This window comes from Colius striatus, chromosome 1 (assembly GCF_028858725.1).
Source record: "Colius striatus isolate bColStr4 chromosome 1, bColStr4.1.hap1, whole genome shotgun sequence".
Taxonomy (NCBI): Eukaryota; Metazoa; Chordata; class Aves; order Coliiformes; family Coliidae; genus Colius; species Colius striatus.
Genome location: NC_084759.1, coordinates 66298812 through 66521400, shown reverse-complemented (window position 1 = coordinate 66521400; position 222589 = coordinate 66298812). Strand labels below are relative to the sequence as shown.

The 222589-nt window shown below is 41.2% G+C and overlaps 10 protein-coding genes and 1 long non-coding RNA gene across 25 annotated transcripts; 4 read left to right on the top strand and 7 right to left on the bottom strand.

The window, feature by feature from the left end:
* Positions 1-3796: 3796 nt before the first annotated feature.
* On the bottom strand, positions 3797-29665 carry TSGA10 (testis specific 10). The gene is given in 20 exon segments (XM_061997834.1): positions 3797-3876; positions 6760-6894; positions 7759-7863; positions 8192-8394; positions 11644-11709; positions 11711-11854; positions 13560-13745; positions 14614-14724; positions 16058-16226; positions 16461-16516; positions 17704-17858; positions 19438-19553; positions 21283-21434; positions 23965-24042; positions 24204-24377; positions 24744-24899; positions 25344-25544; positions 26873-26938; positions 27722-27931; positions 29638-29665. Coding segments are annotated over 20 exon segments (2520 nt in total). The 5' UTR covers positions 29653-29665; the 3' UTR covers positions 3797-3854.
* On the bottom strand, positions 27857-48683 carry MITD1 (microtubule interacting and trafficking domain containing 1). 4 transcript variants are annotated; one of them, XR_009818901.1, is made up of 10 exons: positions 48449-48682; positions 48080-48181; positions 47858-47994; positions 47687-47773; positions 46945-47060; positions 45665-45725; positions 45478-45577; positions 42964-43167; positions 42573-42693; positions 27857-27931 (listed from the first exon to the last, which is right to left on the bottom strand). XR_009818901.1 is itself a non-coding variant. In XM_061997870.1 (8 exons), the coding sequence occupies exons 1-7, from the start codon at positions 48600-48602 to the stop codon at positions 45482-45484; spliced, it is 753 nt and encodes a 250-aa protein (XP_061853854.1). In that variant the 5' UTR covers positions 48603-48682; the 3' UTR covers positions 43223-43292; positions 45478-45481. The 4 variants fall into 4 exon arrangements, 3 of the variants coding, with proteins under 3 accessions (XP_061853854.1, XP_061853840.1, XP_061853861.1); XM_061997870.1 differs by lacking the exons at positions 27857-27931; positions 42573-42693; positions 42964-43167 and adding an exon at positions 43223-43292; XM_061997856.1 differs by lacking the exons at positions 27857-27931; positions 42573-42693; positions 42964-43167 and having other exon boundaries at positions 43831-45577.
* On the top strand, positions 31724-33642 carry LOC133628066 (uncharacterized). The gene is made up of 3 exons (XR_009820519.1): positions 31724-31813; positions 32325-32390; positions 33208-33642. It is a non-coding gene; the product is annotated as an uncharacterized LOC133628066 (long non-coding RNA).
* Positions 38308-40294, top strand: LIPT1 (lipoyltransferase 1). Its single transcript, XM_061997845.1, has 2 exons — positions 38308-38377; positions 38826-40294. The coding sequence occupies exon 2, from the start codon at positions 39099-39101 to the stop codon at positions 40218-40220; it is 1122 nt and encodes a 373-aa protein (XP_061853829.1). The 5' UTR covers positions 38308-38377; positions 38826-39098; the 3' UTR covers positions 40221-40294.
* Positions 48684-48694: 11 nt separating the features above from the next.
* MRPL30 (mitochondrial ribosomal protein L30) lies at positions 48695-52268 on the top strand. Its single transcript, XM_061997889.1, has 5 exons — positions 48695-48891; positions 49317-49397; positions 50920-51066; positions 51922-51995; positions 52084-52268. The coding sequence occupies exons 1-5, from the start codon at positions 48838-48840 to the stop codon at positions 52214-52216; spliced, it is 489 nt and encodes a 162-aa protein (XP_061853873.1). The 5' UTR covers positions 48695-48837; the 3' UTR covers positions 52217-52268.
* Positions 52269-55723: 3455 nt separating this feature from the next.
* LOC104549827 (lysozyme g) lies at positions 55724-60558 on the bottom strand. Its single transcript, XM_010204028.2, has 5 exons — positions 60491-60558; positions 59762-59842; positions 58974-59170; positions 57810-57948; positions 55724-56692 (listed from the first exon to the last, which is right to left on the bottom strand). The coding sequence occupies exons 1-5, from the start codon at positions 60495-60497 to the stop codon at positions 56559-56561; spliced, it is 558 nt and encodes a 185-aa protein (XP_010202330.2). The 5' UTR covers positions 60498-60558; the 3' UTR covers positions 55724-56558.
* A 7342-nt stretch (positions 60559-67900) lies between these two features.
* Positions 67901-71395, bottom strand: LOC104559758 (lysozyme g). The gene is made up of 6 exons (XM_010204860.2): positions 71345-71395; positions 70542-70608; positions 70077-70178; positions 69630-69826; positions 69369-69507; positions 67901-68612 (listed from the first exon to the last, which is right to left on the bottom strand). The coding sequence occupies exons 2-6, from the start codon at positions 70582-70584 to the stop codon at positions 68479-68481; spliced, it is 615 nt and encodes a 204-aa protein (XP_010203162.2). The 5' UTR covers positions 70585-70608; positions 71345-71395; the 3' UTR covers positions 67901-68478.
* Positions 71396-83172: 11777 nt separating this feature from the next.
* LOC104559759 (lysozyme g) lies at positions 83173-92113 on the bottom strand. The gene is made up of 6 exons (XM_010204861.2): positions 91766-92113; positions 90258-90333; positions 89312-89401; positions 88069-88265; positions 87716-87851; positions 83173-86221 (listed from the first exon to the last, which is right to left on the bottom strand). The coding sequence occupies exons 2-6, from the start codon at positions 90298-90300 to the stop codon at positions 86091-86093; spliced, it is 597 nt and encodes a 198-aa protein (XP_010203163.1). The 5' UTR covers positions 90301-90333; positions 91766-92113; the 3' UTR covers positions 83173-86090.
* Positions 92114-100386: 8273 nt separating this feature from the next.
* Positions 100387-109412, bottom strand: TXNDC9 (thioredoxin domain containing 9). Its single transcript, XM_061997820.1, has 5 exons — positions 109303-109412; positions 107364-107580; positions 104991-105109; positions 102764-103018; positions 100387-100595 (listed from the first exon to the last, which is right to left on the bottom strand). Exons 2-5 carry the CDS (start codon positions 107550-107552, stop codon positions 100478-100480), a joined length of 681 nt encoding a protein of 226 aa, XP_061853804.1. The 5' UTR covers positions 107553-107580; positions 109303-109412; the 3' UTR covers positions 100387-100477.
* A 1910-nt stretch (positions 109413-111322) lies between these two features.
* EIF5B (eukaryotic translation initiation factor 5B) lies at positions 111323-151758 on the top strand. Its single transcript, XM_061997809.1, has 24 exons — positions 111323-111450; positions 127405-127530; positions 127618-127702; positions 128038-128689; positions 129158-129378; positions 129843-129993; positions 132019-132114; positions 133265-133351; positions 134514-134603; positions 136895-137190; positions 137827-137934; positions 138067-138177; positions 139061-139128; positions 140082-140223; positions 141661-141792; positions 142463-142645; positions 142786-142947; positions 145356-145487; positions 146786-146917; positions 147022-147098; positions 147214-147378; positions 148277-148415; positions 148898-149059; positions 149978-151758. The coding sequence occupies exons 1-24, from the start codon at positions 111416-111418 to the stop codon at positions 150083-150085; spliced, it is 3660 nt and encodes a 1219-aa protein (XP_061853793.1). The 5' UTR covers positions 111323-111415; the 3' UTR covers positions 150086-151758.
* Positions 151759-154276: 2518 nt separating this feature from the next.
* REV1 (REV1 DNA directed polymerase) lies at positions 154277-220854 on the bottom strand. 12 transcript variants are annotated; one of them, XM_061997702.1, is made up of 24 exons: positions 220656-220854; positions 212445-212487; positions 202650-202716; positions 201762-201894; positions 199861-200029; positions 194203-194352; positions 190780-191492; positions 188818-188925; positions 187280-187396; positions 182606-182738; positions 181511-181639; positions 180679-180833; positions 178260-178379; positions 175295-175515; positions 174119-174291; positions 169279-169381; positions 166986-167142; positions 166435-166637; positions 162743-162976; positions 158458-158566; positions 157205-157416; positions 156867-157026; positions 155799-155901; positions 154277-154698 (listed from the first exon to the last, which is right to left on the bottom strand). In XM_061997702.1, the coding sequence occupies exons 3-24, from the start codon at positions 202704-202706 to the stop codon at positions 154587-154589; spliced, it is 3771 nt and encodes a 1256-aa protein (XP_061853686.1). In that variant the 5' UTR covers positions 202707-202716; positions 212445-212487; positions 220656-220854; the 3' UTR covers positions 154277-154586. The 12 variants fall into 12 exon arrangements, with proteins under 12 accessions (XP_061853686.1, XP_061853675.1, XP_061853706.1 ...); XM_061997691.1 differs by lacking the exon at positions 212445-212487; XM_061997722.1 differs by lacking the exon at positions 212445-212487 and having other exon boundaries at positions 182606-182735.
* Between the last annotated feature and the right edge of the window lie 1735 nt (positions 220855-222589).

Below are 222589 nucleotides of genomic sequence, written 5' to 3'. Positions count from 1 at the left end.
ATGGCCATGTGGCTCTCGAATACTCCACAGCCTCCACTCATGCTGATGGGATTAGTTGTTCTCAGAAGAAAGGAGGGGAATAAAATGAAACACTCATGTGTTAATACTACCAAAGAGTACCTGCCCCATGAGCATTTTTCCTGGTCAAAGACTAAAACCATTTGCTTCAACATTGACAGTACAATCTTAAACTTGATGCTAAAGCTCAAGCTTTATTAGGGACTGAAAGGGGAAAAAAAAATATACCTGGTTTTCTTGAGTGGAAACAGCAGGATAAACCACATAGATACATGGTTCCAAATGTTGCTGAAAGATTGCTTGGACAGATTTTATTTCAAAGTAGTGAAATACTTCCACCCAGTAACACACAATGAATTCTTTCTCCTCTATACTGGTAATGATGATCATGTTCTGGACTCGTAGTAGCTCCTATTTCTTCTAATATGAAGAAGAATGGACAAAGCAGGAAGGATACCAGAGGCATCCTCTACAAACTCTGTAAACCATTTATGCTCAAGTAAAACACCTTCTACTGATTAGTGGTGACAGTTTCCATTGCCATATTCCAAGCAAACTCTGTTGGAAACAACTCCAAAACTAGTGGCTAGAAATTAGAAAAATATTGCTGCAGAAAAGCATGAATACTTTCTAAAACACTACAAGATTCTTTGCTATGCAAAACATCATTTTCGATCATCACAGAGTAGCTGAGAACAAGTTTAACATACTCTTATTGCATATAAACTGACAAATTGTAATTTCAGGTTTGCATGTGTGAAAATATTGTGGTAAAAAGCAATTAAAAATGTATAAAAATAAAGTGTACCATTGCTCTCAGTTGCAAATAAGTGTAACAAATGCAAAAAAAACCCATAAAATAGATTTTTGGTGTATGTTTCTTTCCAAACAAAATACTGTAATAAAGCAACAACAAGAAAAATCACCCTAACACAAGTAACCTACATTACATGGAAATAGGTACTATCACCAAATGTATAACACATTTCAGTGGGGGCATATTCAATAGTACTTCCTGGATATTTAAAGAAATCAAGGCATGTTACTAATTGGAGAGTTTGCAACAAAAAGCAAAGAACTGTAAATGCTCTATTTGAGCTCATTATATACCTTTATTTAAGGATGAAACAAAGTTTCATATTCAGCAATGGCCTGAAGGTTTTTGGACTATACCATTGGAGCCATATGTACAATTCCCAACCAACAAGAACTGTCAAGCCCTCTTGGACCATTAGTACAGACATTGCTAACAGGCAGCTTTTTTGTTAAACCAAAAGGTCTTAGTTGCAAACTTAAATTTAGTAAATTTAATTCATTTTTTTCTTTCTTTTGGTTTCTGACTTTGTGTTGGGTCAGATGCATGGGGGTTGCCACTACAGTGATACTGCTCTCTGAATATAGTCACTTGAATGATTTATTTGGTTTTTACGCATCAATAATTACAAACAATTAATTAATGTCAGAAGTCACTTGAAGTCTATATCCCACCACCACTTATGAAAGTTCCTTTGGCCCCATCCAGGACCTGATGATCCTTTTGCAATTTACCTGCGGAAGAACAAGGTTCTCATTTCTGTAAAGATTTCTAAACAACAGCTAACCCTAATAATAGAGGCTGTCACTCTACAAAAAGCAAGCCTATTACACCTTGATATTTATAATCTTATATTCTTGTGATCTGCTCTATTTAAGAATTTTAAAGTCAAAATTGCTTAAGAATCTTGCAATTCCACTTTGTAGGGAAGAACCTAGTTACTGACTTCTTTATGACCTTATATGCAAAAACTGTCATTACTGCAACTAAGGAACTGCATCTTAAGACATGGGCCTCTGTACTGTATATTCACTCAGTCTCATCTACTTTATCACAGAATGGTGGGTGTTGGACTGGATGATCTCTAGAGATCCCTTCCAACCTCCTTGCTAAAGCAGGTTCACCCTGATCAGGTCACACAGGAACATGTCCAGGCAGGTTTGAAAACCTCCAGAGAAGGAGACTCCACACCCGCCCCGGGCAGCCTGTGCCAGGGCTCCCTCACCCTCACAGGAAAGAAGTTTTTCCTTATGTTTAAGTGAAACTTTTTGTGTCCCAGCTTTTGTCCATTACCCCTAGTCCTATCACTGGACACTAAAGAAAAAAAGTATTTCCCTATCCTCTTGACATCCACTTCAAATATTTGTAAGTATTAATGAGGTCCCCTCTCAACCTCCTCTTTTCCAAGCTGAAAATATGTTTATCTAACCTCTCCTTTTCATCTCCTAAATGCTACAGTGTTGGTTTTATAGTCTTAAGGTCACACAACAAACCACTTTCTTATCTTCTGGGACGAAGAGGTTATAACCTGCCATCTGGGAAAAGTGTACCATATGTCTTTTATTAACTGCTAATATGGAAATGTTTAATGTCGTTATGTCTGATCATACAGCCTTTATTAATTGCAAGTAGTCCCGTTAACACTGCTGATTGCTGAAACGACTTCTGTGGCTGCCAGCCAAATAAAGAACAAAGAATCAAGGCCTATGAATTAAAATCCAGTCACCTGCACTGAAAAACATCATTACTCTTAGGAAAGAGAATCCTGGATATTATGTTAAAAGGATATATTTATATTTTACTTTGTCCTTTTTAAACATTATTCATCAAAATACTTCTACAGGCTTTTTAAAGCTACCTGTTCCTAAAAAGCTACATAGAATCATATCTACAGCTCATATCCCACATTTTAAAAGTTGGTTAGAAGCATTCATATGGGTTATGCCATCATTACTCAAATACAAATGTTTGGTAATGTTTAGTAGTCAGGTTATCACAAACAAAATTCATATGAAGGAACACATGTGCAAGACATATGTTTAAACTATTACCATCACCAACTTGCCTTTGCTTTCAAAAATAAAATGGAGGCCTTTCCAAAAATTCTTTTATGAAGCTAGCAAAAATGATCAATCTATGAAAAAAATTTGTAATTTAAATTAATTAAACAGGAATTACTTGTCTGTTTCTGAATACAGAACTATAGATTCCCCAGATAATTTATAGGAGAGACTCTTGCAAGAGAAACTGCATTTACTGTGTGAGAATATAGAACTTGGATAAATGTTATGACATAAAGTGCAGAAATACTGAGCAAGTTTAAGTGCCAATAACTATCACCAAGCAGTACTTACATTTAAAGAACTATAAGTAGAAATTTCGTGCAGTTTTAATAAAATTCTTTGAAGTTGAACACACCTCCAGTATGTATGGAAACATACCAAAAATACGTATTTTCATAGATGGATGGAGACAATGGTACCTGTTGGCATTACTATCTTATTTATCCAAATTAATAAGCCAGATTTGAAAGGGGGAAAAAAATCCCAAACTCTGCTGATCTTCAGATGGCGCAGCATTCTCTCAAATATGATAGTCCAGCAAAAATACATCCAAATTCTAACACCTTAATGTAAACATTTTTCACCCAAATAACATTTCAGTTTGTTCTTTTATTTTCCTTCTTTTCCCAATTATATCAATAACCTTTTAAAATTATGCAGAATTTTGACTTAAAAGCACAGTGTCAGTAACATCAATGGGACTGTTTTTTTCTGTTTATGGAAATGGGCCATCTCACACAATAATACAAGAGATGGGTGAGGGGTGGGAGAGGATGCTACCTAGCCCGATTTCTTCCCACTGAACAACATCAAGAGTGGTGAAAAATCTGTGCAAGTATTTGTGAAATAGATATAATGACATTTAGCATTCAGCAGGGAAAAATTATAATTAAATGTGCATTCAACTTTAACTCTCCAGATGGCGTACAGAATCTTCACAAGCCATTGTGAATATAACTTTAGAAGTCCTTGAAAGAATTCCTAGAAAGAAAAAGAAAGCTAATTTGTTTCATGTTCAATGAATACAGAAATACATTCTGATGTTTCCATGTGCAACATCTTAAGGTTTTAATTCTGAAAGCACTATGAGCAGGCTTCAATTATCAATCAAGATCATTTGAAGGATTAGATTTGTGTAAGAGTGCTGTAATGCTCTTTGAAGTGAAAGGCAAGCTTTGGACTCCTATCACTTAAGAAAACCAGAGAGAAAAGGTCTTTCCTACTAGGTCTGCCAGGCAAACTACAAGGCACATCCTTTTCACTTTACTGAAAAAAAAAAGTCTGGTGCAATAAAGACAGAAAGACGGAAGAATAAGAAAAAGTTACAGTCCAATTTTACTTCTGCTATCAGTTTTACTTCTGTATCAATAAAATAAAAAGCTGACTGAATGCCTCATCTCCCATCACAATCTGCTAAAATAGCACCAAAACACTGGGGAGAAGGAAGGTTATTAATGGTGATTCCAGCACTGCTATCTCATTATACTTCATGTATTGCAGAGTCAGACATTAGCTGTGCAAGAAGCCTCACTATCAATGAGTAGTTGTTTCTACAGTATCTTTTTCAATCTTTGCTAACTTGTCTTCAAGCAACCAAAGAATTAAATTTAGTCTCCTGGACAACTATTTCTAGTAGCAGTCTGCTTTAAATTCAACAGAAACTTGCACCTGGATCACGTTTCATCGTTTCCCCCATATATCTATTTTTAAAGTCTTAATTCTGTGACTTTCCTGCTGATTATGCTTAAATATTTGCATTTATTTTCTTGCTTTTATTCTCAGGCCATATTTTACATTCTTTTGTTCTGGTCTCAATGATTTCTTTTCTGATCTAGAGTTAGCTGAGAGTGAAATTATTTCATCATTCATAAATATTTCAGAGATTTCTACTATTCCATCTTTTTCTTGATACAGACTCGAAGTTCTTGACATAAAATATATTAAAAACCTCAGTACTCTGGACATTAGAGCATTGACCCAGACTTAGGTAAATCAAACGTAAATCACTTACACAAAACAGACAGGTGCAAACACAGATCTCTGATCTACCTCAGGAGAGCTTTCTCAAACAGGCTACTTTATTCACCACTGTATCACTATACTACACAAAACCTGATAAATTGTTTCCAGTTAAGCTTTTAAAACAAAGCACAGACTAACAAAGTTTCAGATTTTGTTGCACTGGGGGTTTGTTTGTTTTTTTTTTTTTTTAATGAAAACAATTCCAAATCATTTAGTATAAATAAACAATAAGTCTGGAGCAACCCCAGTTCTTCTCACTTAGCCAAAAAGGTATGTAACAAAGAGCTGAATGAAGAAAAGAGTTATGAATTATGTTAGTATCTCAACCACTCAAAAATGGAAAATAATTAAGCAGAAAAAGAAACGGTTCATTTGCACTCAAAAGCTACATTGATTTAATTAAGAAAGATTTAGCTTAAACCAGCTGAAGGTTTTAAGCAAACAAAAGTATTTATACCTGGCTCACATATTTCATTTTTAGCTCTTACTTAAACTGATTATTCCCTAGGAATGTGCAAAAGCAGATCATGCTACATAGGGCCAGCCAGGAGAAAAAGTAAAAAAAAAAAAAACAAAACAGAAAAAAGCAACAACCCCACAAAACAGCAAAAAAGAAAGAAGAAAGCAGCTGAATTCACAACCTTGTTTGCAGAGGATTAGCCTTGATTTGGTATTTAGCCACTCTGAAAAGGGAGTGATACAAATAGAAAAAAACATAATCATTAGTATCAATGTGGTGGCTACATGGATTGATCCCTCTTTTTTTTTATATGGTATCAAAAATAGAAGACAGTGTCATGGTAATTAAAAGTAAATTAAACTGTTCCAAATGATACAATGCTTATTTCTACAAATTTAAGAGCACGCTGTACTCAGATTAAGGAGAGGTAAACATGAGTCCATCAGAAGGAGGAAGACTCCCTGTACTTGCTATCAAGCAACAGCTACAAAATCACTGTCTTGCACAGCTGTATTTTCCTACTAAGGGCACCAGAACCAGCTCACTGAACCAAAGGAAGTCTTATATTCCTAGGACCTAAGTGCTTAGAGGATACTTTGATAACAAAGATTAACCAAATGCCAAAGGTAATAATCTCACTTAAAGTATTAACAAAATTCATCTTGAATTACATCTCAAAAGCAGAAATTATTTCCTGCAAGTCAGAAATTGAAATTTTTTCCCCTTAAACTGACAACTATTTGTAACACATGCTGTTATCAATCTACCAAAAAAGTATCATGCAACAAGCATGCAGCTACCAAACATGGTGCTAAGGTGAGAGTGAAGCTGACAGGGGAGAAGATGCATATAGTGAAGGCTCCATTTTCCTGATTGTTAAAAGAAAAGCTGAGCTTGCTCCTCCTCAGTGTTACAAGTATTTCAAGACTTTCAGAATGCATTCATGTTGCTGGTAAAAAATGCATACACATAGAGGAAAAACTATTCTGAAAAATACTAGAAGAAGAAAAGCTGGATAGTTAAGAACTTTTATGTAGAAAATATGAAAATATTTCCATCTACACTTGCACAAAATAATGGCAAGTCGAGGTTTTCCATTGTATTATTTCTATTACTGTTTTAAGAATCTATGACTATACCATCCCAGTGCAAGTAGTGGCTATTAACCATAAAGTTTTGATACAGCTCAATAAAACAAAATAAAAGAAGTACCATCAAAAGCTTGTGGTCCTGAATCTTCTTGTAACTTTTCTTGGAGCAACGTTATTTCATGGAATTCAGTCAATATTTCAACAAGAAATATCTGAGTTATCCTTTTATTTTTTTTAATCTTCTTTTCCCCCCCTCAGTGTTTGAAACTTAAATGTTGTTGAACCACTTACTCTTCCAGGGACCAGCCCAGAGACCAATCAGGAGATTGACGACAGCAATGTTCAGGTGATGATGTTCTTAATGTGGAGCTTAACTGATATGAAACTGTATGATTCTGGCGTCGAAGCTCCCTCACAGCATGTTCCCTAAATAAATATTATTTTACAGTGAGACTAAGCACTTCTAAAAAATCTTTTAAAACAAAGGTACACCTGTATTTGCACACACTCTGATTCATTTTATGCAGCTGAAGAAGCACAAATCATGCCACTTTTTTAACTGATTTGCTCATCTAATTCAAAAGTTCTGCAGTTTTTGCCATGACTCCAGGGTAAAGGAGAATCCAGTTTGAAACTGAGACTTTTAAGAAATGTATTTTTAAAAGACCTAACCTCGGGTATAGAGAGCCCCCTCCAAAGCTCTCATCCTTACTTATGAGAGAACAGAGTACCAACAAAGTAATTTACTACAATTAAGCAACACATCTGCTTCTCAAACCTGTGCTATAATCACATCACTCTGCTTTTTTTGACTATCTCTTTTACATACCCAAAATGATGCCTGACACTGTAATATTTTATCCTCAATATAGCTACAAAATAGAGAAGTGCTGCTATCTCTCAGATAAGAAAACTGTTTAAGACACCAAGACTAGTCATCTAGATTTTCACCTTAGATCAAGGCAGGCATCAGTGTTAATGAGTGAAGACATGTGAGCATCATCAGGCAAATGAACTACCCCATTCTAAAGCATGCAATTCCAGAGAGCAGTTTATCCAACTGTCTCATTCAGTTGGCCACACAGGGGACATTGACAACTAATTTAGACAGCATGTGTAACAGCTGAACAGACTAAATTTAGTGATGGGAACAGCCCCTAAACACACAGATGTACAGCAGAGAGAAACCAAACTTTGCTGTTTATCCTACTAATTAGTCTAAGTCTTAGTACTATATTGCATTTCACCCCAACTGGATGCAGAAAGCACAGTACAAAACCATACACATGCCTTTCACAGCGCTCAGTCCCCAGCTGCCTTTTGGCGATCTCCAGTTCCGACTCCAGTTGAACTGCTCTGTTTCTGAGCTGAGTAAAATCTCGACGATGCACAGCACTGTAAAGTCCATGCACTTGAATTAGATAGCAATTGTAATTCTCCAAGTATGTAACCAAATACAGCTATCCAAAACTGAAGGGCAGCTATATCATGCAATTGAGATTAAGAACATTTTTTTTGGAGTAAAATACAACACTATACAGGAAAGTCTCTTACAGTATAGCTGAGGGATCAGAAGCAGGTTCTTGGTTTTATCTTCTGCTGTTAAGGGTAAACCAAGGTACATGCACCATTTGAATGTTCAGTTAGCTATAAAACCATCTCTGTGTATATACACCCGTGAAGAATAAAAAACCCTACAATATTCTCCCAGTTGTTTACTCACAGTTCATTTTCTGCTACAGCAAGCTGTTCCTTGAGAAACTGAATTTCAGAGTCTTTTTCTTGGTTTGCTATCTGTGACTGAAATTCTTTCTCGTGACTGGACACAAGCAAAGATTCCAGGTTTTTCACAGATGCTCTTTCATTTTCCAGTTGTTTTCTCAGCAGCTCGACTTCAGAATGAACTGACTTACACTTGCACTGCAGCTAAGGAGAGAGTTTAAAGTGTTAGATTTATTTCTGTTGAGTTTGCTGGTTATCTAGTATGGTAAGCTTTTTTAAATTAAAAAAAAAAAATGGAAAGAGAAAAAAAGGGAAAAAAAAGGAAAAAAGAAAAATCATTTCTGGGATCAACGACCTAAATTTGCTTTCATGTGGATTAGTGTTATATTGGTCAAAATCCCGTGTTAGATTCACCCAATGTATATATCTGAATGTGAACGTACTTGATACAAATGACAAAATGCTATGAAATATACAGGTCAATGGATACAGATCATAGACAGATCATAGACAGAATCATTACAGGAAGGAAGCTTTACATTTTGTTGAGGCAAGGAATTACCGATTAACCATTTGCATGCAGGAAATGATTCCTGGTGTAACAAAACAATATCTACATCACCAGCAGAGTGAGATGACATTTATATTACTTAAGGGAACATCAAGAATAAATCTGGACAGAAAAGGAAAATTAAGAAAATCCAAACCAAGTTATTAAATATCCATATATCTTGAGGGAACCTAAAAAAGAGCACCCTTAAAACCTAGTGTGTTCCAATGCAAAGGGAACAATGGACGCATCAGAGACATAACTACACAAGACGACAAAAGAACCCTTCAGAGACAGTGACTCTGGAAAACCTGTACTAAGTCAGCCCCAGAGACACTGAAAACTGTCTATTTAATCTTGGCATAAGCAAGCTAGACGTCATTCTTCCTTCATCTTCTCATATATGCATTTTAGTATGTCTGAGTCCATTTGGGGTGCTACAAACACTTTTACCTGTATTTTACTCAAACCTAGTTTACATTGAGCACAGTAATGCTCACCCAAAAAGCATTGCGAATCTATGAACTGAGGCATCTTAACAAACACCCTATCTCTCCAGCACATTCCTCAGAATTTTCAGAGGATAACTGTTTGTGTTTTCAAATCAGGAAGATGCTGATAGAACTCTAGGTCACAGGCCAAGAAGTAATAAAAGAAAAAACTATTTTTCATTTTCCAAAGAAAAACTCAAATTATTATTATTTTTTACCAAACTAAACTAAAAGGTTTCTTCAGTCTGAAAGATCCAATTTTCTACTATCAATCAAAAATCTAGTTGCTTTGACAATAAACAGTTTTGATATTCTACTTGTGTATTTCAGCATAGAATACTGAAAACTGGAGACAGCGTGTTATAGGAAAAGAAACAGCATTAGAAACACTGAAAGAACAATATTATTCAGCATTAGGTTTCGTTTCCAGTTGCACATATACTTATGCTGCAATCTAGTAATGCAGATTTCTGCATTGGAATTCTACGTAAAGTAAAAGCCCTATCCAAAGGTTATACTTGCCGATGAAAGACTACTGGGCACTTCCCCTCTTCAGATGGACAGGGGAGAGAAAATACAATGAAAGGCTCATGAATCAAGATAAGGACGGGGAGATGACTCTGTAATTATCGTCATGGCCAAAACGGACTTGAGTGGGGAGAATTGGTTTGATTTACTAACAATCAAAACAGAGTAGGGAAATGAGAAATAAACCCCAATATTTAAAACACCTCCCCCCACCCCTCCTCCTTCCCAGGTTTCTACCTCCTCCCCGCAAGCAGTGCAGAGGGATGAGAAATGGGGCTTATGGTCAGCTCATTACAGATGGACTTTGCTGCTGCTTCCTCTCAGGCAAAGGCCTCCTCACACTTCCCACTGCTACGGTGTGGGGTCCGTCCCACAAGAGGCAGTCGTCCACAAACTTCTCCAACGTGGGTCTTTCCCACAGGCCACAGTTCTTCACAAACTGCCCCAATGGGGGTTATCCAAGGGGGAAACAGTCCTTCAGGAACAAAGTGCTCCAGCATGGGTCCCCCAGGAGGTCACAAGTCCTGTCAGCAAAACTGGTCTGGCATGAGCTCCGATCTCCATAGGTTCCCAGGTCCTGCCAGGAACTTGATCCAGTATGTGGGCTTCTCATGCGGTTACAGCCTCCTTCTGGCATCCATCCACTCTGGCATGGGGTCCTGCCAAGGCTGCAGGTGGAACTCTGCAACACCATGGACTAGCTGCAGTGTCAGGGCCTGCCTCACCATCAGCTGCACCATAGGTCACAGGAGAATCTCTGTTCCAGTTCCTGAAGCATCTCCTGCCCCTCCTTCTCCACTGACCTTGGTGTGCGTGGAGATGCTGTTCTCACATTCTCACTCCCTTCTTCTGCAGTTCTAGCATATGTGCAGTAACTTCTTCACCTTCTCAAACATGTTACTCACAGAAGTGTTACCTCTGTAGTCACTTGGCTTGGCCTTGATCAACAGTGGGTCCATCAGATACAGGGGAAGCTTCTAGCAGCTTTTTAAAGAAGCCACCTCAGTGGCCGTCGACTACCAAAACCTGGCCACACAAACCCATTACACTTAGTCATATTAGATCTCATGAAAGCTTTAGACAAATATCATATGCTGGAACTCTTCCCCATTAAAAGTATCATAGGGGACTGAACAAGCAGACTAAAGACATCACACACACATTTGGCTGGAACAAATCACCACGTGTAAAGCTGCTGTTTGATAACTGGGGTATGGAAGAGGAATTAAGGTTAAAAGAGAATTCTGGAAGCCTGGAAGGAACATGAAATTATCTCAGCTGGAGCAGGCAATGGTCAGGACAGTGAGAGAATGGTACTGAAAGTATCTGAATACATATGAACATACGACACATATGAGCAATTTTTCAGAGTTTATCCAAGTTGAGTTTTTAAAAATTTGCCTATCAAACATTGATTTTGTAGTTTTCTGTAAAAATGAAAGTCAACACAAATTTATTGTCCAGGAAAATTAAGGAAATATTATGAAAGACATATTGACACTTTCTAAAACAGACAAGCTTTTTTAAAGTCCATGTCAAGTTTCTTTGCTAAAAGACTGCTTCAGTTATTCTGCTCACCTAGTGCCTGCAGGTAAAATCTGAGATACCTTTCAAGGAGCAACCAGTAATTTTAAGTCCTGACTTTCGGTATTCATACTGAAGCCTTGGAAAGCCCTGTGCTCTTCAAACAGTATACAGCATCCATCCAACACCCCTGAGGACTAAGGCCCTGAGGAATGCCAAATTAAACACTCCAAAGAAACAAAATTTTGAAACACTAATCATCAATATGGATTTATTTGATCATTCTGGATACCAAAGTAGATTTAGGTTCCTTAAGTATAATGTTAATATAAACTTATTTTTCTAATGTATTTCACACACCCTTTCTATCATCTCTGCTGTAGAAGTTAACTGCTCATTTAATTGGTCTTTGACTGTGTCTACTTTAAATGCAAAGTTCTTATGTAGATGTGAGATTTGTAAGTATAGAGACTCTCTCACAATGTATGTTTAGAAGCTCTGCTTCCGTTTTCACTAGAGACTTGCTTCAGGCAGAAATCTGAGACTTGTATGATGCTTCTGTTGTTAAATGCTACAGTAAAGTAATATCAGATAATCAAAACTCTACTGCAAAGAACACTTAAAACTGCTTCCAAAATCCTACAAAAATATCTCTGTAATTGTGGTGGATTCTAAGAGGCAGACAGTAATTTGTTCTGGAATAAACTTTAAAGTGTTCTTTGTTTTTTTTTTTTTTTAATAAAGAACTCCTGCATATAAAAACTAGAAGAGAACAGTTCTTGCTTCTGACAGAAAAATCAGCTACTGGCATTTAAAACTCTTAATTCCTACAATTCTACTTCATCTGCAGAGCGAATAAGGTTCAAAGCTCTGCCATGGGTTGCATTTCATTTTCAGATAGATCCTCTTAGTTTTAGCAATAAAATGCATTCTTCCATGTAGATGATCGGTGAACGCAGAGATACTGTCAATCATATTTATACTGCTATCATCTATAAACTCAGACATGACTAAGAGAGTACAGAAGTCACACTAAAGAGAAGTCCACAAGCCAGCAGCAGCAGTTCTGACTAAAAGCATTTAGAATTTTGTATACTTAAAATTAACATAGCCTAGGTATTTCCTTTTTGAAAAATGCCTGTACTTTGCCCAGTGTCACTGGTATTTCACATCACTTTTAACTACTTAATTCTTGTGGATGGAAGAATGAGTCTGGGAGATTAACAAAGGGAGAGATAAAGCATTGGGATGTTCCTGAAGGATTTCTTAGGAATTAGATCCCAAGAGATTATTGTAGGGGGAGCACATCGTATTAATTCTAACTCCATCTTGCCTAAAAAAACCCCACACAGAATACTACTAGGCATGTTAAATTTTTATAATGAAAACTTCTGTGTTTTAGATATGTGCTTTATACATAACTACTATGAACCTGAGTACAACATCTGGAATTCTGTCTGTTTGTTGACATAGTTTTCATTAAGAGGCTGGTTTAGGACTATGCTTAATAGCAGGCATGTGAGAAGGAACTGGAAGGATGAAGTCTCTACCCATTTAAGGCTTGCTGGACAAACTAGGACCATGCATGATTTTTATTATATTAAAAACATGTCAGAATCTGCCACAGAATATTCCTATGCTGTTTTACTATTGCTATGTTCTTGTTCACTTTCTTGAGTATCTAATGTGCATGGGCAGCCCTCAGTATCCTATACAATATTCAGGAAGCAGAGATGATTCACAACAAATACTGTAATAACTCAAAACCACAAGATGGCTTAAAAGTTCATAACATATTTTCAAAGCCATGCTGTGTATTTTCCCTAAGTTCTTCACATTTTCAAGTGGAAAGAGGCCCTTCAGAATATCTAAAGCAGTAGAAAGAAGGCTGAAAAGCTGGAAGTAAGAAAAGCAGGGTCAGGAACATAATAGGTGACAAAGCACCACGTATGTTTCAAGTATGCTGTGGAATTGTGTGTGACATTATGCCTTCAGTCATTTTAAACATGAGAATATTTTATAATTACTTTTTTTTCCTTGAAATGTGCTATATTTTTAAAATATTTTTTTCAAATGTGACTTGAAGTTGACTTGCTTAAATTAATTGAGTTGTGACAACTAAATAAATTGAAACCTCGTATATACAGTTCACTGTAACTCACTATATCTCTAAAATATGAGAAGTGGCATTAAGCATAATTTTAAACAGCTGCAGCCTTAAAAATACTCCTAGAACATATCACAGGTGAACCATAGAAAGAATGATTTCAACTTACTTGCTCCATCGCTGTTTCAAGGGACTCCATTTTTTCCTTCAGCCTGCAGTTCTCAGACTCCATGCTGATCAGTGCCAATCTAACAGAGCTACAATCTGCTTCTGCTTGATGACATTTTGCTTCCCAACTTCCTCCTTCTTCACAGGCTTTGTGGTAATTCTTCGAAAGTTCACAGTTCTCTCTCTCCTAATACATACAGCTTGCTTGTTTAATCATTTACATTAAGCTCCAGAAAATAAGGATATATAGAGATCTACAGGTATGACATGGTATTGGATGTTCTCTTTCCACTGAAAACTTGGCCATTTAGCCAAAACATTCACTGGATCTCAAGAACCAGTGTTTTATTCAAGCTGTCCACATCTTAATGCTCAACACACATCTGTTAAAATGGCTAGATTAACATCAGAAATAGGAGGTATAGCAATATATTGCAGACCGAGGGGGGATCTCATTAACATTTACAAACATCTAAATGGTGGGTGTCAGGAGGTTGGGACATCCCTTTTATCGTATCTAGCAACAGGACGAGGGGTAATGGAATGAAGCTGGAACACAAATGTTCCATTTAAACATAAGAAAAAACTATTTCACTGTGAGGGTGACGGAGCCCTGGCACAGGCTGCCCAGAGGGGCTGTGGAGTCTCCTTCCTTGGAGGTCTTCAGGACCTGCCTGGACGTGTTCCTATGCGACCTGATCTAGATGAACTTGCTTCTGCAGGGGGGTTGGACTAGATGATCTCTAAATGTCCCTTCCAACCCTACCATTCTATGATTCAATTATAGTAGTAGACAAAATAGTTCCAAGTCTCTGTATTATTCACTGTGTGAATTTTAAGTTTAATAAACACACACACAAAAACCACAATGTAATATACTTCATTACTTGTGTACTGCAAAAACAGCTTAAAAATGGGTTCAAACTAATGAAAAACATATGGCAAAATGAGTATAAGTTTTGGCGAGAAAGCAAACTCTTTCATGGAAATATAGTTAAAGTTGATTTTTAGTTAAAACAGCAGCTTTTATTAACAGATTTAATCTATGTACTCACTTTAGACTTCAGTGCATCCTTCAGCCTGACAATATCTGCATTGGAATCCTGGGCTTGCAACTTCAAATCGTCAAGCTCACTTTGGTACTTTGCTAGTTTTTTATATAGTGTCTATGAAGAAAGATTTGTTTCATAAAGTTAACTATACTGTTTGTTCTTTTAAAAAAATTTAAAAGAATTAGTTTGTATGTAAAGCTTATGGTTTTGTTTTTAACAGGCTACATAAAATATTTTTGAGTAATGCAAAATTTTAGTCATAGAAGTACACATGGTTTAGATTTTATTTCTTTGACTTACAAACAGTGCTAAAAGTTCTTAGAAATGTCAATGAAAGAATGTAAGAAGTTAAGAAGAAAAAATACAGGTGATTTATTTAGCAGCTAGAGACTTCATTTAAGGAGCTCCGTCTTTTTCACATGTTACAGTCTCTTAAAAATCACATCTGACAAAGCAGAAGACTATGGAGAAGGCTCTGGAGAAACTCCTATTCCTGTTGTGAAAACATTGCAAGTTGTTGAAAGGTGCTCTGGGAAACTGAACTTTTCTAGTAAGCTCAAGTGAAAAAATGAGAATGCAACTTGAAATACTTTGAGTATCACATAAATTAATGGAAGAACCTAGAGGAACGAATACATATTATAGAGGTAGGCCTATTAAAAAGTAGTTGATCCTGTAAGGCTAAGACTTCCAGTTTCTAACTTCTTCTGCAAGCATCCAGGCATTGCATGGAAAACCAAGCAGCTTTGAAAAGTAGCTAAAAGCAACAGGAGGCTGTTTTCTACCAGCTGACTTCATGAGTACCAACTGTCTTTCTGAGAGAACGCCAAAAATAGTGATTCCCTGGATTATCTTTGATGGTTAAAATTACTACAAACTTTGACTTTAGAGTTCTTAGAATGTGAGTCGTCTCAATTTTTGCAGCACAGAATTAGGCACCTGACCTAAACTAGTTAGCTACACTTCCTCTATAATGAAGGGAGAAAGACAGGTAAAATGAATCACTACAAACTGAGATGGGATGAATCTCCTTCTGGAGTACTTTTCTTCACTAAAAAGGGAGTCTTAATGACTTAAAACTTATATACGTAAAAAGAGGTGAAGTTAACTTGCTCCTGCAAAATTGGGTAGTGCTTTTAGAGGAAGAGAAAGCCAGGTGAACAGAAAAATATTCTCAAAGACAAAGATACCCTAAGCAGGAAAATAAGCACAGAGAAGAAAGATCAAGTATCAGAAAACCTAAATGGAGGCAAAACACTGAAAAAGAAAAACCGGAACATTACTAGTCCTTTGCATACAAGAGAAATGAGCAATAAGGGAAAATCAGAGTTTGAAAAATGAGCTTAAGAAAATAGTTTACTTCAAATAAGGGCCAAAAAATTCTATGTACTGCTTGAAAATTAATACAATTTTGCTTTTTATTCAAGAGTTCTCTGTACAAATATACCTGATTTTCTTGCTTAATATCAGAAAGACATTCTTGTAACCTGACGTTCTGCTGAACTAATAAGTCTCTGTTGTTGTTAGTCTGTGCAAGTTCTTCATTGGTTTCTTGTAGCCGTTGTTGCAAACTGGTGTTTTCTTTCTCACAAATAGAGAGTGCTTCAGTAGATTTTCTATGCAGTAAACAATAAATACTTCAGGTATGACAACACTGCCTGACCTAATACAAATGATAGCTTTTCCAATGGTTTAATGCAAGTCATGAAACAAAGCTGCAACGCTTTAATATTTAATGAAGTAAAAAATATATTTAATTTATACACCTTAGCACATCCTATGACTCATTTTTTGAGTAAATGCTATAAGTTTATCAATATTTAAGAATGATCTTGAGATTTTACTCTTACTTTGAGGAATGCATCAACTCAGAAATCAGAATCTTGAAATCTGAAATCATTTTCTCCTTGAAAAGAAATAAAAGAAATAAAATCAACCTCTTACTACTCCTCAGTATAAATGTAAAAAAAATAAGTATGATTATATATATTTTCACTTTATTCAGCTAGCTGGTTAATTTAACTATTTAATGCCAAATGGGTTGCAGTTTTCCAAGTTCCATAATGTACTATTTAGAGAGAAAAATCCAATAACCTTAATTTGGCAAATAGAGGAATAAATGTTATTATCTTCTGTGGAATACAATAACTTTTCTTAAATTATTATTATTATTTGTGGTTCTAAAGATAGCATTTTGCCCACACTCCCAAAAGTAAATGATGTCTTCTGTCTTTTAGATATGTTATTACAGCTTTTGTAGCTTGTATGTGATAAAATAAGAATTCCATCACTGTATTTCCATAAAGCAGGTAGCACAGAGTATGTCACTTTACTCCCTTGTCTTCGAATACAGATATTAAAAGAAGCATAGACAAGCTAAGGAAATGGAGAGAGAAGAGAGGTGAGAGATAGTCATCTCTTCTTGAAAAGGGACACCATTTTACACTTTAGAGTTTTTAAAACGCAAAGTCAGTCCTGATGGCAAGATGCGCAAAGCCTGCCCTGCAATATATTTGCTTTAAGTTTTTGTTAAAAATTGGTGCAAATTCTTGAGTTACTAATTGCAACAGTTAAGAAGTACCTTCTTTAGTTTATCAGATAAGCTGAAGTGAAAAACAGTGTTTCAGAACAAAGCAGCTTCATTATATAGCTCAAATCACACTGTACAATAAATTTTCATGGGTAAATGAGTACCTTAAGGTGAAAAGAATATCATTCAGATGCTTCCTCAATGCCAACAAGCCCAATATTATCTGGCTCCCAACGTCTCTAACATAAGTGAACCCCAAGGAAGAATTTAGGATTAATTTTATGAGATACAAAATATTTTATTGGCTAATTTAGTCTTCTCCACTTCAGCAAAGTCTCCTCTCTTGATAAGTATAAACAACACAAAACACCTAACATGAGATACTCAACATTGCTCAAACCTACTGCTGTTGAAGTCAATGTGAGTTTTATAGTTGCCTTGAAACTGGAGCAACACTAGGTCAGCAGTGGGCACTGTTGCAGACACCAATATAAGACAGGTGTGATGACTCAGCAGATATTTCCCTATTTATCTTGTGTGACTACTTGCACGTTAGAACATACTTTAACTGATAGGTTTTCCTCTGAAGCAGCAATCTTCTCTCTTCCTTCTTCTACACAGTCTTGCAAAGTTGCCTTCTCTTTAGCAAGTTGTGCAATGTTTTCTCTCAAAGTACAGATCTCCTCTTGCTGTACAAGATTTTGTCTTGAAAAATTATCTGCACATAATCAAAAAGCTCTCATTTTTACAAATTCCTTTTTTAATAAAAAACTCTTATTTGCTTCTGAAGTGTAAAAGAACAGAGCAAAAGCTCTCCTTCAAGAAAATACTGAAGCATGTGTCTTTTTGAAACATATCAATAACCTAACTGATATTTACAGAATTGCATTCTTCCTTAGATCAAGGCTTTAAATTACTTAGAGCTATCTTTAAACAGCAAATGTTTAGATCATAAAAAATAACCTTCTCTGTTATTATAATAGTAAAGGCTTAAACAGAATTAAAATAGCAGATAAAACATCCAAAGTAAAATGATCTGTAGCTCAGTCTTTGAGGGACAACATAGCATATACTCACATTCTATTTTTTTTTCCCCAGAATCTCTATTTCAAAACATGAGAAGAAAGGCATACAAATTTCCACCCCATATTTTTGGATCCATGGAACCTGCTAAGATAGTGTTCAAACATGTCCCTGAAGAAAATTCTGATTGAGAAGATAATCCTGCAAACCATTTCCAGGTGCATTAAGAACAAGAAAATCATTGGTAGTAGTCAGCATGGCTTCACCCAAGAGAAGCAACGTTTGACCAACTTGATAAACTTCTATGATGAAATAATTGGCCTGGTGGGTGAAAGGAGTGCATTGGAAGTCATCTACCTTGAGTTCAATAAGGTCTTTGACACTGTTTTCCATAAGATACTCATAGGTGAGCTGCTGACATACAGGCTGGATAAGAAGCGGAGGTAGACTGAAAAGTGAACGGTCATGCCCAGTTGGTGGTGATTAGTGGCACAAAGTCTAATTGGAGGCTGGTAACCAGTGGTGTACCCACAGGTTAATATTGAATCCAGTCCTGTTTTATGTCTTCATTGATGATCTGGAGAATGGAGTGGAGTATACAATTATCCAGGTATATCAGGAATTATGATGATGCAACATTGGGAAGAGTGGCTGGTACACCAGAGAGTCATACTGCTACCCAGAGGGACCTTGACAGGCTGGAGAAAAGGGCTGATAGAAACCTCACAAACTTCAACAAAAGTAAGTGATGTCCTGCACCTGGAGACAAACAACTCCTGGCATCAGTACACAAGGTAGAAAGCAGCTTGGCAGGAAAGCTGGAGGTTCTGGTGGACATCATGTTGAACAAGAGCCACCAATGTGCCCTTGCTGCAAAGAAGGCAAACAGTGTCCTGGGCTGCATTAAGGAAAGTATTACCAGCTGGTTGAGGCAGACAATCCTTCCCCTCTGGCCGGCACTGCAAAGGCACACCTGGACGACTGGGTCCAGTTGTGGACTCCTCAGTATAAGAGAGACATGAACATACTGCAGAGAGCCTAATTAAGTGCCACAAAGATAATTGAGGAACTGGAACACCTCTCCTATTGGGAAAAGCTGAGAAAGCTGGGACTGTTTCATCTGGAGAAGGCTCAGGTTGAGATCTTGAAATGTTAAAACTATACAAAGTATATTTATTTGCATCCCACAATTTTTCTTTCAACTCATAAGAAAAAAAAATAGCTGTAACATAACAATTAGCCCATTGAATTTTATTACAAAAATTGTCACTCACCAATTTTTTCATTCAAAAGTGTGATTTTCTCTTGGGTAAGTTGCATTTCATGGTTTTTCTTAACAAGGCTTCGCTGAGTCTCTGAAAGACTCCTTTCTGTCTTTTCATTCAATAACCTAGAAAAACAAGTATTAAACAGGAGAATTCAGAAATTAATATTTTTTTTTCCTTTTTTAAATATTACTAAAATTGCAAAGTTGGAAAAAAGCAAGCTTATTATGTATATTTTAGACTATTTCTCATATTTTGTTAATGTTAACCTTAATCTCTGAATATTGAAGTCTGAATACTCCTGTAAAGAAACACAGAAAAGTAAAAAGAATTCTTTACAACAGGTGGATGTCAAAGCTTTTAAAAAATTATTACAACAAAAATCATCACTTGGGACATAGAGGGGAACTGCTGACATATTTCAAGTTACACACAAGTGATACGTTCAAATCATGTAGTAATATTAATGATTCTCAAAATATTGAAGAAACTGAAGAGAACTATAAGCCTGTTTTGGGGAAAAGACACAAAAGATTTTAGTAGCAACAATTCAATTTTTGCAGTATTCATAAATCTGAAAACATTATAAAGCAGCAGTAACTCGGAACTGGATTTGCAAAGGAATGAATGCTGGTTTAGAAATCACAGGATCCTTACAAAAGCATTGTGGGTCAGCACAATATTGCACCCCAGCACTCAGCATTCCCACCAATCAAAATCTAACAAAAACCCTGCAATACTCAAGTGTCAGCTACACCAGTCACTTGTAAGAACACATATGTTTAGGAGACTATTTGCCTACCTGAATTATATGTATTGAAATATAAGAGGAAACAGTCACGGTACCTTCTTTTGCAGTCAGTCCACTCTGTAGCCTAGTTCAGTCTGTCATCTAGTCCTTTGTATCTCTCTGCACAAACTTCACACACGATTGATCTTTCCCTCCAGTCAGTAAATGATCCTTTTTTACCTTGCACTCACTGACCTGTGCTTTCTTCCCTAAAGGATTCAATTGAGTCTAGTCCCACTCATGCTTCTGAACACAGTTAGGAACTCCAGTTCAGCAGCAAGCCACAACCTTACATAAAGCTTCAGTTTTATTTCCTCTCATGGAAAAGCTCCAAGACTCAGAAAAGGATGTTTGAGAATAACTACATGTGACACCCATTAGTTTATGCATGTTTGCTTGCCTCTATAAAAACAATTACAAAATCACAGAATCAGAATTGTTTAGGTTTGAAAAGACCTTTTAGATCATCAAATCCAACTGGTAACCTAGCATTGACACGTCCACCACTAAACTATGTCCCTCAGCACTACATCTATACATCTTTTAAATACCTCCAGGGATAGTGACTTCACCACTTCTCTGGGCAGCCCATTCCAAAGCTCCTGGTGAAGAAAGCACCTCAATGTCCCTCTTGCAGTGAGAGGCCCAAAACTGAACATAGAACTTGAGGTGTGGCCTCACCCATCCCCAGGTCCTACTGGCCACGCTACTTCTGATACAAGCTAGGGTGCTATTGACCTCTTTGAAAATAAATGATTTTTAATTCATACACAGTTTACCAAATAACATCAGTCTCTGCAGCTTGTAATAGAGAGACCTTAACTCTAAGTCAGAGTGAACTTTACTTTTTAACTGAAGATGATTTTCAGTATGTCATGATATAAACAAGCCAAGAACATTTACATATAAATAAGCAATGAGAAAAACAATTTCATTCCAAAAAGAAGGATGGCTCAAAAGAACAACTATCATAATCTCCCTTCCCTTTGAGCCATATAACAATTAGGAAAACCAATGAATGTAGGCTGCCATTACTTATCAAAGTCATGTCGTTATATACTTACCTAAGTGAAGCATATTCAGCTTCCTGTCGGCTCCGCTCAGTTTCAGAATCCAGAGCTCTTCTTGCCAATCTTTTTGTCTCCGTTTCCAGAGAATCAATGGTATCTTTCATTAGTGCTGCTTTGGTCATCTGTTCTAATCGTTCACTTTCTAACTATAAATATAATTAAACATTAAAAGCCAAAACAAAAGTTGATTTATACATAGAATTGTTCTTATTAATTCAAATTCCACTCTGTTTTTAGTACAAATCTTTTACTGAACAAGAAATGTCCAAGTATCTCATTTACTCAGGGCCTGACTCTGAGTCTACTGAAGGTAGTTGGCAAAGAGCTGAAATGTGATTTTCACTTCCTTTAAAGGACAACATTTTCCTGTCTTTCAGATCTTGGGGAATATTTTCATCTATTAATGTGAATTTTAGGTTGGTAATTATGTCCAAGGGCAAAAATGTTTGTCATTGATCAACATTAAGAGTTTTCACTGCAAAATAACGTTAAAAGAAAACATTATTACGAGTGTATGAAGGGAGAAATTCCAGTTTGGGATACAACACTACTAATAACAGCTTTAGGTCTTTACCAAGTGATATTGCTACACTGATAACTGGATGGAGAAGCCGCTGTAAAACACTTGCATAAAGCCCTATACGACCAACTCACCATCATGAGGCTTCTAGCTCTGTACTCAGACCAAAGAACAGGTCCAAAACTTCTCATATGGACTCCAGCAAAGCTAGTTTGAAATCTCCAGTTTAAAGAAAGATTTGATTCTTTATTAAAATGTCTACACTTAACACTCAAAGAACTGTCCTTTCTAAATTATTTGAAAGAGTTCTTTTAAGGTAAAAAACTCTCACCTCATCCCTCTCTTCATTTACTTATTTCTGTACTACTATAATCAAAGGTCAGATCTCTAAAGAGTAAATCAGTAAGCCTCTGGTAGACAGTAACGTTTTCAATACTAGTGCCATAAATTTCATATTGATGTATTGCACTCAAAGGGTACCAAATGAATTGAAGAAATTACAATGTATCTAGAACTGGATTACTCCCAGTACTCACTACACATCATAGGTCAAGCATCTGATTAAAGGCAATTTACTACTCAAGAGTACTCAAGTTATTTAAGCCTACAGTGTATTCTTCACCACAGATGCACTCAGTTTAATATTATAATCCTTGGAGCTATACTTATAAGCTTTGTAATATTTAAAAAGCTGAAGTAGAAAAAGAAAATTAAACACAATTTATAATCCAAGTTCTAAAAAGATACACTACAGAAACCAATGTTACTCTACTTAAAAATCCAATTCTGCCAAGACTGAAAATATATTTAAGATTTATATTCATATTATTAATGTTTTAATTTCCTATTTTAGCACCATATGTTAGGAAACAATTGCACGCACAAGCAACTTAAGACATATTAAATAAATCAGAAAAATATGATTACATTTAAGTATGGTGCATCAGTTCTTAATAAGATACCATCAAAAGCTAATTCACACCGCAATGGGCTCCAAGAGGTCTTTAGTCTAAACTTCTGCTCAAAGCAAGGCCATCTCAGAGGTCAGGTTGCCCAGTGCTTTATCCAGTCTGGTTTTGAAAGTCTCCAACCTGGAGGCTGCTTGACTATTCTCACAGGAAAAAAGTATTTGCACTCAGCCTGAACCCTTCTTGTTTCAATTGATGCCCATTGCTGCTCAACCTTCCACCATGCACTGCTGTGAAAAGCCTGTTCCCAACTTCTTGATGAGTACTGGCAGGTAGGACTTAGGTTTCCCTTAAGCCACATCTACTCCCTGTGGAACAAACCCAGTTCCATCAGTCTCCTCTCACAACGAAAATGTTCCAGCCCCAAACATCATGGGAATCCTCAATTAAACTAACTCCAGTTTAGCAATGTATTTCTTGTACCATAGTGGCAAAACTGGATGTGGTGTATTCCAGATGTGGTCTAATGAGTGCTCAGTAAAGACGGAGAATTATTTCCCTTCAGCTACTGGCTGTGTCCTCTTCACACAACCTAGCACACTCTTGGCTGCCTTTGCCACCATGGCATTCTGCTGGCTCAGGTACAGCTCACTGTACATCAGGGTCTCGATGGCCTCTATTTTCAGCTGAGCTGCCCCAAAACCTGTATTGGTGCCAGTGGCTCTTCTTCCCAAATTCAGAACTTGGCATTCATCCCTGCTAAGACTTCATAGGCTTCCTGTTGTCTATTTTTCCTACCTGTCTTGGTCTCTGGGGATGACAGCCCTGCTCTTGAGTATATCAACAGTTTTCCCTGATTTGGTGTCATCTGCAAACTTTATGAGCACTCATTCTGTTGCCTCCTTCAGGTCATCAATAAAGATGATAAAACAGGACAGACCTCAGAACAAACCCCTGTAGTGTTCCATGTTAACAGCCAAATTAAATGCTACCTGATAAGACTGAACATCTAATAATCTTTTTTTCCCATCTAGCTGCCCACCCATTCAGACCATAACATCCTAACCTGGAGACAAGAACGCTGTGGGTAACAATGCCAAAAGCTTTGCAACAATCTTGGAAAATAAGATTCATTGCTCTCAGTCTGTTTGTTTTCTGACAGAAAGTAATAAGGTTGGTCTTGCAGGACTGATAAGGAATATCACCTGTATCATATTTATAATTCCATAAATAATTTTTTTCCCTTACATTTTGAATAGTAGTTTCTAGCTCTTCAATCCTCTGTTCCAAATGAGCTTTTTCATTAAACGCAGTCTCTTGAGAAATCTGTATCAAATAACAACAAAATCACATATAGCACAAGTCTGAACTCACCCACAGACACGTAGTTTAATTAACTCTCAGGATTAGAATAGAAATCTTTAGGAACTTTAATTACATTACTAAGTAGTTTTCATGTTAAAACAACCTGGTGAGAGGGTAGTCACCTTTAACTGCTCCCTGAGGCTATCACGTTCTGTAGTCATCCTCTGGAAATCTGACAGTGCTGTATCCCTTTCTATCTCCACACGTCTTAACGTAGCCTGAGCTGTCACTGTACTTTTAGGAGTCCTGAGGCATTTGATAACTTCCTGACGAAGTCGAGAAATCTCTTCCTGTGCCTGTTTGTAAAAACAGCAGCATAATAGAAAGAAGAGATAACACAATAGAAAAAAGAAAGAAGAGATAACGTAATACATTACTGTAGCATATGGCTCATAAAGGAAGAACATCCCAGAAACTTACCAATATCAAAGATGAATTAAAGATTTGTGCATATATTCTTTGATTCAGGAAAGCATTCTGAACTCAGGATAGCACTTACAAACTTGTATCTAACTGTCAGATTAAAATAATGGAATTTCTATAACTTTTTTCCTATTTGTTGGAACAAATGCTTTTTTGTTCTTTTTTACACAGAAACAATAGGATCTTTTTCTTGCACATCACTGTATTTTAAATAATCATAAAAATAAAACCAAAATTACCCGTTCATAAAGACTGACAATTTTGTCTCTCTCAGCTGTTAAAACTTTGAGGTTGCCCTGCATTTCTGCCACATGGCGCTCATATTTTTTCACTGTTGACTTAAGGTCTTCACGTTCTCTCATTACTTTCAGAACTTCTGGATCAGAGATCGCTCCCTTAAAGAATAAGGTGATACAAGATTAAAGTAGAGAAATAAAACTTGATACACTTTCTTATTATATCTGGTTTGGAAATTTCTATAAGCTCAAGGCACTCGGGACTATACACATGTATCCCTTAGTCTTAGAGCCCAGATATACATAACATTTATAAGCAATGCATCAGAGTAGTAAGCTATTATCACAAATGGTACTGACAATCAGGTGACTAAATGACTAAATGTAAGTAGTCATCAGCAACCATTTAAAGTTATATACATGCATGCAGTGTAAAGAGGTGGTGAAGTTCACATTATTTGTCCATTCCAATCTTACGCATCCTTCAGTTTATAAGCAATGTGGTTTTCTTCCTGGTAATTGTGGCTTTGGTAATTTAGCATAAGTTAAATCAGTATTTTTAGAAACGCATTCCTCCTCTTCCAGATTGTTTTCCAAGCTCACCTTAATAGATGAAAGCTTCTTAGACATGCTGCCACAAGTACAGGTTATCTTAGGACATGAAAATGCATTTCTAAATAACTTCAGCAAATTCTCAGTTTCACTTTTATAGTAGTCTCTGTCATCTTCCAGTGTCTTAATAAAGGCATCAAGCCTTGAAGGTGACTTCCCTTGCTTTATTTCATCTTCTGTTTGCAAAATAACCTGCATGTGCAAATATGAGAGAATTCATTCACTGAAACAGAACTTCTGTAATGAATGATAATTCAATGTAAAATAGATAAGTATATTTTTCAAAATGAAGATAAAGCAGACATCTAATTAAAATAAGTATCTATTCAGTACTTCAAAGTAACTTCTGAATGTCTAGATTTTCTATTTTTTTTATATAGCAGAATGACCTTCTAAAATGTATCTAACAGGACAGAAAGGACATAAAAGCTAAATGTTAATTAACTTGGAGTATATTCATTCAAAACTAAAGAGGACAATTAAGTACATTTGTATCAGAATAGTGAGGCCACTATATTTGCTTAAGATTCATGAAAAGTGAATTTTTAAAATGAAAATAAAGGCATGTGCAAAGAGCAACAGTCGAAATACAGAAAGATGTAGGGGTCTGAGACAGATACTGAAGATGAATTGCAATCGCAAAGTCCAAAATTTCACCCTAACATGTTTCTGTTATAATCTGTGGGAAGCACCTGGACTCATGAAAGTTAGGTACCTAGTGAATACTAAACTCTGCAAATTTATTATTTTCATTAAAGCATGCGAAGAAATAGGCCTTTCAATCCCCCAAAAGATAGAAATTAGTCATCTAAATTTCTCAGTGAACACAGCTACCAAATCCCAAACTTTCTGGCTAAAGGATCAAAATCTTCCCAGGGTAGTTGAGCAGCAAGCTCTACACGCTCAAGAGTTTGCATTTTTTTCCAGAGGGAGTTCTTTGCAGGACTGTGGCTTAAGGTCATTTTATACAAGACAGAAAAACTCAACACTCCCAGCCCCTGAAATTTGAGGCAAATAAGAAGAAATAATGATTTGGAACACATAAATAAGTTTCACGCCAGTTCATACTGGAAACAAGTAAATGAGTCCACTTAATAAATTAAAATGTTAATTTAAGTTAACATTGGCAGATATTTCTACAATAACAATGTTGCATGCATTTCAAAAGACTTCACTGGTATCATTACACCTTAAGGAAGATGGAATATTAAGATAAAAATTGTAAAGAAAAATTGTTACTTCTTTCTGTTGCAAGTGATTTACAAGGTTCTATGAATTTTTGTAAAAAACATTTTAAATTCTGAAAAGCAAAATCAGTACAGGCTAGTTGCAAAACAGAAACTGTTTCCCATCTGCCTAGTGACAATTACAAAATAAACAGATATGTTTATCCATTCTATAATTTGTTTGTTAGCGGTGAAAACAAAGCAAGTCAAATTCACCGGTGCAAGTACCAATTGCATTTAGAAATGATCTGATTTCATAGCTATGTGTATATTAAAGACACATGTTTAACTCACAGATTTTAGTGTTTTCACCATATATTCCAGTTTCTTTATCTTATTCTGCTGTTGTCGAATTTGCACCTATCATGAAAAAAGCAAGAGATGCATTACATTATTATATCATTTTTATGGACATATTCCTATGCAACCTGATCTAGGTGAACCTGCTTCTGCAGGGGGTTGGACTAAATGATCTCTAAAGGTCTATGATTCTATGATTATAATTGGTAGTGCAAATCCAGTATTTTAGCTGAACTATTCTAGTCCAAAGGAGATTTTTGAGCATGTCTTTTAGTTTGACTAGGTGAAAAACAACCCACTATTTAGTAACCATAAACTTAATATATCTGTTTTATCTTCAAACAGTCTGGCATTAGGAAAAAACAGTAGCAGTTGAGTTACTCTCAAGTGAAGGAATGAGAAAGGAAGCATGGGAAACCTTGTCCCAGAACTATCTTACTGAGCAACTTTTGAAAACAAGGGCAGCTTGACTATGTTATGTAGTTACACTAATCATAAAGAATATGCTTCCTACCATCTGACCACCACTACTAAATTACATAATTGCATGTGCATAAGGTACAGTTTTCCATTATCCTGTGAAATCAAAAGCACTTTTCATTGAAATTACATTATTTCCAACTGTAAGCATGAGTGTAATCCTTGAACTTCTCCACACTGGAAAAATATCACAGTGGCCAGAACTTTCTCCTCTTTCGTCACAGTAAATATGCTTCAAAGCAGAGATGAAAGCTAAAAATTCATCCCAAAAGGTAAAAAAACCTCCCACAAAACAGTCCCCCAGAATATTAGCAAACAACATTCAAATATCATTGCACAATATTAGTTCTAATAAGTAGATACCTTTGCTTCCTTAAGTTCCTTATCAGCTGTACTCAATAGCAATTCTTTTCCCAGCTGCTTAGAGAGTTCATCAATTACAGCAAGTTGTTTACACAGATGATTATTTCTATGGGTGAGTCTATCCACTCGACTTTCCACTAGTTGGTTCTTATCAAGCAGTTGTACAACATGTTGCCTTAGCTCCTGGTTTATCTTCTTCAGATCTTCAATCTATGAGGACAAGGAGGAAGGAAAGTCTCTTGCTTCATCTTCAGAAATTTGCAAGGAGTATTTAATAATATGAAGTAATTTATGCTTAAGAAAAAATATCAGTGTACATGATTCACAAATGAAGAATATGCATGCTACTAGCACCATTTGGAACAAATTAATTTTGAAGGGTTCTGGACAATAAAGAATCTGATCCCAAGCTGGGCTGCCACTACAGTTATTCCTCTATAGTACTGTGAGAGGAAATGTTTCCCCAGTCCTGGTCTTAAGATTCCAACAGTTGCTCACTACAGTTGTGTTAGATCTCAGGAAAGCTTTTCAATCACCTTCTTTGAGCTGGGCCTGTATCCTTCACACATACTTCACAAAGGCCAGTAGAAATGTAGCCAGGCAATTATTAATACTAATTAATTAGTACTAATTAATCATAAATCATCAATTAGTATAATATTAATAATTTCCCTGAAAAAATGTTGCCTTTTTAGAAAAGTATTATATGGCTTTCGTTTAAGCAAACAGAACTTGCTATTTTGGCACTATAGACTTACTGTAACATCCCATGCTACAGCAGCATTATTGCCTCATCCAGCTTTTCAGTTTTCTGAGCCCTCAGATTTCTAAAATCCCAGATGAATCAAGATATGGATACAGTGTGATGCAGGAAGTCCATTGCTTGCACAGGCTGATCCTGAGGAATCAGTGCCTGAGGAATCAGTATTGCTCAATATTGAATTCTGTGGTGTTCACTTGATTCTAACAATCAGAATTTTCCTCAGGTACTGCTACCAGTGCACAAAAATATATTTTGATTTAATTAGGAAGACCTGAAAGATACTTTGTGACAAAAAGCTTTTGAGTGGACTCTGAACCGTGACATTCTGTAGTAGTTAATTTTTCCACTTGTGTTCAATGGGTGTACAAATACATTAGGAAAGTCAGTGGAAAAATTATGAATTAATTTTCATCATAATTTTGTGTTTTCAGCAAGCATGATCCAGCTGATCCTGCAGAATAAACCTCAAAATGTGTTAGTTATGGACTGGTTGAGTGGAAAAGTTGTTAAAAAACCACCAAACCTGCAACACCACAGAAAGCAGTTAACGGCAGAGGAAAACAGCATTTGTGCCTGTGTGTTTTAGAATTCCTGCACTTTTATTAAGTTATAAACTTTGAGGAGAATACAGCTATGTTGTTACTGGAGGAAGTTCACAACAATGCCTGCTTTACATGGTGGGAACAGGAGTGATAATCAAGAGCAGGAAGGCTAAATCTAGTCTGTATCTAAATATACAAACAAGATTTTAAATGACAAAACTGAAGTCCAAGTCACATCTGCACTCAAGCCTGCTACAGACAAACCCATTTTGTTGCTCCATACAGCTAACTTGCATCATATCTAAATTATTTTTTTATTTCCCTCCCTCATCTTCTCTTGGATAACCAAGAAAGTTATGGCAAGCACCATATTTAGACTACAAAATTAAGGGTTCTTTATGGAAAATACCATTTTAGCAATTTACTCCTCTTTATACAGAGTAATAATTTTAGTATCCTAATTACAATTGTGCTCACAATGCTATATGATGAGACCAGTCTGTAAGCAGATAAAATAAATAATCATTTAAGGCTTTATAGGCTCAAAGCCCAATAACACACTATCAAAAAGTACGCATAGCCACAAAAAAAAGTCATTAAGTACAACCAACCTTCACTCCTGTCATGTCATTGCATTCTGCTCTAACTCATGAGAGCTTGTTGCAGCAATATAAACTGGGGGGAGAATGCCTCATAGACACAAAAGGATGCAGAAAGCCTCTTTTTGTATTTCAGCTATATCAAAATAGAGGAAATATGTGATAATGAGAAATGGGGACATAACTTATGATCAGCATGCTCTCAAATATAGACCACAGACAGAAACACTTGTAAGTGTTCAAATTCTATTCAATTCAGCTGAACATAGGGACGTGGAGCTAGTGTTTATCAACTTACCATACTGCTGCTTACATTTCATTACCAATTCTCAAACACTTTGAAATACAAAATGGAAGATATAGGGTGCTCTCTCGCAGCTTTCTCAGAATAACTATGATGGCATACAGTCATGGGAATAAGTCCTTCAGTGAAAGATAAACGAGGCACAGTGGGACAGAGCAAGTGGCAAGCACATCGGTGCCTTGCAGTGCCATTGGATGCCCAACATTCTGCTCTTGTTTTGATACAGGAAGTAGCCCACCGGTCTAACAACATTGTATAAACACTCAATCACACACCAGCAAGAAGTTACCACCATCAGCATAACCACAAGTTTCTCTCCATGCTTGGATTCAAGAATTTCAAGGAAATCTAGGGCAGCTAGCTCAATGAGTTACTTTCCTATCACACTCAGCTTCATCTGAGTCAAATCTCTGACATCAATTATCAGTTTGACCATCAGCCTCAAGGTTTAGCCACCAGAATGATAGTTTTGTTTAGGAGTAGGCTGACTTAATTTGGGGTATGTAGAAAATGGCATTTCTAGGAAGTGATTCCTGTGGTTGATTTTAGGCATTCATCCTAAAATTACTCATGTCCTAGGAGTACCTCTGACCAAAAAAAAAAAAAAAAAAGGCAGCCTGAACATCTCTGTTATAGTCATGATCACCACTGATGCATAAAACAAGGTGAATCCCATCCTAATGTACAGTTCTCTCTGAAAGGGACACTCACAGCTTTCTCCAGTCATATGCATAGCCCTAGTCTTTCCAGAAAGGGAAGAAAACAGACTGGAGGAAGTTGTATGCTGCCAGTACCTTCAGTACCTCGCTGTGCACTAAAGACTCAAATTTACAGATAGATTACGCAGTATTTGCTCACTTACAATACTACTTTTATTCAAATTGTGAAAAACTTAAAAAAAAAAAAAAGAATACTTCTAGATCCTAAAAATCCCTATTACTTATGCTTGCCATAAAACAGTAAGACCAAACTATTATCTTCTGGTCTCAGATAATGCAGCCCCCTTGCAACGGGGATGAACCTTCACATTAGGACCACCGCAAGCTTCAGGCAGTACTGAAGACACTCGCCCCAAGCCTTGTGGCCTCACCAAAAGAATTCAGAGCTAGTAAACCTTCCAGACCGGTTAAGTCCTCAAGATTGTTTTTGAGTTCCAAGTATTTGAGTGATCAACCATCTCAGATGCTCCTTTCCTCCTCCTTCTCCACAGCGTACACAGCATGCCCGCCGCCCTCCTCACCCCTCAACCCGGGCAGGAGGGAGGCCGAGGCGAGTCCCGCCAGTCTCTACCTTAGAACGACTCTCCGTTCCCAACCTCCGGCGCCGCAGGAAGCGCCGGGCGCTCATGGCGGTTACCGCTGCCCGCCGCGCGCCCTCACCCGCCGCCCCGCTCCCCGGCGGGCGCCACGCCCCAACGGCTGCCTCCCTCCGCGTTCCCCGGGCGCCTGGCAACGGCGGGCGGGGGAGGCGGCGGCCGCGGAAGGGACGGCCGTGGGCTGGCATTCTCCTGCCCGGGGTGAGCCTGAGGCGATCATCTCAGCCCAGAGCCCCATGGAGGCCTCAGCGCTAACAGGTATCTCCCCGCTTTCCCGCTGGCGCGAAGCTCTCCACAGTGGGAGCACAGCTAAGGCGGGAGCTAGTTCATCTTGTTCCAGGTAACCGAGTAAAAACCTTGGCTACTCTGGATGGCTGTGAAGAGACGTAGAAACCCCGACTCAGCTCTCCCTTTGAAGAAAAAGCTATTACATTCTTGCAACATTGTCCTCCCTCCTGAGGCTGTTCCACTTCCTTGGGCTGGGGGTCCCGCAGGCCAGAAGCCAAGTGGATGCTGTGGACATGCTCACTTCTGGCAGAGCACCAGCACAACAGCTTACCTAAGCTTCGGTAAATATGCATCCAGTCTCTGCACTTGTCTTTAACCTTGTTTTCAAAGATGACCAGAGTACCTGTTGTCCTTACAGGTGTGTGTGTGACTGAAATGCTAGAGGCAAAACCCTATAAGAGGTTAGAATGGTAGAATGTTAGGGGTTGGAAACGACCTTTGGAGATCATCTAGTCCAACCCCCTTGTAAAAAAAAAAAAAAATAAAAAGCACTGTAAAATCTTGTACAAAAATATCAGTAAACCCCTGTTTCCATTAATTCTGATATAAATATTTATGAGTGCTGCCTTTATAAAAATTTTAATTATTTCTCTACTTGGTTTCATCTTTTGAGTAATTTTGAGTAATTCTTATCTATGAAAATTAAACCTTCAGATGTTAGGTTTATGATTTAAGTGTAGTTCCTCAAAAAGCATTACTAAAGTCAGGAAAAGGTGCTCATATTTGTCTTTTGGTTTTAAGTACAATGACTATTGAGTTGCTGCTCTATCTTTTTGAATGGCTTTTTTGTAGGAGGTGGACCAAAGCCAAGCCTCTGCTCAAGTGACATAATCTCTCCAGACCTTGATGGATAAAAAGGTGACTTCCTCAAATAATAGTTCAATTCATAGTTATTTGAGGATGGGGGCAGAGAGGTGGGTGACTATCACAGATTAGCATACTCTGACATATGCAATAATACCTCCTACTCTTGGTTTGAGTGGGTTTTAAAGCATTTTGAACTGCCTTTAATTCAAATCTCCCTGCATACATGCAGCATAGGCCTCACACCTGATTAATCCAAAAGCCTCAGGGAAAGGCAGCATGAGCAATTCTTACAGGTCAGAAGATTTCAGAGATAAAGCCAAGCATGGATAGGGTATTCTAAAACTGCCACAGCTGATCACCCATAACAGAGGGTGAGCTCAGGGAACTCTGCTGAATACCTCTACATTAATTAGGTTCATCTCTTTCAGAAACTAATATCCAAGGAGACACTTCTACAGATGAAAACTGCAACAATTGCCATACAATCTCCCTGTCTTGACAAGAACAAAACGTGTTAGATAAGACTTAATATTGTGAAAATAGCTACCCTTTAATTAAACCTTATCTTCTATCCAAAACCCACCTAATTTACATATGTATTTGTATGATATACGTGCCAGTTGTATTGCTAAGAATAAATGACAGTGCCAAGCGTTAGCTTCATACCAGTGACAAACTAGTATGGTCTGAATTAATTCCTGTTTTTAATGCTATGACTAACATATTTACTGGTTTACAAACATTGTAATGTTAAAACGCTACTAAAAGGTATTACATGGGTAATTATGCTTCTCTTTATTCCGCTAACAAAATTATATGAAAGAAATTAGTTCTTATATTTTCATACACTCATAATTCTTATTTACAGCACTTCTAGCTGCACATCTCTTCTTGGAATAGGACAGACGGGGATGAAAAGACTAGTACCTTGAGAGAAAGCAATGTGAAAAGGGTAAAGAAGCTGCTTGAATTCTGTGACCCCTACTGCCTGTTCATGTCTGGCATGGATATAAACAACATTTGAAAAAGTCTGCTTTAGGTAGACCCAAAGTTAAGCTTAGAAAACAGACAAAATGTGCATTCTATGGACAGCACCGGGTGAACAACAAGGTTTTTTGGCAAACTGTCAGTATCAAGCACTCATGGATAGAGCTCACCTTTTTGGAGGAGTAATACCTCTGAAATACGATTCTGACCCAAAGACAGAGAAGACATTGGAATATTTTAACTTCCAGAAGAAAAGAGCAAGAGAAAGAAGTATTTTTCTTTTCCTCTCCCCATCCAAGATTTCCTGTAAGTCTTACTTTCTGCTTTTGGTATGGTGGAAATTATCAGAGAAGACTCTGCATTATCATGTTTATCTCCAAAAGAGATGTGAAAAGAACATTTCAGGTTTTCATAACTTTACCAAAATTGTTCTTCATGAAAACTAATTTTAACAGTGAAATTACATGTTTTTAATTTGTTTTGTTCTGGCATGTCTATTGCTTTCTTTGAGTGACATACAATGAGTTCTCTCTTATATGTTAATGTTGGTTAATGTTGTACAGAGCAGTTGCTTTGCTTTTTGTGTACCAAACAAAGCTTTGTTGATCAAAGAATGCAAATCATACAGAGGATTGTTTTCAAAAGCAAAAATAATCATCACTTTATTTTGCAGATATGTGATTTATATAATAGTTGAGACATAAGAATTTTAGAAGTCCAATCCAGAAAGGTTATTACTTAGGTCCACATAGAAAATGGCATTAGTGGTGCTCTGCACTTTCTCTCTTATATTAACTTCACCCTCTTCTGCTGCTTTCAGCTTGGACAGAGTTCATTTTCTCCCTAGCAGCTGGTACAGGGGTTCTGTTTTGGATTTATGCTGGAAAGGGTATTGATAAGAAGGATGTTTTGGTTATTGCTGACCAGCTCTTGCACAGCATCAAGGCCTTTTCTGCCTCTTATCCTGCCCTGCCAGTGAGTGGGCTGGGGGTGCACAAGGAGTTGGCAGGGGGCACAGCCAGGACAGCTGCCTCCAGCCCACCAAAGGGATATCCCAGACCATACGATACAGTGCTCAGCACATAAAGCTGGGGCTATAAGTAGTTCAGTGACACTGTTTGTCTTCCCATGTCAGCGTTACACATAATAGAGCCTGGCTTTACTGGGGATGGCTGAACACCTGCCTGCCCATGGGAAGCAGTGAGTGAATTCCTTGTTCTGCTTTGCTTTACCTATTAGTCTGTCTTTACTTCAAGTTTTCTCACTGTTACCCTTCCGATACTCTCCCTCATTCCACTGGACGGTGAGTGACCAGAGATTAATTGCCCTCTGGGGTTAAACCACATCAGCCCACCTCCAAATCAAGCAGTTTCCTCACTAGACTGAGAAAAGAGATAAATAAATAATGGTGTGTATTTATAAATTAATTCTTTTTGCTTATTGCCAGAACATTCCTAATTATCTTACTGTGTTTTCTTCAACAATAGCCACTTTTCAGGAAAGGTATTTGTTGCTGCATGTGTATTTTATCCTTCAGCACATACGATACAGACCCAAGACACGTTTACCTGTCCGCCTAGTGTACGGCATGCTTTACATTTTCAGCAAATTCTGATTCTATTTAAGAGAGGAGAGAGTTGCCTCCCCGTTAGGCCCGCAGTTTTCAACTAGAAAAACAGTGCAACAGCTCACAGCATGTTTGTAGTGACACCCCGTGGCAAAATGACACATCGCAAATTTCCAAGAGTCGAAATGGAAAATGGTCCTGCTTTTTGTTTGAGATTTTTTGGTAACATCAGGAGTCCCACAAGATGCATTTCACTTCCTGTGACCAGCGTTAAAGTACCCCAGTTCGCTGTTGCATTTTGCCAACTGCCTCAATAGTTGATTTTCCAATATTTAGAGCAGTGAATCGACACATTTTTTAATGGACAAAGTCCACATGCTTTTCACCCTATGTATAACAGAATAGTTCAACCCAGTGAAAAGTTATCACCAGTCTAATTTAGAAACAAGTCATTCCCATTTCAAACTGCTTCAAATAATTTCCAGGTTTTTCCTTTTTTGTTTTTTTAGTGTGACAATGCCACATGTGATGAGTGCTGGGGCATGCATTATGACAGGCTCCCTTTAGAGTCTGTTTCCCCTACTAATCACTACCAGCACAGGTGCTTCTGTTTGCTCACCCTACTCATCTACACATTTCTTTTAAGAGTTTCCATATGAAACCACCATGCTCTTAATGATTCAGTTCTCTAGTAGGAAACAACCCCAAGCTCACATCTTTACTCTCAGAAGTCTTTCACCCTTATCCACCTTCTCTCCTTCACTTTCCAAGGAATATAACTGCTGTAGTATTGCTTCTTTAGTCAGAAGGTAAAGGCAATTTGGGCCCCATCATAAAGAGTTTTCTTTATTGGTAAGGCAAATGCACAAACACATGGAATGAAAGAATATATAGGGCATCATATAGGGCATTATATATTAGCTAGAAAATTTAAGTATACATTTACCACAAAGATGATGAGGGGAGTGGAGCATCTCCCTTATGATGAAAGGCTGAGGGATCTGAGGCTCTTCAGCTTGGAGGAGACTGAGGGGTGATCTCATTAATGTTTACAAATAAATAAAGGATGAGTGTCAGGAGGATGGAACCAGGCTCTTCTCAATGATGTCCAATGATAGAACAAGGGACAATGGGTACAAGCTGGAACATAAGAGTTTCCAAAGAAATACAAGGAAGAATTTCCTCACTGTGAGGGTGACAGAGCACTGGCACAGGCTGCCCAGATGGGTTGTGGAGTCTCCTTCTCTGGGGATATTCAAAGCCCACCTGGACGAGTTCCTGCATGCCCTACTCTAGGTGGTCCTGCTCTGGCAGGGAGGTTGGACTAAATGATCTTCTGAGGTCCCTTGCAGCCCTTGAAATTCTATGATTCTGTTATTTATAACTCTTAGGGGTTGTTTTGGCAGCAGTTGATTAGTAGTAGTTTTGGCAACTACTAACTTCTATTGTTACCTAGTAAGCTTGTGAAACAGATCTTGGACTCTTGGACCAATCGCAATGGGACAAGCAAACTGCAACCGCTCAAGCCTGAAGAAGGACTAGTTTGATCTTGTTCTGCAGTTTGGACAGGTGCCAAGAACCCAAAGGTGAAAAGTACACTGTGAGGAAAACTTAGATCTTCATCTTCAACAACCATGTTAGGCCACCAAGGAGGCAGGATGGAGGTGTAACTTGGGCAGACTGAGGCAGGACAAGGGGCAGAACTAATGAGTTCTTGGACATAATTAGCATAATCCAACCTTTTCTGAGAAAAGTAATGAATATGCATATCTAATCCGTATAAATGTAGAAAGTTTTGCTTTAAACGATGCACATATTTGGTGGAGCAATCCCCTGTGTGCCCAGCGCTGCAATAAAGAATACCTGCTTATCAGTCACATTGGTTATTAAGTCCTGACTGGCACCTTCATGGCATTAACATAATTACACATCCAAAGCCAAACTGCTTCCTCAAGTAATTTCACTGTTTCAACTGAATAAGGATATCAACTTGGCATTTCTTCCTAAGCCACCTATTCCTAGAATTAGAAAGATGAAAAATTGCTTGTAACTGTTCAAGAGGAATAGCCTCTGGGAATTCTCACAAACCACAGTACCAATCTTTTTCTCTACTGTTCCTTCATGCCTTGGAACTCCAATATTAAGTTAAAATGGAAGATAAAACCATGTAATGTATCCTTTATGAATACACTTACACCACCAACAGATGTTTAACACCTATCTTGTAAAATCGTATTTCCTGTATAGATACTACTATGGATAAAAGCTTCGGCTACTAGCACGGAACATCATGCCATAGTGTAAGCTTAAACACAGACAATAGCTCTTCTTCAATAGCTGAGGTCTGGTAGATTTTCAGAATGGCTTAAATCAATGCAAATCTGAAGACAATCTGCTGCATGCAATATATCCTTAATTATCTAGTCTTTGATCACTTCTAGCTTGTTAATGAATTATGCTGTCAACACTTATCCTGAGACTTGGGGCTGTTTAGCCTAGAAAACAGAAGACTGGGAGGGACCTCGTTAACACTAATGAGTGTACCTAAAGGATGTACCTAAAGGGCGGATGTCAGGAGGACAGGATGACACTTTTCTTTATATAGTATCCAGTGACAGGACAAGGGGTAACAGACATAAGCTGGAACAGAAAAAGTTCCACTTAAAACATAAGGGAAAACTTTTTTTTTCCTGTGAGGGTGAGGGAGCCCTGGCACAGGCTGCCCAGGGAGGATGTGGAGACTCCTTCTCTAGAGGTTTTGAAAACCCGCCTGGACACATTCCTGTGTGATCTGATCTAGGAGAACCTACTTTAGCAGGGAGTTGGACTAGATGATCTCTAGAGGTCCTTTCCAACCCCTACCATTCTATGATTCTGTGGTTCAGGTTCTGGATCTTTGTGAGTATCACGGATAGTTTCTGTGCACTTCACAAGCCTCTGTGCATTTGTGTTAACTTGTTCAGTCTTCTTTTGAACTCCTGACAGCATCTAGCATCCAGAACATCCTGTGGCGAGGAACTGCACTGCTGAGTCTTGCATGAAACATCATCTGTTTTATCCATCATTCATCTGCCACTCGCTGGCATGACCCGATGCTTCACAGTTACTGGGTTGTCATAGCCAATAAAGATCAACACTGACCTCCTTTCTTTAATACCACTTGCCATTTTACAATCTCTTACTATAGGAGGTTTGGTGGGGTTTTTTGACCAGGCTGAAGAGACTTAAGTTGCTTAGCTGCACGGCAGTTGATAGTTCTCGCTTCTCAGCTTCCCGCAGCTGTGCTAGGTCCCAGCTGCGCTTTGAGAAGCGGCGTAAACGCTTTACAGCCCCCGGCATCAGCAGAGCAGCTGATCGCCCGCCTCCCTCCCCTTTGCGGCCTCCCCGTCAGTGGGCCCGCCCCGGCCCGCCCCCAGCGCCTCTGACCCTGGGAAGCGGAAGGCGTTGGGGAGCGCGTGGAGGGGCCGCCTCGCCTCTGGCCGCCGTGAGTACCGGGAGAGCCGGCTGGTGGCGGCGCGGGGCGGGCGGGAGCGCAGCGCCTCGGGGCAGTCCCCCGGGGGGACCGGGCCTGTTGCCGTTAGGGCTGCAGCACGGCGAGGTCGAGGGAATACCCTGTGCCCACAGAGAAATGGCGCCTGGGACGGCAGTGGGTTGTACCGGCCCCGGTAACTCGGCGGCGCTTGTCTCGCCTTGCGGTCGGGAGCTGCAGGCCCCATGGCAGCAAGCCTTGCGCCTGGCTGGCTCCTCGCTCACCGAAACAAGCCCGTGCGCCTGTTTTTTCTTATCAGATCAATGAAAAAAAAACCCCAAACCACTAAACTGGACTGATACAATTAAGTTTAGCAAAATACACAAAGTAAAATTATATTACCAAGAGTACTGATTGAGGGGAAAAGTCATCGGTTAATTCCATTTTTTCTTTGCTCTTTTAGGCACCAAGGACTGCAAGAAGCTACTTTAACAACCCCAGCTTTTATGTTAAGTGCTCATCAGTGCATAATTCATTTCAGGAAGAGAAACATGCCTTCTAACTTGCATCAGTTCAAGAGCATTGCTGAGCTTGGGAAGCATTTGGGAAGAGCATGGCAGCATGATGACTACCACTAGCATTTTATTTCTGCCACATCAGCAGGTTTTGCACTTGCCACCTTCAGCTTTACCAGATAAAGTGTTCCTTCTGTCTGCTGTTTACTTATGAAAAAAATATGGTACTCCAGTCATCTTTAAAGAACTGCCTTCAGCTTTCCTGCGTCCTCAGGACTCCAAAAGCTGGCTTCAGAAGCACAACTACTGGAGACCTCATTATCCAGTCTATCTCTAATGATGTTTACCAAAACCTAGCTGTGGAAGACTGGATCCATGACCACATGAATTTAGAGAACAGACGAGTCCTTTTCCTTTGGAGAAATTCCCCTGCTGTGGTAATAGGGAGACATCAGAATCCCTGGCAGGAATGCAACCTCAGGCTATTGAGGCAAAAAAATATAAAACTAGCCAGGAGAAGAAGTGGAGGAGGGACAGTTTACCATGATTTAGGCAATATCAATTTGACATTCTTTACAAACAGAAAAAAATACGAACGAATGGAAAACCTGAAATTAGTTGTGAAGGCACTGAAAGCCTTGCACCCCCAGTTAGATGTACGTGTCACTGACAGATACGACATCTTGCTAAATGGGCAATACAAAATCTCAGGTACTGCTGCAAAGCTAGGAAGGACAACTGCTTATCACCACTGTACCTTACTCTGTAATGCAGATAAGTCTGTCTTATCTTCTGTGCTAAAAAGTCCTTACAAAGGGCTAAAAAGCAATGCCACTCCCAGTGTGCCAGCGTCAGTGAAAAACCTCTTTGAAGAGGATCCAGGTTTAACTTGTGAGATGCTCCTGGATGCCATTGCTGAAGAATATGCTACACAACACCAAACAGATCATTGTATCACCTTAATAAATCCAGCTGACGAGACGGTGCTCCCTGGAATTAATAATAAAACTAAAGAACTACAAACCTGGGAATGGGTGTATGGAAAGACACCAAAGTTCAGCATTAGCACTTGTTTTAACTTGGTCTATAAAGGTTCTGTTCTTGATGTTAAAGTAGATATGGATGTAAAGCACGGAAGGATTGAAGACTGTAACATTGATCTGCCAGAGAAGTGGCTGCCACCAGCACTGTGCAGTGAACTGGTGAAGAGCCTCACTGGCACTAAGTTTTGCCCAAATGAAATCACTACACTAGCAACGATGTTACTAAGAGTGTGTCCACAAGATGATGAGTTGCACAGCAGGTGGAATCTGCTATGTGAGAATATGGTAATGCTAATGTGACTTGCATTTTGGAAATGTAAGTTAAACTTCTGCTGCTTTTTTATTTAACTTATTGAAAACAAAATATCAACAAGATGAACACTTATTAAAACTGTTTAATCTTCTGCTTTTGCTTAATATTACCTGCTAGCAATTAGATCTTGTGCTGCCTGCACCCAAAGATCCCAAACTGTAGGATGTAAGACTCTGCAATAGACTGTAGCCACATGTAGACTGTACTCCACAGTCTATACATTGCCACTCCACAGTGACACGTTGCCACTTAAACCAGGAAAAATGGTGGCAGCCTCCCAAACTGGCTCTGTGGCAGGGAAGGTAAAAGTGGCTGGCACAGATGGGACAGGATAGGTAGAAAACTGCTGCTGTGCTTCTGCACTGGATCCCCCAGCCTGCATCCTGCTCCATGCAGACAGTGTCTCAAAGGCCATGTCTCAGCCCCTGAGCTGTGTGGAGAGGGATGTGCCCGAGGTTTCTGGTTGAAAGCCCTTTCTTGCAGAATGCTGATAACCTGCCTCCCTAGAAGCATGATAGTAAACGGCTTGCTGTGTGGTGGATTAGGGCTTTTGTCCATGCACGTGCAAAATCGGAGGAAGTTCAAATGTGGGGATTTCCCTGATGAGGGCAGAAGAGGCTAACTGGGACAGAGATCATGTGTTCCTTGTTTGTATCTGTGCTGCCTGGCACCAACCTGGGAGTCATTGCAGCCTTAGGTACTGGTATCTGAGCTAAAAGTGGGAATACTTCTCTGCATTAGGAAATAGACTTGTAAATGCACATCTAGGAGAAACAGGACCCTTCAGTTACCACCTAGGAGAAAATTTCCTACTGAAAGGCAATAATGAACTGAAAATGTCAGTATATATACTAAATAGAAATAATAGGTCGATATAAAGTACCATCATGAAAGAAAGGCTAAAGATGTTTCGCTGTTGCTGCTGAATAAGCAGAATGCAATTTTGATCAGGTCAGAATGGAAGCAGTTTACCTCTACAGTTGTAGGTGACAACCCAGCACAGCAGTGTCAGACTCTACTGGTGTGAGTTCTGCCCAAATGAGGTAGTTGCAGAATTTATATACCTTTATGTTATACAACTCTCTGCACCAAACTGCTGTTGCATAGCAGACATGGGTAAACTTAAAAGTGGGGGGTTCATCAAGCAGAAAAGCCACAAATACACCCTCTCTAGATGTAAGTGCCTCAAGGTAAATTTCATTAACAGAACAATATATGGCACAACCCAACTTGCCCAAGAGTCTTTTCCCAGAAGGTTAACAATGGGGTTGTAGTGTTGCCTAAATAGTGGATTCTTCACCCTGTGTGCAACTCACCAATAATCACACACTTGAGATTGACACATTATTTCAGATTTGTGGAATCCTGGGTGCTTGGTGGTAATCCAACAAGTGAAGCACACCAACAGTACCTCCTGTGCTGTATTTATCCACAAAACATTAGTGTATCCTGTATTTTAAGACACTATTTAGTGATTTGTTATTCTATTTAATGACTGGTTAGTAGCTCTTCGCCTGGTACTTAAATGAGTACACATGCTTATTTCACTTCCTCTGCCCTCTTGGGTCTGAGGTATAAATTGGGTAGGCTGTGTGTGAGTCCATGGTCATAGTCTCCCCCTGCTACAATTACTTTTAATCTAAATTTTGGCCTAGCTAAGCGGTTCTTTGCAGTTTCGTAAAGCATCAGTTCATCAGGTTGTGCTTCTGCTTTTTACAGTTACATCCTGTCTGCTACATAAAAAGCACATTGTTCTAAGATGTTTTGCAAGAGTGATTGCTCGAAACTGAACTGCTCAGAATGTCTTCATTTAAAGGATGGTTTTGTCTGTAGTTTCTATACAGACAGAGAACAAAGCACACCTATAAACAATCATATTTTCCTTCCACAGTAGGACTTACAGCATGGTATCCAGAAGTGAGGTGGATAGTTACAAAGAGCTTGTTACAGGATGACATACAGATTGTCCTGAAATATTTACTGAAGCATGTACTACTTCTGAAGATAAGGCAACTGCATGAAAATCAGAGTGGATTGAGAAACCCCAGTATAAATTAGGCAAGAAACAATCTTGCTGTTAATAGGGCAAGATACCAGAGGACTGATCTGGCTTACAAAAAACAATGGAACAATTATATTTATGATCTTGAAGCTATCCTAATCACATTTCTGAGGCTGTGGCATGAAGGGTTGGGTTGAAAGTTAGGGTGACAGAATGCTGCTGGACTTTAAAGACTTAGAAATAGGTCTGTAAGGACATTATGACTTTCCATGTCCATGTTGTTGATACATAAAAAACTTGGCTCCAGATCCAGCAGGGATTTCAAAAGGTCCCTTACCTTTCTAAGTGGCACCACAGGGGTTTCAGCAGAAATCTGGCTGTGGTCCTCCCAGGTGAAGCAGGATGTGTGAAGCTAAGTCAGGGCACCACATTTTGATCAGAACAGCAGCAGTTTAGTGCTACAGGAGAAAAGGATGGCCTCTGTTCATTCCAGTTCTGTGCAAGTGAAGCAGTCACAGTCTTATACACTGCTAGGTTATACAATTCACTCTACCAGTCAGATAAGTGGGACTTTTTCATTAAATCATTTTGACCAGATGAGCTGCAAATGTTTCTTTAGAAGCCAGACTAATGAGACGTTACTATGTTACTTGCACACTGTTGTCTTTAAAGGATGCCTGGATGACCAGCACTCAGTAGGAGGAAATTTCAGATCAGAAGTCACCCACCTTTAGCTATGAAGAGCAGTCAATGTGGGTGAATCTAGCTCTTGGCAGTCACACTGTAGGACTGAAAAACACTCAGCTGACTCCAGTCGGGAAGGTGGCGCAAGCAGATCTCCACAGATGATGCCAGGAGGGACAGTCCTGACTCCACAATTCAGGTGATAACCTGACTATGTAAGTGTGAGTCGCAGCACAGAAGAACATGGCCTGGAGTCAGGAACATTACGGTGGAACTGTATTCCTGGATTGCTCCGATAGGGGTTTCTTTTTCCCATTTATTGATGCCTATTCCCCTTAATATACAATGTCCCTACCAACAGTGAAAGGAACTCCTGAAAGATAAAAGGGCTTATAGGTAAAAATTGCAGTGCAGCATGAACTGGTACATCACTGAAGGCTTTATGGTATGTATGTACAGATACTGCAAATCCACGGGCTCTGCAAGGAAATCTGCAGTGTTAGTTAGTCTAATTAGAAATCAGAGAAAAAAAATCTAGTGCTGAACAGGCAAGACAGGAAAGATTATGTTTACCCCCTGTGGTAGTTGTAGAAGCCTATATAATAGGGACTTACTACTAGAACAATGAGACATATTGCAGAAAGCATAAAGATTTTAAATTTTGATTTCTAATTAAGTAGTAAAATTTGAAGCTGATCTAAAATATTTCAGGTAGCCTTGTATTTTGTCCTGGTGTGTTTGAAATTGCTGGACTAGGTTTAAAGATAAAAAGCTTCACATTTGGGAAGCTTACTGTATTTACAGTGAACCCAATGAACCTTCTCCCAAAGATGACTGATCTGTAACGCATTACCCAGCTTCCTTGAATTACCCTATGTAGAAGAATTAAAACAGATGACTAAGACTACAAATCATAAAAAATAACCTTTATTCCCATTAAAAATAGGCATGTGTTGTACACAACTGAATAAAACAGATAACAGATACCAGAAACCTAGTATCACAGCAGCAAGCCAGGGAGCTTCTATGGAATGTTTGGGGAGAGTGTCTGGTAGTGCACAGTTTCTGTGGCACACGTGTTATTCTTTTTGCTGATGTAACACTGAAAAGCTGAGACATTATTATGCAAAAGGATAAAAAAGGCAGACCACTGGCAAATAGTGACTCAGAGAACAAGGCAAAGACAAGCTCTGTTTCTTCTTGATAGCTGAGGAATAGATTTGTTGCATTAGAGGCAAGACTAAAAGAATAGCAGCATTAGATTGCAAAAAGTAAAAGAATAAAGAAAATAATTAAACAAGGACAATGGAATGCACAGGCCATCAGGAAAAAGAAACATAGGAGAGAGAAAAAACCTTTCAATGAACATACTACTACAATATGGAAGCATATTGTATTACAAGATGCAGAAAACACAAGGCACTTCTCAGTCTGGAGGCTGAAAAGGTTTTGATAGGATCTGCAGAAGAGGCCACTGCCTGTTCCTCATGTCAGAGTATATGACTTTGCCAGATTCTAGCTGACAATAACCAAGAACTCTTGTATTAGGAGAAAAAAACGGCAGCAGTTCAGGTCATACCTTCCACTTTCCAGAAGATGAAGGGAAGACAATACAAGACTTTGTCTGTTTTTTGGGTTTTGGTTTTTTTTACCCCCAGTAAGCATATTTCTTAGAATCATTATTAATAAGAAAGTTTCACAGTATCCAAGTTGTGGAAGAATTTTTAAATCTTTTTGCTTGTTTGTTTGTCTAGGCAACTGTCTTAGGTACTAGGGAAAAAGCTTATTGCAGTTCAGACTGGCATGACTAGCTGGAAGGACATTAAAATTGCAAGTCAGAGAAAAAGACTAGGAGAGGACCACACAACCTTTCCACACTCAATGCAAAGCATGGAAGTTCAGTACATGACCATACATTCCTTTATCCCATGATGTATAGGAGCAACAAGGAAACAACTGTATGCATCCTTTCCAGCCCAAATTAGTCATGCAGAGACACGTAAGACAACCCTAATATGTCTGTATACTGAACATTACAATGTTTGTGTGCAAGGAGCTTGGAAAATGGAATGATAGATTTAGGGTTTTGAGTACAGTCTGTGAAACCAGGTATTATGTGATTGACTAAAACATGGCAGAACAGTAGTCATGACAGGAAATAAATAAGGCTGTTTATAAAAGAAGACATGGCAGCCCAACTTCAAATGTTTCTGAGGTGGTCAATTAAAGATATAAAGAAAAAAAATTGCTCAATACAAAATCAATAGTAAAAATAAAAATGACAGTAAAGGGGCCTTTGAGAGACAGTATTGAGAGCCTGTTATGAAATCAAGATAAAATTTAGACATGGATTAAGATTATGGGAGAAGTTCAGTTCAGGAATTGTGCAGCTGTGTTTTCTCATAGTGAAAAGTCTCAAATATTCTTAAACCTGGTGATTATAAAAGATGTGCTGGATTTAGAAGAGCAGCTTCTGAAGCTGGACTGCTGTACTCCAGCAGCATCTTCTACTCTTAGTTTTTTATGCTTATAAAAACACTCATTAAAAGCAGTCACACCTGATCACATTTTCTTTGTATGTTTGGTATGAAAGACGTCCACTGTTGTTTCATGACAGGGCCGCAAGTCAAAGTCACAGTATCCAATGCTGAAACGTCCCTGCAGAAATCAACAGAATTGACACGGTGAACAAAGAATGAGCTATTCTACAGTGGAAGTTACTTAAAAAGACCCAAGCATTCTTACCTGTGGTTTCTTAAAATAATCAAGACCCCTTCCAATCTTAATCATCCATCCATTGTTGAATCTGTTTCAAAAATTCACAAATGTGAAAAGCAATGAGTGCAGTGAATAAAAAAGTTACACCCACATGAGGCACAAGATCCTTGTTTCAATCAGTTATTTCCTAGTATCACCAATACTTGTATGAAGCATGGAAGATGCTATTCTGTACAAAGAGACATCTGCTATTATGACACCAAACTAGGAGGACGGGCTGATTCCCCAGAAAGCTGTGCTGCCATTCAGCGGGATCTCAACCAGCTTGAGAGTTGGGCAGAGAGGAACCCCATGAGGTTCAACAAGGGCAAGTGCAGAGTCCTGCATCTGGGAAGGAACAACCCCATGTACCAGTACAGACTGGGGGTCAAACTGCTGGAGAGCAGCTCTGCAGAGAGACACCTGGGAGTCCTGGTTGATAATAAACTCAACATGAGCCAGCAGTGTGCCCTTGTGGCCAAGAAGACCAGTGGCATCCTGGGATGCATCAAGAAGAGTGTGGCCAGCAGGTCGAGGGAGGTTCTTCTCCCCCTCTACTCTGCCCTGGTGAGGCCTGATCTGGAGTCCTGTGTCCAGTTCTCCTCAGGTCAAGAGAGACAGAGAACTTCTGGAGAGAGCCCATCACAGGGCCACCAAGATGATCAGGGGATCAGGGGACTGGAACATCTTCCTTATGAGGAAAGGCTGCGGGAACTGGGGCTGTTTAGTCTAGAAAATAGAAGACTGGGGTGGGATCTTATTAACATTTATAAATATCTAAAGGGTGGGTGTCAGGATGTTGGGACATCCCTTTTTTCTATAGTAGCTAGCAACAGGACAAGGGGTAATGGGATGAAACTGGAACACAAAAAGTTCCATTTAAATATAAGAAAAAACTATTTCACTGTTCAGGTGAGGGAGCCCTGGCACAGGCTGCCCAGAGGGGTTGTGGAGTCTCCTTCCTTGGAGGTCTTCAAGACCCACCTGGACATGTTCCTATACGACCTGATCTAGGTAGACCTGCTTGTGCAGGGGGCTTGGACTAGATGATCTCTAAAGGTCCCTTCCAACCCCTACCATTCTATGATTCTATGACTCTATGTTCAGTTAGAAGACATGAAACTACACAAGGAAGATTTACCCAAGTGAGGGCCACTGCCTCTCACCCTGTTAACCACAGCTGTAATCCCCAGAAATGTCTCAAGAGTTAGGCATAAGGAATTTGACTTCAAATAACTGGCATTCACTGATTTTTTATTATCACCCACCTAATTTCTCGATCATGTATTGAAGATGAAAAGTCAACATTCAGCGTTACTCCATGATTCCTCAATGATTGTCCAATTTCTTCCAAGCCACTTAGCTGTTGACTCCTCCCACTGCCCTGTTAAAATGAAAAATTTTAACAGAGTTTGGAGTCACTTCATCCTAAACTCACCAAATTAAACCCAAAGAGACTCACTTGGATGAAAACAGATTTGCAGTTTTGAAGACAGGATAAAAAGCAGACATTACAGGTATACTTGCTAAGGGACATGGAGGAGGAGCTCACTCTCAACCCCTTGAAATATGTTACTATTACTAGATAATGTGTTACCATTTGAGACAAAATAAATGCAGTGATACTTTGAGAGGTTTTAGCTCATCAAAACCTTTAAAATGACAACTAAATACAGCTCTTGGCAGAGGGTATCTGGACAGATGTTTTGGTTTTGATGACATTTTCCCCAACCAGGCTTTCACAAAAATATCTCTTCTAGTTAAGATCCTGCTTACCAAAAAATTTGTTAGTTATCAGGAAGCTCTGAACTTACGAAATTACTTATGTTCAACTCTCATATCTTTACCTTGTTCTTCATCTGTGTTCTCAGATGAAAATGTCAGAGTCTTGATTTAAAAAGTACTGCCGAGTAAGAATAAATCTATACTTAAGTATCTGTGTGCATATACATATTTGCATGGAGTATCACCAGAGTACAAGGAAACAGAAACCAAAATCTAGACACTTACTTCATCATAGGAAGTGAGGAGGTGAATTGTTTTCACTTTGCATGGCCCCTTAACTAGCATCTCACAGAATCTCAGGAAGTTATACAGCTGTAAAAGTTTTATTTAATTTAGTAACTTGGAAGGTTTTTTTAGTAGTTATGTCTGTACCAGTTACACCAAATATCTACTTGCCTGATGAATATGCCTAATATAAGGGTCTTCCACCCAAACTTCAGAAACAATCTCAGTAAGATACTCTTGGAAAAGCTTCTCATAGCCGAAACCGGTTGCGTTTTCCTCTATCCTGATTTGCTTATGGTATTTGCCATCTGAAAAGATCGTGACACAATTCCTACATTAACCACCTCTCCCATACAACGTTCACTTAACAACAAGGTACCTGCAGCTTCATACCTTGTTTCTCTTTTTCAATGTGTTTTTTAATGTCTTCAGCCCTGGTCATGTACTCGGATATTTTCTGCCGGTACCGGTGCTTTTTCGTCTCATCTTTGGTGGCTGTGAATCGAGCACACAGGTCAGTTCTCCGGGCCGGGGAAGCGCGGGGAGCTGAGCCCTGCCCTGATCGGACCCCGCTCTCCCGGGGAGAAACCGACAGCTTTCCTCTCCCTCACCGTCCGGCAACGGACGGGGGATCGGGGCCGGCCCTCGGCCGCGAACACGGCTCGGGTCGGCTCCAAACGGAGGCTGGCGGCCTCCGGCAGTGCCATTTAACAACCAGTTTCCCCAAGGACTGTAGCAAACGGCCGCCACCCCGCCCAGTACCTTTCACCACCTGCAGCAGGAGGTCGATGCCCTCCTGGTAGCACACCAGCGACTCCTGGAACCGAGACGCCAGGTCCAGCTCCACCGCCCGCTTCACCGTGTCCGCCCCGGCCCGCTCCAGCGCGGCGGTGCCATCGCTCCCCGCCCGCGACATGGGAGCAGGGACCGGGACTGGGGCCGACAGGGGGCAGCCACCCCTACGGCGGCATGGAGGCGGGGACGGGACGGGACGGGACGGGAGCTGCGCGTGCGCGGCGCTTCCCCCCGAGCAGGGGAACAGAAAGCGGGACGGCGGAGGGAAGGGGAGCTGTGCCTCACCGTCGTCCTTCCGCCGGCGCGGAACTGGAGTGCTGCGCTGCTGGTGCCCGGCCGGAAGGCTGCGCACCGAGATGGCGGCCGCGGCGGCGGGCCGAGGCGGCCTAGGGCACGCAGGAGGATGGAAGGTAGTGGCTCGGCTCGGGTTTGGTTCGGGCGCGACGCGGCGCTGGTTCCGAGGCTGTGCGGCGGCAGGGGAGCTGCCCCGTGCAGCACTGATGGGCGGCGGGGACCGGCACTGAGGGCGCGCCACAGCCGCCGCTGAGGCAGGAAGGAGCGAAGGGAGGGGTTACAGGTCATCTGAGGGGCTGTGGCTTACCTTCCCGCGGGTTTCACCCCTTCGGGCCGCTGCCACCGCCGGGCCCGGTCGGTGCCAGCTGTTGGAAAGGCCGAGGAGCCTGTGGGCAGGCCGGCGGCGGCACAGTCGGTTCTTCAACCACCGAGCAGTGTGATAAACGCGGGATACGTGCTCGCTCGGTCCGAGTTTGAGGGGCTGTGTAATCCATTTACGAGTCTGAAAGTCCCAACAAGTTATGTCCCGATTGATTTGCAGATCTTGGGGAGGAGGATGGAGGTGATGGCGTCTGCAGTGTGGGCTCGTTGTCTTTTTACCAGATCAAGAATTCCGGACTCGGTATGTGCTTCAGTAGATGAGAAACTGAAAAATAGGTATTAGCCTCCTTAATTCAGAGCTTTCTGTGGTATGACAGATTTCTAGAGACTGTGAGATGGGCAGGTTCATGCAGTGCTAGGTGAGCTGTATGAAGGGCAGGGCTCAAAGGGCTGTAGTGAATGGGGCTACAGCGGAATGGAGACTGATCGCCAGCAGCGCTCCTCAGAGTTCAATGCCAGAGCCAGTTCTGTTCGGTATCTTTATCAACCACTTGGAGGCGGGAATTGAATGTGCCATTAACAAGTTTGATGATGATACCAAACTAAGAGGTGCTGTCAACATTCTGCAAGGGCAAGTGGCCTTGCAGAAGGATTTCGATTTGAGCATTGAGCTATCAGTGACAAGAACAAAAGCCAGATTCTGCACCTGGGTTGGAGTAACACCGGGCACAAGTATAAACAATCAGAGGAGCCCTGCAGAAAGGGATATGAGGTGCTCATCAGTATCAGGCTCAAGAGAAGTCAGCAGTGTGCCCTGACAGCCCAGAGGGCAAACCACATCCTAGGGTACATCACACACTGCAAAACCAGCTGCACAAAAGAGGTGCTTGACCTGCTGTGTTCAGCATTGGTGCAGCCTCACCTTAAGTGCTGTGTCCAGTTGGATGTTAAAAGTCCTTGAATGTGTCCAGAGGAGGGCAACAAAGCTGGTGAAAGGGTTGAAAAGCACAAGGACCAGCTAAGGACTTTGGGTTTGTCTAGTTTGGTGAAGAGGAGGCTGAGGAGAGGGAGATGCTGAGCTCTTTTCCCTGGGATCCAGAGACAGCACACAAGGGAAGAGCTGAAAGCTGCCCCAGGGGGTAGTCCGACTGGACATTAGGAAGCAATTTCTTTACCAAGAAAGTTGTCAAACCCTGTAACATACTTCCTGGAGAGGTGGTCAGTCACTCAGGCCTGTCAGTGTTTAGGAGGCATTTGGACAATGTCCTTAATAATTCAGACTTTTGGTCAGCCCTGAGTTAGGCAGTTGGACCAGTTGATTGTCATAGGTCACTTTCAACTGAAAAAGGCTGTTCAATAAATAACTAAAACCAAAGAGAGGGAAAGTTTGACTGACAGTTTTGAGTGAACATTTTTACATTTATATTTTTTGCAACATACTGTCTAGAGTCAGTTGACAATTTCTTTAAGATAATTCTTAAAGCCTGTGGAAAAACTTACTGTTCAGAGGCTAAGCAGAAGTTCTGCAATGAGATGCAAACAAATTAAGTGCTTTGCTAGTATATTACTGTCCTTGTGTTTCTATGTGGTTGTACAACCAAACTCAAGAGTGGAAACCATTACAAAAATCTGTTTGACTTAATGTTATAAAAGCTAAATTTGAGATCCTTTAGTGCTTTGACGTGAAAACAAAGATGGTCAAATATGTAAGATTTTTTTTTTAACTGCGATTTTAGGGGGTTATTTTGTTCACTGTAGTAACAATGACTTAAATATTTAGGAAAAAAAAAAACCCTTTTGTTTTTGTGAACTTGTTATTCTAGGTATTTCAGCCCCAGCCTGGAGATCATGAGAAGTACGGAGGAGACCCTGAGCAGCCCCACAAAATCCATGTTATTACTAGAATAAAAAGTGTAATTGGTCGCCCGTATTGGGAAAAGAAGATAATACGTGATCTTGGACTGCAAAAAGTATGATTGTTCTTTCTATTTACCATCTACAGCAGAAATATAGAAATGTAGGGTAGAATTAAGGTGATGGGTTTTTTTTTTAAGGACCTCAATTTTTCAGTCACAAAACTCAGATTGCTTTACAGATGCTAGAAGTGTAATTGAGAAATCAGTGATGTGTTTATGAGCTGCGAGGAACATTAATGGCACATGCCCATTTGGTGGCAATTCAGAATATCACAGTATAGTGTTGCTGCACAGGCCTGAGGAGAGTGTTGCCTTGAGAATTCTGCTACGATAATGCAAATAGATTTGTGAATTCATTTAATTCAGTTTCCTCTGTGGGTCATATTATTAAGATATTCCAGGTAGGCAAGTATGATCCATTTATTAATTAAAAGGCTTCCAAATCCAAAAAAGCAATGATAAATTTTCAAGCAGGCTCTTAAGACTTTGTGTGAAATGTGTTTATCCAATTTTTTTCGATCAACTCTATGTTGTGTAAGAAATTTTTTCTAGCCAGTGTTATATTACAGAAAAAAACAATGTTTGCTTGATCAATTTAAGATCTAACTGAAGCCAGCACTCTCACCCATAAACTACCATATTTACGTTTGTAGTATTTTTAACAGCTGGAAGAGTTTAAAAGTATTTATAATGTAATGGGATTGAAGCTGAATTTGTCATTTTACTGGAGTCACGAGTCTGATCAGGTTTTGATTTTGTGTTCTTAAATAAGTTCTTGATGCATAACATATTTCTCTAAATCTTATATTTGCAAATATGGATTACATTTTTGCTGGTAGTGTGAAAAGTTCAATGAACAGAATTTGGAGCTTTGGCAATGCATCTGTAAAACCTCTTCCTTGATTATAGGCACATCAGCCAAGACTGCACAAAAATATCCCTTCTGTGAATTCCAGACTGAAGGTTGTTAAACATCTGATAAGGTTTGTTAACTATTTGTTTAATTTGGACCACTTAATGCAACTCTCTTCTAGTCATGGGACTTCACTAAGCAAACTCTTTTGCCCCTAGAATACAGCCACTGAAACTGCCTTATGGGTTACCAACTGAAGAGGAAATATCTGACACCTTTCTCACAAGCAAGGGAGAGCTTGTCATTAGACGTCGCCTGAAACCTGTGGAGCAGAAAGAAATTAAGTCATAAGGTGTACTTGGTCGGATTTTATGTTTTGTGAAATAAATATTGCAACTTCTGAGTTGAGAGTCTGTGTGTGAAATGTAAGACTAATTCTTACCCTGTCTGATGTGAGTGGCAGAAGTGACACTGATGCTTAAAGAAGGATTACGTGATGGACTGATTGCTAAGGAACAAGTGTGAGGTCTGGATGAGCAAGGTAAATCACCTAAATGCCTGCCTTAAAGTCTATTCTTGGTGGAGTTTCACATGTAACAGCTAATTCAGAGTTGGTAATGTTTGCCTGAAATACTAAATGAATGATGGGATTTCTGGCCTTGAGTTTTAATTTTGTGGCTAGATAACTGCAGCTTATGGCTGTTAGAGAACTTCATAAAACCAGATAAGGAGAGAAATAAGTAGAGTAGATTTAAGTAATGGCAGTGAAGACATTTCCCAGCTAGCAGTGAAGGTTTACCATGCTGGTGCACGACTTCACCTTTACTGTGCAAAGGAAGGAACTGGAATAGAGAAGCCCTCTAGTTAGCTCTTACGTGTGAATCTCCACCAAGAATGAGATTTGATTAAGGCAGGCATTTGGATGATTCACCTTGCTCATCCAGACCTCACACATGTTGCTTAGCAAACAGTCAGTCATCTGGCCTCCTTTGTAGCTTAAAAAGTACCTGAACTCCCTATTTGGGAGTAACAGGAGTGATGAACACCTTGGTAGGTTGTACATTTTGACTTTTGGGAAATAGCTATCTCATTTCATATGTGTTTTTCTGATCCTAGTTGTTTAATAGTAATAGTCTAAGAGCTGCAGTCTGTGTGAAAGTTAATGCTTTTCCTTTTCTAAAGTTGCAGACTTTAGAAATCTAGAGACTCTGAAGCATACCTCTGATGCAAGTTAGTCATTGCAGGCTGCAAGTTCATAAAATTACACCTTGTACTGAAGGATCTTGTGTAGTACTGTCTCCATATTTTTATTTACAGTTTTAAGAATTGTGGCTAAGATTAGGAAGCTGCTCCTGTATCAAATGATAAAGTAGTTTTCATTCCTGTGAGCATAAATTCCATAGTTTACCACACTACCAGCCTCTCCCACACTTAAACATGCCGTAGAGGAGTTAGTCTTAATGATTGTATGTTGTGAGAGGATCAGAGCGATACAGTTGCTGAAAATGAGTATTTATCTTTTCTGCATGCAGCAGAGAAGAGTAAACACTAGTAGGAGTTCAAAGGAGTAGACATAATCATTAGAGGGACATAAAAGCTGTAAACGCTGTGTGCAGGAGAAAGGAAAAAGAGGGCTGTGCTAGAGTGGTATTGAAGCCTGTAATGGCTTCTGTGAATATACTTGAGGCAGAAGTGCAAAACTGAGATGAAAAACTCAAATTTTCTGTCTGTAGGCAGAAGGACATGGAAAATATTGGTGTTAGTATGAAGTCTGGTGTTAGTCTCCTTCCCTCTTTCCTTCCAGTATCTGTGTAGAGTCTTGTGCTGCAGTGTGCTGGAACTGCAGTTGGTGCAGTTCCCACAGGGAGGTACTTAGTAAAGCTGAAATATGTGCCATTTTTGAGGATGTGTGTAGTGCATCCAAGGTACAGGGCATGCTTAAAAGCAACAGCACAAGCACTAGGGACCAGAAGATGAGGCATATGGGTCTTGTTGCTGAGGGATAGCAAATGTAAGTCTTGTACTAAGCTGGATGGCTCAGCCTTGCCAAACACACTCAGGATGTGTCCACGGCACTGCAGCCTGGTTAATCTCCAACAGAGGGAGCGCTGCCAGTTCTGTCCTACAAGGTATGTGTAGGAATATGGATCTTCTATTCATTACACTTTACAGCTACTACAACTTTGAAAAGTACTGCAACCAGAAAGAATGTGTTAACGAACAAGCTTTCGTGGTACTGTACCGAGCTTCAAAAGTGTGTGCTAGACTACTTAAATTACAGCAGAGCTAATAATTGCCTCCCAAGTACAGAGAAGGGAATGCTTTATAATAGTACCTGTTAATTCTGGGTAAGATTTAGCTACAAGAGATATTTACAGCAGGTTTTTTTTTTTTTAATTGACAAGATGGCAATTTTAATTAAAAAAGAAATTGTAATTCTTTTACATTTTAAATAAATGTATAAATTTGGATGTTTCTGAAATGGTATTTCCTCCAAGGTCACAACATACAGTCAATCTGCTATCCCAGACTTTTTCTGTAAAAGCATATGTTCTCTAAAGATTTGCTCTCAGGTCTAAAACCCAAACCAGCAGGGTACACAAACGCTATGTGTGTCCACATCTTTTCATTGATGGAGCACTGTAAATGCTTCAAGTAAATCCTGATGAAGCACATGTAAGAGATTCTGACTTTCTGTGAAGACAAGAAGCAGACTGACTTCAAATGATAGCAAAATTCCAGTTGGAAGGTCCTTGCAGGTCTCTAGTCCAACCACCCTGCGCAATGCAGGGCCAGCACTGAGATCAGACCAGGTTGCTCAGGACTTTATCCAGCTGGGTCTTGAAAGTAGCTGAGGAGGAGGAGGACAGCTGAGCCTCTAAGAAGCCTGCTTTGCTGCCTGGCTGACCTTATGGGGAAAGGAGTACAGTCTTTTATCTAGTCTGAACCTCTCATTTCATTTTATACCTGTTGTCACTTGTCTTTCCACCTTGCATTACCAGGAGGAGCCAGGCTGGCTGCATCTGCTCAGTTATCCCCCACAGGTAGGTACTGTGGGGCTGCTGTTAGGTCAGCCTGAAGCTGTCTCTTCTCATGGGGCAAATGCTTCAGCCTCAACCACCTGAGTGGCTTTCCACTGGGTTTGCTCGACTTACCTGGTCTGTCTTGTGTAGGGGGCCCAAAACTAGACACTAGTCTAGATATGGTCTAACAAGTGCGTAGTAGAGGTGAATAATCCCTTCCCTTGGTCAAGCTGTGGTTGTCTTTATACAGCCCAGGGAGCCCTTTGCTGCTTGTGCACGCGGCCGGCCTACATTGACCTTACTTCAGGGGTAAGACCCATTTGCTGTGTCTACCTGTTGTAGCATTTAAAGTATATTCACACAAATCTTTGGTGCAGTGTGTGGCAGCAATGTAGAAATGTACTGTTTTAACAGTAAGTTTCTAGTTCTGTGCTGTTGCTCTGTTGCAGATTCACTTAAAATTTCAGATCTGGTAATGAATACTGTAGTGTCAGTAGAACAATACAATTCTAATAATAGCATCACAAGTATAAAATGCTGGCTATTACAAATGTACCATATTTAAAACAATCCCCCCCCCCCCCTTGCCCCATGCTGTTTATTATTTCTCATTTAACCTCTAGTGATACACAGGAGGGTTCTTTTTAACCACTCTAAAGCACTTATTTGTCTCTACTGTGCTTTGAAATGGTTGAATAAACCCAACAAATATGAAGCTAAGGCTCCCCAAAAGCTTTACTATGTGATTGATTAAAAAGATTTGTTTATTGTGTGTGAACGTGCATCACATTTTATAAACTACATGCAAGTTTAAAAACATGAAGGAACGTGCATATTCTTACTCCAGACCCTTTATTGAAATGAATAGATTCAATAGAAGTATTCATTACAACAGCTTGAGTGTTACAGATTGTTTGCATCTAAGTATTATCAAGGGGGAAAAAAAAGGATAGCTTAGTGTTTTCCCTCCTGTCACAAGAAACAGCCACTTTGGGGCCACATCACCAAAGTTAAGAGCAATTATTCTGAAAGGACACCGTGATACACTTTAGTAGATTAAAGATCATAGAATCATAGAATGGTAGGGGTTGGGAGGGACCTTTAGAGATCATCTAGTCCAACCCCCTTGCAGAAGCAGGTTCACCTAGATCAGGTCACATAGGAACATGTCCAGGCGGGTCTTGAAGACCTCTAAGGAAGGAGACTCCACAACCCCTCTGGGCAGCCTGTTCCACTGCTCCGTCACTCTCACGGTACACAACATTTATTGCAAGCGTTAAATTCCAAAATTGCAGATTGGTAACAACCAATTTTGTACTGCTGTCAGACACATGTATTGAGAGATACAATCTTGTTAAGCAGGATTAGACCTTTCTTTCAGCATTAATCTACTGCTTGAGAAAGTGCAGGCACAGATGAAGAATCTAATTGAATATTCTCATAAAGTGAGATTAAAAAATAGATGGCAAAAGATAGGTGGCAGTGTGGATTATTAGCAGTGTTATTTCTGAAAGGTTTTTGTTTTTAGCCTTAGCTGAAAAACAATTTAAAAGCTTGCCCTTCTTTCTGGCTTCATTGCCCTCCCCATTCTTACTATTTCTGGGTGAGAAATCCAGGTTTTTTTTAAAGTATGCAATCAGTGCTTCAAATCTATCCCTTACTCAGTTATCTTAGTATCCATTTCTCTTAAAAAACTTGGATCTGGCAACCACATCATTGGCGTAGTCATTGTGTGTTGTGCCAATATCCAGTCCATCGTAGCTCTGGACGTTGTTAGGTCCTGCATTATAGGCTGAGATCCCACCTGAAATGAGAGTGAAAGCAGCACATAAACAGAGTGGATACTTTGTTTATGTGAATAAGCAAACAAACAAAAATCACAACTGAAATGTGTTGCTTTAGTGGGCAGCCCTCATTTCACCAGTATTTTTGGCCACAGTACTGTCATTTCAAGCTATTTTTGTCACTGAGGTGTTCCTTTTGCATCCTAATTGGGTGAAGAAATTGTAATTCTCTACATCTGGATTGGTGATCATCGTCCCCTTGCTATATTTTGATAATATTAACATCTTCAGTTGCATGACTGTTCCCTTTTGTGCATATTCCTTCATGCCTACTCGCATTAGTAACCTCAGATGTATTTAGAATCCTAGACTCATTACAGTTGGAAAATACCTTTAAGATCATTGAGTCTAACCACTCACTTCACACTGCCAGGCCCATCACTGCACTAAACCATGTCCCTCAGCACCTTATCTACGTGTCTTTTGAATATCTCCAGGAATGGTGACTCCACCACCTTTCTGGGCAGCCTGTGCCAATGGTTAGTAACCCTCTCGGTGAAAAGGTGCTTCCTAACCTCCAATCTAAACCTCCCCTGGTTTAGAGCCCATTTCTTCTTGACCCATCATTCATTACTGGAAAGAAGAGATCAACCACCACCTCACTACAACTCACTTTCAGGTAGTTATACAGAGTGATCATGTGTCTTCTCAGGCTCCTCTAAGCTAAACATCCTCAGCCGCTCCCCATCAGACATGTTCTCCAGACCCAATACAATTTGTATTGCAGTTGGAATAAAGGGATCCAACCATAATGACTGCTTCAGCTGCAATCAGTGCTCAAGAATATAACCATGTTTCTGCCATTTTCAAAATTAATGTGTTCCTCCTTCAGACTTGCCAGAATAGTAGTGTTTTTAGATGGGTATAGAAACTGAAAACAAATGAAATGGAGAAAGGTGGGGAAAACCCAACTCTTCACTCCTTGCAACTGAAAAGGTCTCATGGCATTTACCAAGTATTCCAAAAACTTGCTAAAAAGCTAGCCAAACCTTACTCCTCTATTCCTTTTAGTGAGTTGTAAGGACCATTATTCTTCCTTTATATGCGTGAAATGTTTTAAAGCTGACAAAACTCTACCTTTCAGCTGCTGTTCCTTTGTCCATGTTGGAAATTTCCTCTGGATTTGCTGTATCATCCCACGCAAAATCTCTGTGCCTTGTGCCAAGTGCTCTTCACTGTCCCATGATCCGACAATATTATGGTACCGTTTGTCAACCTGAAAGGGAAACAGCGGTATCAGCACAGTAGAAACCTTGCTATTTATCCAGAGGTCTCCAGTGCTCACAGGCTGCTTGCATTCATTTTGACATTTAATCTCATGATTTACCTCTTTTTGTAATTGTATAGAGAGGAAGCAAGTTCAGCTCAAGGTGCGGGTGAAGCTAGTAGATGCATGAGTAGCAGACTATTGGGGCACTGAAGGGGAGTGCCTGTCTGACCTCCCTCTCTGTCAGAGGTTTAAAAAACTCAATACAGCTGCTGCTGTAAAGGTGATAAGGTGCAGAAGCAGGCTTACTGCTGCTTAAGCTTTTCCAGCTGCAAGGTGACTGCTCCTTTCCTCACTAACTGCTTGAAGGGTAGGAAACCCTGTGTTTCCTCTAGAGATTTCACTTGGATCTCTGCCTCAGTTCTCATTCTCCTTCGTTTTCTTCTTTGTCATCATCTTCTTCACCACTTCTTATCCATGGGGTAGTAAAACATAAATCTGAGTGGGGTTTGAGCTGTTACAACAGCAGATCACAACACGTGCAGCGAATGTTTAGGGATTGTGTGGATAAGCATACAACTTGGCAAGCGAGCAAGGTGTGAAAGTAGGCATGAATAACAGAGCAAGATCCCCCACTAGTCAGGCTCCTGTGATGCATAAGGAGTAACCAACCAGACTATATGTAGCTGCAGCCTCCAGGCCTCTGTGCTTAGTTTAAAAAAAAATGCTTTTTGAAACAAGACTTCTTATCTAACGTAGGAAAGAGGAACAATTAGTCTCCTCATTCCCACAGGAGTGCTGGGAAGGGAGCAGCGGTTTCGTGATGCAAAAGCAGTCAGCACATGACCTAACACTTACTGGGGTCCTTCCCTAGTGCCAGGAGCTGACAGCAAGATCATCGTTGCCTTTATTCTGGCCAAAGAGTTGAGTGAAACAGTTTAGGAGTTTGCCTTTCAACAGAGCAGCTGCTGCTCCTCTGGCTTTCTACTTCAAAAGAAGGATGCGGTTTGTGTGTTTATAAAGGTTGATCATACCTGCATTAAACCAAATGCATTTCCGTTATCACCCCAGCCGTTGTCCAGCACCGTCCCAGCATGTGACTCCCGAGAGATAATACCAGCAATCACAGCTGGATCAATACCCTTGCTGTTGCCAACTTTTATAATCATGGCGCGGTATTTCTGCATGTTCCTCAAATCTCCTTCTGCAATCTTCTCTGAGGCAGGAACTCCTACAATGTTAATGTGCATGACTTTCACTTTCGTTTTTAAAATCAGAACCAAGTTGTTCTAATAGTTATTATGACTGAGCTGACATTTTGAATCCTCCTGCATCTATTTAGAGAGAAGCAATGACAGAACTGGCCAATTGTGCTGAAGGGTAGGTGCCCTAGCAATCAAAACACTGATGGTATAAAAGATGTTTTTACAAATACAGAGGGCAGTTCTCTAGCATGTAGAATAAAAGTCAGGTCTTCTTGTTTTAAATCTGAACCTCTGGGTGGGTTAGTCACATTTACTTCCTTTTCATTTAGGACTATATTGAGGAAACGTTCAGAAACTTAGGTGACAAGGGAAACCCTCCTAAGGGAGAAAAACAGGCTTGGTGGCAGGGTTTGGATGGACCCAACAGACCTTGTATTTTGAATTTCACCTCAAAGGCAACTCTATTCCCAACATAAACTTCCGCATTCAGGTAAGATCTTTGGTGGTGGTAGAAAAATTGCTCATGTGGCAACAACTGACAGCTAGAGACCAGAATCTATGGTAGGTGTGAGCTTGTGTGTGGGTGTAAGGGGAGATGTAATTGAGTTAGAGCCTACCTGCGTAGCTGAGGCCTTCTGGTCTCGCAGTTGCCTCCGAAGCCCCAGTCGTGTCAACGTTCAGTATATTCCCGTAACGCCCTGAGCAGCATGAGAGAAGCATGGCCAAGCAGGTGTCAGGCAAGCATGGAGTGTGATGCATCCCGTTAAAATGATTTCAGATCCATGACTGAAACCTGTCTCATCATTTGCATACTAGTGCAGGCATTTGTGCTAGCAGATGTGGTGATGGTAGCATATGCTCCTGGAAGGTTTACTTTTTGGTCATGTTAGCATGAAACCACAGTGTAGCCTGTGAGATGAACTAGCTTGTGGACAATTAATCTCCTCAAATTTTAGCTTGCCTAAAACTTAGCTGGTGCTGCCTGCATAGCCAATTGAGAAAGGCACCTGGAAAAGGTGGGTTTTCTTTTTCAAAACAAACAAACAAAATATATGAGAGTCAAAAGAAATCTTATGCTACTTACTGGCTCCAGCTTGCTTATTCCACAGCTACCATCAACAAGAAACATCAAATCCTTCAATTACATCTATTGCAATTTATCTGACTTGCAGCTTGTTTGACTTGCAATTTATCTGCATTTATCTGTTGTATAAACACTCCGTTGCAGAAGACAAAAGACGTGAAGAGCAACTGAGAGGAGCAATGCTAACCTGAACCCAGCAGTTAATAGAAAAGACTTTGGTACAGTGGATTATTTACAAGAATATTAGACAAACATCACAGACCTGACATGTTTGCTGCAGGGTGTCTCCTCACCTTCTCGCTGAACTTCCCTGGGACAAATGGGCTTTTTATCTGCTGGCGGTGTTTTAGAGCAACTGACTCAGTGCACTTCCCACACACCACGGGTATTACAGGAAACGGGAGTGCCTAAGGCCTTGCACTGCATCCTCCCAAGCACAACAGGGCTTCTGCTCTACAGCACAAGCACAGTTACAATTCTAAAACTTATATACCTTTTAATTCAGTTTAAAACTCTGTTGCTAACAGTTTGGAACTAGGAGGGGCCTTGTCTGAAAACAGCTTCCTCCATTTGTTTGAAGCAGCAGTGTGCTGACAATGGGAAAAGGGGAACCTGCACTTTTCGATGCATTAAAGATTTTAAAGACCCATCAACATTAGCATGACACAGAGCTGCAACCGCTGAAAATCTGGATATTCAGAGACGATGCCAGGTCCCTGTTGTTGTCCCTTCTTGTACAGCTACAACAAAGGTCAAGGCACAAACCCAAACTAGCAGGCAGCATGGATCAAAGCCAGCATAGCTGTTCAGCAGTGAAGAAACAAGCCACTGGATGGCAGACTTCCAGTCACTGCTAATCCATGCAGACACACTTCTTCCCCACGGTAGATTTTCTAAGAGTGATGTGCTGTTTCAGTCTTTCATCAGTTTTCACATTTTAAGCTGGGGAGTATGTCCTACCTCATTGCATTGAAAGATTCAATTCTATTAGTTTTTTGTGTATTGTTGCTTTGAACCAGCTGCAAAAAGGCATAACAGTCCATGCATGGAGCTATTTGTGTTTATGATTATGAGTGAGTGTAAAGATTGAAACTGAGGGAAGTATGTCTGGCAGGGAGGAAAACAGGACAGATATGGCTCATACAGAAGTGACATTTAAAAAAATCAAGAATTCAAAACCCCACTGGAGATGATTCACAAACCAGTAATCTCCAAATGGCCTGTGATACCATTCACTTACTGCTGGAGGAGAATTGCAAAGGTGTTTAATCATATATGTATGCATAGAGTCTCACATGTCCTGGGAATTGTTTTCCTCAACAAACCTATATTCAGACTACTGGGGGAGAACGCCAAGTCCACACAGTCATTTGTAACACAGCCCTGTCACCAGTGTGACGTTGAGCAGGCTTCAGCAAGTGCTCAGGTCTTGCTGTAGACTCAGGTCTCCAGGAAGAGAGAATTGGTTATGGCTTTTGTCAGTGCTCATTCAGCAACCTCCAGTTCAGATCCAGATCATCCTAGTCTCTCAGAAACACTACAAAAAGCATGTGAGAATGTGGTGTCGGAGTGTGGCCTGTCAGAGGAGGGATAAGGACAATCTTCATCGTTTATTGTATGCAGGGAGAAACATAATGACAGAGGATGTGGAAAAGGCTGAGACAGGCCTGGATGGAATCAACTCAAAGGTGCTGAGGGAACTGGCAGAAGTGCTCACCAAGCCACTTTCCATCATTTATCAGCAGTCCTGGCTCACCAGAGAGGTCCTCATGGACTGGAAGTTAGCAAATGTGACACTCATCTACAAGGATTGGAAGGAGGATCTGTGGAACTACAGGCCTATCAGCCTGACCTTGATGCAGGAGAAGGTTATGAAGCAGATAATTTTCAGTGCTGTCACATGGCACATATGGGACAACCAGATGATCAGACCTAGTTACCATGGACTAATGAAAGGCAGGTCTTACTTGTCTAACCCGTTCTTCTATGACAAGGTGACCCACTTATTGGATGGGGGAAAGGTTGCAGGTGTTGTCTACCTGGATTTTAGTAAAACCTTCAACACTGTTTCCCACAGCATCCTCTTGGAGAATCTGGCTGCTCTTGGCTTGGATAGATGTAGTTTTCGCTGGATAAAAAACTGTCTGGATGGCCAGGCCAGGAGAGTGGTGGGGAAGTGAATTAAATTCAGTTGGCAGTTGGTCACCAGTGGTGTTCCTCAGGGCTATTCTGTTTGATATCTTTGTCAATGATCTGGACAAGGGTATCGAGTGCACCCTCAGTAAGTTTGCAGACAACACCAAGCTGGATGGGACTATTGACCTGCTTGAGGGCAGGAAGGCTCTTCAGAGGCATCTGAACAGGCTGGATCAATGGGCTGAGGCCATTTGTTCAGCAAGGCCAAGGGCCAGGTCCTGCACTTTAACCACAGTGAAATAATGACCCTTCCTAAGTCAGAAGGTAGAAGTTGAGTAACGCTGCTGGGAAATGATTAAACAAGGAGTGAAGGCAGTTGTGATTTATGTTACTTTTACTTCTTGTTTGTCTTCAGTAATAAGCGATAAGGAACTCTTGTAGTAAAAGGAAACAAGTTTCTCTTTCGTTCTGGTAAGCCAGTAGTTCAGAGTTTTGGCATACATTTAAGAGGAATTCTCTCTATAAAGGAGAGAGACTTAAGGAGGTCAAACAAGACCCATCTGGTACAAAACAATGTATCAAGCAAATTAGGAACATGCTTTTAGGCCCTTTCTGCATCTCATGAAGAGCCACAGAAGCCCAGTTGTGATAAAAATTCGAAGTGGATTATTTTTCACACGTTTTACTGCTGCAAACTTTTTTTACACACAGGGTTTCTAGGTGTTAGATGTGGGATTAAATTGGTTTAGATCAAGTGGCATTTTTTTTTTTTCTCATGTGATTTTTAGGTAGTGTAGGCCCATCAGTAAACCACACCATTCACCATTCATGATTCTCAGATACTGCTTTGGTATTTTTTTCTTTTCTGTAATAACGGTTCATATTTAAGAAATATGTCAGCTTAAGACACCAGTGTAGCAAAGCTCAGTTTTTACAGTTTAGTATTTAAGCAATCAAAAACACATTAAGCCTGTTAGTGCAAATCCAGCAGAATACTGAAAGAAGGAAAGCAGTGGTTGTGGCTGTTAGAAGGAACAAGCTCCATGACGAATGTCCACATCCTGGTGGTTTTGTTCATTGGTTTGGTTTCAAAAGTTCCTGCTAGTTTTTGCAGAAGTTCTGCTTGTCCCATCAACAGATGTAAAGCCCCATGCTGGAGACTGCCAACAGGACTGAGACATGAGACTTACACAAATTGCACAAACGTCAGTGTCTGTTATCATAAGTTCAGTTTTGCAAGCCTTGGGTCTTGCAAAGCCGAGCTGAGACTTGAGATAAATTCTTAAGTACTTTGAAAGTCTTGTTCATGACCTCATGGAAGTACAGCAAAGGACATTCTTGTTATGTGATAAATATTAAAGAGCAGTATTTTAATGCTTTATATTAATTACTGATTAAAAATGAAAGCCAAAAAAAGAGAGAAACTATGTGTATTTTTGCATTTATGTATGTGCACCGGCCCTACTCTGTCCCTGGATGTGGCAAACCTGTTTACTTCTTTCCCTTTCCTGGCAGTCTGTTGCATACTTGTATACACATATACCTATCCTTAGCTTGTGTTTTTCGTGTCTAAGCCATCCCAGTTTTGCAATCTCTTCAAGTCACACTCTCTTCACTTCTGACCACAGTTGTTGCTTCTGTTTTGAGGTTCTCCGATTACTCTCCATCTTCACTGAGTTATGGCAACCCCAGCAGAACACAGCCCATACCTGAGGCTTTTCTGGTGCTGATTAGCACAAAGACTTCATCTGCGTTGTGGAGAGTACACTATGTTGTGCATCCTAGTATGGTGGTTGCCTTTGCACTACAGAAAGACACTGGTGCCCTCCCCACTCCTGTCTCCTAGCCCTGGGCTAGGGACACTGGCAGTGTCAGTCTCTGGGCCAGAGGGCGAGTGATGGTGGATGTTGGGAGACTAAATCGCCTCTGTAGCTGTGGGAGGCAAATCTTGTCAGGCAGAATACATCCCACCTCACTGGTGTGGATGGGGAGAAGGTGAAGATATATGTCAAGCCAATTATATCTTTGCTATGGCAAATTACAAAGCTTTGGAGGTTTTTCTTCGGAATAAGAAACAAAAGGGATGTGTTTGACATGTATTTATTATATGGCTACTTGAAAACTCTGCTACATCAACTACTGAGGTGCTGTTCTGGTTTAGCAAGGAGCAGCTTTTGGCTTAGTAACAGGGGGAGCGGGTTGCAGTGAAGACCTGGTAAAGAGTTTGTGGACTCTCCCCCGGCTCCTGGGTTCAGACCCACCTCCGGCCCGGCTGGGCCAATCTGGCGCCTCTGCCATCACTATTTAGGGGACAGGAATTCGGAATACGAGTCAGGAGGTGTAAGAGTGATACAAGATGGAGGCGACCACGCGGACCCTTCAGCCAGAGAAGGAGGAAGGAAGGAGAAGCAATAGACCAGCGACTCCTCTGCAAGCCGTGGCGAGAATGCAAGCTGTGCCCCTGCAACCTATGGAGATCCATGGCAAGACCGAGAGCCACCAGCAGCTCCATGTGAGTGAGCCCGGACGGGCGAGGGACTGTGTGGGGAGACGGCCATGGCCCAGGCCGTGTTGGAGAGCCTGCAGGCCGCAGAGCAGCCCCACACGAGAGGCAGAGAGGAGCTGCAGCCTTTGGAATGGGTGCACGTCGGAGCAGCCCGTGCAGGGCTGCCATGAGTGTGAGTTACCCCACGGACTGGCAGGGAGGACTGGTGTGGAGTTCATCCGTCCTGAGGAGGGACAAATGGCAGAAGCTATCGGGAACAGACTAACTGAAACCCCCACTGCCTGCCCCCCCGAACCGTTCAGGGGGAGACAGGGTAAAAACACGGGGATCAGGGCTCTGAGCCCGGGAAGAGGGGAGGTGTGGCAAGAAGGTGTTCTTAAAAAGGCTGGTTGGACTCTTCATTGATGTATTACTCTGGGTTGTTTCACGTTGGTTATGTTTTGGGTTTTTGTGGGTATGTTTTAGTTGATGTTGCATTAAATTATTTTCTGTTTTCTTCCCCAAACCGAGTGGCCTGGTCTGTTTTGTCCTGAACCTTAAGCGGCAATTAAGCCCTCCCTGCCCTTGAGCAGTTCTCAGCCTCTTCGGCTAATCGTGGTCTTTGTTCCCTGATGGGCCTAAACCTCGACAGGTGCTCATGTTTATCTGTATTTAAATGCACAACCTCACCTCACCCGTGTGAGCTCCATGGGAGTTAGTGTGGAGATTGCCAGTGCTAAGACCTTGCCTTCAGATGTACTACTGAGCAATTTGTTTCAAGGTGAAACTAGAGATAGTACATGCTTTAAAACATGTACATTGAACACAAGTAATTTCATAACAGCTCTAGCTGAAGTGTCAGCAAGATGCCTTCCACCTAACAGAGCCCATGGGTTGGGTGAGCCCTGGGAACAGGAACATCCCTCTGTGCTTGTCTGAGGAACTTATGGCATGAGGCGACTGCAGAAGCGACTGATCAGAGTCAATCTGCAGGACTAATGGGCCAATCTAAGAGTTGAACAGTGATCTGCGACGTGATATAGGTGAACCTGCTTCTGCAGGGGGGTTGGACAGATGATCTCTAAAGGTCTCTTCCAACCCCTACCATTCTGTGATTTTGTGATTCTGTGATCAGCATTTGTAACCTCTGAGTGATTTGCGTAGTCTGAAAAAAATGAAGTAAATCACCTGGGTTTCCAACCATATGCTGTCAGGCAGCCCCTTCTCCTGGATGGTAATGAGGCAAGACACTTCACAGTCTACCTTCCCATGCAAACTACTCACAGCACCATGTGGGTTGTAGTGTTGGCAAGCAAAGTCCTTCTAAGTCAAGGTGACCTGCTAGGACAAGTGCATAGTTATGAGACAGGTTCAAGAGCAAGCCGGGAATGAAAGTCAGTGAGGCAAAGCCAGGATAAGGTTACAGAGCCAGGCAGACTGACTTCCAGTGAGAACCAAGGGCAAGATTGTGAGCTGCAATGCAGCTCCTGAGCAAGCAGGCAGAAGGTGTATGAGAGAACTCATGAGGCTTGTCACACTGCACTTTCAGAGCTGACCCTCCATGCGGGCAGCCATACACTTGAGAGAGAGAGGGAAGAGGCTGCAGAGCCCATCAGTGCTGACAGGACCCAGCCAGCATGGTCATCCTGAAGCTGACTCTTCTCCAGGCTGAGTGGACCCAGCTCCCTCACCCTCTCCTTGTATGTTCCGTGCTCTAGCCCTTGAGCAGCTTGGTGGCTTCTGCTGGGCTCACACAAGCCTGTCAGTATCCCTCTTGTATCAGAGAGCCCCAAACTACATAATGATGCTCCAGGTCTGATCTCACAAGCATGAAAAAGAAGGAAATGATCCCTCATCTTGGAACAGAGGAATTGTCAGGGAAATGATCCCTGCTAGCTCTGGGGCTCTTAGTCAACATCTCCACAAGGGCCTGTGGTGCCCAGCAAGACCCCCAGGTGCCTTTCTGCACAGCTTATTTTCTAGACAGTTGCCTCCTAGCCTACACATTAGTGCATCAGGTTATTTTCTACCCCCAGGTGCAGGGCTTTGCCTTTGTCTTAATTGCCATGGGGTTACCATCAGCTCATTTCTCCAGCCTCTCCAGGATCATCTGTGAACTTGCTGGGCGTGCTCTATGTCCTTAGTCTGAATTGCTGCTGAAGACACGAAGCAGTACTAGCTGCAGGATCCATCCCCAGGCCATGCTGCTAGCAAGTGACCACTAGCTGGGACCTGCAACACTGACCATCATCCTCTGAGCCTGGCAATTCTCTAGCCAACATTCTACTCCCCTTATCCAGTGTGTGTCTCACCAGTCTGTCTGTAAGGATGCTACACCAGGCTGGGGCAAAGGCCTTGCCAGGTCAAGGTGTACAGTATCCACTCCTCTGACCTCCACAAAGTCAATCCTCTCATTGTGGGAAACAAATGGATTGGCTGGGCACCATTTACCTTGTTTACATCCATACTGGATGCTTTCAGCATGGTCTGTAATTGCTCCTAGGAGGATGTGTATCTTAACTCTGTGCACTGTTAATGGCTTTAGATTGCATTTTCCCATCCATTTAGGATGCTTTCAGCCAGTGGGTTTTTTTTTTTCCTAATTATTTTGACATACAGTTATTCCCAGTCCCAGAATGTTTGCTCCTCATGGAAGAATAAAGGAAATTTCCTCAGCGTGCAGGCAGATACTGGTGGGGAAGTCATGGCTTTCACTGCTTGCTGCCAGACCACAATCAACTCTTCCTTTAGCCCCGGAAAATGTGTGTCACTGCAGGCATCTATCCCTCTCCTTTTGTTGCCTTTTGACCATCACACCCCTAAAATAATTCAATTCCAAGTTTAAAAGGAATATGAGCACCAAAATAGACCAAACTTAAACACTGCTGTTTTACCCTTCTAAAAGCAGCAGAGAGGGAAAAGAATCTTGTAAAGTCCAAACATGTATTTCTTCCTGTTCCCTTCTTAGTTTCTCTGTCTGCCTAAAATTAACATTGTACTTATCCAAACTTTGCTAACACTTGTGACAATATGAGTACACCGGAGTCCTGCTTCTTTTGCTAGTACCACTTTTATTCAATTTCTGTTTGCTTATTTCTGTATGACTGGAAACATCCATCTCTATTCTATGCATTTATATGAAAAATTAGCATTGAGGAAAAAAATGGCTACTCCACAGCATAATGTAAATAACAAGCAGCTTTGAAAGAATAAATCATGAAGCTAATATCCAAGGAAGTATTTTGACTTTTGATTTCTTAGGAGAATGACAGATTTCACCAGAAATGTGTTTTAAGATCTGGAAGGGAGCAAATTATCAATAGCAAACCAAACTGTCCTCGTAACTCAGAGAAATATGTAGACAACAGGAAAAAAACATTAAGATTTTGGTAATGGTCCCTTTGTAAAATCCAAATCATATTGCTTGTAAAGAGCCTACATGACTAGTGTGTTACTGAATGTTGCTTTAAAAATTCAGGGCTTTAGTCTGCAAATTCTTATTCATGTAAATCGTTCCTGTAAATCTGCATCTCTTTGGGTTTGCAGGGAATGGCTGCTCCGTGTCCTGTCTCGTTCCGGGGTATCACGCAAGTGGTGGTAAGAAAGTTACTCAGTGGAGGTTACAGAGTCTAGTATCCCTGTTTCTTGTAATATTGGGCTCGTGCAACCACATCGTTGGCGTAGTCATCGTGAGTCGTGCCGATATCCATTCTGTCATAGCTTCGGACATTGTTAGAACCAGCATTGTAGGCAGAAATCCCACCTGAAACCACAGAATCACACAATGGTAGGGGTTGGAAGGGATCTCTAGTGATCATCTAGTTCATCTCCCCCTGGGATCATATAATATCATATAATATTATATCTTATCATATCCATCTTCATTGTAACTTCTCACTCACCCTTGAAAATGACTGCTCCCGAGTTAAAGCACACTCACACTTTGTGTTACCTTTCTTGCAGCTACATATATGCTACTCCATGAAGCATATATGGAAACCTGAGCATATATGCTGCCTGAGGTGGCTGTGATAGGAGCAGTGCAAGGAGGTTGTGGGGTACAACCTGCTTTGAAGCAGGCAATTTTTTTAATGTTGAGCAGCACAGTTTTGCAGTTCCCTAAAAGAAAACACCTCGTCTCTGTTGTCAACAGAGATAAAGAGTGGGCTGCTGGTCTCAGTCGAGTAAACCACAGACCTATTTGTTAACCTAAATGAATGTAGGAGACTCCTCATGGTCTTATAAGGAAGGGTCAGCTCTGATATACACTAGATTTCAAGTATATAAATATTTTCTCTATGGTGGCGGAAATTCAGGGAGGCTGCCATGCTAAGGAAAGGCAGGAACAACACAGAATTGACAAAGGTTATCTTTTGCGGGTGAAATAAAAGAGAGACGAAAAGCTAAGCAGTCAGCCTGTTAGAAATGTGTTCTTTGAGGAACATAGGAACTAATTCAGTGTGTTCTCATGCTGATGTTTTTCTTTCCTCCTGGACAAAACCTGTGGCCTGTACCTTACCTTTCAGCTGTTGATCCTTTGTCCAGTTTGGGAACTTCCTCTGTATTGTCTTTATCATCGAGATAAGTATGTTTGTGCCCTGAGTAAGATGAGTTTCGCTGTTCCATTGTCCCTGAGGTTTATGATAGTTTTTGTCAACCTAGAAAGATCAAAAAACCACAAAGAAGTGATTTCCCTGCTGTATTGGTGGCATGTTCAGCGTGCTTACTTTTCTTTAAATGCTACTTGTTTATCAGGTTTTAGTGAAGTATCAGCAAGTACCTGCATCAAACCAAATCCATTCCCATTGTCACCCCAGCCATTCTTCAGTGCTTTGCCAGCATGAGATTCCCGGGATATGATGCCAGCAATCACGGCTGGTTCCACACACAGTTTTTCACCAACCCTCTTGATGAGTGTTTTGTATTGGTTCATAGCTCTTAGGTCCCGCTCAGCAATCTTTTGTGAAGCACGAACTCCTGTGATTAAAATCAAAGGAAAGGTAATTGTTTAATAACTTTAAAGCTCAGAATCATCTCTCACCTCTCTCCTAATACAGACAGAGTTACGTAAAAATGTTGTCTGCCTCACCTCTGGGAGGAGGTAGATGGTTGCCCTACAGGTGATCATGCAGACTCAGCAGCTAGTGTGTGTTCAGCACATTGGGAAGGGTTTGGGATTATTGTGCCATGGAGAAATGGAGCCATCTGGCAGATTAAGGATACTCACCACAGTAGGACAAACCCTCTGGCTTTGCAGTTCTGCATGAAGCCCCAGTGGTTTTAATTCTGTTTACACTGCCGTAGCAATCCGTGCGGCCCTGGGAGGCACCTGCAGAGACAACATGGGAAGGCTCAAGCAGTAAAAACCTTTTGTGGCTGCAAGTAAAACCCAAGGAAAGGTTGCTTCCCAGGGATGTGCTGTGGGGCATGGGAGCCATCTGGGGCTGCCTCTGCCACTTCAAATGATGGAAAGATTAGTTCCTGCCCCAAGCCCTGCACCCTGTGCCCATCTGTCCCTCAGAGGCTACCCCACCTTCTGTGAGACTCATAAGAGGACCCAAGCAGTCGCTCCCCTGATAGAGTTTAATGGCAATCAAGATTCTGGGGAGGAGGGTGAGGAAGTACATCAACCTGTCCTGCTTCCCCTATCCCCGGCTGCTTGGAGTGAGGCAGGGAAGGATGCCAGGCTTACCCAGGAGGGCCGCGAGGCCCAGCAGCACAAGCATCGGGTACATCTCTTCCTGAGAGCGCAGGACAGCCTGAAAATCGATCAATCAGTCAGCACTGGCACACGTGAAGATACAAATATATCACACAGAGAAACTCCTCCTGAGCTGCTGGACTCTTTCTCTTGTATGGGTAGGCAAAGCAGTACACAAATGGAGTCGCTTCCCTATTTATGAGACCCCACTGACAGCTCTTCTGCCCCAGTACAAACCGGGATGCAGCCTTTCACAAGAGACTTGTGACCTCCCACTTCTGCTTGTGCTTCAAACCCACACCTTCTATGTCATCTTGGTAACTTCCTCCAAATCTCAAACCACAACATTTATTTCAGAAAAGTTAAAATTATTTGTGCTCAGTGCCCTTTGTTGCTGCTCTCCCACCACAAATACCCTTATCCCCTGCCCAGATTCTGTGTACAAACTGCCTTTGCCACACCTGCACAGCTTTGCCTGAATCTCGTGAGACTTCTTTATAGTCAGAAACTCGCACTTTTGAGATGCAAGCTGCCTACATCATTGTGGCTACCTACTTTAAGCTGAGATGTACTCTAGGAGTACATGTCTCTTCGATGGCTGTTGGGAAGCCTAGGAAGATAGGCTTACATATAGATGAGAGCCAGCTAAATTTAAATGGCCTAAATCCAGAACTACAGGACAAGTCTCAGTATCCCTATTCAAGCAGAAAGTCTCACACAGCCAAATGCTGTGAAGGAGATGGCATTGCTGAAGGGAACAAGAAGAGTTCCTGCCTTGAGCAGTGGTCTCTTACCTACTTGTCTGCAGCTCAGCTTCTGTCACAGGTCTGAGGTTTGGGGAAGTTTAATATATATATAGGGAAAGCTACTTTCCATTTGGTGGTAATCTGACACGGTGATGAAATTTGTTGGAGCATGATTTTGTGAGACTTGAGAGCTCTTTTTTTTAATCTTGTAAACAGAACATATTGCACTATAGACATTGGCATGGTGGCAAATATGTTCTCAGGAGTGTTGTTTCCCAGGTTTCCAAGGGGAGAAAAAAATCTACCCTATTTTTCACCTACAGCTTACATTTCACATCCTGTTCCTGGAGGGAGCCACAGTGAGAGCTGGAACAAAGACCCAGCATCCCCCTAGTCTTGTCCCAGCATCCTTGGCTGTGTTTCTACTGTGCAAGAAAAGAGGGCTGGGACTGACCCTCAGGAATGTGTTGCTGGGGTTTGCAGCCTGGCTGCCTGGGCTAGAATTCTCCTGAGAGCCTGACCATGTCAATGCTGGTGGCCCATTTACCCCATCTGAGAGGTGCTCTCATGACAACATGTTCTGTTGACATTGCTTGTGTTCAGAAAAAGCTCTCAACTAGAGGTCAGTGTTCATAACAGAGACAGAGAAATCCTGTAAATTTTATTCCAGTAGAGAGTGACAGAGAGTTCACTGGGGCATTCCTCTGTAAGGTCCCTCAACTTGCTGGAGGGTGCAGCCTCCTTTTATCCCAATTTACCAGCCACTTGAGACCCTCCTCTTTTCCCCATTGCCTGGGCACTTAGAGGGTACAGACTTCCCAATCTGTCTATTACATGTTTGCTCGAATATGTAGCCCCCTCACATCATAGTGTGAGTCTCACAATGTGTGTCTCACTATGTATAAACCTATTAAGCATGCTTATTAAACTCAACTTAAAGAACAAGTAGAGGTCAAAAGAATCTACTGTGGTGTTGTTTTGTCTCACCTAGCCCCCACTGTTGAATAGATCTTCAAACCAGTCTGCCACATTGTCTTGTTTGGCAAATTGTCCTGGCATCGCGTGGTTCTGCGAAGCCCAAATGAAGCCTACTAAACCACCTAGTTGCAAAGCTCAGATTATGCTTGCTGAGCCACATTGCTACACTTGCAAAGCTCAGCTGAGGCCTACTAAGCTACATTGCTACCTCTATTTGTAAAGACAGCTTTACCTATTTTCCTATCATTTGTCAGCAGAAAAAAGGTAATATCTTTGTTGGCCTGTCCTTTTTTTCATAATAGCTGTTAATGACTCAGACAACACTTTGCCTCAACATTTATCTCTGCTGTGAGGGGGAGATGTTTCTGACACACATCTCCTTGTGAGTAGGGGGACTGTAATGAGCCAGGCCTTTCTAATCACTGAAACTTTATTTGCCAACTGTAGACAGACACCAATTATAATGATACAGGCATCACATTTAGCAAAGGGTATTTACCTTCAGTTCCCCAAGTCAGAAGAGCTTGGAGCCCTTTGCCTCTGTCCATCAAGCTCTTTGCCTGTCCACTTCCTTGTTTAAATGGAATCCTTCACTGTATAGCTGAAACAGAACCCATTGTGTAGCATTGGTAGAAAAACTTGTTAAAGCCTTGGGTCACTAGTTGTGAACTTTTTACTTTGATAGTGCTGAACTTCTGCTGAACTTTTATTCAGTCACAAGAATGAGGGCCACAAAAGAGGTGCAAACCAGGTGCCTCTATCAGCAGGATTTTAATCCTCAAGATAAGAAAATAAACTTCTAGCCTGGAAGGGACTCTGGTCCAGGAGGTTAAAGTCCTGGGTGAGGTGTGTAACTCCTTGAATGACATATGAACGCTCAGGCAGCTTCACCCTTAGCAGAAGTTGATGTTTTACCATTATCTCTTGGAAATCTCATGGAAGAAGCTGATAATGTGCAGCAGGGTGGGGATTTCCCTCACTTTTAGTTGGAGCGAAGCAAATAACACTGAGTTGGTTATTAACCAGGTGCTGTGGTCACCAGGTTAGCTGAACCTGTCTCTGCTCTCTCTCTCTGTCTTCTCCAAGGAGACCCTCAGACTCCATGATTTCATCTCTCTCATGGTGCTCCTGTTCCCATGGTGGGACCACAGTGCTGGCTTTCCTAGCTGCTCTGCTCTCCTCTGTCTGCACCATTTCTTCTTCCTGGTATTTTGCAGTCAGAGAAATGAGGTGACCTAAACCAATGTTCTTAAAATGTTGGTTCTTTACATTTAGAAGCAAAGCCCAGCTTTGTGGGGAGAAGGTCTACAGAAGCCAAAGTCCAACTTGATATGCTGGGTGAGCATTTCAGTCCAGGCCCATTACTCCTGGTGGGTTGGCATCACTGTTTTGCTGACTCCTTTGCTCATCCTTTGAACAACTGATGCCTAAATTGTGTTGGTGCTCCCAGAGCCAATGTGATCAGCTCCTGTGTGTGGTAAGTCATGTAGCATCCATACAAGCAGCTTGTGCTGGTTTTGGCTGGAATAGAGTTAATTTTCCTCCTAGTACCCAGTGCAGTGCTGTATTTGGGATTTAGGATGAGGATAATGTTGATAACACACTGATGTTTCCATTGTTGCTGCACAGTGTTTACACTAAATGACTTTTCTGTTTCTCCCTCTTCCCTGCCAGCATGGAGGCTGGGGGTGCACAAGATGATGGGAGGGAACACAGCCAGGACAGCTGACCCCCACTGGCCAGAGGGATGTTCCATACCATATGACATCATGCTGAACAATACGGGGGAGGGATTTGCCAGGCTAGTGTCAGCCCACTGCTCAAGATCTGACCGGGTATCCATCAGCAGGTTTATCATGCATCACTTGTTTTGTATATTCTTTTGTCATTGTTATTAGTTTCTCTTCCATTTCTGTCTTGCTAAACTGCCTTTATCTCAACCCATGAATTTTACCTGTTTTTCAGTTCTCTACCCCATCCCACTGAGTGGGAATGAGCGAATGGCTGTGTGGTGTTTAGCTGCCAGCTGGGGTATAAAGAGTTGACATAACAGCATAGCTGACCAGAGCATATTAAAACAAATTTGTTATCAGCATTTATTATATTAGTTATATTAGTTTAATGATTGTTGGTCACAATGTGGATCTATTTGCTCTCAGAGTTGTATACACCCTGTTGTGCTGTTTATCATCTCTGGGGGCTGGATTAAGGTATAATTTTGCTGCACTGTGTACACTGGCTCACGATACAATAAAATTAGTGGTTGTGAGACTACTGTGATATTTGTACTCAGCATTGCTGTCAGCTCCATACTTTGGGAACCATCTCTAGGAAATGATTAATAATTACACTCTTTACCTGTTCTTCTTGGAGAACCAGTCTGTAGGGGAGAGAAGGGAGAGAGGCACTTCCCCTACTGCTTCATCTTTCGCTTCTCCTCCGGGATAATTACAATGGCCCTTGAGAAGTTTGAATATCCTTGGTGTAGTCCCAAAAGTGGGGTCATTTTCCAGTTGTGCGAGACACCAATGTACACACACAGAGCTGAGATACTTTGTTGCATGTTTGCCCAAACAGAGTTCTAGGTGGTAATCCACAAAGCACATCACACAAAACCTCAACCTATTTACCCTGTTTCACATAGTAAAAAAAAACACCTAAGTTTATGCTCATTGATAAGTAATTACCATTCTTTCTGCCTGTGGCAGTTTAGGCCAATGTCCACCAAGTCATAAAATCACTCCCCCTCCTAAACTGGACAGGAGAGAGGGAGAAATATAACAGACAGCTTGTGAGTTAAGGATGGAGAGATCACTCGGCAATTAGCATCACAGGCAAAACAGACTCAAGTTAGGGAGAAAAAGGTTTGATTTATTAAAGAAAAAAATAAAAGCAGGGAAATGAGAAATAAAACTGTCTTAAAAACACCTCCCCCCACCTTCCTGGGACTCCCTTTCCTTCCCCCACAGTGGCACAGGGGATGGGGGTTGCAGTACAGATGGACTTTGCCGCTGCTTCTTCTCAGGGGAGGCCTCATCACACTTCCCACTGCTACACTGTGGGGTCTTTCCCACGGGAGACTGTCCCTCGTGAACTTCTCCAGCATGGGTCCTATCCATGGGCTGCATCTCCTCACAAACAGCTCCGGCATGGGGCCTCCCACAGGGGCAGCTTCTCACACCCTGCCCCAACGTGGATCACCCATCGGGAGAACAGTCCTTCAGATACCAACTGCTCCAGCCTGACTCCCTCACGGGATCACAAGTCCTGACAGTAAACCTGCTCTGGCGTGGGCTCCTCTCTCCCCACAAACTCCCAGGTCCTGCCAGGAATTTGCTCCAGGATGAACTGCCCATGGAGTCACAGCCTCCTTCAGGCATCCACCTGCTGCGGCGTGGGGTCCTCCATGAGCTGTGAGTGAGTCTCTGCTTCCCAGTGGTCCTCCGTGGATCGCAGGGGGACAACCTGCTTCATCATGGTCCTCACCACATACCACGGGGGAGCCTTTTCTTTCAGTGCCTAAGCACCCTCCTCCCCTTCCTTCTCCACTGACCTTGGTGTCTGCAGAGATGTTTTCACATTCTCATTCCCTGTTGCTGCTGCAGTTTTGCAACTGTGCAGCAACTTCTCCTTCTCAAATTTGTTATTCACAGAGGCACTACTTCCATCACTAATTGGCCAGGCTTGGGTCAAGTGCAGGGTCCAGCTTAGAATGACTGGCCCTGTGAGCTACAAGGGAAGCTTCTGGCAATTCTTTTTGTTTAAAGAAGCCACCTCTGTAGCCCCCCCTGCTACCAAAATACCTGGCCCAGACAAAACCACTACACTGCCATTGGTTAATTATATTTAAATTAGCCTCACTTGCCATGTCAATTAGCATACATGCTCCTTCCAGGCATCAGGAGCAAGTCTTTTTGGTCTTGAGTTGGTGGTCACCAGCTCCCCTTCCTGCTTTTACCTTTCCCCCAGTTACTGCAGAAGTTTGCTGACTTCATGCTGACTGGGCAATCATCCAGCCTTTGACATCTTCTGAGGCGGGATGTTCCTCATCAGACTAGACAGTCTCTAGTCCCTTTTCAAGGATACAGTCTTTAGCAAGACATACATTGTTTGTACAAAGAAGACAGGTTCTCACAATGAAGCTGTTGATTAATGGTCATGCTAACTCAAACAACATCCCTGTAGCCTAGGCATTAACTAACATATGGTTTTGCTTAGCCTGCACCTGTGCTGATGGAGCAAATACTTCCTTATCTCTTCGTTCCTTCTTCTAACTGCCAGATCCTGTTTTGCAAGATGCTCAAGGGAAATTCTGTTCTATAAAGTACATCATTAAGATGTTCAAACCATCATGTTCCTGTTGCTGTGTCTCCTGAACCCGTTTCAGGTCTTTGTTTAAGGTTAAAGAGCTACCTAAGAATACTACGCAGAGATCTGTCCTGAGACTGGATAGTTATGAACGGCAGGGTGTAGGGGATGCTATGGAGCAACACAGCAGAAGAGGTTTTTAGGAAAGGGAATAAAATAGTCCAAATCCTTCTGAAAGCTGGTTTTGTCATAAACCAAAGGGACTTGCACATGAAATCCAGTTTTTACAAATAAAATGGCAAGATAGGTGGTGTTAGATCTCAGTGTATGTGATCAACAAGATAACAGCTGTATCTCCACCAACTAGCAAAAAAGAAACACAGGCTTTCTTAGGTGTTGTGAGTTTCTAGAGAATGTATTTTCCAGATTACAGTCTGATTGTAAGCCCTCTCTATCAAGTGACCTGGAAGAAGAATTTTAAATGGGACCCTGAGCAATGGCAAAACTTTGAAGACATGAATAGTGAGACTATTCAAGCAGTAGCCCTTGGGCCAGTGTGGCCAGGATAAGATGTAAAAAATAGAATGGCCGTACTTGGAGCCTCTGGCAGAAAGCACCCAGGGAGACCCAAGGTTGACCACTTGGGTTTTGAAGTTGAGGATACAGAGGAGACAAGTCCCACTGTATCTGAATTGTAAATGGAGATATTTGTAACACAGCGAGTTTGAGCTGCCTTGGAAATGGATGACATGGAAGCACAGCTCCTCTTACCACCCAGACTGCCAGTGTTATAGAAGGTATGCAAATTGAAGTGATTTTATTGAATATTTATTTTAAAGTAAAATTTATAAGTAAGTTAGCATAACTAAGCAAAACTAAGCCTCTCCCTAAGCCACTCCCTAAGAGAACATGCATGAGAAATTGGGCACAATGAGAATAAGAGTAGTAACAAGGGAGATTGTTTAGATTCATGCACCTGAAAACCATAAAACATCCAAGAACAATGTTGGGAGTGATTGCTTCAGAGGAAGAAAGGAGTTTGTTATATTAACTGTTAGGTTCACTATCCTGAACACCCATAGCTCTGATCCAGAGTGACAGATAACATTCCGGTCCAGAGTGCCAGATAACTAGTACCATTCTGGTCCAGAACACCAAATAATCAACAGCTTAAATCAGGTAGCTGGCCAAGTCATTTTTAAATATATATGAATATGTATAACTTGTGTAATAAGGGACTAGTCAATAAGATGATGTAATGTGTAAAAGTAACAATTAACCAATCAAGGTAAAGGGCAAATTTAATGAACAACTATAAGTGAGCTTTATATGCATTGCATAAAAAGAACAAAAGAATATTGTGTATAAATATCTGCTAATTTTGATGCTTCGTTGGACATTCTTTGGGAATGGTCCCATGTCAAATAAAGGATATCTCTGCTTATCTAACTTTGTGTAGATAAGTTTTCTTCCCAGCAGGTTTGCAATGCCAGTGCTGGACTAGGTGTTCAAAGGGAAGATATGCTTCATACACCATGCAGCTGATGCCACGTGGAGTAAGTGGGTTGAACTGATCACACAACAGGCTCAAATAGAAAACCCCAGTCACTCAGGAATTTCGGAGGTGATCACAGACTGAGCAGAAGGCAAAGATTTTGCAATATGGCCAAGGGAGGAGGTCACAAGTGCTGAAGAGGCCTCACTGTATAATAAACTGCTGTAAGATGTGAAGCAATATGTCCTGTCCGCTGATGAGCCCAATTGCACTGTGGGAAAACATTGGAGGTGGAAGCCTGCTGTGTGGAGTCCTAGATGACAAGTCTCAGAAACTTCTGAAGGAGAAGGTGAATCAAGCCAGTGTGGAGAATTGAAATCCATCTGGCTTTAGACACTGCTGACTGAGGAAAATGGCCAGTGCTCTATCTCTGTACTGACTCGTGGATGGTGGCAAATGCCCTGTGAGGTTGGCTGCAGCAATGGAAGGAGAGCAACGAATAATACTGGGGCAAACCCATTTGGACTGCCTCATTATGGCTGCTGCCTGGGTAGAGAAGCTGGTTGTGAAAATATGTCACGCAGATGACCTCGTAGCCAATAGGTGGGCCAATGAAGAACATCAGCACAACCAGGAGGTGGATCAGGCTGCCAAGATTGAAGTGGCTCAGGTGGATTTGGACCAGCAATGTAAGGGTGAGTTCTTTATGGCTCAGTGGGCCCATGATGGCTCAGGCCATCAGGGAAGAGATGCAACATACTAATAGGCTCCTGAGGGAGGGGTGGATTTGAGCATGGACATTATTGCACAAGTGTTGCAATTTTTGCGCAGCCAGGAACAAAGAATCACAAGCAGCTGCTTGCTCACTCCTCCCCTTCCCAGCAGGAGAAGGAAGAGAAAAGTTACCAAGTGCCTTTGGAAATCCCCAAGGACAGGGAGGACATGCTTGACAGTTACAGTCCTGGAAAAAACAGATGAGACTGCTCAACTTGTGGAAGAAAACAGAAAAACCCAATTTAATCCATCATCAACCAGAACCATAACAAACAGAAAGCAACAGAGAGTGGTACAATGATGAAGAGCACAACCAACCCTTTAAGACCACCTTCTCCCCATCCCTCCCCTCTTCCTGGGCTCAGAGCCCTGATCTCGGTGTCTTTACCTCCTTACCCCCTGAACAGCTCAGGGGCAGGGAATGGGGGTTCCGTCAGTCCTTTCCCAATGGCTCCTGCTGTTTGTCTCTCCTCAGGGCAGACAGGCTCCTCGCCGGCCCTCCCTGCTCCAGCACAGGGTCCCTCACAGGCCGGGCAGCCCTGCACGAGCCGCTCCAACGTGTGTTCATCTCAAAGGCTGCAGCTCCTTTCTGCCTCTCGTGTGTGTCTCTGGGGCCCGCAGGCTCTCCAGCACGGCCTGCACTGTGGCCACCTCCTCACACAGTCTCTCACCCATCTGGGCACACTCACATGGAGCTCTCAGCCCTGCCAGTTCCCTCCATGGGTTGCAGGGGCACAGCCTGTGTTCTCGTCACGGGTAGCAGAGGACTCTCCAGTCTGGCACTCCTCCTTCCTTCCTCTTTCTCTGACTGTGGGGTTCATGTGGTTGCCTCCATCTTGTACCACTCCTACACCTCATTTCAAGCACTGCAGATTTCTGTTCTTAAGTAGTGATGGGAGAGGTGCCAGGTTGGCCCAAGAGGGCCAGAAGTGAGTCCATCTCAGATCCAGAGGAAGTTTGGGAAATGCTTATGGGGGCCACCACTGCAATACTCTCCCCTTGTTACCAAACAAAAGCAGCTCCACACAAAGAGGTTATCCATGAGTGTGAAACGTGCTGCAGTCAAGCAAGCTAAACAGTTAAAGCCTCTATGGTATGGAGGATGATGGCTGACATGTAAATACAGGGAGGCCTGGCAGATTGACTACATTACACTCCCACAAACTTGCCAAAGGCAGGCACAGTATGTTCACAATGGTGGAAGCAACCGCTAGATGGCTGGAAACATATCCTGTGCCTCATGCCACCACCCAGAACACTACCTTGGGCCTTGAAAAGCATGTCTTACGGTAACATAGTGCCCTGGAAAGGTTTGAGTCATACAATGGGACTCATTTCCAAAACAACCTCATAGAGATCTGGACCAAAGACCATAACATTGAGTATCCTGTCATGCACCAGTCTCCAGGAAAATGGAAAGCTACAATAGACTGCTAAAAACTACACTGAAAATAATGAGTGCTGGGAGCCTCAAATGTTGGGATATACATCCAGCAAAAGCTACCTAGGTAACTAACATCAGAGGATCTAGAAATTGAGCTGGCCCTGCCCAATTGAAACTTCCATGTACTGTAGAAGGGATTAAAATCCCTGTAGTGCACATGAAGAATATGTTAGGGAAGACAGTTTGGGCCAGTCCTGCCTTGGGACTTGATTTTAGCTGAGAATAGTCAGTGAATTAAATTATGTTAATGGCTAAATAGCCCTGCAATTGTATGCTATCACTGCTACAGTTGCTGTATACCATATTGATGATTTTAAAATAAGAACCACAAATCACTGTAGGGTGGACTTTGGTGAAACTGAGCAGAAGACAGAGGCAATGGAACTTGAACCTGCTTCAGCAGTTGTTGCCCAGCAATTTCGTCAAGACTGACATCTTCAGCTGTGGGCAGGGACCATACCAAATATACCACCTGTGAGCTCCGGATGTTGCATGCAACAATGCAACACCATATACCATCTCTCCTGGCCTGAAAGGCTGTTACAACAGATGGAGACTCAAAATCATGGATTAAGTAAACTCAGTGGACACATTGGATGGTTTGTAAACTAAGGGGATGATGTATGTGTGTGTGTGTGTGTGTGTGTGTGTGTGTGTGTGTGTCTCAAAGACAGGATAGATAGCTGGAAAATGTAGAATCTGAGCATGACATAGATGGTATAGAATAAGGGGTGGATAATGTCCTGAGTTCATCTGGGAGATAATTAACTTTCACAAGAAGCTGGAAGGGGGTGCAGCCAGTTGACCCAAACTACCCAAGGGGTTATTCCATACCATATAATAGTCATGCTCAGTATATAGCTGGTGGAGCTCACCAGAAAGAGAAGAGATCAAGGCTCAGGAAGGGAATGATTGTAGGGTTCCAGGTAGTGAGCAATTGCATTGTTCATCACTTGCTTTATATATTCTTTTATTGGTAGTATTATTATTCTTTCTTCTTTGCTTGTGTTGCCCTATTAAACTGTCCTTATCTCAACCCACAAGTTTTTAGCTTTTTCATCCAGTTTTCCTCCCCAGTCCACTGAGGGGGCAGGAGTGAGTGGGCGTTCATGTAGTATTTAGTTGCCAGTGGCACTCAAACCATGACAATGGTGGCCGTGGCCTTTGGGTGACTCATTTTTGTCAGCGGTTTCCTGCTGCTTCAGTTACTGCCAAAACAGTTTGTCTGATTGCTTCCTCTGCCTGGTGTCTATGAAAGCCAGTCACTGCAGCCACAAACTCTAGATTGATCCCTGCCTGAGCTGTGAAGGGATAGGCCCATACTGCTTGCAGCTTGACAAGTCAATGAGAGAGACAGCTTGCCAGCTCACATTTGCTGTTTACTGTAAGAAGCACATTTAAACACATATTCCAATATCAAGGTCAGTTGTAAAACCAAAGCGCAGGATCCTAACAGAGAAGATTTTTGTTCTTATCTGTAATGTATTGTCTTTTCCATTTGCTGACTGCTGATTCTGATGCAGACGTGTTAGACTGGAAAGGTCCTTAAATGACACCTGCCGCATTATCGCTCTACAGCAGTATGGCATACAAATACTTTCACAGGTTGGTCTTGTTTGTTCTTTAAAATGCCCTGTGAATGCTGCATACCTTCGTTACTCTGAAAGTTTTTGAAGTTTCCAACACAAACCTGCTGCCAAACTCAACACTACTTGCCTACTTCCCTTGAAGGGAAGGACATGGGTCATTGCCTTCCATTTGTTTTTCATGGTGGAAAATCGTAACTGTGTGTTTTCTTTCTCCTTTCTGGAAAAGAAGAAAACCTAATGCCTTATTCCCTATTGACTGTACCTTCTGTTTGAGTTGTGATCCTTCTGAGAACATTTTTGTTGGTGTGACAGACGCAAACACTGTAGCCGAGCTTCACCAATGCTGTGAGCTGAACAGCTGAGAGGAGAATTACCACAAATGCTTCATACACAGTGCTGTGATAAAGATAAATCCCCAAATGAGATTTTACCTCCTCCATTTGTTTTCTCTTCCTCCCCTGTCATTGACTTGTTTGGTTCCTACTAGACACCGTAGCCCTTTCCACAGGAAGGTCGCCTGCCCGCTCCACTCCTGCTCACACCCCTCCTCGAGCTTCTCAAGTGTTTTGCACCTGTGCTTACTTTATTTCAGTCCTTTGGTTCCTAACTGGTTTTCATAGTTTTTAACCCTCAGTGGAAGTGCTTGTGTTTCCTCTCAGCATTGCTCACCGTTTGATAGCTCTTGTCCACCATTCATTTTCGAATCACAAATTTGAAAGAAACCGGTGTAGGACAGACTTGTGTGTCTCCACTTGAAATATCTCACCAGTCAGACCACAAGCTGCTGATAGCCAGTGCTTTTTGTACTTAACTTAAGACCCTTCAGGTATGAGGGCACTTCAGATGGCTGCCAAAAGCCTTATCAAGCTCATGATGTAGTACAACCATGGCTTTTCTCTTGGCCACTTACCTGATAAGGACTTTGGTTGGTCTCGGGCGTTTTTTTTCCTGCCAAGCCAGGCTACCAGAGCCCTCTTGGCTATTTCTTGCTGCTTCATCATCCCCTTTGCCTGCAAAGCAATTCAGTCCTTTAGCATCTTCCTCAATGTTGCAGCCATATCTCCTGGTGTGTAATTCCCCAGTTCTTTGTTTCCCCTCTGATTTGTCTTCTCTCTTTCTTTACCTGTTGTGGTGGGTTGACCTTGGCTGGATGCCAGGTGGCCACCAAGCCACTCTATCATTCACCTCTTCAGCAGGACACAGGTGGAAAGGAAATAATACGGGGAAAAAACCTCGTCAGTCAAGATAAAGACAGTTTAATCAAGCAAAAGTGAAGGCCACGTGGAGAAACAAAAGAAAACAAAAGATTTATTTTCTACTTCACATCAGCAGGTCATGTCCAGCCACTTCCTGGGAAGTGGGCTGCCCCTTACTTCCACCTTTATCTTAGCTTTTATTGCTGAGCAGACACCATATTATCTGGGATATTCCTTTGGTCAGTTTTGGCCAGCTCTCCTGGTCATGTCCTCTCCCCAGAACTTGCCCACCCCCAGCCTACTGGTGAAGGGGGAACGTTGGAGGACAGCCTTGATGCTGTGTGAGCGCTGCTCAGCAGGAGCCAAACACTGGTGTGTTATCAACACCTTTCCAGCTACTGATACACAGCACAGCACTCTGAGGACTGCTGTGGGGAAAATGAACTCCATCTCAGACAGACTCAATACACCTGTGGTACTGCTTGCTTTGCAAGCTGCCTGTTTTTCTTTAATGGGTCCTGGGTCAAAAGGGTGAAGTGTGGCTGCAGCAACCCTCTGTACATCAGCTAAATAACTTCCAGTAACATGGGCATGGGTGACCAGCAAAAGATTGGAGGGGAAAAGCAATCTGAGCTCACTGTTTATGAGGTAAGCTTTTGCTTGAATCTGAAGGCAGTATGCTAATGTTAAGGTTTCCTGAACTATTCACTCCTTCCTGCCAATTTATCAAGCATTTGTAGTTCAGGCATTTTCCTTGTTCACTACAAAGTGCTGATATCCTAGAATGACATTTGCAATAAAATATGGACTTCCCATAATCAGGGTGTTTAAATAGACTTAAAAAAATAAGTACTCCTTTGTGGCAATGCCAGCAGGTGGGTCTGCAGGGCGTGGGGTATTGCTACAATAACATGAAGCAGCAGCTTCATAGGTAATGCATGTGGAAATTGATCTCTGAGGAACTCATGAATTTGCATGGATGGCAATAGGGAGTTTGCCTGCAACAATTAAAGGTAACCTGGACAGAACCAAAGAAAACTCCACTCTTGTTCACTCTCCAAACTAAAAAAACAACTTTATGCATGTAGGCAGCAGTGAGTTTCTCTGCCCCATTTGACATGCTTATCTACCAAAAATACATTCCTAGATTTCACGTGAGAGGCTATGTAAGAGGTTTGTGCAACACAATGCACCAAAAACTTCAACCTATGAATTTTACATGAGCTATTTCAAGTAGAAGGGATCAAATCATGTGATATGTTTCATAATTTTGTATTGCAAAGTAATGATTTTACTAAAGTTATCTTAATATTGCTGCGAATTCACTAAAGACTAAATAGTATTGACTTTAATACCCTCAGTTGCTCAACACTAAGTAGTTTTCTGTAATCTTAAAAAGAAGTCATTAATGTTGGAGACATCCTAGAGCTCCCTTTGGTCTCCAGGGACCATGAAATGAGTGTGCTTGCAAATATGTTGCTCTCAGTCCTTGCTGCAACAGTAAGCAGACTAGTGGCTGGCAAGATGAGGAGCACAGGATTAAAATTGCTCTGCTTGCAAAAGCTGTCTCCAAAGCAGCTCTCACGCTGCCTGCATTGGCCCTGCCTGGCAGACCAGGTACATACTCAGCACAGTCCTGTGCAGCCAGGGACCATCAGGGACATCCCTTCTGCATTGGCAATGGTTTCAGGCATCAGAAAGGTGCCCTGATGCCTCCAATATTCATATTCAAAAGTGTAAATGTGACCATCCTTATTCCTCTGTCCACAGGTTTAAGGAAGGTGGCTGAGCTTGGGCTGCCTCATTCCTTCCTCACAGCCCAGCTCTTCTCACCTACCCCAGTCTGTAGCACTGTTTTCCTCTCCCTGTTCTCAAATTGAGTTTTAGACCCATACCAAGAGTACTGAATTGGCTTATTTACTCAAGCTTCAGGTTGCTGCCCACCGGGCCCCATGAAATGTAAACAATAAAAAACCCCAAAAATTGGGATTCAACGTTTATCTTTATTTTCTCTCCTTTACCCACTAAACCTAAATTTGCATGCAGACCCATCCACACTGAAAAGCACTTTCAAAAGGTGTATAAACACAGAGCTAATTCAGTCCTTGTTAGAATCTAGGATTCCTGGCAGAAGAACAGGTGCTGAAACACTTTCAAACTTGGAGGAAATCCAGCATAAAGGTGCCAAAGCTAAAGCAGGAAAAGTTGTGGGATTTGGTTGGTTTGTTTTTCCAATACTATTGTTGTAATACAACTCATGGGATGAGTGTGTGTGGGGCTCCTTCCTTATCAGAGGGCCACTCTAACAGAAAGGTGTTTTGTGTGCCTGCTATGGCACTTGCAGCACCTCCCATATAAAGAATTTCCCCTGTGTAAGTGCTTTTCACCCTAAAGAGGTTTCCATCCCCATCACAGCTGTGGGCTCCAGGGCTTGGGAGACTAGCAGAACCACGTTTAGCATTGTCCCCGACAAGGCTGGCCACAGGAATACACAGCTAGTGCAGAGACCAAAGGCTTGGCAAGAAGTCTCTGTTGTCCCATAGCCGACACAATCAAGGAGAAGGAAGAATTTAACTTGTGGGCTACATCCTCCCATTGGCCAGGGAGAAGGAAGAATATGGATGGAGGAGATGTGAAGAGCACAACTGTTGCCCGGGGAGAGCTGCTCACATGCTCATGCCTGGGGAATGCATGAACAGCCTGAGGTTCAGCTTCGAATGGGAAGAGGCACCTTCCTCACCTGACAGACAAACATGACCGATCTGTCCCCAGCTGCCTTTCAAAGGCCCCAGACTTGTGGTATCTCCTCCCTGTGGGTTCTGTGGAAGCAGCGCTCAGCTCATCTGCCAGCAAGTGGGGAGCTGGGGTTTGCTGGAATGTGCAAGGTGCCATTATCATTGCCATCAGCATTGGTCCAGCCAGGGGACCTGAGGAACTGCTCTGGGTACTACAATCACTACTGGGCTAGTCTATATAGAGGAGAGGCTTGGTGGTGGAGGGGGTTCATGAGCTAGAACCCATATCTCTTAAAGTACTGGGCTCTCCTAATCACACTGTTGACGTAGTAATTGTCTCCCTCGCATGGATCATCCTCGTAGACCTGGAAGTTGCCCATTTTTGCCCGGTAGGTGCAGATTCCCCCTGGAAAGAATTGAGAATGACTTGTTACAGGCTCATAAAGTAAGAAACAGAGATTCTAAAGTAAAAATTCCTAGCCAAGAGGGCTGTGCATTTCACCTAACCTACACAGCTCCTCGGGAAATTGCTAATTTTGTATTACTGTTGAAAAGTGATTGATTGAGCCACCAAGATGATCAGGGGACTGGAACATCTTCCTTATGAGGAAAGGCTGAGGGAACTGAGGCTGTTTAGTGTGGAGAAGAGGAGGCTGAGGGTGGATCTCATTAATATTTACAAATATCTAAATGGTGAGTGTCACAAGGTTGGGGCATCCCTTTTTTCTGTTGTATCTAGCAATAGGGTAATGGGCTAAAGCTGGAACACAAAAAGTTCCGTTTAAACGTAAGAAAAACCTAAAGAAAAATCTATTTCACTATGAGAGTGAGGGAGTTCTGGCACAGACTGCCCAGGGAGGGTGTGGAGTCTCCTTCCTTGCAGATCTTCAAAACCTGCCTGGACACATTCCTGTGTGACCCGATCTAGGCGGTCCTGCTTCTGTAGGGGGTTTGGACTAGATGATCTCTAAAGGTCTCTTCCAACCCTACCATTCTATGATTCTTGGATTCTATGATTCTATGATTTTGCAAAATCCTTTTCCTGTAGTGAAGAAACCTAGGACAAATGCAAGTGGGAAGTGAGTGCCGTGTTTTGGAAAAGGATGTAATCTAAACAGGCAGTGGCAGAGCAAGGATGGAGAGTTAGATATAGCATAGAGTGAACAAACCGACATGCAGGTAACATGGACTACAAGCAAACCCGGATGCCAAGCTTCCTTGACAGAACAGCCTGACACAATAAGCCTATTGTGTTGTGGAGCCTCAATTTCTGCTCTTCCCAGTGGCTTTTATTTGGTTGATTTCTACCTTATTTATTCATCTGACAGCCATTTCACTCATAGGATGAACAAATAAGAGGATAAGTTGTGACTTGTTCACCTTCAGTGAGCATAATGCATTTTTCAGAGAGCTCTTGGGTCAGGTTATTCACCTGTGGTGGCCCAGCTGCTCAATGGAGTGGCTCTCTGTGGGTATTTATCACTAAAGTCAGGGGCCAACCTGCTGAGGCCGTGTCTGACTCCTTTGTCCAGTTCTGCACGAGGTACCTCCATGCCACTGTGTCTAGGCCAGACTGGTTGCTTCCCACCTTCCCTGCTGGCATCCCACCACAGTCTCGCTTCTATAGGTAGAGATGTGGAGGCCCTGAGGACAGTGCTTTGACCTGGGAGGCTACATCTGAGATCTCTTGCCAATCTGCTGGTTTAAGATTGCTTCCTTTAAATTAGAAAACTCTGGGTTGTTGGATTATTTTTTTCTGTGAGACATGTATTTTTCTTGTAAGACATGCTGTAAAATCTGCTAGACTAGTGTTTTTCTCTCTCCTAAAAATACCACCAACAACTACCCAGCACTTCCGTCACTCAGCATGTCCCTTTCTAGTATAGAGCCCGTCATGTACCTCTCAGCTGCTGGTCCCAGCTCCAGGTGGGATGTCTTGCCCGGACTTCATTAATTGAGAGAACCAGGATAGTTGAGCATTGATTTATGTGTTCTTCACTATCCCACACTCCGTAAGGGTGTTGCAGCCTGCCAAGCTAGAAAAGTCAAGCAGAAAAAATGAGTTTCCCTCTGAGCACAACTGCACTGTAGCTCCCCCTTCTTATTTGTACTCCTAGGCTGTGACTCGTTGAAGCAACCAATGCAGAGGAAACACATTTAAACACCGTGTCAGACACAGAACAGTCATTTGTTAAGATAAGGCCCTGGGATGGACACCACGTGACTATTCTCACACTTATCATCACACTGTACCTGCATCAAGCCATACTTGTGGTGTCCACGGTCCCAGCCGTTGTCCAGGAGCAGGCCAACACGGCTCTCCTGCGAGATGATGGCAGCGATGAGCGCCGGCTCCAGGCACAAGTTTCGGGCTACTCTCTTAATCGGAACCTCGTATTTCCTCAGGCGTACGATGTCTGTCTCAGCAATCCTCCGCACCGTGGCAAGTCCTGCAGTGTAGGAAAAGGCAGACTTACACACCCTCCTGTCCAAAGCCCCTACCTTCCCCTTGGATGAGTGTATTAAAAGGGTAACTTGAGTTTTGAAGAAAACACAGCTACACCGATTTGGGCAACGGCACTTAAGGAACAAGCACAGCTCTATCAGCTCTGGATGCAGCTGGAGAGCTGCTGTGCCAGTCCCCCAGGATGATGAGGGTAAGAGGACAACTTCTCAGGAGGTGAGACCCTGTGGTTTATGATCCTCTTCTGCCATCGTACTGCTGAAAACGGATGTCAGGAGTTGGAAAAGTGAAATTTCAAATTGCATTGGAAAACATTGAGAGATGTGTTACTACTGACCAGCCAAACTACAGTAACAGCTACGTTGTGAGCCTGTGTATAGAAAGGTGGAGTCTTTTTAAGAGTAATTTGGAACACTTTGGAAATAAGCATAGGTTCAGATCCATTCTTGGACACCCATAGCCAGATGTCTGCCCTGGAGAGGCCTACATCTGAGGTACGTGGCAAAGTCCCTGGAGGTCTTGGTAGTATGAACCTGATGTAGTTAGCTGTGCAGTGACATGGTGTGAGAAAGAGGGAAATGGGAAGGAGTCTCCAAAGCTGAGTCGTCCTGAGGCAGGATGGTTACACACCTGGGACCTTTTGCCAGCAAACTGTGTCTCTGACAGTTTGCCAACAGCCAGCTCAGCCAACATGCACACACTCAGGACCTGGCTCTATGCATCTTTAAGCAGATACTTTCTGAGCTTTGTGAAGATGCTGATGCTAAATCCTGGCTGATGAAGATTCTGTTTTAACCTAAAAGAGTTGCACCATTTCCCTTTGCTTATAAGCTGAGCATCCTGACTATGGGCCCTGAAGCTCGTCCTCCCACTTCCCACTTGGTCTGGTGGCTTCACAGCTCTTGCCATTTTGGGAGAGAAGTTGCTTTCTCCCTTTTGGCTAATTGAATAACTGCACTATATTTAATTTAATTAAATACCTGTCTGTCAGGTACAAATGAGTTGACAAATCAAGCAATGAATGATACCTACCACAGTCTGGGGCTCTTACAGGCGTACAGGAGATCGTGGGGGCTTGAAGAGCACTTATGTCACCATAGCAACTGTAACTCATGGATGGAGCTGAAAAAGTAAATGAAAGTGTTTGAACATGTAAGATTTCAGAGCAATATTGTACAGCGTGCTGCAGGGGCATACAAGTCAAGCATGAGGGATTCATCCAGACCCATAATCCACATCACCTTGTGTTGCCCATGTTTGTATGGTTGCCTCTTCTTTCTATCAGTAATGTTAGCAAACAAAGCTGGAGAACAGAAATTTGTTCTTTTCTATCTGAGTAGGTTGAAGTGAATTAATCTAATGACAATTTAGATGAACGGGTGTCTGCTCCACCCATTAAGTCTAAGGGCTGGTGTGGGAGAGGGGAACCACAGCCCCAGCGTTTATTTTCAGATGGCTCTTCCTGTTCAAATGCCCTCCAACGTCTGGGACCCCTTGAATGATGGCTGGAGATACCTGAGCACCCCGACTGGAAAAGTCTCCTGTGTCACTCTGTAAATTGGTGAGCAACTAATTCAGGAGAGTAGGTACCTCAGCCTGGGCAAATCACTCTGCTTCCTCAGTAACTGAGGAATGAATAGCTTCCATCAAACAGCTTGCCATGTTTGCGAGACCATTTCTGAGTGGGCAGAGAGATCCCACAAGGTTATGTGGGAAAATCAAGAGGAGATACGTCTGTGGCTCTCTTTTAGTGTAGGTCCCATACTCCAGAAATGATGGTTTAAAGGACACACATGGGCAGCAGGCAGCCTCATACAGCAGCCGGGCACCTTCGGCCACACAGGGTTTTACAGAGTTCTGCAGAGAGTTGTACATCTCTGCAGCTCAGGCCTGACTGCACACCTCCTTTCCACAGTCCCTCTACAAACGCTTCCCAGTCTGCTTTTGACAAGCAACCCAAACCCAAATCCCAGCTCACCGACAAGGGCTGTAAGGCCCAGCAAGAGCAGTGCAGGGATCATGGTGACGGCTCTCCTCAAGCTGCCCCACGAGACCTGGAAACAGAGTAGTTTGCAAAATGTGAAGAAATTGGCTCTGTTTTTCAACAGCTCTGTAGCAAAGTTTGAGTGACAAAACCTCCCACTCCAAGGCACTAAGACAGACATGGAACTAGTTGAAAAGGAGTTGGGGAGCAGAGGCATCCTCTCTGCAGTACGCTCACCCCCTGCACGGGTTGCAGCCATCAGCTTTAGGGTTGTAGTGGGAGGAAAAACAAGTGATGGGAGTCTTATCTGCTCTTTATTTCCTCCTCATTTAGGGGTTACAGGTTTCTCCTGTGGCTGAATGTCTCCTCCACCATCACATCGAGGGGGAATGGCCCAGGCCTGGGGAGGTCCAGAGCAGGGAGGTCCCCAATGGCAATCTGGGCCAAGAAGGCTTTTTTTAGCCTCCGTTACTTCACATTGCTCACTCACATGGCCCCTCTGAACACTCACAGCATGTCTTTAAGATGAGACAATATAGCATCTTAGCTTTAAATATGTAGATGTTTGAAATCTATTGTGCTACAGAGTGCACATATCCTCTGTTCAAAAGGCAATGGGATTTTGGCTTGGCTTTGGGAAAACACATTCTAAAAAATCAAGCAATATGACTCTTAAGTCTGTGCTAAGACCATTCAATGCAACTCCACAATTTATCTGGTATTTCTGTGTTAATTTCTGTGTGCGATAATGGCAGATAGTCACTTCAGTAATAAATGCATCTGTTGTGCTGGGTAATAAAATTTAAAAATGGCATCAGCTAATACCTATCAACAACAAAAAAACATTGACTGGACCTGTCTTGCTGGTGAATGCATTTAAACTGAGCAGTTTTATGGCTTGCAAATGATGTGGGGTTTTTTTTTCCCAGGAGGGCTTCAAATACAGAATATGCCCGGAGCCTTTTAGGCAGTTGTCACACAACACTATTAAAACTTGCAAATGCCTTATTGATTTTAATAATGTGTGACCTTTCCTCTAGCCTGCATTTCTACTGCAAACCAGACTGCATGGATGCAGAAACACAAACAGTCCACCGGTGTCATTGGAAAGCCACTCATTGTCCCGAGTAGCTTATTCATGACAGCAAATGCCCATAGCCAGAGCTGGGTACACACAGTACCTCCATTTGGGCTCTAACACTGACATGGAGTATTTGCAAGCCCAGGTCAACATACCCTGATCCAATAGCTATGAGTTCAATGGCAAATCCATATGAGACCCCATCAAAAACTACAGGCTGTAGCTGTTTCCACATGCAGGAAGTCACCACATCATGACGTTTTAAGTGATCAGCTTTTTTTTATCCCCTCCCGTAACAAAAATCATCAAAGACCTTAGGTAGAAACAGCGTAGCAATCACAATATTGACAAAAGGCTAAATCAAAACAAAATCAAGGCTTCTGGCTCTAAATAAATATTCTATGAGTGAATTCAGACTCACCAGTCTTCAGTCGGCCTTCCTCGGAGGCAGGTCACTTGACTTTTATATATATGTGTATGAAAAGGTATCCACCCTATGGGCTATGGAATGTTAATTCCTACCTAGGGTGATGACATTTGTTTCAAAGTACAATAAGTAATATATATTAAGAGCTTAGAACCCTTATGATTCCTTTCATCCAAAGATTTGCACAAGTGGTGGTTAGTAAGACTCCGGACAACTCTGTGAAAGGAAATAAATACTGTTTTTCCTCTGTCAATAAGCATGTTAATGCACAATAAATGACTGGCAGAAAACACTGCAATGAATCAGTGGCAGAGGCCAGGCAAATATGAGTGGACAGTGAGGTGGATCAAGAGCTGGCTGAATGACAGAGCCCAGAGGATGCTGATCAGTGGCACAGAGTCGAGTTGGAGGCCTGTGGCCAGTGGAGTTCCACAGGGATTGGTTCTGGGGCCGGTCTTGTTCAATGTCTTCATCAACAACCTGGATGAGGGGACAGAGTGCACCCTCAGCAAGTTCACTGATGACACCAAACTGGGAGGACTGGCTGATTCCCCAGAAGGCTGTGCTGCCATTCAGTGGGATCTCAACCGGCTTGAGAGTTGGGCAGAGAGGAACCTCATGAGGTTCAACAAGGACAAGTGCAGAGTCCTGCATCTGGGAAGGAACAACCCCATACACCAGTACAGGCTGGGGGTCGAACTGCTGAAGAGCAGATCTGCAGAGAGAGACCTGGGAGTCCTGATTGATAATAAGCTAAAGATGAGCCAGCAATGTGCCCTCGCGGCCAAGAAAGCCAATGGCATCCTGGGATGCATCAAGCAGAGTGTGGCCAGCAGGTCGAGGGAGGTTCTTCTCCCTCTCTACTCTGCCCAGGTGAGGCCTCATCTGGAGTCCTGTGTCCAGTTCTGGGCTCCTCAGCTCAAGAGGGACACGGAACTGCTGGAGAGAGTCCAGTGCAGGGCCACCAAGATGATCAGGGGAATGGAACATCTTTCATACGAGGAAAGGCTGCAGGAACTGGGGCTGTTTAGTCTGGAGAAGAGGAGACTGCAGGATGATCAGATTAACATTTATAAATATCTAAAGGGTGGGTGTCAGGAGGTTGGGACATCCCTTTTTTCTAGAGTAGCTAGTAACAGGACAAGGGGTAATGGGATGAAGCTGCAACACAAAAAGTTCCACTTAAACATAAGAAAAAACTATTTCACTGTTCAGGTGAGGGAGCCCTGGCACAGGCTGCCCAGAGGGGTTGTGGAGTCTCCTTCCTTGGAGGGCTTCAAGACCCACCTGGACATGTTCCTATATGACCTGATCTAGGTGAACCTGCTTCTGCAGGGCGGTTGGACTAGATGATCTCTAAAGGTCCCTTCCAATCCCTACCATTCTATGATTCTATGAAATATCAGGTTCTTGCCTAGTGCTTTTCTTCTGGACATATTTCTTTAAGGTTTGTTCCTTTTCCTCTTTTTGTTTTTTTTTTTTGTTGTTGTTGTCCTCATTTCCTTCAAGTTGGCTTTTACTTAAGTATCATACTTTTAGACAAATACTAAAAAGAATAGTTACAGAGAAGCATCTCATTGCTTCACTACTTTCAGCAAGCCTAATTCACGAGAGTGACTTGAATACTTTGAGAGCAGAGGCAGGGGTTTGACTTTCAGATTTGAGGAGGCACAATGCTGCCTCAGAAATGAGAAAGAAGGGAACTGATCTCTCAGCAGCTCTAGCAGGCTGAGGATTTTTTTTTCCACTTAATAGAGATATGATTGAAATGGAACATCATTTTGAAAAGCATTATATGTTGCACAGGCTATTCTCCTTCAGGTTGCAGCTTATAGCATCACGTTTCACTGCATGGTGAGAATACTATCTGAAATTACCTGGAACAATACCCATACTAATTACTGTCTCTGTTGTGAGTTTCAATCCTGGTTTCATAACATCATCAGACAAATGCATTTCTCAGGTTGTTCCTTTTGTCTGGGATGTAATTATAGGTAACACCAGCTATTCACAGATTTTATAACTGCTTTATAAGGAAGCTGCCCATGACAGCTGACGCATGTTGGATGCACATCACTTAACTGGCCAGTTAAAAGATGCTTCTGTAACATCAACTCAAACTAACCATCTAGAGCTGCCTTTCCCAACTTCTATAGGGATCCAGCCAGTTTAATGATTACACTTCCAGAGATTTTCTTTTCTACATCTAGTATCCCTGTGAATAATGATAGCAAAGGTCTTCAAACTTGTAAGATGTCAGACTCAGTTTTCACTGTGCACAGAAATGAACAGGTGCTCAGGGCCTCAATCTTCTCCTTTATCTTTCCTTTCTGAAGAATGCAGGTGGACACTTGAAATGACAGCCCTCTGCACAAACCACCTCTCTAGCCATCATGTAAAATAACTAAGACTAGAAGTGTTTATGAGACTTTGAATTTTACTGGAGGAAAGATGTCGTAGCAAAGGGATCACTGGACTCGATCATATGAGACCTCACTTCACATCCCAGCTAATATACACATGTATCACCTAAACTGAACTGTTTGAAGCTCAAGCCAGGAGAGGGTCCTGTGTTACTGCTACTGGCAACTTCATCAGGCCACCCACATGGATCACTCAGCCCAACCCTGCTGAGGGGACAAGATCACTGCATACTCAGTATGGATGATGCTTTATTCCAACTAATTGTTTACACCATGTGCTTCTATCTGCTAACACAAGCACCTCCTTTCACTCCACCCTGTGCCCACCTCTTCTGTACCCTCCACCTCTCACATTACAACTCAAGATCTTGCAGACACCTACAACAGTCCTGCACAATCCCAAGCACAAATATAGGCTGGGCAGAAAATGAATCAAGAGTAGCCTCAAGAAGAAGGACTTGGGGGTGTTGATAAGCTCAACATGACCCAACAATGTGCTCAGAATTCCAACTGTATCCTGGGCTGTGTCAAAAGCAGCACGGCCAACAGGTCAAGGGAGGTGATTCTTCCCCTCTGTTCCTCTTTGGTGAGACCCTCATTAGGAGTTCTGTGTCCAGCTCTCAGGCCACAGCATATGAAAGACAAGGAGCTGTTGGAGCAAGTCCGGAGGAGAACTGTGGAGATAATTAGAGGGCTGGAGTACCTCTCCTATGGTGATGAGCTGAGAAAGTTGAGGCTGCTCAGCCTGGAGAAGGCTCTAGGTAGACCCTACAGCAGCCTTCCAGTACCTAAAGGGAGCCTACAAGAAAAAGACTTTTTATGAGGGTACGTAGTGATAGGACAAGGGGTAATAGCTCCAAAGTGAAAGAGGGTAGGTTCAGATTAGATGTAAGGAAGTTGTTCTTCACTGTGAGGGTGCTGAGGCACTCAAACAGGTTGCCCAGAGAGGCTGTGGATGCCCCATCCCTGGAAGTGCTCAAGGCCAGGCTGGATGGGACTTGGAGCAACCCGGTCTAGTGGAAGGTGTCCCTGCCCATGGTAGTGGGGCTGGAGCTAGATGGTCTGCAAAGTCCTTTCCAACCCAAACCATTCTGTGATTCTCTGATAACTATTAGGAGCATTTCCATGTGTCTGAAATTCATGATAAAATGTATTAAGGGCTGTCAACATTTTGGAAATCAAACAGGAAACAATTTAAGACTCTTTTTTTTCTTCCTCTTTCTAGGAGAAGGAAGACTAGGAAAGGAACCTATGTGGTTGCAATCACCTGATTTTCATATGATGCCATATTGGGAAAAGCCAATGGTTACTGTAGATTGTATGGTTTGTGAAGCAGATAAGTTAATTTTGAGAACTTTTTTTATGACTCACATGTTGAAATCATACCACTAGGCAGATAATGTCTGTATTTAAAAAAGCAAAGTATATTAACACAGCTAACACAGCTACCTGGCTCCCAGATCAATGGTTTAGTCAGCTCAAGCCAGGGCTGCAACAGCCAATCCAAAAAAACCCCGTAGTCTTGGAATACGTGCCTCATGGGATCTCTAAAAGCAAGTTTTCTTAACTACTCCCTTTCCATCAACAAGCATCAAATATCTCTCAGTGTCCATGCACTTAAAATTAGTCCACTAAATTTGAACAATGGTTTTTTTGGTGATGCTCTGGTCTCTTACGTACTACTTGAACAGTTTGATGTGTTGGCTAAAATTGATGAAAAAGGTATGGGTATATATTCCCTTGTGCAGTGTTTGATACAGAATGGTGCTCTCCTGGGCAATGTTTATCAGGGAGCATCTGGGAGACTGGAATGATCACCACGATTATATTAGTCAGGCTGAAGGCTGCAAAGCATGAGCCAAGAACAAAAGAGAGCAGACCTTCACAGCAGTGCTCAAATCTGGTGGAACCTATCTATTTATCCTTTAAAAGGGGCTCAGGGGCAACCTCTTCCTCAGAACAGTTCTAAAATACTCTACTGGAACACCAAGTACTTTCTCCTTCTGATTCCTGTTGAGGCTTTCCTTAAAGTCTGGAGTGTAACCCTCACTCTCAAATTGTTGTGTACAGATGTTGTAAAGAGACAGATAGATCAACCCACTACTGACAGAATTTTCCTTTAAAAAAGTGGGATACACAGATATTGAATATGCAATGAGTACAAACAAAATTTCTGCATCAGCTTGTGCTTGTCTGCGTGTGTGTGTATGTGACAGACCAAATGACAGTACCTCTCGAGGACACTTGCTTTACCCTTACGTGGAAGACACAGGGCTTGTTTTAGAAACTGTGCTGTTCAAGGACCAAATTTTCTATAGACATTTGGGTAGAAAAGTACTCCTTTTAGAACTTCTAGACAGGAAATATCAATCTAGCTAGCAGACATCAACTCATTTTTTGAGTCAGTCTCCATCAATGACCTCTATTACACTTGCAGGCAGTCCAATCTACCACTGGGGTCTGAGAGCAGCTGCTCAGTTTTTGCCCACTCCAGAGTTTGTTTCTTATTCCACCTCTTTCAAGGACTAGATGTCTTCTGCCCTTTCCAAATCTCAAAGCTGAACTTGGCACATCTAGGTAGATTTCTTCAGCAGCCCATCCCAAGCATACTGTGGGATCAATCAGCAATCAGAGAATGCCCAGTCAAGTCCAAAGAATCTAGCATTAAGAGCTGAAGAGCACAGATCTTGTTTGGTTGTTATTGCCTCCACGCATTTCTCTAATGATTACTTCATGTAAGCATCAAGGACAGGCTTAAGCTCTAATCACTGCGGAAGTTACACGCCGAGTTCATGCATAAGCCCCACAACTTCAAAAGCTATGTGTGACATTTCTCATCTCTTTATTGGATAACACCCTTTCACAGCTAACACATGCGGAGCCAGGTACCACTTTGGGATTAGTCTAGGCTCAGCAACTTTATTTAGTCATGACCTTACATATACGAGCTATCTGCTGTGAGCAATCAATCACCTGCAATGTGCATCCTTTCTAGATCTTGCATAACATCATCATCAACATCTCATCTATCAGCCGTATGGTCACCAGATGGCTGTTGACAAAGCTAAGCCTTGTGCTTTTCAAGTCTGTACAGCAGACATTTGAGTTGGTGTTCTCTGTATCATTTACACTTCCAGCTTGCTGACACGGATCTTATTATCTTGGACACTTCATCATTTAATCTGCACTACAAAATCCTCGAGATCTACTGTAGAAGAAGAAATTGTTCCTCACTACACAAACCAAAAGGATTTTCCGGTTCAAGAATTTTTAAGTTTCAGCCAAGATAAAATCCTTAGATTTGGATTCTTCATCTCAAAGTAAAAAGCAGATGGAGAATGGAGATCTTGTCAAGAGGATCATTCCAGACAGAAAATGCAGAAAGCAGATATGAAAGTAAAGACTTGAAGCAGACAGATCTACGAGGTGCCTACTTTAAAACGAACTCATTAAAACAAGCATTCTCAGCCTCCCCTTCTAGTCAAACCACACGTTCCTGCAAATTCCTTCTATCAGCGCTGGAGGGCGTACGGCATGTTACAAGCCAGATGAAGCAAGAGATCCAACTGAAGATTAACCTAGAAAAAAATAGGCACCTTTGAGTGACATGAAACCACAGACTCTGACCAGGATTCGCGCTGGGTTTGTAATGGGGCTATTCGCACACGGAACTGAATAACCTCTAACAACGCATCGTGCTGGAATCCCAACAAGCCCACATGTGTTTCCACACAGCACAACTACAATAGGCAGGAATTTCCATTTCCACAGCCTGTTCAACATAATTGGGACTCAAGAGATTTAATTTAAGAGTGCCTTAGCGCTCTTAAAAATATTGTTGGAACATCAGTTTCCTGAATTTAATTTGATGCAATCAGATGATAAAGAAATTAAAACTAAACCAGAGCACTTTCAATGCATTTAGGGAGTTTGTGCACTTAAAAGATGATCTTGAAACAAGTCTGCTTTATGCTTCTAGATTAACGGGCTGCTGTGTACATCTTAAGCTGATTGCTTTCTCAAAGTGACACTGTGATCATAGAATCATAGAATGGTAGGGGTTGGAAGGGACCTTTAGAGATCATCTAGTCCAACCCCCCTGCAGAAGCAGGTTCACCTAGATCAGGTCACATAGGATGTTAGATGGAACTGTAGTTTGCTAGAAGACTGGAAAGAGCACCCGCAACTTTACTTGTTAAAAAGAGTAACCCCCAGCACACAGATCACCTTCTTTGAAAGGATGCAAAACAGAACATTAGAATTAAAATAATTTTATTTCAATGTACATGACCAGAAATAAAATATCATTTTAAAAACTTACTTATAGAGAGATATTGCTGGGCTGGCCCAATCATAAGTGTTCTCCACAAGGCAGTAAGACTGACTAGACTCACTTCACTACTTTTTGGACCAAACTGGATTCCAAGTACCACCTCAAAAGGGTTCTTCAGCACACAGCAAACTATTTTTTGAGAACAAATGGAAAACCCATCAACTCTTCACCTAGCCAGAAATTTCATATTGTGTTCTAAGGAAGATCTCCCTTGAAAAGTCCTGTCCATTACTGAAGAACAGCACACAGTATGTGGTACTCTATAAACTTGATTAAGGTTTCTCCCAAATACTTTTCTCTATTCTACTCTCTTGTACGAAGCCTCTGCTACAAAATCCACACGTTCAAAAACCACAGAATTATACAAACCTGTGAACAAGACTCTTCAATATGCTTGTTGCTATGTGCTATTATCCACTGTCTTGGCTTATCCTGGTTTGCGGTGGGATAATTTTCTCCCTAGTAGCTGCTACAGGGCTGTGTTTTGGATTTAGTGTGAGAATAACGTTGACAATACACTGATAGTCTTGTTGTTGCTAATTATTACTTATCCCGAGTGAAGGATTTTTCAGTTTCCCAGACTCTGCCAGTGAGGAGGTGCACAAGAAGCTGGGAGGGAGCATGGCCAGGAGAGCTGGCCTCAACTAGCCAAAGGGCTATTCCATACTGTAGAACATCATGCCCAGTACAGAAACTGAGAAGAGCTGGCAGGGAAAGGCAGATCACTGCTCAGACATCGGTCAGCAGGTAGTGAGCAATTGCATTGTGCAGCACTTGTCATAGCTTGGGGTTTATTTCTCCCTCTTTTTGTTATATTCCTTTCCATTACAATCATTATTATTACTGTTACATATTTTATTTTAATCATTGTTCTTAAGTGTATTTTATTTTGGTTAACAAAGTGTTCTTATCTCAACCTGTGACTTTTTCTCCCCTACCCCCATTCTCCTCCCCCTCTCACTGGGAAGGGCAGGAGGGAGAGAGCATCTGCATGGTGCTCAGTCGCTGGCTGAGGTTAAACTACAACACAGCTTTAACATGCAGCAGACATAGATGGTAAAAGGGCATTTCTCTTGACCATCTACTTCAGAATTCACAGAAGTTAACAACTGTTTTTACAAGTTATAGTGCAATATAGGGAAGTTATTCAGTGTTGTAATATGGCACCATAAGATAAGCAATCACCTGTTAAAACACACAATTCCTTAACTAATCACTTTGTGGTGTTTAACTAATAAGAGAAGTAACAATAAATTAAAAAAGATAACTGGAAGAAGAACTGATGGGGGAAAAAATATCTTCTTTTAAAGTGTCCATCATCTCCTTTAATAAAGAAAATTAGGAAAAAAAAAGCCCTGGAACTGTCAGCTTCAATAACGTACTTCTTCACACAGCACAGTTAAACTGTGGAATCCTTGCTGTATGATGTGGGTGGCAGGATACCATGAGGATTTAAAGAGATATTTCTTCTATTATTTTAACCAGAAAATGCCCTCAGATACAGAGCTTCTCAAGCCCCAGACTGGTTAAAGTATACTCTGGGGAAGCATGGCGAGCTGCTCACCTCGCTTTCACCCTTGCTCATGCATCCGCTTTTGGCCACTGAGACTGGATGCTGGGCCAGAGGCACCTTTGGTCTGACTCGGTACAGTTGTTTCTAACAGTTACTTTAAAACACTTCATAAACTTATACTTAAGACAAAGTTCATAATTTGCCACATTATTTAGAAGGACTCAAGACTTTTGAAATACAAATTACTTCCAAAGGAAGGGGGAAAACAAAAAAAAAAATTAAGCTTTCTTCTGCTATGACTCAGTTGTATAAAACTGTATAGAAAAATGAGCATTATGTGCATATGTAATGAAAAGCAGTAAGCTTTATAAAAAACATTTTTAGAAATGTACCAAGCATAAACAAAAGATGATTTACAAACACATTTATCTATTCTTCTAGTCATCATCAGAATCTGAATCGTATTTCTTTCCTCTGATGGTCTTCTTATCCAGCTTTGTAAAGGTTGTTCCAAATTTCTTTTGACTTTGAAAAGGTGGGTCCATCAAGTTTCCACTAGAGGGAAAGAGTAAGACATGTTGATTAGAGCCATATTCATACAGATAGTAAGTAGCACCTCTACTTGCCTGTTCCTCCAGAAAAACCTTGGAAGAGAAGCAAGTCCTACTTCCTAAAGCCAGCCTAAGTACCTTTGCAGTGCTGCTAGCACAGCCCATGTTGGACAAAACAGCCTGGATAGCTGTAGTTAAGACAGGACTGTGAGTGTGAACAGCAGCTGTGAGTGGAGAAAAACTGTATGAAAGGCCTTTTGCTGCAAACTGATACAAGATTAGCTACAGTTTTCGAACAGGAGCTGCGGAGTAGAAACATGTGAGTCAAAACTGGGTTTTGTACTGCCTGAAGTCACTTTGTACTATCTGCCTTGGCAAGACAGAGCACTTCAGCTAGTGAGGGTCTCAGTAGGTGTCTGTGTGTGGTCCATGGACTGCTGGGAACAGCACATGTTCACCTAAAGCCACAGCATTCACACCTCTACAGTGGGGCTGTGCCAAGAGGGGAATCCCCTCCCCTTCTTCACTCACATGACCTGTAAGGGGTCTGTATCTAAACATCACAGTGAGTAAGCAATTAGAACCTTCTGGATTTAGCTATACGAGGGTGATTAGAAATCTGTAGGTATTAAAATTTTGTAAACTGCATTTTGCTGATATTTGTTGTAAATGTACAGTTGACTGATTGCTACCAAATTACAAGTCAGCAATAAGTCAACACACCACTTGAATCTTGACTTCAAACAATGTGAACCCCAAATATATCATATCCTTCCACCATCTTCTGACACACAGGTTGAAGGAAAAGAACTGTCTCTAGACTGAGAGGACCAGGATCTGCAGAGAGCGGGCTGTTACATTCAGAGCAGTGTGGAAATGCAACACTTGCACATAAATAGATGTCTCGTGGAATGAACCCTCTGGGCGGTGCAGATGCTGTGGCTCAGTTGGCGAAATCAGGGTACGAAACTCAGGATCTGACAAAATGGACAAAGAACAAAACAACTCCCCCATGTCACAAGGAGCTAAGAGCGGCACACACAGTGCTAGTAGAGGCAAGTTGCAAGTAAAATTGTGCCGTAGCCCATGTACTAACATTTAGCAAATTCAATGCAGATTGGTACAGTTCCACCAAAAGATTTATCCCATAAAAGCCTGCTGCTGTCTTTGATTTCTTTTGGACATGATGATCTTAAAGCTATTTTCCAATCAAAATGATTCTATGATACTCATTGTTACTGAACCAGGAAATGGGCATTACCACCTGTTTTGAATTACAAATTTACATTTGTGTGGTCATTTCATCTGAAGTTCAACAGCTACTAAGCTAAAGTGAACAGTAGCTTCTTTGCCTTTAAGATATAACAATACTCCTTGCCAAAATTTTAAATGTAGACATTGAAATAAATTCAGATAATGAAGTCTCAAAAAAAACCCACCTAAACCTAAGACATTAGAAACAGAATAGCAAAGTTAACCTAACAAGAGAAGAGTTGCTATTTTAGCCACACTAGAAAGCAAAGCAGAAAGTTCTGATGTTTCTCCTGTAAAGTCAGGCTATTGTGGTGACAGTTATCTTCCACTGCCTTCTATCCTGCAGTTGTAAGTGTGGGACTTAGGATAATTCTATTCCACTGCTATGTAAGTAATTAATTTCCACTTCTGCAACTTATCTTCATTATCTGTATTGTTCACTTGGAAAACTCCACATATTCAAGTATACAATATGGACTAAGATGCAGGTTAAGGATGACTTGCTGAGTTTTTTTTCTGAAGAGGATTAAAAATGCTCAAGCTTTACTGCATTGCAACGGCGACACCTAAGCACGTACAGCTGATGTAGAAAGGAGTACATTAAACTGGTGACTCCTAGAGGCCGTATCAAAGCAGTATAGTTGCTTTGTAAACCTCAAGGCAACAACTCTTTTGTTTTTGTTACTGTACAAAAAGGACAATGTCATGCTCATTATAATGCCTCAATATCTTGCCAAAGAGATACTCTCTTCTTTTCCTTGCCAAATTATACCAGTGAAATGACTGTATTAAACTCTCATCGTCTTATGCACGCAACACATCAGCCAAAAGTATAAACTTTTACAGATTCTTCTATCTGCAAGAATGTTCTCCTTGGTTTATTTTCAGATACAGTGCAATCACAAATCAATTCATTACCTGTAATTAATTATGTCTGCACAGCCTAATCTCCATTCTAAGGTCTCTGTAGTGAAGTCATCAGTGTTACCGAGATCAGTAAAGCCCACAATATAGTCTTGTGTTTTTCCATCTTTTACTAGTGCTACAGTAGGAATCACTTTGATGCGCAGTCTCTCACACAAGAAAGGAGATTTTTCAGCATTTAACTTCAAGAATTTTGTCTCAACATGCTTTTTTGCCAATACAGTCAAATGTTTGTCCATTATTTGGCACCTGTGGAAAGAAAACCCCATAAAACATATAAAATGTTAGAATCAATGTGCTGAAGAATATGTATTTTAGAGAAGAGTTTCAAATGAACAGCAAAGAACTAGTTCTATCACATTAATTCCTCACATATGACCTTTGTAGTTGACAATTTAGTTTCATGAGAAACTGTTTCACAGGTAGCAGGATTTAATGACTGAGAGTAACAGCCCAGAGCAACTTTGCTGCACAGCTGCACCATCCATTTCTATAATTTCTTCCTAATTACTCCCACATATACCTGAAATCCTTTATAATTTATTGAGGTCTGCATTTGTTGATGAAACTTCCTTCTATTCTTCTCATTTCTTTCCTTCTATTCAACTTCTATTCTTCCTGCTCTACCTTCACTACCTGTCAGCCTGAAAAATTTCTCAATGATGAACTTCATGTCTTCAGAAAAGTACTCTCAACATGTGAAACTGTTTTGGTGTTTTGTTTCTTTCGGGTTTTTTTTTTAGGTCATTACCTCCACAACCAAGATGCAGTAACTCACTGCACAGCAAAAAAACTGAAATGTTATTTGCACAGACTGCTTCATAGTGCCACAGGCAAAAATATTTCACTTATATGCTCACTCCTATTCCATTGCAGCAGAAAAGCATTGTTTCAGCTTTGGGACAGTAACATGGACTGCTAAAATTGCTTGTCAGGTGGCAGAGATTTGTGACTTGTCACCTGCAATCTCAACTTTCTGCATTATCTTCTTAAGTGGTTTGGCTTAGCTGCATGATTTGATGTGACTGTCCTTTAACATCAGAGCCAAGCAGATCAGAAAAGTGAAGCAGGCAAGGATGAAGGCAACTTGATATCACGGTTGGTAAGCCTGACACTGTAGCTACAAGCTAGCTGTCAGCGTGATACTTTACAAAGAACTTTAGAGAAAGCTCTTTCTTCTTAGAGAAAGTTACTTTCTTTCTCCTGTCTGACTTTGTTGGTTCAAGAAACTAGAATTAAACAGTCCAAAGCTGTTCTCAGCTACTTTAGTTGCAGAGACAGTCTTTCAACTTCTTTGAGTAAAAGCTAGCCAAATAAAACCACTTCAGATATTTCTGAAACTTAAACATTTAACTTGGAAAATGCAGGATGCAGATCCCTCACTCCATAATCCAGTTCTGACCTCTTTCAATTTCTCACAGTGAGAGTGTTTCAGTTCCTATCCCATAAGCTAAAGAGAACATAAAACCATGGTGGGGGTTGGAGGGAAAATCCCTAACCAATGGAAAACAGGACAGCTTCTTCAACAAACTACTCTACTTTGCAATTGAATTTAACAGAAGACATTGAGACAGACTCAGTGAGGAACAGCTGACAATCCAGAACTTCTGAAATTCTTCCCAGGAAGTGTGAACCCTTATTTTAGGTTCCTACTGAGTCAGGATATATTCTCAGATCTAGGATGCTCACACCTTAAAAAAGTGACACAGGCAAAAAGGGAAAGTGGCTGCAATTGGTACACACAGATGCTTGCAAAGTGAAAAGATAAATTCTGGAGATGACTAGGTAAGTTTTTTGTTTATATTTTTATTTATCATTTGCCAGACCTGTCCAGAACATCTGTCTAGAATAACCAAATTGATCTTTTCAAAATGCTGCTCCTGTATATTCACTAAGTTGATATATCTGTCTCCCTCAAACTAAACTAATAATGAAACAGAGTACTCTCAAATATTGTCAAATAAGTTATACATTTATATTCTAAGCAACTATGTAACAGAGGAATAATTGTTGATAAACAGTCTTCAGATTAACTGGAATGGAAAAAAAAATTTTAGAAATCAAATGTCTTGAGAAGGGAGCAAGATTTGTAAAATGAAGGAATTTGAATGCTTCTAAAAATGCTTAGTTACTTTAGGGATTTGGCAGAACAAAAGAACATAGTTAGTTTTGTAGACATCTATAAACAAACGGTATCTTGAGCATAGCTTATTAACTATACCTGAACGTTGTATCTCTATAGAAATGGCAAACCACATTTTTACTTTCTTTGACTTCTTGAAAAAAGTCTCTCTCACTTGGGATTTCTCTGTATTCTCCATGTCCTTTTGAAAGCCATTCCTTTTGGAAAACATAAAAGGAAATAGTTAGTATGGAGTTTGCTAGTCCTTCACCTGCCATGCAAGCTCTACAGCTTTTAAGAAAAATAAAAGAGAGGACCTGTAGTGGAAACCCACTTCATAAAGTAAGAGAAATAAATTACTCCCCTCCCTCTTTAGTTCTGTTTTGAAAATGACTGAAATGTCACTAGGGTAGACAATACTTTTGGCTTACCTCTTTCTAAACAACAGATAGGTGGTTGAGCAGTAAAGCTACCTTATTTATTTGCAAACATAAGCCTGCATAAATGAGCATATGAGCTGCATAAATTTCTGCAGTGCAGCCTCTCAGACTAGACTAGTTCAAACACAACACTGATGACAGAAAATTCTCAGCATCTGAAAACTGCTAATCAATAGCTTGGGTTACGCTCTTTAAAATGCGAGGTTTTTTGGCACACCCAGAGAACTCTTGTCTAAAACTGACTCAAGTCATTGCATACATTAAAATAGTTTTCTATGTCTTTCTCTTGATGAAAAAATCAGGGAGAAACGAAAGCCTAACTCACCTGCAACAGATGATGTTTATTTAACAAATATACACATAAAGTATCTTAATGAGCCCAGCTTCCAGAAGACACACACATACAATAGTCATAAAATGTACTGAGAAATAGATTTTCATAAGCGAAAATTTACAGGCAACTTCATAAACTGCCTGTTTATATTTGCAAATGGTTTAGAAAAAGCTAATCTAGATTTTTAACAAATGCACTTAAGAAAAAACTCCAGCTTCTACAATCCTGAAAGTTAATCACAGTGTATTACGGTAAGTACAGACTAAGCTAAATGATTAGAAGTAGTGCAGTATGACAGAACTTGACAAAAACTCCTTCTGTTTCCAGTGTGCTGGGGGTGGGGGGAATATTAGATAAATCCTCGTTCTTGATCTTGCAGTTTTGTCTTAGCAAAATGAAGAAAGAATAAAAAGGGTTTCCAAACACAGCAAAAATAACCTGGAAGCTAAATTAGGATAGAACAAAGAATTTCCTGAAAACTCTGCACATTAAAAATGCATAGAGGTATGAGAGCATGAAGAAGTTGTCACGATGCAAATCATGACTTGTCCTTCAACAGTGAGTATGCATTAATTCCTCTGTGCACAATCCTATTCCACACCAGCACGGCAACGTACTCCTTTTAGGAGCAATAGCCTACTTGAAATTTCCATTTGAAAATGCATGAGAACAGTGACTTAAGATCAATCGACACAAACAAATTTTTTGCAGAGCTAACACAGGTTCACATCCAAGAGCATCCAAGTGTTATGACTTCTGAAAAAGGAAAACATTAGAATCAAATATAAACTGAATGTTTGGAGACAAGCAAATAGCCTGTCACTTTCTCTACTTCTGTGTTTGGAGAACCAGAGCTGCTAACACTGTCTGTTCCCCAGTATCTCAACCGTGCCATCACATTTTCTGCATTCCTGTTTTGAAGTACAGCATTGGATTTTATGGGTTCCACCACAGCCAGAGCATCTCCTTTCAACTATCACCTCCTCCTCAATCCAACGTATTTCTTTAATTAGGTTTGCTTAGACAGAGTACACCAAGAAACCTACAGCTTCCCTACTTATAATTCAGGTCTCACACCATATGTTCCCAAAATTTTGGCAAGAACTGTGTTCAAACAGACTTTTTTTGGGAGCACAAAGACCACAATTTAGCATGAGGTATCAGGAACCAAAGCTGAATTTCCTTCTTTCAAGAAGAAGGGAGCAATTGTACAAAACCCCATTTCATTGGGTTAGAAGGAGAGGGACAAACAATTCCACCCTAGGAACAAGATACCTTCAGAGCATGCATCACTTATATGCCCTAAGTAACCATCTCTGGCATTCAGAAGCTTAAGAAGCCTAAAGACTTATGACTAGGTTGCCTATGAGGCTTATACTTCCAGATAGAAATGTTCAGTAAATACAGACACACTCAGATCTCTGTATGAGACTATCTTATCCTTACTGTAAACAATTGCAGAGGTTCTTCTTCTCCTGTTAAAACACACAAAGCATGCACATATGGACAGGCACTCACTGTCCTGGATAATGGAAAATTGATAAGTACAGAAAAAGTGAGGAAGAACAAAAAGAAAGCCTCAAACAAAACCAACCAAACAACCCCAAAACATTTAGTTCACATATACAGTTTCTCTCAATCAAAAAAAAAGTCTGTTATACCGTATACATCAAGAGTCTACGTTACTACAGAAATTACTTGTTTCTGCTGCTGGGCTTTCTTTAGTGCCTCAAGCCTCCTTTGTTTAAGGCATTCCAATTCATCTTCGTCCATCTGGTCCAGCTTCTGTATTTCAGCATCCAGATGTTCTTCCACAACCTTGGTAGTCTGAAGTATTTCATTCTCCAGAACTTTTTGAAGTATTTCAACAGAGGTATCAGCAGCCATCTTTAATTAGAAAGTGATCTCTTCAGAGCTGTGGAAATAGTGATATGTACAATTGACAAACAATTAAAAGCCTGACCTTTCTGACTTGCAGTTCACACTGTATAGAAACAAAATGCTATGCTGTTTGAAGATAACAGCATATAATTCTTTTCTATACTGCAACTCCCTTTGGAGAATACTTCCACGATGAACATAGATGGTAACAAAAGTACCAGTAAAGTCCTTCTCTCTCACTCAATCTCAAATGCAGCCGTTGAAAGCGCAAAGGAACTTGAAATTACTTGTTGACATAAAGAAGTAAAATTCACTAGTTCCAAAGGAATGTTCATCCTGAGCCAGATCCATGTACCTTTAATAAATATTCTGGAACTAGAAGATGCCATTGAAAACCTTCAGGCTTTCCAGGCTGGGAGGAGGTGTAAGATGTCTCAGAGTAAGTCTAAGCAATGCTTAGTATATGTTTGTGCCTGTGGTTTAAATGCAATTACTTTAAGTACCTGAGGCACACTAATATATTTAAATCTGAATTAACCTCTCCTCAGCTAAACAGAAAACCCCACAGGCCAATACACTGTTGTAATTAGTAAAACTGCTATTGCAAACACCACCTCATGGCAGCTCAGCAAAAGGATTAAAAAAAAAAAAAAATCCCACCAGCCCAAAAACACAGCTAAAATAACTTTCTGTAAACTTCTCCCTGCCCAAATACCTCAAAAGGCACAACATACTAAGAGTGGGGTGCGTGAAGAGCTAGGGTAACATAAATGATTGCTCTCCTCAACAAACCTGTACCATGAAAAAAAAATATCATTGTAACAAATGACAGTTTGAAATGAGGACAGTGCACTGTCACCCTAATCAGAGTCTCAACCTGCAGGCCACAGATCTGATGTGTTGAGTTTGGGTTCCAGAGTATGCTTGGCTGTATTCCAAAACACTCAAACTACTGGTGCCATGAGCTCTTCAAACACCTTGCATACAGAGGCCAGAAAGCATTTAAAATAGTGATGGGCGAAATACCAGCGTGACGGCGGCACGGTACCTTGTTGCCCAAGGGTAATGCAACATCAGCAACGCTGGGCCTGCCGCCGCGCACACATGCCACAGCTACACCTGCCTCGACCTGCAGCCCCAAGCCCCGAGTCCCTCTTCCCGAAGCTGCTAACTGCAAAGCCTCTCCGTTAGCGGTTTCCATCTCCCTTGCCTGTATTTCCCGAGGAAAGAACCTTGCTGGCTCCGGTCAGAGGCCACTGTCTTCTAGAGATGGAGGGAACCCTGGCTTGGGAAGCAAAGGGAAGCTTGTCCTGCCGGTGGACGGGAAGGAAAACGGAAAATCCCGCCCTGGCAGTCTCCGCTGCAGTCTGAGGTGCCCACGGGGCTCCCGGCTCTTTCAGGCCGCGGAAGCCCGGGGGCCAACAAGAGGCTCCGACGCAGAACAAGGAGCCAGCGATCGAGACCGGCTCCCAGGACACTCGGCACTGCCGGGGCCGCGATCCTGCCCGCTCCGGCTGGGAGCTGCGCCGAAGGCCCGACCGACACCCCCCGCCGGAGACTGGCCCAAGGCGCGCAGCCGGCTGCGCGGTGAGGGGAACCGGCACACAGCAGGACATTGCGCAGGCGCCATGGGGCCGTGACAGACAACGGCCCCCCACCCACCCAGTTCCTAAGGAAGCTCTCCAGGGAAAGCCTCACCGCCCCCAGCGCAAGTGACCAGAGCCCGGCCGGAGCAGAGCGGAAAACCACCACTCACCCGTTCACCGTCCCGCTCCCCGCCTCACACCACAGCCGCGCCCCGCCGGCGTCTCGCGAGAGCCAACTGTCTCGCGAGAGCCTGACGCGCTCATCACGCGTTCCCTGCAGCGGGCGGCTCCCAGCGCGCATGCGCCGCACCGGGACCCACCCCCCCCCAAGCCCCGCCCCATGGGGGACGACCTTCGCCGCGTCCCGTTGCCCCGGCAACCCCGTTCCTCTCAGCGAGCGCTGCGCCTCTCTCTCCCCGCCTCTCACTCCCCTGAGCCGCCGAACGAGTGCGTCCAGGCCGCAGTGCGGCTCCCCCGGCTCTAGGCCGCTGGGGTGTCGCCGCCGCGCTAGCCCTGGATCCCTCTCTTTCCCTCACCTCGGCGTGCTGCCGCTGTGGAGTGGGTGTAACGGCTGCGGGGGGGAGCTGGGGGGGCTCGGGCTCCCTGCCGCCTTTCTAGAGGACTGTTGGGGGTTGGGCGTGCGAGGCGGAGCCCGCGCTGGGAGTTGGGGCGCGGCGGAGGCGTTCCGGCCAGGAGCCGCGGGGCCGGCCCGGGCCGGGGCCCTCGGGTCATGCCGTGAGGTAAGAGGGGCCCGCGCGGCGCCTCAGGCAGCCCCGCGCCGGACGCCCCTCTCGGGAAGGTGGGGGAAGGCGGGCGCTGGGCTGAGGCGGGGCTCGGCGGCGGGGCTCAGCCGCCGCTCTCCGCCTGTCTGCTTGGGAAGACGGAGCAGCAGGGGCGGCGTATCGTGTCTTTGCTTTCCTTGCAAGCGCATCGGAAGACCCACAGATTTAAGTAACAGGTCATTAAAGTGTATTTGCAAAAAGACAAGTGTTCTGCTTTCTTGTTTCCTGGAAATCTGGCTCCCTTGAGACTGAACTATGCTGATGAGGAAGGTGCAGTAGGGAGATAAACTCTAGGCCTTATCTCCAGTCGGCTGGGAGAGGCTGATAAGGAGTTGTAGCTGTATAAAGGCGGGGAGAAGTAGGAATTGCGGGGTTTAGGGAGCGAGTTAAGATAGAGGTTGTGATCCTGAGGCTGAAAGATTAAGAGAACAGTGAAGCTTGCACTGTCTGCAGAAAGAATTACTGCAATGGGGCGATGCAGCAACAGAAAACATGAAGCTCTTAAAAGTATATTAAATCGTCTCACGTCTGCGACCTTTGTTATTCCTGCTCCATCTTGCTTTGTTCTTGAGAAATGTGTCCAGGAGGAGACAGCGTTGCACCTGGGAGACCCTCTGCTTTAACATACTGTTAGCTGTCTAAATTCTGTGCCATATTTCCATGCACTTAGGCTGCCTTCTCTTGCCCTGCCACAGCAGCATCCAGGCTCTTCACGGTGAGAGCACAGCGCCGTTTCAGCTCTCATGCTGCAAGGCATTTTGGAGGGGAGAAGAAGTAAAAACTTTGTGCATGGGAAAAATCTGTCCAGGAGGGAAGGAGATGCTTATCCCTGTGCCCGCGTGACTGCCTGCTCTCTGTACTGCTACTTTGCACTATAAAAAGCTTTCCCCTTAAATTCTCTGTGCCCCTGCTTTGACCTGGCAGTCCTATTTGCCTCCAGATAAACGCTTTCAAACGTATTTGCTTTATTTTAACTATTTTGTCGAGGCTTTTTTTGCGGTCGACTGGGCTACAACCCTGCCAGGAGTTCAGTCCCCCACCTTCCATGTGGCCTCTGTGCAAGCAGAAGGCCTGTAAGGAAGCTACAGATTTAGGGCACGGCTTAGACATTTTCCAGGGCTGCCCGAAGCCCAAACAGCTGGCAACAAAGGAGCCGGTCGCTGCCATCCCCAAGAGCTGCCGTATCCGCGGCCAGGGGCCCGCCGGTCCCGGCCCTCCCCTTCCCGTGCCTGGGCCAGAGCCGGAGACAGCCAAGCAGCGCCGCCTTCTCCCCCTCCGGCCGGTAGGGGACGCCACCAAGCGGAGAGCGCTGCCAGGGCCCGGCGGTGACCGCCGCGTGCCGGCGCGGGGCAGGCCGGGACGGTGGCGGGGGGGATGGTGCGCGTGCGCGTGCGCGGCGCGCGGCGGGGCGGGCGCTGAGGGCGGCTTTACCATATGCGCGGGGCTGCGCGCGGGCGAGCGGGTAGCGCTGAGGTGGGGGCCGCGCGCCGGGGTCGCCGCCATGGGCAAGAAGCAGAAGAACAAGAGCGAGGACAGGTAGGGCGGCGGTGGTGGTGGTGGTCCCTGCAGTCCCTTCTCCTCGTCTTTCTCCTTGGGCCACTGACAGCCGGTGGCGAGCCGCCGGTGCCGCGACGCTGAGTCAGGCCCTGCCGGGGCTCGCGGCCTCCGTCGGAGGTGGCGGGCAGGCGGGGCTGGCCAGGCCCGGCCTGGCCTGGCCCGGTGGCCGTTGGCCGGGCGGCGCCGGCGTGGAAGGCCCGGTCGGGTGTCCCTCACACAGGGAAGCGGCCACGGCCATGCGTGTGGGCCCGGCCGGCGTCGGAGGTCTGAGGAGACGGCGGCCGCGGAGGACGCTGAGTGTCCCGCGGGCGGCGGTGCGGAGGGGGGAGGTTGACGGCCGGAGGGTGCTGACGGCAGCGGGAGGAACTCTGCCGCTGGCACTGGAGCGGACGCGCTGCTGCCGCCGTCTTTGCGCACCCTCTGTGAAAGGCGCTTCCCTGAGCCTGGCCCGAGTTCTCGGGGAGTTGGTCCGGGAGCGGGCGATGACAGACGGCCGCTGGCTGTGAGCGCAGAGCTCGATTGTCAGCTAAAAACAGCTGCTTGCTTCAATTGCAGTGCCTGAAGTAGTTTTTTGGGTTTTTTTGGGTGGTGTTTTTTTTTAATGGAAGATAATGCCAAAACTTAGTGATTTGTGCATCTTTAGTAAATGTAGATGTTAAGACATTTTAAGGGTTGGAAGATAAGAGGATCACTTCTATGGTTGTGCATATATCTTGGCTACTGCCCCATCTGTGAACTTTTTTTGTGTGTAAGAATTACTTACAGTGGCAGCTGTATCAACCATATGGAACGCTTGACTGAATAACGTTGTGTATATACGTTCTAGCAGGCGAGAACATATTGTTACCTATGACTATAAAATAATAAAACCAGAAATACAATCAACTTTGAAAGTGTTTTTAGTTGTTAATACTGAAAAGGAGTTAAATAAAAACTGACATCTCAAAATGTGTATGATCTAGAAATTACAGCCTTTCTTCCTTACCTGGACTACTTGGTTTGTGTATCCTGTTTGTCTTTAAGTGGTTCTCTTCCTGAAATACTCCCTGTGACAGCTCTTTCAAAAAATGTTATTCTCTAAGCATTTCTTACTATCTAGATCTGTGTTGCATTAAGTCATTGATGTTAGTGACTTAAGGTTGTTACCCTTTATTAGCTTAGGATGAAAACTGTTTTAGTTTCTCTAGCCCTTTCAGAGTATTGAGTATTTTGCTACTGAGGCGTTTTGCTCGCCTGTTTTTCCTCATGCCGCTTGTCATTGCATGTATGCTGCTTTGTAGTGTCTGCAGTTATCAGCTTCTTTCACAGGCTGTATTTCACAGGTTTCTCTTGGGAGCAGCTCTGTCCAGAAGAAGAAGATGAGTTAAATGTGATTTGAGAAAGAAGAGGGAAGCGTTGGATCTTTGTGTTCTAAAGGAAAGGAGGCCCAGTGCTTGTCTTTGTACCTGGTGTAGTAGATGGCCAGAATCATGCAGAAGCCTTCGGGTACTGAATTGCTTCTGCTTCGGGCCCTTCCAGTAACAGCAGCTGATGTGCAGGGGATGCTTTGAGAGCTTTGCTGCCTACTGGATACCCTGTTCTCTTTGTGTGTCTCTGCATGTATTTCTGTGTGTCAGTAAGTTACTGAACATGGACCTCCTCGAGTTCTCTGCACAAAGTCTCATTTCTATCTTAAAAAAAAAGGAAGCATACCTTAAAAGAGAAGACAAGAATTTATTGATAGAATAATTGAAATATTGAAAGTATAATTATTATTAATTCAGATCTAATTGTTAAAAAAAAGGAATAAAGCAATTTAAGTAGTTACACTCACCATCTCACTGCTGCTCTGAGTCCTGAAGTCAGTGGTTTCACCAGTCCTGCTGGTGGTGAGCTGTTACAGTGAATTGTCAGCATCAAGTGTCCTTCATGAGGAGCAATATGATTGTTTGTGTGGATGGTTTAGTCTTCCTCACTGTATGACCCACCTGAGATTGCTTTTATGTGCTTGCTAACATGCTCATGTGCCTTTGCTCTTCATTGGTGTGCAGCTCCATGTTACATCCAAATATGCAAAAGACGCTATATTTTAGATGCCATTTCTTTCTTGCTGCTTACTGCTAAAACCAGTTTTGTCCTGGTCTGCGTTTCTCTTAGCCAGCTGCTGGTGGGTTGTGGGGTGTGCGGTGCCGAGTCCTGTACAAGCCATCTCTGTTTATCTTGTGCCTGTACTCTTCTCTGCTGCATCTGCTGTCTCCACTTCCCAAGGCTTCTGCTACCATACCAGGCCTGTATTTCTCTACAGTACATCATTGTTGTACAGTTCTGAATATCTCATTCTCTACAGAGTAACTGCTTGTTACAGCAATCTGTGGGAATCTGTGGTTGCAGCAGGCCTGGGTAAACAAAAGAGGAACTAATTAGGCATAGGTACCTGGACCATTAGAGAAGTTGCAGTCACAGCTAAATCAAGTAATGATTGCAGGCAGATCAAGAACAGTTCAGCCAAAGTAAGCCTGACAGCCCTTGCAAATGAAGTACAGAGCTTATGGACTACTACTAGCTGTGGCAATACACTGTTGCAGGGCTACATAGTTGTATGACAATGGGAGGGATGATGTGGAAGAGTAATTTGAACAGATATGTGTTTGAGAGGAAGGGCAGGGTAGTTAGACTGATTGTATTGTAAAGCAGAGAATTTGAGAGGATGGGGTTGAGGATGGATATGGAAGACCGTTGATGTTGTGCAATAGGCTCTGTCTGCAGAGATACCCTCATTGTGTGGTGGTGTTGGTTCTAGCTGACACCCCTATGAATGTCAAGTTCCTTTGAGGGACAAGGCTGCATTGTGTATTTGCATCAATAGCTTGAAGTCGGACTTCAGCGTCTCCCTAATCAGTCTCCCTTCCATTCCTGGTAGAGTGAGAAAGGAATAGCACTATGTAATCAAAGACTTCAAGTTAGTTTTGCCTCCAGAGTCTTCAATTCAGTGCGATGTGGTGTTTGTTTCCTTCTCTTTTTTTTTTTTCCTCTCTTCTTCCCTAACAGTTACATTACAGGTACAGTCCCCTGCATCCCTTTTGGCTGCAGCTCCCAAGGCATGTGGCAGCTCATTGACATAACTTGTGCAGAGGAAGAAAGTGGGAGGATGCAGGTGGTATGTCTGTATTGTGAATGCTGGACTGAGAGTTAACGTGAGAAGGAGATTTCTGCTTATTTTCTGGTATAGTGAGACAAGTTATGGAAGGTGGAAGGTATGTAATCTTTACTCCGCTTTTCTCTCCTCGCCCCCATAGCTTTGACTCCTGTTGTGTAGTTTCTGCCTCCTTTGTTTCTGCTGAGTACAGTAGAGACCACACTGATGGGTATTGATATACATCTAGGAAGTGTGCTGGTAAATGAGGATGAGGATGGATTTTGTCATGGTAAGCTGGTGTAAGTACATAGGGACAAGACCCTGAGTGAGATGATAGCTATGGTGAGTAGGGAAAGAATGAGAATGCAGGACTGTTGCCTCTTAGGACTAGAGGTTGTTACCTGAACAAATACACCTACAAATCTGTTTATACTGTACCAGTAACTCTGTTGTTCTCCTCTGGATCTCTGTTGTTGACCCTTGCTGCTTGATTGTTGTGCGTTTGTCAATGAGGAACATACTTCTCTAGAATGGACAGGTATACAGTCTCTGAAGGAAGAACTCAGAGTGGTGTATTAGGTGCTATGTAAAGGTGGAGAGTGTCTTGTGTCATAAATAGCTCATAAGGTGTTACAGAAGTTGCTTTAATGATTTCCTCTTTGGAATTTTGATGGGTGTGTTGATAGATCTTTTTCAAATGAAACTTCATAGCAAATATTTCAATAAAAAATATGAGGTATCTGAATTTTCAGGCTTTCGTAATAGAAGAGTAGATGTTCTGATATGTGGTCTAGCTCCTCCAAAGCAGTAACTTGTCATGTCCAGGTTCTTGGATGGAGTTGTAATGGCAGAAGGTATGTCAAGGTTTTACCCTGCTGTCTTTGTGAATTTAGTGTAGGATTTTTTTAAAACTTAATTTATTCAAATGTGTGGGAAGAAAGGCTTTTGTAAACTACAGAACTGTGCTTTGAAATAAATCCTCAAACTACTGCTCTAGATTTGCAAGCAAGTGTGCTATATACTGTATATTACAAATTATTTCCTGTCTGGAACATGGATCTTCCCCCTTGATGGTTGGTCTTGGCTTTTCATGTGTTTTTCCTCTTTCCCCAGCTGTAAGTCATCTTCGTCTTGTCTTAGTAGTTTTGCTTAGCTTACTGTTAGGTTGTCTTTAGGCATGTTTATTCTTGTGCCCTTTAACATTGTGAACTGTTGCCTAGGCATAGCACTCTGATCATTCATACACGTTGCTTTAGAAGTTACAGGTGCCAGCTGTGATTCTGAAGCCAAGAGTGAACACTGCTGCTAAAATAAGACTTGCAGCACTATTGCTGATGCTATATATTGCTTTCTCTTCTGCAAATTAAATTGCTGGCAATGTCTACTAGGTGTTCTATTTGGCTCTTTTTCATTAGTGTGTTCAATAAAGTCTTCAAAATGTTGTGTAGGAGAGTTCTGTGAAGCCTAGAGAGCTTACAGACACCTGTAGTTAGGAACATTCTGTACACTGGAAAACTTACAATAACTACCTCTACTTCTCAAACATATTTCCACAAGCAAAGCTTTCTGCATCTATGTCAAGGAGAAAGGCTGATAAACCTTTCAAATCCTTGTTTTGCAAATATCATTTGTAAGATGCCAGGGTTTCATACTGAAAGATGGAGTGAAATAATGCAAAATATTTTTTCTACTACAAAAATTTGTCAACCTGCTCTAAGCAAATATGTATTTCTGTTCCTCCCAAACCTGTTGTTTTAAATGCAGGCATTTCATATTTATAAGAAAACTCTTTTTATGTATTTGTTGGTTTTTTTTAAGCAAAGCATTGTTGTAAAAATACTTTAAGGAACTTTAGATACTTACTGATAACGGTGACATAAACTAAAAAGCATTGCAGTATACAAAGTAGACTATTAAGTGTAGCTTTTCTTGCTGAAATATTTACTCTCTTCACCTGTTACCTTCATGAAGGCACCTTAACTTTATGTATAACTACTGCTTTTGAAAAATACAAAAATACTACATTGTAAACCCAGCAGGAATTGCAGAAACTGTTCTTTCAGTTGTCTGAAGATCTCTGGAAAGCCTCACTCAGAATGGAGAGTTATACAGTGAGTTAAACTTTGTTGTTGACACTCACAATACCAAGCCAGACAAGCTGACACCTCTACATACTGGTTTTAATTGTATTAGTTCTGATTCTGGGCTCATGTGCATTGCTGTACACTGGTTCTGTTTTTTGTAGCCTAAAAGCTGCCTAGGAGTGAAGGTTGCTGGATAAAATCTCCAGTTTAGTAACTTGCAATGCTTGCAGGATACTGCTTCTCTTCCTCCCTCTGACTCTCTCCACAAAAGTAGACCCTAGACTGGTAGAGGAAATAAATATTTTTGCCTATAATTAATTCTGTCATTAAGTTTGTACTTGCTAAATTACAGTGCAGTCTGGTGGGTGTTCTGGTTTGAAAGCAGTTGGTATGTTATAGAAGATGTGCATTTTTGTTACTCATCAGTGCTGCAAACAGCAGGCTTATTCTTTCTCTATGCGTTATCTTAACACTGAAATGGTTCTTTAGATACACGCTGTAAGATGAAGTGTGTGGTGTAATTATAGTTAATGTATGTGGTCATCCTTTGTTCATCAGGTTTATGGACAATCTAAAGTGTATTTCATAAAGTGTTCTAGATGGTATTTTCATGATGTATTTTGATTTTTGTACAGCGAGAGATACGTAGGACATAGAAGTTTGGAAACACTGGAATTGGAAGCAATTTCTGTCATCTTTGCACCTTTTCTCAACAGACAAAACCCAAAGGAACTAGTTCAGGGAAGAACGAGTGCAGGTTCTTTTAGTGTTTCATATGCTATGCTTTTAGTCATGTTGCTTTCTTGGGATGTAAATACTTAACCTGAACCTTGAGAAACTGCTTTCTTCCAGAGCTCTGTGTTGCCAGCCACTAGCCACAACAGAACTTTTTATCTTGAAGTTTTGTTTTATCTTTTTAAAATGGGAATTGTAGGTTGTGGTTTGCTGCTGCTTTTTTTTTTCTTTATCTGAGTTGTGTAAACTTTCTGTTTTACAGAATCTATTGGAGTTAAAAGCTAATGTTTTTTTATGTCTCTGTGAGAAGGTTTTGCTTAGCTGATAGTTATTCCACTCGTCCCCAGCCAAACTTGAAAAAGAAGGCATGACTCTTTAATATTAAAAATGGAATCATTGTCTGGGAGCCTGAATAAAAAGCAATTACCCTTTTAGTCAAACTTTACTTCCTTGCTGTCTCATGTAATTAGGTAGCTTCACCAGCTTCCTTCATCATGCTAGCGAAAAATAGCTAAGATGTAGTCTCACATCACACTTAATTCAGTTGAGCTGTCAGATGTTTCAAACCTTGTGGTTTTACTCTGCCACTGCTTCCACTGCAGTGGATTAAATGCTTATATGCCTACAGTAGAACTCAGGTGTGTGATTTCATCTGCCACCAAAAAAGTGCTTTCTGCAAGGACTCGTGGCTGCAGGATTGCCTGAGCTGATGAGAGGGGAAAGCATGTCTGGGAGTGGGAAAGGAAGTCACTTCTCCCCTCCTCTACCCCATAGTTTGAGGAAGAGGCAAGGGGAGGGTGGTCTTTTTCTGTGGCTGTGAGTTTGTTTGTTTATGGTCTTTAAGTGCTGTCAGCTGTAGCTGTGTGTTGCATAGTTGGTGCTCAGGTGGACACTCCTTCACTTCTTTGGCTGAGGAAGGAGTGCCTGTGGTCCTTTAATGAATTTCAAAGTCATAGGCATAGGTAACTTAAATGTTTTTAGCAGGAAAAACAAGGCAACTGCTTGTGCTGTAAAAAGAGACTCGTAGTGTTCATGTTCTTTGATAGTCAAGAATGAGAAAAAGACCATGGCTTTGTTTTCATGTTTTGATTAGCCTTGCTTAGGCAACAGATGTGTGCATTTTACACTTCATAACCCACTTGAAGACCAACTTGGTGGTGCCTGATTTTGAACAATGAAATCATTACTTCCAAAGTGGTTTATGTTACGTAGCATTTTAAATCGGTCACGCCGAAAGAACTTTTTTGGACAGAGAATGCCAATTTATCTCAATACTGATGAGAAAACCAATGCTGTTCAGTGCTGGCAACTTGCTCATTTTTTGGATAAGCTTGTATCTAGAAAGACATCCTTATTACCTGGCTTATGATCCACCTCTACAGAGGATGGGTAAGGTGCTCTGGGGAAGTAAGGGTAAAGGCCTGCCTAAAGGTGTTGGTTTTACTTGGTCTAAAACTATTGCAAAAGCAAACAGATGGAAGCAGATGGTTCAGCTTCTTTTTAGTCTTTTTGAAGTTCAAGGACTATTTTTTTTTTTTTTTTTAGGCAAATGAAAATGACTTAATGACAGTGGTTTTCCTTTGAAGGTGGTTTGAATAGCTGATGTCATATAAATGATGAAATATTTCCAAAGTTGCCTCAGCAAAAATGAGTTCTGATTATGCAGGAATGTGGGCAGCGAGTTCACAGTAGTGATGCAACTTTCTTGCTGTGTTGACTTACTGACTCTTCTGCCCCATGCACATGAATTTTTTTTAGTCATTTTAATTGTTCAGTGTTTTCTCACTTTTGAACTTGATCTTTACAGGGCTTAAAACCAATCCAAACTAAACTATTTTTAGTGTAATTTGACTTGTTATCTCAGTCAGCTGTAAGATGAAGCCAAGCTTTAGTAATCATATTTGTGTTGGTCAGTGCAGTGGATCAAAAAATAATTGTTATCTTTGAGTTTGCCTGGACCCTCTAGTTTTAGTTTCAGCAGGAGAGTATTGACTTTGTCGGCAAATACTTGTTCTCATTTTAGGCTGAATTGTTCTATTTAGTTTCTGCAGTTTCTTTTAACTAATTTTAATAGAGTCAAATTGATGTAAATGGGGGCAACTCAGCCCCTTTGTACACTGCTAATTAATCCTGTTGCTCCACTCTTTGAGTTCATGTATGGATTAATAGTTTCCTTTGCTCTCTGTCTTACTGCTGCCTCATCAAGATGCCATCTCTGTCACATGTAGACACATGGTGCTTGTTTACAGTGAGGTTTTGCCTTGTGTTTGGGGATAGGTATTGTAGGTACTATAGTAAGTGTACTCGGAGTCATGTGTGGTCTTAGCAAAGAGCATGAAGAAAATGTGCTGGTGGTCTTGCTTGTCTGTTAACAGAGAGCATCTGTGAAATATTGTTAGTTTCAATTGACTTGCAAGGCTGTACTTCACTAGGACCTGCACCAAAAGCTGGAGGAGCTTGTTTGACAAGGAAGGGTAGTTATGCAGAGGTTCACCGAGCAAGGAGAAATGCTACAAGTCTATTGACCCTCATTTCCAAAGCTATGATTTTGTCTTCGTGGTGCTTGGCCTTGTTTTCCGGGGCAATGCCCAAGAAGTCTTTTAAGTGCATAGATTTATCCATAAGTGAGATTATGTTGCACGCAGCTGTCCTTAGTCTGGAAGCTATGTGGTGAATGTATTAACCAAGCCAGTACTGGGATGAATTTTTTTAACCTTCCAGGTAGGAGAAGGGATAGAAAATGAAAGTGAATTGTAACTATTGTAACTATTCTGAAATACTTTGTTAGGAAGCTCTTATGGTTTTAATCTCATTTCAGAATTGTAGGTTTAAATCTTGATTTGGTGCGTGGCAATTGCTGTTCTGGTGAGATGTGCACTAATTAATACCTGTAATGTCTTAAATAAAAAGGTGAAGCTTTAAACTTTGACAGTACATCTTGCTAATTGTGTAACAAGTGTTGGAAAGTATGCAGCTTTACAGTTTCAGTCTTTTTTAAGCAAAATGGCAAAGCACACCATAGAAGACTAAAGCAAACTCTAGTATGTGGAAATGAGGGTTAACGTAAGCTTGAACATTGGTAAATCAAAGCTTGTGTTAAGAGTGAACTCTGGCCTCATGATGAGCTTCCACAGGGAATTTCTAGGTTCTGGCTGTTGCAGGTCATTGCATCAGAAAAAGAACTTACTGCAAAACAATGTTTGTTTGTCATATTTTAACTCACACCCCGCCCCTCAAAGAAAAGCCCAAAACCTTTAGATATGTGCTATTTTAGGGCTTTTTCACCAGATGCTATGTAATAGCTGAGGGTTTTGTGGTTTGATTTTTTTTTTTTCTTTTTCCCTTTCACTGGAGTTCTAGTCTTAAGTGTTGTTTCCTTGCTGTACTAGCAAGAGAAACAGTGCAATGTTTCTTTTTCTAACAGACTGTGTATCTATCAGTCACGAGGTTTTTCAACTTTTCTGACTCAAGAGCTTGCAACTGTGTGGGATCTTACAAGTAAGAGAGCTACTGGCTGTATTCCTACATCATATTTTGCAGCGGTAGGTGACAGCTCTTCACTTACTTCCTAACTCTGCTTTAACCTTCACGCTGGAAAAAGTTTCAACTTTCTCTTACAGGTAGGGTGTGAGATTGTAGTTTTATTCTTCACTGGTTTTTCTTAGCATGTAACACCAATAGCTTAGGTGGTGTATTGGAGTCACTTTGTGTTGCTGACCTGACTTGATATTTTGATTCCATGAGATGTTGATTTTCCTTTGTTGCCTATGCTTGTCTTAAAAATCTCCAAACATTTACTTGGGATGGCCTGAATATTTTTGATCCTGATTTATTACAGAATGATGTACTAGCACAGCATCTTACATCTATTCAGAAGAGGCTTTCCTTATGTAATGCAGATTTTTTTCATAGTCTATACAGACAAGTTGTACTAGAACCCTTTTGGGCAACAGATGACTTCATGATGTCATTTCTAGGGCGGTAAGGTCAATATTTTTCAGTATAGTATGTGAATGTTTCTATGTGCTCTTTTTAAAGTGCTTTGGAATATTTTGAAGTCTTTCATTGTAATCATGCTTAAATGGCAAAAGACAGTGAAATTACATAGCAGAAATGCAAAACACTGGTTTTTTTTTTATCAGCAAAATAATTATGAAGAAAAATAGTTGTACTTGATATCTGAAATGTAGTGATCTCTGCATACTTTTTACTGATTACTGCCATCTCCTTTAATTATGCTGACTGCTATGTCTTCTCCCACTGCATAGTTTTGCCCTTCATGGAGGAATGTCTACAGTCATTTAATGTTTTGAAAATGGCTTGTTTAGGTTTGAGTAAAATACACGCTGAACTCTTGCCATAATTTACTGCGTTGAAATGCTGTTTTAGGAATATCAGAACTCTTCTTATATCTAGCAGCAAAAATAGAGGCAGGAATCAAAAGTGTATGAACAAGAAAGGTCACTTCACTTCTGAAACAGAGACAAAAGAAAATCAGGCGAATAATCCTTTCTCAGCAGGGCAATAGCACTTTGCTTTCAGCTTCATGCTTTCCAGACCTCCTTGAGCCTGGGGACACATGAAGTTACTTGGGTGTATGAACCTGATCAACAGCAACACTCCTTTGAGTCCAAAGTATCATGAGGTAGTGATTCTATATATGAAGTCTACATGTGAAAGCAATTTGAGGTCAGAATTGAAAAATGAGCTTACTGGTGCTTTCAGGGTCTCATATCAGGCACTTGGTGGATTGAGGTTAGGACCCTTGTGAATGCGAAATGGAAGTGCAACAGGGGCTGTGTAGAAACCTTTGGAGGACTTGGAGGAGGAGGTTCCTGCAAGAATGTTTGGGTTTCTCAAACATGTTTGGGGACTACTTAAAAAAATTCACAGGAGAAAGTTCCTGGGTATATCTCTAAACAGAAAGAGGCTCTCCTGTTACGTATCTACGTGCATTGGGCTCCTTATGACATAAGAATCTCCCAGGAAGAGAGAGAGGGTACTGTCTTTATCTTTAGCTTTGTTTTATTATGAAATCTTAGTGGAATATTATTAGAGTTTTAAAAGGTAAGGAAACTCAAGGTCAGTGTGGAAATAAACTCAGTAATGAAAGCCGGTATTTTCATTCCTTGACTTTCCAATCATATTCTTGCTTCACAGTTCTTAAGAAGAATTATAACTATATATTGCTGTATGAGGCAAGTAGGTGGAGTTGCTCCCTATGTGAGAGAGCAATTAGAGTGCATTGAGCTCTGCCTGGGCAGGAATGAGAGGCAGGTTGAATGTTTGTAGGTGAAAATTAAGGGGCAGGGTAACTTAGGTGATGCCGTTGTAGGATTTTGCTACAGGACACCTGATCTTGTAGGAGGAGGAAGTAAATGAGGCCTTCTACAAACAGCTGAGAGCTGCCTCACGATCACAATCACTGGTCCTCCTGGGCGAATTCAACCATCCTGATATTTGCTGGCAAAGCCACACAGCCAAGCACACACAGTCCAGGAGGTTCCTGCAGAATGTTGATGAAAACTTCCTGTCACAAGTGGTTGAGGAACCAAGGAGGAGGAGTGTGCTGCTGGGCCTTGGGCTAGCAAATAAGGAGGGTCTCGTTGGGGATGTGAAAGTTGGAGGCAGCCTCGGCTGAGGCGACCGTGAGATGATAGATTTCAAGATCCCATGTGGAAGAAGCAGGACAACCAAGCAGGATTGTGACTCTGGATTTCAGACAAGCTGACTTTGAAGATGCCAAAGATCTACTTGGAGGAGTCTCATGGGATAAGAACCAAGATGGTAGAATTGCCCAAGACTGCTGGTTGATCTTCAAGTGTCACTTCTTCTAAGCCCAGGATCCATGTGTCCCAACATGCAAGGAAGGAGGAAAAGGAGGTAGGAGGCCTCCATGGATGAGCAAGGATCTGCTGGCACAGCTCGGGGAGAAAGCAGCCATTTGTGAGAAGTGGAAAGAGGACCTGTTTTCTTGGGAAGAGTACAGGAACATTACCAGAGCATGCAGGGGTGCAACCATTATGGTTAAAGCCTTTTTAGAATTAAACCTGGCCAGTAAAGTTAAGGAAAACAAGAAGGATTTTTTCAGATACATCGGCAGCAAAAGGAGGATGAGGGGCAATGTGAGCCTGCTGTTGAATGTGGAGGGTGCCCCGGTGACAGAGGATGCAGAGAAGGCTGAACTACCGAATGCCTTCTTTGCTTTAGCTTTTATGGCCAGGGCTGGCCCTCATGAAGCCCAGTCCAGCAAGGATAGTAGGATGGCCTGGATAACAGAGGACCTTCCCTTGGTGGATGAGGAAGAGGTTAAAGACTTATTGGCCAAGCTTAATGCTCATAAGTCAATGGGTCCTGATGTGATGCATCTAAGAGTGCTGAGGGAACTGACTGATGTTATTGCTAAGCCGCTCTCCATTTTTTAACGTTCATGGAAGATAGCCAAGATGCCTGAGGACTGAAGAAAGCCCAATGTCACTCCAGCCTTCAAAAAGGGCAAGAAGGATGACCTGGGAAACTACAGGCCAGTCAGCCTCACCTCCATCCCTTGAAAGGTGATGGAACACTCATCCTCAATTCTGTTAACCATCTTTTACCTCATATGTTTGTTATCAGGGGGCGTCAGCATGGATTCACCAAGGGGAAATCCTGTTTGACCAACCTGATAGCCTTCGGTGAGTGCATAACTGGCTGGATAGATGAGAGGAGAGCAGTGGATGTCATCTGCCAAGACTTCAGCAAGGCTTTTGACACTGTCTCCCATAACATCCTCATTAGAAAGATCAGACAGTGTGGCTTGGATTAGTGAACGGTGAGGTGGATCGAGAGCTGGCTGAATGACAGAGCCCAGAGGATGCTGATCAATGGCACAGAATCGAGTTGGAGGCCTGTGGCCAGTGGAGTTCCACAGGAATCGATTCTGGGGCCAGTCTTGTTCAACGTCTTCATCAACGACGTGGATGAGGGGACAGAGTGTACCCTCAGCAAGTTGGCTGATGACACCAAACTGGGAGGACTGGCTGATTCCCCAGAAGGCTGTGCTGCCATTCAGTGGGATCTCAACCGGCTTGAGAGTTGGGCAGAGACGAACCTCCTGAGGTTCAAGAAGGACAAGTGCAGAGTCCTGCATCTGGGAAGGAACAACCCCATGCACCAGTACAGGCTGGGGGTTGATCTACTGAAGAGCAGCTCTGCAGAGAGAGACCTGGGAGTCCTGGTTGAGAATAAACTGAACATGAGCCGGCAATGTGCCCTTGTGGCCAAGAAGGCCAATGGCATCCTGGGATGCATCAGGAAGAGTGTGTCCAGCAGGTCGAGGGAGGTCCTGCTCCTCCTCTGCTCTGCACTTGATGAGGCCTCATCTGGAGTTCTGTGTCCAGTTCTAGGCTTCCCAGCTCGAGGGACAGGGAACTTCTGGAGAGAGTCCAGCACAGGGCCACCAAGATGATCAGGGGACTGAAACATCTTCCTTATGAGGAAAGGCTGCGAGAACTGGGGTTGTTTAGAGGAGACAGAGGGAGAATCTCTTTAATATTTACAAATATCTAAATGATGGATCTCAGAAGGTTGGGGCGTCACTTTTTTGTGTTGTATCTAGTGACAGGACAAGGGGTAATGGAAAGAAGCTGGAACACAAGAAGTTCCATTTACACATAAGGAGAAACTATTTCACTCTTCAGGTGAGGGAGCCACAGATTGCCCAGCGAGGGTGTGCAGTCTCCTCTGGAAGTTTTCAAAACCTGCCTGGACACGTTCCTGTATGACGTGGTGTAGATGGACCTACTTCTGCAGGAGGGTTGGATTAGATGATCTCTAAAGGTGCCTTCCAGCAACTACCATTCTATGATTCTATATATAAAGTCTATGCAGTGTTAATTTTAATTGTTACTTCATCAACGCTCACATGTTTGAAGCTTGCTGTGTCACTACTTCGAAAATGGAAATGTAGTGGGAAGTACAGATCTCTCAAAAAACATTGACTATTAAGTAGTGGAAGCCAAGGTTGGAAAGTCTCTTTTACTATATTCATGCCACTATTATGACAGCTGAACAATCTTCATTATTATTCCTAAACTGTTCTTGCTGCTGGGTGTTAAATATTAATGTCTGTGAATTAAATTTTTTTCAGTGTTTGATTTGAGAGACCTTTTTGCCCCCAAAGAAGTTTTCTCCTTTGAGGTTCAGTTGAAGTGAGTTGCTTTAAAGACAAATAGCCCCTGTTATTCTATCTTGTATCCTGGAAAATGTAAGGTACCATAAGCATCCTCTTTGCTAGTAGCATAAAAACCCCATGTATTTTACGTTTGGGCATCACTTTCTACAAAGTTGCAATATGAAAAGTCAGTGCTGAGAATATCTGTGTCAACTATAAGCTGTTTAACAGCTTGACACTTTACTGTCTGGTCAACTGTGTGATTAAGGTCATGTAGCACTGGAAGTAGTAGTGTCATGGAAAAGGTAGTAGTGGAACTTAGTCTCTTTAGACTGTTGCAAGCTTGGATTTGTCTCAGTCTTCTCCGCTAACTCCTGGAGTTGAAGGAGGTAAGCAAGTGTACTTAGTGAACAGCTACGCTGCATTTAATATGAAGAGGAATGTGTGTGGGCCTCCATGTAATATAGTTAGCCTGATATTTGGGCTTTAACTTTGTGTTTAGAGATGGTTGTTGACATTTTTATTTTAGCTGTCTATGCTACCCTCTGTGCACAGCCAGTTAAACTGCATATAAAAACAGCTCTTAAAATCACTGAAACATCAAGTTAGCTGTTCTTAAGGTGGAAATAGCCCCCCACAAAGTTATTCTTTCATCTTGAGGGAAGTGGGGATGGGTTTAGAAATCTTGAATTAACTATTTGAGTTACGTGTCTTTGAGAAATGTATTACTTACCATGTCAGCACATAAGAAGTACCAGGTATATCCAAGGCATATTTTTTCTTCTTTTGACTAACAGTAAATATCTCTGGTAATAAAGATGCTGTGTAGTGAAGTGCTTCACTGTGCTGCTTTTTATTTGGTTTGTTCAGTGTATATTCAAAAAAAATCTTGAAAATATAAATAATCTTGGCCTTAAAAAAAAAAAAAGGGAAGTGCATTGTTGCTTACTTATGCTGTTGTCACATACAGGCAGTGCCTGGGTGACTTGCCTTGTGCCCAAGATTTGTAATAAAAAGAACTTGTGAATGTCAGCATTCAAGTCAACTTATAAAATGATTCATTCTTTCAGTGCTTTCCTTTTGGAAAGAGAAATACAACTTAGACTTAGTGATTTTCAGAATCTTTAAAGGAATAAGTACTTGAATTTCTTTATTGATGTTCAGCTTCTAGGCTTGTAAATTGGCAAGGCCAAAGTTTTGGTACTTTAGAATTGGCTGATATCTTGCAGATCCTGGGTCTGAAAGAAATTTATTGCCCTTATTTTAGATACAAATTCAGGTATTTGGTGGGTCAGCCTTTGTCTGGCTGATTTGTTCTGAGTGGGTGGTAATAATTGAGGCAGAAATTGTGAAACAAAGAACAGTTTTCTGTTCTTTGAACACAGTATTTAAGAGGGAGTTGGATGAGATATTAATAGCATATCAATTAAATGGTTTTTGAAACTGCAAGCTGTGATAAAAGTAGCATCCTAATGTTTTCTATTTTAATAGACCAGTTTCCATCCGAGTACCAAAGTTCTAAGTGCGAAGCAAGGAATAGATAAATCTCCTTTCTTACAATTGGATTGTGAGCATGAGTAGTGACCAGAGGTTTTTACACCTAGACTTAGTCCTTGCTCAGTTCTTGTGGTATGAGTCAGGAAAAAAGTGCATCTGAACTACACCTATTGGTAAAAGACAGGGGAAAAAAGCTAAATGTGTTAAATGTGTGTTTTGCACTGGCATTAGGTATGTTTTGTGATTGATTTTACATTTTTAAGTTTTTGTTTGTTTTATGCAGATGACTTCTAATTATGTAAACTTGACTTTTGAACTTTTGTTAACCCTGCTTTCCTTTTACATTGCAGTGCAAAAGATGATATCGATATTGATGCCATTGCTGCTGAGATAGAAGGTGCAGGAGCTGCAAAGGAGCAAGAGCCTCAGAAATCTAAAGGCAAAAAGAAAAAAGATAAGAAGAAACAAGATTTTGAGTAAGTTGCCATTTTTTTTCTGTCTTATTTTGTTTCCATATACAAAAGCTCAGTTATTTATGTCTCATAACTTCTTTCTTATTTTAGTGAAGATGATATCCTGAAGGAGCTTGAAGAACTGTCAATAGAGGCGCAAGGAGGGAAAATTGACAGGGAACCTTCTACAGGAAAGGTGAACACTGAGAGGGAAGTGGGCTGTTTAATAGGAAATATTTGAAATACAAGATACCTCTGTCCCAGACAAGTTCTAGTGCTGCAGTGTAGTTCGAGATCTTATGTGAAACATTCAGCTAGCATGTATTTTTAATTATACTTGATGATTTTATTAGTAAAGTCAATAGTGAAAGATTTTACTAAAACCGTGTCTTCTTTGCTGGCAATTACTGAAAGCCAATCAAACTTTGTCTTGAAAACTTCAAGAGAAGTTTTTCTTGATGTGCTACTTCTTAGCTCACGATAGCAAATAATTTTTCATGGCTGATTTTTATTGAATTGCTCAATTACCAGGTTGAAAATGATAACGAAGAAAGCTTATCAAGGCAAGATAAGAAAAGGAAAGGAAAGGGTAAAAAAGCCAATCTGGAAAATGACTATGACAGTGAGGAAGTGGAAGATAAAGATAAAAAATCAAAAAAATCTCAGAAAGCAAAACAAGACATGCTTTCTGGCAGTGATGATGATGATCATGAGACACAGCTTAAGAAAAGCAAAGGGAAAGCTCAGAAGTCAAATAAAAAGCATGATCTGTCAGAAGAAGATGAAACTAACGTTAAGAAAAGCAAAGAGCGTGTGGGCGCAGTGTCTGCAGGTGAGAGCGGTGACGAATCAGATGACATCTCCCAGTCTAGAAAAGGACAAAAGAAAAACCAAAAAACTAAATCTGCTCCTGCTGCTGAAAGTGGGGACGATGAGGAAGAACCTTCATTCAAAGTAAAAACAACGGCTCAGAAGAAGGCTGAAAAAAAAGAACGTGAAAGGAAAAAACGTGAGGAAGAAAAAGCCAAACTGAGGAAGCAGAAAGAGAAAGAGGAATTAGAAGGTGGTAAGGAATCAGCAAAGCCGAAGGAAGCTCCAAAAAGAGCTGAAGAGAAGGCTTCTCCTGAAGTTATGACAACCTCTGGCCCTGGGGAAAAAGGAGAGGCTCCTGCAGGAACAGAGGGTTTGTAAAACCTTTTCTAAAACTGTATTTTAAACAGTAGCTTCTATGAGAAGGCCAAAGAGTCAGGGGCAGTGAGGATGATTTGTTGCTTTACTCTGAGTTGGGAATACCAGACATTTGGTCGCCATATCTGCCTCTCTGTGTGGCTGTTTCTTCTGGCCTGTAGTTAGTTCAGGTACGTGGGAAAACAAAGGGCAGATAGTGAATTCTCATTACAGTATATGCTTACACTTCTGTATTGCAAACATACTTTTTTACTTCCCAGTTATTTTGTTGCTTTAGTACTTCAGACCCCGACTTTGGAATTTAAGGGACAGTTTTACTTTTTTAATTATAAAGTGCTTACGTAGAGCGGCCAGTCAAAATGTTCCTCGTTTGATGTTACTTATCGTATTTGAAATGCTAATTGTATTTAGAGTACCTTTAACATTTCAGAGCTCTTTAAATGTGTGCCTCTTCTTTCTGTAGCTGATGACAATGAGGGGGACAAAAAGAAAAAAGACAAGAAGAAAAAGAAGGGTGAGAAAGAAGAAAAAGAGAAAGAGAAGAAGAAGGGTCCCAGTAAAGCCACAGTTAAAGCAATGCAAGAAGCCTTGGCTAAAATGAAGGAGGAGGAGGAAAGGGCAAAGAGAGAGGAGGAAGAACGCATAAGACGACTGGAGGAACTAGAGGCAAAGCGCAAAGAGGAGGTACCGTGTATCTTAACTCTGAGGGTGGAATGAGGGAGAGAGTTGTCTTAACATGTACCCTTACTGCTGCAGTAGGTTGGTTAGTCCTTAATATGGTAGGGGTTGGAAGGGACCTTTAGAGGTCATCTAGTCCAACCCCCCTGCAGAAGCAGGGTCACCTAGATCAGGTTGGATAGGAACATGTCCAGGTGGGTTTTGAAGACCTCCAAGGAAGAAGGAGACTCCACGACCCCTCTGGGCAGCCTGCGCCAGGGCTCCGTCACCCTTGCAGTGAAATAGTTTTTTCTTATGTTTAAATGGAACTTTTTGTGTTCCAGCTTCATCCCATTACCCCTTGTCTTGTTGCTAGCTACAGTAGAAAAAAGGGATGTCCCAACCTCCTGACACCCACCAACTTTTGCTTAACCAGCTTTTTTTCTAAAGTAGGCTTTAAAATTTTTGCATATTTTTTAACCTTTTTCTAGGAACGACTGGAGCAAGAGAGGAAAGAAAGAAAGAAACAGAAGGAAAAAGAGAGGAAGGAGCGTTTGAAGAAGGAAGGAAAACTTTTAACAAAATCTCAACGGGAAGCCAGAGCCAGAGCGGAGGCTACTCTTAAACTACTCCAAGCTCAGGGTAAGCAATAGAGTTTTGACGACTAATAATTAAAAAAAAGAGAAAATTTCACCCTTCTTTTTTTTTGTTGTTTATGTTTTCTATCTGGAGCTAGGAGGGCAAACACTGACTTACTCCCATGTAAAGCTGCATTGCTGTCAAGGAAAGCAGCGTGTGTGGCCCCCTTTGGCGTTTTTTAAAGTGGATTTAAATGTTTGTTTGTATTCATCTTACAGTTTAAATATCTAACTTTTTTAGTACATTTCACTTGCTGTTTAAAGATGTTATTTACAGAACTTAAGAAAAAGCACTTTCTTTCCATTGTTTAGTAGGGTAGGAAAAGCAGATGGGCTATGCTGCAGCTCTTGTGAGACCAGGGGTCTGGATCCTCATGAATTAATCCATGGCATTGCTTAAGCAAGTGCATTGTTTTATCCCAAGTTAGCTAGTACTCAGAACAGTGTATATCCTCTTGCTTTAAATTCAGAAGGAGGGTATATAGGAGCTTTCCATCAAATACACTGTTTCCATTGCAATGAAATAAATTTATCGGATATATTCATAGAATCATTTCAGCTGGAAGAGACCTTAAATACGATTGAGCCCAGCCTTTGTCCCAGCCCTATCAATCACTAGACCATTTCCCTTAGTACAACATCTACTTGTCTCTTAAACACCTCCAGGGATGGTGATTCCACCACCTCCCTGGGCAGCCCATTCCAATGCCTGACAATCCTTTCGGGAAAGAAATTCCTCCTCATATTCAGCCTAAACCTCCCCTGGTGCAACTTGAGGCCATTTGCTCTTGTTCTATTGCTTGTTACTAGGGAGAACAGACTGACCCCCACCTTGCTGCCAGTTCCTTTCAGGTAGTTTTAGTAATCGATAAGGTCTACCCTGAGCTGCCTTTTCTCCAGGCTAAACAGCCTCAGATCCCTCAGCCGTTCCTCATAGGAGACATACTCCAGCTCCTTTAATATCTTTGTAGCCCACTTCTGGATCCTCTCCAGCACCTCAGTGTCCTCCTTGTAGAGAGGGGCCCAAAACCTATTGTAAGCTCATGTCCTTATTTGTTCCTGGTAAACTTGTTTGTGGCTCAGTCAAGAAATGAATTCCTGCGTAGTCACCGTCCTTCATTTGTATTTGTAGAGTTCTGTCTGACACGTTGCTGGTAGGTGGATGGGTCTGAGTCTCTCTAGCTAGTACAATGTTTGGAACTCTTAAACATACACCAAGGCTATTTCTCTTCAATCATTGCTGTACTTATTTGTGTGCTTCTGCAACTGGATTTTTGTCAAATCTACACTGTAAAACACACAGTACGTGAAGGAATTTTGAATGTTTCAGAAGATACAGCTGCAATTAATTTATTGATTTTTCTTTGCACCAAACTTCTCTTTTTAACTGAATCCCTTCTGACATTAAGGTGCTGTCTTTGTGGTGAGGTGAAGGTGAAGCTGATGAATTGAACCTGGCATTATTTTGATACCCAAAACCATCTATGCTCTCAAAAAAGAGGGAAACAAAAAATCCCCAACACTGAGAAAAAGGGCTAATACTATCTACTGAACAACCTTAAGCTTTTAGAAGAGCTGTGCCTCTTAACTGCTCCAGATTGTCTGAAAACAGGATGGCTGGCAGATGGATTTTAATTGAGTTTTAGCATAGTAGGCTTTAAATTGGTTAAACTTGAGGTATGTGTGTTCATGAAATCCTGTGTAAGTATGTGATAGCCTCAAACCTGAGGTCTTGGGATCAGATTGATTTGATTTGGTTTTTGTTTTGTCCCAGTCCCCATTAGTAACCTAGCTTTTTTTTTCTGAGGGCATTCAGAGTATCTGAAGAACTATACTTTCCTCAAGTTTTGCAGCTTTTGGAAATCAGACTTCACAAAGAGGGAAAATATGCATTGAACCTATTTTCTACTCTTTTCCTTTCTCTATCTTGTATTTCTGGAAAATGTGGTCTCATTTAAACTAAAGCTTATGTTTAGTAATTAATCGCTTGGATTTTCTTTCTAACAGAGTTTTTTTCCTCTTTTTGCAGGTGTTGAAGTGCCATCCAAAGACTCTGTGCCAAAGAAGAGGCCAATATATGAAGACAAAAAGAAGAAGAAGCAGCAGCAGCCAGAAAATAAAGAAGGTGTGTTTTGCCTGTAGGGATACTTAATAGATTAGTCAGATTTCCGGAAGTGTTTGTGGAGTAAATCAGCTAATCCTAAGCTAATTGCACTTCAAGGTGCCTGTGAGCTTCTTTTCACACCCCTGCCCCCACTTGCAAGTGCTGATGCATTAGGATCCTAAAGTTGTTTTGGAGGCTGGCTCACTTAATCCTTTGTTTTAACCGTCTACTTGACTGTTGTGTTTTTGCCTAACCTGGGTTTTTCTTTAGAATTTCTCAGTGTTGGAGATGTACAGAACATAAAGGCTTACGAATGTGAGGTTGAATTCTTTGTGTGCCTATGTAGGTTAAATACAATGTAGTGTAAGTAATAATGACTTGTAATTAAATCTAAGCTGATGTCTCAGGGTGAAAGAGGATTGATCCTAGTTTTAGTACTTTTCAGTTGGACACCCTTTGTTTGTTTTGTTGTATATAAAACCAGTTTTCATTTTCCAGGGTGTGAGTAGTTTGGAGAGCTTGCATTTTCTGAAAACTTAGAATTTCTTGCACTAGTTAGATACAGATTGAATGTGTGAACATTTTTTACTGTTGTGCTTTGTGGCCTTTCTGTGGGGATGTTGCTGTGACTCTTCTCAAGATGTCCTTAGTTAAAAAAATGAAACCTCCTTGCATGAGCTTTTTTGCTATTTAGCTAGGGTTTTCTACATTCAACGTGAGATATGTGGCTGCTTACCACTTAAGCAGTGTCTGTAGAGAATTGATAATGGTGTTTATATGAATTGTATCAGTGTTTTTTTAATATATGAAACAGTAGAGCAAGAATGGATAGTTCATTGGTGTTACTTCATTTCCTCTTTTGTTTTAAAGAAAGCAATGGGGTGTTTTTTAATGTTTAAAAGCAATAATAATCCTCCTAGCCAATAACTGACCTATCACATAAATCCAACTGCTCAGAAAGCCAAATGTTTTTCAGAGAAGCCATATATACACTCGCTTTGTTTTAGCTCTGTAAGTGGGAGTTCAGTTAGTTCAGTATTACATAAAGTCAGGTTTTGTTTACTTGTAACAGCACAGCTTAAAAATAGAACTTAAATGTGAAGCTGTATGTCTAGGTTGGTTTGCACTTTGGAAGAATGTAGCAAACAATTTGCTTCCTTGGCAATTTCAGAAAGTGTGGAAGTCACTTCTCCAGCTGAAGATGCTGTGGAATTGGAAACACCAGTAAAAGAGGAGACTCCTCTTCCAGTAGAGCCAGGTTAGTAGTTCTGCTAATAAACACAAACTGCTAAAGACTGTGTGGTAGGTATGGTGCCATGGTGGATGGGGACTGAGCAGCCATCCTTTCTTGAGGTAGTTACTGGGTTTCTTCTCTTCCTAAAGGAGGAACTGATGAAATTTTATGCAATAAAAAGGCATGAAGTCTCAAAATGAGACTGTAAAGGTCCCTTATTCTGGGTGAACTTCCATGTTCAATTGACTTAGCCAACTATCTCAAATAAGCATCTTATTCAGTGCCTTACGATTAGCTCCCTGACTTTTCATTTGCTTTCCAAAGGGCTGTTTTGTCAGCAGTTAGGTGAGGGTAAAAAGGAAATATACTACTTTTAGTACTGATACTGCAATAATCACAATGATTATGTTCTTAAATCCAAATGATTTTGCTTTCACAAGTGCTGAATGCAGTGGGTATGGGCTCACTTGTGAAACTGTCAGCCTAGCAAGTGGTTGTTACCCTCATTTTTGCCTACACGCAGTACTTGTTTGGGCAAAATCACATTATACTGGAGATCTTCTTGAGCAAGGAGACTGTTTCAGTTTTTACCCTTATTCTTAAGGCAGACAAATACTGACAAAACTTCCAGCTTTTTGAAAACAAAACTAAATGTGTACTCTAATTCTAGCTTGACTTGTCTCTTGAAGGAACAGTTCTATTACCATGGAAGAGAAGGGCTCACTGGCAGAACGTTATTTGCCAGTCACAGTTCTTGTGGTCTGGAACTTTCTCTTCATTTTAAAGAGCTGAAATTTCATGACGCTCAGTGTGCTGAACCATAAATATCATTTATTGTCTCTTTTGGAGAGGGTTAAATATTTTGCATTCCTTCCATTTGTCCGAGAGCTGCAGTTTTTTTCATCTCTCACGTGATGTGCAGACAGGAGTTAGATGAGTAGTTGAGCTATGCCTTCCAAAAATGTGTTTTGCTAGGCAAAGATGCTAGCACTGTTAAGATTCTGTGCAGAGAACTGAAGATTATTTCTTAAGTGAGCAGCGTATTCTGTTCACGGAATGTCGAGATAATTGGAAAGAATTATGGTAGCAGCAAACTTGTAAGGTGCAGATGACAAAGGAAGAGGCATCTAAAAATGTTGTATGTTGCTGGACTGTTTTTATCATAATTTAATGTTGGATTTCTCAGTTTCAGAAGACAAAGAGGAAGAAGAAGACACAGAAGACGCAGGTTTGGATGACTGGGAAGCCATGGTTAGTGATGAAGATGGAGAAAAAGGTGGGCATGTAAATAAGCATCAGATGCCTTTTCTGATAAAGAGGTTTCTTTGGGCTGAGTTATTTCGTTTCTGTAGGAAACAATATCATGTTTAGATTCTCCCTCTGCCCCATTAGATGAATCTTGAGGCAAGTGCCATGATAAACAGGTGCAAGATCCGCCTCTCAAAGGCAGAGCTTTCAGAAACTCTACAGATACTGCTCGGGGTCACCCTTTGGAAATACTCATATATGCACTGAAAATGAATATCACCTGAAATACATCAGTTGTAATTTGTTAGTTTTTATGGGAGTAAAAATCTTCTTAATAAGTACTTAAACTACCTCTGGGAGTTTAGGAAAACCTTTTAGCTGGTGTGGTATTTCTCTAGCAACCATCTCAAAGCCATAGCAGTTTTACTGCAATAATATCTAGGAGAGTATTTTTGTGAGACAAGTTCTCAAGGAAGTAGGGAACTAAGGTGGAGTGAAGGTTAGTGTGCATACATTATATGAGCTCTAGGCACCTCCTCTCATCTACTATTTTAAGACGCAGGTGCAGCAGAAAGGAAATATTTCCAGAACGTTCATATTCTTGGGGGAATATACAAAATCCCACGTGCTTGTGGGGCACTTAGAGCTGTGCAAGAATGCAGGAAGACCTTCTCAGGGGGTTCCTTACAGGGGTGGAGAAAGCCGTGTTGCCGCAAGTCTTCCTGAACAGGAGTTGATTACTGTTCTTGGTGCTTCCATGATGTGTGTTTGTTGCTTCTTAAGGTCAAAGCTTGCTCAGCCCTGTAGGTCCTTTGAAATCTGTGCTTTCAAAGAACAAAGCTTTGTATACATAGGTGTATAGCAGTATGGATTTCCTTTTGGCACATGTGTGTGTGTGTTCCTGTGGTGCTGGACTTGTTCTCCTTGGAGTAGTAAGGTCCACTCACCTTCTTGAATGGCTGTTTTAGTCTGTCGCTGTCCTGGGGACATCCTGTCACATCCCTCTTCTTTCTACTTGGATTTGAAGCATTGGGCAGTGTGGTCCAGAAAAAGAGCCTTCCTGGCAGTTTGATTTGGCATATAACTAAGCTGAAGGACTTTAAGCATAGCAAAGAAACATAACTAATAAGAGCTGAGAGCCTCATCTCAGCTCTGTACAGAAGAAAATGTGTGGCTTTAAAACATTCATTAGCTTGTCTCTTCTGATTTTCTAAGTGTGATAAATGGGAAGCTTTCAAAGACAGAAAATTACTTTTTGATAGCTCTTTTTGTTTGTTTACCGAAGAATTCCTCTGAAAAATATTAATCTTCTCTGAACAATCCAGGAAAACATTAAGATGTTATTTGTTTTTTCTTAGAAATGCAGAAAAGACCATTTGTTCTGATGGTTACTTCTGTTTACATGTGCATTGCTCATCAGTAATACACCAAAATCCATATTTTGTCGAATTTTTAAGTATTTTGTCTTTCTATTGAAAAGTCTCAGTACATTGATTTCTCTTGAGGTGCACAGTTTTAAAGAATGTCACTTTATCCAGTGCAGGGTCACCAATATGATCAGGGGAATGGACCATCTTTCCAGAGGCTGCGGGAACTGGGGCTGTTTAGTCTAGAAAAGAGAAGACTGAGGGAGGATCTTATTAATATTTACAAATATCTAAATGATGGGTGTCAGGAGGTTGGGACATCCCTTTTTTCTAGAGTAGCTAGCAACAGGACAAGGGGTAATGGAATGAAGCTGGAACACAAAAAGTTCCACTTAAATATAAGAAAAAACCGTTTCACTGCAAAGGTGACGGAGCAGTGGCACAGGCTGCCCAGAGGGGTCGTGGAGTCTCCTTCTTCCTTGGAGGTCTTCAAGACCCACCTGGACATGTTCCTATGTGACCTGATCTAGGTGAACCTGCTTCTGCAGGGGGGCTGGACTAGATGATCTCTGAAGGTCCCTTCCAATCCCTACCATTCTATGATTCGCAAATTCGTCCAGCGTAAGTGTGCTGATAATATAATTCTTTCCTTTCCCAAACTCACTCTGCTTTTACAGGTTCTAAACACAAGTCAACAGCTCTAATCAGGAAACACTTTTTGTTTTAATATTGAAAGTTGAAAAATCATCTGGACTGGTGCTTCTTGAATGGAACCTCACTCTTCTATAGTATAGCATAGTCTCTATAGGTCTGTAGTTCTATAATATAGTCTCTTCTGCTCTCACTTACAGTAGTCTCTCTTTGTTTGTTGTTGTTTCCCTTTTCCACACAAATGTGAATTCAATAGAGAATTGTAACCTTAGGTTTGTTGGTGGATTTCTTCTTTTGACAGAGAGCAAACCTGTCCACATTGAAGTCAAAGAACAAAACGAAGTGGAGGAGGAAGAAGAGGAGGAGGAAGACGATGAGGAAGAGGAAGAAGAGAGCGAAGAATCTGAAGACAGTGAAGGGAGTGAAGATGAGGATGAAAAGACTTCGGATGAGAGAGAGGCAGACTCCCAAGCTATTGGAAAACAGTCTATGGAGAAAAAGCCCAGCAAGGAAATCAGCTCCGATTCTGAGTATGACTCAGACGACGACCGCACCAAGGAGGAACGTGCTTATGACAAAGCTAAGCGGAGAATTGAGGTACTGGGACATGACCTTGTTTGAACAAGAGCTTGACTCTTGTGAGAGGAACACCTTCAGCTCACTGAAAGGCCTTTTAACCGTATTTGTCAGAATGATGGTTCTGTTGTTACTAATGTTTAGACAGGTCCAGAAATTGGGCTAATTAAGAAAAAAAGACCCCTTTTGTTTTTTCCCTGAAGCTCAGATGTTAGATTTTTAAACAACTTGGTCACAAGGAACGGATGTTTCAGCATTGTTCCTCTTTTGCCTCTCCCCCTTCTGGAGAAAGAGGCTATTATCCTTTACAGACAGATACTTCAGAGTTTTAAAAGACAAATTTCTAAAATGTTAATCATTTGTGTGGCTGCTAATGTCCTCAGTTTCCTTACTCAAGGTGCTGCTTCTGAATGCACCATCAACAAAGCTAGATGTTAGTGGACATAATAACTGAGCCTTACAGACTGTAACCAAAACCAACCCACTTTTAACTGTTGTAAATTTTTGATTTGCCGAAAGAGGGATAGCAGACCTTGAATTGCCTTGAGCTTTTAAGTCCCACAGTTAACTCTGTCTTACGTATTTATGTAATCAAGTCAAGAGATGAGCTATGGTTTTTGGTTTATACTTACCAGTTTTTGTGTATCTTCTACTTAGAAGCGACGAGCTGAAAACAGCAAAAATATGAATACTGAAAAGCTCAGAGCACCAGTTATCTGTGTCCTGGGGCATGTAGACACAGGAAAGACCAAAATTTTGGATAAGGTAAGATGCAAAACGTGAAGGCATTGCATTGTCTGTGTATCTTTTTTATAGGTGTGGATTCGTTTGATGTTTTGTTTGGGATGATTTAAATTTCTTACATGAAACTGTTTCTTTTTTTTTTCTTATCTTTAGCTCCGTCATACTCATGTACAGGACAGTGAAGCTGGTGGTATCACTCAACAGATTGGTGCAACTAATGTCCCGCTTGAAGCTATTAATGAGCAAACCAAGATGGTGAAAAATGTAAGTTAGAGCATGTCAAAAACTTTAAAAAAACCCCAAACCAACCCAAAAGAAATGTAAAAACTGATGAAGGCCTTGTATGACTTCCTGATGTGGGCAAATGTACTTTTTGCCCCATCTCTAATCCTGGGGTTAATTGTTTTTTAATTCCTATCCTCAGCCCCTCAGGGGAGGCTGTCTCATTTTTCATTTTAGTTGATAGAATTTGCCAATTTAGTTGATAGTTTAACTATCAACTAGTTGATAGCTGCCACTTCTTCACAAAAATACACAAGTACTGCTTACCATGTTCTGAACTGCACACTTATGTACATAGACTCAATATCAGTGTTTCGATTGTAAATTGAGACTTTTGAAACTTGGTGAGTGTATTTGCTGTTAAAAACTTACTTTTATTGTGTAAACTGAAATCGAGCCAATTCTTAGATGTTGAATTTTACTGTTACAGAAACAGTAACTGTTCTGTATTGCTTGTTTTGGATGCCATATCCTATTTTGCTTGTGGCAGCAGCTGACTGAAAAACTTTGGTAGTGATGGGATTTTTTTTCTAGATTTTACTCCATTTATTAAAAATGTAAAGTCAGTGGAGAGGAGGAAATGTTCAAGACAAGGATGATAAATCTCACGAGCTTCAAGTACTTTTTCCTCTGTAGGCTGCTTTGTCTTACAAATTTTATCTGAGCTTCTGGCCATTCGACATCTAGGGGAATGTTCTGCATAATTTTATGTTTTTTCATATTGAAATGAGCTTTGACTGATCTGTCTGGATTTTTTTAAGTGAAAACTGTCAGTAATGCTGCCAGCCCTTAGGATTTTTGTTGTTTCTTTTTTTCTTCCTTCTTGTGTAATCTTTACAAGGTGGCTAATATTGTGAAATGTTAGTTTGACAGAGAGAACATAAAAATCCCAGGCATGCTGATAATCGACACTCCAGGACATGAGTCTTTCAGGTAATGATTTCTCACGATATAGTACTTCCCAGAAGTGATGGCTAAAGCTGCTGAATACATTTTCAGCAAAGTGCTAAGTCTAATCCTTTGTGTTTCTTCTCACTTGCAAAAAAAGACCCCATGAAACCAACAAACCTAAAGCAGAAGAATAAATGAATTTGCTTAGTTTGCAGGTGCTATGTATATCTAGTTAATTGCTGGCCTTTTATATCGGATTAATTTTCTGTGTTCATGCCAGTTGAGCCATGAATGTTTGAAAGAGTGTGTGAATAACTTTTTTTCTCAATAGTTAGTGTAAGAGGAAAGACAGGAGCAAGAAGCTAGCTGGAGAAGAAAAGGTGAGGATTTCAGGTTTCTGCTATGAAAAATAAAAACTTCAGTCCTTGCCTCCAGCTCACAGCAGCCTAGCTCAGGTGACCGAGTTCATGAGGCTGGAAGTCACCAATTGCACAAGTCAGATGACTCTTAGCAGAGCTCATATGCTGTTTAGGAACACCAGTGACATGCAGGCCAGCCACTGTATCAGCTCCTCAGTCTAAAATGTGGTACATGCAGCTGTGCTCACTGAGGCAGTGCTTGGGGTGAAATCTCTGAGCAAAAGGGTTAGAGTTTGACGTGAGATTCTCAAACCCCTGCAAGCATTGAAGTGCTGTGTCTTGAGGCACTTGATAATATTTGGATCAGTTTCTTGGCATTATACCCCTTACTCTTGGGAGAATAATAGTTTCTTCTTTTTGCTTACACATACTGTAATATATTCTGTTAAATGGAATTTACACAGTGTGATTTGAATGTTTTCTTCCACAGTTTTCATTTTAGAGGGGAAAACTACTCGATCATCTTTAGCTTTTTGTTGGTCAGTGTAAGTTTGACATTGTATTTGATGTTTTTTATTAGTATTCTGTTGCTGTATGACTGACTTTTGTTTTATTTTCTCTCTCTTAATGCCACAGCAATCTAAGAAATAGAGGAAGCTCACTTTGTGATATTGCTATACTTGTAGTTGACATCATGCACGGTTTGGAGCCACAGACAATTGAATCAATAAATCTGTTGAAATCCAAGAAATGCCCCTTTATAGTAGCTCTCAATAAGGTAAGATAGCTTTTTATTCTAGTAGTATGTTTTTCTGCTCTAATAGTGTTTTTGGCATCTGACAGTTTTCTGTGTTCTTGCATGGACTTGAATTGTTCTTAGATCCTCCCTGCTGCTTTTTTCTCATGTCCCCGATACTGCTGTGGCTTTACAGGATCTGTGCAGAGCAAGCTGTCGGTTCTTCTCAGAGCCCGTACTGATCAGTTTCTTTACCTTATGCAACCTCTGTATGTTGTTCACACTTCTGGAAGTTGTGCTTCAGTTGTAGTTTTTTTTGTTTGTGGCTTTTTTTCTTGCACCTGCTTAATATGGATTTGTGTGTGTTATTCTGATAAAATTGAAAGACAAGCTTCGAGTGTTTCTTGTAGCTACTGATACTTGTGAGTTTGACTTGAAGATAAGCTGGCTTTTAAGCCTGTGAAACAGCAATGCTAGTTGCTGGTGGGAAGTATTTCAGGCTCTGCAATATTAGATGCTAAAGGCAGTTATTTTCAGCCTTGTTTTTAGAAATCCTCTGCATGAGAAATTATGCTGGCTATGCTGGCTTACATGAGTTACAATAAGGAAATTACTCATGTCTAAGGACTTTGGCTGCTGACTGCCATGCTGACAGAGAACTTACAAGAAGGGTATTCATGTGTAGTGTAAAAATTTCAGTATGCTTTAAAAAAATGAAACGAGCATTAAGATTGACAGTTGTTGGAAGCAGGGAGGCCATTATCTCAGTGCTGAAAAGAGTTGCTTTTTAAAAAAAGCTATTGGGTGGAGAGGTATTAAGGCCTACAGTGAGCCCGAGCCAAAAGTTCTTGCGTTTCAGGTTATAGTTCTATCATTTGACCAGGTTACAGTCTATTTTCTAAAGATGTAGTTTTTGATTTATACAGCAGATTTAATAGTTTCTTGGAATAAGTCCACCCTGCTTTGAAAAATGATTTAGGAAAGTATTTCTGAAGTATGCAGTTGTGTCTCTTGAGCCAACCCCCCCGTGATCCCTTCTCTGTAGCGATATGGGAAAGAGTCCAAATTTACCAGTAAGTTTTAAAAGTTCTTTGTAAAACTAGTACAGTTTCAGGGGAAAAAAAACCCCAATTTGATCCTTTTTTTGTGCATGTGAAGCTCAATATAGGTCTCTTCCTTTTTGATGTAATTAATGTATATCAGCTTTACCATATGAACCTAGGTGGTTATAACCCGAGTTTTTAAAACCTGAAGTAGTATTGCTCTCATGAAATATTGTCTGACATTGGGTAAATACATAAGCAGAGATAAATATAGCAGCTAAAGCTAATAAAAAAAAGGAAGATATAATTTGATTACTGGAGCAAATAGATGGCTGGCTATGTCAGCTGGTAAAGTATTTCTCGTAGGTAATGTGGCATATGCATGAAGATGCTCTTCAGTAAGCTGCATAAGATGACATGTTACTGTATTCTCAAGATTGATAGGTTATATGACTGGAAAAAAAGTCCAGATACAGATGTAGCTGTCACCTTAAAGAAGCAGAAAAAGAATACGAAAGATGAATTTGAAGAACGTGCGAAAGCTATCATAGTGGAATTTGCAAAGCAGGTGGGCTGGAGTATTCAAGGTTCTTTGGTTAACGTTGAAGGTGATGGGCTGGTGGTGTGGCCTGTGTGGGTTGGGGTTTTGTTTTGTTTTCTTTTTCTTTCCACAAACCAACTTGGAATATCAGTCAAACTGTTGCATCTCTTCTGACGCACACTGGTGGTTACCTCTCATAACCCAAACTTTGTTGTTAATCCGATCTCTTAACTGCTCCATCCTTAGAGAGCTAGTTTGGAGAAAAGTAGCAGCTAATTGCTGTGCGTGGTCAGTGGAGTCCAGAAGAGCAGAATAAGTTTTCCTTCCCTATTCTTTCTGTCTTTGGGAATCGCCTGAGAGAATCCTTTCTGCCTCTTGTTCCCTCGGACGCTGGCAGGGCTTAAATCACAGCAGTTCTGGGAACTTCTGTTGGCAACACACAATGCTGCCTAGAAGCTAGATGTGGTAATTGGCTTTGTAGAGTTACCCCACGCCGCTTCCAAGGGTGGGCTGAGGCTTCGTGTCCCGTAGCACACCATCAGTAACAACACTTCTGTGGGGCTTTTTTTTTTATTGTCTTTTTTTAAAATTAGGATTTAAAAAATGCAATAGTAATTGCCTGGGGTTGGATGTTACTGTTAATGCTGATGTGTGTATATATCTATTTTCCTTATGTAACTATTGATCCTGATTCCAGGGCTTGAACGCTGCCTTGTTTTATGAGAATAAGGATCCCCGCACTTTTGTTTCTCTTGTACCTACCTCTGCTCACACAGGGGATGGCATGGGAAGTCTGATAGCTCTTCTCGTGGAGCTAACGCAAACTATGCTGACCAAGAGACTGGCTGAGTGTCAGGAGCTGAGAGCTCAAGTCATGGAGGTAATTCAGCAGCCGTTCTTTCAGGTTCTTCTAGGAACTTCTCCCTTCCCTGCCCCTTTCTTCAATGGTAAGCAAAGGGGTGTTTGAAGTGCTTAAATAGGGAGTAACTCTTATTTTTTTTCTCTCTCCCTTTCATTCAGGTTAAAGCACTGCCAGGCATGGGCACTACCATAGATGTTATTTTGATTAACGGGCGCCTGAAAGAAGGAGACACCATTATTGTTCCTGGGGTAGAAGGTCCTATAGTAACTCAGATTAGAGGTCTTCTGCTACCTCCTCCTATGAAGGAGCTCCGAGTTAAGGTATGGAAGCTGCTTAGTATATTGACATTTAGAAAAGATTTAGAACCAGGGGAAGAAGAAAAACCCAAAAACCCAAGCTTTATAAATAGCCTGATCCTGTGGTAGGATGCAGTTACATTGTGGCTAAGGATGCTCTCAAGGGGAAGGTGGCACACACCAAATGTCTTCTGGACTGCACCTGTAGGTGCCTGTTGCTGTGTCTGTCCTGACAGCAGCACAGAGAAGGATGGATGGGCTCTCCTGCACTGAGGATCGAGATGTGTATGTTTTAATAGGGGTTCAAGCCTGTGGCTGCATCTGAGAGGGAGGCCCCTGTCTTAAATGGAAATTGGAGCATGCTAGTACAGGGTCTTCTGACTTAAGGTATGTGTTACTAGTAAAAGAGGGGTTTAATAACAGAAATCACATACGATTAGATTTGAGAAAAGTGGACAAGTGAGTTTCTAGGAGCAGCCGGTGAGTGGTGATGATCAGGACCTCTGCAGAAATCTGCAGCTTTTTGTCACTTTAAGTAGTTTTTTGGAGATTTTGCTGCCTCAGTCTTAAGAGACTGAATTAGAGATTCTGCCTGTATTGCTTCTCGTGAAAGGAGGAGAGCCACAGAAATGAAAGGCTATAAATACATTAATGTGTACATGAATATTAATACATATGATTCAAAGATGATGAAAAGAGCTGCTCTGCTTTTTCCTGTTGAGAAGGAAAGGAATAAGTGTCTGCACAGATTTTGCTTGAGGCAAAGAAAACCATACAGATAACCTAGGGAGATGTAACGGGACAGGCCTTAAGCATTTGGTTTAAAAGGGGGAAAAGAGTATCAGGGTCCTAATCTAAGGCTGTGGCAGTTGTGCTGTGCTTCATTTCATTGGGTACTGTTGACCCTGCAGCCCACTGTAGTCCCTGGGGTTTAATCTGGTTCCTTTTTGCAAGCTGAAGTTCTCCTGTAAAGCAGCACGAATCACTGCCAGAGCCAGCTTTCTTGTGTGCTCTCTCTGCGTATGTAACCTTGTACTTAGGTTACGTTCTCTGCTTTGTTGGAAGCTGTTGAATGTATTTTGTTACCAGGAGGAAGTAATTGAAAGCATTTCTGTCTGTTTCATAGAGTGGTAGTGGTTGGAAGGGACCTTTAGAGATCATCTAGTCCAACCCCCCTGCTAAAGACCTCCAAGGAAGGAGACTCCACACCCTCCCTGGGCAGCCTGTGCCAGGGCTCCCTCACCTGAACAGTGAAATAGTTTCTTATGTTTAAATGGAATTTTTTGTGCTCCAGCTTCATCCCATCACCCCTTGTCCTGTTGCTAGCTACAACAGAAAAAAGGGATGCCTCGAACTCCTGACACCCACCATTTATATACTTATAAATATGAATCATTTTGCATCCCTTTATTTAAAGCAGAAGGTAAACTGGTGTATGAAACTCTTCTGATGTTGAAAGGTTGTTTTGTGGGGCTAAACTGCAATCTAACAGGTCACAGATTCCCATCAACAGGGTCTTCAGTTGAGTTTCTGCCCTTTGGTGGGAGATGGGATGTAGGGTACCAGCACCGTGCCGAACAACAGTGGGTTTGACAACCTTTAGCAGCTATGCGAGTGGATCTAGGGAAACTGGGTTTCTTTTGAGGCAGGCTGTGAGGATACATTTCAGTTCAGCCTGTCCATGAGGATGTCATCCTTGAAATAAGACTCAGATTTTGGGGTGGGGGCTTTGCAGGAACAAAGTGCTTGCTGAGGAAGGAGGCTGCTTTGCAGTTTCAAGAACAGGATGGGATGTCTCCCAAAAACCCAAACAAACCAGAAAATCCTTACAATGTTGATTTAAAGGTCTTTAGGAATAACTGGCTGTGATGCCTTGCAGCCATGCCCTGAGTGACGAGGGATCTTCGAGGTTCCCCTGGGTTGGGGAGAGACCTGGGAAATTAATCATGGAGCTCAAAGAGAAGATTGGATGGGAGCCTCTGGTGGGAGATAGGACAGTTCTTCCTGCACAGAGCCTTGGGCCATGGCAGCTAAGCTTTAGTGCTTTAGTTGAGCTGTCAGTACCTTCCCCTTACTTCCCTCCAGGGCTGAATTTGTGGGTGTTGGTTTTTAGTGAGCAGCTGCCCATCACTGCCTGCACTTTTCTAGCATATATTCCTTCTTGTGGCTGCTGCCTCTCTTTTTCAGATCATTTCCCCTGACCTGCCCCTCTCAGCAGGGGTGGTGGTGGGATGATGTGAAGGGAGAGGAGCAGGCAGACTGGAAGGTGCAAATGCAGAGCAGAGAAGGTCCGTGATGAAAGATGGGAGCTGCTGGACTCACCCGTCACGCTCTGCGTTGCGTGTGCTGGCGGCAAGTCCGGATCAGCTGCGTGGCACCGCTGTGGGTCAGCTCCCTCAGCCCTTTGCAACAGGGTGTGTTCTCCCTTTCAGAACCAGTACGAAAAGCACAAGGAGGTCGTTGCTGCTCAAGGAGTGAAGATTCTTGGGAAGGATTTGGAAAAAACCTTGGCTGGTTTGCCGTTGCTTGTAGCTTATAAAGAGGATGAAGTGCCGGTCCTCAAGGTGAGACGCTTGATGCTGAAGTGAGACACTTAACTGAGGGGAACTGAGCTCCTGGTGATGAAGCTCGTTGAGACGTTGAGAGCTCAGTGTAGAAGTAGCTTTGGGATGGGTTTATTTGGTTTGCATTTAAAAAAAATAAGGTAACACTCTGCAGCTTTGTGTCCATGGAAAACACTGCTGTGGGGAGGGTTTAGTGTATTGACCCCTAGGTTTTCTACCCAATATGGTGCTGGGGTGTCTCTGCTGGTAGAATAGCAAAGATAGGACAGTTTGTACATTAACTATTGATTTGGTGTTTGGAGTAATTTACACATATATTTCAATTATATTGGGCAAATATCTGCTAGTGGAGTTGTTCAAACTTGTCTTAAGTCAACTTTGCAATTCTGATTGCTGTAGTAAATTTCTTTTGTCGTTTAGACCTTAAAAATGGCAGAGGCATGAAGGTAAATATCCTAAACCCAAATCTGAGGGGAGGTATTCTTTTTCTCCAAAGTTGGGAAGTTGGTTTGAAAAAGAAAATCACATGTTGATAGTTTACTTTTAACCATAGTGTTGCTTTAATCTTCTGTCTACTTACCTTTGCCTCTGAAGGGAGGTGAATCTTTTAGGACCTCCAAATACAGACCTTGTTTCTGGGTACATATGAGTATGTATGTAAAGTCTGCCAGTAGTAGGTACATGAGGGCTTAAAGTAAATGGCAACATCTGTTCGTCTGTTAGAGGACAGGACAAAGCATTTGGGCTTAAAAGGCCTCTTAATGTTTGGTGTTTTTTTTACTTCTCTGAAAGCAGCAAAACAGCCTTGCTGCTCTTGCATCATCTGTTTTGTACCTAGGCCTACGAAGCCTCCAGAATCTTTTCTAGCTCATGGTTTTAGGAGTGTCTGCCTTTATTGGTGATCCTCAGTTGGGCAACCAAAGATCTTGCCACACACCAAGGGGTGCGTGTTGGCTCACTCTTGCCAGCAGAAACTTGAGTGCTGGGGGGAGTGACGTGTAGTCCGCAGAGAAATGTCCCCGACTCCCACGATGGGCATCTGCTTTGTGTTACACGATCACCTTCTTGCAAAATCCTCCAGTCTTAGGTCAGCTGAGCCTTTCCCAGTGCCAGGAACAAGCAGCGGTGTGTGCCAGGGCTGCGTGTGACCTGTGCCGCACACCTAAGCTGGTGCCCGTCCCTGTGGGCCTCGTGTGCTCTCAGCAGCTCACAAACCAAAGGCTTTGTACCCCGAGGCTTGCATAGCGATACAACTAAAACTTGCTTGCTTTCTCTCCTTGTTTCCTTTTTCCCTCCAGGATGAACTAATACATGAACTGAAGCAAACACTGAATGCAATCAAATTAGAAGAGAAAGGTGTTTATGTGCAGGCTTCTACTTTAGGCTCTTTAGAAGCATTACTTGAATTTCTTAAAACATCAGAAGTGCCAGTAAGTACTGCTGCGCTGTATCTGATGGTGCTGCTGCATATGAGTTGCTAACTGTTTCGGCTCAGAGATGAGTGACTGACGTATGTGGCTTTCCCTTTCAACAGTATTCAGGAATTAATATAGGTCCTGTCCATAAAAAAGACGTTATGAAGGCATCGGTTATGTTGGAGCACGACCCCCAGTAAGTAACTGCTTTGCTTTACTACGTTGCTGGGAGTATTTTGGCAGGTCCCCCTCCCTGGCTCCTGGTTCTGAGGGCTCTCCAGGGCACTACCTGACCCGTTTTTTCCTCACAGATACGCAGTCATTTTGGCATTTGACGTGAGGATCGAGCGCGATGCACAGGAAATGGCTGATAGCTTAGGAGTCCGAATTTTTAGCGCTGAAATTATTTATCACTTATTTGATGCCTTCACAAAATATAGACAGGACTACAAAAAACAGAAACAAGAGGAATTCAAGTAAGTAAGAACAATCCTATTCTGGGGGCTTCCCGACTAACAGCATCCCTTAATCGTTCGGTTGTAAATGAAACAGCATTTAGCTTCTTGGTTCCTTTCTTATTATTTAGCACCTTGTTCTGATGGAAAGGAAGGAAAGGAGGATCGTACAGTAGCTCTAGTCTAATTGTGTACATCTCAGATTAGGTTTAGTGGGGTGAGGGTTGTGCAGCAGTTACAAGATTTAGCTAAAACTCACCTAACAGGGAGTGTTCTTGTTAAGGTTTACTTTGTATACTTGGCTTCTGTTCCCAATTCGTGACAGACGGGTTAGTCTTGCAGAGTTACAAAGCTAAAGGGATTTGGATTCTGTTGTTTCATGTTTATGCAATTCCAACATGCAGGGCTTAAGTCCTCCTGCAGTAACATGAATATGCAATCATTTAAGAATTTATAGGGACCTTAAATTTGTTTTTGGAACCTGTTATTGGCTGATCCTCAGTAAAGTAAGGACAGACACAATAAAGTGTGTTTCGTTTCATATTGGTCTCAATTTAAATACCTCAGCATTTTAAGATATTTATTCACTTTGCAAACAAACATCTTGAATGATGAGTCAAGGCAATAAGATTTCTATTCCCGTGCTCTTCTGAGACTAGAATTATACTGTAAAATTACTTCTTCTTTGTTCTTGGTCTTAGTCGACTGCCCAAGCCAGTCACAATAAAATCCATGCCAGCCATGCTTGATTATCGTTCTTGAAGATCAAGTACTGACTAGAATTACCAAGACTGGAGAAGGGGTTTTTGTCCACTGTTGGAATAAATGCCCAAGAAGACTAGGAGAAGGCAGAACTATCAATGTTACATGCACTGTCCCAGTATCTATCTCAAAATGCCTTTTCTTTGTCATCTTCCAGGCACGTAGCAGTATTTCCTTGCAAGATGAAAATACTCCCCCAGTTCATATTCAACTCCCGTGACCCAATAGTGATGGGTGTCGTGGTGGAGGCCGGCCAGGTGAAGCAAGGCACCCCCATGTGTGTACCTAGCAAAAACGTAAGTGCCTCTGCCTGGGGGATGTTTGATCTGCCTGGTGTAGTTCCTGGGACGACGCACCAGGAAGTGTGGGCATGTGCCTTCCCATGGCACATGAGGTCGCGGGAGAGGACAAGATGCTGACTTTGGGATCAGCCTCTTTCCTAGTGATAAGCCATTGTGCTGCTCTGTGCTGGAACAGTCTAGCCCTGCTGTGGGGCTGGGGCAGCACAGCTGAAGGGTGCTGCCAGTCAGCCTCCCTCCCTACCAACCCCCACGGCAGTTTCTGTATCAGGATAGAAAGTAATGGGGGGGAAGACAGCTCCTAGTGTTGTAAGGGATGACAACCACGTGTCCCCTTGAAGCGTGAGGATGGTGCCTACAGCCTCAGCTGGGTGCCAGAGCAGCTGTGCCACCAGGGCCGGGCACAGGAGGGGAGGAGAGGGCGCATGGGGCGCTGGTTGTCTGGGCCTGTGCCTCACAGCTGCCGTGTTGTGTTGCAGTTTGTCGAAATTGGAATAGTTACAAGTATTGAAATAAACCACAAGCCGGTGGAGGTTGCAAAAAAAGGCCAAGAAGTGTGTGTCAAAATAGAACCTATTCCTGGTGAATCACCGAAAATGTACGGGCGGCACTTTGAAGCAACGGATATCCTCGTCAGCAAGGTACGAGCCATCTGCGGTTCTGGACAGGGATTACAACACAGGGGCACTTGGCTCCCGCTGGAAATGCAACGTGCAGCCTGAGAAACTGTATGCTGGGAACCCCCCTCAGAGATGGACAGACTAGCAGTGGGTCACGCGTGATGTCGTTCAGTTCAGTTTCTCTGTAGGCTTGCCCCCAGCCTTGTGCCCCTCAGGAGGACACGAGGACAGAAGTCCCACGGCTGAAAAGGCCCTGCAGCTTGCTGCACCTGAGGGGGCAGAGCAGGAAATGAGCTGTTTGCCTCCAGCTGTGTGGAGCTGGTGCTCAGAGCAGCTCAGCAGTCCCCTGTGACAGTACAGTTGCCTGGGTTTGAAGTTGTGCAATAAACAGCAATGTTTTAGTTGTTCCTGATTCTGGAAGACTGAGCTTGGATTAAATGAGCCTTTGCTCAGTTTCCTACTGTCAGAGGCAGAGGAGCTCTCCACACTCCCAAATGCTGCAGCTGTGTGTAGTTGGACACCCCCTGTCACTCCCATGCTGGGGGCATAGACCCACAAATGGCGGGAGGGTGAGCACCTCCCGCCGGGGTCTTTTCGGGTGAGGCCACGGGGCCTGTGGCACAGGCAGGCAGGTGATGCTGGCCTGGGGCCCTGGGGTGGGCAGGTGCTCTGCTGTGGCCACAGGCTCTGCCTCAGCCCCACGATGCAGGAGAAGGTCTGTGCTCTGGTGCTCTGTCACCAGGGTGAGAGGGGAGAGCAAAGGAAGGGGACCGTCTCCAGCAGGGGCAAGAGAGGGGTTGTCAACACAGCAGTGCGGGAGCACACTTGAGTTTAGGATGAGCTTTCCTGTCCCCTGCAGCTGAGTCCCCTCCAGCACAATATAAGCCACCTTGCTAATGTACAAGCCCGTGTTTCTGATGGGTTTGTCTTGTGTTGCAGATCAGCCGTCAGTCCATCGATGCTCTGAAGGACTGGTTCAGGGATGAAATGCAGAAGTCTGACTGGCAACTTATAGTAGAGCTGAAGAAAGTGTTTGAAATCATCTAGGTAACTTTTTACAGCAATGGGGAGGCAGGAACGAATACACACGCTATTCCTGTTCTAACAGTTACCAACAAAGTCGTGTACTGAAGACAGTGTTGGATAGATGTTTGGGAGGAAAAATGTGGATAAAATGTTTTCCATGAGAAACCAAGAAATTTACACTGGTTTGACAGTGGTCAATTTACATGTTCCCATGGTTCCAATGTGCCTGTTGACCTCTCCTACTGCCCTTCCTCCTCTAATACTGGCTGCTGTTTTAAAGTTTGCCCTTCCTTCTCTTACACCTTCCTTCCACCCTTTTTCCCCTCCCTCTCTCCCAAATAAAATAAATTGAATTTTTATTACAGAACTTAAAGCTCTTTCACTTTTATACCGATGAGAGCAGTACTGCAGTATTTGATTAACCAAGCTTCTGCAGACTTTGTGATTCTTGGGACATTTTTGATGTAAGAAGTACTTCTTTATTTATGCATTACCTCTTCCTTTGACTCTCTTTTCCAACATTCTTCTGCTTTGTGCCTATAGGAATTTTTTTAAATAGAAAACTAGGCAATTGGATATTTCTGTATTTGCTTTGTGTGAAACCATGATGTAAAGCATAGTTGGCCACCTCTTACTGCTTGTACAGTTCATGAAAGTCGACCTGTAATAATTATAACGCAGAGCTGCAAATAAAGGAGATGGACACAGCAGCCCCCTCGTTTTACAGTTTGCTTCACTAACCCAAGCTTCCTTCCCCATGCCGGGCCATGCTGTGCTGGAGGATCTCCCTGCGCTGCCCTCCGGCCCTGCCTCCCCTGGCCCCGCTGCCCTGTGTGTGGCAGCAGCGGGGGTCCCAGGGGGTCCTGAGGCGCTGGAGCTGCGGGCAGGGGGCGGGCGAGGCAGAGTTCCCAGAGAGGTGCTGCTGGGAGGAGGTGAGAGGGGACACCTCTTCTCCAGCTGCTGCTGCTGCCCAGAGCTGTTGTAAGCACCTGCAGAAGGGTTTGCCTGGAAACCAGCACTGACTGGGGATGCTGCATCAAAGCCGTGGACGTGTCAGTCACCGTGGGACAGAACCAACTCCAAAGGCCTTTGGCTGATGTTTGTGATAACACCAAGAGTCGGCCCGTGATCCTGGCCCTTTCCCACTCCTCCTTCCCTTGTGCTTCTCTGCCTAGGACAACAGACAGCTTGGTGTAACCTGGATCAGGTAGTGTCCTGGTACAGCTCCTGCTGAGAGGAGCTGAAGAAAGACGTGTCAAAAGCAGAAGCTGAAACAAAATTGATAATGATATTTCATGCAGTTGGGACTCTAGCATTTAACGTATTTACAAGCATTTCACTTGTGATGAGCAGTTTGATCAGAGTCCTGATGTCACTTAGTTTTTTGGTGGAAAGATCTGAATTTTATAATTGGGATTGTGGACTCTGTTACAAAAAGCACATTGCCTTGCCTCCTCTGGCAAGGGAATTTAACTTACTGGATTTTGTTGTTGTATAATGTTAGACTTCAAAACTGACCTTTGGAAAGGATCTTTCAGTATGGTGCAAATGCCCATCCCTGGCTGTGGCAGGTGTTTAGAACAGAACCGTCGCAGGGAGGATTCTGCATTTCATTGTTATCCCTTCCTTTTACAAACTATGCAATCATGAAACCTACACTAATAAAAGAAGTTCTTAAGAACTCAGATGCCAAACATTGTGGTCTTGACGTATTGTTGATTGTTTCCTCGAACTGTTTCCTGGAAGGGTGTTCTTCCCACAGGTAAAAACTAACTTTGTAGGTTGCTGTTGTGGAACTTACAGCCTTTTGGTGAAGGTTTTTTATAAGGAAGCAGTATCTGTTGACTATGGTACTCAAAGGCTTTTGAGGCAGAGCTCATGAAGGGAGGATGAAAATGTAGTTGGTAAGGTTGGCTAGAAGTAGTGCTGGAGTCCTTTTTATCTTTTTTTTTTTAATGCTAGTTTCAAGTATTATGTTGAGCAGCACCCCCAAACCCAGAGCTCTGTGCTTGAAACCTAACTGGTAGAATACGTGATTTCAGCAAATACCTTCCCCTGTGTCAACAGTTGGTGTTTTCTTAAATGGGGAAAAAAAGCAAAAGGCAGCTTCAACACCAACTCAAGGGGTTCTGAAAGACCTGAACTGGAGACTGGTGGAAAGGGAGATGCCTTGATGCAGGTAAGATCTCCCTCCCTTTCTCTCTGTAGACTCATCTACAATTAGATGCAGTGATACAGACACGTTATCTGACCAGCCAATGTCCAGTGGGAACAGTCAGCCTTTAACTTACCAGCCTGGCTGAGGTTGGAATGCACCACTTGCAGCCACCCCATCCACCCTCCCTGCTGCGCTCAGGGCAGGAGCAGTCACAGCAGGTTGCCCAGGACTGGGGTAGGGCGTTGAGGGTCTCTGCTGCTGCAGGATCCACAGTTCCTGTGGTCAATCAGTTCTTGGGGAGGAGAGTGTATGTGTGTGTTTTAAATGGACTGTTAGTACCACTCAGTACTTGCTCTCTCATGCCTTTTCATGTGATGACAGAGGTGTGTCTTGCCGTCTTCCTTTATTCTCCCCCAGCCTTCTCCAGGCTGAAGAGGCCCAGCTTTCTCAGCCTCTCCTTCTAGTATGAGATGTTCCAGTCCCTTGAGCAACTTTGTGGCCCTGTGTTGGAGTTTTCCACAGTGCTCTTGTACTGAGGAGCCGAGCCCTGGACTCAGCCCTCCACCTCTGTCTCAACGGTTCTGGGCCAAGGGAAACTATCTTCTCCCTGGACCTGCAGGTGATCTTCTGTCTGCAGCCTGGGAGGCTGGTGCCTGCCTCTGCTGTGAGGGAGTCTTGCTGGCTCGAGCAACCCCCGCGGCCTTAGCCCCAGCACTGCTTTCTAGCCCCGTGGCCCCCAGTGCCCAGGGTGGTTGCCTCCAGGTGCGGAACTTCAGGAGCTTGCTGCCAACCAAGCTCCTGCCATCAGCAAACTTCCTTGGAGTGTGCTTTGCCCCTCATCCACCTGGGAGTGCAGCACCTGGGACAGCCTCCAAAACGACTCTGTGCCCCTGAGCCCCCCGCACTGCCTGGGCAGTTTTCAATCCAAGGCCTTCTTGAGCCTGTGCTTCAGCTTGTCCATGAGGGTAGTACAGGAGATATTATGACAAGCCTTACGAAACTCAAGGGAAGCAACAGCTACTGCCCTGCCCTCATCTATCACATTGTAGGAGGCTGCATGGTTGGTACTCCTCGCTGTGGGTGTTTCAAGGGAAGCCAAGGGCACGACCTACGTTGTAAAAAGTTGTTATTGCTGCAGTGGGTGCTGCAGCCAGGCTTGTGCCTGCAGAGCACTCCCCCGTCTTGCTGAAGCAGCAGCTGCAGCTCAGCTGTCTGCTAGTGGAGATGTTTCCAGCTAAGCTGGTGGTACAAATCCTGCTCCAGGAGCAGCTCCACTTTGTGTTGCAGCTTTCTCTTCTACAGTCAGGGGAGCCCACAGCTGTCCAGGGTTCTATGTGTTCTGGTTGTCCCACCCCCAGCATTTCTTCAAGTGGCCTCTGTTGTGTCCAGGCACCTGAGCAGCCCTCTTCAATGGACTGTGCGAAACGTGGCTAGCAGGTGCTGCTGTACATCTGGAAAAAGCAGACTTGCCCAAAACATGCTCTATTGCTGCAAGCACACCCCTCCCTGCCTAGGACACAGATAGGGCTCTTTATTTTCCTTCTGCTCCTCACTACAACCTATTTTGTTACGTTGCTTAAAGGAAATTTAAGCAAGCAGGGGGGAGCTGCAGTATTTTAGGAGTGGAAGGTGGCTCTATCCCAAGTAGAAGCAAGGCAGAGGACCAATACATGCTTACACAGTGCCCTGTGTTAGCTATTCTCTACCTCCTTTACTGCAATGTTTCAAGATCTCCCTTTGCTTTCCTCCAGGGAGGCAACACACCTCACTTGCAGGCAGCTCCCAAAGCACTAAGGAGCACGCTAAGCCCATGTGGGCCTTGGGAGGGGCTGGGCCACGCTGCTCTGTCTGCGAAGGATGAAGCTGAAAATGAGCCAATACTCCTCCCTCGGCTTACAGTCTGTAATAAAGCGAGTGGAGAGGAGACAAAGAGGCAGGTGAGGCAGGCAGGCAGCCTCCTGTGTGTGCTGAGGCGTGTCACTGCGTCAGGCTCGAGTAGCGGGGCTGGGCGACAGTCAAACGGAAGCATCACAAAATAAATCAGTACAAAAATATACATACAGTTCTTTATTAAACAACTGTAAACACTTCACTGTAAAAATCCATAAAACTTTATAAACAAACATTTTGTAAATAGATTCTATACTACAATAAAAGAATTTTAACACAATTATTTACATGCAATACTGACAAATTTGGCACTTTCTGAAAAGAAATGTACAAAACACTTCGTTGTTTAAAAAGAAATCTGAAATTATAAAAACTCAGGGCATTACTATCATGCACTTTGCAAATACCTCACAAGCACTTATGGCACAGCTAGCAGAGAGCTCCAGGCTCTCATCAAGCTCCTTTACTACAAGTTCAGATAACTTTTAATGTGCTTCCGTAAGTTTGTTGTAAAACTACCTGAACATTGTCAAGAATGAAGTCAAATGCCATATTCCAAACCGATTCCACAGATGACTGCATTAACCTGAAGGGGAAAAGGAAGAAGAGGGAGAGAATTACCTTCATAGAACCCATCCTTTTTACAAGAGATTTTGCATGTAGGAAAGGCTGCGGGAACCAGGGCTGTTTAGTCTGGAGGAGGCTGAGGGGGGCTCTTATTAATATTTACAAATATCTAAATGGTGGGTGTCACTTTTTCCTGTTGTAGCTAGCAACAGGACAAGGGGTAATGGGATGAAGCTGGAACACAAAAAGTTCCATTTAAACATAAGCAAAAACTATTTCACTGTTCAGGTGAGGGAGCCCTGGCACAGGCTGCCCAGAGGGGTTGTGGAGGCTCCTTCCTTCGAGGTCTTCAAGACCCACCTGGACATGTTCATATGTGACCTGATCTAGGTGAACCTGCTTCTGCAAGGGGGTTGATGATGATCTCTGGAGGTCCCTTCTAACCCCTACCCTTCTATGATTCTTTCTGAAGTTTTATAAGGAACTTACTATGTAACATTCAACCAAACAGTAGCCGTGCTGCGCATTCTGCCTTTTCTGAGGCTAAAGACATCCCACAATACAAAAGCACAGTGTTGTAGTTGTTTTGGTGTTGATTAGTTTTGTGAAATAAGTATTTTCCAGGTCTAAGGCACAGAAAGCTGAGCTCCTTGGTTAAGTACTGGTCAGGAAGCAAGTCATAAATGCAATCTGGGCATCCTGACTCACAGGAAGTCTAACAGGAGCAAGTAACATCATAAAAGTCAATTTAGTAGGTTGGAGGCGAGATGGGATCTGGATTCAGCAGGAGAATTAAATCAGATGAAAGGAAAGATCCAAGGTGCCGTGAAAAATGCAGGAGAAAGGACAAATAAAAGGGACTGCTGACAAAACCTATATTCTTTGCCTAGAAACAAACCACTTTGCAGCAAACACTACTCCTAATGTTTCACAAATCACCTATTTTAAGAGCGCAACTTCTCCCCTGCAGCCTTCCCATTCTTGTAGAAAATTTAAGCTTAAAACATTTACACTCATTGGTGGAATGTCTAACGGGCCTGTGGCCTCACAGTGACGCATCTGCTGCATCAAATATAACAAAAATAGTATAAATGCCACAAATACTAGCAATTAAGTTACCTTTTCATGTATTTAACAACCAGATCTAGCTTTTCCAAATCTTTTTCTTCTATTAGATCAGTACAATACTTGACAACCTGTAGAATGTCTTCTTCCATAGGATCTGTAATTAAAAAAACATGACAAAGTTAGAGAACTTTTCTAGGTACACTTAGAATACAACAGAAATCAATTCTGCAATGTTCTGTGCATCAGGGGCCGATCTGACAGCTGCTGCATCACTTCCCCCCAATATCAGAACCTGTGCACATTCAAGGATTGTAAAGTCCTGAAATACCTCTCTTGCAGACCTCTTTATTTTTTTCTTCAGTAAGAACAAATGACAGCCAAGCTAATATTAACCAAGGGGAAAAGAAACAGAGTCCAGCGCAGGGCCACCAAGATGATCAGGGGAATGGAACATCTTTCACACAAGGAAAGGCTGTGGGAACTGGGGCTGTTTAGTCTGGAGAAGAGGAGACTGAGGGGAGATCTTATTAACATGTACAAATATCTAAAGGGTGGGTGTCAAGAAGTTGGGACATCTCTTTTTTCTATAGTAGCTAGCAACAGGACAAGGAGTAATGGGATGAAGCTGGAACACAAAAAGTTCCACTTAAATCTAAGAAAAAACTGTTTCACTGTGAGGATGAGGGAGCCCTGGCACAGGCTGCCCAGAGGGGTTGTGGAGTCTCCTTCTTCCTTGGAGGTCTTCAAGACCCACCTGGACATGTTCCTATGCAACCTGATCTAGGTGACCCTGCTTCTGCAGGGGGGTTGGACTAGATGATCTCTAAAGGTTCCTTCTAACCCCTACCATTCTATGATTCTGTGATAAGGAAAACCTCCTCCCACGCAAGTAACATTGAGGCATAGAACAAAAAGAGAAGGTAGATTCAGGAGCTGGCAAAGAACCAGAATGACAACAGAACAGGAAGAACGGAATTATTCCAAGATTGCAAGGCTGTAAGACTTCCATAGTTCTGTGAAAAAATAGCCAGTGAAAGGAAGAAGGAAGTACAAAAAGCCCTATAAAACTAGTTTTCCTTATGATCGGTGCAAGATCACCACTAACCTGACATCCCCTACCTGAAATAGTTGTAATCCATTCTTTCAACAACGTCTTTACATCGTTGAATTCAACAGCTCCAGCCAGGTTGGGTGCTTGTGGCCTAAATGAACCAGGTTGCTGTTCAGTCCGCAGAGCTGATGGGCCTGAAGAATCTGAAGTTGATGGAACTGCTTCTGGCTGTTCCAAACATAAAAGTTGATAATGCTCAGGCTGACAAATACGGAAACACCATATATGCACACAGATAAGCCTCTAGTAAAGAATCCAGTAAAGAAAACAAGCGGCATCTGTGAACATGGACTAAGTCTAAAGAACCAGACAGAGCTTTACTGAAAGCCGTTGGTGTTAAAATTACCTGAGCAGCTGCTCCTTCTTGTTTCAAGAAACCATCTATGAGCTTCTGTGGGCTTCCAGATGTAGCTGGCACGCTTTTTGCAGGACTACCAACGAGTTTATTTTTCAAAGGGCTCTGAATCTTTTTTACAGGACTGACTGGACTTTTTTTCCGGATTTTTTTCTTGTTCTTCATTGTTGCGTGCTTCAGGGGTTGGAAAGGATTTTTTGACACTGAAAAACACAGGAATAGCCAGTGGTTGATACAGTTAGAATTCAGTATTTTTCCACTGAAAGGGGCAATCTGTACCTTCCATAAAAATCTACGATCAGTTGGGAGGAACATAACCTAGACAAGGCGACTTTAGCCCCCAATGTACCATTGCAGATAGGGGAAATGTTTGAAGCACCTGAAAAGCACTGTCAGGCTCGGCAGATAGTCACCTACTTACCAGCCTTTTGATATCAAGCATTTCAGCGCCTGAATACGAGCAGCTGGTGAAATCTAAAGCCTAATGGACAAATTGCTTCCCTTCAGGCAGAGCACTACACCACCTAGATACCTGCTAAGCTTTCCTACCAGTGGTTACCAGCAACAACAGTAGTTAAAAGCCCTCAACTGCTTTTATCATCATTTACCAAGGAAATTGCTCCCATATCTGCATTAGTCCACTGACTGTGAAATCCAGGTTTGATTACAATAATGCAGTATTTAACTGGCAATAAAGCCAATGACATTTCCAACCTATTTTATGAGAAAGCACGTTCACAGGGAACTAATCTTATTTTTCCTCAGCTGACCTGAGTGATCAGCTCAGAGTAAAACCATCTGACTATCAGACGTAAGGTGAGATGTAGCGTATCTCTGGTTGCCTGAAACCCAGACCAGTGCCACGGGTTTCAAGAACTCTAAGAATGCTATCTGAACACAGTTGAACTAAGTTGGGTACTGAAGAGGCAATGCTTTAAATCACAAGACGTATCAAGTTTAGATTCCGTACTGCAAACACGTGGACGTGGGTAAGTGTAGTGCCACAGTCCCCATGAATTGGGCCTATCGCCCATTTAAGTAAAGCTAAGCATCTGCTTGCAAAATGAGACCAAAGCTGGTTGTAACTCACAGTTTGTCAAAAATGAATACAGAAATTCGATCTAACGTTGCATTTTCATAGAAGCTTTAGTTGTATTTTCCAACTTGTAGTTTAGGGTAGAACAACTCTCTTTGGATAGCAAACAACTCCTATACAAAACCACTGTGTGACTGTATATACTCACCAAAAGTGTTGGCAGGTTGCTGCTCTGATTGCTTTTGCCTTTGATCGTATGCATCTTTCAGCTCTGCTTGCAGCTCAGCAGGTAGTGCTGCAAAAACCTCTGGGTCCACCTGAGCAGTAACAAAAGATTCATTTGATTATTTTACCAGTGAGCAACACTACCTGCTTTCCTCTGCATCACTCACATGAGAAAGGTATTTCCATTTAATGACAAGCAAAAATAAATGACGTATAACTGAAACACTTGTACATTTTCTTCATGTACTTTAGCTTGTAAAACCCATTAAAATTTCCACTTCCTATTAGGCTACATTTATTATTTTATGGGCTTATAATGCACTAACTGCCTTTATTCACCTACTTTATTCACCAGTGCCTTTAATGACCCACTGATACGTGGCACAGCTACATTAACAGCACAATTAAGGCCAACTCGGGGAACACTCCCTTCGAATTTCCAACCTCAAACACTGTGTCCATCAGACTTTTGTTCCTCCTTTTCTTTTGATATTTCCGATTTCTAGAAGCTGCTATGCTCCTCAAACAAAATATCCTTGGAAATGGCCTTGTTTCTTTAAGGACAGGAAAAAAGAGTCTAGCCACCTTGTAATTTGAACTAGTGCAAAGGGGCTTCACTTCTTTCTCCCACAGTTGTCCACCCCTTGTTCAGCTGATAAAAAACACAGTCTCTTCCAATTGCCCTGAGGGCTTGAACTCTAGAAAGGAAATAATTTGTTGCAAAATTGCCATACACAGTCGCACGGCCAACCCAAAATTTCATGTATTATCAGAAATCTTCCCTCACTGTGTGTTTGAAGTAGCAAATTAATGGCAGACTAGTCTTGTATTCTAAGTTTCCCAATAGTACTGGACAGTGTTTTCAGCTCATCATCTGCAAAATGTAATTCAAAAAAGCAAACCTATCCTTCAGAGGATTACATCTGCCCAGTGGGAGAGTGCCCTTCGTTGCAGTGGTAAAAGTCAGAGACGGGGACAAAAAAAGTTATTCAAAACTACTATTACTATTCTAAGGGCACAATACAGTTTCTACCATTATCTGAGACACTGTACTTATACATCAGGATGCATATTTATTACACGTTCCCTTATATTTTCAATAGAGGTTTGATCTTTATTTTAAAGCAAAACATGTATGATCCATCAGGAAGACTGGCTGTGCTAGTCACACATATGGTATCTAAATCATATAGATAATAAACATGAACACGCTCCCATGGCTAAAACTTACTAATTTAGCACAACATCTTTTCAATTTTTAGAACTCCTGGGCCAACATAAATTTTTCAGCACAGAAAATATGCACTAATTGAAGGAGGAAACAGGAATGACTCCGGCCTCAATTACTACATACATTGAGCCCAACAAAGCCTTGTAGTTGACAGCAGCCAATTAAATCCAGAGGTTCAACTTATTTAATAAAACTGTTTATAAAAAGGCCAGTGTCCTCTGGTTAAGTATTCGAGACTCAGGATTTGGCAGGCACTGAATTAACACTGTTTTTTGTGTACACTGCTTAATAATTCATGCGGAATTAATGCAGTACAGGGAACTGGATGTGTTTTTGTTATCCTTCCTATTATTGCCCTCTGAAAGTGTAACATGTAAAAATTGTGTTAGAGGAGCCATCAGTCAAGTTTGTATGAATCCTACACTGATTAATTGGAGTTTCAGGTCACTGACTGTAAAGCCAGAGTGTCCTACCATAGCTTTCATGTAGCTGTTATTCAAATTATGGAGAAACTTGATTTTATAGATTCATGTATTACCTTCTCAGCATACAGCATCAGTACTCTTCATGTGCTGCACAAATTCCCTTGGAATCTATACCATGTTAAGACAACGTAAGGATAAGGTGCAAATCTGCCATCAGGAATTAACTCCACCACTACAAACGTCATTAATTTACAAGCATTTGTAATCTCTGCTTCTTGCACCCTATGCCTTTACAGGATTCAGCTGCTACAGAGATATACAGCTCTTCTAAATTCTAAGATTACTTCAGCAGCTGATGGAAATGAATGCCAACTTCTCTGGATTCTTTTTATGGGAGAACCTTACCCAACAAAGAACAGTTTTCACATGTTTTCTAAGGAACAGGAAATTACCAGGCAATTAACTTGGCACCTGGTCACAAGAACACAGTTCAGACAAAAGGAACGGTCAAACCCCAAACCTAATTAAGCTACAAAAAGATGGCAGGGCCTCATTCCCATTCGTGGAGTTGATGTAGATGAAGTACTCAATTTGGAGTGGCTTGCCGTATTTTTATACCTGAAACCTACTACTACTTGGTTCACTGTATCATTTGAAAGAAATCATAGAATCTTAAGGGTTGGAAGGGACCTCGAAAGATCATCTAGTCCAACCCTCTGCCAGAGCAGTACCTCCTGGAGTAGGTCACACAGGAACTTGTCAAGGTGGGTTTTGAAGGTCCCCAGAGAAGGAGACTCCACAACCCATCTGGGCAGCCTGTGCCAGTGCTCCCTCACCCTCACAGTGAAGAAATTCTTCCTTGAACAAAGATCAAGGAATGGACAAAGATGGTATTTTTGAATTAAGTTCATGTTTGACTTTTACACAGAAAAAAAATGTCCTTCTGTATTAATGAATCAGTTTTAGTCTGTTTTGTTTGTTTGCTTTTTTATTTTGCCAGGCCTAAGGAAGCTGTATTATTCTAGGTATTACACTTGGACCCAATTGAGAAAATAAACACTGTAAATCTCCTTTTGCCAACAAAGGCAGCTGAATGGTTTTCAGGAGAAAATCTGGAGTACAAGCCTAAAGCATTCTAAAATAGATAGTATGGATATCTGTGACAAACAAATAGGAAGTAGCCAATCCTTCTTGAACTACATCTTCAAACAAAAAGGCTGCTAGGCTAAGCTGGTAATTTTGGATCAAGTAACTGTCAAAAAATGCAAAAGGAGATTGAGACAGGAAAACCACTGTGTTTCAGTGTGTAAAGACAGTTTCAGGAAGTAATACTGTTACAAAGAAACAACAAACTACCCAATTAATAGATAGCATAAACACAAACCAAAGGTAATTTTTGAAGAAAGCCACATGCAGTTCAAATTTACGCTGAAAAAAAAGAGTACTGAGTGGGAAAGAAACGTGGAGGGGTGTATGCTGAAGCACAGCATAATTTAATACACCAGTCCAAGATAAACCCTTGCCTATGGTTGACTGTAACTACATAATTTAAAACAGCTGGGCTACGGAGAGTTCATGTACTATTGGCACAGTTTCGCCACAGGGGAAACCCAACTTTGCAGTTCAGGAATAAAAACTGACACTACTGGCTCTGAACCAATCGACTTGAATCAAGGTGGTGAAGAAATTTTAGGAGTTGAATAGACTACACATCATCTAAACAACAATTATGCATTAGCTACTGTTTACTGAAAACAGGGCAGGAATTTCTATCTGATTTTGTCAGCTAAGAAGCATTATGTCTTGGAAACAACAACAAATCTCTCTCTATAAACCTGACTGGTTGGTACCACTTTGTTTGAGAACAGCAATGGAGCAATGGCAAAGCAAACAGAACAACAGAAACACTGCTCTGTTTAAAATGACGCAGATGCAAGAGAATGTATCTCTGCCTAACCGCATCTTTGAGTTTTTTCTTTCACCCTACATTTGTTCAGCACCATCCTGGATTGAAGTGTGGAATTTCATTATAAGCATCATTACTGCTACCTGTTCCCCTTCAGGCCCCTATTTGGAGAAACAACTTTGTACTTTCTTCATCCTGGACATGTGGTTACGAGCTCATTTAAAAATTATGGACCTGCGCGCAATCTTCAGCCATGCCTGCCTTTCTCCCAGGAACGTGATAGAAACAATCTGTTCTACAGAAGCTGGTAAGAGGTTGGCTTTACACCATCAAAAAAACATCCACTTAAACAGAGTGAGCCTCCTGTGACTAGCTAAGCAGGTTTTAGGACTGCTTCAGTCTTCTGGTGCAGTATAACTCAGCTGCAATGCAGAAAAAAAGGCTATTTACACACCGGATTGTGAAGCAAAGTGTACATCAGGAGGTTTTACATTAAACAACAGCAAAAACGTAGGCATACTGATGACTATAAATCTTTAATAAATCCTATCACACTACATTTGTGATAGACCAAGTAACATTTGAAAGCAGACTTTAAAAATATATTAAAGGATCATAAATTCCACTCAATGCTGTCTCAAGAAAAACCGTTAACTCTTCCTATAGGCAGAAAGTTGATATTTTTTGATACCCTGCAACATCTTACCTGTGAGAAAGCTGGCAAGGCTATTACATTAATTCCCATATTGGTGTTTGGTTCCTGGAGCTCTGGTATTTGTAAAAGCACTGTTCCAACTGGCTGTGACAGAAGTGCCGTGTTACATCTGTTTATTGGCTCCTTTTTGCTATCGCCGTAACCCTCTGCTTGCTGAATAGTGTATATTTGCTCTACTTGTTCTCGGAGATCAGGTGGCAGAGCTTCTAGCACAGACTTATCTAGCTACAAATATAGAAAAGCTTTTTAGTTTTTTCTGAAGAAGATAATGGAAGTTAATTTTACAGTCTTGAATTTTAGAAAAAGCCCAAATCATTTATCTGTGTACGCAATCACACTCAGGAACCTGCCAGTTACACTCTGCAGCAGCAAAATGTAAAAATATCATTTAAGACTAAGTAGTTCAGTAAATAAGAATGCTCGGTTTTATCTTTCACCATGTTCAGTGCCCTTGTCGCCAGTCATAGATCAGGTTTCCTCTGCAAACTAGTAGTGATAAGGAAACCCAATTTCTGAGTTCAAATTATATAGGCAATGTGTTGATATGAAAGCTGAATTGTTGTCTGGTACAAAGCTGTAAGCAATTAATTTATTTCTTACATAGTTCTAGGACAGATGTTACTACTTTAATGGTATTATGTATGTTTGCATACTGTCAGACTTGTCAGGAGATTTTGATAATAAGCTTTAGTTTCAAATCTCTGCTTGCCCTTATTGGCACTTACCATCAACTACTGACTTGAAACGACTAAAATGACCCCTCAGTGCCTAATGAGAGCTGGCCAAAGTGACAGAATGAATGTAACTGAGATGCAGATGTACACAGCATCATTTTTCTCACAAGTAAAATTTGAGTAAAACTATGTAGACAAACACCAACGTTTGCCTGTAAATTCTGCTAAATGAGACTTCATAGCAGTGTTAGGAAACGTTCCCTTTACCTTTAAGAAGAAAATTTGGAGTTTATGGTCAGATTCTGGATTTACAGAGAAGACCTACAAATATCTATAAAAAGCTGCTTGGGCTTCTGGTAACTGAGAGGTTTTCATGAAAGCTGTCTGTATTATTCATCTCTTCAGTTATTCTTCTACATTCTGTTTGTGTTCCCTTGTTCCAAGTTTGCTACATATATGCCTCTATGAAAAGTTTTGACAATTCTGGGTGTAAAATATCTTTCTGTTGCTTTCTTGGGACACAGTACATAAACAGCAGTATGAGACTGACTCTCAGGATCCTTTCCTGTACCAAATTCTGTATTACATTTTGTACTGTAATATAGCTACAAAGCAGAATGAAGTGTGAGCATACTGTGCCATAAGGTAAGCTTTAGAAACTCTACTGCAAGACTAACGCATTTTTCGCTTGTTCATACATCATCTCCCTAGAACAGAATTTAAGTGTATGAAGCTTCACATTGTTTAGTTAAGTAGATTCTAGATTCTTAGCTAGCTTGGGTATTGCGTTATAGAACAATTGTTTTCTGTCAAATGCATAACTTCCTTCTAAAAAAATAGAAATATCTTATTAACATTTACAAATATCTAAAGGGTGGGTGTCAGGAGGTTGGGACATCCCTTTTTTCTATAGTAGCTAGCAACAGGACAAGAGGTAATGGGATGAAGCTGGAACACAAAAAGTTCCACTTAAACATAAGGAAAAACTATTTCACTGTGAGGGTGATGGAGCAGTGGCACAGGCTCCCCAGAGGGGTTGTGGAGTCTCCTTCCTTGGAGGTCTTCAAGACCAGCCTGGACATGTTCCTACATGACCTGATCTAGGTGAACCTGCTTCTGCAGAGGGGTTGGACTAGATGATCTCTGAAGGTCCCTTCCAATCCCTACCATTCTATGATTCTATGATCTGGGAAAGCTGTTAATGGAACATCAACAAATGATTTTAAAATTAAAATTACAGATTTTTACAGAAAAGTATGTAAATCTGCTTATATTTAAAATACCTAAAGAATTCAGTGCAGCATGCTCATAGCAGACCCTTCTAACCAGACTTCCACTTGAGTAACATGTGGAAATAAGAAAGCTCTTCCTTCATTAAAACACACCATAAAAACCCCCAAACCGCATAGAAAAATTTTACTTCGATAAAGATTGTCCTCATCTAAAAATGTTAAAATCTTAGTTTCAATATTATTTGAAGAAAATTTGAAAAACAGAGGCAGATGAGTAACTAAATCAAAATGTAAGTCTGACATTCTTTTATGCAGAAACTTAAGAGAGTACAGCCACAGTAAAACTGTATGAGTTGGTGTAAGATTAGTTGATGTTCATTTCTTTGTCAGGGACTAAAGCTTGAAGACAGATTCATAGTGTAATTTAAAGACTGGTATAGAATACATGAATTCCAAGTAAATTACACAGTGAAAAGTACTTGATTCTCATTTATTGGCAACTGTGGCAAACAATATTGCTACTCTAAACAGGGACAGCAAACATTTAAAAGCTCTGTCTTCATGAAAACGACACAAAGTACTTTGCAAAATTCCTCTTGAGCCGCTCTTCAGTGATTGAATCATAGAATGGTAGGGGCTGGAAGGGACCTTCAGAGATCATCTATTCCAACCCCCCTGCAGAAGCAGGTTCACCTATATCAGGTCACATAGGAACATGTCCAGGCAGGTCCTGAAGACCTCCAAGGAAGGAGACTCCACAACCCCTCTTGGCAGCCTGTGCCACTGTTCCATCACGCTCACAGTGAAATAGTTTTTCCTTATGTTTAAGTGGAACTTTTTGTGTTCCAGCTTCATCCCATTACCCTTTGTCCTGTTGCTAGCTACTATAGAAGAGGGATGTCCCAACATCCTGACACCCACCCTTTAGATATTTATAAATGTTAATAAGATCTCCCCTCAATCTCCTCCAGACTAAACAGCCCCAGTTTGCGCAGCCTTTCCTCATATGAAAGATGTTCCAGTCCCCTGATCATCTTGGTGGCCCTGTGCTGGACTCTCTCTAGATGTTCTCTGTCCCTCTTGAGCTGAGGAGCCCAGAACTGGACACAGGACTCCAGATGAGGCCTCACCAAGGCAGAGTAGAGAGGGAGAAGAACCTCCCTTTACCTGCTGGCCACACTCTTCTTGATGCATCCCAGGATGCCATTGGCCTTCTTGACCAAATTGAGCTGAGAATTGAGATTGAGCTAATGAGAAATATTTTTTTAAAAGGTAACATAGGAAAAGGAAATTTACAAATCTGTATTGTATCACAGTCATTTAAACATTAAGCATTAACTACAGAACGTATCTAGTTTCTCTGATGGAAGTTTTCCTAAAGTTTATGGAGTGTTTTTTATAATTAAGCTCTGGGCTGTGGTTGTGAAAAAGTCAAAACTAATGTTTCTTAATATTTTGTCCTCAACATCTTTTACATTCTTGTTCCATTGCAATCTTTTGGCAAGTGATAGGAAGGGAAAAGATACTGGAAAATTGAATTTCTTTCCTTCGAAGAAATACAATCTTTTTTTTTTGAGTTAGCATATAAATGACTGCTTTTAAAAATCCTTTTATACAAGCAAAAGAGTTTTGCATCAATAACAGTTTCTGACTGTGCATCTACTAGAGCTCTTTTTAAAGTAAAAAGTGTAATGTAACTTTTGTCTCTATTCAAGTAAGACAAACAATCTGAAGTTATTACAATACATTGCAGATGTTTTATATTCTCTGGTTTTACCTGGGAAGCAGATGGGACCTCAATACTCAAATTAAGCCTGGATTTTAGGCTGATAGGAGAATGCGCGCCGTTCCACTTGACGGCGGACTCGGTGGTCGTAGCATTAGAATTGAGACCAGATGAGAGATGTGTACCACGAGGCGGAAGAAAAGTGCAAGTTCTTGAATCAGAAGATATTTCAAAGTCCATAGCAGCCACAAATACTATTCATATGAAAACAAAACACAGAATGATCATCTAATAGCTAAAATTGCTCTGAAAATTTCCAGTTTTCTTTGTTAAATAGTTAAGACACTAAATAGCATAATTACAACACTTTCTATTTCACAGTACCCTTTGTTACTATTAACTTTTAGAAAAGACCAAGATAATACTATACAAAGTAAGTTTTCTTTGTAGCACTTGCATTTGCAGCAACAACATCTGCTCTCAAAGAGTTTATGTTAAATAATTTGAACTGGTATATTGAGTAAGTACTCCAAAAGGTAATTTATGTTGGAGCCCTTCAGAACTGATCATTATCACATATGCAAAGTACAAAGCTTACTGACCTTCCTTATGTTCTTCCTCTGAGCACTTTTTTGCTTTCTGAACATGAAAAAGATCAATAACTGAATGTGATCCACCAGGTAAGTGTCCGGATTGTACTGTTGAGTGCGATGAATTCGTTTTACTGATGGGAACTAACTGCTGTACCTGAATTCCAACCTAAATCCAAAATATTAATACATTCACTTTAAGAAGTTAAAAAAGTATTAAAAATCAGTTTTTCTTTCATAATAGCTTTGCCTTCTCTGAAACTGGCTTCCTGTTGTGGGTGGGGCAGAGAACAAATAAAAACATGCTGAAATACAAACAAATAGCCACTAAAATCATCCACCATAATCCAACAACTAAGTAATGACAAAGATAATGCCATTGTAATTTCTCTAATATTGAAAAGTGCTGCCAACAGGATCATTAAACAACGTATTTACTCTGAAATTTCTTCAACACTAGCAAATTCAGAAGTAGTGACCAGGAAGTGATCAGTATTAAAATCAGTATTAAAATCTGAAAGAAATGTGTTTCCTGAGGACAATCCATCTCTTCAGTCTACAAATGTGAAAAATAATGTTGTCTCACTTCTAGACATGGTTCTCAAAGTCTCGATAGATTAAAGCAGTCTTTAACAGATAAAGTGTTCCTCATTTGGAAAAACATCCTCACTTCTCATTAACTTTTAAATACCAAATCAACAGGAGTTCCAAAACTGCATTTAAAAACTAAGAATGCGCTGGTGCATTTTTCAAGTTTACTGCTTAACCGCCTTAATCACTACATTTAAAAAAGACACTTAAAAAACTTGTACATAGGACTGAGAAAGCATGAAGGAGCAGAAAGCATAAAGGAGCTAGTGTAGACATTTCAACCAAGTCTTCTCCTAATTATATCGCAAGGATTTTGTTTATTAAGTTTCTTAGCTGCGATCAACGGGATTTTAAAACATCAATGTAAGTTTTTCTTTGCGCTTTTAGCTTTTTGCTTTGAAGTATTTATAAATTTGAGTTCAAGAACTTATGAGAAGCCTTTGGAATACTGTGTTTTCTGTGCTATATAGCAACTTTGCCTAAGTCTTTCGTCTTCTAAGATAATCATTTGAGTTAGTATTAGCAAAGTCTATGGGACAAGTGAGTGGATTCATCTGGCCAGGTGTGGGCACAAACAGCTAAGGCTATCACTTCAGGATCTTTTCTGGATGCTGAGAGTGTAACACTTTACAGCATAACTCACTTCATGTGTTAAGTTGAAGTTTAAGGAGACTGGCTCCAATATAGGCATATAAATTGAAGGTGTCTGAAGTCAGCTGAAAGGAATACCGCTGAGGGACTTCGAATATATCTGCACTTTACTATATAACCTAGAACCGAATGGTTCCTCTAGAACTGACCAGGGCCACCCTGTCATGAGTAGTACATTGTTTTTTGCAAACCAACATGGGCAACACCCACAGGATACCAACTTCAAAGAAGAATGCTCTAGAGCAAGGGCTAAAGAAATCAAGTGAAGCAGAATGATGCAAGAAGTTAGGAAAGACAACAAATTACATTGACAAGAAACTAGAACAGGATAGGGAGAGGATAATAAATATTCTCTTAACTCCAGGAAGAAACTCAAGCTGGCTCTGCAAGGCACCACTGTGAATCAGAAACCTACTTCTACATCCAGATGACCAATAAATCCAGGTTGGAGTTAGAAAACCTCTGTGCTCTGCTGTAACAAATGGCTGATGTCAATAGTCTTACCACGGACTCACATTGCTATGACAAAACCACTGAGATGAGCAAGCATGTTCTAAAATGAACCATGATTTGAAAGAGCCAGCATTCACCTTCTAAGGCCAAACCACGGGTTAGTAACTTTTCTGGCTCTAAGATTTGTAGTCTAGAGTAATAACTCCTCTGATCTGTATCTCTGATTGGCATTATAAACAGAATTTATATTAGTTAATTAATAACCGTGCAAAAGTTTTCAGAAAATCGGAAGACAAAATAAAATTTACATGTGCTAACAGAACTGTAGAAGATACAGTCTAACTTTGTCACCTCAGGCCGTTTTAAGGTGTGGATTAATTCATTTCACAACAAAATTTTCTTTTTTTACAAGTATAGCTTTGTAACTCTGTTCTTCAAAGGTAAGCATACAAAACATAATATGATTGCACAGTCTAATTTACATAAGCTATGTATTATCAATAGTTCTGCTTTACCTTCGTTGTTTTCTACCCTGGAGAACAGAACATTTATAAAAGACAATGAAGAAGGTTGAAAAAGAGAATAAACATCAGTTTTCCAATTGACTCACCCCTCGCATATCTGATATGTTCAGTTTCATTGTGTGAAACATGTTCAGAGTTTCTTTCCCAATTACTTTTGCACTGTCTGTTGCATGGTCTAGAGTCACAGTCCTACAAAGAATAAAAAAGTGAAATTAAAAAGAAAGCTGTTTCAGAAATTTTATCTAAAGACAACAACTCTGTAGTTATTCCAGAGGACCTCCAAGCAAGATAGATCATAATTTCTTGGCATACAGAAACTGAACACTGTTTTTTATTCTGTGGTTTCTTTTTAAAGGTAATTAGAACTAAGCACGTTCTAGAGAATAAAAAGCAGATTACTTACTAATTGAACATTCTCAGTGTGTGGTCCACAGATTAAATAGGCAAATATAGTACATATTTATATACGTGATACATATTGAATGCAGATAAAAATGTTTCACTTTACAGTACTCCCAGAAATGCACTCATGCACTAGCTTTCACTCAAGCTTCGCCCATGAAAAGAGTTTGCTCAACATTGTTTCAGTTGTAAATTGTTAAATTTCTAAAGCAAGAGCTTCGTAAGGAACTCTGAGAGAGAAGCAGATATAGCCATGTACACGCAGACTGATTACAAATAACAAAGAACTTCAATTAACTTTAAACAACAATCCAAATACACAACTTATTCTGTGGGTAATTTTCTGCAATGACTCTCACAAAGTTACCTGGTCATGACTTTTACAAATTGCCACCCGAGAGTTTGGCAGGACAGTAGTAGTGCTTGGTAGCTTCCGGATTCTCTTAGGGAGTAACATTTGAGACAGGTAAGGATGGAATTGCAGGTGATTAATCAAACAGATGTGAGTGATGTAAAGTCTTCTCATTAAGGTAGCTAATGCAGTTTTAACTCTAAGGGAGTGGACTCTATGGACAAAAGGAAGTTTCACTTTGCTGTTCCATCCTGACAATTTATTGAATGCTTTGATGGTGTGTGTTTAAAGGCCTGGTTCTACCAATATGAAAAGGAAAAACCTTCCTCCTGTGAATGACATGAATATCTCCCTGAGCCTTACACATTAACATTTGTAAGAAAAAGGAGATCAATATCATCACCAAGGTACAACCACAGAAAATATTAGGGAGAAATGCAGGATGGGTCTAAAAGTATACACAGCATCTCAGATTATTTTACAGAAGTTTATCTATGCTGTACTATCAGGACTTGATACCAAAGAGGCAGTAAAAATACTAGTAACATCTCAGAAGCTGAATTAGATTTTAAAGCCTGTGTGTGAGTCTCAGTCCTTTGTAGGACTATGATTATCATTCTAGGAAATCTTGACCTTTAAGATGAAAAAGCACAGCAACTCACTCACTTGCAAGGTGTGGGGGCAAGAAATGGGTCATGAGTTGTAACTACAGAGAAAATCTTAAATTGAAGAGAGACCGGTCACTATTCGCTCAAATAAATAATCCCAAACTGTTGGAACTCAGCTGTACATAGGGAAAGCACACTTGAGTGAACATTGCCCTCAGATTCTAATCCATTTGCCTGGATCCAACTTTCAGAGTTTACTCTGCTGCTGCTAAAAAGTCTTTTGCTAGACTGAACAGAAATGTTCTAATACAGACAGAAATATAGCATCTATATCACTAAATAGCATAATATGGATTGACTAGGGTTGCCAAGTTCATTAGTAAAGCCAGAAGCGGAAAGAGAGACGCTGTCAAATGAGGTCCTGGGATCAGAACTGCTTCAGCTATGGGTGAAAAACTTAGCATCCCCATCTTAACTTAATGAAGACTTCAGGAATTAGGGAAACTTCAGGGCACACTAGGCAGGGTACATGAATATGCCTGACCACAGAAATGAGGTGCAAAAGATTGATCTGTTCTTGAGAAAGCAGAACGGCACTAGTTCCAGTAAAGGACAAATAAAAGCTCTACCTCAACACATCCTCAACCAAAATATATATTCTGAGGCTGTTAAGAGTAAATTTTCAAATAAAAAAATTCAGCACAGCCAGAAGTATAGGCTGATGGATTTTCTTCTTGATACACCAATCCCCAAAAGTGATGAGCTTCTGATAGTGAAAGGTGAATTTTGTAGTTTTCCAGTTTTTCAGTATAGCTGAATTGTATGTGAACAAGCTCACAAGCATGAGATAAACCCTATGTGTGCAAGTCCTACTGTAGAGCTCTAACTGAAAGAACACCCCCACCTCTTCCACTATCAGCAACCCTGAGTAAATGACCCTTCAGTTCAGGAGGAATTAATCTATTACTGTTACATTCATTTGAGATGCAGGGAAAAGTAAAAAAAGATCTGTCTTCAGATTGCCAAGTGGACCCTCTTACATAAGCCAGGATCATCCCCTTTACCCAAGGAACAACTGCTTTGATACAGAAGTGTTTCCCTAAAGAATAAATACATATTTGGAAGGTTCTGAGACAATCTTGTATCAACAGCATGTAACTATGTGATGCTGTATGCATAATTTCATTTTTGTGTTTTCAGTATGCAAACATATAAACAAATTTGAGATAAAATCTTTAGTCAACACCATCCAGTCAAATAATAGGAAAGAAAGAAGAATCAGAAATAAATAATAGGTAACAGCATTGTTTTTGGAAGCTGAAGGTTCTACTCCTTTGACAGGGACCTATCAACTGACTACCCAAGCAGAGTAACTGGGTTATCCTGTTTCACCATGGATGGGCAGCCATTACATATAGTACCTCAATGACATCAACAGTGCTGCACTGAGACCAAGCAGAAAGAGACTTTTATTAGGTTGACAATGACCCAAAACAAAACAAAGGCACTTTTGATGAGGAATTAGGACTACATGGAAAAAACGTAACTGTAGAGGTGAAGAGATGTAAACAAGTTGCCTTCTTGAACAGCTGAAACATTGGGCACAGCCTCTGGCCTTCAGATCTTGAAATGCAAATTTTTAAGTGCTCCACTTTGGATCTTTATTGCATTTTCTCTTCTAGGAACAAAAAAATTATCTGCAGGCTTAATGCTGAAATAACAGGAAAGATATTTGACACAAAGAAACTTATCTGTACTAAAATGGATAACTGCAGTTCATGGTGTTTGGTGCCAGGATCTGAAGTGGCTTCTGAGTCTTCTGCAGCAAATAATTCTGCAAATACTGCCTTAGTGCCCATGTGCTCTAGACTTGAAGGAGAATGGTACTATCAGAGAAGCTTCTTGGCAAGGACAATGGCCATTTTCTTTGAGAACTGACTCCAAATGTCAAAATCAGCATGTAACTAACAACCTATCAAGGAACAAAAGAAAATCCCTCAAGAAAATGGGAAGTACCCAGCACAACACAGCTTAGGTACCCTCGTGGCCAAGAAGGCCAATGGCATCCTGGGATGCATCAAGAAGAGCGTGGCCAGCAGGTCAAGGGAGGTTCTGCTCCCCCTCTACTCTGCCCTGGTGAGGCCTCATCTGGAGTCCTGTGTCCAGTTCTGGGCTCCTCAGCTCAAGAGGGACAGGGAAGTGCTGGAGATAGTCCAGTGCAGGGCCACCGAGATGATCAGGGGACTGGAGCATCTTCCTTACGAGGAAAGGCTGGGAGAACTGGGGCGGTTCAGCCCGGAGGAGTCTGAGGGGGCATCTCATTAATACTTAGAAGTATTTGAAAGGTGTATGTCAAGAGGATGGGGCAAAACTTTTTTTTATTTTTGTAGTGTCCAGTGATAGGACAAGGGGTAATGAACAAAAGCTGGACCAGAGAAAGTTCCACTTTAAACTTAAGGAAAAACTTCTTTCCTGTGAGGGTGAGGGAGCCCTGGCACAGGCTGCCCAGGGAGTGTGGGGAGTGTCCTTCTCTGGAGGTTTTCAAAACCTGCCTGGATGTGTTCCTGTGTGACCTGATCTAGGTGGATCTGTTTTGTCAGGGGGTTGGACTGGATGATCTTTAGGAGGTCCCTTCCTATCCCCACCATTCTGTGACTCTGTGGAAAGGAAATGGTTTGCAGCAGCAGAACATTACAATGTCGCTGGTCACTGAAACAAGTACAAATGTTGCTGCATGTGTGTCAGTGTAGGATGCTGCAAAAGGAAAGACAGCTTCAATATTAAGCCAGAGAAATGTACACCAAGGATCTACATGAACATACGTATTATTGTTTGAAGACAAATCCTTTAGAAGATCAAATATCTTTATTGGCTAGTATTTAATAAGACTGTTATCCAGTTAAAAGTAACTTTAAGCTACAGACTAGTCAACTCAAAAAGCAAAAAGAGAAAAAAACGTATGTCCTTACCAAGAGAAACTGATAGTCAAAATAATTCAAAGTATTTCACTAAATCACTTAAAATTTTACAGAGCATCCACAGACGTGCAGGCCTACATTCTCTCAAGAAAGCAATTTCAAACCACAAAGAATGCACTTGTGCACTCAGATTCCTTCTTTCCCATTCCTGCTTCCTTGAAAACCACAAATTGTTCCTTCAATGCTCAAAAACTTTTCAACTTCTGATAGATTTTCTGTTTTCCACATTTTTCTCTTTGAAGAAACTCAAAGGCAGAAAGAAGGACTGTTAGAATTATTCTCTTTTTCAGATTCAAACACTTCAGTCCCTTCTTTCTCCTCTCAGCATGCCATGTTTTTTTATCATTGGGGGATTTTCATTCCATGCTATGATCAAAAGACCACACACATACAACCTAAACAGAGGAGTTTTGATAATGATACTCTACTCCTGATGTTGGTGTATGTTAGATATGAAGACAAAAAGGCATCAAACATGTTAAAATTTTTGTCCTGTCTTCCTGTAAGTTTTTAGCGCTCAGCATCCTGCAGAAGTGTGCTCATGCACGTTTTCATCAGAACCATTCTTTTTTCCGCATCTAGTTACCTGGCAATATTATCACAGATTCCATGACCTCCATATTTTGCAGGCTCCACTGGTGCCCCAGCCTTTCTGACCATAATTTTAAGGGTCAATCGTTTACCCTTCATACCAGCAGCTTCAAGTCTACGTTGGATTTCTTCTGAGAGGCTCAGAAGGAAAGCTTCTGCTTCCTTAGGCTGAAAGGGAAAAACAACATGTTTAGATTATTACTAGTTTTCACATATTGAAGGTAAAACATTAAGGACTAATGCAATCCAGATTGTGTAAACTGAAAAGTGCAAATTGACTCACAGGCAATTGTCTTATTTAATTCCAAGTGTTTTGTTTACACTGTAGGTTGCTGAAGTTAGGCGAGATGTTGGATTCCTAGTGTAATGCTGAAATAAGTAGGAAACACTAAGACCCTCTGGAATTAAGTATTAAAAAATGTATTTAGAAATCCCAACACAGAATTGCAAGTCTAAGTTTAAGCATACACCTAGAAGATGAAGATCATAGGGCTTATATGGAAATCTTTTTTCACCATGAGCGAAGTCAAGCAGTGAAACATGCTCAGAGAACTTGTGCAGTCTTCGTTCTTGGAGGTTTCCAACACCAGACTGGATAAAGTCCTGAGCAACTGGTTTGATCTCATGGCTTCTCCTGCTTTGAGCAAAAGGCTGGAGTACACAACATCATCATGTCTTTCCCAGCCTGATTTTTCTGTAATTTCTATAAATGCTCAAGTTCTCAACAAAGAGCAGAGTTACTACTTGATACAATTTTGACAACACCACTCCCCGCCCAAAAAATATTTGTAGAAAATCTAACAAAAATGCTGTACTGGAACAGCTGGTGATGATTTCAGGCACTGGTATCTTGAATAATCAGCATTTAAATGAAAGAGAATGCTAGGTGCTGACAAACCTACTGCAGTTCTCTTTTTCTGTACCAGACTTGTATAAGGAATGCAGAATAGCCAGCTAATTTTGCGCAAGCTTCTTTTCAGTCCAATACTTTTGCAGTCTCTCCTCCCATTTTATCCTTTGGTCTCCTACTTCTTCATTTTCCACATTTCTATTTGGTGGCTAAGATGATGCTCTAACAGATCAAAGTGTAAGTGAAAATAATCAGAATATGAGAAGATGCTTCTACAGGTGAAAGAAGTCACTGCAGAAAAGAAAGTAAGTTTAAATTTACCTGTGTAAACCTTATTCCATAGTTGATTTCTGCTGAAACAGATTTTCTTTCTTTTTCTGTACGGACAGGTCGATCATCCAAACCACGACAAAACCTGTAGAGCATTTGTCCCGTTTTTGGACCAAATTCTTTTTGCAGTTTTGACATTGAAGCACACTGCAGATCTCCACAGGTTTTAATTCCCAAAGAAGCCAACTTAGATTCCATTGTCCTGCCAACTCCTAACAACAAAGCAATTAGTTTTGTTAACTTTACACAAGATAGTCGGGTTTTGAACAAACAAAATTTGTCTTTTTAAAGGTCGTATCAAATTAATAAACAAACATATACCATAAAAAAAAATCCACTCAATAAAAACATGTTTCAAAGGGAAACTTTTGTTGTCTTCACCTGTATTTCTTTAATCTGTTTCATATATTTAAAGATGGCATACTGCAGCATGTTTCTTTATTTCAGGGTAAAATATGAATGACTGCTGCTTGCAAATCTTCTTGACAAGGCGCTACCTGTTATAGAGTATATAGCTCTGAAGACCACAACACTTGGTCCAAAAAGAATGTCCAACATGTAATATGTTTTGCCACTATATACCAGTGACTTAATCCAAAAGCAAACCAAGGAATATTTTGTCTACTGTTTCAGTGCTCGCTAGGCAGAAAAATGCTTCAAGTAGAAAGTGACAGCATACCTGTATCACTTGTGCTCTGAATTACCAAGCACTGGAAATTGTAGGTATCCACGGCAACGGCACATATGTAGGTGTGATAAACCTAAGTATATTTCTGGGTTTTGGAAAGGTGGCCTCTTACTGCTGAAAAATATTACTCCTTTGAGTTTAAACTACGAAAGTCAGCAAGAGTTAGAAATCTCAGCTAATCAGGTTCTATCTTTCATCATCTGTTTTTCTTTGTCTAGATGGCATTACTGACACAAACACTTGAAAGTTTTTATTATGAACATGCAAGTAAATTCTTAAAACTTTAAAACATCCAAGTCAAAACACACAGTACTATTTTAATAATTTTCTGGAGGAAAAATATCTCCTATGAGATGCCAAAGAGAAATGGTGCCATGCTGTAAATTCCGTTTGTCCATGGAAGGAGATACATAAAGAGAATTTCTGGTAAACTTGTACTCATCTATGTATGCTATTCCTACCATTATTCCACTTCAGTGTCTACTGCTTCTATGTTTGGGGTTTTTTTGTTTGTTTTGTTTCCCTTCTCTTTTTTCCTTAAACAGAGAAAGATACAATTTTAAACATTTAAAACTAAATATGTGTGTACACATGCAGGCTCAGCTCATCTGATCACTAACAAAGCATAAATGAGTGTTTGCTCAGGACTTTTTGCACTATGTCTGTGTCATAGTACTAAAGTACTGAATAACAATACAGTACAGTTACATGTCATGAAATACTTCAGATTACATCTCTTTGAAGTATTTTCCTAGAACAACAACAAAAAAAATAAAGACTGCTTTCACATAGGTGTACTTCATATTTCCTTACCCTCTATCACTCTTCCAGTACAGCAACTCCAGTTCTTTGCCATCTCTCTGTGAATCCTACTATATGCCTTGGAGAACCTCCCTCAAACCTCCCAGCCAGAAAGGCTTCTTTCCTCCTCTCCAGCTTTCTACTTGATATTCTCTATGCCTACATGTATCCTATTCAATTGCTCCAACTCCTCCTTACCAAAATATCCTTATCTCTCTTATTTGACCAAGGAATGCAGGACAGAGGACATGGACATATGATGACTGGGAGCTACCATCAAAATGTACAATAGCTGAACTTTCCTGCCTGTCCCTCAAAGGACGTACTCATTTGGATCACTCTCTCTGTCAAGCCGTCATTTTTCACAAAACATGTGGAAATCTTTTATCACTAGAACTTCTCTCAGTTAAATTTGGCTGAAACTGCCAAACAGTTCATAAAATTATTAGTACTGTCATAGTTGCAAATTACAAATCATAATAATTTTCACAATAATTTCTTTGGACAACTAGGCAAAAAACAGTTGGAATTCTACAAACCTGTTATTTACAAGAATCAATACATTCTGACACAATTTGCAACATACTATTGACTAAAGATCCTTATACACAAAAAGAACAACCTGTGTAATAAATGTCTAACGTGTATTCTAAGTCTATGGAAACCAAAACTCTATACAGCTACATGCAGAGCATAACAGTGGTATTAGTCCCACAGTTGTCTTACCTTATACCTTCCTCTCTGTCAGCTCATGTTGTTAGCAGAAACACTTCTCTAGCTTGATAACAGTCTACTCTGTGAAATTTTGTGTCTTTTCTTTCTGTTCTTACTCTCTTTGAAATCTTGCATGAGTTTATTAGATGCAACAGAAACTAAATAAACTCTTCTCTTTTTTTTCCCCTACAGGTACTCTCTGTCTCATTATGGGCATCTGTGCTGATTTTTCTGACTCCTGACTTAATACACTCCTTTTCAGAAAGAATACTCTCTTAAGACTAGTTCTCAGTTCTAAGCAAACCCTGCCTCTTTCAGTGATAGGTACCTGATGTTACTCATTTTCTTCCATTAATTATGTTACAGCAAGCTAGCACTCCCTTGAAATTTCTCACTGAAATGATTTTAATAAAGAATGTAAGGTTGCATAACATACTAAACTCTTGAGTTTCTTCTGCAGACCATGCTGTGTATATCTGTAAAATTCTTTACTAAAAAAGCCGCTTCTCAACAAGTACAACCGATTTTTGTACAAATCAAAGGTACAAAAATGTCACAGAGTTTATTTTTGGAAATTTCAGATTTTTTTTTTTACAGAAATCAGTGTATCTTCCTTTTTTTGAATCACAAGCAAGGAACAGGACGTAATCTTGTTTGATCCAGAATACAGATTTGTAGCTGAAACTCTTAATATCCTCTAAAAGGAGGATATTAAAAAAAGGAGGCAAAATATCCTCTAAAAGAAAGGAGTACCTGGAAGACTGGTAACAAGTTGCCCTCTGATAAAGTCATCCACTTCTTCAGGTTTTAAGTGATACTGTCCATCTGGTTTTGCTTTACGAGTTGCCATTCTGGCCAGCAGAATATTGGAACCTGTAAAAATATCAAATTCAGATAAATCTGTGGTAACTTCTGTCTTCTCAAGTAGAACGCTGTAGTTCAACAAGGAAGGAAAAAATACAAAAAGTACAATCAATTTCTTTATCTTTTACAAAGAATTTAATGAAATATACTTATTTATATTTGTGGCACACAAATTAGCAACTACTAGTATTTGTGATTAGAGCAGCGCAACTGTAGCAGTAACTGCAGTTGCAAAGTTAAAGCCAACCAAAAAACCCACCAAAAACCTAAACCAACCAACAGGTGTATGTGGAACACTTGACAAAGGATACTGGATTTATTTCTCCTGGTTATGTTTTATGCATGCAGAGGAACATGTTCTATACATCTAGACGATCAGTTAAGTGCAAATGGCTAAAGGTTTAAAAGTGTGATATTTTAACACTGCAGAATTTTAAAAAAATCCACTGTGATCAATCTAAATAACACTTCAGTGACAATTCTAACAAGTATATTACATGTGAAACGCTGGAGTTAAGCTAATATTTGGTTTGAGTATTCACTAAAAAAATCTGATGACTTTAATAAATTACTATATGCACTCATAAAGTGTGTTTGGAACATGACCTATTTCAGTAGTTTTTCTTCCCTGTTTATAGGCTTATTCATATCCAGGAAGATCTCTGAAATGATAGCCAAATGTTCCTTATTGCCACTCAAACCCCCTGTTCTAAGATAAAGTAAGCTAATAAAATGTCAGGGGAATTCACATCTCACAGCTCTGCGTGTTACTACTGCTCTTTTCCTCCCACCTATGTTCATATTCTTTTTGTCTATTCTATAATTTTAGTCAATAAGAACAGTAACAGAATTTCACAGACACAGTTTCTCCTGGGAGACTAAATTGATGAAACAATTAATGACAGATTTCTTATTCAATTTCCTATTTAACTTTGGGGATTCATGTTTTGTCTAGAGAGTACTGAAGATTTCTAACCCTCTTATCTATCAAACTATCAACACAGCCTCTAACACCAGGAATTCTAAGTGATTTATCTTCTGCAATGTATTGTTCCCACAACGGTGAGGTAAAGTGGGAAAAAACTGATACCTCACTTAACAAATGAGAAACCAAGATACAGGATGTTTATAGATGAGCATTATTTAAATCAGTTTAGTTTAGTCACTAAAATCTGTAGAGTAAAAATTATTTTTATTGAACTGGCATAAGTATATCTTTCTTTAATTTGTCTCTAATCAGACAACAGTCTTGAGAAAAGATCTCTGTCATAAAAACAGTACCTATTCAAATTTCTATTTTTTTTTATATTGGTACAACTTTCACATTGGACAACATATAAATCACCTACACAAGATCTATGTCTCCAGTAAACCGTATTTTTGAAATAAGGTCTCTACATTCATGTAATAGTACATTTGTTTCCTCTGATTTATTTACTTAGCAATGAATTATGAGTGAAGAGACAAAGTCCTTGTCGTGTATCTACCATATCAATTTCTAGAAAGGATGACAAAATTATTTTCCAATATCTCACACAAATTGATTATTAGGAAACGAGAAATGCTCATAGGTATTTGTCTCTTTCAATCAGCAAGAGATCCATGCTATCAGATTCAAAAAATAATGCTTTAAAAACTAATTCTGCACTTTCTACATAAAAAACAAACACTAAATAAGCAGACAAAAGAGATTACAGATGTATTTCAAGTCAAAACAAGACATAAACAGGAACTCAGGGAATTATAGCCTCTGTACTATCATGTCATAAGAAATAAAGGAATAATTCTGCTTACAGCACTAAATTTCAGCTTGTCTCACAAATGGATTTCATACTCTTATATACACTCAACATATTGGTATTAATTAGGGACAAAAAATAAGAAGAGAGGAAAGTGACAAGTGAAAAGAAAGTCTTATCAGATTTGTATTTTCATACACAATACCTACTACAAATCACACCAATCCTGTAAACTTTTACTGCCATCTTCAATAAGAAACAGGATCTGTGCTCATTTTTCTATTTACTGAAAAGAATTTCATAAACATTAATGTACAAATATAATATAGATGGAATTTCAGCATACTGTTCAGATAACAAAGGAGAAGTGATAGCAATTTTACAAATTTCTGCTTAAAACTTTCCTCTTAAGAAGTCTTTTTTGCCTTTTTATTGACAGTAATTTAATGGAAATGGCAATATATTCTGTATCTCACTCAAGTTCTAGCTATCTAACGATCTTACATAGCTTTGATACACTGAACAACAGTAGACACTGCTTGTAAACAAAAGTGAAATAAGGTACTTACCCATCCCAACAGAAGCAGTGCATTTAGTTTGGGCTTTGATTTCACTGCGGATAGCATTTGCAAATTCATCAGGAGTCAATCTGGTCTCTGTAAGGATTTCAGTGATATCTACTAGTGCTTCATCACAACTGACTGCTTCGATGTTATGAGTATAGCTATCAACACAAAGTAAAGGAGGTGAAACACCAGCAACAGCTCACCATCTGTTAAAACAAATATGTAGCAAATAAAGTCTTCCTTTTGTGGTGGCATTTCCCTGCTTATTTTGCATCACATATCACTGACATATTAAAAATGTGAAACCAGTAAATTCCAGTAACGTTACTAATGTAGGACTAATTTCAGCATGCATCATGACTTTAAAGAAACAGCTGGAGAAGGAGCTGAATACTTATTTTTTTAATTGACAATAAATAAATTAATGTTCAGTTTTTTTCAAGTGCATTTTAAATTAGAAAGTAGTTTCTAATAGATGTCACTCCAGTAACTCATTCTTGTAAGTTACTCAACTTATAAAACCTCTTGGAAGAATCTCGCTAAGTAGGGACCTACTTCTCGTAGCCTAATCAATAAAAAATTTAACAATGACTACTTCAGAAGTCAGATGTTGATTCTTTACAGGATTTGGCTTCAAGATAAAAGAATACTCAGAAGCACAGTGTTCAAAACAACAAAAATACTACAAAAGGAAGATCTCGAATACAAATGGCTTTAAGTTGAGAAGTATCATGGAAATGAAAATACTAAATTCAATAATGGCATTCAGCAGTGGCAAATAAAATACTCTTGATAACCTTACCATAAGAGATCATGTAAACAAATAGCACATTACCTTGCTAATATTTCATATATTGTCCGTGCAACTTCTTTGTATGCATCAAAATCGTATGAAACTGCTTGAAGATTTGGACACAACTTTTTTGCTTGGCCAAAAAACATTCCATTCTTTATGCCAACTTGTCTGAAATGAAATAATATAAAATTTAACATAAACACGGTACCAACTTTTCCAGAAATTAATATGGAGTATTTCTAAATGAAGTACTGGTCTTTTCCCACAAAAATGAATTATCAATAAAAAGAAATTTACAGTCTCACTGATAGCAATTTAATAGCTAAGAAAAAGAACTGCTGAGTATTTAAATTAGCTGTATAATATTCAGGCATGCAGCATGGACATTTGGAACATGCTTAAGACAAAGTCTTCAGAAATCACTATTTGTTACCTTCTGTTTCAAACTAAAACCACATGTATGCTACGGTGACTAAGGTAAATGGACCTTATATTGCACTGTGCAAGCTTACAAAATTTTGCTTAAATAGTAATAAACTGTCATTTTTGAGATACAAATATAAGCCTGCCTACCCACACATGCTTGAGAAAGGTTCCACTGATGGAATAACTCTGGAGCATTATTCTATCAGGGAAGAAAATTGTGCTTATATTTCTAACAAGTTGTTTCATACTCTAAACATTTATAAGCTATAATATTGGAGATGCTCAACATTACCTGTGCAAGAAACGGCTTTCAGTTGAGTAATTACAGTAAGTGATTTTACCTAAACCCTTCAGTAGCAAAGTGTTCTTAATTCCATAAAATAATACAATTTTGATACAAAGAAGTGAAGATAACATTATGAAATCAACAAAATCACCACAAGGCATAAGGTTTTCCTTGATAGGCTTAATGTCAAGTAATATGTAGGTTAGGTTGAGAGCTATTAAGCAGTGTTTAAAAAGCACCAGCATACACAGGGAAGACCTTGTGTTAAATTATAACAACCTATATAAGCATAACTTCGGAAAACATTAAAAAAAATTCCTCTTTGGACAGTTTTAAAGATGTTGACTTACCAACGGCTATTTTTTGACATTTCATGCCTATCTGTGTGACGTTTTCAAACAACTGGTAACTTTTATACCTACCTGGCTTCATAACTACAAGAAGCAATTTCAGCCATGGACAGAACAGTGAGATCGAGGTCAGCTCCATTCACATGTGTGGAATTCGGATGCTCCCAGACTGATGAGTCCAGCATATCAGGTACTCTAATTTCTGCTTGAAAAAGAATATTTACATTTGTCTTTACATTATTTTTCACAAGAGTTCAACAGAACCAATGTAAATAAAAGAAAAAAGAAGGCATTTATTTTATACAAATTCTACAGTGCTACCTGTTGACGAAGAGGTTCTTAAAACCATATTGATTCATATCACAGTCCAGAAAAAAAATACACAGAACCGCCACCCACACAGCAACCTCTCTCTGCAGATAGGTCTGTACATATTACTGAGAATATTCGATACGAAAGTTTTCTGTATCTTATGTTAAAATTACTAGACAGCGGCTTGTTGGTGACTACACACATGATACAGTATAAGACTGATCTCAGCTTTGACAACAATAAAAATCATCGAACACTTGAGGTTAACTACTACAGCCATCTCCTGTAAACACAACACTCAAAAATTTACCAACTGCTTGACTGAAGACACTTGGCTACATTCCTTTTTACAAAAAGCACAACTACCACCAGAAAACAGAAATTTAATTCAGAATACAAACCCACTTCTTATGCTTGCAACCTCTTACTTAAAACTGTTTTTCTAAAAATCTAGATACCACAAAGTGATTTTAAAGAAGTGAAATAACCAGAATGCTAATTAACTCAAATTACAGAACACTAGTTAGAAATGTGTATTTCCCTTAACACTCCAATGAGGATATTGACAAAACTTCTGCTGTTACCTCCTAATAATTCTCTTACCAGGATATATCACTTTCTTTGAAATATCACCATAAATTTAACTTGGATCAAAATAATACAACTAGAAGTACTGCAACCTTAGACTTAAAATAGACCTTCCCCAATTCTCTAACACTTTACTGCAAGCTGCTAGATAAATGTTTTTCAGGCCCACTGCACAGCAGATAACTAGAACAGAATTCCATGACACTGAATACTGGAAACAAGTAAAGCACTTTCTATTCCTTTCTATCTGGGTTTTCATAGTATGTAAGCCTTGGAAGATACATGCCTGTACCCTGAACACAGATCAGCCTGAAAAAACGGCTAAAAGCAAAGACTACTATGTTCTCCTAAACTCCCCATCAGATTCCAAACAAGCTTCTATTTACTTAAAATGAAATCCAGTACGTGTCTTATAGTTCTTTCTCATTATTGTGATCTATTTAACACCATACACCTTTGCAATATAATAAATGAGGAGTTTTCCTCAGTATGCCACACTGTCTAATAATATTTTGTGGTACTAACAACACTGACAATGTGACTGAAAGGAAACATAGTGCTACTTGCACATACAAGTAGTTATCAGACCAGAGAAGGTGATGAAACAAGCGAGTGGAGAAAGCAAGGGTAGAGTCTGACTCATGTGAAAAACTGCTTTTATCCAGAGTTTCTGCTAAATTTGTGCACTTTTTAATGCCTTAAATAGTTTCATGTATGTTGAGCTCAGTTAAGTTACCTAAGATGTCTGCAACTGAAAATTAGAGCAAAGTTATGCCCCAAATAAAGGTAAGAATGACAAGAACAGTTTCTTTAGTCCATGCCTTCCTGTGCCCTGGCCTGAGATGATGCTGTCATCTTGACTATCTTCATTGGACTCGTCGAGTTTTTCCACATCGCAGCAGAGCAGATCCCCCCATGAGCTGATGGAGTCACTTCATGTGAAATTCAGGGCAATGCAGAACACATTGTCCTCAATGGAAGGCAAGGTAGAGAACCTCTCACCAAAAGCTGGGAAACTAGACAGGCACATGGTGAATGTGGAGCAACGGATGGAGAAATCAGAGGCCAGGACCCAAGTCTGTGAAAAAGAAATCGCTGAGAATAAATCTGTGACTAATATGATGGTTAAAATCTGCTGCTCTTTAGAATGAAAAAAGGGAGATACTAGGGTTGAGGGAAAGGAAGCCTAGTAAAACATTCACATCTTGGGCATCCTGGCCATGGAAAAGAGACCCCAAACTATGAATCCTGATTAACATATGTTAATCTTCTATCTTTAGAACATGAATGTTAAGGATGGCATGTATGTAGAGAAGCAACGTCTACTACCCAGAAAGGCCATCTCCAATTTGGAGATTTAGTATGAGAATCATATCAAGTTTTTTTAAATTTAAAAGTTACATATTTTTGGATGAATTCAAATGAAAAAGAAAGTATTTCGTAAAAGATTCAAGATTCTATTGGCACTAGATATTTGTCTAGAAATGCAGATCAAAGGCAGAAACCAGTATCACTAAAGAAGCAATTTGCAAAAAAAAGAAGTAGCTAAAGCAGCAGAATTGAGTATTTGGTCAAAAGTGATTCCTGAGGGCTTGTGTTTGTTTACTATTTGTGGTTTTGTTTGTTTTTAAAATTTGAAACATTTTCTCTAATAAACAAGACCTGGAGAAGGCACAATTAGAGAACAGCCTGGAAAGTGTGAAGCATCAAAAAATGAAGTGGGTTCCATGTTAACGCATGGATGTAAAAATACACTCATGTTCAAAGTTGGTCCCAACTACCTTTTAATGTCACTTAAATAACACATCCCCAAACAGAATTTTGTATGTTTAGCAGGGTAATTCAGCTTTGTTTTTGGTATTTTAGAAGTAGTACTTTTCTATGTGATACATATGCCTACTGGACTGTATTTACTTCTGGAATGACACAATTGTCACATACATTTTCTAACATACTATGATGTTATAAAAGCCTAAGCTAGAAAAGACCGTAGCTAACTAGTTTATTTTTCCCAAAAGGAAACAAGCCATGTATTTATGAGAATGCAAGTAGAAACAACAGGTTGTAATTTTTTGTTGATAAAACCATTGTACATGGAGAGAAAAATTAACAAAGAGACTAGAAAACATTCTGAACTGCAGCTAATGAGATAGAGACTATAAAAAGACTGTTAGGAAAAAAATATCTCTTCACAAAAACAATAGGTTGCACAATCAAACTAAGTATCAAGAAAGAAAGAGCTAGCTGCCTGCCTGCATGCAAGCCAGTGAGATTGGATGCTGAAGTTAAAGGAATGAATGTGTAGATATCCAGAAAAAAATGCTGCAGTAAGAAATTGAGTTTGTTATATAATAAGGCTGAAATCTACTGTGCCTTTAAGCAATAAATATAGAAGAGATATTATTGAATTTGTGAATCACAAAGAATGTGCTAGACATCAACTAAACTTCTGTAATTGAACTGCCTCACTCTCCAAACATCACTTGATTGTTTTGAAGTCACACCCTTATCCAGTGGAAGGTCTCAATAAAACTTACAAAGACGCTGTATAAAACTGAACTACCAAGAAATAGTTCATACACAAGCTACATTACAGAAAATCCAACTCCATAAAAACCGCAGCTATCTTTGTAACACACTTATATCTGGAATTGCAAACTACAGAGCAGAAGCTAAGCCTGGAACCCGTGGGTTCCACAAACATACATTCAACCTCAGTTTTCAAGTGTTCTTAAGCTACAGCAAAAAGACAAATAAAATGGCATCACTTCCTGTAATACCTTGTTACCAAATGTCTTTGGAAATTGTCAGAATTTATTGGTGGTTGAGGTTTTTTTAAAGTACTAACATTTCAGAAACAAGCACGGAAGAACAACCTGTCTTTTCCCACCTCTTGTATCAAAAAAAATAACTCACGGAGGTGCAAACTTTCTAACAACAGAACTTCCTAACCAAAAGGTTCGTAAAAAGTCCAGGTAGAAAAGACAAAGGAGAAACTTGGTTTTCAAATCTAACCTGAAATAAATAGCCCCTTTTATATGCAATTTTCACCAGCTTTGTAGTTGTAACAAAGTTTCAAGCTGATGAACCAGGAAAAAAAGAGAGACAAGTTCCCAATGTTTAGCAACATCCTTTGTCATACTAAATGCAGTTCAGGCAGTATAGTGATAATAAAAAACTTATTAATAAGTACATTTTGTTTATATTAGTATAAGACACAGAAAATAACAGATTTCTAAAATTACTGCAAGCAAGTAAGAAATTTTCAAACTACAGCTGATGACCTGGTTTTGAGGAAACAAAGAACTGAAGAGACAGAACTCATAGAAGCTGCACAGACTTTCCAGAAACCTAAAACGATCTAAGGACCAAACAAATTATCTCATTTTACACATGACATTCAAAAGCCAACCTCAAACAAGTAATTTCTCACTGGCCATGTGTTGTCATTTCTACTTTTATAGCAAAAAACCCCAAATTAGTAACCTTTTAAAATTTGTTTTGTACCTTCTTCTCTGTAATAGACTTACTGAGAACCAAGTGATCCCAAACAACTTCTATTTATTTCTTAATTTAAATAATTACTTAACATTGTATTTTATACTCAACCTCAAAGACAGCGAGTAAACTCTAAAATTATACTAAAATAATTCACTAATACTGAGAAAAACTAGCTAAGAAAAAAATTATGGTGGCATGTTATTACTGAGGCCACTGAGTTCTAAAATTCCCCATATGAAAAAAGGGAATTATCTGCTGTGTGCTTTATTAACAACTTTAAGGAAAAGCCTTTGAAAACAAGAGTTAAAGACATACAGACTAACAAACAAATGGACTTATCTGTACCTGCTTTGCCATTCAATAGCTTATTCTGGTAATACTGCTGTTCAAGCTGGGGGTTTGCACCAGGGCGCAGAGGTGCCTTTCCTGCACCTCTGTTGCTTGTAACAGCTACTGGTTTTCCTGCAGAGAAGAAATGCACATACTTGTAAGTAAACACCCATAACAGGTTATATTTTAATAGCAAAAGTAGTGTAAGATCTTAAAGATGTCTGCTTTATTTTTTTATATTGTATTTCAAGCTTATACACTCTTACAGCATTAAGGAGGAAATGGCTATGAAAGTGACTTTGCACTGTGATTATGAATTCGCTGTCTTAATTGCAGTCACGTGTAAAGAAGAAAAGCTTTTAAAGATTCTAAATACAGACATGGTAATTTGTCTTTAATAACACCTACAAATGGAAGCTGTGAAACTTCACCAATACCCTAATGATTCATTAGACACAGCAAACACTATACTGATTTCAGATACTTAGCTTAAGTAAACTAGAAGATACATACCGACACACTCAGTTCTACTTGTTTAATAACTGCACAAAGTAAAATCTTTAGTAATAACTGCTGACTTTTTAGTAATATTAACACCTTCATAATTTTTCTATGGGAACTTAATTGATGCACAGAAAGTTGTGGAAGGCTTTTGTGGAAGAGAAAAAAATATTTGTCAAAAAGTCTTAGGTTCTTTATATTCCAGTAATGGAATTTGAAACTTGGCAGGAAAGTTTTAAAGACGCAAGCATACCAGGAGTATCTTTGATCCAGTTGCTCCTGCCTTTGGACAGAAGAGAGCAAAGGAATTGTATATACTGCTTACTCCTTCCCAGGGTCTACAACAGCTAGGTGTCAGCTCATCAATACTGCACCAAGTCTTCAGACTTCTGCATCACTGAAGTTCAGTGTTTGCACAGAAAAAACAGTATCTCAATTTCTGAATGGTACATTTGTATAAAAACCCACCAAAACTTGCTAAGGAGCTCCACTAATTCTTCCTACACTCTAAAGATGATCAGACAACTCAGACTTCTAAATGACAACTGAATTGTTCATCTTCCAGATCTTCATATGTAAGAGCTTAGATAGAAAAGTGAAGCAGAAGCAAATTTCCCTTGAAAAAGATGAATCAGGCAGACACTATTAATACTCAGTTCTCATTTTTTCACTTTCAAGTCAAACATAACTCTACTTTAGGAACACTATTAGGCTATCCCCATCTTTTATTTTTGTACAAATAGAATTTGATCTCTGATATCTCATATGGTAGATTTAAATCTCAACAAGATATGTGCAATGTTATAGAGAATGGTTACTCTTTACTTCTTTCTTCTTTAGATACTGGAAGGAGACAGCAAAAAACATCCCAGTTCGCTCTTCCACTTGCTTTTGGATTGTGAAAAAGTTAAGCAGGAATATGAAAGTTGCACTGTCTGACTATCAAAGATGCCAGAAGCAGAGATCAACATGCAAAGTTCATTTTCTAAGTGTGCAAGTTTGGTTTAAAGTCTTAACTGAGTAAACTGTAACATGCAGAATTAAATACTGACCTTTGAGATCTGGTCTATTTCGGATAGCCACAGACACAAAGAAGCAATCCATATCCACGTGCATTATACAGCTCTGTGGCTTGGCTGAGCTCGCAACAGACACATTACCTAGTATGAAGATACACCAATATAAAACTTCAACCCTAATTTATACACTTTGGCACTACTCACAGTAGTCATCAAGGACTATTATCATGTCTTTACCATGTCTTTAAATTAGAAAGGTTTTTGTTTCTTTCCACCAAGAAGATATTTACATGTACAAAATTCTCAGGAAATGTAAACAAAAACAGTAGACAAACAGCCTGAACGTTGCATCAACTTAACATTTTCTTGTTCGTTTTCTCATAATTAACACCTTCTACCTAACAAGTTCCTCTAACCAGAGGACATTAATGCATGTTATGGGAACTGGATCTTAATTTTGCTATGTTAACACTGAATCTGGAACAGAGAACTTTACTCCTTCTTGTTCATTAATCAAAACACTCTTCCAAAAGACAAAAAAAAAATTCAGCTGAACTAAGAGCTATTATTAATTCTTCATTAAACACAACAAAATTAGTTTTAAACCTCATATGCAACCTCATATAGATTTTGTCATTGTTGTACCTACACTCATGCAAACGCAAAGCAAAGCAGAGTACGATAGCTCAAGACTGAAGAATTTATATGCCTAAACCATCAGAAATCAATATGAATCATATGTCAAGTATTATAAAATTTCAGTTCTGCATGTCTATGTTGCTGACCTACCAGAGGAAGCTATACTTAAAACCAAAAAAACCCTCTTAATTTGAACAATGTCTGAAGTGCAACAGTGAAGAATACATCAAGTTACTTGTTCTGTTTCATATCTGAGTTAATTACTAAGTCATCAGAAAAATGTTCTTTTTTAAATAATTTAGCATTTGAACTCATTCTTTGAAAAGTAAGCACTGTTTTATGAAGGACATATTTCCAAACCAAGTGATCAAGTTAATGCTTAAGAAGCTGCTACTTGGCAAGTGAAATGCACTCATTAACTTTTTGTATATTCTAGGCCAAATCAAAAGGAAAAGAAAAATCTATTAGCTTATACCATATTTTGATGGAAAAAAAATACACATTAAGGTAGTTTGTAAACTAATATGTTTTATAACTGTGGTGTCCTAGCACAAACACAGAATCAGTTAATTTATTTATCTAACAGCAACTTTTAGGATGCGGCAGTTTATCACCAAGAATATTTTCATATGATTACAAGTATTATTTTTACAGCACAACAGCATCAGAATCTCTGATGGTACAGAGCTAGTCTTTTAATTGAGGAAGATTGCAAATGAGATTCTAGAGGTGCAAAATACTTTATCTATACTTGCAATGTTTTGCCTATCATGAATTACACATTTTTTCTTTTTGGCCCTTAATGTAATGACATAAACCATTTCTCTTCTGTCACGAGGCAGGTTCAGACGTCTCATATGACACTACCATCCATTTAACAGACCCAGAGGTATATAAAACTCTTACTAACAAAAAAAAAAAAAGTTTCACTTCCAAATGTTAATAACTCTTTAAATTTTCACACTGAACTACAGCAGCAAGGTTTCTTTCTTCCGTTTTTCCCTTTAGATTTTCACATGGCAACTATAGACTCATGTATTTAGATATATATAGTATTCTTCCCCTTGATCAATCCACATATGTTCGTAAAGTCAGGAATATTATTTCTACAAGGAGGAACTGGATATAGAATAGAGTATCACATTAAGTCACACTTTAAGTTAAAAAATCCCATACAAACAAAACCAAAAGCAAACAGATCCTTTAGTTTTCAGTGCATTAAAGTCATCAAGCTTTTGCAGATAGCCTGACTGTAAAGTGAATACTGAATACTAACCTACTAGTCTGTGTTAAACATTTAATGTACAAAGATATAAGGCACCTTCTCAATGTAAACCTTCTTAAACAAGTATCTACCTGTGTCAGTTTTAAGTGCAGACCTGCCTGCTTTCCACTTTTTTAATTTTTCCCTTCCTGGAAAGACACCGCTGTTCTTTTTCTGCAGACTGTTGACAAACTCTGTCAATTCACACTTCCACGTTGATATATGATGCAGTCTTGAACGTGAATAAAAGTCAGAAATAAAACTACAATCTGAAGGTTTGGACACAGGTAAGGAAGCTGCCTTGTTAGGAGAAGGTACAGAAGTGCTTTTTGTGCTTGAAGGCCCCTGAACAGTGGAGTGGTGAGCACCATTTATTTTAGCATTACTGTGCAAAGATGAAGATGAGGATGAATTACTCATAGTCCTATGCGGACTCCACGGAAAGTCTCTATTTTTGTTGCTTTTCTGCAACTGCTGTATTGTGCAGTCTCTAAAGTCAGCCATGCCTTTTTCAGTCTTCCCCTCCTCCTGCACAGGGCTTGGAGAGAACCTACTTGCAACACCGTTGCCGGAGGGCACCAAGCAATCCTGTGTCTTTAAGGCACTGGTAGAAGTGTGTGTGTGTCCGTTAAAAATGGCAGTGCTGTCCTTGTGAGACTGAAGCCCATTTTGTTTCCGTCCAGGAAGGATCTGCTCCAGCTCCGTAAGTCCAAAATCGTCACTTTCTTCTTCCTCTACTTCATTCCAGCTACTTACTCCATTGGGTGTGATCTCATTTTCCATCTCACACTTTTTAATATGATTTCTGAAACAGATATCATTGTTTAATACTGTAGCTTTTATAAAAAAGGCAAACTTACATTTGAAATGCTAAGCATCTATCTTGCTTATGTATGTCTTATCAGTATATACTTGAGTTATTTTTTACATTCTCAAGACAATTCTCTCAAACTCTGAGCCATTTTCTCTCAATCTCACAAAATACTATATTACTGTTCAAAAGATTTCACAGCAGTTTACATGGGAATGACCAAAATCATGCTCACATTAGAAAAGCTACTTCCAAGGCCTTTAATTTGACCAGCAGTCTCCAATCAAATTACAGTAATTACAGATCTGTCAACAGAACTGTACAACAATGGAAAGCATGAACACGCAAACCATCAGAAGGATTTATCTTTTTATCAAGACATGATTTTCCTTATCTAGTTGCAAATGAACAATAAAAAAAAGTACAGATATAAAATTTATGGGTTTTTAAAAAATTATTTCAGATTAATGAGATAAGGTTTCATAGAATCATATAATGGTAGGGGTTGGAAGGGACCTTTAGAGATCACCTCATCCAACCCCTCTGTAGAAGCAGGTTCACCTAGATCAGGTCACATTTATTTTACCCTCTCTCAAAGAAAAAAAATTCCTTCAAGCTGTATAAATTCAACATATTCTTAGCTTTTGTCAAAACCCCCAAAACTACTTTTCATCTCTTAAACATACAAAACAAAGTACTCTGCCACAAGTGCACTAGCAATTTACCTTTACCATGAAAGTGTAGAGGCAAAGCTTTCATTCAAAAAATTATCTCTGTAACAAATCCTAAGTGGAATTAAAACCAAAGTCTTCAAGAGTTGTGCATACTCTAGATCTTCTGAAACAAAAAACCAACCATCACTCCAAACCCCCAAAGCTAGCAATTTAAATATACACAAAAGAGAAATAATTAGCTATCCAGTATATCAGTGGAATAAGAAAGCCAATTAATTGTGACAACAATTTGACTAAGATTACCACAGTCACAAATTATATTAAACATTTTTGAGAAGTTATGTGATTGAAAGTGCTATATCCAATGGTACATTTTCAGAGGATAGTGCAGGTGTCCTGGTTTTGGCTGGGATAGAGTTAATTTTCCTCCTAGTAGCTGGTACAGAGGGTCTGTTTTGGATTTGTGCTGGAAACAGTGTTGGTAACAGAGGGATGTTTTGCTATTGCTGAGCAGTGCTTGCACAGCGTCAAAGCCTTTTCTGTCTCTCACCCTGCCCTGCAAGCGAGTGGACTAGGAGTGCACATGAAGCGGGGAGGAAGCATGGCCAGCATGGCCAAACTGAACTATCCAAAAGGCTGTTCCATACCACAGGATGTCGTGCCCAGTATAGAAATTGGGGTGAGTTGGTGGGCAGAGGTGGATCACTGCTTAGTCAGCGGGTGGTGAGCAATTGCATTGTGCAGTTCCTTGGGTTTTGTTTCTTTCTGTTATATTTCTTTTCATTACTATTATAATTACTATAATTACTGTTTATCTTCACCCATGAGTTTTACTTTTTTCCCCCTGATTCTCCTCCCCATCACACTGGGAGGCAGGAGAGTAAGCTGTGTGGTGCTCAGTTGCTGGCCAAGGTTAAATTGTATCAGCAAGCTTTTAAACTCATGCTTTCCAGACAAAATTTATATTTTTGCAAGCCTGAATGCTCTTCTCATTTAAAAAAACATTAACAATGCAACAGTAAGAAGCAAGGGTGATTGTATCACTCATTGTTTAAAATGCAGGTAAGAAATACTGCTTAGGATATTAATTTTGTGGTGTTGGTTTTATTTTTCCTAAATACAGACAAATCTAATTTGTGTAAAGTCTTCTCAGCTTTACGCAGAACTAGATTTTAAATAAATCAGCAGACTGTGGAAGAAGATAGATCATCACTACAAATTAGAAAGTACAGTATTTTCTACAATATCACTGGCCCTGTTTGAGCAGTAGCATTGGACCACACGACCTCCAGAGGTCTCTTCCAACATCAACCATTCTGTAGTTTTTTTGATTCTTGCCTCTAAACAACATGTGCTTCTCAAAAAGGTGCAAGAACCCTCTTAAAAAAAAATCTACATAACTGTGTTCAAGTGGAAGGTTTTTTTCCCCAAATCCTATTTCTCGGCCAGTTAAAAGGCTTGCTGTTGCCTTCTGTTCTAGTCCCTTCTCAAAGCCTTCTAGGAGAATTTTTTGCACTGTAATTGAGTTTTTAATCTGTCTTCTCTCTCCAGTGTGACTTAAACCTTGGCATTAAAATATGTAAGGTACACTATAGCTTCTTCTTACAAAGAAGCTAAAGAAAGAACTTAACTAGTATGCATTTACATCTACTCCTAGGCACTGTTAGCAAAAGTAATTGAATCACACCAGCTTTTTGGTTTTGAAATAAAGACTTAATTTTAGTGTCACAAGTCAGAATCCTTTAATGAATGCCTGTTGCTTCCATATGGATAAGCTACATCCTAGGACTCCTAGGTCACATTATCAAGCAAAGTGTGGTCCCAAGACTGGAAGACAAGGCTTGGTGTCAATGTAACTGTAGGTCTGTCCTCACCTATTTATATAACTATACCTTATTTTTAAGTTTCAGTACCTCAGGGCTTCATCCTACTAAAGCTGAAATGAATTTAAAAAATGTTATATAGTTGTAACTGCACACCTATTAGAGCTGAATGACTGGCATCTGCATCAAAAGATCAGAAATACTTACACCCTGTTGAGATCTTTAGCTATATTGCTTGGACCTGGCATGGCATCTTCAGGTTTGCATATGCTATTGAAGTTGAGACCTTTTTGAACACTTGACTGCTTGGTGTAAAGCTGATACGGAATGTGCGAGAGGAGACGTCCAGCTTTAATGCTGAAACAAAAAAAAAAGTGAAAGAAAGAGGTTACTACTTAAGACATTAAAATACCCCCTAACTTTTTATGGTAAATAATACCTCATATATAATAAACTATAACTTTGCTCATTATCTTTTGCAGTTCTACTACATATACATTCAGTCTCTTCCACAACCGCACTCCCACCAACTGGATTGAAGTGAAAAGTAATTTGTGATGTGGTGACTGTACTACAAAAGCTATTCGCAGTTGTGTTGTCAGTTGTCTACATCCATTTCTCAAATTGTCAGACACAAACATCAAATACTTAATTTCAAAAACTAAACAAATAATCCCCAGTCAAAAAAAACCCACAACCTGGCAAGTGCTTCAGGTTATCCTAACTGAACAATGTTGATTGAGCTCTTTCAAGTTGGAACAGTGCAAATGCATGTGTTCCAAAGTACATTTGCGTAGAATCTGAAGGTGGTCAGTTAGGATGTAATTCACTGTCAAAGAGGAACTACTTTTTCCATTCCAAAAGAGTAATTACCCCTTCTTGTGAGAAAATTCACGGAAGAAAGATAGACAGATGAATAATTTCCAATTAGACCTTCCATAAATATCTACCACAATCGTTCCTGTTACACCGTGCCTCCCTCTTTTCTTTCTTCATACACTGAAACTGCAATTAAACTTCAATAACTGCTAAATTCCTTAGAGAAGTTATGGACTTTCAAGTGGAATCCCCTCAAAAATACACCATAGCATGACATCATCTCTCCACCCTGATGCTAGTTGCTGGCAGTAGAGATAATGCCCTTCCCAGCCTATACTCACCTCTTCTTTATATACAACTCTTTCTATTGAACATTGGGTCAGAAATGCTGAAGGTTCTTACTGCAGAGCAATCTCCCTCATATAAAAGATTAATATTAGTACTCAGTTTTGAAGATACAATCAGACTCAAATTTTTAAAGAGAATTCACCTTAGTGACACAGTGGTTTTCTGCTCTTCAACATCTGAATGCTCTCTTGGAAATGTACTTCTTAACTAGCTCAAATCTGTAATACTGTCAAGGGAATTGGACAGTGGAACAAAAGCCCTTAGGAGCTTTCTTGTTGCAATTAGAGAAGGATACACTGGGAGATCTCATTTCCCAATTAGATTAATTAAAACTAGTTACGCACATACACAGAGACCTGCTAAGGTTTCTATGGGAATGGGACAGTAAAAACAGTCCTAAAAATGTATCAATTAAATATTGCTTCATACATTAATATATAGCATAAAGGAGTATCATTTACATTACACAGAGTTAAAAATACACATGGTAAAAGTTTCAAAGTTTTCTTGTACAGAAAGTAGTGATGCAGCAACTAAGCTTTTACAATGCCTGGTTTGACTGCTCCTCTCATTACTGTGTGAACCTGGCTTCAAAATCACTACTGCTATTTCAAGATTATTTAAAATATGTTTTTTTAACAACTTGCTCATGTTAAGATTTTTGCTACTGGAGTAGCTGAACTACCAGATCAATACACAGTTGTTTTTTGGGTTTTTTTTCCAACTACATTAAGATGCAGCAAAAGGAATCCTATTTTAGATTCAACTCCTTTCCCACTTAACACTCCCTGGATCACAGAATTCATAATCACTAAAAAAAAAATTACATTGGACAGGACCTGTGGAGGTCTCTAGCTCAAACACTGCTCAAAGCAAGATTATCTTTAAAGTCAGACCAGGTTGCCCGGGGTTGATCACCAAGGCCAGAGAATCCACAACCTCTCTAGACACCTTGTTCCACTGCTTACTCTTTCATGGTGAAAAATCTTTTCCTTAGCCAAAATCTTCTTTGCTGCAACTTGCAACTATTGCTTCTTGCCCTCTTGCTGTGTATCTTGAAGAAAAATCTAGCTCCATGTTGTCTGTAACCTCCATATAAATAAAAAAGCAACAATTAGATCCCCTCTTAGTATTCTCCCCAAGCAGAATGAAACCAGCTTCATCAGCCTCTCATCATGTGTCACATGTTCCAGGCTCCTGTTCATGTTGGTGGTTCTCTAAACTCACTCTAGTTTGTCAGAATCTACTATTGAAAAGCCTAAAATCAGATACGGAATTCCAGATGTAGCTTCAAAAGTGCCAAATAAATTAGAAGAGTCACTTCCTCTGACCTGCTTGCTACGGTCTTGCTAATGCAATTCAGTATGCTGTTAGCCTTCATCTCTGCAAGTGCACAACTGCTGCTCCATGGTCAACCTGCAGTCTACTAGGATCCTAAAGCCCTTCCCTAGCTAGTGAATCTCTAGCCTGTCTGTTTCCATGCAATTAATTCCATCCCATGTGCAGGACTCTGCATTTTTCTGTTGAACCTCATAAAAGTTTCTGTCGAACCTCATAAAAGTTTCTGTCATCTCATTCTCACAGTTTGCTGAGCTGTGTCCACTGAGGTGCTGGAAAGGATCTAGAGGTGGGCTACCAGGCTACTAGAGGATTTGGAGCATGTCTCATGAGGAACAGCTGAGGGATCTGGGGCTGTTTAGCTTGGAGAAAAGAAGACTCAGGGGAGACCTTATTGCTCTCTACAACTACCTGAAAGGAACTTGTAGCAAGGCAGGGGGTCAGTCTGTTCTAGTAACAAGTAATAGAATAAGAGGAAACGGCCTCAAGTTGTGCCAGAGGAGGTTCAGGCTGGATATGAGGAAGAATTTCTTTACTGAAAGGGTTGTTAGGCATTGAAACAGCCTGCACAGGGAGGTGGTGGAGTCACCCTCCATGGAGGTGTTTAAGATACAAATGGATGTTGCACTTAGGGAAATGGTCTAGTGGTTGATAGGGCTGGGACAAAAGCTGGACTTGATCTCAAAGGTCTCTTCCAGCTGAAACAATTCTATGATTCTATTCTATGATTCTACAAAGGGCAGCCCTGCTCTCCAGTATATCAAGTATTCCCTTCTATTAGCTTTCATCCACAAACTTGCTGAAGATATCTACTTTCACTGCATCCCCAGTGTCCACATTGTTAATGTAGACATTAAACTGCATCTGTGTCACACTGGTGTCAACTAGCTTCTTCAGCTCCCTTGGATGCACTCTCTCTGGTACTGTAGAGGTCTGTACGTTATGTTTCCCTCAGTGAACCACAAGTTACACTTCCTATACCTTTGGTTGCATTTCTTTTCTCCAAACTCTTCAACTCACACAGGCTTTAAAGGCTGCAGACATTGCCATGAAACACTAAAGAAAACAGCACTGAGAACTGTAACTTTTACCATATTCTTTGTCCTGAGGTTGCCTCACCATTCAACAGCAGGCCTGCTTCATTTGCCTCCAATACAGATATAAAAACCATCTCCTTCCCCTTCAATGCTTTGCTGCTTTCCAGACAGTTACTGTGTTCAAGTAACATGGCATCTCTTCTGAAAGCTGTATTGTTTTAAGACTGGTAGCTTTTAGTTATTTATTTATTTGTTTGGTTTGCATTCTGAATCCTCATCAGAAAAAGAAACGAATTGAGATGTAACAGACTAATTTTTCTGAGCAAATGATTTTAAACAATTTTCTTCACATTTGTGTTATATTAACATAGATCTTTAAGAAAGACATTAACTCAATCTGAGAATCAAAAAATAAGGGATCTGAAAATGCTACTGGTAGCTCATTTTAGCAATTAGTTATCCTCAATCTCCAAAAAGCTGTTATAAACGTCTAAGAACATTTGCTAAAAGAATATTCAAATTCTCAAACAAAAAATGAAAATAATAGCCATTTTAGTGCAGAGATAAGTTCATTAATCTTTGGATAGCAGACAGATGCTGTAGTGATAAACACCAATAAAAGGAATTAATTATTCATTCCATTATCAGCAAAATGTTCCATGTAGTAAGTAAGGAACAGGGTTAGAGAGACAAGAAACAAGCCACTGAATTAACAATTTGCAACCTGAACTGAATCTCTTCTGTGAAGAGAATGTTGCAGGTACAATAGTGAGAAAAGATGGCATGCGATCATGTAATTAAGGACTAGATCATAACGTGTGCGCACAAAGAAATACATCAAAGCTCCACAGGCAAATGACCTTTTCATTTTGCAACCCTTGACGACAAGACTGAAGGTCTAACAACACTGCTTTAAAAGAAATTTTTGACTGTAACATTTTTGCGTGAATCCTTAACCAAACTAAATAAACTCAAATCCATCATATTTCCTCCAATTGATACACTGAGGGGAATATCAGTTGGTATTCCATACACAGAGATAGAGTATTTAAAGAAGAAAGGAAAAAATGAGGAGTTGTTGTGAAATTAGCTTTTATTCCAGATTCTGACATGAAACCTGTTCTACTGAGACTGCGAGTCCCCTGTCTCCTTGTGCCCAACCCCACATATCTGTCTATACTCAGTTTTTCTGATTTAATCTACAGTACAATATTCCAAAGCCAAAAGATGCAGAACCTGAACACAAGACATCATAAAGAAAAGTTTAGATTTCATACATGAGGTTCTACCAAGTCTCTAATGAATGAACACAAATTGATTTTTCCAACTTGGTTAAAACCATAGTAAGCTTCAATGGTATCAATGAAACCAACCAAACGGTACTATACCTACCACCAACTAGTTTTCCAAGTCCTTAAACTCATGGGTGATGTCCTAGAACTGTTTAAACAATGTACCTAAAGACTTTCTCAAACTGGGGAATGCATCATTTCTAACTGAAGTTTAAAAAATTTACCTTAAGATACATGACATGAAACAGATGAATCCAAAGGACTGAAAAGAGGAACCGCAAATAGGATTTCAGAAGTATATACGCAATACAGTTCCTTGCCTGTTTCTGCTGGTCATCTAGGATAGCATCACACTGACAGAATTTCCAGAACATATTCCCTCCTGTTCTATTTCCCATGGGCTCCTCAGATGGAAGAAGACAGACACAGACATATTAACTGCTCTGAGCCTGGCTATCTTTTTCAAGAACCTGAGGAAAACTTCAGTTGATCTTTTATAGTCCAGTACATGGAGGAATCAAAGAACATAAATTCTTTGTAATATAACTTGCGGGTTTTTTCATTTTAGTTTAGTTTTGTTGCAAAGTCACAACATAAGAAATGTTTTGATGGATTAATCTGAATTTTATGAAAATACTTTTCAATTGAAATTCTTCTTTAATCACAGATGAAACTTACACAACACATAAGGCAAAAGATTAAAAACCAAACATCTGGTACTTATTTAAACACAGTGACATTAAGGCTGGTCAACCAATTGGATATTAAATGGAATCAATGGGATAATGTTCAGTTTTATGACATGCCTGAGACTTTCTGAACGTTTTTAGCAAAGTTTCTTAAGGAACAATCAGTAAGAAGCACATCCTAAATGCAACAGAGGTATTTCTACTTGGCTTTTGCAAGGATAGATTTGTTTTAAACTAAACCATAATCTCAATGTGCAATCTTTTAGAATGTTGTTTTTTCCCGATTTTTCTTCCTCTTTATTTAAAAGGAGAAATCTCCAAAACCAGCAGACCTAAACTTACCTTTCTACGATCCATTCTGGCCGAACTACTTTTTCTCCTTTCAATTCTTTTATTTTGGCATTTGGAAGATTTGTGGCAATGATGTGAGTTGTTTTTGATCTGGAATAATACACATGGTATTGGCCTCCATGCAACATCATTAGCCTTCTTAATTCATCAGCTGAGGGATCTATAAAATTAAAAGCAGAAATGTTCCTGTTTTATGTCAGCAAATAGAGTACAAAAAAATTAACTGAGAAATATGATGTCATGATCAGAAAGAGTGCAAACCATTGTTATTCTCCTGAAAAACCTTACAAGTTCTTAAGAAACACAAATCACAAAAGCATTTCTGAAGCAATGTTGAAAACCGTGTTTCTGAAGAGACTGATTCAAAATGAAAACAATCTACTTGCTATAGAGGATCTTTCCAAAACTTGTATAGTGCAGGAAGGGAAAGGAATACTCAGGCAGATTTAATGCTAAACTGCACTAAAAATCACTTTACATAAACATAACACAAAATTAGATTAACTCACTTATCTTTTCAGCAGGATTTGGGAGAGTAGTTTATACCAAGAAGTAATAGAAAAGAATGAGTATCAAAACGGTTTAGCAACAGCACAGAAGTCCTACTATACAATTTCTAATTTACTGAAACAGTTAACCCACTCTTTCCTTACCAGGTTATTCTTGGAATTGTTACAGGGAAGAGAACATCTGAAAAACTACCATCTCTTCTTATCCCTCTGTTTGTGTTGAAAAGAGTATTTACTTTGCAAATAGGGAAGGGGAGGGGGGAATTTTAGCTTTGGGAAAATCTTCGCACAGTGGTCTCTCACTGGCACCAAAACATTTGGGTCAGCACAAATAAAATGCTCAGAATGGTAAAACCTGGTAGTTAAAAAAAAAGGTAATTCTTTAATAAGAATACAGTTACAATTCATTCCAGTGGCCTGCTGTCAACACTCAAAATGTTTCTAATACTTGATTATACCTCTAAACTAACTGTTTTTAACTAAAAACAGCACACATTTTCTCCATGTGTTAATCCTCCCTACTCCAGCATTTTTGACAACCATCTGGTAGAGCTCTATTTAAGAACCAATACCTTGAAGAACATGTAAATGCTAGATTTTCACTAGACAATCTGCCTGTATTAAATAACCAATTCAGATGTATTAATAGTTCATTACTAATAGTTTAAAATGTCCACCTTAACTTTTTCCAGTCTATTTGAGCCCTGCACTCAAACCAGCACTGCTCCATATCATAGAAGCTGTATGCATCAGTTATGTAAGTCACAACATTCCTGGCATCGGTCCCTGAAAAAGGCTTCTGGGAGGCTTCTGAAAGGTTATTAAGCTGCTTTACAGAACCCAGGAGAAATATCAACGTAACTATGGTAGATTAAAAACCTTACTCCTGTTAACATGCACTATCAGTCCACCACGGATAATGCATATATATCTCTTACCTCTTGCTCCTCTTTCCACTATTAATGGGTTCACTTCCTCAAGCATTATGCCACTGAGCAAGAAAACCCCAACATATCCACCCAAACATAAATTTAATGCGCACACTCAAGTCTAATGCAACCACTAATAGTAAAAATGTAACATATGTAGGAGTATGACGTTAAGAGGTTTCAAGTAAGACCACAGAAAGGTGGCAAAATTTACTCCTATTTCCATCAGTAACTATTCCTTCATGTAAATGTTTTAATAAAGTAATATTTATACTCAGGACCTAAATTTGATTTTATATTGAAAACCTTAATCATGAAATACAAAGGAACATGTTCTACAAAATGTATATGGTAATTGTCATGTATTTACTCATCTATTTTGCAGTTCCATACTAGAAGAAGTACAGACACTAGAAAAAAACAGAATGATTTCATTAAAAAAAAAAAGCTTCACCTGTAAGGCCATTGACATAGATGGCGACTCCACTAAAGATACTTGATGAATTTCCATCCCTCTGGTGTTGTATGGCTGAATCTGACCGGAATTGATCCTCCAGTTTCTTAACCTTTGCCGACATGTAACCACCCTAGTTTTTGAGTTAAAACAAAACAAAACCTATGATGCTAGTCTTATTTTCTAACATTTACAGACAGAAACTGGTCAATTGTAAGACTGAGACGGTAAGCAGCATTCCTTCAAATTGATTGTGGTTGACATATAAAAGAGATATTTATTCTCTCTGCAAACGAGAAATAGCAAATCCTCCAGCCTAAATTCATATTGGGATTTATTCCATGCTTATTTTATTCTATAAGAAAAAGATTCTATCTATATAACAATTTTTATAGAATAAAAAGAAAGGTGAAAAAAGAAATAAGGGAATGAAGTAAGTTTGGATGCTAAATTGGAGGCTTGTTGCTTAAAGAAACAATGTAGAGAATACTCATAAAGCTCCATCTATTTTCAGTTCTTAAATATACATGAGACAGTAGTATTGTAAATATTTATGTAAATTAGGTGCCTCAGTTATTGTTTGTCCAGTTACATAGAATGTGGTGAAGACAATCATAAATAGTTTTAAAATAATTTAGCTTAGTTTTTAAATGGTAATTTCAAGTTACTCAAGGGTCTGTGCTCATTAATAATGCAATTTAGTGGATTATTGTAAATGAGGACATAAATAAAAGTTTTAAACCTGGTAGTCTTAAAAATTTCTTTCAAACTTAATTATCTGTTTTCATGTGAAGAGGGTTTCATTTATAGCATACCTTTAGCATGTATCACAAAATTGTAAATCCTTCTTAAAGAAAACACCAGTCAGTCACTTGGTTTTGAACATACCCATATTCCCCAGCCGTCGCCATCGCCAGCCCGTTTCCGCCATCCACCCCGCCTCATACTGAAGCTTCTGTGTAGGAAGAACAAAGCTTGATCAATTAGATGCTTAGTAATATCAAAAGTGGCATTTCAATGACACTTTTCAATGGGCTTCACTGAAGCACAGGAGTTAGTTAACCTAGAAATGAAAAACTGCATAAAAAGCTAGTTCCTCAGTTTTGTAGCACTGTATACAGTTGCTCCTGCTGTGTATCAAAAAAACCACACACACACATTTTATTCTATTCACCAACAATACAAAAAACTCATTACGATGTTGAGTTTCCATTATGATTTATTAAATTCTTCCTGTTCATCACACATCTGCTATAAAAGAGGAGCAATAAAAGGTTCTTAAATACAATTGCTACCGCTCCCACAAAATATTGCCCAAGTCAGGAACAATCTTTTATTTCCTATTTGATACTATCTGCATGGTGAGATGCAGGCAAACACCTCTTGGTACCAGAGACTAGTTTAATTTCACCAATGGATTTACAGCTAATCATAAAAGATCCAAACACTTGTTGCACCAATGTAGTACAAAAGCAAGAAAACCAAAGGTCATCTTATGGTCAATGAAAAGCCAGTTCTTTAAAGGATAGTTGTTTTTTTTGTTTGTTTACGTCGCTAAACAAACAAACAAACAAATTAACCCAATCAGCCAAATTGCTGTTTTCCTTTATGCAACACACTTATCCCTGGACAATGAGCTGTGCACAGCAGTGTCCCCAGATGAGTTATTAGTTGGCTAGAACAGAACCGGTGGAGAGAAAAAGAAACATTTTGGACTGTGGCCAATTGTTCACTGCACCCAAGTGATTCACATTAACTATAGCTCTTGCAACACTGATCTTAAAATATTGATTAATGATGTAGTGAGATCATGAGGTCACTGCCTGCTATTACATCTCTTGCTTTCTCTTCTAAACAGTTCCCTAAATAAAAGCACTGTCTTTTAGGACTATCAACTCTTAAGAGTGTGAGAACAGGAGTTTGAATCTAAAAGTAAGATTTAAGCCAGTTACCTTTATTTTATTAAACTTCAATTTCTTTTATCCTCCATAACAATGCACAAAAGCACAGACAATACACAGAAAGACGTGAACGACATTCTGCATTTGAGTTTTTTTGCATCATGGTCTTCTTTTGAGGAGACACCTGTTCTCTGGACTATCTGCAGCATCACCCAGTAAAGGGTCACAGAAGCTTCATTTAAGTCTCCAGCCTACCAGAAAACGCATACAGCTGTGGACGGAAGTAACACTGTATTTTGGTAATTTTCCTATCCAGGCCTTCTACTGCACTGTTCTGGAGACCATCTGATATATGAAATTAATATTTCTATCTGAACCTGAGTGAAAGTTGAATTCTAGCATTCATCTCTGAAAAGCCTTTTGTTCTAGAGCTACCAAATAGGCATATGCTGAAATGTAGTCAAATCACCCTGAAATGTAGGTAAGTTTGATTGCAGAACAAGACACAAACGCAGGAAAGTTTTCATAAATACAATTATTTCTATGGAACACTGCAAATATGCCAACTTAGGCAACCATAAAATTATGGTCAAAGCAGGTACAACTAACTCAAAAGCCAGGTTTCAGTTGTATATTTCATAACCTCTGCAAACACAAGATCATGATGCACCTGGTTCTATTTTTAGAGTTGCTGTAATTTGATACATAACAGAATCACAGAATGGCAGCGGTTGGAAGCGACCTCTAGAGATCATCTAGTCTAACCCCCTGCTAAAGCAGGTCCACCTAGATCAGGTCACACAGGAATAAGTCCAGGCAGGTTTTGAAACCTCTAGAGAAGGACGAGAAGGATACTCCACACCCTCCCTGGGCAACCTGTGCCAGTCTGCTTGTACTCTGTCACCTGAACAGAAAAGTAGGTTGTTCTGGTTTAGCAAGGAGCAACTTTTGCTTAGTAACAGGGGGAGCGGGTTGCAGTGAAGACCCGGTAAAGAGTTTGCGGACTCTCCCTCGGCTCCTGGGTTCAGACCCACCTCCGGCCCGGCTGGGCCAATCTGGCGCCTCTGCCATCACTATTTAGGGGACGGGAATTTGAAATGCGAGTCAGGAGGTGTAAGAGTGATACAAGATGGAGGTGACCACGCGGACCCTTCAGCCAGAGAAGGAGGAAGGAAGGAGAAGCAATAGACCAGAGACTCCTCTGCAAGCCGAGGCGAGAATGCAAGCTGTGCCCCTGCAACCTATGGAGATCCATGGCAGGACCGAGAGTTACCAGCAGCTCCATGTGAGTGAGCCCGGACGGGCGAGGGACTGTGTGGGGAGACGGCCATGGCCCAGGCCGTGCTGGAGAGCCTGCGCGCCGCAGAGCAGCCCCACACGAGAGGCAGAGAGGAGCTGCAGCCTTTGGAATGGGTGCGCGTCGGAGCAGCCCGTGCAGGGCTGCCATGCTTGTGAGTTACCCCACGGACTGGCAGGGAGGACTGGTGTGGAGTTCATCCGTCCTGAGGAGGGACAAATGGCAGAAGCTATCGGGAACAGACTAACTGAAACCCCCACTGCCTGCCCCTCGGAACCGTTCAGGGGGAGACAGGGTAAAAACACCGGGATCAGGGCTCTGAGCCCGGGAAGAGGGGAGGTGTGGCAAGAAGGTGTTCTTAAAAAGGCTGGTTGGACTCTTCATTGATGTATTACTCTGTGTTGTTTCATTTTGGTTATGTTTTGGGTTTTTGGGGGTATGTTTTAGTTGATGTTGCATTAAATTATTTTCTGTTTTCTTCCCCAAACCGAGTGGCCTGGTCTGTTTTGTCCTGAACCTTAAGCGGCAATTAAGCCCTCCCTGCCCTTGAGCAATTCTCAGCCTCTTCGGTACTCGAGGCTAATCGTGGTCTTTGTTCCCTGATGGGCCTAAACCACGACATAGGTTCTTCTCACTTTCAAGTGGAACTTCCTGTGTTCCAAATTCTGCCCATTACCCCTTGTCCTTTCACTGGCACTACAGACAAGACTCACCCTATCTTCCTGACACTCGCTCTTTAGGTACTTACAAACATTTATAAGGTCCCCCCTCAGTCTTCTCTTCTCTAGGCCCAGGTCTCACAGCCTTTCCTCGTAAGGAAGATGCTCCAGTCCTGGTAGCCCTCTGCTGGACTCTCCTCCCTGTCCCTCTTGAGCTGGGGATCCCAGAACTGGAGATAGGACTCCAGATGAGGCCTCACCAGGGCAGAGTAGAGGGGAAGAAGAACCTCTCTCGACCTTCTGGACACACTCTTCTTGATGCATCTCAGAATGCCATTGGTCTTCTTGGCCACAAGGGGACATTGCTGGCTCATGTTCAGTTTGTCCACCAGGACTCCCAGGTCTCTCTCTGCAGAGCTGCTCTCCAGCAGTTTGACCCCCAGCCTGTACTGGTGCGCGGGGTTGTTCCTCCCAGATGCAGGACTCTGTACTTGCCCTTTTTGAACCTCATGAGGTTCCTCTCTGCCCAACTCTCAAGTCGGTCGAGATCCCGCTGAATGGCAGCACAGCCTTCTGGGCAATCAGCCAGTCCTCCCAGTTTGGTGTCATCAGCCAACTTGCTGAGGGTACACTCTGTCCACTCATCCAGGTTGTTGATAACTATGTTGAATAAGACTAGCTGTACAACTGATCCCTGTAGAACCCCACTGGCCACAGACCTCCAACTCTACTCGGTGCCGTTAATCACCACTCTTTGAGCTTTGTCATTCAGTCAATTCTCGATCCACCTCAGCAAACATAGGTATACAATTATGAAGACTAATCACGTGTCATAGGGATGAGTTGTGCAACAACCAAAATAAAGCAACTCCTCCCCAGTATGTTGTATTTTCTAAGTATCTGTATTTTTTACAGAGATCAGCAGTCTTTGAAAAATTAATTTTTAGTAGTTTGGATTCCATTTAATAGGTAACACAGACTTGTAAGGATCAGTGAGAAAAATAAGAGGAGATCAGTTAGATGACCACAAAAAATTGACTTTTTCCTGTGGGGGACAGGATATACTGAAAATGCCTAGATTACCCCTTTCACATGGAAAATGTGTATTTTTGCATCAGCTGAAGTACACTGTAATGCAAATCTATCACTTCCGGCTAAGAAGTTTTTGGAGAAAACAGTAAAGTGTAAGTTTGAAGGGAAAAAAAGCATGAAAATGTCATCTAATGTTTTTAGATACTACAAGTATCAGTGTATCAGCTCATATGATTCACCAGAGTTTGAACTTTTGATTACCCTTTTCGCTTCTTAATAAAAGACAATAAAGTTAAAGGGTGGCTAGAAAAAAGACAGAGGCTCTCTCTTCACAAGAAGCGACATGAAGAGGACATGAGACAATGGGTACAAGTTGTACCAGAGGAGATTTCATCTTGATTTAAGAAAAAAAATCCTCACAGTAAAAACAATCAATCACTGAACAACCTCTCTAGGGACATAATACAGTCCTCATCATCGGAGGTTTTCAAGCTGCAACTTGACAAGGTACTGGATATCCTCATGTAGGCTTCCTTACTCATGAAAGGTTTCGAGGTCCCTTCCAATCTGGGCTGTTCCATAACTCTATGAAAATCTCACAGGAAAATAAACTCTTACTCTGAAAAAAAAAAGACAAAAGAACCTTCAAGACTGCATGAAATGCACACTGTAAGTCCTCACATCAGTCTAACAAAGGTGTTCTTTATTCCAGTCACCAAGTTCTTGAGAAGACAGGATTTGATAGTTACTTTGACCCCTATACAGACAACCTCTTGCTTAAATTAGACTATCTAATGCCTGAGAAACTGAAGAACTACCTTAATGACAGTAAGCTGTTTTGAAACTTAAGTATATTTTGAATTTTTATTCAGGACACTGTAAGGTGAGGAATTAAGATCTCTAGCCTAAAAGCCATTAGATCAGAACATCATGACCCATGGGGCTAATCAAAATCATAATCATGGTTATGTACCTAATTTGATTTAAACCAGAAATCAGAAACAAAACTACTTTAGCTTAGTGTGTTAAAAATACAACAAATCAACTGCTCCAAAGCTGTCTTCCCAGAGTCTGCAAAAATGGAGAATCTAGGCTGTAATGCCTACTTAAAACATCTGATAACGATTTAGCATTTCCTTGGCAGATGTGACTTTTGACTCAAGCCAGTTCACAGAAATTCTAAACACACAAGTTAGCAACATGGCACTTGAGTGATTACTAGATGCCTCTGGCTCAGATTTTGAGAGTCATGGATTATTTTCTTATTTCTGATATAAAATCCTGGAAGACTAATTTCTTCTTTTGTAGTTCCAGGGATTGAATGATTAACTAAGGTTTCTGGCCTAAGGAGAATCCCCGCTGCTAAAGACTTGTGTGTACAGGGTGGATTTTTCCTTCAGAAAGAAGAAAATCTCAACAGCTGTGTTAATGAAACCTAGGGAACAAATGACCATGAGAGACATCTGGCACGGGATATATTAAATCAGAGGAAAAGTTAAGCAAGATTTGAAACATGTTAACTGGTTCACTGAAATATGAAACGTAAGGATATAAGGATGATACAATGCTCCCTCTATAGGAATCATGGTGAAGGGATGAGTATGAGAAACGTTTTGTGAAGAACCCTTGATGTGGGGGCAGAGGGAAATCAAGAGACTGGACCTAAAATATCCATCATAAGCAGACTAATTTCATACAAGAGTTCATCTTTCTTGTGATTACAGCATTTAACTTGTTTTAGAACAGTTTTCTTTGTTTCCACAAATTCAAGAGTACAAATCATAGAATCACAGAATGGTAGGGGTTGGAAGGGACTTTTAGACATCATCTAGTCCAACCTCACTGCTAAAGCAGGCCTGCATAGATGAGTCCACATAGGAACATGTCCAGGCAGGTTTTGAAGACCTCCAGAGAAGGAAACTCCACATCCTCCCTGGGCAGCCTGTGCCAGGGCTCCAATACTCTCACAGTAAAATAGGGTTTTTTTACATTTAAGTGGAACTTTTTGTGTTCTGGCTTCATCCCATTACCCCTTGTTCTGTCACTAGATACAACAGAAAAAAGTGATGCCCCAACTTCCTGACACTCATTATTTAGGTATTTGTAAATATTAATGAGATTCCCCTCTCAGTCTTCTCTTCTCTAGACTCAACAGCCCCAGTTCCCACAGCCTTTCCTCATAAGGAAGATGTGTCAGTCCCCTGATCATCTTGGTGGCCCTGAGCTGGACTCTCTCCAGGCATTCCCTGTCTCTTGAGCTGGGGAGCCCAGAACTGGACACAGGACTCCAGACGAGGCCTCACCAGGGCAGAGTAGAGGGGGAGCAGAATCTCCCTCGACCTGCTGGCCACACTCTTCTTGATGCATCCCAGGATGTCACTGGCCTTCTTGGCCAAGAGGGGACATTGCTGGCTCATGTTCAGTTTGCTGTCCACCAGGACTCCCAGGCCTCTCTGCAGAGCAGCAGGTCACCCCCAGCCTGTACTGGTGCATGGGGTTGTTCCTCCCCAGCTGCAGGACTCTGCACTTGTCCTTCTTGAACCTCATGAGGTTCCCTTCTGGCAACTCTCAAGCCAGCTGAGATCCTGCTGAATGGCAGCACAGCCTTCTGGGGAATCAGCCAGTCCTCCCAGTTTGGTGTCATCAGCCAACTTGCTGGGGGTACACTCTGCCCCCTCATCCAGGTCGTTGATGAATTTGTTGAACAAGACTGGCCCCAGAACTGATCCCTGTGGAAAATCACTGGCCACAGGCCTCCAACTTGATTCCGTGCCACTGATCACCACCTTCTGGGCTCTGTCCTTTAGCCAGTGAATGCTCAGTGACTTTGTAAAAGTGTACCTCAATAGTTACTAGTTTTCAGGGTACCTCTAGAGCTTGAAGGACAAGCTATAAAGTGACTCCTCACTCAACAAAAAGCTTTTTAACCAAAACTGAAATGTTTATATTCTGGATCTGTGAACACAATAAAATCTTCAGCAATTAAAAAAAAAATAATCCACAAACTCTGAAACTGTGCAAAAGCTGTAAAGCTAATAGGCTCCAAGTTTTCAGTACAAGAGAAACAACTTTTCAAGAAGAAAAGTCAAGTGAAGAACTCCTGAGAGTTCTTATGTTTTATTAATAAAACTTGGCCTTGCTTCTCTTTCTAGAGCACATACAAATGGTTTCTAAAATAGTGTTCTTTAACTAATATCCAATTTTTTATTGGGCAATTCTTTTTCAAAACTGAAGCTAGAAGAGAAACTAGGAGTTTTGATGATTTGTACACAACTGGCAGCTCAGAAGTAATCCATACAGCCCACTGGAAAAAGATACGTAACATTCCTTTGCACACTGCTTCAGAGGCCTAGCATTATGCTTCCCAATTCAGAACCACTTAATCCTATTATTAAAGACTGTTAATCAAAGCATACAGATCAGGTAATGGAATGAAATGTTAAGACAAAGTTTGATTAATTTTATAAACATGATTGTGTGTATAGAAGAGTTGCACAGCAACTGTGAGATTCTAGACGACAAAACAAGGACAGCAGATGTGACTGTTGATGTTAAGTTAATATTTGGTTTAATCTCATCTGCAGCACACACAGTCTAATGCAGAAAAGTTATTACTTTAAAATGCTTGGAATTCAGGGTGGTGTGGTTATAAGAAAAGTGGCTTTCCATTACCTTGGACAGTTGGGATTACACGGGTAAACCGACAAACCCAGACCAAACCCACATATACTAAGGGGAAAAATGTTTGGGAGCACTGAATACAGATCTCAGTGACTCTATAAGAAAGGCACAGGGATTCTCATGCTTTTTAATTCCAGGTCAGTACAAGTCCATACCAAACTTGAGTCGTCTATGCCATACTCTTCAGCATTCCCTTTTCCAGGTATACGGTGCAGAGACCTTTCTATTGCCTCTTCAAGCAGCCAAGTTGAATCTGGCAGAATATACACTTAATGGCTCTGCGCTGCAGGAAACCATATGAACTATTTCCAAAGCAAAAATGAAGCTGCACTATGACTCAACGAACAACCCTGACAAACTTATGTCTAAAGGTATGGCACAAGCAACTTCTAATCCAGATAATCAAATATCAGGTAACTGAAAGCTGAGTGAAAATGTACCACATTCTAATGGTTACTTTGCATTTCTGATTAGAGTGAAGATCCTGTCTCTAATGTAAAAGAACCTGACTTAATTAACATAATCAAACAGCACAAGCCGTAAGCTTGAAGGTGTAACTCTACTGCTAACAGAAGGATGGGTATCTCGAGACACTACTAATGAGTATCAGAATCTTCTGCTTGAACTGTAGATTGAATCCATCCCAGCTCAGCAGGGCTTAAAAGTTGTTTCCATCAAGTGGGTATTTTGTGGCCTGTTTGAGTTTCATGCATCTACATTCCAGCTCCCACATCAAACTCACCACTCCACTTGGCACTAGTCCGCAAGCTCTTTGAGGAAAGAACTGTCTTACGTGTTTACACATTTCTCAGCACAAGAGAGTCCTACTCTTGGCTGAGTCTTCTGGAAAAGAGCTGCTGTTACAGGGTCTAAAAGAGTTTTCTACCACATATTGAAAAGTTCAGAATCCAGTAAAAGAATTAAAAGGAAAAAAAACTTCAGAAGGTTTCGTTCTTTTAAAGAGACTGTATTTTTAAATCCCTGTGAACTTAGATGCTTCAGAGTTAACACCACTGTTCCATGTTAAAATAAACTAATTAGTATGTTGTAAAGCAACTGCATTTTATTCTAGGTGGGAAATAAACTGTCAGGGTCAAGTTTCACAAGATATAGTTGAGTCAACTTTATGGCTGACTGCCACTAAAATGGATGGTTCTGCTCTTTGACCTCTGCTGGCCTAACAGGCTTTAACCCTTCTTCCCAACATCTACACTGCCTCCAAACTCACATGACCCCTGTGTTCATACTGGTGCTATGTGCAATTCAGCACACTAAATCAACAGAAAATCGACATAATTTTACGGGTTAGTTTCCTGCCAGTTCAGCAAGCTAAACTTACAGAAGCATCAGACAAATCCAAAGCAGATAGGTCAGAAAAGAAGAATGGATGGGACTGTACCTTTCCCTGATCTAAGTGGGATCTGAGTGGGATCTTAATATTATATCAGCTATCTCTAGAAATGGACTTTTAGGGTTGTGGCCATAATCAACTAACTGTGGTGTAAATGTGGATACAGACTTGCAGTGTACTAGTTACTCTTCACTACCTAGCCCTGATCATGGTTTTTCCCCCAGTACAAAAGTAGGGTAAGCTACCTCACCTTTTCTGTAGTGTAAGACTTTTCAAAGAAAGATACAACAGAACAGCTGAGAAGTGGTTAAGCTTACTCCTCATCTTAAGCCACATGCGCCCACATAACAATCACTTCTAACTAGGAGCATTTAATGTTACAATGTCAACCAGCAAGTTCTGTTTTGTAATTAAAATATTTCATAATATTTTAAAGGAATAAAAATGAAATTAGCTGAAAGACATTTTAAAAATATCTGTCCCCAAAACCACCCAACGCTACCCTCATCTCCTGTGAGTAAACCTAAGAGTATAAATTAGGAAAGAAAAATCATTAATGTCTCTGGCAAATTAAATACTAGATGCAAAACTGCTAATAAGTAGAAGAAATTTAGAAATAGCGTTTTTCTAAAATATGAACATCCATGGCATTTGCTAGAAAGGTGAAATACCATGCAACCCACATAAAGCATGGAAAATCTAATTTCTTCAGAATCAACTCCTTATGTGTACATGATTATTCTAAAACTGTGTCACACATACCTTCACTTGAAAATATACTCTGGCCTTCAGTTCAATTGTTCCCCTAGAAAGAGACATAGGAACTCTTTACTAAACTAATCCAGTTTTCAAACTTACTTTTTTTACAACTCAAAATTGTCTTTATTTCAAATCAGTTTACTTTAACGTGAAGGACCAAATACTTTACATACAAGTGACAACTAAGAAATATATATATTTCTTTTGCTGGCAAATCATCATAGTGACCTAAAGCAGTTGTACAGTAGGTAACAATTTACACAGGAGCTGTACAGGACTTTTCACATCTGACTTAAGAGTCCAGCACATGACTGTTTTGTCACAACTTCAGGAACCATGTGCATGAGGTACAGAAACCAGCATCACTGCACAGTCTGTACCAGCTTTGAGCAATCTGTTTCCAAGAAGGTATTCCTTTTACTTTTATACATGGCATTTGAGATGGTTAGTTGTTAGAAAAATAGCAAGCCAGATTAAACTTGAGACCAACTGTCAAAGTTTCATTCCTCTCTAAGAATAACACTCAGTAGCAGCTAGTCCATTTAGAGCTTGTCACAAGCAGTGGTTTGACTTGGTTGAATTTTCCTTCTGCTCACAGAAGATTGTCTTCAGTTTCAACAATTCTGCACTGTTTGGTAAAATTTCCTCCCCTTCTTCAGAGTTTCTCAGTGATGAGTGGCTCTTCTTTGTAAACCTTCATTGCTATATTTAACTATGTAGCTCAATACACGTTCTAAAAAGTTCAGATATTACCTCTCTGATACAAACGTTCTTATTGCCACAAAATACCGTCAAGTTTCTGCAGACTTCAGCAATAGGCTTCATTATTTCTGTTCTGCATTTATATTCTTTTTGGGGCTTCAGCCCCAAGAGGACTTAGCCCACTCACAATCTTGATGCCAGCTTCTAAACACCTAGACTCCAGAATAAAATTCACTAATCAGAATAAGCAGCATGGCTTATGAAATTAGGACTCTCAACAGTAACATAGTGAATGGATTGTAAATCTTTAGAAAGAAATTCTCTTTTGGACTTGAGTATCTGAAACAATGAGATGAGTATGTGAGTTGAATATTTTCCCTTCTAGCTCCTATGTTTAGTTGTCTATAGTACTTAAGAAGAGAGAACTCTGTTACTCTTTCTTTTGAAAAGTAAGAGTTGGATGTTAATTCTTCTACCTAATAAATCAATAGAACTTGTTTTGGAAGTCAGGAGGTTGGGACATCCCTTTTTTCTATAGTAGGTAGCAATAGGACAAGGGGTAATGGGATGAAGCTGGAACACAAAAAGTTCCACTTAAATCTAAGAAAAAACTATTTCACTGTGAGGGTGATGGAGACCTGGCACAGGCTGCCCAGAGGGGTTGTGGAGTCTCCTTCCTTGGAGGTCTTCAAGACCCGCCTGGACGTGTTCCTATGCGTCCTGATCTAGGTGAACCTGCTTGGATTAGATGATCTCTAAAGGTCCCTTCCAACCCCTACCATTCTATGATAAGTTTTTAGTTCGTGCATTCCTCAGTATTAGAACAATCCAGTCCCTCAAGTCATGTCTTACACAAGAAGCCTACACTGCGGCATAGGTCAAGCAGGTGGCATAAGTAAACCATGATCCTGCCTCTCAAATAATGAGAAAAGCTGTTGCTGCTGAATGCCTTCAGACTTCAGAATCCTCTGACTTGGTTAACACTGAACTCAGAGGAACTGTGCTGGTGTAAACCTCTGCCATATACTACCTTCAGGTTCTCCAGATTTCCCAGGCTTCAGGCCAGCAGACTGGTGAAACTTTGTCAAAAGAGACTACATACTTTTGATTTTATGTATTTGTTTGGATACACCTGTGTATATGTGAGAGTGTGTGTGTTTATGTGTGCAGATGTGTGCACATATATACACAAACAAAACTTAGCTTTGCTGCTGATCAATTTGATTCCTCACTACCCACATCAACCACTTTTGCAACAGAAAACAGCATGGAAGCATCTCTGCTCTATGGGCCAATGCTCTACCTAATGCAATGAGAAGGTACCCCTTGTGCTCTCTACAAGTTTGGGGTTTTTATTTTAGGAGAAGTGCCCAGAGCAGTTGTGCTTCATGCTCAACTTAATGTTCTCAGTGTACACTGAGCAGCTGCTGATCAGGCCAGGCTGTTCAGGGAAAAGGAAGACATAGGACATCTACTTTATAAATCTCAAGTGGTAGCTCATGTCAGATACTACGGAGGGCCATCTCTCTATTCACAGGCAGCACTAATCACATAGAGCAGCAAACACAAGTGACTTTACTAGTAAAAGCATTGATGGCTACAGATTCAGTATTTAAATAAGTAATATTTTCTGTTCACAGCAGCTTTTGAATGACATTACTTGATTCCAACTGAAACTGCATAGTCAAGTTCCCAACTGTTTTTCTGCATTTGCCTTTGAAACTCTCAAAGTTTCAAAACATTTTCTGTAGTAAAATCTTCATAAGATATGGCTTCTGTGCTTTACTTTGAAGTTTTAAGTTTCTACTCAAGTTTTCTACATAATTTGTTAGTCTATGGATATTATTTTTATCACCCACTCTGACCATCAGGACTAGGACGAATCAGATGAAACTAGTAAAAGGACAGATCAAACCAAATGGAAATATTTTCTCATCTATTGCCTAATTTATTTGTGGATTCTGTGACACAAGATGCTAAAGATACTACAAGTCCATACGGGCTGAACAGACACATGGAAAGACCTCTTTTTTTTTTAAAAAAAAAAAAGGTAACAAACTACAGGAACTAAGAATATAAAGGCAAAGTATTTCAGCATATTTGTTTCTTTACTATTACCTAGGTGAACTTTTGACCTGAACCGATCCAATATACTCTCAAGTTTCCTCTTAGATTTAGAGGAATGTGAAAAGACAAGAGTCCGGTGTTTCTGTGTTTTCCTGGAAAAAGAACATAGTTCTAAGTTCTTAGGACAAACAAAAATGCTATAATTCTTTAGAATCCCTAAATAAAACTCCAATCTCAATTGTATTACTGGCCTAAGTTTTAAGTGGGTATTTTAAGTAACTTTGAAGTGGAAGCAACAATGTTACACTACTACTTAGTAGAGATTGATATAAAAAGGCCACTGTGTGGTTTTGCCCAGCCAGCAATGAAGCACCAAGACAGTCTCTTGCTCACTGCCCCCCATCCACTCCCACCCTCCTTAGGATGGCTGAGGCCCCAGTGAGATGGGAGGAAAAAAAAAGATAACCAAGGATGCTGTGGATTGATACAAGGGCAGGGAGGGCTCCCTGCCAGTTATGGTTCTGGGCAAAACAGACTCCAGTACTCAACTTAGAGAGGAAAGTAGTAAAGTTTATTCTACTACCTATAAGAAACAGAACAAAAAGAAAAAAATGGAGTAGGATGATTGAGAAAATTACAACCAGCACTTTAAGATCTCCCTCTCCCATCCCTCCTTTCTTCCCAGGCCCAGCTCACTGCTCCAGATATCTCTATCTCCTTCCCCCTCAACAGCTTGGTGAAAGGGGGGGGGGGGGGGCAGGGAGTGGGGGATGTGGTCAGTCTCTCACAGATGGGCTCTCTGCCACTTCTTTCTCCTCAGAGGAGGACGACTCCTGGCATTCTTCCCCTGCTCTGATATGGGTCCCTCCCACGGGACACAGTCCTTAACCAGCTTCTTTGGTGTGGGTTCTTCCTGGCAGCTGTGGCTTCTGCAAATATGGGGTCCTTCACACAGGACATGGCCTCCTCTGAGCACAGTCACTGCCCTTGACGTGGGATCTTTTATGAACTGCAAATGAATGTCTGCTTCACCAGTCCTCTCCAAAGGACACAGGGAAGTCTCTGCTCCAGCACATCTCTCTTCCCTCACTGACCTTGGGGTCCACATGGTCACTTTCTCCCTTCCAACTCCTTGCGTCACCAGCAGAAAAAGAATGAAGCAAGGACAGCAAGAAGGAACAGGAAGAACCTTCCTCTTCTGGCTTCTTCTTAAGAAGTAATCGTGGAGGTGCCCAACTGGCTCAGCCCCAGAAGTGGGTCTGGCTCAGGGGAGAGTTTTGAGCAGCTTCTTACAGGAGCCATCTTTACAGCCCCTTCCATTACCAGAAATGGCTCCACACAAAACCATGACAGCCAAAGAGAAAAAAACAGCCTACAGCAAGGAAACATCTAGTTTGTAGAACTTAGGTTAAAAACCAACACAGTAATTATCAGAATCATTATGGAGGGGCTACACAGCTTCAAATTCCTGATAAGCCAGAAATTAGAGTGAAAAGTTGTATTATTTTATAGGAGGATTCTTGGAACTGCTTATTGAATAATGCAATTTCAGCACAGATATCTAGGAATTAATGACTGAAAAGTCAACCTTTCCAGTTTCCCAATGCTCATGTTTCCTGAAAACAATAGGAAGATTCAGAAATCAGGAATGGTATGCCTTCAATATAGACTATTATTTTAGTTCTTGAGTTCAACTGGGACTTGCACTCAAAAGTACAAAATTGTAAAATAATTTACTCTACTTGGTAAACTGCACTAATAATTTATCCTGGATGCCACAGGGTCACAGATCCTCCTATCTGCAAGGCTTATCAGAAATTCCATAACTTATAAACAGCAACAGCTCCTACATTTCCAAAATGATGTAAAGAGAGTATAACCTTTTGTCCAAGTTGCTGACTCATCATGCCCTGGACAAATAGCTGATTTTGAGTCACCTCAAGAAGATGAAGTCATGAACATGGTAGAAAGAACCTTATTTTACTTTAGATATTCACTGACAAATAGAAGCTGACCAAAAGTTTTTGCAACAGTCCCCAGGATCCTGCCAGCATACTGCCAACCTCTAAGTCAGCATGGAAAAACCTTAGAGCACTGCTCAGTCCTAATGCGGGCAGCTTCAGTACTGCTTTCACATTTTGGCACTCAAACTAATTCTCCTGCGTTTGCAAGAATGACTCTGCAAGGTAATGGAGCAGTGTCCTCTCCTGGGCAAAATTAGCTTCCCCTTCTGCAGGATTATTTACTTTCATAAATCAAGAAGCTGAAAAGGTCTGCATGAATTCAAGCACACCAAATAAAGAGGGTTACAGCCAATAATTTCCTTACACTGGGATTTGTTTAAAGTATTTGGGGATAGCTGAGAACAGAAAGTAAATCCAACATAGAAGAGTTAACCACAACATGGCTAAGCTTTAACTAGGCAAGCAACCAAACTTCAAGCCACCAGCTTCAGCATTGTTAAATAGACAGACTATCAACTGGGAGACCTGAAGCTTTGAGAGAGGAAATTAGTTTTAAAAAAATGAATAAAATATTACTTTCCTCCAAAGCAACCACTAAAATTCAGGGACCATGGTCTGCTTCAGCATTTACAGCAAAGAGTAAGGAAAATAAAACAATTCTTTCAGTGTGTATACCAGAATAGAAGTGTCGCCTAGATGAATGTAATGGTCACAGATTCCTTCACTACAGTGGCAGCAGTCCTTCAGTTAGTTTTGCAAATACAAGCCACAGGAATGGAAGTTATCATCACAACTCCTAATTTAAAGCTGTTCTACACATTCACCTCTCTTCCACTGAGGAGTGAGAAATAAGAAGTTTCCTAATTCTATCTTATGAGCACCAGTCATTCTCCATGAAATATACAGAAGTGGGGTTACCATAGACATGGGAGGTCCTCCTTCCTAAAAATGTTTGTGTCTCTAATTAAAATACTGTCTGATTTCCACAATAGAGCAGAAAGCTGCTCTCCTGGAGAAGCTCTACACAAATTTATGTCTTAAAACATGACACTTCCACAAGTATACTACATTACACATGTCTGAAAATGCCTCATACTTTTTTTGCATATATTTAGATTTGCTTTCTCGTTTTCAACTTTTTAAATAAGTCTGTGGCCACTCTCATTTCTATTTGCTTCCAGGTTTTCCTCATTTTGCTACGCTTAGGTAAACACATGGCACTATCACCAAATTAATCTACATTGTATTCTTGAGAGAGGGTTTCAACATTTGGATATTTAGCTCCCTTGTTGTAGCTATATCAGGCAAACATGCTGCTAGGAGCTGACAAGAGATGTCAGTGACAATAATATACACCTTTAATTAAGCCAGAAAAACATTCAATAAAAAAAAATTCATTCTTCATGAAATAAACAATAGCCAACAAATTAAATGGGGAAAGTACACAGCAGGGTCAGGCCAGTTATTCTTTTCCTGCTTGTCCTGAACAACTGATTTCTTAAAAAAAAAGTCTGTGTAATGATATTAATTTTTTCTACCTATTCAAAAGCACATTTTGTGTTGGAGTCATTGTTTTTTTTTCATCTCTCTTGTAACTGAAAGAGATGACAGAAAGATTGAAAATTTGCCACTATCGCTGCATCAGAACAGGCTGTGACTAAGTAAGAATGTGTACATACTACCCAGAAAGATGGACTTCTATTACGTTTGAAAGGCAAATTCCTGAATCACTAAGACTGTGCTACTGAGGCTTGAAATACACTAATGTATTTTTCCTATTAGAGCTTCACTTTTAAAACAATCTTTCTTCAAGTAGTTAAACACTAGTGAGTCACAAGGCAGGTGTCTGTACTGTGCCTCTACTAATGCTGTCCTACCAATGACCTCCAGCATGACAGCTTGGGATTATTTACTAACAGGGATTTGGTACATCGGCCAGTGGAAAAAACAGACTGAAATACCAATATGGTGGGAATGGGTAATAACTACGTGCTTGGGAGAAGATGACAAAGAATTTGTCAGAGATTCAGATTTCTGTGTCATAAACCTTTACTATTCCAGAAATAATTTTAATGATAACCTCTTGCAACTAATGGCAATTCAGCAGCTGTTTAAAACAGTTCTATCTGAACAACAGCAGCATCTAAATGAATGAGGACTTAGGATTGTAAAATTACAATCCACTGTTTTTGCTTCTCTAGACTACAGATTCAAATTTGAGATTGGAGCTGGATTTAAATCAAGATGTGGAACAAACATAAATTCATCTTCTCACGAAGCAAATCTCTCATTAACACAGAAGTATTCGCAACTCTGTCATTTTGAAGACTTTGACATTAATCTTAAAGCATTGACATTAATCTTAAAGCATTGGAAATAATGGAATATTACAGCACAGAACACACAGATTTTTCTACAAAAAAAATCACGTGCTTGGGATATTATCTTTTTCTCCCTTCCTAAGGTTAACCTGCTATTACTGCACATCTCCCACCAGTGGCTTTTTGCTCAGTATCACAGGTCAAGTCAATGGTAACTGCATAGCATCAACCTTAAATGTGGAAGGAGTGAAGAAACACTAGCAAACATATCTATCCCTCGGTGTTTGTAAGCACAGGATTACTCATCAAGCACAGCTCCTCTTCCCTTCTGCACACTGGTTATATCCAGCACGATTGCTCAGCAAATACAACTTGTGACAAACCCAATGGAAAACCGCAGACAGATACATGCAGCTACAGCCGAGTGCCACACCGCGTGGGGTGTTGGAGAGGGCAAGGCTGCGCCAGGGCTTGGGCTTTCCTTCTCCTCCTCCAACCTATTTCCCTGCAATGACCCCTTAGCTGGCAAAAACACTGGCAGCATCACTCCAGCTCTGCCTCGGGAGCCGTGTTGTGTCTGAGGCGCAGGCCCCATGTGACAGACACACGCACACACACAGGTGCCGTGGCGGGTGACGGGGGGAGGGCGAGGGGCGAGCTGGGGTGTCTGACCCAGACACGCACACACACACACACACACACACCTGGCACACCCTCGGCAAGTTGCAGCGCGCGCGCGCGCGCACCCAGGGGTCCCCCTCCCGCCCCCACACCCGCGCGCACACCCTCCCTCCCTCCCTCCCTCGCTCCCTGCCTCCCGCGCGCGCGGGCAAGCGGGACTGAGACAGGCCCCCGCGCCGGTTACATAACCCCGCGCGCCACCCTTCCCCTTCCCCAACCTCCCCGCCCCGCCGAGCCCCGCGCTGGGGAAAAGAGCTGCGGCGGGTAGAAGGGGCAGGACCAGGCCGCGGGCCCAGGGAGGGGCTGCGGGCCCCGCGGCTGCCTCGGGCTCCCCCTTCCTTACTCCCGAGCCGCCCCCTACACGCGCGCGCGGGGACGCGCCCGCGAGCGCCGGGCGGCCATGGGGGTCGGGGCCGCCGCGCCGCGCCACACCGCACGGGGGAAGGCGCCCGCTCCGGCAGCCCCGCGCCGCTGCTCACCTTTCGCCGCGTCCCAGACGCACATTCCCGGAGCGCCGCCGCCGCCTGCCCGGCCGGGCCGTGTGGGGGCTTCACATCGCGGCTGCCCCCAGCACGGACGCACGCAACCACCGCCTCCTGTCTGCCTTCTTCCTCCTCCTCCTCCTCCTGCCCAGCTCTCTGCCGCGGCCGCGCTCTCTCTCCTCTCTCTTCCTTCCTTCCTTCCTCCCTCCCTCTCTCCCCCCTCCTTCTCTTCCCCCTCTCGGTGTCCCCAGCAGCAGCCCCTCCTCCCCCCGCCCTTCCTGCGAGCGCGTCACGAGAGAGTCTCGCGCCACCAACCGCCGCTCGGTCAACAAGCGGCGCGCGCCGGGCAGGCCAAGCCGGCCCGGCCCGGCCCGTCCGCCCGCCCCCGGGGCGCCCCCTAGCGGTTCGCGCCCCGCGGAAAGTCGCGTGCGGCGGCGCCGCCGCCGCTCCGCCGGGAGGGCTGGGGAGCTTCTCGCGGCCGGCACGTGACGGCGGGGCGGGGCGGGGCCGGGCCGGGCCGGGCGGGCGCGAGCGAGCGAGCGGCTCGCGCGCCTCTCCGGCTTTCCACCTCCCGCATGGGTGGGCTGCAGAGGGCGCGGGGCGGTGGCGCCCCCTGGCGGCCCGACGGGCGCGCTACGAGCGTGGGGTGCAGCTGCAGCAGCAGCTGCGGCGCGGGCGGACATTTCACACCGGGACGGGACGGGACTCACACCGGGACGGGACGAGAGAGAATCGTGCCGACTCTTGCTCGGCCCTCTCGCTTTCAGCGGCCACCAGGAGCCATCAGCCGGCTGGCTGCCTGGCTGCCCGGCCGGCGGAGGCGAGGAGCGCGCGTGCGTCCGCCCGCAGCGCGTCCGCTTCTCCTGTAAGCTCAGCAGCAGGCGGCGGTGGCTGCGGGCAGGACCCAGTGAGGGCTGGTAGGACCCGATGAGGGCTGGCAGGTCTGCTCTCCCCGGCACAGGCCGCCTCTCTGGGGCCGCGCCGCGGCGGAGTGGGAAGCGGCCTCTGCTTCGGCGAGGGGCAGCATCCCGCACCGTTTCCGCCGCCCGATGCCGCCGCTGAGGGAAGAAGCGCGCGAGGAAGGCCCGGCTTGGCTTGGGTTGTGGTGCGGGTTTTTCTGGCAGGACCCGCACCGCAGCCGCGCCTCGGCTGGGCTGTGCGGAGAAGCCTACACTTAGCCGTCTCTGCGGAGTCCTCCCCTCCCCAGCAGGGCCCTTGGAGGGTGGGTGAGGGATTGTGGCCCTGTCCTACGCTGTCAGGTCCTTGGATGAAGTGGGGCTGAGCCAGGTTCAGGCCTCGCTAGCCTCACACTAGAAGGGATTTTCTCTCAGAGGAAAAGGGCCTGCCTGTTATCCTTGTTTGCTAGATATTGGAGTAACAGCCACAGGCTCCTCGGGTATGATTCTGCATTTTTAATTAGCCAGGTTTCTAAAAGAGGTGCAACAATGCTACCTGCACTTCCCTGATAACTTTAAAATCCGGGGGCCTTTTCATCCCACTTTCACAAAGGAATCTCAGCTTTACAAGTTTTATTAGAACAGTAATGATGTAGCATGAGAGCTCAAGGTTTTGAGCTTTCTAACACCAACCAGCAGGCTCTATGTCAAACCAGTCTCAGCATGTCTGGGCTGTTCTCCAGTTCTTCCCTGCTTACAGCTCGTGAGAGAGCACTGGGGACACTGTGAAATGAGTCTGTGGGGAGAGAACATAGAGTATGTGAGGATTCTTGTGAAGGAAAGTGGGTGCTATTGTAGGGAGAATATGACAAATCCTTAGGAAACATGGCTTTATTAGTTGTGCTACTTACAGAAGACTGGTTTGTTATTGAGTTACCTGTCCTAATTCTGGTACATAAAGTTTGTTTTACAAATAGCAAATGGTCCCAGTTCTACAACTGTATCTGCTTAAGTAGATCCTGCTATGAGTCTCCA

Coding starts and splice junctions, on each gene's coding strand:
- LOC104559759 (XM_010204861.2), bottom strand. CDS start 90,300: ATGATCCCTGCACTGCTCTTGCTGGGCCTTACAGCCCTTGTCG. Junction 87,852..88,068: donor ACAAGTATGGCTTGATGCAG/GTACAGTGTGAT, acceptor TGACTTTTCTAG/CTTGGCAGGCTGCAACACCC. Junction 86,222..87,715: donor CTGGGACCAGCAGCTGAGAG/GTACATGACGGG, acceptor AATTCTTTCCAG/GGGGAATCTGCACCTACCGG.
- LOC104559758 (XM_010204860.2), bottom strand. CDS start 70,584: ATGTACCCGATGCTTGTGCTGCTGGGCCTCGCGGCCCTCCTGG. Junction 70,179..70,541: donor GGGCCTCGCGGCCCTCCTGG/GTAAGCCTGGCA, acceptor TTGTCTCTGCAG/GTGCCTCCCAGGGCCGCACG. Junction 69,827..70,076: donor AGAGGGTTTGTCCTACTGTG/GTGAGTATCCTT, acceptor TTTTAATCACAG/GAGTTCGTGCTTCACAAAAG.
- TXNDC9 (XM_061997820.1), bottom strand. CDS start 107,552: ATGGCTGCTGATACCTCTGTTGAAATACTTCAAAAAGTTCTGGAGAAT. Junction 103,019..104,990: donor TATAGAGATACAACGTTCAG/GTATAGTTAATA, acceptor TTCTTTCCACAG/GTGCCAAATAATGGACAAAC. Junction 100,596..102,763: donor GCAGACATAATTAATTACAG/GTAATGAATTGA, acceptor CTTTCCCTCTAG/TGGAAACTTGATGGACCCAC.
- MRPL30 (XM_061997889.1), top strand. CDS start 48,838: ATGGCGGCCGCGGCGGCGGGCCGAGGCGGCCTAGGGCACGCAGGAGGA. Junction 49,398..50,919: donor GATCAAGAATTCCGGACTCG/GTATGTGCTTCA, acceptor TTGTTATTCTAG/GTATTTCAGCCCCAGCCTGG. Junction 51,067..51,921: donor GTGATCTTGGACTGCAAAAA/GTATGATTGTTC, acceptor CCTTGATTATAG/GCACATCAGCCAAGACTGCA.
- MITD1 (XM_061997870.1), bottom strand. CDS start 48,602: ATGTCGCGGGCGGGGAGCGATGGCACCGCCGCGCTGGAGCGGGCCGGG. Junction 48,182..48,448: donor CCTGCTGCAGGTGGTGAAAG/GTACTGGGCGGG, acceptor CTCGATTCACAG/CCACCAAAGATGAGACGAAA. Junction 45,726..46,944: donor ATACATGATCGAGAAATTAG/GTGGGTGATAAT, acceptor TTTTTGAAACAG/ATTCAACAATGGATGGATGA.
- LIPT1 (XM_061997845.1), top strand. CDS start 39,099: ATGGTACTCCAGTCATCTTTAAAGAACTGCCTTCAGCTTTCCTGCGTC.
- REV1 (XM_061997702.1), bottom strand. CDS start 202,706: ATGAGGCGGGGTGGATGGCGGAAACGGGCTGGCGATGGCGACGGCTGG. Junction 200,030..201,761: donor CTATGTCAATGGCCTTACAG/GTGAAGCTTTTT, acceptor TTAATTTTATAG/ATCCCTCAGCTGATGAATTA. Junction 154,699..155,798: donor GTTGTTAAATACATGAAAAG/GTAACTTAATTG, acceptor TTTCCCCTTCAG/GTTAATGCAGTCATCTGTGG.
- LOC104549827 (XM_010204028.2), bottom strand. Junction 59,171..59,761: donor AGAAGGCCTCAGCTACGCAG/GTAGGCTCTAAC, acceptor TTAACATTGTAG/GAGTTCCTGCCTCAGAGAAG. Junction 57,949..58,973: donor ATGCATTTGGTTTAATGCAG/GTATGATCAACC, acceptor TTTCCCTTTCAG/GTTGACAAACGGTACCATAA.
- EIF5B (XM_061997809.1), top strand. CDS start 111,416: ATGGGCAAGAAGCAGAAGAACAAGAGCGAGGACAG. Junction 127,531..127,617: donor AAGAAGAAACAAGATTTTGA/GTAAGTTGCCAT, acceptor TTCTTATTTTAG/TGAAGATGATATCCTGAAGG. Junction 128,690..129,157: donor GGCTCCTGCAGGAACAGAGG/GTTTGTAAAACC, acceptor TTCTTTCTGTAG/CTGATGACAATGAGGGGGAC.